At 53.3% G+C, this 276640-nt stretch overlaps 8 protein-coding genes, 1 long non-coding RNA gene, 1 other non-coding gene and 1 pseudogene across 62 annotated transcripts; 8 read left to right on the top strand and 3 right to left on the bottom strand.

Moving 5' to 3' along the window:
• The first annotated feature begins 1009 nt into the window (after window positions 1-1009).
• HES2 (hes family bHLH transcription factor 2) lies at window positions 1010-3516 on the top strand. Of its 3 annotated transcripts, none has more exons than XM_086344271.1 (4): window positions 1010-1181; window positions 1267-1362; window positions 1701-1737; window positions 1817-3516. In XM_086344271.1, the coding sequence occupies exons 1-4, from the start codon at window positions 1137-1139 to the stop codon at window positions 2071-2073; spliced, it is 435 nt and encodes a 144-aa protein (XP_086200397.1). In that variant the 5' UTR covers window positions 1010-1136; the 3' UTR covers window positions 2074-3516. The 3 variants fall into 3 exon arrangements, with proteins under 3 accessions (XP_086200397.1, XP_086200396.1, XP_086200398.1); XM_086344270.1 differs by having other exon boundaries at window positions 1638-1737; XM_086344272.1 differs by having other exon boundaries at window positions 1586-1737.
• A 12711-nt stretch (window positions 3517-16227) lies between these two features.
• LOC147356557 (N-alpha-acetyltransferase 35, NatC auxiliary subunit pseudogene) lies at window positions 16228-18751 on the top strand (annotated as a pseudogene). Its single transcript, XR_015143333.1, has one exon. The product of XR_015143333.1 is annotated as an N-alpha-acetyltransferase 35, NatC auxiliary subunit pseudogene (transcript).
• An 11278-nt stretch (window positions 18752-30029) lies between these two features.
• Window positions 30030-138181, top strand: ACOT7 (acyl-CoA thioesterase 7). 12 transcript variants are annotated; one of them, XR_015143327.1, is made up of 10 exons: window positions 30030-30389; window positions 81177-81294; window positions 88738-88894; window positions 93176-93267; window positions 97769-97883; window positions 104455-104541; window positions 115902-116018; window positions 124113-124154; window positions 125540-125724; window positions 137796-138181. XR_015143327.1 is itself a non-coding variant. In XM_086344212.1 (9 exons), exons 1-9 carry the CDS (start codon window positions 30163-30165, stop codon window positions 137892-137894), a joined length of 1197 nt encoding a protein of 398 aa, XP_086200338.1. In that variant the 5' UTR covers window positions 30030-30162; the 3' UTR covers window positions 137895-138181. The 12 variants fall into 12 exon arrangements, 9 of the variants coding, with proteins under 9 accessions (XP_086200338.1, XP_086200340.1, XP_086200342.1 ...); XR_015143328.1 differs by lacking the exon at window positions 30030-30389 and adding an exon at window positions 30625-30828; XR_015143329.1 differs by lacking the exon at window positions 30030-30389 and adding an exon at window positions 30625-31502.
• LOC147356556 (uncharacterized) lies at window positions 38553-47581 on the bottom strand. 3 transcript variants are annotated; one of them, XR_015143332.1, is made up of 4 exons: window positions 46171-46697; window positions 42435-42608; window positions 40459-40608; window positions 38553-38653 (listed from the first exon to the last, which is right to left on the bottom strand). It is a non-coding gene; the product is annotated as an uncharacterized LOC147356556 (long non-coding RNA). The 3 variants fall into 3 exon arrangements; XR_015143330.1 differs by lacking the exon at window positions 38553-38653 and adding an exon at window positions 47159-47581 and having other exon boundaries at window positions 39020-40608; window positions 46171-47072; XR_015143331.1 differs by lacking the exons at window positions 38553-38653; window positions 46171-46697 and having other exon boundaries at window positions 39020-40608; window positions 42488-44738.
• Window positions 138182-141153: 2972 nt separating the features above from the next.
• Window positions 141154-153004, top strand: GPR153 (G protein-coupled receptor 153). Its single transcript, XM_086344210.1, has 6 exons — window positions 141154-141412; window positions 145520-145986; window positions 146298-146727; window positions 148945-149137; window positions 149718-149905; window positions 150371-153004. The coding sequence occupies exons 2-6, from the start codon at window positions 145631-145633 to the stop codon at window positions 151034-151036; spliced, it is 1833 nt and encodes a 610-aa protein (XP_086200336.1). The 5' UTR covers window positions 141154-141412; window positions 145520-145630; the 3' UTR covers window positions 151037-153004.
• A 1902-nt stretch (window positions 153005-154906) lies between these two features.
• HES3 (hes family bHLH transcription factor 3) lies at window positions 154907-155982 on the bottom strand. The gene is made up of 3 exons (XM_086344211.1): window positions 155887-155982; window positions 155701-155782; window positions 154907-155280 (listed from the first exon to the last, which is right to left on the bottom strand). Exons 1-3 carry the CDS (start codon window positions 155965-155967, stop codon window positions 154907-154909), a joined length of 537 nt encoding a protein of 178 aa, XP_086200337.1. The 5' UTR covers window positions 155968-155982.
• A 7312-nt stretch (window positions 155983-163294) lies between these two features.
• On the top strand, window positions 163295-172884 carry ICMT (isoprenylcysteine carboxyl methyltransferase). Of its 2 annotated transcripts, XM_086344208.1 has the most exons (6): window positions 163295-163561; window positions 164393-164481; window positions 164807-164915; window positions 165348-165517; window positions 166276-166493; window positions 169570-172884. In XM_086344208.1, the coding sequence occupies exons 4-6, from the start codon at window positions 165352-165354 to the stop codon at window positions 169750-169752; spliced, it is 567 nt and encodes a 188-aa protein (XP_086200334.1). In that variant the 5' UTR covers window positions 163295-163561; window positions 164393-164481; window positions 164807-164915; window positions 165348-165351; the 3' UTR covers window positions 169753-172884. The 2 variants fall into 2 exon arrangements, with proteins under 2 accessions (XP_086200334.1, XP_086200332.1); XM_086344206.1 differs by lacking the exon at window positions 164807-164915.
• A 1121-nt stretch (window positions 172885-174005) lies between these two features.
• RNF207 (ring finger protein 207) lies at window positions 174006-188227 on the bottom strand. Of its 33 annotated transcripts, none has more exons than XM_086344183.1 (19): window positions 187809-188227; window positions 187574-187730; window positions 187274-187464; window positions 186274-186406; window positions 185024-185168; window positions 184854-184935; window positions 184705-184780; window positions 184499-184624; window positions 183997-184043; window positions 183663-183735; window positions 183528-183596; window positions 182926-182994; window positions 182673-182770; window positions 181764-181950; window positions 181406-181591; window positions 181059-181110; window positions 180514-180631; window positions 175158-175238; window positions 174006-174310 (listed from the first exon to the last, which is right to left on the bottom strand). In XM_086344183.1, exons 3-19 carry the CDS (start codon window positions 187462-187464, stop codon window positions 174142-174144), a joined length of 1902 nt encoding a protein of 633 aa, XP_086200309.1. In that variant the 5' UTR covers window positions 187574-187730; window positions 187809-188227; the 3' UTR covers window positions 174006-174141. The 33 variants fall into 33 exon arrangements, with proteins under 33 accessions (XP_086200309.1, XP_086200310.1, XP_086200326.1 ...); XM_086344184.1 differs by having other exon boundaries at window positions 187574-187713; XM_086344200.1 differs by having other exon boundaries at window positions 183528-183564; window positions 187574-187713.
• Window positions 188228-195526: 7299 nt separating this feature from the next.
• Window positions 195527-202722, top strand: RPL22 (ribosomal protein L22). The gene is made up of 4 exons (XM_086344209.1): window positions 195527-195560; window positions 197345-197449; window positions 199607-199731; window positions 202525-202722. The coding sequence occupies exons 1-4, from the start codon at window positions 195549-195551 to the stop codon at window positions 202667-202669; spliced, it is 387 nt and encodes a 128-aa protein (XP_086200335.1). The 5' UTR covers window positions 195527-195548; the 3' UTR covers window positions 202670-202722.
• A 4653-nt stretch (window positions 202723-207375) lies between these two features.
• On the top strand, window positions 207376-276371 carry CHD5 (chromodomain helicase DNA binding protein 5). 4 transcript variants are annotated; one of them, XM_086344152.1, is made up of 42 exons: window positions 207376-208146; window positions 218290-218417; window positions 226284-226463; window positions 229195-229313; window positions 230009-230247; window positions 231764-231888; window positions 233079-233202; window positions 234265-234431; window positions 234608-234829; window positions 235822-236028; window positions 236255-236466; window positions 241841-241972; window positions 242058-242166; window positions 243424-243615; window positions 243704-243904; window positions 247269-247406; window positions 247495-247616; window positions 248413-248586; window positions 248945-249086; window positions 250692-250823; window positions 253638-253755; window positions 255076-255200; window positions 256272-256503; window positions 256690-256800; window positions 257075-257247; window positions 257720-257894; window positions 258323-258415; window positions 258624-258712; window positions 259041-259174; window positions 259593-259737; window positions 260091-260250; window positions 262469-262548; window positions 262797-262929; window positions 269402-269491; window positions 270103-270240; window positions 270485-270593; window positions 272404-272536; window positions 272966-273161; window positions 274749-274912; window positions 275032-275146; window positions 275247-275300; window positions 276075-276371. In XM_086344152.1, exons 1-41 carry the CDS (start codon window positions 208068-208070, stop codon window positions 275252-275254), a joined length of 5865 nt encoding a protein of 1954 aa, XP_086200278.1. In that variant the 5' UTR covers window positions 207376-208067; the 3' UTR covers window positions 275255-275300; window positions 276075-276371. The 4 variants fall into 4 exon arrangements, with proteins under 4 accessions (XP_086200278.1, XP_086200279.1, XP_086200277.1 ...); XM_086344148.1 differs by lacking the exon at window positions 207376-208146 and adding an exon at window positions 213682-213816; XM_086344153.1 differs by lacking the exon at window positions 275032-275146.
• On the top strand, window positions 226912-226984 carry TRNAA-UGC (transfer RNA alanine (anticodon UGC)). The gene has a single exon. It is a non-coding gene; the product is annotated as a tRNA-Ala (tRNA).
• Window positions 276372-276640: the final 269 nt, after the last annotated feature.

Raw genomic sequence — 276640 nt, 5'->3', positions numbered from 1 at the left:
GCCGGTCGGATCCACCCTGTGGTTCCTCCTCTCGGCCGGCCGGGGTCCGTGGGTCCAGCCCGCCCTCCTCCCGTGGGTCGGCCTGGCGGTCCGCCGTGCTGGCCGTTGCGCGGCCAGCCGGTTGAGGGCGGGCAGGCTCGAGCAGATGGGCGGGGGACGCCCAGCCAGTTTGCGGCAGCAACGGCCACGCGGCGCGGAGGCGGGCCCGGGGGCCGCTGGGGCCCGGGCGGGCAGGGAGAGACTGCGCCCAGGACCGCCCCGCCCCGCCCCGCCCGTCACGTGAGCTCCGACTGTCCCGCGGGTGGGAGCCCGGAGGTGGAGCCAGTGAAATGAAAATGAGCTCCGAGTGCTCCTGGGTTGCCTCGTCTTCTTTGGGCCTCAGTTTCCCTGTGCAAAACCGAGGACGAGGGTGTGGGGGCAGGTGGTCCCTAAGTCGGTGAAGGCTGGAGGACTCTATGGAGCCGCAGGGGGCTTAGTCCTGCCTGGCCAATTTCCAGCCGTTGGAGCCGGGGCAAGTTGAGATCTCTTTCCGGGCCTCAGTCTCCCCTTCCAGCCCCGCAAGCCAACTGATGGGGCGAGGAGTCCCTCCCCGTAGTAGAAACCTGAGCTGAGTAGTAACTCCCTGACGCCGGGGACTTGGGGGTCCCGCCGCCCCTGGGTCCCCTGCCCAGGCCCAGGGCGGGGCTCAGAGGAGCCGCTGATCTCGAACGAGAGAAGAAAGGCGTCGCTGGACAAGGAAGGGCAAGGGCCTGGCCCCAACCTCTTCCCTCCAGCCCACACACACCCCCGCAGGTTCTCTGGGAGGAAGGCGCCCCAGGCCCGCGACCCCGCCGCAGATGGGACGCCAAGGCCTGGAGCGGGATCCCGGGGGCCCCGCCGTCCCCCCTCCCGCCCCCACCCCGAGCAGGAACAAAGGCGGAGGTGGGACCCACAGGCGGCCTGACTCCGCGGGGCGGGGCGGGGCGGGCCGGCTGCCTCCTTAAAGCCGGGCTGCAGGCGTGGCGCGCGCACCACTGGCTCCCGCTCTGGTCGTGCACCGGACCTCCCTGCGGGCCTCGGTCTTCTTTCGGTGTCCGCGCGCTCGCGCGCAGGTCTCCACCGGCCGGCCCCACAGCGGCGCCGCTTTCCCGCCGAGAATGGGGCTGCCTCGGAGGGCAGGGGACCCGGCGGAGCTGCGCAAGGTAGGAGCCAGGGGACTGGCGTCTGGGGGCAGAGCGGCGAGGGCTGGGGCCTGGATGTAACCTCGGCCTACACGCCCGCCTGCAGAGCCTGAAGCCGCTGCTGGAGAAGCGGCGCCGCGCACGCATCAACGAGAGCCTGAGCCAGCTCAAGGGGCTTATTCTGCCGCTGCTGGGCAGGGAGGTGAGTGCTGGGGCCTCGGGGCTCCGCCGGGCGCACTGGGGCTGGGGGTAGGGGTCCCTGGGCGCGGGGCGAGGAGGCCAGGCGGGCAGAGATCCTCTTGCCCCAGGAGCCGATAAGGGGCCAACGTGCGGCGCCCAAGGCTCGGGGAGGCCACCCACCGCGGGCCACGGCGCGCGGAGCACCCAGCTCCTGGTAGCGCGGTGCTCACGGCAGCCTGCGGGAGGTCTGTCTTGTTTGTACGTTTCTCTGTCCCTTTCCTTCGTGGCCCGGCGCAGAGCTCCCGCTATTCTAAGCTGGAGAAAGCGGACATCCTGGAAATGACCGTGCGCTTCCTGCAGGAGTTGCCTGCGTCCTCCGGCCCGACGGCGGCGCCCAGTGAGTGACCCCACCCCGCCCCTGCCCGGCCCCGCGGCCAGCGCTCCAGCCCTCGCCTGACGCCGCTCTCCGTCCGCAGCACCCTCCGACAGCTACCGCGAGGGCTACCGAGCCTGCCTGGCGCGCCTGGCTCGCGTGCTACCCACCTGCCGCGTTCTGGAGCCTGCGGTGAGCGCTCGCCTGCTGGAACACCTGCGCCGGAGGGCGGCCAGTGCCACCTCCGACGGCGGGCGCTCTGGGGACCCTTGCGGCCCGCCAGCGCCCTCCCCGCAGCCCGCCCCCTCGCCCTCACCACCCGAACCTCCCCGGAACTCGGGTCTCTGGAGGCCCTGGTAGCCCCCAGGGCCGTTCTACGGACCTTGCTGACTGCGTGGGACCAGGGGCGCTGGACAGACTCAGGAAGCTCTTGGAGGCAGCTCCCGTTCCCACCACAAGGGACCAGCCTGGTACTTACAACCGGGGCAGATCCGGATGTCTCTGATCTGTGCTGGCAGACTGAAGTCCACCGGGACCCAGGAAATAAGGAGAGAGGCCCAGGTTCAGTTCCAGTTTGGGACGTCTGGGCTGGAAAAAGCCTCCTGCCTCAGCAGGCGGAAGGGCTCGGGAGCTGGGCCGGTCACAGCTGCCCCCAAAGCCCACACATCTGCCCCAGTGCTGGCAGCAGCCCAGGCGCTGGGCCAGGAGCTCACCTGAGCCAGGTGCAGCCATCTGCTCTGACTGGTCATGCTCTCCCAGCCCCGCATGATTCTGCCTCCTTGCCAACATCCTGGGAACCTCTGGGCAAGCGGCAGCAGTGGCCTGAAGGGCTCTGCGGGCGGGGGAGCCTTGACCTCCACTCCTGGCTTCCTGCCTAAAGCTTCCAGTTAATTATAGGGACAGGATGCCCCCAGGGCTGTGTGCCTAGAGGTGGGGGCTTCCTTAGGTAAGCTCGGGAAGGATTTATTCCCTCAAGCACTAAGTTAGCACCTGTGTACCGCACACCAAGCCCGGTGGTCTTGGGGTGTGAAGAGGGATACTACAAGAGTGAGGATGCCCTGTGGCCTGGAGGAAGCTTGCTGCCTTGAAGGGCCGGGCCTGGGGCCCAGCACAGAGCCAGTGCTGATGCGGTTAGCCTGGGGCAGCAGAAACTCAGAGGATGACATGGCAGGTTGAGGAACAGGAGTCCACTTTTCTCATTTTCTCTTTTGAACTGCTCTCTGCTACTGTCAGGGCAGATAAGTGGAAGCAACTTGTTCTTAAGATTTTTCTGGCTTCCCCATGAAAGCCAGAGAGACTTTGAAGGTCCGGAGGGGAGGGGGTGCTGTGGATCCCAGCAGCGGGTGCCAGATGATCACCTGTTCCCCCCCAACTCAGTCATGTTCCCAGCATCTTCTGGGGCTTCACGGAGCATTTATGGGAGATGGGGAGTCCTCACTCCCCATCCCCAGTCCCCAGTCCAACCAGCCTGTGTGAGGGACTGGGGCACTGGGGCAAGAAGATAGAGCTGATTGCAGGGGGGGGGGGGGTGGTCATTAAACTGAGCTATATGTCACATAAATCCGTGATGACCTAGGCACTGACTCCAGTGGCAGGTTTTGGGGAAGCTGCGGGCATCATTGAAGAAGTCAATGTTAAGACAGGAGGGTGAGCTCCTGGCAAGGTGGGCTGTCCTACCACCTGTCTGGGCCAGCTGGCTGGACTGTATGCTCCTGGAGGACAGGGCTGGAGCTGAGTGTACCTCTTTGTCCCCAGGGAACTTGGCACGTGGCGAGTGCTCAATAAACATCGTGAGCTAATAAACAGGTGATGTGACTGGTCCATGCTCTATGGAACCCCGACAGCCTGGTTTTTGACTCCCGCCCTCCGGATCCCTAATATCCCTTTGAAAAGCTGCTGTACCACAGCCCATACTCCCCAGGACAAATGTGGGGGAGGGAGTGGAGAGGGGGGAGGGCAGTCCCTGGGAACACAAGCCTGCGTGCCTGAGCGCCCAGGAGCAAGTGGAGGAGGGCAGGTAATCCACAAGCCCACGTCCACTTTGTGAGTTCAAGTTTCCTCCTTGAGTCAAGGACTTCTATTCCTTGGGCACACCCTGGGCAGGCTCCTTGACCCTTTAAATAAGAACTTTCAGTAGGGGTTTAAACTTGGTAAGAACTGACCCACTAGAGGCCACTGCTTTCTTCTGAGCCCATCTGGGTCCCCAACTCTGTGACTCTCGTTGACCTGCCCCTAATCAAGCCATAAGACAGGCGGTCAGGGGGCGGGTGTGTTTAGGCCAGTGACTCACAGGGTCAGGCATTCTGGGGTTCTGAGGCTAGTCAAACCCTGGCAAGGAGATGAGGCATGCCCAGGCAGGTGAGGTTCTGTGCCCGAGGTGAGAAGCTGGTTTCCCAGCAGGGACATGCAGGAGCTGTCTAGAAGGTCTCAGCTGGTCCTCCAAGCTGGGCTTGTGAAATAGGGACACCAACAGCCCTCCTCCACAAGGCACCTGCTGGCGCCTCCCTCAGGCAACTCCCCAGGTATTCCCAGGGCCCTGTCTCGTGGTCAAAGGTGAGCCCTGGGCAGAGCAGGCTCCTAAGGTGTGGGAGGGAGGTGGCCTCATTCAGGACCATTGAATGAGCCTTACAAGGCTCACAGGGTGCCCAGCAGACAGCTCTTGCGACATTCTCTCTGCTCTGGTCCAGTGACTGAGTCTAGCTGCGTCTGGTTATCATGCTTGGTTGGAGAAAAGGCTCCCACGTCTCGAAAACCAGTGGGTGAAATGGTCCAATGACCTAATGACGGCGGGAGCATTGAGCTGTCGAGGAGACTCAGGCTGGGGCCAGGTCGCACCCAGCCCGCTGGCACCAGTCACTTTGGAGAAGGCAGGTGTGGTTTCCATGAGTGAGAGAAAAGAGCAGGTTACCGAGGAGGACTCTCTAATAAACACTTACAAATTGCTCTGCCCTGGCTGGGAAGCCCAGATTCCGAGGCTAAGTCTTCCACGGGTTTATCTGGAATAAGATCGGAATGAGCATAGCCTGTGGGGACTGTCTGGAAAAATCTGCGCCTTTGAAGTGTCCTCCCCAAAGTGCTTTGGGGCGACCACTCTGGAGACGGGGCAGCACAGAGGGGGCTGTCCCCGCCATGTGCAGCCACCTCATACATCAATAAGCAGTCATATTTACTTTTTTATTTTTAATATTTATTTATTTGGCTGTGCTTGGTCTTGTGGCATTCAGGATCTTCAGTCTTCATTGTGGCATTCGGGATCTTTAGTTGTGGCATGGGAGATCTAGTTCCCTGACCACGAATCAAACCTGGAACCCCTGCATTGGGAGCAAGGAGTCTAAGCCACTGGACCACCAGGGAAATACTTACTTTTTAAAAACATACCCCACCCAATGGTGTTATTTCCCTTGGTTTTCCTTCTTGTCTGGCCCCCTGCCAGTGTGGCCGTGTCTCTGGGGTGCATGTGCCTGTGTGTGTGTGTGTGTCCCTGAGCAGCCAGGTGGCCACCCTGCAGAGAGCTGCCTGGGCATGTGAGGAAGGGGAGAAGGCAGCCACCCACCGAGGGTTCCCGGTGAGCAACTGGTTTCACTTTGGGTTTTGAGAGGCCCTGGCAAAGCCCCAGGCTCTTAAAGCAGCTATAATAAAACTCTGAATGGTTTCAGGAGCGTGAGAAAGGCACTAGAGGGCACGCCCTAGATGCACACGTGGTGTCTTGTTACAGAAGGTCCACTGGAGGGCAGTAGGGAGCAAGGGCTGGTGGCTGGTCACAGGACAATGCTTTGTGAGCCCAGGGTACCCTGGTCTGGGGCTAAGGAAGAAGAGTTTCAGCTGATTATGTGTTCACTGCTGGTTCTGTTTGGAGGGCGGGCAGGAGAGCCCTATGTCTTGGTGCTCAGTACATTAAAAATGTCTGGGAAGGGACTCGCCTAATGGTCCAGTGGTTAAGACTCCATGCTCCCAGTGCAGGGGTCTGGGTTCAATCCCTGGTAGGGGAACTAGATCCCACATGACTCAATGAAGACCTGGAGTAGCCACCCCCCCCAAAAAAAAAAAATCCCCAAACAAAAACCAAACCAAAAGCCTCGGGGAACATAGGACAAAGTGCTTAAAGAAATAACCATTTTGGACTCCAGGAATCAGAGACAAATCCAGGTTTTATGGGGACTACATTTTGAGGCCCTCTGTAAGAAAACATGTAAAATTATGAGTATAGATTTAGGATGGAGATGAATATTCAGAATGAAAAATCAGTTGCATCAAGCTAGCGCTGCCTGCAGACTCCTGTCCTGTCCCTTTACGTTTCTCTTTAAGCAATTTACCAACCTGCTTCCATAGGATTGCTTCCTGGTGATACCCCTCTCCCCCACCCTCACCCCTCCCTTCTGCTCCTAAAACATTCTGCTACCTGTCCTTGCTTGTGGGCAGACCCAAGCTTAAGCCTCATCAGCCGCATGGTAATTCCATTTCTGCCCAGACTGTATCCTGGGTCTCCTGCAATGACAGTAAGAAGATAAATACCTCCTCTTTGCTTCCTCCATTTGTTTTAGGCTATAAATTACAAGGTATAAAGTGGAAGTGTTAGTCACTCAGTAGCGTCCAACTCTTTGCAACTCCATGGACTGCCAGGCTCCTCTGTCCATGGAATTCTCCAGGCAAGAATACTGGAGTGGGTAGCCATTCCCTTCTCCAGGGGAACTTCCCAACCCAGAGACTGAACCCGGGTTTCCTGCATTTCCAGTGGATTCTTTACAAGGTATAGATTCACACAAACATTTACATCATTCAATTCCCCCCACCTTTGCACCACCTGGGAAGCTGGTGAAATGCAGATTCCTGGGTCCCACCTCCAGGGGTTCTGATTTTCTGTGTTTGAGTCAATACATTCACACCTTTCACTTGAGACAGGGTTAATTTGACTGAGTGGGAATTCCCTGGCAGCCCAGTGGTTAGAATTCAGTACTTTCAGTACTGGGGCCCAGGGTTCCATCCCTGGTCAGGGAACTAAAATCGTAAACAGTGCAGGAACCATCTAGATATTTATAAGTAAAGTGTACATGCATAAAAATTGACAAATTATAGTTGTACAACCTGATTCATTATGATAAAATAGATATACTCATGGAAAGTGAAAAAGTGAAAGTGTTGGTCACTAAGTCATGTCCTACTCTTTGTGACCCCATGGACTGTAGCCCACCAGGCTCCTCTGTCCGTGGGATTTCACAGGCAAGAATACTGGAGTGGGTAGCCATTCCCTTCTCCAAGGGATCCTCCCAACCCAGGAACTGAACCCAGGTCTCAATCTGAGCCACCAGGGAAGCCCATACTCATGGAAACCACTCCGTAGATCAAGACACACAACATCAGCAGCCCTCCAAAAGTCTCCTTCCTGCTCGAGCAAAGAAGCCACACCCTAGTACTGGGGATGCTGGGGGCTGGTCTGGGGGGAATGGGAAGTTAGCCCATTCAGTGGGCACAGAGTTCCCCTTCTGCAAGATAAGAAGAATTCTGGAGATGGACAGTGGTGATGGTTACCCAATAGTGTGAATGGACTTAATACCACTGAACTGCACACATAAAAATGGTTGATATACTAGATCTTATGTGGATTTTACCACCATTCAATACATTGAAAAATACCGTATCTGAGATGTCCTCAGTGGTCCAGTGGTTAAGGCTCTGCCTTCCAATGCAGGGGGTGCAAGTTTGATCCCTAGTTGGGGAACGAAGGTCCCACATGCTGTGGGGTCTGGCCAAATTTTTTTTTTTTTCTTAAAGATACCACATTTGGAATTGGGACAGCTATTCAACTGAGTCCTTCAGGCTCCATCTGGTTTTCACAGTGACCAGTCTGGTCAATTAAATGAAGCTGTGACGCATCTCTCAGGTTTTTAAGTGTGGCAATAATTCTTGCCACTTTGGGAATCTAGGTTGTTTTGATTTACTATCTTGGCTGTGGGCTGTTTGGAAGTTTGCACTTTTTTTTCAAACTGTGTTAGTAATCCCATGACAACTTTAGCAGCTTATGAATATATGTACTGTTAATTTGATATATGCTATTAAAAATTATCCATCCATTCCAAAACGAGCACGCTTTAAAAAATGATACCTAATGATAGACGTATGTGATAGTGCTTTACTTCTAAACAAAGAATGACATAGAAAGGATTAAATTAATAGACATCTATTTTCCCACTATGCTTTCATTAATTTTCATCATATGTGTTTTCTCTACCTTTGATTCCAGCTAAAAGCATATTCTAAGGGATTTGATTTAGGTCATACCTGAATGGTCTAGTGGTTTTTCCTACTTTCTTCAGTTTAAGTCTGAATTGTGCAATATAGAGGTCATGATCTGAGTCACAGTCAGCTCCTGGTCTTGTTTTTGCTAACTGTATAGAGTTTCTCCATCTTCAGCTACAAATAACATAATCAATCCGATTTTGGTATTGACCATCTGGTGATGTCCATGTGTAGAGTCATCTCTTGTGTTATTGTAAGAGGGTGTGAGCTATGACGAGTGCTTTCTCTTGGTAAAACTGTTAGCCTTTGCTCTGCTTAATTCTGTACTCCAAAGCCAAACTTGTCTGTTACTCCAGGTATCTCTTCACTTCTTACTTTTGCATTTCAGTCCCCTTTGATGGAAAGGACATCTTTTTTGGGGTGTTAGTTCTAGAAGATCTTGTAGGTCTTCATAGAACCATTCAACTTCAGCTTCTTCGGCATTAGTGATTGTGGCATAGACTTGGCCTGCTGTGATATTGAATGCTTTGCCTTGGAAACAAGCAGAGATTATAATGTCAGTTTTGAGATTGCACCCAAGTACTGCATTTTGGACTCTTTTCTTGATGACGAGGGCTACCTCATTTCTTCTAAGGGATTCTTGTCCATAGTAGTAGATATAATGGTATGGTCATCTGAATTAAATTCACCCATTTCTGTCCATTTTAATTAACTGATTCCTAAAATGTTGATGTTCACTCTTGCCATCTCCTGTTTGACCACTTCCAATTTACCTTCATTCATGGACCTAACATTCCAGGTTCCTATGCAATATTGCTGTTTACATTATCAGACTTTACTTCCATCACCAGTCACATCTACAACTGGGCATTGTTTTGCTTTGGCTCAGCCTCTTCATTCTTTCTGGAGCCTTTTCTCCACTCTTCTCCAGTAGCATATTGGGCACCAACTGACCCGGGGAGTTCATCTTTCAGTGTCATATCTTTTTGCCTTTTCATACTTTTCATGGAGTTCTCAAGGCAAAAATACTGAGGTGGTTTGCCATTCCCTTCTCCAGTGGACCATGTTTTGTCAGAACTCTCCACCATGACCCATCCATCTTGGGCGGCCCTACATAACATGGCTCATGGTTTCATAGAGTTAGGCAAATCTGTGATCCAAGTGATCAGTCTGGTTAGTTTTCTGTGGTTTCCATTCTGTCTGCCCTCTGATGGATAAGGATAAGGGGCTTATGGAAGCTACCTGATGGGAGAGACTGGCTGTGGGGGAATCTGGGTTTTGCTCTGATGGGGGTTCGTGACATGGTACAGGAGGCAGTGATAAAAAACCATCCCCAAGAAGAGGAAATGCAAAAAGGCAAAATGGTTGTCTGAAGAGGCCTTACAAATAGCTGAGAAAAGAAGAGAAGCAAAAGGCAATGGAGAAAAGGAAAGATATATTCATCTGAATGCAGAATTCCAAAGAATAGCAAGGAGAGATAAGAAAGCCCTCTTCAGTGATCAATGCAAAGAAATAGAGGAAAACAATAGAATGGGAAAGACCAGAGATCTCTTCAAGAAAATTAGAGATACCAAGGGCACATTTCATGCAAAGATAGGCACAATAAAGGACAGAAATGGTATGGACCTAACAGAAGCAGAAGATAGTAAGAAGAGGTGGCAAGAATACACAGGAAAACTTTACAAAAAAGATCTTAATGACCCAGATAACCACAATGGGGTGATCAGTCACTTAGAGCCAGACATCCTGCAGTGTGAAGACAAGTGGGCCTTAGGAAGCATCACAATGAACAAAGCTATGGAGGTGATGAAATTCCAGCTGAGCTATTTCAAAATCTAAAAGATGATGCTGTTAAAGTGCTTCACTCAACATGCCAACAAATTTGGAAAACTCATCAGTGGCCACAGGACTGGAAAAGCTCAGTTTTTCATTCCAATACGAAAGAAAGGCAAAGCCAAAGAATATTCAAACTAGTGCATAATTGCACTCATCTCACAGGCTAGCAAAGTAATGCTCAAAATTCTCCAAGCCAGGCTTCAACAGTATGTGAACCGAGAACTTCCAGATGTTCAAGCTGGATTTAGAAAAGGCAGAGGAACCAGAGATCAAATTGCCAACAGCTGTTGGATCATCAGAAAAGCAAGAGAATTCCAGAAAATAATCTACTTCTGCTTCATTGACTACGCTAAAGCCTTTGACTGTGTGGATCACAACAAAATGTGGAAAATTCTTCAAGAGATGGGAATACCAGACCACCTGACCTGCCTCCTGAGAAATCTGTATGCAGGTCAAGAAGCAACAGTTAGAACTGGACATGGAATAATGGACTGGTTCCGAATTGAGAAAGGAGTATGTCAAGGCTGTATATTGTCACCTTGCTTATTTAACTTGTATGCCGAGTACATCATGCAAAATGCTGGACTGGAGGAAGCACAAGCTGGAATCAAAAAGCTGGGAGAAATATCAATAATCTCAGATATGCAGATGACATCACTCTTATGGCAGAAAGGAAAAGGAACTAAAGAGCCTCTTGATGAAAGTGAAAGAGGAGAGTGAAAAAGCTGGCTTAAAACTCAACATTCAAAAAACAAAGATCATGGCATCTGGTCCCATCACTTAATGGCAAATAGATGGGGAAACAATGGAAACAGTGAGAGACTTTATTTTCTTGGGCTCCAAAATCACTGCAGATAGTGACTGCGGCCACGAAATTAAAAGATGCTTGCTCCTTGGAAGAAAAACTATGACCAACCTAGACAGCATATTAAAAGGCAGAGACATTACTTTACCAACAAAGGTCTGTCTAGTCAAAGCTAAGGTTTTTCCAGTAATCATGTATAGGTGTGAGAGTTGGACCATAAAGAAAGTTGAGCACTGAAGAATTGATGCTTTTGAACTGTGTTGTTGGAGAAGACTCTTGAGAGTCCCTTGGACTGTAAGGAGATCCAACCAGTCAATCTTAAAGGGAATCAGTACTGAATACTGATTAGGAAGACTGATGCTGAAGCTGAAGCTGCAGTACTTTGCCACCTGATGCAAACAGCCGACTCACTGGAAAAGACTCTGATGCTGGGAAAGATTGAAGGCAGGAGGAGAAGGGGACGTGATGTGATGTGATGGTTGGATGGCATCACTGACTGGATGGACATGAGTTTGAGCAAGCTTTGAGAGTTGGTGATGGACAGGAAAGCCTGGCATGGTGCAGTCCATGGGGTTGCAAAGTGTTGGATACGACTAAGTGACTGAACAGAACTGAAAAGCATATCCTATTGAGTTTTTTTTTTTTTCTTTTTCTACTCAGTTCTTTATTTTCCCAACCTTGTTTTTTTATTATTAATTTTTGTCTGTGGTGGGTCTCTGTTGCTGTGTGGGCTTTACCTAATTGCAGCAAGAAGGGGCTACTCTTCATTTTGGTTCATTGGCTTCTCTTGTTGCAGAGCTTGGGCTCTAGAGTGTGGGCTCAGTATGTGTCACATAGACTTAGTTGCTCTGCAGCTTGTGGGATATTCCTGAGCCAGAAATCGAACCCTTGTCCCCTGCTTTGGTAGGTGGGTTCTTAACCACTGGACCACCAGGGAAATCCTCAAGCTCATTAATATGACTTTTCTTTGTCTAATTCAGATATGGAAAGCTGTAGGATCCTATAATATGGATGGAACAATGAGCATAAAACTAACATAGAAGGTTCACCAGTCTATATTCTTATGATTCACATGATGTAATACTGTTTCCCTATAGGTCAGGTTGTTGTCATTGTTGTTTTTCAGTCGCTCAGTCGTGTCTGACTCTTTGCAATTCCATGGACTGCAACACGCCAGGCTCCTCTGTCCTTCACTATCTCCCAGACTTTGCTCAGGTCCACATCCATTGAGTCGATGATGGTACCTAACCTAACCGTCTCATCCTGTCATCCCCTTCTCCTTTTGTCTTCAGTCTTTCCTAGCACCAGGGCCTTTTCCAATGAGTCAGCTCTTTGCATCAGGTGGCCAGAGTATTGGAGCTTCAGCTTCAGCATCAGTCCTTCCAGTGAATATTTAGGATTGATTTCCTTTAGGATTGACCGGTTTGAATTCCTTGCAGTCCAGGGGACTCTCAAGAGTCTTCTGTAGCACCACAGTTTGAAGGCATCAATTCTTCAGCACTCAGTGTAGGTCAGATGCAATTATCTAAACTCAGGAAATTGCTGACTTAGAGGTTTACATTTCGTCTACCCTACTGTGTAGGATAGGTCTCGGAATTCATGCGGAGGCTGTGCCAGATATCAAGTCTCTATATTTCAGTCTTACTTTTGGGGACCAGAGAAATGACCACAGTGTCCACACACTCAGTGGATCCATTGGGAGCCATACAGGACCAGGAGTTCATTTGTTATATGGCCTTCACCATGTCCCGACTCTCAGGGGGACATGTGACAACATTTGAGAGCTCCAAGGATCAGTGTGAACTCAGACTCTGTGTCCAGTGGTCCTGGAAATGTTTGCACACTCACCCCTGGGGTATAGTTATCTAAATAAGTGTCATACACTCCTATGAGGACAGTTGGGGGAATCATTACTCTATATGTAGGCCTGCTTTCAGTCACAAGGTCCTGGAAACCCAGGCTTCCTTCAACCAGTGGGTTCTGGGTTCAAGAATTGTCTCAGGGATGGAAGACCCACAAGGAATCATTAGTTCAAAAATTTTTTTTATTGTAGTTGTTGTACAATGTTGTGTCAGTTTCTGGTGTACAGAAGAGTGATTCAGTTGTACACACACACACACACACACACACATATATGTTCTTTTTCATATTCTTTTCCATTATGATTTATTATAGGATATTGAATATAGTTCCTTGTGCTCTACAGTAGGTCCTAGTCATCTATCCAGTCTATATATACTAGTGTGCATCTGCTAATCCCAAATTCCCAATCCATCCCTCTCCCACCCCCTCCTCCTTGGCAACCCCCAGTCTCTTCTCTATGTCTGCGAGTCTGTTTCTGTTTCATAGATAAGCTCTTTTCTGCCATATTTTAATTAAATCATTACTTTTCCCCTTAATATATATTTTATTGAAGTAGCATTGACTTATAATGTTTTAGGTGCACAGCAAGGTGATTCAGGTCAGGATCGAATAGTGGGTTGAATCGTAGCCCCTCTAAAAATCCACATCAACCTAGAAACTCAGAGTATGACCTTATCTGGAAGTAGGGTTTTTGCTGATGTAATTAAGTGAAGATGAAGTCACATTGGATTGTTGTTGTTGCTGTTCAGTTGCTAAGTCATGTCCAACTCTTTGCGACTCCATGGACTGCAGAGCACCAGGCCTCCCTGTCCCTCATCAACTCCCAGAGTTTGCCCAAGTTCATATCCATTGAATCAGTTATGCTATCCAACAATCCAATGTGTACCATACTGGATTAGGTGCAGTCTAAATTCAGTGACTGATGTCCTTATAAGAGGAGAGGAACATAGGGACTCAGAGAGAAGATGGCCATGTGAAGATGGAGGCAGGGATCGGAGGGATGTGGCCACAAGCCAAGGAACATCTAGGGTCACCAGAAGCTGGAAGAAAACCAAGAAAGGATTCGTCTCTAGAGCCTTCAGAGGGCACACTCCTGCTGACACCTTGATTTAGCGCTTCTGGCCTCAGAATTGTGAGAGAAAATGTTGAGAGAAAGTGCTTCTGTTGTTTTAAGCCATCTGGTTTATGGTACTTTGTTATGGCAGCCCCAGGAAACAATATACTTGATATGCCTTTCCAGTTGCATGTGTGTGTGGTCAGTTGCTCAGTTGTGTACTACTCTTTGTGACCCCACGGATTGTATCCCGCCAGGCTCTTCTGTCCATGGAATCCTCCAGGCAAGAATACTGGAGTGGTTTGCCATGCCCTTCTCCAGGAGATCTTCCCAATCCAGGGATCAAATCCAGGTCTCCTGCATTGCAGGCAAATTCTTTACCATCTGAGCCACGAGGGAAGCCTCTAAGAAATACACACTACTATATGGCAGAAAGTGAAGAGGAACTAAAAAGCCTCTTGATGAAAGTGAAAGTGGAGAGTGAAAAAGTTGGCTTAAAGCTCAACATTCAGAAAATGAAGATCATGGCATCTGGTCCCATCACTTCATGGGAAATAGATGGCGAAACAGTGGAAACAGTGTCAGACTTTATTTTTTGGGGCTCCAAAATCAGTGCAGATTGTGACTGCAGCCATGAAATTAAAAGACGCTTACTCCTTGGAAGGAAAGTTATGACTAACCTAGATAGCATATTCAAAAGCAGAGACATTACTTTGCCAACAAAGGTCCGTCTAGTCAAGGCTGTGGTTTTTCCAGTGGTTGTGTGTGGGTGTGAGAGTTGGACTGTGAAGAAAGCTGAGCGCCGAATTGATGCTTTTGAACTGTGGTGTTGGAGAAGACTCTTGAGAGTCCCTTGGACTGCAAGGAGATCCAACAAGTCCATTCTCAAGGAGATCAGCCCTGGGATTTCTTTGGAGGGAATGATGCTAAAGCTGAAACTCCAGTACTTTAGCCACATCATGCGAAGAGTTGACTCACTGGAAAAGACTCTGATGCTGGGAGGGATTGGGGGCAGGAGGAGAAGAGGACGACAGAGGATGAGATGGCTGGATGGCATCACCGACTCGAAGGATGTGAGTCTGAGTGAACTCCAGGAGTTGGTGATGGACAGGGAAGCCTGGCGTGCTGCGATTCATGGGGTTGCAAAGAGTTGGACATGACTGAGCGACTGATCTGAACTGAACTGGTATATAAAATAATCAACAAGGACCTATTATATAGAGAACTGTTTTAATATCTTGTAATAACCTATAATGGAAAATAATCTAAATATGTGTTTGTGTGTGTGTGTAAGCGCTTAGTCACTCATTCATGTCTGACTGTAGCCCGCTGGGCTTCTCTGTCTATGGGATTTTTCAGGCAAGAATACTGGAGTGGGTTGCCATTTCCTTCTTCAGGGGAATCTTCCCAACCCAGGGATCAAACCTGCATCTCTTGAGGCTCCTGCATTGGAGGCAGACCCTTTACCTGCAGAGCCATCAGGGAAGCCCCATGTATACGTGTATATGTATATATGACTGAATCACTTTGCTATACACCTGAAACTAACACAACACTGTTAATCAGCTATACTTCAATAAAACAAAAAGTAAATGAGAGAATTATCATATTATAAAGTGATACATTCATACAATGGAATATTAGCCATATATTTAATAGTACATACAATATGGATTCCATTTGAAAGTCCAAAACTCAGTCGTGTTTGAATCTTTTTGACCCCATGGGCCATACAGTCCATTGAATTCTCCAGGCCAGAATACTGGAGCGGGTAGCCTTTCGCTTCTCCGGCAGATCTTCCTGATCCAGGAATCGAACTGGGGTCTCTTGCATTGCAAGCGGCTCCTTTTCCAGATGAGCTACCAGGGAATCCCCAAGGATCTATCAGAGATTCCATTTACACAGAGTTAACAAACAGGTAACACTAGTCTATGATGCTGGAGGTCGAATGGTGGACCTTTAGTAAGGAGGCAAAGACTGGAAAGGCGTGAAGCTGTTCTGGCAGTGTTTTGTTTAATAACTTGGGAGTGTGGAAATTAATGGGAAACCTCATGAAGATGGAGTCAGGAGGCCAGAAGGGGGAACTCTTAGGCAGTACCACTCACCATCAACTGCAGGAAGAACTGCCATTTAAGGACCCCAACAGAAGAATTATCAAAAAGAGTCATCAATCACAGATCCCAACAGAAAAAGATGAACATTGGATCTCTGACAAGAAATAAACTAACTGAGAAACTGCCAATGAGACACTGAACTGTCACTTTTCTCCAGCATACTTTCACTCAGAACAAAACCTCCCATCTTCCTCCTTTTTCCTCTGTAACGTAACACTCCTCTCCTCTCCTCTGTTTATTGGTCTTTTGTTATAAAGCTATGGCTTTTGTTATTAAAAAATAACTATGGATTTTGTTATAGCTTGCCTGTCCTGAATCGCAAATCTCTGCTATTCCTGAATAGACCCATTTTTGCTGCTAAAAATAACTTTTGTTTTTAAGGTCAGCAGGAGCCAGTTATATGTGTTTGTTCACTTTATGGAAATTTGTCAAAAGTACACCTAAAACATGTGCACATTTATGTACACAAGTCATATGTTGATAAAAATTTAAAATACTAGACTAGGGAATTCCCTGGTGGTCCAGTGCTCAGGACTCACTCTTTCACTGCCAAGAGACTGGGTTCAATCCCAGTTTGGGGAACTAAGATCCCTCCCAGGCATGCGCGCACGAGGCCGGTTGGGCAGGGCGGAGAGGGGAGGGGGCGCCGGCGGCGGCCAAGGAGGTGTAGTTATTTCAGCGGTCTGGACGGTGCGTGGCGGCGCGGGTGGCCACGAGAGAAGTAGGCGTAATGGTTATGAAAGCTTCTGTAGAAGATGATGATTCAGGATGGGAGCTCGGTATACCAGAAAAGATGGAAAAAAGCAACACAAACTGGGTGGACATAACCCAAGATTTTGAAGAAGCTTGTTGAGAATTAAAGTTGGGAGAACTGCTTCATGATAAGCTATTTGGTCTTTTTGAAGCCATGTCTGCCATTGAAATGATGGATCCCAAGATGGATGCTGGCATGATTGGAAACCAAGTTAATCGGAAAGTTCTCAATTTTGAACAAGCTATCAAGGATGGCACCATAAAAATGAAAGACCTCACCTTGCCTGAATTGATAGGGATAATGGATACATGCTTTTGCTGTTTGATAACGTGGTTAGAAGGCCATTCCTTGGCACAGACAGTATTTACGTGCCTTTACATTCATAATCCAGATTTTATAGAAGATCCTGCCATGAAAGCTTTTGCTCTGGGTATCTTGAAAATCTGTGACATTGCAAGGGAAAAAGTAAATAAAGCTGCTGTTTTTGAAGAGGAAGATTTTCAGTCAATGAATTATGGATTTAAAATGGCTAACAGTGTGACAGATCTTCGAGTTACAGGCATGCTAAAAGATGTGGAGGATGACATGCAAAGAAGAGTAAAGAGTACTTGAAGTCGACAAGGAGAAGAAAGAGACCCAGAAGTTGAACTAGAACACCAACAATGTTTAGCAGTATTCAGCAGAGTGAAATTTACTCGAGTGTTACTGACAGTGCTTATAGCCTTTACTAAGAAAGAGACCAGTGCTGTTGCAGAAGCTCAAAAATTGATGGTTCAAGCAGCAGATCTTCTTTCTGCCATTCATAATTCATTGCATCATGGTATCCAGGCCCAGAATGATACTACAAAAGGAGATCATCCCATTATGATGGGTTTTGAGCCACTTGTTAACCAGAGACTACTGCCACCCACCTTCCCTTGATATGCAAAAATAATAAAAAGAGAAGAAATGGTCAACTATTTTGCAAGATTGATAGATAGAATAAAAACTGTCTGTGAGGTGGTCAATTTAACAAATTTACATTGTATCTTGGATTTTTTCTGTGAATTTAGTGAACAATCACCTTGTGTTCTTTCGAGATCTCTATTACAAACCACTTTCCTGGTGGATAAAAAAAAGGTCTTTGGAATCCATCTCATGCAAGACATGGTGAAAGATGCTCTTCGGTCTTTTGTCAGTCCTCCGGTGCTCTCCCCAAAGTGCTGCCTATATAATAATCACCAGGCTAAGGACTGTATTGACTCTTTTGTTACTCACTGTGTTCGGCCATTCTGTAGTCTTATTCAGATCCATGGACATAACAGGGCTCGGCAGAGAGAGAAACTCGGTCATATTCTTGAGGAATTTGCTACCTTGCAGGATGAGGCAGAGAAGGTTGATGCAGCCCTTCATACTATGCTGTTGAAACAGGAGCCCCACAGGCAGCATTTGGCCTGTTTAGGTACCTGGGTCCTTTACCATAACCTTCGCATTATGATACAGTATCTCCTAAGTGGCTTCGAACTGGAGCTCCACAGCATGCACGAGTATTATTACATATATTGGTATCTCTCTGAATTTCTTTATGCCTGGTTGATGTCGACATTAAGTCGTGCCGATGGCTCTCAGATGGCAGAGGAAAGGATAACGGAAGAGCAGCAGAAAGGCCGTAGTAGTAAAAAAAACAAAAAAAAAAGAAAGTTCACCCATTGAGCTGAGAGATCACAGTGAGCCAGGCATATCAGAACATGTGTGCTGGAATGTTTAAAACCATGGTAGCTTTTGACATGGATGGCAAAGTACGAAAACCCAAGTTTGAGCTTGATAGTGAACAAGTTCGATATGAGCACAGATTTGCTCCATTCAACAGTGTAATGACACCACCACCAGTGCACTATCTGCAGTTCAAGGAAATGTCTGACCTCAATAAATATAGCCCTCCTCCTCAGTCTCCAGAACTGTATGTGGCAGCTAGTAAGCACTTTCAGCAGGCAAAAATGATACTGGAAAATATCCCAAACCCAGACCATGAGGTCAATAGAATTTTAAAGGTTGCCAAACCCAACTTTGTGGTTATGAAGTTATTGGCAGGAGGACACAAAAAGGAATCCAAGGTTCCTCCTGAATTTGATTTCTCTGCTCACAAATATTTTCCTGTTGTGAAACTTGTTTGAGAGAAAGACTGAAAAGGTGACCAAAAGGGTGGAGTCTACTTTCAGATTCTGTTCTTAGAGGATCTATCCGTCAGTCTTACCACATAACGTGAAGTGAAATGGATTTCTTGGATAACAACCCATTATAAGGAATACTTTTAATTTGACAGCCTTATATGACGTGAATGAAAACTGCTGTTTTAAAGTGGTTTATTATGTTCCATGGATGAAACTAGTCTTATCGAATGCATTGATGAATGTTATATGGTTTTATTACAGATTTAATCATAAAAAAAAAAGATCCCTCCCATAAGGGATAAACCATAAACCACCACCAAAAACACAAGACTAACACGTGTCATTTTCTTATGTGTTTTTCTCCAGTTATCTTCAGCTGCAGTGTTGTAGGCACAGAATAGGTGCTAAGTTGGATTTAACCAGGGCTGCGGTTTTATCAAGCAAGAAGTACAAAGAAGCCAGAGAGGGACAAGGGGGCTGAGGGTGGATTCACAGGAAGGCTAGAATGACTGGTGTTACAACAGGAGCAGGTGAGAATGTAACCTAAAGTGGGGACTGGCTGTTCGCCACTCAAATGCCAATAAAGAGGCCAGATTGGTGCAAAGAAAAGTTTGCTTTATTTTGGATGCCTGCAAACTGTGTGTTGGGGGAGGGTTCTCCAGTCCAAAGGTTGCCTCCCCTCCCACTGACAATCAGTGTGTAAGAGCTTTTATAGGCTAGAGGGGGCTACATGCGGAAACAGCACAGTCAGCTCTGATAGTCATTTTTTAATAGTCATCTTGAAATTGGTCACCAGTGGTCAGTGTCATCTTGATTGTTTCAGGCACAGTTTACCTTCAGTTCCAAATGGGGTCAATTTGTCCCCATTTCTTTGAGACCAATTCTCGGAACTGTGGCAGCTTATGTCATGGCTACACTCTGGTCATCATGTAGTTAACATCTTCCACCTGGTGGAGGTTTCAGTCTCTATAAGACAGCTCATAGGATATGGCTCAGAATATTATCTAGGGCCCTTGAGAAGGAACTAAAGGTCCTTGATTATGTTTAATGACTAAACTATTTTATTTAGTCCTGTTGGACTATTTCAGAGAAGGCAATGGCACCCCACTCCAGTACTCTTGCCTGGAAAATCCCATGGACGGAGGAGCCTGGTAGGCTGCAGTCCATGGGGTTGCTGAGGGTCGGACACGACTGAGCGACTTCTCTTTCACCTTTCACTTTCATGCATTGGAGAAGGAAATGGCAACCCACTCCAGTATTCTTGCCTGGAGAATCCCAGAGACGGGGGAGCCTGGTGGGCTGCCATCTATGGGGTCTCACAGAGTCGGACACGACTGAAGCGACTTAGCAGCAGCAGCAGCAGCATTGGACTATTTTCCTTCCTTTCCGCATTTTGTCACTTCTCTGATTACACTTACCCTTTGGCTAAAGTTTGTCCAGAGACAAAAGTCGGACAGAGGACATGGTGGGGGCAAGGACCGTAGGGTCCCACCCCATGTCAAGAAGGGAAGAAAGAAGATGCGGGAGTTGAGGCCAGGGAGAAGGTCGTTGGGCTGGAGGAGTGAAGGTCTGGAGGTGCTAAGGATTACTGGAGTTGGGAGTGGAAGGCTTAGAAGGAAGATTGTGGTGGAGTCAGACAGAATGATATCTGAGACTGAGATTTCAGAGTTGTCCTCACTGGTAAAGCTAAGGTCAGGGTGAGATCTTGAGAATGCAGAGCTGAGGCAATGTGGAGGGAAGTCAGGCCGTGGGGGAGGGTTGTCGCCATGGATTAGCAATCACCTGCACTACATGGGGAGTGGGCTTAGAGAGAGTGATGGCATTCCTGGAGGAATGAGAGGCTATGACAGCTTTGTGATCAGAAGGCTGCAACAATCAAAGGTAAGGGAGTGCATATTCTGAAGACATTGAAGTTCAAAGAAAATGGTCTGGAAGCACTGATGAGGAAGGACACGACATTTGAGAAATTCTGAATTAGAAATGTCAAGAATCCTTCTATTCACACAAGGGAATACTATATAGCAGCAAACATGGGCAGACTGCTGCTTCAGGAAACACTGATGCTGCAGCCAGTGATCACCTGCCCAGAGGAGGGGTGTCTGTGCCTGGGGAAGAGCAGGAGGAGACTTCTGGAGGGCTGGTGATGCTGTCTATCTTGATCTGGGGAGTGGCTTCCATGAGTGTATGTATTTTATTACAATGAATCAAGCTGTGCAATTAGAATTTATGCATTTGTCTGCTTGTACGAATTGCTTATAAATATCCAGATGGTACTATGCAGTGTTAGGTATGACGGTAAAAAGCCTGGCACACAGCCAGGTACATACAAGATACTCAGTATTTGCTGGGTGCGTGAGAATAATGATAGTTAATTAGTTATAATGTCAACCACCATTGACTGAGCTCTTCCTGTGGACTAGGCACTTCCCTCAATGATTCATTGCTTTATTTTTTTAATATTTATTTATTTGCTTTTGGCAATGTCAGGTCTTAGTTTGTGTCACATGAGATCTTCCTTGTGGCATGTGTGCTTCTCTCTAGTGCAGGGGCCCCTGAGCACTTGGGCTCATTAGTCACAGCACGTGGGCTTGGTTACTCTGCAGCTTGTGGGATCTTATTTCCCCGACCAGGGATTGAACTTGTGTACCCTGCATTGCAAGACGGATCACCTCCAGTAGAGAAGTTCTGACCCCCTCAGTAATTTACATGTAACTCACTTAATCCTCATAAAAACTCTATTAGGCTATGTATATCTATAGCCATATCTATTTCATCTCTATGTATATACTATTATCCTCATTTTGTGGATGAGGAAACTCAAGCACAGAGGGGTCAAGAAACTTGCCTAAGGCCACACAGCAAGGAGAGTCCCTTGGACTGCAAGTAGATCAAACCAGTCAATCCTAAAGGAAATCAACCCTGAATATTCATTGGAAGGACTGATGCTGAAGCTGCAGCTCCAATACTTCACCTGATGCAAAGAGCCGACTCATTGGAAAAGTCCCTGATGCTGGGAAAGATGAAAGGCAAAAGAAGAGGGCAGCAGAGGATGAGATGGTTGGTCGGCATCATTGACTCAATGGATATGAATCTGAAGAAACTCCAGAAGACAGTGGAGGACAAGGGAGCCTGGTGTGCTGCAGTCCATGGGGTCATAGAGTCAGATGCAACTTAGGACTGAACAACAACAACAGAGCAAGGAGGTGTCAGGAGGAGGTGTCAGGTTCATGCCCTGGGGCCTCAGATCCCTTCATCTTACTCTCTTTGCCAAACAAGGCAGCCTCCCCACTATCAGTTATGAGCTCCCCTAAGGGCATCCCCTGACATCAAGTCCTTCTGTGTTGACTGTACTGCTAAGGAAAAGAGCAGCCCAGGTCCCTGAGTGACCTGGACACTTTGACATGGAGCTTCCCCCAGATCAGGCAGCAGCTTGGTTAGAAATTGGTCTTTCCCTGGGGATCCTGCAGAGAGCAGGGTCATTTCAGACACACGCCCCTGGTTTTGGCATCTGCTGGGTGGGGCTGGCTGACGGGCAGCAGCACCCCTCTTCACAATGCCACATTGACAGGAAACTCAATTTAAGCATCTCTTGAAAATAAGGGCCCTTTGGCTCTTCAAACAGCAATTGATTTTTTTTTTTTTTTGCTGTGTCAGGTCTTTTGGTGCTTCACACAGGATCTTCACTGAGCCATGTGGGATCTTTCCTTGTGGGGCATGGACTCTCTAGTTGTGGCACGTGGGCTCCGGAACAAGTGGGCTTAATTGCTCCACGGCATGTGGGATCTTAGTTTCCAGACCAGGGATTGAACCTGCATCCCATACTTACCACTGGACCACCCAGGAAGTCTGAATCAGCAATTACTTGATGAATGAAACAAATATTTTTCTCCAGGTCCCTTCAGAAACAAGGGACCCTAGTTTTTTTTTGGCTAACAAACACATGAAAAGATGCTCAACATCACTCATTATCAGAGAAATGCAAATCAAAACCACTATGAGGTACCATTTCACACCAGTCAGAATGGCTGCGATCCAAAAGTCTACAAATAATAAATGCTGGAGAGGGTGTGGAGAAAAGGGAACCCTCTTACACTGTTGGTGGGAATGCAAACTAGTACAGCCACTATGGAGAACAGTGTGGAGATTCCTTAAAAAACTGGAAATAGAACTGCCTTATGATCCAGCAATCCCACTGCTGGGCATACACACTGAGGAAACCAGAAGGGAAAGAGACACGTGTACCCCAATGTTCATCGCAGCACTGTTTATAATAGCCAGGACATGGAAGCAACCTGATGTCCATCAGCAGATGAATGGATAAGAAAGCTGTGGTGCATATACACAATGGAGTATTACTCAGCCATTAAAAAGAATACATTTGAATCAGTTCTAATGAGGCGGATGAAACTGGAGCCTATTATACAGAGTGAAGTAAGCCAGAAGGAAAAACATAAATACAGTATACTAACGCATATATATGGAATTTAGAAAGATGGTAACGATAACCCTGTATATGAGACAGCAAAAGAGACACTGATGTATAGAACAGTCTTATGGACTCTATGGGAGAGGGAGAGGGTGGGAAGATTTGGGAGAATGGCATTGAAACATGTGAAATGTCATGTATGAAACGAGATGCCAGTCCAGGTTCAGTGCACGATGCTGGATGCCTGGGGCTGGTGCGCTGGGACGGCCCAGGGGGATGGTATGGGGAGGGGGGAGGGAGGAGGGTTCAGGATGGGGAGCACGTGTATACCTGAAATTAAAAAAAAAAAAAAATAAAGAAACAAATATTTTTCTCCAGGTCCCTTCAGAAACAAGGGACCCTAGTTTTTTTTTTCTTTTTTGCTATCATATGTGTGAGACTAGCAGAGTGCTCTGACTTTGGGTGGCTTTTGTTGTAATCATGGGGTTCCCCATAAAAATTTGAATATGGGAAAGTTTATTCTGATTTTTAGCAAGCACTCTAGCTGTGGGCTAAAGCCTGACAGTGTAAGGATGAAGCATGTGGGAACTCCCTCATGCCAGGTGCCTCTACAGAGCTCCTAACTCAGAGACCAGGCGACCGGCTGGCCTGCCAGGCCAAAGGTGTCTGAAAGTCTCTCTCTAGCCTATTAACGGGCAGGCACCAGGGCACGGCTATAATGCTTGATTTAAAGCTTGACCTACTTAAGGTCCAAGAGATGATTTCTAAATGCTTCATTTGGAAAATGAATCTACATCTATCTTTAACTCATGGTGTTTTTTTTTTTTATTTAAACTTTTTTTTTTTCTCTGTATTTTTCTTTTCCATGTAATGACTTGTCTTCTTGGCTTGACTTCTCAGATTAGGGTCCTGCTTTCAAATGCTTTGTTTATTAGTTTTGGGATTCACTGGTAGCTCAGCTGGTAAAGAATCCGCCTGCCATGCAGGAGATCTCGGTTCGATTCCTGGGTAGGGAAGATGCACTGGAGAAGGGATAGCCTACCCTTTCCAGTATTCTTGGGCTTCCCTGGTGGCTCAGCTGGTAAAGAATGTGCCTGCAATTTGGGAGACCTGGGTCCAATCCCTTGGTTGGGAAGGTCCCCTGGAGAAGGGAATGGGCTACCCATTCCAGTATTCTGGCCTGGAGAATTCCATGGACTGTATAGTCCATAAAGGTCACAAAGAGTTGGACACGACTGAGCGACTTTCACTTTCTTATTAGTTTTAGGTTTCCTTGGAGGGTTCATTCTGGGGTCAGAGTCCCAGGGCTTCATGCTCGATTTTAAAGGTGTTAGGAATGTGGTGCACATGAGGTCGTGGGGTCTGCTCTCTAGACAGCCTCTGCAGTTCCCTTTAAGAGTCAGTCCTCCCTTTGTGAGCCAGGGCTGTAGGGGTGCTGGGATGGGGGTTGCACTTCTCTGTTTACATGTTTCCTCCTGGCAACAGGAGGGTTGTGTCCACTCACTTCAGTGGACAAGAAGCACAGTCATGAAGCGTCCAGCATTTCTTAAGAAACACAAGCCTTTTTTTTTTTTTTTTTACTGTGCCAGGTGGCATGTGGGATACTAACTCCCTGACCAGGAACTGAACCCCGGACCCTTGCAGTGGAAGTGCAGAGTCTTAACCACTGGACTACCGGAGAAGTCCCCAAGAAACCCAAATTTTTAGTAAAACAGCTCAATACTACCAACATTAAAAGAAACAGAGAAAGGACTTCCCTAGTGGTCCAGTGGTTAGGGCTCTGTGCTTCCACTGCAGGGGGCCTGAGTTTCATCCCTGGTCTGGGAACTAATATCCCACAGGATGCAAGGCACAGCCAAATAAATAAATATAAAAGGAACAGACAAGCTGTGTGAGTGGGGGTTGGGGGGGCAGGCCCTCCTCTCCCAGCAGCATCCTCTGCCCAGTGCCCAGGAGGACAAGCAGTGCCTGAAGAATCCTGCAGTGTCCTTCTCTAGTATGAAGCCCAGCTTGAATGAGGGGGACCCCAGTGAGAGGGCTCTGTCCCAAGGCCGGGATCTGAATCTGTCTGGTCAAACGGTCCTGGGCCCAGGAACTCAGGACAGCCTGGTTCCTGGGCTAGTTCACACCACTTGTGTGCTGCCCCTTCTCTGTGCCAAGTGCTCTTCCAAGTGCTTTTTTAAAAAAAAGTTAATCAATTTAATTTTTGGTTGCACTGGGTCTTTGTTACTGTGCTCGGGCTTTGTCTAGCTGTTGCAGTGTTTGGCCTCTTCTTGTTGCGGAGCACAGCCTCTAGGTGCATGGGCTTTGGTAGTTGTAGCCCACAGGCTTAGTTGCCCCACAGCATATGGAATCTTTCCGGACCAGGGATTGAACCTATGTCCCCTGCGTTGGCAGGTGGATTCTTAACCACTGGACCACCAGGGAAGTCCCTAGTCAATTTAAAAAATAATATTTAGGTTTCTTTGTTGTTATTCAGTCGCTAAGTCATGTCTAACTCTTTGCAACCCCATGGACTGCAGCATGCCAGGCTTCCCTGACCATCACCAACTCTCAGAGCTTGCTCAAACTCATGTCCATTCAGTTAGTGATGCTATCCAACCATCTCATTCTCTGTCGTTCCCTTCTCTGCCTGCCTTCAATCTTTCCCAGCATCAGGGTCTTTTCCAATGAGTCAGTTCTTTGCTTCATGTGGCCAAAGTATTGGAGTTTCAGTTTCAGCATCAGTTCTTCCAATGAATATTCAGGACTGATTTCCAGAATGAGAAGGAAATAAAGTTCATTAGAGTGGGAGATGCTGTTAGAACAGCGGGCCAGCTCAAGGGAGAACCGATGTTGAACAGGGGTCCTTAGTTCACTTTTATACCCAGGGTACAAGGAGTGGGATAGGAGTCTTGCAGGTCATTTGCTGATTGGATGAGGCATGTATACTGGGAGGCATGTATACTTCTCCCTATGGGGTAGGAGGGGAGACAGATTATACTGTAGTTGCAACATGGGGGAGGGAAGGACAATAAGGGTCTGGTTTTTCTGTTCCTGCATTCCAACACCCTCCTTGGTTTTATCTGCTCTTTTGTCCTTGGGTCACCATGCTAACCAGGGACTGAACCTGGACAACTGCAGTGAAAGCCCAGAATCCTGACCGTTAGTGCCTGTGTGTCGCTTCAGTTGTGTTTCTTTGTGACCCCATGGACTGTAGCCCACCAGGGTCCACTGTCCATGGGATTCTCCAGGCAAGAATACTGGAGTGGGTTGCCACGTCCTTCTCCAGGGGATCTTCCCAACCCAGGGATGGAATCCATGTCTCTTACGTCTTCTGCATCGTTGGTGGATTCTTTACCTAACCACTAGGCATCTGGGGAATTCTCCCTTATTTTCAACCTAAGTAATTATTTTCAGTTAATTTTCAAAGAGATTATACCAATTTATATTCCACCATTGGTGTATGAGAATTCCTGTTGCTTCATATTCATTAGTATATAGTGACATGAAAAAATAATAAAAACAGATGAGGCCTCTCTTTAGGCCTTACCCCCTAGTCCTTTCCCTCAAAGTTTACAAGTGTCAAGCTTATGTCTTTCCAAAAAATTTTGAATAAATTTTTACATGATGCTTTTTATTACAATTTGTAGATAATATTTCTGGTCCAAAGAAAGTGTGTGCAAATTAAGTAACTGCTGCTGTTAAATATGATGCTGTTAGCAAACCTCTCTTGATTCATTCTTATAATATTTATTGCTTATTATGTGCTCTTCTAGGAGCTTGGAATAGACCATGAACAAGACAGTAAAAAATTCCTGCCCTCAGGGCACATTCATTGTGGTTAGGCAAGAAAAACTAAATCTAGGAATAAAATAAATATTAAATGGTATTAAGTGCAAAGGAGAAAAATCAGCCAGAAAAGAGGATAGGGAACATGGAGGGCTTGTAATTTAGATTGGATGGTGGGGAAAGGCCTCGTTTAGAACGTGATATCAAAGACTTGAGGATGTGAGGTGGTGAGCCCATGCGTGCCTGAGGAAAGGGTGGCCCATGTGTATCTGGGGACTATGGGAGGGGTCAAATGGCTGGGTATGAGCAAGGGGGAGAGCAGGATCAGAGGCCACACGTACAGAGGAAGGAATGGGCAGATTCTGGAATCACAGGGAAACATCATCACATTCTAGCTATTTAAAAAATTTTTGGCTGAGCTGGGTCTTTGTAGCTTTGCACAGGTTTTCTCTAACTGTGGTGAAAAGTGAAAGAGAAGTCGCTCAGTTGTGTCCGACTCTTTGAGACAGCATGGACTGTAGCCTACCAGGCTCCTCTGTTCATGGGATTTTCCAGGCAAGAACACTGGAGGGGGTTGCTATTTCATTCTCCAGGAGACTTTCCCAACCCAGGGATTGAACCTAGGTTTCCCCCATTGCAGGCAGATACTCTACCATCTGAGCCACCAGCGAAGTCCAACTGTGGTGAGGCAGGGGCTACCCTTTGTTGCGGTAGGCCGCCTTCTCATTGTGGTGGCTTCTTTCTTTGCACAGGCACTAGGGGGTGTGGTTTTTCAGTAGTTTCAGCACTAGGGTTCAGAAGCTGTGGCGAATACCTTAGTTGTTCCACGGGATGTGGAATCTTCCCAAACCAGGGATGCTCAGGTGTCACCTGCACTGGCAGATGGATTCTTATCCACTGAGCCCAGTCTGGAAGTCCCAGACTTATTTTGAACATAGAGAGGGCAGGATTCACCCATGGGCTGGATGAAGGGTATGAGAGGAATTATTAGCTTGAGCAACTGGAAGGAAGGAACTGTAATTTACCAAGATGGGGAAGACTGCAAGAGGACCAAGTCTGGGGGAGTGGGAGATGTCTATTATATAATCACAGCGAGGTGTGGCCTCGGCCAGGGACACAGGAGTCTGGGATTTAGGGGAGCGGTCTAGGCTGGAGCCATCTGGTAGGTAGTTGTTCAATCGATAGGATTTAAAGCCATAAAACAGGATGAGCCCCCAAGAGTCCAAACATTGCTTGGGGGTTCTCCAAAGTCCTGAGAGGAAGGAATGGAGATGGACCACAGCAAGCTGTACAGAGAGGCCAGAAGAGTAGTAGGAGTACGTGGCAAGGAGTAAGCATTTCAAGAAGAGAAGGATCATGCCAGCTCCATACTGTTGAGAAGTCAAGTAAAATGACTTCTGACAAAGGATTATTGGATTTAGCAACTTGCAAGGAATTAGTGACCTTGATAAATTGAGCGGAAGAGACAAAAGCTAGAGTGGAGTGGGTTCCAAATAGAACAGAAGCGGGGGAGGAGGAGAGTGGCTGTGTTTATAAACAGCTCTTTTGGGAAGTTTTGCTGAAAGAGAGGGATGGAAATGGCCCCGCTAGCTTGAGAAGAAAGTAGGAAAAAAAAAACCAAAACAAAACCCTAAAATGGGGAGGTGACAGACTCTTCGAGATCAGTGTAAATCTCATGATGTTTTTGCTAAGGGATTGGGTCCCCCACTGCTCTCCTTTAAAGCAGAGCAACATCATAAACCATTGGCAATCACACACAAGTGGATTACCTCGGACTATGGTTTTTCTCCCTACAGAATCCAGGACACAAGAAGAAGCGGGTTGGCTGTTATCTTCCCTGGCTTCTTCTGGCCTGGGGGGCCCTATCACACCAAACTGCTGACAGATGCTGTCTTGGGCCAAAGGGTAGCCACATCCTTTTCCAAAGGTGCTGATTTTGCTCCACGTTTTTTTTTTTTGTTTGTTTTTTGCCTTACCCTGGGAGGGACGTGGCTATTTAATCCTGAACCACTTAGCCCAGTCCCCAGTCTAGGAATTTCTTCAGCAGGTGGTAGGAGTCAGGTTTTTTGTGTCCTGGCTTTGTCCCCAGATCAGATTTGAGCTATTTGAAGAAAGGAATGTCTCCAAGTCTCACAGTCCTGAGCCCACCTACACATGTAGGGCAGGGCTTCAGGAAATCCTCATTCCTTCGTACTGACTGTCCTGGAATGGCTGTTTAGAGAGTGGGAATGAGCAGGGAAGATGAGCAGAGAGTAAGAAAGGCCCTAACTTCTTCACCTGCTTTCCCTGAACTCATTTCATCTCCCCACAGGTCTGGAAGGTGACTACTATTACACCATTTTATAAATAAGGAATCTGCCTTGCCTACGACTGCAGACCCTGCTAGTGCTCCTGGGTTCCATCACAAGAAATTTATTTCAGGACCAATATTGGAAGAAGTTAAACAGGCTTGGTGATCCTGGATGTTTCCAGCGATTTAATTAGTATAAACGGGGGGAGGAAAAGGTAACCGCAATACACTTCAGTATTCTTGCATGGCAAGTCCCATAGACAGATAAGCCTGATGCGGGTGGGGAGGTGAGAGGGCTACAGTCCATGGGGTTGCAGGAGAGTCGGACACGACTTAGCCACTCAACAACCAACAATAAATAGGGGAGCTTGATTTCTGTGGGTTTTGATTTTTAAAAACCTGACTACAGAAGCAATTTGTGTTCCTGGTAAAAAGCTCGGAAAGAGTCAAGTCTCACAAGGAGTACAAAGTTCTCCAAAATTACGCAGGCAGAGTGATCACTTTTCCTCTATTTCGTGCGCGGATCTGGTCGTGAATTGCATTACAGGGCACTCGTTGTGCAACGTAACAGACCTTTAGGCCTCCTCTCTGCAGGACACGTATCGCTAACCAAAGGCTCGGCTCTCTGGGCAAGTCTTTCAGAAATGACCCAGAGGTGGTTTCCAGCGGGCGGTGTGGACGGATCCCACTTCCCGGCCTCTCTCCAGCAGCTGCGTGTCCCTGCAGCAGAGGCACTCGCTGAGGCCTGATGGTTCCGGGCTCCCAGGTTGGTGCACTCACGTGCCTCCCAGCTCGGCCATGAAGGTTCCTTTACGATAAACCGCCCCCAAATTCCTCTCAGGGCTGATCTGAGAAGGCGCGTGCCTGCCGCGGCCTCCTGCTGGCTTTTCAGCCCACGCAGAAGGCAAGGCCTCAGCGCACGGCCCCGCCGCGCGGTGGGCGCGCCCCTAGGCCCGCGAACTGTCGGGCACGCGCGGGGGAAAGCCCCATATGAACACGCTCCGCGCGGGCCGAGGCTCACTCTCGCCGCCGCCCAGTCCCGTGTAGGCGCCGCCCAACCGCCGCCGAACCTTCTGGAAGCGGCGCCCCTCCGCCGCCAGAACCGGACGCCGGGGGAGCGGACACCGGCCCGGGGGCAGGGCGAGGGCGGGTATGCGGGGCGGAGCTTCGAGGGAAGCTGCGTTCGATTCGCCTTCGGCGACCAGGCCCCGCCTCTCTGGCGCTATGGCTCCTCCTCTCCCCTCCCCCTCCATGGCGCCCCCCGGACTCATTCATTCCGCGCCCGGCCTGCTAGATACCTGCGCGCTCCCTCAGCCGCCCGCCGCCGCCACAATGTCGGGCCCCGCCGCCGAGACCCCGTCTGCCATCCAGATCTGCCGGTAAGAGGGGCGCACGGCGGGCGGGCGGGCGGGCGGGCGGCCAGGGGGCCTGGCGGACCCCCATCGGCCCCACGCTCTCCCCTACCCAGTCCCCGCCTCCGCCGAACCGGTCACCTCCGGATCCTGCCCCCCCGCCGCGGCCGGGATGCTCCTTAGATGCCACAGAGCCGGCAGCCTCCCCGCGCGCCGCCGCGCCGGCCTCCGGCGCATCTCTTGGGCGGCGCCGCGGTCACGCAGGCCGTTTGCGCGAGGAAACGGCGCGGCGCCCTTCCCAGGGCGGGGGTCGGAGCGCGGCCCCCCGCGCCCCGCCCAGCTCCGCCCCGCGGGGTGGCTGAGCATGCTGGGGCCTCACCCCAGGTCCCACTGAGATCCCTAATTCGAGGTCGTTATCCGGGCGGTGGTGCAAAGCCATCCGGATCCCCGGACATGTGCTGCGCAGGTAACCCACTCGGCTGGGCGGCGGCCAGAACCCTTTGAGCCCTGGAGTACGCGCCCGAGTGGGCGAGGGCTGCAGTTACGCAGTCCTTGCAGTACCCTGCCCAGGTTTTGCTGTGGGGGAGGCGGCTGTTAACCGGAAGAAGAGGAAATACCTTTCCCTTCTGACAGCAGAGCGAAGAACAGAGGATGGTCCATTGAGCCCAGAAGCATCTTACAGAATGGGGGTAAAGGGTTCTTGTCAGGGGCCCACCCCAGCCTTCCTCCTCCGGTGCTGGTGGGTAGAGGGCCGGAGGATGCGCAAGACCTCGAGCCGGCTCATTTCCGACCGGAGCAGGGTAACCTCAAGGTTACCTTCCATTCCCTCGAACCGAACGGAAGCGGGTATAGCCTGAGCTGAGGAAGGGCGAGGAGTCTGGAAGGCCCTGCAGGCGCTGAGCCTGCAGGCAGGGCCTGTGCTTCCTGCACCACTGACAGTGACAGCACCTTCCTATTTGGCTCGGCTCCTCAGATTCTGAGGTTTGGCGTCACACTGACTTTGGGTTCAAGCCAAGTTAGTTTCCTGAGGATATTGACGTCTCGGAAGAGACAAAGGCTAGGCGCGCTGAGCTGGATCCGTGGGGTCCCCTGAATCCAGTCCTACTTCTGACTCAGTCGGAGTCCTGTCCCGACCTCAAGGTCAGTTTTGACTTTTCTAGGGAGAGGAAATTTTTGAGAGAGCCTTGTGCCATTGATTTGTTATTGGCTGTGTGACTGTCCTGGCCCCACCTTCTCCAGGTTTAGGGGGATAGTAATCGAAGTAACTGATCCTAAGAGACAGACAGGCCTGGAATCAGGTTCTTGGGGTCAGTCTCTACCTCATGATGGCCAAGTGACCTTGGAGCTCATCATTTACAAAGGGTTTGTTCATTATTTGCGTCTGGTTTGGTGTGCCCGGCATTTCCGGGAGGGTGGATGACAGGGATCCTAGGAGACTCTTAAGGTCATTCAGCCACAGGAGGAGGGAGGGGGTGCAGCTCCTGACAGGTCTCCTGTCTCCAGACCCACCTGTTTTCCACCTGCTCCCTGCAAAAGTAGATACTGATTTCAGTCTACTCATGGAAGGCTGGGCTTTTATTTATTAATACTTCATCAGGATGGTGAATAGCCATCTATACATAGTACTTTTTTAAAAACCAGCTTCTAATATAGTTAATAAACAGCCTTAGGCACTTACACATGGGCCCACACTTCTTGCTCATAATGCCTGCTTACTTGGTTGCCTCTCTGATTTCACAGTGGCACGTTGTCTTGGATTTGGGACATGGGGGTGGGATCCCTGGTGGAGGTGAGCCTCAGGTGGCCAACACAACTGTCAAAGAGAGTGGAAGGGGGTTGTGATGAGGTCCCTGGTCACAAGGACTTGGCCCAGAGAAACCCCAGGACACTGTAGTGGAGGTAGCAGCAGGGTGGAGCCCTTTAAGGACATCTGAGCAGACACCTCTTGTTGAAAGAGGAGCCTTCTGGCCTAGAGCAGCCCAGCCATGAATTTAATTAAGTGTCCCTGGTTGCCTTCAAGGAGTGAAATCCCCCGAGGGAGGGTTCCCAGCTTAGGGAGTTCACAGTCTAGCAGGGAGAGGATCCCACAACCTCCACCATCCTAGACAAGAGTTGTCCCATGCTCTTGGTTCAGAAGGAGGTGTTGAAGGGAGAGGGGCTCTAAAGGCTGGGGAAGGCAGTGCCAGGTCTAGCTGTGAATATGGCCTCTGCCTCTTGGAAGCTGGCTAACTTTTTGACCCTCATTTTATCATGCGTGCTCCAGATGCTAAACAAAGTGTTATCCAGGGCCTGGCAGAATGGCTTCCACTTTGTAAGTACATGGAAGCTTTTTTTGTCTGAGAAGCGGGACCCAGACTCAGGAAGCTGAGGGCGTGGTTGGAATGCCAGTTTGGCCTCTTGCTGGTGTGGGCTTCAGACCTCAGTATTCTTGTCTTGTGCCTGTTGTTACTGTGAGATATAAAACCTTTAGCACAGTGCTGCTGCTGCTAAGTCGCTTCAGTCGTGTCTGACTCTTTGCGACCCCATAGACGGCAGCCCACTAGGCTCCTCTGTCCCTGGGATTCTCCAGGCAAGAATACTGGAGCGGGTTGCCATTTCCTTCTCCAATGCATGAAAGTGAAAGGTGAAAGTGAAATCGCTCAGTCATGCCCAACTCTTAGCACTAGGCAGTTGTAAACAAAAGGAGCAGTTTACCTCAGAGCCTGAACTTTGGATAGCAAGCCACTGCGGTGTGCTGTCTCCTTCTTTTCTTTCCTGGATGCAGCCGGGGATCAAACCTGTGCTTCCTGCATTGAAAGCGAGGTGTCTTAACAGCTGGACTGCCAGGGAAGTCCCATGTACCTTCGTTATGATTGAGCCCCACAAGAAAGCTCTGCAACAGCATTTAAAGTCTCAGAAGAGCCTTTTTCTTTGGTTTTATTCTTAGTGATGCTAATTCATATTTTGTTAACAAATTGCTTTTTCCCTTGTTTGACCCAGAGTTCTAGAATGTCAGATGGGAATGACCCCCAGAAACTCCCAGCCCAACTCTGTCATTTTACAGATAGGGGAAAATGAGGCTCTCAGAGGTTACAGACTTGGACCAGGGTGGCCTTGGACCCAGCTAGCCAAGGGAGTGAAGGCAACTGGTGGGTTGTTCCCTGTCAGGTGTTCCATTGTGGTTTTTTTGGTTTTTTTTTTGCCACACCTTATGGCTCGTGGGACTTCCCTGACCAGGAACTGAACCTGCATCCCCTGCAGGGGAAGCACAGTCTTAGCCACTGGACACAAGGGAAGTCCCCCACTGTCATGTTTTGTCTACTGCTCAAGCTCACATTCACATCTAGTTGTGAGGCTCAATTGTGGCATCAGCATGGGCCCCTAGTAGGAGCTCCTAGGTGTTGGTCCAAATGAAGTTAAAGGTCATGTCCCATAAAGAGTGTGATGGAGATGCTCTGTGTCTGCAGCGTGCCGGGCACTAGCCACAAGTGGCTACTGAGTGGCGATTGAGGTGCAGTTGGATGTGGAGGATTGTTGCGTAAGTCATGTCGGACTCTTGTGACTCCATGAACTGTAGCACACCAGGCTCCTCTGTCCATGGGATTTCCCAGGCAAGAATACTGGAGTGGGTTGCCATTTCCTTCTCCAGGGGAATCTTCCCCACCCAAGGATCGAACCCAACCCAAGGATTGAACCCTTGTCTCCTGCACGGGCAGGCAGGTTCTTTACCACTGAGCCACCAGGGGAGTCCCACATTTAAATTTGTTTAAGTGTAAACAGGCTGGCTTCCTGTGGCTGGTGGCTACCTTATGGGACAGTGTAGTAAGGAGAGGATTTTAAAAACCAGGATTCCTGGTACGTCTCTGATGGCAAGGTTTCCTAAGGGAAGCTTGGGGAAACTTTGTGGGGACTGTAGTTAGCTCTCCAGCAACAGAGCCAATGGAGAGAGACCTTGGCAGACACAGTCTCCCGGGCAGGTAACCTGGAATCCTTTGTTTGTAGGTAGATGTGTCAAGTCCACAAGGTTTTCTTTTGCTTGCCCTGCTTTTCCATGTAAATCTGCTCCTAAGTGTCTTGAGCTCAGGGACTGCTTTGTTTTCTCTTGTGCCAGGAATGCCCAGCAAAGCACCTGATGCCAATAAAGATGAATGAAATGGACCTGAATTTTAGTACAATTACACCTCATTTTATTGCGTTTCAATTTATTGCGTTTTGAAGGTTGTTGTTCATTGTTCAGTAGCTAAGTTATGTCCGACTCTTTGGGACCACATGGACTGCAGCATGCCAGGCTTCCCTGTCCTTCACTATCTCCTGGAGTTTGCTCAAATTCATGTCCGTTGAGTCAGTGATGCCATCCAACCATCTTGTCCTCTGTTGCCCCCCTTTCCTCCTGCCTTCATTCTTTCCCAGCATCAGGGTCTTTTCCAATGAGTCAGTTCTTCGCATCAGGTGGCCAAAGTATTGGAACTTTAGCTTCAGCATCCGTCCTTCCAGTGAATATTCAGGACTGATTTCCTTTAGGATTGACTGGTCTGATCTCCTTGCAGTCTAAGGGACTCTCAAGTCTTTTCCAACATCACAGTTTGAAAGCATCAATTCTTCTGTGCTAGACCTTCTTTATGCTCCAGCTTTCACATCCATACGTGACTATTGGAAAAGCCATATCTTTGACTATACAGACCTTTGTCTGTAAAGTGACTTGTCTGCTTTTTAATACGCTGTCTAGGTTTGTCATAGCTTTGCCAAGGAGCAACCACCTTTTATTTTTTATTTTTTTGGAGCAACTGCCTTTTAATTTCATGGCTGCAGTCACTGTCCACATTGATTTGGGAGCCCAAGAAAAGAAAATCTGTCCTGTTTCTACTTTTTCACCATCTATTTGCCCTGAAGTGACGGGACCAGATACCGCGATCTTTGTTTTTTGAAGGTTGAATTTTAAGCCAGCTTTTTCACTCTCCTCTTTCACCTTCATCAATAGGCTCTTTAGTTTCTCTTTGCTTTCTGCCATAAGAGTGGTGTCATCTACATATCTGAGGTTGTTGATATTTCTCCTGGCAATCTTGATTCCAGCTTGTGATTTCCAGCATGGCATTTCACATAATGTACTCTGCATATAAGTTAAATAAGCAGGGTGACAGTATACGGCTGGTGGTGGTGTTCAGTTGCCTAATTGTGTCCGACTCTTTGTGACCCCCATGGATTGCAGCGTGCCAGGTCTTTCTGTCCCTCACCACCTCCCAGAGTTTGTCCAAGTTCATGTCCATTGCATTGGTGATAGGTACAGTTGGTAGATATGCCAGTAAAGATGAATGGATGGACCTGAATTTAGTACAGGTACACCTCATTGTGTCTCACTTAATTCCAGAATGAAGGTAATGTATTTTTTTGTTGTTGTTGTTGCAAACTGAAGGTTTTGTGGCCACTTTGCATTGTCAGGTAATGGTTAGCAATTTTTTTTTTAAACATTTATTAATTTTTTTGGCCACGTTAGCATTTTTTTAAAACACTTATTCATTTATTTGGCTGCATTGTGTCTTGGTTGCAGCATGTGAGCTCTTTGTTGTGGCACCAGGGTGCCTTTTGTTTCAGAGCATGGGCTCAGTAGTTGTGGTCCACAGGCTTAGTTACTCCAAGGCATGTGAGATCTTAGTTCCCCAACCAGGGATCAAACCCATGTCCCCTGCATTGCAAAGCAAATTCTTAACCAGTGGACCACCAGGGAATTCCTGAGGGTTAGCATTTTTTTGGTGATAAATTCTTTTTAATTAAAAATTTTTTTAATTGAAGCATAGTTACTGTATAATATTATACAAGTTATAGGTATACAATATAGGTGGGCTTCCCTGGTGGCTCAGCAGTAAAGAATCCACCTGCAATACAGGAGCTGCAGGAGACACAGGTTGATCCCTGGGTTGGGAAGATCCCCTGGAGGAGGGCATGGCAACCCACTCTGGTATTCTTGCCTGGCGAATCCCAAGGACAGAGGAATTTGGCAAGCTACAGTTCATAGTATCGCAAAGAGTCAGACACGACTGACTTAGCATGCATGCATATACGATATAGATATGCAGTGTAGTCAGTGCTCAGTCATGTCCAACTCTCTGTGGCTCCATGGACTGTAGCCTGCCAGGCTTCTCTATCTATGGAATTGTCCAGGCAAGAATACTTGAATGTGTTGCCATGTCTTCCTCCAGGAGGTCTTCCTGACCCAGGGATGGAACCTGCGTCTCCTGCATTGGCAGGTGGATTCTTTACCACTAACACCAGCTGGGAAATCCATACTCCATTTATAGTTATAAATATTGGCTATATTCCCCATGCCGTAGGTATAAAATAAAATGTTTTTTAAGTTAAGGGGTGTACCCTATTTTTTTAGGCATAATCCTATTGCACATTTAATAGTGTAACTTTTGTATGCACTGGAAACCAAAACAGTCCTGTGATTTGCTTTATTGCGATATGCGTTTTACTAGAACTGAACTCACAATATTTTCGAAGTAGGCCTGTTTGGAATTTTTTTCTCTTCGGGGCTTTGTCTTTGGGCTCACAGCAGAGTTAATAAAAACACAGAATCTGAGTTAGAGAAACCACACTTGAAGGTAGTGTTCTGGAACATTCCATAAAACGATGCCCAGTGCTGGCTTCCTTCCTGTGGAGATGTGGGCGCTTGTGGCTGAAGATGCAGTCCTTGCAGCCCAGGGAGCCTGTGGTGGGTGAGGCTGTGCTCACCCACCATCCCACCTCCGCCTGTAACCTGGCCAGGCAGCCCAGGAGTTGCGTTCCCCCGTGGGTGGGCTTTCTCTGGGGAGGGGGTCCCAACCTGGGGTGGTGACTGTGTGTATGAACCTCCTGGTCCACTTCCTTTTACTCTCAGAGGTATCCTGAGGAGGAGGGTAAACTCTCTGGTCACGTACTCACAGGCTACCTATATCTGACCAACAGAGGAACCTTGTTATAAATCCTGATTTCCTGTATACAAATGATTTCAGTAGAAAATCAACAAAATCTGATTTTAGAGTGTTTATGAGATACTTGGGGGAAACTTGACTAGTCCCTCGATAAAGATGCTAAGGAATTTCTGGGTTTTTCATTGTCCACGCCATGAGGCCTGTGGGACCCTAGGTCCCAGACCAGGGATTGAACCCACAGGCCCTGCAGTGGAAATACGGAGTCTTAACCCCTGGACTACCAGGGAAGTCCCTGTGAACTTTTTCCATAATTACCCAAAGCTGGAAAGAACTCACATCTTCATTGTCTGATAAAGAGATAATGAAAAGTACTCGGCAACAGCAGCAAGAATCACTGATACACACACACACAAAACTCAAAGAGCTACACTGAGTATCTGACTCCATTAATGAGAAATTCTAGAAAAGGCAGAACTGTAGTGATAGAAAGCAGGCCTGTGTGCCAGGGGCCAGAGCTGGGGGGAAACCAAGTGCAGAGGGGCAGGAGGGCACTTTGTGCTGTGCTGGAAATGTTCCGTCACAGCTGTGGTCCCTTACACAGGTGTGTGGTGGGAAGGGGGACCCCTTAAGGCCAGGGCCAGAGAACAGGACTCTTGTCTAACACACAGAAATGAACTGTCTGAGGAGACACATGAGCTGACACAAAGCAAGAGATGTTATTGGCGAGGGGCGCCTGGGCGGAGAGAAGTAGGGTAAGGGAGCCCAGGAGGACTGCTCTGCCTGGTGGCTCGCAGTCTTGGGTTTTATGGTGATGGGGTTAGTTTCTGGGATGTCCTTGGTCAATCATACCCTCGTGGTGGCACACAGGTAGCTCAGGCAAGATGGATGCCAGAGAAAGGATTCTGGGAGTTGGTCAGACATATGGTGTCTCCTTTTGACCTTTGCTGAGCTCTTCTGGTTGGTGGTGACTTACTAGTTCCGTGTTCCTTACGAGGTTCTCCTGTCGTAAAATAACTCACACAAATGACGACTAGGGTTGCCTGGCCAGGGTGGGCGGTTTCAGAGTGTGCTTCCCCTCACAGGTGTATACACTTTTCAAAAGTGAACTGTAGGTGATTTTATGGTACACACATTGTACCTCAGTAAAGGTTATTACTATTTTTTAAAAAGCCATAACTACAATGCAATTACCTCACCTTAAGAAAAAAAAAGGGGAATTCTCTGGCAGTCCATTGGTGAGGTTCCGCATGCTATGAAGTGCAGTCAAAAAGAAAAGTGTTCACAACTGCAGATTTCAAAACGTTTTGAACGTAGCTGAGGAAACTTGAGCACTTACTTGATATTTAGTGCTATTGAGAGGATCTCCTTTCTGCTTGTTAAATGGGATGCTGCCAAATTCACAAGCTGTTGAGTAAAGCCAATTAGAAAAAGTTATATTAATGAAATTGTATTGTTTTAGGTGGGTAATTGTTTTGTGGTTCTGTTTTTATTTTTATTCTTTGGCCCTGCGGCATGGCTTGTGGGATCTTAGTTCCCTGACCAGGGATTGAACCTGGGGCCTTGGCAGTGAAAGTGCCAAATCCTAACCACTGAACTGCCAGAGAATTCCTGTAGTCTGGTTTTAAAACAGAGTCTTCATCTCTTGGAGGAAATGCTGAGATATTTACAAATGCCAACCTGTGCCCTCTGAGATTTCTTTCAGTCTTGTTACCAAGTCCAAGCTCGCTCTGCTCATCACACAACAGGCCAGTGAATTCGAGAGATGAGGTGTTGAGGCAAGGAAAATGACTGTATTCGGAAAGCCAGCTGACCGAGAAGATGGCAGGCTAGCGCCTCAAAATAACCATCTTCTTGGGGTCTGGATGCAGGTTCTTTTATACATCAGAGAGAAAGAAACAAGGAGGACTAAAGTCAAAAGGCAGAATGGAGACGGAGGTGCAGTGGGGAAGTAAAGTGAAAGGGTCTTCAGTCTTATAAAACATCTCCAAGGGAATGGCCAGCCTTAGAAGGGGTGTGTTAATCTCTTCTATTCACAGCTTGTTACTGTTCAGTCTTTCAGTTGTGTGGACTCTTTGTGACCCCATGGACTGTAGTACACCAGGCCTCCCTGTCCATCACCAACTCCCAAAGCTTGCTCAAACTCATGTCCATTGAGTTGATGATGCCATTCAACCGTCTCATCCTCTGTCGTCCCCTTCTCCTGCCTTCAATCTTTCCCAGCATCAGGGTCTTTTATAAAGCATTGGCTCTTCACATCAGGTGGCCAAAGTATTGGAGTTTCAGCTGCAGCATCAGTCCTTCTAATGAATATTCAGGATTGATTTCCTTTAGGATCGACTGGTTTGGTCTGGGACAAACTGTCTCTCCAGAAGCTGAACAAAGGCTCCTTAGTTTACAGTCAAGCAGAGGGGCAGGGTCTTCCAGGCCCGCCATTAAGTATGATTATAATAACAAAAGCAATGGAAAGCAAGTCAAAAAAACAGTTGCACTGTGGAGTCAAAATAGGCTTCTTCCCTGCATCAGTCACACCTGGAAGCCAGAGGGGAGCCAGAGCCCACCTTTTGAAGCTGTTTGCTGGGGACTTTGGAACCTACTGCCTTCTCTCTACTGGGGAAAGCCTCTTAATGTTGTCCACATTAAAGAATAAGAAAGTGAAAGTGAAGTCACTCAGTCGTGTCCGACTCTTTGCGACCCGTGGACTGTACTGTAGCCCACCAAACTCCTCCGTCCATGGGATTCTCCAGGCAAGAATACTGGAGTGGGTTGCCATTTCCTTCTCCAGGAGATCTTCCCGACCCAGGGATCTGTCACGCGAGTGTATGTTCCTTGGTTCTTTGTCTCGTCACAACAAAGATTTGGAGCAACGGACATTGAAGCGCTCGGCGCGCACAGCTCTCGGGTCTTGGAGAAACCGTGCTACAGCTCTTAGGCAAATCAGTGTTACAGCTCTATTTTATGTAGAAGATAGCAGGAGAGAGAGAGAGAGAGAGAGAAAGAAAAGAGCGCAGGCACCCGGGAGAGAGAGTCCATGAGAAAGCGATTTGGCTCCTCCTTTTATATGTTTTTTTCCTCCACCTGGGCCTGCCCTATGTAAATTGGGCTTAGCCAGGAGTGCTGTTTGTTCTGCCTGAAGTCTTCACTCTGGTCCTCGGACCTTCCTTGTCTTTTAGCCACCACCATTTTGGACTCCTTTTCCCTATTCTACTTACCTAACATTCCCCCCTCAAGAGATGGGAGGCCCAATTCTTTGGGAATAGGGGCGTTGAGGTAGTCCTTATAGCGGTGTCCAAGGGCGTGTGATGTTTTCCGTGGTCGGCTGTAGTTTTGTACCTTTGTTGAACTGGCACTGAATGTTGTAGCTGGTTGACCCAGGCAGAGACAAAACAGGTTAGACAACTGACAGTACATGGAATAATCATAAGCATCATCAATATAGCATAACAAGGACTAGTAGGGACATTGGTCAATTTTAAATTCACATCGCCACGATAGCTCAAGTCCCTCCTTGTTCAGGGATCAGAAGATATATCTCCTGTCTGTCTTGGAGTACAGTCTCTGTCTAGCTGTGTTGGCTCCTTAGAGTTATCCTGAGAAATCTTATCCCCAGAAACCAGATTTTAGGGGTGTTCATTAGAATGGCACTCACTGGTAGTTCTGAATAGGTATCTGAAATCTCCCAGGGGCTCACAGGTGTATTGAGTGTCCTCTTCTGTTTTTTTCCATGGTTTGACTCGTGAGTAGTGAATCCAGGAGTCATGTCCTGGTACCTTGACTATGGGGGTAGAAAGTATTACAGGGTAGGGGCCCTTCCACGTGGGCTGGAGTTGAGCCTTTGGGGACCCATCTTTCCAGATTTTAATTAGGACTTGAGTTCCTGGAGCATATAGTGGTGACTCTTTAGAATCTTTTGGGTCCTGGTTCATACCCCACAAGCGTATATCCTGTTGGAATTGCCCAATGGCTATGGTATAAGACTGGAGGGTCTGAACCTCTGGATCTAGGATCTCTGGATCATTGACATAAACAAAAGGTCTCCCATATAGCATCTCATAAGGACTAAGACCAACCTGTTCCTTAGGGGCAATGCGGGTGCGGAGGAGAGCTATTGGTAAAGCCTCCTTCCATCCCAGGGAGGTCTCCTGGGTTATCTTTTTTATCGCTGATTTTAAGAATTGATTGGCTCTTTCTACTTTTCCTGAAGATTGAGGCCTCCAGGCACAATGGAGATAATAAGTAATGCCCAATGCTTTCGAGACTCCTTGGGTGACCTTAGAAGTAAATGATGTCCCATTGTCACTTTGTAATGACCTGGGCAGGCCAAATCTTGGAATGATTTCATGGAGCAGGTTTTTTTTTACCACCTCCTCAGCCTTCTCAGTCCGGGTGGGAAAGCCTTCAATCCATCCTGTGAATGTATCTATCATAACTAATAGGTACTTATACCCTTGAGAAACTGGCATCTGGGTGAAGTCCATCTGCCAGTCCTCTCCTGGGTAGGCCCCACATCGTTGGATGGGCTGGGCCAGCTCGGGTCTTTGAGCTCCTTGGGGGTTGTTTAATTGGCAAGTGGGACAAGAGGAGACCACCTGTCTTACAGTTGTTTGGAAGCCTGTTCCTCTGAAGGACCTTTCTAGTACTCTTTGGAGGGCCTTTTCTCCTAAATGAGTAGTGGCATGTAAGGAGTAACCAACTTCCATTGGAGGTTTCCAGGCAGAAAAAGGAGTCCCTCCTTTTGGAACCACCCCATATGATGATCTTGAAAGCCCTCGCTCTTAGCTTTAAGAGTCTCACCTTCAGTATATGAAGGAGTTTCTGGCAAATTAGTCTGTGGAACTAAGGTGGCAATCCCTATTAGGTCATGGTTCTGTAATGCTGCTCTCCTAGCTGCCTGATCAGCTGCTTGGTTCCCTCGTGCCACTTCCGTGTTCCCTTTTTGGTGTCCTTTACAGTGGGAGACTGAAACCTCTGGGCAGATGGACTTCCTCCAAGAGTCGAAGAATCTGATCACCATATTTGATTGTGGACCCTCGGGTGGTCAAGTGGCCCCTTTCTTTCCAAACAGCCGCATGTGCATGTAGCACCAGAAAGGCATACTTGAAGTCAGTGTAAATGGCTATTCTTTTTCCTTTTCCCAGCTCTAAAGCTCGAGTCAGGGCTATGAGCTCAGCTAATTGGGCTGAAGTACCTGGTGGCAGAGGCTTAGCCTCTATGGTCTCAAAATTGGAGACTACTGCATACCCGGCTCTTCTTTTTCCATCCACGACAAAGCTGCTCCCATCAGTGTACCAGATTTCCTCAGGATTGGTCAGAGGATCTTCTGACAATCCCTCTCGGGGTTTTGTCCAGTGGTCCAAGGTTTCTAGACAAGAGTGAAATGGGAGACAGCCCTCGGGGGTAGGGAGGAGGGTGGCTGGGTTAAGAACCTCACAAGGGGATATAGTGAGGCCTGGATTTTCCATCAGCATTACTTGATATCTGAGGATTCTTTGATCAGACATCCATAAATGGTCTCTCCCATTTAGGAGTTGTTTTACTTGGTGGCTGGTAAAAATAGTTAGTTTGTCCCCAAAGGAGAGTTTTAAAGCATCTTCTATCATGATCGCAATAGCTGCAAGATTTCGAAGGCAGGGGGGCCAACCTTGGGAAGTTGGATTGAGCCTCTTGGATAAGTAAGCTACAGGCTGGGGCTCAGATCCCAGCCTTTGAGTTAACACTCCCAAGGCTATTCCCTCCCTTTCATGGACATAAAGTTGGAATGCTTTTTCTGGGTCTGGCAACCTCAAGGCAGGTGCCTGAGTTAAGGCCTGTTTTAGTGTAGCCTCTGCCTCCTTTTGAGGAGTTCCCCACATCAGTGGGATTGAATCATCTCGTCCCTTTAAGCTTTCATATAAGGGCTGGGCAATTAGACCATAGTTGGGTATCCAGATTCTACAATAACCAGTTAGCCCCAGGAAAGCTCGCAATTGTTTTCGAGTCGTGGGGGAGGGCAACTGGAGGATTCCTTGTACCCAATCAGAGGACAGCCTCCTGGACCCGTGTGTAATCTGAACTCCCAGGTAAGTGACCTTTGTCTCGACCATCTGTGCCTTAGCACCGGAGACTTTATATCCCCTTTCTGCCAAGAAGTTTAGAACCTGAACTGCATGTTGTTGGGCACTTTTCTTATCTGGAGAGCAGATTAGTAGGTCATCTACGTATTGTAATATTTTCCCATTAGGTCCTAGGTCCAGATCTAGGAGATCCCAGCTAAGGGCCTGTCCAAACAGGTGGGGGCTATCTCTGAAGCCCTGAGGTAATACTGTCCAAGTCATCTGTTGGTGTTTTTCTCCTGGGGCCTCCCACTCAAAGGCAAAAAGGTATTGGGATTCTTTAGCCAGTGATATGCAAAAAAATGCATCTTTGAGATCCAAGACTGTAAACCATTTGGCACTGGGTGGGATTTCTCCCAAGATTACATAGGGATTGGGTACTGTGGGATGGAGGGGGACTACAGCTTCATTTATGATCCGGAGATCTTGAACCATTCGCCAGGTTCCATCTTTTTTCTTTACTGAGAGGATTGGGGTGTTACATGGCGAACTGGTAGGGACCAATAGCCCACAAGCAAGGAATTTATTTATTAAAGGCTGTAGTCCCTCCCGAGCCTCTCTTTTGAGAGGATATTGTTTCTGGTTAGGAAACCGAGTGGGATCTCAGAGGACAATGATGACCGGTTCAGCTTGGTAGGCTTGTCCAGGAATCCCCTGATCCCACACCTGGGGGTTAATTTTGTCTTCCCATAGTTTTTGGTCCCTCTCTATTGGAGGTGTAATGGGTTCTTCAGTAGTAACCAGGAGCTGTAGAGCTCTAGGGGCTGAAGAACTTCCCATCACAAGGGTGGTCCCCAGTTTAGTGAGTATATCTCTTCCCAATAAGGGGGTAGGACACTCAGGGACCACCAGAAACTGGTGAGAAAATATTTGTCCATCCCAGCAACAAAGAAGTGCTCGGGTGAATCTTTTAGTAGTTGCTTTTCCTGTAGCACCCAAAATGGTACAGGTTTTGGAGGAGAAGGCTCTGGAGTAGGAGATCAAGACAGAGTAGGTAGCTCCTGTGTCAACCAAGAAATTCTCGGACCTACCTGCCACATCCAGTTGCACCCTTGGCTCCAGCCCCATGATGGTTATCTGTGACAGGCGGGCTGGCTGGAGCGGCCCGCTTCAGTGCTCTTGAACCATCATGAGGGTAGGCTTGGCGCTTGACCTTGAGGCTCTTGGGTCCTGAGGGCAGAGTGCTGCCCAATGTCCCAGTTGATGGCATTTGTGGCAAGCCATTCTAGGAGACTTGTCCAAAGCCATTCTTTGACCCAATGCCCCGCCTGTCTACAGATTAGGCATCTGCCTTGTCCCTCAAGGACTTGGGGTTTGCCATAGGGCTTCTCTGGAGGGCGGCCAGGATCTGGGCATGCCTTGTCTCTTTCTTTCTCTCCTTCTCCTGGGCCTTGGCCTCCTCCTGTTCCCTGTTATAAAAGGTATTGGTAGCTGTCTGGACCATCTCATCTAAAGAGGCAGCAGGGTCCTGCTACTGTAGCTGCTGTAACTTATTTCTGATATCTGATGCACACTGGGACAGGAATTTGTCCTTTAAAATCACCCGTCCCTCGTAAGAGTCTAAGTCCAGGTTGGTAAACTTTTGGAGTGCCTCTTTTAGCCTCTCCAGAAAGGCAATGGGGTTCTCATTGGGCTCCTGAGTTATTGCTAAGACTGGGCACAGTCCCACAAGTAATAGGCTTCTTTATGTTTCCATGGGTGGACTTCCTTAGGGGTAAGTCTTTCTAAAGCTTATCCTACCCAGAACTGTTACAACCTGAGAGCCAGGCGTCCCCAGGTCAGGGTGCAGATCCCGAGGCAGGCTGAGGCGTGACAGCCTCCTAGAGATCGAATCCCCCGGCAGGTCGAGGCGTGATGGCCTCCCGAGGATTGGGTCCCTGGGCAGGTCGAGGCGTGACGACCTCCTGGGACCCCCCAGACTGGAGTTTGGGTGTCCCCAAGATCTCCAGTGTGACCAGTATTGGGTAGGATTAGGGGGTTGGATATTATAGAGTATTTCCTTCCCAAGGCCACCTATTTTCTGGTTGTCTCTTCAGAAGATTGTAGAGGCAACCTTGTGGGTCTGGATGGGGCTTAGGAAAAGAGCATGAAACAGGACGGAACGGGGCAAAGCACAACCTTTGAAAGAATGACATAGCACAAGGGTATAATGTAAACCAATTAGAATCAGTTGGGTCCAAGATGACAAGTCAAATTCAAGTAAACCTTAATCCCCAATCTATAAGGCAACAGACACACCCAGAGGTGGCAGGACAGCTCCAAGGCACAAGGTCAGAAGAGGGAGGAGTGGGTGGTTCCCCTATGGCTGGGATGATCCCCTCACAAAACCTAGCCAGGCCTAATACCATGGCCTTGCCCTCGGTTCACACCGTGAAGGGTGGCTTCTCTCTGGGTCCTAACAAATCCACTTCTTATCGCTTTGTATCTCAATGAATTTTTACAGTGAGACATCAGAGCCTGAGTTTCTTTAGTTTTGGCCGGGCTTGAGTCCCGGGAGAGAGCTGAAGGACAGGAGGAAAAAGCAGTGGGAAAAATGTGCCAAGGAATCCCCTACATAGCCCACTGGAAGATTTGCTAAATATCTGACCAGTGCTCGCAGTTTCATTGGTCTGATCCTTGGCACAGAGAAGAGAAAGGACAGAAGAACCCCCACCGGCTTGGGTAACAGCTACTGGGGCTCAGCAGATAGCGCCTTTGGGACATGCTGAGGAATAGCCTCTCCAGAGTCCCTCAGTTGTGCCCCTGCCACCCGCCTGTTTGCGGGAGGTTCGAGGAAACAAGAAACGAGAGATTGTACAGGTCCCTCCAGCCATAGGAGCGAGGACCTCTTACCTTAACCGGAGGTCTCCTGGAATCTGAGACTGGGCCGCGTGAGCTTTCTGCTGAGTTCATTTTTCTCTGTCCTGGTTTCCAGCACGATGGGCTTTCCCCAGCACTGGGTTTCTTCACCTTCCGCTTCTAGCGTGGGAGCTTCGCTGAGTTGGGCTCCTGTTGTGCTTGGCCTCTTCCACGCAGAGGTTGTTTCAGCCAGCTTATATCCGAGTCACGGCAGCATAGATGTCACACAAGGAGCGCAGGCACGCGGGAAAGAGAGTCCGTGAGAAAGCGCTTTGGCTCCTCCTTTTATATGTTTTTTCCCTCCACCTGGGCCTGCCCTATGTAAATTGGGCTTAGCCAGGAGTGCTGTTTGTTCTGCCTGAAGTCTTCACTCGGTCCTCGGACCTTCCTTGTCTTTTAGCCACCGCCATTTTGGACTCCTTTTCCCTATTCTACCTACCTAACATACCTACCTAACAGATCGAACCCAGGTCTCTCACGTTGCAGGCAGACGCTTTAACCTCTGCGCCACCAGGGAAGCCCTTAAATATAAGAATACAGTTTCTCAGAAAACCTCCTATAGAGACACAGAACTTCAGATCCAAGTACTAACATCAAAGATTTCAAAAGGAGGGAAGGAAGCCAGGTTGAAAGAAGAAGGGGGAGGAGGCGGGAGAGGGGGGGCGAAAGGGGTGCCCTTACAGACGTCTCCTGCCACCTACAGATACCCAGGTGTTATGGGACTTTTCCCTGGGCCCCCAGAGAAGGGAGGACTGGAACTCCACCCTACCAGAAATCAGACCAGACCAGACCAGAACCAGAATTCGAGTGCTCTGCCAAGAGGAGGTGATCAGTCTCCAATCCTCAGCTCAGGCTGAGGGCCCTTCAACCAGATTCCTGCATCCAGGACCGGGGGACTAGAAAAACAGAAGGATAGGAAGGGTTAAGGAGAGGAAAGAGAGAGGGAAGGGGAGAGAGGTCAATAAAGTCTCTTGTTCCTTACTGGTCAAGGAGGGACTTTTCCTGGTGGTCCAGTGGTTAAGAATTCGTCTGCCAATGCAGGGTACACGGGTTCCATCCCTGGTCCAGGAAGATCCCACATGCCACAACTAAGACCCAGCATAGCCAAAGAAAAAGTAGTAAAAAGGAGTCACAGCTCCACCCTCTGTTTCTTGGGAGTCCGGGGCAGGGAACGTGTGTCTTCCTTGGCTCTAGAGCCTCACATGGCGACCATGAACTTCCGCCCTGCGGTGGTGGCGTCTTGCTCACCTGAGCGGTCTCTGGACCCAGCCTTCTCTGGACCCAGCCTTCGTGTCCACCTGCTGTGCGGAGGCCCTTCCAGCGGGCGGGGGCGCGGGAGGGGGCTGGGGCTGCTCCTGCTTGTCTGCCTGCCTGCCTGACTGATGGTCCTGGAGGCTGAACCTTCGTGGGCGTGGTTTACAGCCCCACCCATTTCCTCCAGTCCCACCACGCTGTGATCCTGTGGATACCTTTATTCTTCGTTTGCTTATCAGAGAGCCCAGCTCAGTGACTTCATGCTGGGTCACAGATGTATCTTGGGCTCTGCAGCCTGTGAGAGCCACGGCAGCTGCCAGCTGCGTGGAGGAGGGGCCATCCCGGGAGTAGGCGCTCTGGGAGTGCGAAAGTTGCAGCATTTCTGAGCATTGGGGAGGTACCCTGAAGGTAGAGAGGCGGGGGCTAAACCCGGTGCCGGCTCAGGGTAAACAGTCTGGGCCGCTTTCTGCAGGATGAGGCTGCTCACCCGGGCTCTCTGCCTCTGTGCGCTGGGCAGGCAGGCTTCCTTCAGGAGGCCAGTCACTGCCCAGGAGTGGTGCCTGAGGCCCGGGCAGAGGTGCTGGGCTTCCATCCAGGCTGTTGGAACCAGATCTGCTCTGTCGTCTAAATTTGGTGTCATTACAAGGTAGGATGACAGGGACATTGTGTGCCCTGACCCATGCTAGGCCTTTGGTGTCCAGCCCAGGCCATGTGACTCAGGATTTCTTGGTAAGTGTTTGGAGTGGACAGTGGGTGCTGGGTGTTGTGAACTGCGTGTTTTGTGGGATTGAGCATGCCCCTCTGTGTATGCATCCTCAGTGGAGACCTGGCATCTTTTTCCTCAGGGACCCCACTCAGCTTTGTTGGAGGAGGTGGGCTTTGAGAGCTTGGGATGAGCATGGAGCTCAGAGCACCCTGAGATCGGAGCAGGCTGCTGTACTGACAGGTCTCTGCCTGTGCTCAGGCTGCCAAAGGGGGCTGCCGGTGTCTGCTCTTCTCCCCTACTCTCCCCTCATTGAGCTGGGATTTTTTTTTTTTTGGACTTGTTGAGGGAGGCTGGGGTAGCTGTCCTCATGTGACTGGCTAATCCTCTGGCAATGTAGTGAACTTGGGAGAAACCTCCTCCAGTGGGCGGATTCTGGTCCTTTGTACCAGCTTTATTGAGTTGTAATTTGCATCCCATTGATGCGTCATCCATTGAAGTATGCAGTTCAGTGGCTTTTTGAACATCCAGAGTTGGGCAGTCATCACTGCCACCAATTTAGAACATTTTTGTGACCTCTTTGAGAAAAGCCATTTCTCTCCATTCCCCCTAATCCATTTTCCTTCTCTATAGATCTCCTTGTTCTCAACATTTCATGTCACTGAAGCCAAGTGATGTGGTCTTTGTGTCTGGTTTCTTTCACTCAGCACCATGTTTTCAATGTTCATCTGTGTTGTCACACATGTCAGTGCTTCCTTCATAATACTCCACTTATGCATACGTACCACCTTGTTTAAGACTTCCCTTGTGGCTCAGACGGTAAAGCATCTGCCTACAATGCGGGAGACCTGGGTTCGATTCCTGGGTTGGGAAGATCCTCTGGAGAAGAAAATGGCAACCCACTCCCGTACTCTTGCCCGGAAAATCCCATGGATGGAAAAGCCTGGTAGGCTACAGTCTGTGGAGTCACAAAGAGTTGGACACAACTAAGAGACTTTACCTTACCTTACCTTACCACCTTGTTTATCCGTTCATCAGCTGATGCATATCAGTGTCTCCAGCTTTTTGGCCTTTATGTGGACATATGTTTTTATTTCTCTTGGGTGGCATCATAAGAAATGTGTATTTGGTTTTTGTTCCTAGGTCTTGGCACAGAGCTCCTAAAACCCTTAACATTCCCTGTGTGGTAGTGAAAGGTTGTTGCTGAACCACTAAAAGATGCCGGGATTCTTGGCCTCTGGAGGAGAAGAATTCAGTCCAGGGCCAGAGGCTTGATCGCTCAGAGCTTTTGTATAATAAAGTTTTATTAAAGTATAAAGGAGATAGAGAAAGCTTCTGACATAGGCATCAGAAGGGGGCAGAAAGAGTACCCCCTTGCTAGTGTTAGCAATGGAGTTATATACTCTACAATTAGTCATTACAATGAATCAGAAGAATATCTGGAGGTTGTAAAGACCTTTGCAGACCTACTCCCATAATTTACATTTTAAGATAACAGGATTAGCTAGAAGGTTTTTTCCAGAGACTGTCCTCAAGCAGGATACATTATTGTTATATAATCCTAAGGAATGTAGAGGGGAAAAAGTTTGTCCTTTCTTTCTCCTTGAGAATTCCAGACCCCTCTCTCCTTGGGGACCCCTAGACTTCTTATCAACCTGCCTAGGAATTGACTCTCTCTGTAGGGTGGATGGGAATGTTTTTTATCCTCCTGGCAAGTTCCTAAAACCCTTGGGAAAATGTTGGAAAACCTTGGATAGAGCATCTTTTGTATGCTAAGGAGATGACTAGTGCTTGGTGGCCCAGAGATAGTAGTTTTAGGAAGGGGCTGATCTTTGGAATGACTTTGGCAGCATTGGAGGGGTGGGACTTTTAGCCCCACCCAAGACCTGGGGGTTGGAGGAGAGGGCTTTGGGTTAAGTTAGTCACTAGAGAGTAATCAGTTCAACTCAGTATGTAGTTATGTCAGACTATAACCCCATGGACTGCAGAATGCCAGGCTTCCCTGTCCTTCACCAACTTCCAGAGCTTACTCAAACTCGTGTCCATTGAGTTGGTGATGCCATTCAGCCATCTCATCCTCTGTTGTCCCCTTCTCCTCCTGCCAGCATCAGGGTATTTTCCAGTGAGTCAGTTCTTTTCATCAGGTGGCCAAGTATTGGCCATCAGTCCTTCCAATGCATATTCAGGACTGATTTCCTTTAGGATTGACTGGTTGGCTCTCCTTGCAGTCCAAAGGACTCTCAAGAATCTTCTCCAACACCACAGTTCAAAAGCATCAATTCTTTGGCACTCAGCTTTCTTTATGGTCCACCTCTCACACCCATACATGACTACTGGAAAAACCATAGCTTTGACTAGATGGACTTTTGTTGGCAAAGTAATGTCTCTGCTTTTTAATATGCTCTCTAAGTTTGTCATAGCTCTTTTTCCAAGGAGCAGGCATCTTTTAATTTCATGGCTGCAGTTGCCATCTGCAGTGATTTTGGAGCTAAAGAAAGTAAAGTCTATCACTGTTTGCATTGTTTCCATCTATTTGCCATGAAGTGATGGGACTGGATGTCATGATCTTCATTTTTTGAATGTTAAGCCAGCTTTTTCACTCTCCTTTTTCACCTTTGTCAAGAGGCTCTTTAGATCCTCTTTGGCTTTCTGTCATTAAGGTGGTGTCATCTGCATATCTGAGGTTACCAGTTGATATTTCTCCCAGCAATCTTGATTCCAGCTTGTGCTTCATCCAGTATGGCATTTTGCATGATGTACTCTGCATGCTTCCCTGGTGGCTCAGATGGTAAAGCGTCTGCCTACAATGCGGGAGACCCAGGTTTGATCCCTGGGTTGGGAAGATACTCTGGAGAAGGAAATGGCAACCCACTTCTGTACTCTTGCCTGGAAAATCCCATGGACGGAGGAGCATTGTAGGCTACAGTCCATGGGGTCACAAAGAGTCGGACACGACTGAGTGACTTTACTCTGCATATAAGTTAAATAAGCAGGGTGACAATATACAGTCTTGACGTATTCCTTTCCCAATTTTGAACCAGTCCATTGTTCCGTGTCCTGTTCTAACTGTTGCTTCTTGACCTGCATACAGATTTCTCAGGAGGCAGGTCAGGTGGTCTGGTATTCCCATCTCTTGAAGAATTTTCCACAGTTTGTTGTGATCCACACAGTCAAAGGCTTTAGCATAGTCAATGAAGCAGAAGTAGATGTTTTTCTGAAATTCTCTTGCTTTTTCTATGATCCAGCAGATGTTGGCAGTTTGATCTCTGGTTCCTCTGCCTTTTCTAAGTCCTGCTTGAACATCTGGAAGTTCTTGGTTCACGTACTGTTGAAGCCTACCTTGGAGAATTTTGAGCATTAATTTGCTCGCTTGTGAGATGAGTACAATTGTGGGGGAGTTTGAACATTCTTTGACATTGCCTTTCTTTGGGACTGGAATGAAGACTCACCTTTTCCAGTCCTGTGGCCACTGCTGAGTTTTCCAAATTTGCTGGCATATTGAGTGTAGCACTATCACAGCATCATCTTTTAGGATTTGAAGTAGCTCAGCTGGAATTCCATCACTTCCGCTAGCTTTGTTCATAGTGATGCTTCCGAAGACCCACCTGACTTTGCATTCCAGAATATCTGGCTCTAGGTGAGTGATCACACCATCGTGGCTATCTGGGTCATTAAGATCTTTTTGTGCAGTTCTGTGTATTCTTGCCACATCTTCTTAATATCTTCTGCTTCTGTTAGGTTGATACTATTTCTGTCCTTTACTGGAGCATAGTATAGTGTTAATAGCTGAGCCGTATCCTAGTCTTTGCGACCCCATGAACTGTAGCCTGCAAGGCTCCTCTGTCCATGGGATTGTCCAGGCAAGAACTGGAGTGAGTTGCCTTTCTCTTATCCAGGGGATGTTCCTGACCCAGGGATGGAACCCTGGTCTCTGGCGTTGCAGGAAGATTTGATCCTAAAGGAAATCAGCCCTGAATATTCATTGGAAGGACTGATGCTGAAGCTCCAGTACTTTGGCCACCGGATGTGAAGAGGCAAGTCATTGGAAAAGTTCCTGTTGCTGGGAAAGATTGAAGGCAAAAGGAGAAGGGGACAGCAGAGGATGAGATGGTTATATAGCATCACTATCTAATGGACATGAATGGACTCAGTGGACATCAATTTGAGCAACCTCCAGGAGATAGTAGAGGACAGAAGAGCCTCGTGTGCTGTAGTCCATGGGGTTGCAAAGTGACTTAGCAACTGAACAACAACAAACGTAACCCTGAGTCCTGAGTCTTGTGAGGTGCTCCAGCGAACTATCCAGCCTGAGGAGGGGTCACGTGCTCAGTAGTGTCCAACTCTTTGCGACTCCATGGACTGTAGCCCACCAGGCTTCTCTGTCCCTGGGATTTTCCAGACAAGAATACTAGAGTGGGTTGCCATTTCCTCCTCCAGGGGATCTTCCTGATCCAGGGATCGAACTCATGTCTCCTGTGTCTCCTGCATTGGCAGGCAGATTCTTTACCACTGAGCCTTTGGGGAAGCCCTAGGAGGGGTCAGGAATGAATCCAATTGTAGTGCGCCTGGCTAATGGCCAAGAGTTGGAGAAATGGCTGGTGTGAGGAACAACCCCATCCAATTGATGTCAGAAGTGGTGTGAGTGAAAACAGCTCAGTAGTTCCATTTTTGGGTCAAAGGATTACTCTGTTTAATCTTTGGAGGTGGTACCAGAGTGTTTTCCAAAGCAGCTGCCTCCTTCTCACTCTCATGGGCTCCACATCCTCGCCAATACTTGCTATATGTAGCCACCTTGGCAGTTGTAAGTGGTGGTTCACTGTGGTTTCAGCCTGTCGCCACCCTGGCAGTTGTACAGTGGTGGTTCACTGAGGTTTCAGTGGGGATCTCCCTGATGATTAGTGATACTCCCTTGGGCTCAGTGGTAAGGAACCTGTCTGCCAACTCAGGAGACTGGGGTTTGATCCCTGGATTGGAAGATCCCCAGGAGAAGGGAATGGCAACCCACTCCAATATTCTTGCCCGGGAGATCCTATGGACAGAGGTGCCTGGCGGGCTACAGTCCATGGAATGGCAAAGAGTCGGACATGACTGAGCACGCACACACATTTTTCCATGCACTTATCAGCCATTTGTACATTTAGAGAATTGTCTATTCAGGTCTGTTGCCTGTGTTTTCAGTTGGCTTGTGTTTTTATTATTGAGTTGTAGGTGTCTCTTCTGTATTTTTTTTTTTTTTGGCTGTGCTGCGTTGTCTGGTAGGATCTTAGTTCCTTTCCTGACCAGGAATTGAACCTGGGCCCTGGGCCGTGAAAGCACACAGTCCTAAACACTGGACTGCAGGGAAGTCCCTCCTTCTGTATCCAGATACAGATCCCTTCTCAAGTGTATGGGTTGCAGAGGTTTGCTTCCGTTCGGTGGGTTGTCTTTTCACTTTTGATTATTATCTCTTGAAGCATAGAAGCTTTACAGTTTTGCTGTTTCTCCTTGTTGCTGCTTGTGCTTCTGTTGTCCTCTCTAGGAGGGCACTGCCAAACCCGAGTCCCAGAGCTTCCCTGTGTTTTTCTCTGAAGCGTTTTACGGTTTTGGCTCTTACATTAGGGCTTGGACCTTTTTCCATTTCTTCCTCAGAGATGGTGTGAGGTAAGGATCCAGTTTAATTCTTCTGCCTGTGGAAATCCCTTTTCATAGACTGAGAGATAGGTGCCGAGTGGCCGGGTTACTGGTCAAGGTCACAGGCTGATGAGTGGTGTGCTGAAACCACAAACCTCCTGACTGCTCTTCGCCTGCGGCTTCTTCCAGCTTCTCCCAGCTTGCTCTGAACTCTGTTTCCCAGGTTCGTTGATCCCTGACCCAGAAATCCATGAGCCACAGTACAGGGCCTGCCCTGTGGGACGTGGTGTAGACATTACCGTGCATCAGTTCCTTGAGAAGAGGACAGTCTGTGTGTGATCTGTGTATGAGGTCTCTGAGGTCTGTGTCCCTCTGTTCCCACTCGCCTCCCTGAGCGCTACCCTGCCCCCACTGGCTTTTCTACCCCTTCCTCCAGGCCCCCCTCTCTCCCTTCTCTGGGTTGTTCTGTGACTTCAGCCTGTCCCGTGGCAGGGGCTGCTCTTTCTGTCCAGGCCTCCCAAGTGGCAGGTCTCTGCTGGGGACCTTCCCAGGGCCAGGCCACACAACCCAGACCTCTTGGTGCCCTATCTGACCCCTCAGGGCACAGAGGTTCAGGTTTGTGGCAGGCCAGGGGCCAGCTGGCATGACTGGCCGTCTAAGCCATGTTTCAAACGTTGAGAGTTGGAAGGTGAAAAGACAACCCTCAGAATGGGAGGAAATAATAGCAGATGAAACCACTGACAAAGGGTTAATCTCCCAAATATACAAGCAGTTCATACAGCTCAATACCAAAAAAACCAACAGCCCAATCAAAAATTGGGCTGAAGATCTAAACAAACATTTCTCCAAAGAAGACATGCAAATGGCTAATAAACATATGAAAAGATGCTTAGCATCACTCATTATTAGCGAAATACAGATCAAAATTACAGAGAGATATCACCTCACACCTGTCATTATGGCCATCATCAAAAAATCTACAAACAATGCTGGTGAGAATGTGGAGAAAAGGGAACCCTCTTGAACTGTTGGTGGGAATGTAAATTGATACAGTCACTGTGGAATACTGTATGGAGAGTGCTTAAAAAACTAGGCATAGAACTATTGTATGACCCAGCAATCTGACTACTGGGCATAAACTCTGAGAATACCATAATTGAAAAAGACACATGAACCCCAAAGTTCACTGCAGTACTATTTATAATAGCTGGGGCATGGAAGCAACCTAAATGTCCATTGACAGATGAATGGATAAAGAAGCTGTGGTACATATATACAGTGGAATATTACTCAGCCATAAAAAGGAATACATTTAAGTCAATTCTAATGAGGTGGATGGACCTAGAGCATTTTATACAGGGTGAAATAAGTCAGAAAGAGGAAAACATGTATCATGTCTTAACACACATATATGGAACCTAGAAAAATGGTACTGATGAACCTGTTTGCAGGGCAGCAGTGGAGATGCAGACACAGAGAACACACTTGTGGACCCAGCGTGGGAAGGAGAGGGTGGGACGAATTGAAAGAGTGACATTGAAACATGTACATTACCATATTTAAAATAGCTAGCCAGTGGGAGTTTGCTGTGTGATGCAGGGAGTTCAAACCTGGTGTTCTGTGACAACCTGAGAGGGGTACAGTGGGGTCGGAGGTGCGAGGGAGGTTTAAGAGGGAGGGGGCACATGTATAACCTGTGGCTGATTCATGTTGATGGATGGCAGAAACTAACACAATATTGTAAAGCAGTTTTCCTCCAATTAAAAAGAAAATAAAAAATAGAAAAAAAGATGGAAAAAACAAAACAAGCAAACCAAAAAAGAAACTTTGAGAGTTGGGAAGCTGCAGGTGGTGGAGTGTCAGAGAAGTCGGAAGATGGGAGGCAGCTGTCAGACTGGGAGTGGACGTGTCCAGGAGAGCAAACTTCCTTCAGAGACTAACTGTCCCTCCTCCTGGCTGTGCTGGGAGCAGAGCATGCCACCAGCTATGTGGTTGCAGCCCTATGCCCTGGAGGCAGCATCCACTTCCTGAGCTGACACTTTGTTCCCATCTGCTCCCTGCGTCCCACGTGCTTACTTGCTTAGCTCTCAGCCCCAGCAGACGTAGGAATCATCCTTGCTTTACCGATGGGGAAACTGAGGGCAAGAATGACCTTGAGTGACCTTGAATTTTCCATTCAAGGTCAGCACAATGGGCACCGGATGCCTCATCACCTGCCCTGACCTGCCTTGATCAGGCTAGATGCTGCTAAAGCGTGGAACTGGTTGATGGAGACAGCCCTAACCTGCCAGCTGCCCTAGAAATGGCTGTTGCTTACTTTTGATTTATAAGTGGGTGGAATTAATTTGTTTTTGTTCAGTTGCCAAGTCATGTCCGGCTCTTTGCAACCTCATGGACTGCAGCACAGCTGGCTTCCCTGTCCATCACCATCTGGAGGTTGCCCAAGTTCACGTCCACTGAGTTGGTGATGCCATCCAACCATCTCATCCTCTGTCGCACCCTTCTCCTCTGCCTTCAATCTTTCCTAGCATCAGGGTCTTTTCCAATGAGTCACTTCTTTGCATCAGGTATCCAGAGTATTGGACTTTAGCTTCAGCATCAGTCCTTCCAATGAGTATTCAGGACTGAGTTCCTTTAGGATTAAAAGGCTCAGGTGTGATTTATCTCCCATACTCAGCATAAGGCCGAGAGCTTCTCTGCACCTCAGGTGCCTAGAGAAAAGTGCACTTCCGGTGCCCCAAAGGCCAGGCTGTTGTGCTCGCTGACCAAGTGCTTGTAAGACTGCCCTGGGGTCTGGGGAGCCTAAGTTTCCCTCCTATAGAATTTTGTGGATACCCGAAGGGCTCCTGGTGTGTATGCCTGTCTGGCATCCAGGAATGGGGGCTGGGGAACACCTGAGGGTAAGGATCTGGTCCCCCCACCAGCTCTGCCCTGTCCTGGTACATTTGGGCCACTGGACCGTGGGGATGGGTTGTGGGGGGTGGGTATGGGATGGGAGATGGGCCATGCCTCTCCACCTATTCAAAGTCCAGGCTTCAGGTTTCAGCCTCTTCTGGAGCCAACTACATACTCCATTACCTTCTGGGGATGTATCAGGTGGAAACCTTAGCCTTGTAACTGATCAGGACGAGCTGGGGTGGGGAACATCCTTTGTAGTAAACACCACACTTTTTTGGCTTGTCTTTCTTTGCTGTTCTGATGCTGTGTTCATTCAGGTGTGGCTTTGTGATACTGTGATTTATAATCAGATCAGATCAGATCAATCGCTCAGTCGTGTCCGACTCTTTGCGACCCCATGAATCGCAGCACGCCAGGCCTCCCTGTCCATCACCAACTCCCGGAGTTCACTCAGACTCAACGTCCATCGAGTCAGTGATGCCATCCAGCCATCTCATCCTCTGTCGTCCCCTTCTCCTCCTGCCCCCAATCCCTCCCAGCATCAGAGTCTTTTCCAATGAGTCAACTCTTCCCATGAGGTGGCCAAAGTACTGGAGTTTCAGCTTTAGCATCATTCCTTCCAAAGAAATCCCAGGGCTGATCTTCAGAATGGACTGGTTGGATCTCCTTGCAGTCCAAGGGACTCTCAAGAGTCTTCTCCAACACCACAGTTCAAAAGCATCAATTCTTTGGCGCTCAGCCTTCTTCACAGTCCAACTCTCACATCCATACATGACCACAGAAAAAACCATAGCCTTGACTAGATGGACCTTTTTTGGCAAAGTAATGTCTCTGCTTTTGAATATGCTATCTAGGTTGGTCATAACTTTCCTTCCAAGGAGTAAGCGTCTGTTAATTTCATGGCTGCAGTCACCATCTGTAGTGATTTTGGAGCCCAGAAAAATAAAGTCTGACACTGTTTCCACTGTTTCCCCATCTATTTCCCATGAAGTGGTGGGACCGGATGCCATGATCTTCGTTTTCTGAATGTTGAGCTTTAAGCCAACTTTTTCACTCTCCACTTTGACTTTCATCAAGAGGCCTTTGAGTTCCTCTTCACTTTGTGCCATAAGGGTGGTGTCATCTGCATATCTGAGGTTATTGATATTTCTCCCGGCAATCTTGATTCCAGTTTGTGTTTCTTCCAGTCCAGCATTTCTCATGATGTACTCTGCATACAAGTTAAATAAACAGGGTGACAATATACAGCCTTGACGAACTCCTTTTCCTATTTGGAACCAGTCTGTTGTTCCATGTCCGGTTCTAACTGTTGCTTCCTGACCTGCATACAAATTTCTCAAGAGGCAGATCAGGTGGTCTGGTATTCCCATCTCTTTCAGAATTTTCCACAGTTTATTGTGATCCACACAGTCAAAGGCTTTGACATAGTCAATAAAGCAGAAATAGATGTTTTTCTGTAACTCTCTTGCTTTTTCCATGATCCAGCGGATGTTGGCAATTTGATCTCTGCTTCCTCTGCCTTTTCTAAAACAGCTTGAACATCAGGAAGTTCACGGTTTTGTCTACATCCCTGTTTCTGGCAGAGTCTAAAACCCTTGGCATTTCCTAAATGATGGGAGTGATAAAGGTGTCTTAATATTGGTAACAAACCCCTTTCAACCACACCGGAGCTTATGTTAATAAGGTGACTTTCAGAAAGTACCTAAGGGTGGAAGCCAGCCCTGTGATCGTAGGCTTGGAACTTCAATCCCAGCCCCCTGACCTCCAGGGAGGGGAGAGGGGCTGCTGGGTGAATTGGTGATTGAATCAGTGACCAATGATGGGATCAATCAGGCTTTTGTTGTGAAGTCCCCATAAAAGCCCAAAAGGATGGGGTTCAGGGAGCTGGGCTGGAGGACCTGTAGAGATTTCAGGTTTGTCCTGAATTTCATCACACCTGGAGAGCAGAGGGATGGTCTGCCTCCCACATGCTTCTGCCCTACCTGTCTCTTCATCTGGCTGATGACTCATATATCCTTTAATGTCCTTTGTAGTAAGATGGTGAGCTCATGAGTGAATGGGTCTCCTGAGTTCTGTGAGCCTCTGCAGCAAATTAATCAAACCCAAGGAGGAGTTTGGTGTAAACTCTGTCTGTAACTGGTCGGTCAGTAACACACATGACAGCCTGGACTTGGGATTGGTGTGGGAAGGTTGGGGGTGGGGTCTGATGCTGTCTCCAGGTTGTTGTTTTTCAGTCGCTCAGTTGTGTCCGACTGTTTGCAACCCCATGGACTACAGCACTCCAGGCTTCCCCATGCTTCACTGTCTCCTGGGGTTTGCTCAAACTCATGTCCATTGAGTCAGGGATGCCATCCAACCATCTTATCCTCTGTTGCTCCCTTTTCCTCCTACCCTCAATCTTTCCCAGCATCAGGGTCTTTTCAAATGAGTCAGTTCTTAACTGGTGGCCAGAATTTTGGAGCTTCAGCTTCAGCATCAGTCCTTCCAATGACTATCCAGGATTGATTTACTTTAGGATTGACTGATTTGATCTCCTTTCAGTCCAGGGAACTCTCAAGAGTCTTCTCTAACACCACAGTTCAAAAGCATCAATTCTTTGGTGGTCAGCTTTCTTTATTGTTCAACTTTCACATCCATACATGACTACTGGAAAAGCCACAACTTTGACTAGATGGACTTCTGTCAGCAAAGTGTTATCTCTGCTTTTTAATATGCTGGGTAGGTTTGTCATAGCTTTTCTTCCAATGACCAAGCATCTTTGAATTTCATGGCTGCAGTCCCTGTCCACAGTGATTTTGGAGCCCAGGAAAAGAAAATCTGCCACTGTTTCCATTGTTTCCCTGTCTATTTGCAATGAAGTGATGGGATTGGATGCCATGATCTTCATTTTTTGAATGTTGAGTTTTATCAGCTTTTTCACTCTCCTCTTTCATCCTCATCAAGAGGCTTCTTAGTTCCTCTTCGTTTTCTGCCACTAGAGTGGTGTCGTCTGCATATCTGAGGTTGTTATTTCTTCCTTCAATCTTTATTCCAGCTTGTGATTCATCTAGCCTGGCATTTCACATGTTGTACTCTGCATAGAAGTTAAATAAGCAAGTGACAATATACAGCCTTGATGTACTCCTTTCTCAGTTTCGAACCACTCCATTGTTCTATGTCCCATTCCAACTGTTGCTTCTTGACCTGCGTACTGGTTTCTGACCTGTGTCCAGGCAGAGAGTCAGAATCAAGTTGACTTGTAAGACACCCAGCTGGGGTCAGAGAACTGCTTGGTGGTGGGCATAACACCCCCACCCCAACCCTATCCCCATGTCATAATTGGTGACCAGAACTTCAGGCTTGTGTTTGGCACTCAGACTTTTTTTTGCCTTTTTTATTTTTTATTTTTTGTTTGGCTGGGAAAATAATTTTGTTTGGAGGAGGGTGGCAGGGGTCCAGCTTCAGAACTCCTGCACTTGCTTCTTGGTGCCTCTGGCCCTGGTGACCTTGAGCATGTGGGTGTTCACGGTCCAGCTCAGTAGCCATACTTACCACCATGACAGTGTTGCTGCTTGGGCATCACTCTGTGGACACTGACCCCTGAAGCAGGGGGACAGGAACTCTTAACAACTAAATGGCTTTTGGTGCCCTGTGGTGTCTAAGGAGACCAGATCCTATTTGATTGTCATTCTGTGCTTCCTATAATGACAGGCTGGTCCCATCTTGTCATAACAGCGGGGCTCTTAGCCAGCGAGGAGCTGTTCTAAGTGGCCTATGTCATCTGAGAAGTAGTAGGAACAGTCTTCCCTCTCGATTTGTGGGATCTTAGTTCCCTGACCAGGGATTGAACCTTTGCCCTTGGCAGTGAGAGTGAAAAAGTGAGTGTGTTAATCAGTCAGTTGTGTCCAACTCTTTGTGTTTAGCCCGCCATGGACTGTAGCCCGCCAGGCTCCTCTGTCCATGGAATTCTCCAGGCAAGAATACTGGAGTGGGTTGCCATTCCCTTCTCCAGGGGATCTTCCTGACCCAGGAGACCCTGGGTCTCTTGCACTGCAGGCAGAATTTTTACAATCTGAGCCACCAGAGTCCTAATTGCTGGACTGCCAAGGAATTCCTAGTGGGAATAGTCTTATCTCAGCCATAGCAGTGATAATTTTGTGGACTTGATTTTGCTTGTAATTGTTCCCATGTACCTACTAAGTTTTTTGTTGTTATTCAGTTGCTCAGTCATAATCGACTTTTTGCAACCTCATGGACTGCAGCACACTAGGCTTCCTTGTCCTTCACCATCTCCTGAAGTTTGCTCATATTCATGTTCATTGAGTCGATAATGCCATCCAACCATTTCATTCTCTGTCACTCCCTTTTCCTCCTACCTTCAATCTTTCAAAGGGTCAGGGTCTTGTCTAATAAGTCAGCTCTTTGCATCAGGTGGCCAAAATATTGGAGCTTCAGCTTCAGCATCAGTTCTTCCAATGAATATTTAGGGTTGATTTCCTTTAGGATTGACTGGTTTGATCTTGCTGTGCAAGGGACTCTCAAGAGTGTTCTCCAGCACCACAGTTTGAAAGTATCAGTTCTTTGGTGCTCAGCCTTCTTTTTACTTTTGTTTTTAGATAGTTAATGTGGAAGAGAGTGAATTTAATTGCTAATTTTGTAAGAGGTCTCTGCATTCTTCTGCCGTTCCCACACCACGTTGTGTCCCCTCAGGGTTTAGTGGGAGTTCCTGCCACTCTGCATCCTCGCCAGTGTCTGGTGTTGTCACATCGGGGTCTTGGCTGGTAGTGTGAGTGGTAGCTTGTCATTTGAGTTTGCGATTCCCTGGTGACCTGTGACACCGGCATCTTTCTCATGTGCTTATTTGCTATCTGTGTGTCTTCATTTATGAGGCGTCCCTTCAGATCTTCTGCTCATTTTCATGCTGGGTTGTTGGTTATTGGATACAAGTCCTTTATCAGACACGTGATTTATAAATATTTTCTGCCAGTTGGTGGATCGTCACTGTTCTGCTATCAGTGCCTCTGTTGGTTGTGTTCTCTGGCCAGCCCAGGAGCCAGAAGCCAGTGTACCTGGCTTCTCCTAGGTCCTGGAAGTCCTTGTAGGGTGTCACAGCTTCAGGGAACTCTCAGCTCTCCCTGGACCCTCCAGGTTACAGGTGAGGAATCAGAGCCCAGAGGGGCAGTGGCTGACTTAGGGGCACGTGGCTGGTGTGGCAGAGCCATGGCTTGAACCCTGACTGCGTCTCCTGGGCCAGCTTGCCCTTGGAATTTCCACACTGGCTTTCTGGGGGGGGGGGGGCCATCTGTTTACATGGTCTCCAGGTGATGTCCGGCAGGATGGGCTGTTCGATGCTCAGGATATTGGGCAGGGCTGGGGTTCTAAAGGCTAAGAGGGTTGCCCTTGTTTTGTCCTCAGCCCCTGCACGGTCTACTCCAGCTTCCGCACCCCCCAGACCTCCAGGACAGTGTGTTTGGAGGGCATCCTTCTCTATTCTCAAGGATGTCTGGGAGCCCCTTCCACAGTGAGACTGGGTGTCACCGTATGGACCACTGGCTGTATTCTGCCTGACTCTGGGGAAGCCCTCAGAGCCTGCTGAGCTGCTCTTGAAGGCTTCACTGTGGATCCCATGGGCTGAGAGGGCTGTGATTGCTGCCTGGTGGTGCGTAGCATGCTGGCCTGGTAGGGCTCTTAGTGAGGCTGTACCTGGAGCTCCAGGGCAGCCTGGCTGCCTCCTTCCTGCTTGTGGTACTGAAGCTGGTGGCTGAGACACTCTTGGAAATGAACTGAGTGTCAGTAAACTCTCGTAGATTCAGTGACTGAGAAGAACCCCCAGGTGTTTGCCACCACCACGTGATTCTTCACACAGCAGCTGTCGGGGTGGATGGGTGGGGTATTTATTTATTTCATTATTGACATATAATTTATGTAACTGTACACATTTAAAGTGAGTGGCTTGATCCATTTGGGCATATGTAAACACTTGAAAAATCATCACCATAATCAAGGTCATGAGCACAGCCATCATTTTAAGAGTTTCTTCTCATCTCCTGATAATCCCGCCCTCCTTCCTAGGCAGCCACTGACTCACTGTCCCTGTAGATTAGTTTGCATCTTCTAGAATGTTAAAGAGGAAAGTGAAAGAGGAGAGTGAAAAAGCTGGCTTAAAACTCAACATTCGAAAATGAAGATCATGGCCTCCGGTCCCATTACTTCATGGAAAATAGATGGGGAAACAATGGAAACAGTGACAGACTTTGTTTTTTGGGGCTCCAAAATCACTGCAGATGGTGACTGCAGCCATGAAATTAAGAGACACTTGCTCCTTGGAAGAAAAAGTATGACAAGCCTACACAGCATATTAAAAAGCAGAGATATTACTTTGCCAACAAAGGTCTGTCTAGTCAAAGATGTGGTTTTTCCAGTTGTCATGTATGGATGTGAGAGTTGGACCATAAAGAAAGCTGAGTGCTGAAGAATTGATGCTTTTGAACTGTGGTGTTGGAGAAGACTTTTGAGAGTCCCTTGGACTGCAAGGAGATCAAACCAGTCTATCCTAAAGGAAATCAGTCCTGAATAGTCATTGGAAGACTGATGCTGAAGCTGAAGTTCCACCTGATAGGAAGAACTGACTCATTTGAAAAGATGCTGATGCTGGGAAAGATTGAAGTTGGGAGGAGAAGGGGACGACAGAGGATGGGATGGTGCGATGGCATCACTGACTTGATGGGCATGAGTTTGAGCAAGCTCTGGAAGTTGGTGATGGACAGGGAAGCCTGGCGTGCTGCAGTCCATGCGGTCGCAAGAAGTTGGACATGACTGAGCAACTGAACTGAATCGAGAGTGTTGTAGAAGTGGGGCCATGCAGTCAGAGCTTTTTTCTGTCTGCCCTGTCCTCTTTCACTTGGTGTGATCATTTTGAGATTCCCCCACGTTGCTGTAAGGACCAGCATTCATTCCTTTTATTGCCAAGTAGCATTCTCTTGCACGGGTGGATGGACCTTGGTCTGTCCGTTGGTTCATCTGTGGATGGACATTTGAGTTGTGTCCAGCTGTGGGCTGTTACAGGAAATGCTGCCACGAGCAGTGGTGTGCAGGCCTCTGAGGGGACATACTCAGGGGACAACATTGGATGGGATGGTAGGTGTAGGTTTAACTGTTTAAGAAACTGCCAGACTGTCTCCCCAGGTGGTTGTGCATTTCGTGTTTGTTTGCTGTTCGTTTCCAGCAGCGCCTGGGAGTCCCGGTTTCTCCACAGCCTTACCAGCACTTGGTACAGTCGGGCTTTTCAGTTTTAGCCATGCTGAGGTGTGAGAGGATCCCACGGCGGTGTTAGTCTGCAGTTTCCTAACGTCTAACACTGTCAAGAGTCATTTCACATTTGTGTTTGTCACCTACGTATCTTGTTTAGCCAAGTGTCTGCTCAGTTCTTTTGCCCATTTAAAAATATTGCAGCTTTGGTTTTCTCACCGTTAGGAGTTCTTTATGTCCCCAGAGTATATCTCTGCCCCTCCCAGCTTTCTCTGCCCTTGGAGGTGGGCTTCCGTGGGAGGAAAGTGAGCGTTAGTCGCTCCGTCGTTTCTGACTCTGTGAGACCTCATGGACTGTAGCCCTCCAGGTTCCTCTGTTCACGGGGTTTTCCAGGTAAGAATACTGGAGTGGGTTGCCACTCCCTTCTCCAGGGGATCTTCCCCACTGAGGGATCGAACCTGGGTCTCTCACATCGCGGGCAGATTCTACTATCTGAGCCTCCAGGGAAGCCATGGGAGGAAACTGGCCTCCAGTTCTAGGAAAAGCTATTCAGCCCTCTGCTCACCTTCTCTCCTGGGTGCCTACCATCAGTTGGGCCAGTTGATTCTCTGAGCTCCAGGACCTTGTCTGTCACTTCCTGCCTTTCTCCTTGGTGACTCGGGTGTAGCCCCTACTCCCTGGGCAGGTGTGGGGCAGATGGAAGGAAGCATGCTGCCTTCTCCACCTTCTTCAGTTTCCAGATGGCCTTGAGAGCTGAAGGACATAGTGGTTATTTCCCCACAAACTGCACCCCAGACACAACCTCGTGGGTGTTTTCACTCCCTACCTCCCTTCCCCAGCCCCTGGCAACTAACTGCCAGTCTACCGTCTGTGTGTCTCTAGGATTTGCCTGTTCTGGGTGTTCTATATCAGTGGACTCATATACTAAATGGTCTTTTGCATGACTGGCTTCTTTCACTCAGCATAATGTTTTCAGAGTTCATCCACGTTTTAGTGTTGTTGAGGCAAATAACTAATAAACAGTGTATAACAGGAATAGGAAAGAGTTTGATGTGAGCCAAACTCAGGACTGTAGCCCAGAGGATTTGCTCTGACGATCTGCTCTGGAGAAACAGGATTTTCAGCACAGTTTTCTGTCTTGTCAGTACAGAGAACATCAGTTGACTTGATGTTCCCTCCGGTTTCAGAAAACCAGATCCCCACGTACCCAGGACATCAGTGTGGCCTTGGCATCTGGGAAGGGAATCTGACTGTTGAAGGAGTAATGAGCATTGGCGTCCCAGGGAGGAGGTGTTTAATCCTTATTTTTTCTTTATTTATCTGGCTTCTCCAGGTCTCAGCTGCAGCCAGCGGGATCTTCCATCTTCAGCTGCAGCATTGGAGCTATTTGTTGTCGCATGTGCCATCTAGTTCCCCGACCAGGGATCAAACCCAGACCCCTGGAATTGAGAGCTCAGAGTCTTAGCCACTGGACCACCAGGGAAGTCCCCAGGCTTTATTTTGAACATGAACACTCTTCTGGTTAGTGCACCCTTTCCTTTAGTAATTAAAGCAGACGCACAGTGTTTGTCTGCTAGACCACAAGCAGGCTATTTTAGTTAGCATCGAATCAAGGTAACTCATTTATAGCCAGAATGACTTCCCCAGACCTCAACACATGAACATTCCTTTTATCAGTGTGTATCAGTACTGCATTCCTTTTTATGGTCAAATAATGGTCCATGTATGGATCTGAGAGTTGGACTGTGAAGAAGGCTGAGCGCTGAAGAATTGATGCTTTTGAACTGTGGTGTTGGAGAAGACTCTTGAGAGTCCCTTGGACTGCAAGGAGATCCAACCAGTCCATTCTGAAGGAGATCAGCCCTGGGTGTTCTTTGGAAGGAATGATGCTAAAGCTGAAACTCCAGTACTTTGGCCACCTCATGCGAAGAGTTGACTCATTGGAAAAGACTCTGATGCTGGGAGGGATTGGGGGCAAGAGGAGAAGGGGACAATAGAGGATGAGATGGCTGGATGGCATCACCAACTCGATGGACATGAATTTGGGTGAACTCCGGGAGTTGGTGATGGACAGGGAGGCCTGGCGTGCTGCGATTCATGGGGTCGCTCAGTCGGACACGACTGAGTGACTGAACTGAACTGAATGGTCCATTGGGTTGACGGACCATATGTTATTTATCTGATGATGGATACCTGGGTTTCCACCTTTCAGTTATTATGAATAATGTTGCTATGAACCTTTCCAGACATCTAGTTTTGTCATTTTAAATGGTTCTTGGTTAGTTTAATAGAAAGGAAATAGCAACTTATGGTTGTTCAGCTTCAAAATTGTTTACTCATATAGCTAAAGTGGCATCAGATGGTTCTGTTTGTGGAAAGGTCTGCTCATGGCTGGAGTCCAGTGGCGGTGGAGGCCTAGTTCAGCCTCCCTGACAGGACTGAGCTGTGGGAGGGGTCTTAGACAGTTAATTTTGCATCATTTCTTACAGGTTTTCTCCCCTCCCTGAATTCTGTTTTTCTCTAATTAAAAATAAAAAAAATCTAAGTTCCACTGGGTTTAGCTTGTATCTCTCTCCAGGTTTTAAGCAGTTGATGCTGCATATCATTTAGTGGCTCATTCTCCAAACGTGAAACATGTCTTCCCTCCAGTGATGCTTCATTTCAGTCTTAACTTCTGTGGTTTGTCTAAAAGCACTTCTCTAGATAGCCTTGTCCCAGTTGTGGATTTCAGTCCATTTTCCCATGTCTTATGGTCCTGTGCTTGGCATCGCATGCCATGTGAATCCTCACCATGCCGTTGGTAGATGTATCATTCAGAAAGTTCTTCAGGTACAGGTTGATATCAGGATTCTCCATTTGCTCCATTGAGGACTGTTGCATCTTTAAGCCAGTCTTGTAATGAACTTAGAACCTGGTGGGGCAAATGGTGCCGCTTCTCTTGTTGGTGTGGGGTCATTATCATCACCTGGTTGGTGTATAGGGGAGGTGGGGAGGGCAGTTGTTGACCTTCACAGAGCCCTGCAGGCTGCCTCCCCACACCCGGCCTTCCTTCCCAGATCGGTACCCCTGGTGTTTTCTGGTTCTGACTATTGGTGGCCTGCCGCCCTTCCTCCCTTCCTCCCGAGTAGAAGCTGGGGCTTGAACCAGCTAACTTCCAACATCTCTTTCTACTCCAATTTCTTACGATTTTACAGGAGTTTCAAAAGTCAAGTTCAGTTCAATTCAGTCACTCAGTCGTGTCCGACTGAGCGACCCCATGAATCGCAGCACGCCAGGCCTCCCTGTCCATCACCAACTCCCGGAGTTCACCCAGACTCACGTCCATCGAGTCAGTGATGCCATCCTGCCATCTCATCCTCTGTCATCCCCTTCTCCTCCTGCCCCCAATCCCTCCCAGCATCAGAGTCTTTTCCAATGAGTCAACTCTTCGCATGAAGTGCCCAAAGTACTGGAGTTTCAGCTTTAGCATCATTCCTTCCAAAGAACACCCAGGACTGATCTCCTTCAGAATGGACTGGTTGGATCTCCTTGCAGTCCAAGGGACTCTCAAGAGTCTTCTCCAACACCACTGTTCAAAAGCATCAATTCTTCAGTGCTCAGCCTTCTTCACAGTCCAACTCTCACATCCATACATGACCACTGGAAAAACCATAGCCTTGACTAGATGGACCTTTGTTGGCAAAGTAATGTCTCTGCTTTTCAATATGCCATCTAGGTTGGTCATAACTTTCCTTCCAAGGAGTAAGTGTCTTTTAATTTCATGATTGCAGTCACCATCTGCAGTGATTTTGGAGCCCCTAAAAATAAAGTCAGCCACTGTAGCCCATTCTTGTTTTAAAGATACGCAATCCTTTAGAATCTTTGACATGATTAAACATCCTGTATTGGATGTTATCTGCTATTTCCGTTATTGCTTTAGTTTTTCCTGGGACTATATGTATTCAGTCTGTTGTTTCTCTTTTTTACCTATGTTTCCTCTTAGCTTTTTGAGATTTTAGTATGTTCCCAATTATAACTAACAGCCCAGATGTAGCAACATGTTACATTCAGGTGTTTTTAAATCACAGGTTAATATGTTTTTTAATCCCACAGTGAATTCTGAGCCTTATTGTGAAGGTAAGAGAAAAGGTAGAAGGGTATACCCACATCCACACCTGGGTGTTCTTTTTGCTTTGGCTCCATCCCTTCATTCTTTCTAGAGTTATTTCTCCACTGATCTCCAGTAGCATATTGGGTACCTACTGACCTGGGGAGTTCCTCTTTCAGTATCCTATCATTTTGCCTTTTCATACTGTTCATGGGGCTCTCAAGGCAAGAATACTGAAGTGGTTTGCCATTTCCTTCTCCAGTGGACCGCATTTTGTTAGATCTCTCCCCATGACCCGCCCATCTTGGGTTGCCCCACAAGCATGGCTTAGTTTCATTGAGTTAGACAAGGCTGTGGTCCTAGTGTGATTAGATTTAGTTTTCTATGAGTATGGTTTCAGTGTGTCTGCCCTCTGATGCCCTCTTGCAACACCTACCGTCTTACTTGGGTTTCTCTTACCTTGGGCGTGGAGTATCTCTTGACGGCTGCTCCAGCAAAGCGCAGCCTCTGCTCCTTACCTTGGACGAGGGGTATCTCCTCACCGCCGCCCTTCCTGACCTTCAACGTGGGATAGCTCCTCTAGGCCCTCCTGTGCCTGCGCAGCCACGGCTCCTTGGGCGTGGGGTTGGTCCTCCTGGCCACCGCCCCTGGCCTTGGGCATGGGCGCGTGGGGTAGCTCCTCCTGGAGCCGCCCCTGACCTCGGACGTGGGGTAGCTCCTCTCTGCCACGCTTAGTGCGCCGGTCGCAGCCGCCTGCGCTTAGTCAAGGAGGAAAAAAAAAAAGTCAAGGAGGGAGTCCCTTGGCCACCCAGTGGTTAGGACACAGCACTTTCACTACCGAGGGTCTAGGTTCAACCCCTAGTTGGGGAACTAAGATTCTTCAAACCTGATGACACAACCAAAAAACTTAAAACACAAAAATTTGAACAAAAGAAGCTCAGGGAACCTGCAGTATTTGGAGTGTTGGGATGGGCTTCTGGGCACCGCCCCTTATCTGGGGAGGGGGGTGCCCGCCACGTGGAGAGGGATGCCACGGTTGCTTAGGGAGGCAGCGATGCTCCTACGCAGGACTGGCTGAGTCCAAAGGGCACCGCTGTAGGCCAGGGAGCCCTCTCTAAGCCCCATCTGGTTGTGGCTTCAGGAGGGACCGTGGGGCTGCGGACGCCATGCTCTTGCTCCGGCGAGCTGTACCCCTCTCAGCCTTCCGGAGGCGCACTGACCAGGCCCGACTCAGGGAGAAGGCCAGGCTGTGAGTTGGGAGCCATGGGGAAACTGTGGGGCAGCTGGCGTGGGGGTGTCTGGGGGACCCTGGCCCGAGCACCAGGGCAGGTGGGACTGGCAGGTCTCGGCATGTGGCTCCAGAGGCCAGGGCTGGAGTGGACATCTGGGGCCTTGGGGCCTTCTTTCCAACCTGAGGTTGAGAGAGGGACTAGAACAGACCGAGCGTGTGGGGCTCCCAGAACCTCTGAGGTGGTTCGTGTCCTGAGCGGCCTGTGGCCCAGGGGAGGGAAAGTGGGGAGGGCCAGAGGAGGGGGTCCCAGCTGACCTGAGGGGACCAGGGCCCTGGGTAGGTGGAGTTGGGATGACGTCTGTCCACTCTGCATCCCCCAGGTCAGCTCAGCGTCTGCCACACATGCCCAGTGTGGGACCTGGCGGTGAGCAGGTTGGCCCGGCCTTGCCAGACAGGACCTGTTTCAGGGGTTGCGGGCAGATCTTGATGTGCCGTTGTAGCAGCCACAGGGCTAGGGGAGGTCTGCGGTCCTGGCCGGGACCTGTCAGGCTGTATGGGTGGGGAGGCTCATGGGAGAAGTTTTGTCCCAGACTCAGCCCTGACTCCGCTCCAGGCAGATGCTGTGGGTGTGGTGGGCAGGCCCCTCACCTGCCTGCCAGGTCCAGGCTCCGGGCATCCTGATGGCCCCGCTGAGGGTAGCCTTGCCACTTCCTCCCGGGCTGGGTGCCTGCCTCCCTGTGGAACCGGGGGCTGTGGTGCTGGTCAGGCTGGGATGTTCTTAATCAGTTTGGAATGTTCTTTCTCTTTTTTGCATAAAGATGGGGCCACTAGTGCCTTTAGTGAGAATCCATCCATATATTAGGAAGGCCCCCGGGAAGGAGCCAGGGGCACTTGGCCTCTGACAGGGGGTCTCTGTGGGCCCAAGTGGCAGGCTGCCTTTACCAAGCCCCATCAGGGCCGTGTCCTGACTTGACCTCTTAACAACAAAGTCTGTGCAAGTTAGCTGGACAGGTGCCTGGGAGCCCAGCCAGGATGACAGTTTTTAGGAAGGATGCCCTTGAGTGGGTGGGTTCATTCATTCATGCCGCCCATCATGGTGCCTGGGTGACCATGGCTCTGCAGGGATGGCTTTGGGTCTGGGTGACACTCAGGACATGTCCAGCCTCCTCTCCCCTGGCTGCTGCTTCGCCTCAGCACCAGGACCTCTCTGCCAGCTGGTCCTCTTCCCCCAGACCTAGTGGGGGGAGACAGTAGAAGCCAGTGCACCTGAGCGGGGGGAGGAAGGTCTGTGTGGTGGGGGCAGCAGGTCGGCCAGGAGAGGGCTGAACAGCCATCTGCCTCCCTGCCAGGGTTCAACAGCCCCTACCACTCAGGGTGGGCTTGAGGGACAGGTTTCAGATGCCGTCTCCTCTGCATCTGATGGGACCTCTCCCTCTGTCTCACTTACTCTGGCTCTTGACACCTCCCCCCACCCCACCACCACTTCTGTCTGAGTGTCAGGAAGCTTTGGGTCCAGGCCTGGGGCTTGGCCTTTGTCCCCAGCGCTGACTCAGGAGGGCACCTGTGCCTTTTAGATCTCAGGGCAACAGCAGCAGGAGGGCTAGAAGGTTTCCTTCTCCACTGTTGTTATATACAAGATGAGGTTTCTATGACAACTGGGTTTTGGTAGGGTTCTCAGACTGATGAAATGGCCCCTTCCTGGTTAGATTGGGCAGCCCAGGAAGCCAGGGTGCTTCCTGCCAGGCCAAGGGGTTGGGACCGTCCTTGCAGTGGGAGAGGGCGGGTGAGTCGGCTGCAGCTGCCCTCCTCTCCTCTCTCTGGACCTGGGATGTCCCAGCCCACATGGCTTCCCAGCTGAGCAGGTACTAACCACCGGTTGTGGGACCCCTGCCCCATGTGGGGACCCCTGTGGCAGATGGGGGCAGGTGGTAGGGGGACTTGGCCTCTGTGTGCGACAGACTGGCTGGCTTCAGGCAGCCCGGGGCACCCAGGCCTGGCCCAGGTCTTGCTGACCTTGGAGGTTAAGTGGTTAACTGAAGCCGGGACGGGGACTCTGGCCTCTGAGTATCCACATGGGCTCCTGGTGGGGTCATATCATGGGTGCCTGGGGGAGTTGGCAGTGAGGCTTGGCACTCACCCACCTGGTGCTCACCCACCTGGCTCCAGGGCCCAAGTTGGGACGCTTGCTCCTCTTTGCCTTCTTGCCCAGCTTCTTCTCTTTCTCCTGCCAGAAGATTTCTGCGGTTGGGCCAGGTGCTGCTCACCTTCCTGTCTGCTCAGCTCAGGGTGCTCTGGGTTTTTGGGATCAGTGGGGCTGGGTGGGCCACCTGCCCTGGTTCATTCTCGTGTCCTGCTTTGGGGCCTGGCAGGGTCCCAGGGCCTCTTTGGCGGCCCAGCTGTTTCTCCCCCCTTGCCTCCTCTGGGGTCTTTGGGGGTTGAAGGAGCTTTGCTGGAACCTTCTTAGGCAGCAAATTGGATAGGACAAGCAGTGCCAAACAGCCTTCCGTTGAGCAGAGTCCCCCCAACATAGGAAGATGGGGTGTTCATATGTGCCTGACTCTGGCCTTCAGGGCCCCATGGTAGAGGCTGCCAGGTGTGAACCAGCCCACGTGCCCCCAACCCATGTGGTTCTCCTGGCAGGTGCATGCCCTCAGATGAGCCTGGAGCTCCTTTCTTACCAGCAGTGGCAGTCCCCGCCCCGCCAGCCTCCTCCCTGGCCCGCCTTCGGACTCTCGTTCAGATCCTGCTTTATGGGTTCCCCCGCCGCTGGCACCTTCTCAACTGCCACCTGCAGCTCCAAGGCGGGGGTGGCACTCTGTCCAAAAGTCACTGTCCTGACCCGCCTCTGCTTCTCTGGGTTGAGCCTCATTCAGAAGGGACGGGTCTGGGGAGCTTCTGGCACAATCCGTGAGGTGTGCTTAGAGCTGGCTGCCCTGTGGGAACCCACCTGGACCCTGGCAGCAAGCCCAGTGGTTCTGCCCATGTTTGAGTGCTGGTGGAAACCCCACAGAGGAGTTCACGTGTCCTTAGCTGGACTTGGCACTGCCACCTTCTCCTTCAGACAGTTCTGCTTTCACCGTTGGGTAAAGGAAACAGCCCCCTTGCCTCGCCTCCCCCAGTTCCTGTGGAACTCACGTGGAAGTGTTCCATTTTAGCACTGACATTTTCCTGTCAGAGTTGGAGATGTTGGCCTCATGCTAGGGGGCTGTGGGTAGGGTGAGCAGGGAGCAGTCATCAGTGGAGCTGCCACCAAGGCTGCTGGGGGGCCTGGCCTGGGCTGGCTGGACTGGGGAGCAGGACCTGAGCTTGGCTGCAGGCCATGGGGTCTCAGCCCAGCCGCTCCCTGCTGCCTTCTGGGAGTGGTGCTCAGGCCACTCAGGCAGGGGCCTCAGGCCACATGCTGTCTGGGTTTTTTGGCGTCACTGTAACACATGACCACACCTGGGTGGCTTAAAACCCAGAAATGCATATGTTTCACATCTGGAGGCTGCAAGCCCCATACCGGGGTCGGCAGGGCCACGCTCCCTCTGAAGGCTCTAGGGGGAAGGGCCTTTCTTTGCTTGTCCAGCATCCCGGCTGCAGGCAGTGCCTGTGTGTCTTGTCAAAGCGTCACCTCAGTCTCTACCTCCGTGTCGTGTGGCCTTTTCCCCTGGTGTGTCCAGATTTCCATCTTCTAAGGATACCAGTCATGGGAACATGGCCCTGGTAATAACCTCATCTTAACTTGACCATATTTGCAAACACCTTGGTTCCAAATCAGATCACGGTCACAGGTTCCAGGGTCAGGGCTTCAGCTGATCTGAATTGTGTCAGGGGACACAGTTCAACCCCGTCCAGAGGCTCCAGGTTGGGTGGGGCCTGGCCCAGCCTCCGGGGACCCGGAGGAGCAGAGGGACAGGCCTGCCCTCAGAACACGCAGACGTGTGGGGAGCAGGGTGGCTCCTCCGGCCTCCCCATTGTCCCTTGCCTGCTGTCTGTTCCTGGAATGGCCTCTCCTACTCTGTTCCCCTGCCTTTCTCCCGCCCACAGGAACCAGCAGAGATGGTAGCCTTGCTCTGGTGAGTTCAGAGAAGGCTTTGCTGAGCACCTTTGTTTCAGCTGTGTTTTGAATAAATTTTAAAGACTGTGGATTTATTAATATTTGACATGGTTGACATGGTTTTGTGGGGCTTGCGGGATCTTTGTTCCCCGACCTAGGATCGAACCCACGCTCCCTGCATTGGGAGCAGAGTTTTAACAGCTGGACCACCAGGGAAGTCCTTTGACATGGTTTTAAATTCAGAAAGCACAGAGGCGTCACTGTGACCTTCCTCCAATCGCTGGTTCCCCTCTCAGGGGCAGTGGAAGCTTCTGGTTTCCCGGGCCTCCCACCAAGGGTGGTCTCCACTGGCCTGCAGATATGGTCACCCGTCTCCCATCATTCTGAGCCTTTTCTCATCTAACAGGGCTTCTCCGAGACCCTTCCTCCCTCTTGCTCGAGGCTGTGCACTCTGTGTTGTGTGGGTGTAACTTAATCTAACGAGCCCCTTATTGGTGGATTTAGGGCACGGCCAGCTTTTGCACATAAAACAGCTTTTCAGTGAGTAACCTTGAACACGCTTGGTTTGGTCATGTGTGGAAACATCTCTAGGTTGAATTCCTCTTGGTGGGACGTCTGGCTTAGAGCAGCCCATATATCTGGAGTTTGGGTGGATGATGATAAAGCTGGGTTGCCCTCCGGAATTTTGTGTCTACTTAGGCTCCCCATTCGTCCATGAGTCGCCTTTCTTCATGGAGCAGAGGTGGCATGTTGCCGGGACAGGCTGGTGCAGGTGTTGCTGGGACAGGCTGGTGCAGGTGAGGTGGAGGGAAGATCCAGGTGGGCCCAGCCAGCAGCACTGGCCTGGGCAGGTGCAGCCTAGAGCCCCGAGAGGCAGTGGGAGATAGGCGAGGAAAGTTCCAGATCCCTGAGGGCTTCAGAGGCCTCGCTAGGGAGTTGAATCTTTTCTTTTTTTTTCTGGTTGCCCCATCCCCCCATGGGGGATCTTAGTTCCCTGACCAGGGATCAAACCCATGCCCCCTGCAGTGGAAGTGTGGGGTCTCAACCGCTGGACTGCCAGGGAAGTCCCAGGAGTTGAATTTTTCTCCTGTAGCAGGGGCCCTGGAGGGTCTGGCAGGGCCGTGGACTCCTGCTTAAGAAGAGTGACTCTTGGGGCATCAGGGTAAATGGTGGGCTTCGGCAGGGAGGCAAGACGTAGGCAGAGAAGCCCCTCCATCCGCAGCCCCTGGGTGACTCCTCGCACACCAGCCCCGACTGAGGGTCTCCCAAGGCCACCCTGCCCCCAGGACAGGTCCAGGCTCTGTCCCAGTCCCAGGCCCGTGTGACAAGCTCTTGGCTCCATTCTCCAGCTCGCCCTTCACCCATATTCTCTCCCCCCAGGGGTCACTGGCCGGCTTTGGGGGACCACTGTCTTTTTCTGTACCTGCCGAGCTCTCCCGTCTCTGGGGTCTTCTTCTGAGATACCACCTCTCCTTGGAGCATCCGTCGTGCCCCACCCTCTGTCCCTGGCTCATCTGCTCCCTCTCCCGGAGTTGACCCAGGTGTCACTTCCTCTGAAGTTCTCCTGGTGCCCGGGTAGGGGGCGGCTGCACCATCTGAAAGTGACTCTGTAACCCCGGTGTGTGTGGCTTCCTTCCTGCTCTTGTCATCAGCTTAGTGTTTGCTTCAGAGGTTAGCAGGGAGGAGGCGGTGTCTGCTTTGGTTCCGTGGGCCCATCCCTGGCCAGCTCATCCTGTGGTTTGGAGCAGGAGTGGCTGGAATGGAGGGGGAGGGGTGGTGAGTAACAGGGTGGTGACATTCCAGATGCCACTGCTGGGAGGGCAGGGAGAGAGGAAGATGGTGGAGAGGATCTTGGGGTGCGTAGGCCTGGTCACAGGAGGCAGTGTCCCTGCCACTGGCCAGCTGAGAAGACGTTGGGGATGGGGGTCACAGGAAGGGCTCCCTGGGCCAACTGTCCACTTTTCCCTGGAGCTTCTGGGGTTCAAGGACTGAGAGAGTTGCAGGTTGGCATGGGCAGAGGGGCAGAGAGAGGTGGGAAAGAGAATGGGGCACACAGAGTCCCCCCAGGATGGGGTCAGGCCCACCACCTGCTCTGCCCTCACAGAGCTGGCCTGCGTGGAGGCCATTTCAACAGTCAGGTGCTGCCAGTCAAATTCCAAGAGATTTCACATTAAACTCTGGATTGCCGGCTTCTCTAGAAAACTCAGTTCTTTGGTATCCTCAACTCAAACCCCTGCACGGATGCAGCTGGCCAGCTGTGAGGGCCAATACCACCCAATACCACCCCTTCACCTCCCTGACCAGAGACCAGTGGGCAGTGCCATGTGGCATCGTGTGTGCTCCACTGGGCTGTCTTTGCTTCTTTTCTGATAGAAAAGAGGAAAGCGAAACACTTTCCATATCTGTCTCTTTGCTAAAAATGGGAAAGCCGGAGCTCCACCGAGAGGCTGCACGTTCCCCTGGCTGCCCTGGTCGCTCACACTCCTGCCTGCCTGGAGGTGACACACATGGCGGGAGTTCAGGGGGAAGTGAGTTGAGGAAGACCCTGCCCAGCAGCTCCAGAGCTCTTTGGAGGAAGGAGGGGACAAAGGGAGGGCGGCCAGGTGCAGGACCATAGCCCTGGCTTTGGGGTAGAGGCTGGGATGGAATCACGGTGATGCCCTGGGGGAGGCATCTGATTTGGGGCCCCAGGGAGGGGCTGCCGGACCTGGGCTCTGGCCCTTCTTGTTTGCAGAACTGCAGAGCAGAGGCAGGATCAGGTCCCTGGGGAAGGTTTGCGTCTGCACCATGTGGGTGTCAGCTGGCCTGGGGGCGCTAGGACAGTCCTTGGGCAGGACCTGGGGTGACCAGGACGAGGGGGTGGGGGTGGGCCTAGAGCTCAGTACCCAGGGTCCCCTCCGGAATTAGTGGGATGTTGGTGCTGTGGGGTCCGTCCGGACCCTCAGTGTCGCAGGGTGGCTCCAGGCTCTGTCCCGTGTCCTCGTGTCTCAGAGGTGTGTCCTCCCCGGCCTCTCCCTCCTCAGGCCCTCCCGGATGTGAGCACTTCCTCCTTGGCCTTGGGGCCCTCTGTTTGCTCTTCCTGGCTCTGAGCCAGCCCGGCATACACAGCCCCACTTTGCAAACAGGCAGAAATACGTCAGGCTCCCCAGAGGCGATCTCTGGTGCTCCTGGGGAAGGCTGTGTGGTGTAGAATCGTTTCAGTCCTCCCCTGTCTGGACCCCTGCCTGGCCCTTAGGCCTGTGAGTAGAGGTGGACCATCCCGTCTTTACTAAGTTGAAAACAAATTCAAAGGAAAGAGTTTGATATTGTAATGTTGTTTGATAGAGGTTGTTTTGTTATTTGAATTGGCTACCTCTTAAACTTAAAAAAAAGAGCTTAGTAGTATAAGCAGGAATTTTTAAAACTCAAAACATTAAAAATATTTTCTATAACATTTTTTAATAGAGGTTACTTTTTGAGCAGTTTTTGTTTTTGCTGGAGCCTAGTTCCCCACAGTGAAAGCAGTCCGAACCCCTGGACGCCAGGGAAGTCCTCAGAGCAGCTTTAGTTTCACAGCAAAACGGAGAAGAAAGTGCAAAGGCTCCCCACATGCCCTCTGCCCTACATGCACAGCCTCAGCCTTTATCAGCAGCCCCAACAGAGAGGTGCATCTGTCGCAGCCGATGAACCCACATTCTTTATGAACCCATAAAGAATCTGCCTGCAATGCAGGACACTGCAGTTTGATTCCCGGGTCGGGAAGATCCCAGGGAGAAGGGAATGGCTACACACTCCAGTATTCTTGGGCTTCCCCTGTGGCTCAGATGTTAAAGAATCTACCTGCAATGTGGGAGACCTGGGTTCAATCCCTGTGTTGGGAAGATCCCCTGGAGGTGGGCATTCTTGCCTGGAGAATCCTCATGGACAGAGAAGCCTGGTGGGCTACAGCCCATGGGGTCACAAAGAGCTGGACACGACTGAGTGACTAAGCACACACCCCTGCATTGGCACATGAATTTAACCACTGGACTACCAGGCAAGTCCAAACATGGACTTTTAAAAATTGTCTCATAGTTTTGCCTTTTCTAGTGGTAGCTTATGGTGAATGGTGTCAGATTCGTGATCTCTGAAGGAGAAAATTTCGCTTTGGGATCATAGACGCGGCTTCAGTCACTCAAGAGCTTCATGCAGCAAAAGTATTATTATTAAAGTAACAAGGGATAGAGAAATCTTCTGACACAGACACCAGAAGGAGGCAGAAGAGTGCGCCCCTACTAGTCTTAGCAAGACCTTATATACTTTATCAATTGGTTACTAGCAATAGATCCGAAGAATGCCTCAAGGTTGTTAAGGTCTTACAAGACCCACTCACACAACATACATCTTAACAAGGTTAGCCAGAAGGAATGGGTTCCTGTTAAGAAGAAACAAGTCCTCGAGCAAGATACATTGATGTTATATGATCATTAGTACACAGTTTAAGGAAAAACATACCCTTCAGTTCAGTTCAGTTGCTCAGTGGTGTCCGACTGTTTGCGACCCCATGGACTGCAGCATGCCAGGCCTCCCTGTCCATCACCATCTTCCAGAGTTTACTCACACTCATGTCCATTGAGTTAGTGATGCCATCCAACCATCTCATCCTCTGTCATTCCCTTCTCCTCCCACCTTCAATCTTTCCTAGCATCTGGGTCTTTTCAAATGAGTCAATTCTTTGCATCAGGTGGCCAAAGTATTGGAACTTCAGCTTCAGCATCAGTCCTTCCAATGAATATTCAGGACTGATCTCCTTTAGAATGGACTGGTTGGATCTCCTTGCAGTCCAAGGGACTCTCAAGAGTCTTCTTCAACACCACAGTTCAGAAGCATCAATTCTTCGGTGCTCAGCTTTCTTTATAGTTCAACTCTCACATCCATATATGACTTTTAGAAAAACCATAGCTTTGAGTAGATGGACCTTTGTTGGCAAAGTAATATCTCTGCTTTTAATAAGCTGTCTAGGTTTGTCATAACTTTTCTTCCAAGGACCAAGCATCTTTTAATTTCGCCATCTACAGTGATCATAGAACCCAAGAAAATAAAGTCTGTTATTGTTTCCATTTCCCCCCACCCATCTATTTGCCATGAAGTGATGGGACTGGATGCCATGATTTTAGTTTTTTGAGTGTTGAGTTTTAAGCCAGCTTTTTCACTCTTCTTTCACCTTCATCAGGAGGCTCTTTAATCACCTTCATCATGAGACACCCACATACCACATCTACTTCACCTGCTTCATCCATCCGTGAGTGGGCAAGTAGGTTGTTTCATGTCTTGGCTACTGTAAATAATGCCACAGTGAACGTGGGGGTGAAGATACCTTTTTTAAAATATGTTTTTGGCTGCCTTGGGCCCTTTGTTGCAGTGCTCAGGCTTCTTGTTCTGGTGCTTGGGCTCTCTAGTTATGGCGCATGGGCTTAGTTGCCCTTTGGCAAATGGGGTCTAAGTTCCCCGACCAGGGATTGAGCCCAGGTATGCACTGAAAGGCAAATTCTTAACCACTGGACTGCCAGGGAAGTCCCATAGATATCTCTTTGAGATGGTGATTTCATTTCCTTCTGATGAGTACCCAGAAGTGGGATTGCTAGTTAATATGGTAGTTGGAGTCTGAATTTTTTGAGGCATCTCCATGCTGTTTTCCACAGGGGCTGTACCAATTTACATTCCCATCAGCAGTGCCCAAGGGTTCTCTTTTCTCCACATCCTTGCCAACACATGTTTCCTGTCTTTTTGATAACAGTTGTTCTGACAGATGCGAGGTGGGATCTGATTGTGGTTTTGGTTTGCGTTCCCCTGATGGTTAACGGGACTTCCCAAGCGGCGCTAGTGCTAAAGAGCCTGGCTGCGAATGCAGGAGACGTAAGTGACACGGGTTTGATCTGTGGGTCGACAAGATCCCCTGGAGAAGGGTATGGCAGCCCTCTCCAGTTTTCTTGCCTGAAGAATCCCGTGGACAGAGGAGCCTAGTGGCCTCCAGTCCATGGGGTCGCACAGAGTTGGACACAACTGAGTGACTTGGCAACAGATGGTTAATGATGTTGAGTATCTTTTCACGGGCCTGTTGGCCATCAGTATGTCTTGTTTGGGAAAATGTCCATTCCAGTCCTCTGCCCATTTTTTAACTGGATTGTTTTGCTCTTGAATTTTATGAGTTCTTTGTGTACTTTGGATATTAATGCTTTATCGGATACATGATTTGCAGATACTTTCTCACATCCCACAGGTTATCTTTTCATTTGACTGATGACTTCCTTTGCTGTGCAGGAATCTTTTAATTTGATGTAGTCTACTTACGTATTTTTTCCTTCTTTACCCTTTGTTTTTGATGTCAAATCGAAAAAATCATTGCTACGGCCTAACGTCTTTTCCTAGGAGTTTTCTGGCTTTGGGTCTTATGTTCAAGTTTTTAATCTATTTTGAGTTGATTCAAAAATCTTTTAAAATGAGCATTTGAGAAGCCAAATGAGGCTCCTTTCCTGTGCTCTGGGGGTTCCCCTGGCCACTGCCTGGGCGACCGTGGCTGCTGCCCTTGAGCCAGTGATGCAGGTGAGAAGTAGGGGTCCTGAATGCCCCCTAGGCTGAAGGGGTGACTTTGGGGGTGGGCGACAGGTCCAGACAGCCTTTGGTCTCCCCAGAAAATGGCACTGGTGACTGAATGCTGAAGGCTCCAGCCCTCCTGCGGCTTCTGACTGGTGCTTAGAGAAGGAGGAAGCAGTGCTGATGAGTGTGTATGTTGCTGACTGTGTGCCAGGCTCCTTATCTGTGCCATCTCGTGGTTCAGTCTTTCCCATAGTCAAGTGTGGTAGCGCTGTTGTTCCTCTTTTACGGATGAGAATGTAAAGGTGGCTGGGTTTTGGCAGCTTGCTCAGGTCACCCAGCCAGTAAGACTGGGAGTCGGGAACCATCTCTGAGGTTGCCTGGCTTAGGCTCCAAGTCTGGAAGGAGCCAGATCGGGAGGGCAGTGGAGCTCCATGGCCCAGAGTGGGGGGTCCAGCCTCTAGGGCCACGCTGGCCAGCAGACTGGAGCAGGGTGTGTGTGCCCGGGTGATGCCAGGCACCCAGAAACTGCACACTAGCTCAGTGCCTGGTACCCACCTCAGGGCCTGAGGCTAGTGGAGACAGAGTTCATCAGCCAGACAGATAGGTGTCTGGGAGAGGGCCAAGCTCCATGGGGTTGCCCAAGGTAGGAGCACCAGGCTGGCTTTCTGGGACTCCAGGGATTTCATAGGGCTTCCCTGCTGCTGACCTCTGCAAAGACATGGCTTTTCCTCTGGGGGAAATGGGGTGATTTCAGTACCCCCTGACCTTGGGGAGTTCCCCGCTCTCAACTCCAGGGAACCCACCCCTCGGGCGCTCTCTTGGAGCCCTGGGGGCAGGCAGCAATCAGGTTTTGTCTTGCCGGGAAGGTCTGGATGCTGTGATTTGTTTGCAGTTCTCAATATCTGTGGCCACAGGAGGCCAGCTCCTCTGGGACTCCTGACAGAGACGGTAGTCCTGGGAATGTGTGCTTTCTCCAAGGGATCATAGCTGTGTCCTTGCTCATTCAGCTCTGCGGGTCACTGCGGGTCCTGGGAGCCAGGAGGGGCAGGCGCACTGAGCACCCCACGGCCGGGCTGCCTCGATGTCACAGTCACGGCCTTTGCGGAAGGTCCTTGCAAAGGACCTCCCTTCCTGCCAGGGCAGGGGCCTTCTCCCACTGGCAGGCTAGGTGCCTGGACCCCAGGGCAGGAAGGTCCCCCTCTGCCCTTCCTCCCAGTGGCAACACGACCCTGCAGCCCCTTGTCTGGCTGTCAGGTCAGATCAGCACCCCACGGTGAGTGGGGGTCCTTTTCCTTCTCTGGGAGCCATCAGGCCTTTGGAGGGCCGTCTCCCTGGGGTCACTGCTGTTCATGAGTGACATCCTGCCAGAGGCTTATCCTGCCTCTTCTCCCCCCAGGATCATGCGGCCGGATGACGCCAACGTGGCCGGCAATGTGCACGGAGGGACTGTCCTGAAGATGATCGAGGAAGCAGGAGCCATCATCAGCACCCGGCACTGCAACAGCCAGAACGGGGTAGGTGTCTGGGGACCCTCTGCCAGCCTGGCCAGGTCTCTGGGAGATCCAGGCAGTCCCCTCCGGCCGTGTTGTACTCTCTGGGGTCAGGGCAAGAGTCTGGGTGGGGCCTGGGCCTGGAGCCTGCCCCTCCCTCTTCCTTGAGCCTTGGGGGCATCTGGAAGCCCTGGCCCTGGACCAGGGACCCCTTGGATTGGCACTTGGTTTGGGGCTCATTGAAGGGAGGCTGGGTACCCCCAGAAACTAAGCTGAGAGACACCTTTTCAGCCCCTCTCCCTGCGTGTGGGGTGAGTCGTGGCTTCCTGAGTCCGAGAGGCCCCAGCCTCTCAGAGCCTGTGTGGGCGGCAGTTAATCCTGGGTGTCACATTGCCTGCACCCGGATCTGTCCCCTGCTCGACCCATCCTGGGTCCACTGGCAAGTCTGGGGGCTCTTCCCTTGGTGGCTCCTGGGCTGCAGGGCCCGCAGGCCTGCACCAGCTCCTGCCGTGGTGCCTGCTCTCCACCCGCTGCCCAGACAGAGGCAGACTTGCAGATTGAGGGCTTCAGGGCAGCTGCTGGGCATGCAGCCTGCCGGGTCCTGCCCGGCCCCCAGCTCTGTGGGGTCCCAACATTCTCTGAAGCCCGCCCTCGGGATCCTATGGGCCTCAGCCAGCCACCTGCTGTGCCCCTGTCCTCCAGTTCCACACTCATGTGGGCTGTGTGTATATGTGCATGGGTGTGCACCACTGTAAGGGTGCATGCGTGCAGAATGAACCAGGCTGGGGTAAGTGTTGGGGGTGGATGTGGGCCTGGGGGCCTCAGTATGGGGAGGAGTAGGGTGGGTTGCGTAAGACCGTGCTGTGAGGGAGGGGCTCTCCTGCCTGCTGAGAGTTTAGATTGATTCAGCGCCCTTGACGTTCTGGGGCTAACCCGTCACATTCAGAGAGTGCCCTCTGGTGGCTATGAGGAAGATAGGCCTGGGCCTGAAGGTCCGGGGCCGAGGTGGGGGCCAAGCCCCTGAGAGAGACTTTGAGGGTCCATGCCAAGCCTGGCAGGAAAGGCTGGATGTAGAAAAGGAAAAGCCCCAGGACTTGGAGTGAGGGAGTAGGGGCTCAGGAGGCTGTGTGTTGTTCAGTTGCTCAGTTGTGTCTGACTCTTTGCAACCCCATGGACCACACCACGCCAAGCTTCCCTGTCCTTCACCATCTCCCGAAGCTTGCTCAAACTCGTGTCCAGTGAGTTGATAATGCCATCCAACCATCTCATCCTCTGTCGCCCCTTCTCCTGCCGTCAATCTTTTCCATCATGAGGGTCTTTTCCAATGGCTTGGCTGTTTGCATCAACTGGCCATATTGGAGCTTCAGCTTCAACATCAGTCCTTCTAGTGAATATTCAGGATTGATTTCCTTTAGAATTGACTGGTTTGATCTCCTTGCTGTCCAAGGGATTCTCAAGAGTCTTCTCCAGCACCGCAGTTCGAAAGCATCAGTTCCTTGGTGTGCAGCTTTCTTTATGGTCCAACTCTCACGTATGACTACTGGAAAAATCATAGCTTTGACTAGATGGACCTTTGTCAGCAAAGTGATGTCTCTGCTTTTTATTAGTCATAGCTTTTCTTCCAAGGAGCAAGTGACTTTTAATTTCTTGGCTGCAGTCACTGTCTGCAGTGTTTTTGGAGCCCAAGAAAATAAAGTCTGTCATTATTTCCACTTTTCCCCCATCTGTTTGCCGTGAAGTGATAGGACCGGATGCCATGGTCTTCATCTTTCGAATGTTGAGTTTTAAGTCAGCTTTTTCACTCTCCTTTTTCACCTTTATCAAGAGGCTCTTTAGATCCTCTTTGGCTTTCTGTCATTAAGGTGGTGTCATCTGCATATCTGAGGTTATTGATATTTCTCCAGGCAATCTTGATTCCAGCTTGTGCTTCATCCAGTATGGCATTTTGCATGATGTACTCTGCATATAAGTTAAATACTCAGGGTGACAATATACAGCCTTGACGTACTCCTTTCCCAATTTGGAACCAGTCCATTGTTCCATCTCCTGTTCTAACTGTTGCTTCTTGACCTGCACACAGGGTTTCTCAGGAGGTGGTCTGGTACTCTCATCTCTTTAAGAATTTTCCAAGTTTGTTGTGATCTACACAGTCAGAGGCTTTAGCATAGTCAGTGAAGCAGAAGTAGATGTTTTTCTGGAACTCTCTTGCTTTTTCTGTGATCCAGTAGATGTTGGCAATTTGATTTCTGGTTCCTCTGCCTTTTCTAAATCCAGCTTATACACCTGGAAGTTCTCAGTTCACATACTGTTGAAGCCTAGCTTGAAGGATTTTGAGCATTATCTTGCTAGCATATAAAATTAATGCAATTGTGTGGTAGTTTGAATATTTTTAGGCATTGTCCTTCTTTGCGATTGGGATGAATACTGATCTCCAGTTCTGTGGCCACTGCTGAGTTTTCCAAATTTGCTGGCATATTGAGTGCAGCACTTTCACAGCATCATCTTTTAGGATTTGAAATAGCTCAGCTGGAATTTGATCATCTCCCTTGACTTTGTTTGTAGTAATGTTTCGTAAAGCCCATTTTGACTTCATACTCCAAGATATCTGGCTCTAGGTGAGTGACCTCACCATCATGGTTATCCGGGTCAATAAGACCTTTTTTGTACTGTTCTTTGTATTCTTGCCACCTTTTCTTAATCTCTTCTGCTTCTGTTAGGTCCTCACTGTTTCTGTCTTTTATTGTGCCCATCCTTGCATGAAATCTTCCCTTGGTATCTCTAGTTTTCTTGAGGAAACCTCTGGTCTTTCCTATTCTATTGTTTTCCTCTCTTTCTTTGCATTGTTCACAAAAGAAGGCTTCTTTTATTTCTCCTTGCTATTCTTTGGAACTCTGCATTCACATGGATATATCTTTCCCTTTTTCATTTGTCTTTTGCTTCTCTTCTTTTCTCAGCTATTTGTAAGGCCTCCTCAGACAACCATTCTGCCTTTTGGCATTTATTTTTCTTGGGGATGGTTTTGGTCACCACCTCCTGTCCAACCTCTTAGGAACCTCTGTCCATAGTTCTTCAGGCACTCTATCAGATCTAATCCCTTGAATCTATTTGTCACTTCCACTGTATAATTGTAAGGGGTTTGATTTAGATCAATCCTGAATGGTCTAGTGGATTTCCCTACTTTGTTCAATTAAGTAGAATTTTGCAATAACGAGGTCACGATCTGAGCCACAGTCAGCTCCCCCCCCTTTTTTTTTTTTGTTGACTGTATAGAGCGTCTCCATCTTCAGCTACAAAGAATATAATCAGTCTGATTTCGGTATTGACCATCTGTTGATGTCCAAGTGTAGAGTCGTCTCTTGTGTTGTTGGAAGAGGGTGTTTGCTCTGACCAGTGCGTTCTCTTGGCAAAACTCTGTTAGCCTTTGCCCTGCTTCATTTTGTACTCCAAGGCCAAACTTGCCTGTTACTCTGGGTATCTCTTGTCTTCCTACTTTTACATTCCAGTCCCCTCTAATGAAAAGGACATCTTTTTTTGGTGTTAGTTCTAGAAGATTTTGTAGGTCTTCATAGCAGCCTCTTGCCGGCAGAGCTTGGAGAGTTCCAGAAGGGGCCCTCAGGCTGTGCCCTCATCCTTGCCTGGCTCTCTCAGCTCTTGCCTTTTCCACTTTGTGCCAGCGAGTGGTGCTGTAGCCCCACAAATGTACTGAGGGCTGGAAGCCCAGCAATTCCCTCAGGTTGTTTCAGCCTCAGGGGTGATGTGACTGTGGGCGGGTAAGGAGGGGTGAGGTGGGCGTGGAAGGGACAGGCCCCCCCTTGAATCAGAGGGTGAACCCACATGCTGTGCTTGCCTGCACAGCCCCTGCTGTGTCGCCGCTCTGGGGCCTGACTCCAGGACCTTTATAGGAACAGACTCCTGCCTGTCTGAGGCTGTCCTGGGAAAGGATGGACATGGGGGTCCCTGGCATCCCTTCCGAGAGGCTTGTTCTGTGGGTTTGGGGCGGGCTGGGGAAATGGCCTGTTTGCCAGGTGTCAGATGAGTTCTCACACAGGTGGGAGAGCTGTACTTTGCTGCTGTGGGTGGTGACAGGTGGCCAGTGGGAAGGGTGCAGACACACCAGGGCTCGAACTTTCACCTGTGAGCCCGACGTCTCCAGGCCCGCAGGAGGGTGCTGTGAGGACCAGCTGCCAAAGTGAAGCCCAGAGCTGGCACGGGATGCACAGACCCTCGGGAGCTGCCCAGCCAGCCCAGGGGTACCTGTGCCAGCACGCCCAGTGTCCTCAAAAAGCCGGCTGGTTTCTTGATTCTGATAGAAAGTTGTAAAAGTGCTGGGTGCTGTGATTGGCAGTGAAGATCAAACATAGGACTATCTTTAGTGTCATTTGGTTGATGTGGATTGAAAAGGAAGCTTATTCCATGATATATGAAGGACTGTTACAACTCAACAGCAAAAAATAAACAACCCATTTTAAAAATGGGCAGAGGAACTGAATAGACATTTTTCCAGTGAAGACGTGCAGATGGCCAGCAGGCGTGTGAAGAGATGCTCACCATCAGTAATCGTCAGGGAAATGCAGATCAGAACCATGAGATGGCAGCTCACGCCTGCCTGAATGGCTGTCATCAAAAAGACAACAGATAGGAAGTCCTATGTGGAGATAAAGGGATCCTTGCACACTGCTGGTAGGAGTGTAAACTGGTGCAGCCCCTGTGGAAAAGAGCACAGAGGTTAAAACTGATGGGCTTCCCAAGTGGTGCTAGTGGTAAAGAACCCGTCTGCCAGTGCAGGAGACGTAAGAGATGTGGGTTTGATCCGTGGGTTGGGAAGATCCTCTGGAGAAGGGAATGGCAACTCCAACATGCTTGCCTGGAGAATCCCATGGACAGAAGAGCTTGGTGGGCTACAGTCTATGGGGTCTCAAAGAGTCAGACACGACTGAAGCAACTTAGCACGCACACACATATGATCCAGTTATTCCACTTCTGAGTGTTTATCCAAAGAAAATGAAAAAACTAATTGGAAGTGGTATTTGCACCCCCTTGTTCATGGCAGCATTATTTCCAATAGCTGAGACCTAAGACAACCTAAGTGTCCACTGATGGATGAATAGGTAAAGAAATTGTGGGGAATTCTGTGGAAGTCCAGTGGTTAAGACTCTGCAATTTCACTGCCGAGGGCCCGGGTTTGATCCCTAGTCGGGCAACTAAGATCCTGAAAGCTGCACAGCCCAACTGAAAAAGAAAGAAAGAAGTTGTGGTGTATATATATGTACCCTGTGGAATGTTATACATAAAGAAAGATGGGATCTTGCCATTTGCAACAACATGGATGGACCAGGAGGGTGTTAGCTAAGTGACATAAGTCAGATGGAGGAAGACAGACACCTTGTGATTCACCCAGAGGTGAAATATAAAAAAGAAAGAAAAAATACATGAACAAACCAAACACAAGCATGTAGATACAGAGGACAGAGAACTGGTTACTAGAGAGAGGAAGGGGTGAAGTAGAGGGGGGTCAGGAGCAAGGTGGGTGAAGGAGTCATTGCTCAGTGAAGGATGGAAGCTGTATCCTTGGTGGTGAGCTCACTGTAGGGTGTGCAGAAGTAGAAACAGAACGCTGTACACGTGAAACTCATGCAGTGTTATAAATCAGCGCCTGTGTGCACGCTGTCATGCCCAACTCTTCGTGGCCCTGTGGGCTGCAGCCTGCCAGGTGCCTCTGTCCATGAGCTTCTCCAGGCGAGAGGGCTGGAGTTGACTGCCACGTCCTCCAGGGCATCTTCCTGACCTAGGGATTAAACCCATGTCTCTTGCGTCTCCTGCATTGGCAAGTGGATTCTTTACCACTTTACCACCTGGGAAGCCCTATAAACCAATGCTACCTCAATAAAAACTGAACCTACAAAAACTTGATTTTCAGGAGTCCTCTGGCGTCCAGTGGTTAAAACTCTTTCCAACACATTTTCTTTTGTATATACATATATGTGTCTATATATATATTTGACTGCACAAGGTCTTGGTTGTGGCACTCAGGATCTTTAGCTGTGGTATGTGAACTCTTAGTTGCAACATGTGAAATCTAGTTGCCTGACCAGGGATCAAACTCAGGCCCTCTGTGTTGGGAGCTTGGAGTCTTAGCCATAAGACCACCAGGGAAGTCCTAAGACTCCTTGTTTTCATTGCCAAGAGCCTTGAGGAACTAAGATCCCAGAAATTGTACACTGCACGGTGAGGCCAAAAAAACAAAAAACACCTGATTCTCAGTGCTGGGGCCTGGCGAGCACTCGGCCCTATTGAGAAGCACTGTGGGAACACTTGGTGAGGTGTGTGTTTGCTTCTGCCCAGAAAATCATCACCAAAAATGATTTAAATAAAAGAAAGCTCCTCACAGGGTTATTCAGAATAAGAAGCAATTGAGGTTGACCCAAATCTAATAGGAGGATACTCTGTTTGGCCATTAAAAAAATATCCTTGCAGTGGAGTATTGCGAAATGGCAGCTGTAGAAAGTGTTAAGAAAATGAAGGAGGAGGTGAGTCCCTCATTTTCATGAAGCGTGAGCTCCCAAGGGTTCCCCTCATGGCCGGGGACGTAAGCCTTCTTGTTCCTTTTGAGTTTTGAGTCATGAAAATGGGTTGTGTATTTAAAGGATAAAGAACATTTTTTAAAAAGAGATGTGATTGCTAAGAGCTTGTCATAACATGGGCAGGTTATTTTTCTTCCTGTTGAGTGAAAAAAGCAGATCGTGAAAGTGGATATTTAGCATATACACAGCTAGGTGAGATTATATATGACAACCATAGGTGAGTATAAGTGACAATTATGCATGACTACGAGTGTCAACTATATGCCTCAAACTGCAAAACGAGGAGCCAGGCAGACAAGTGAACCAGTAAAGCCTGTATTCTTGGGACAAAAAGCCGGGAAAGAAAGATCCCAAAGTAGAAGGCGTGGTTGTCTCTCGATGGGAGGGGTGAATTTTCCCTGCTCTGTCTACTTTTCTGTACTTCCCAAGTTTTCCATAACGAGTATGTACGCCTTTTTTCACTTTCCGTTATGCGAGTACTATGTATCCTTTGTAGAAAAGTCAGGAAAGAGAAGTTGCTTGGCATCCCATCACCCAGGATCACCTGTATCAACAGCTTTGCCCTGTTGCCCGCAGGCAGTGCTTCACCTCCTGGTTTTGAATTTAGGAGGGTATGCTGACAGTAACTTGCTCTAGTTTATTCTTTATTTAAAAAACCTTTTGTTTCTTTGGTCATGCCACACAGCATGTGAGGTCTTAGTTCCCTGGCCAGGGGATTGAACCCACGCCTCCTGCAGTGGAAGTGTGAAGTCCTAACCCCTGGACTGCCAGGGAAGTCCCATGACTTGCTTTACTGTAACCGTGGGGAAAAATACCCAGGGTCGTTTTAGGCGACCACGTCCAGGGTGGGGCCTTGGGACGACTGACCCACCTCTGGTCTTTGCAGGAGCGCTGCGTGGCTGCACTGGCCCGGGTGGAGCGCACGGACTTCCTGTCGCCCATGTGCATCGGCGAGGTGGCGCACGTCAGCGCGGAGATCACCTACACCTCCAAGCACTCGGTCGAGGTCCAGGTGCACGTGATGTCCGAGAACATCCTCACAGGTGACGTCCGCGTGCAGCAACGGGGGCCGTGGGGCAGGCGCAGCAGCCATGGCTCCTGGCTCATCCTGACACTGCGATGACCTCCCTGCATTCCCACCTCCACCTGTGGGCAGCAACCTCTGCGTCCTCGCTCTGCAGATGGGAAATGGGGGCATGGGGGTAGTTAGGCAATGAGCCGGGTGTGCGGCCCCCCTCCCCTCTGCCTTCCTGGGGTAGGGGCTGGCAGCCAACTGGTCTGGGCAGAGGGGTGGCAGCGGGCTAGGAGGGCACCAGCCACCTTCCAGCCCTGCTAATGTGCACCCAGTGGCCACCCTCCTGTCCCCAGCCCCTCACTGCTCCTTGGAGGACGCTGGCCTGGCCCTTGCTCTGCTCCCCAGGGGCCCCTGCAAGCCAGGCTGGTGCTCACTGGGTGAACCTTTGACTCGGGTTTGATCTGAATATTCTCTTCCTCAGAGTGGTAACCATGGAAACCCTTTTTCCTACCCCCACTGGGCGCTGCAGGGGAGTGTGGCTCCCATTCAGTCACTGCTTTTTATAACCAAGATGCTCATGAGGCAGGCAGCCTCCTTGGTGCCCTCGCTGCCCTGCTCTTCATCCCAGCCCACCCGGTGTCCCACCCAGAGGAGAGGCCCTGCTGGCTCTAGGAGAGGGAGCTGCCTGGGTCCTTGCCCCTCCTCCAACACCCCACCCTCAGCCGTGGCTGCCTGCGGAGTGCTGTGCTCAGAGATCTTCATGGGGCTCCAGGCTTCTCCCCCACACAGGCCAGGTGCTCAGTTACCCATCTAGAACATTCCCATGACTGCAGCAGGCCCAGCATAGTGAATGGTGCAGCTGAGGCAGTACCTGGGGCGGGGGGGGTGGTCAGCTGGCTTGTGCCCCATGTCCTGATCTGTGGCCTGAGCTCTGTGTTCAGGGCAGCTCCAGCGTCAAGAGACCTTGGATGCTGGTCTCAGGCTGTGGCACAGAAAGGGGTCCTCTGGTCCTGACTTCCCACATGGGCTAGCAGCCCACCATCCCGGAGAAGGCCCCTCCCATCTCCCCACCACCTGCCTCCTCCATGCCCACCCCCACCACAGTGACCCAGTCCTGCTCTCCTGGCCCGAGATGGGAGTAGAGTCTCCCCGCTCAGGACCCAAGGGAGGAAATGGCTGGCTGCACTCTCTGCTTCTCTTGAAATTCACACTTAGTCGATAGTGTTTTCAGCAGTGCTGGTTTTTTCATTGCAATTTTCTGGTGTCTCAAAACAGGGTAGGGGCCTGCTTTACAGATTCCTGTCATCCAGGCCCCCTTTCTGCACATCAGAGGCTTTGGGCAGGGAGGAAGCCCGTGAACAGAATGGCATCACACTGAGTGGGGACGAGAGGCAGGGGACAGGGGGCCTCTTGGGCTTTCAGACTGGAGCTCACCTCTGCCAAGTGGCAGGGATCCTGGGATCTTGGCTCCTCCCACCAGAGGTGGTTCTCAAGGGGACACACTTGGTTGTCACAATCAGGGGGATGCTGCCGACTGCCTGGTGACCAGCCTGGGTGTCTGCAGAGGGAGGCTGAGGAGGCTGGCGCTGGACTGCTGATGTCTGAGGGGAGTGGGCATGTCCCCTGCCCCTGCAGCTTCCGTTGGCTCATGATGGACAGGGACTCAGTCACTGATGAAGGAAGGAAGGAAGGAAGGAGTGGAGGAGTCGCTCCTGTGCTGAGAGGAAGCCAGCAGGGGGCGCTGTCTAGAACGACAGCGCTTTCTTCTTTCTTTGCAGGACCCTCCCTCTGTGGGCAGGAGTGGGCAGTGCTCACCCAGTGCCCCGTGCTAGCGACACGAAACCCCCTGCTTCGTGATCAGGATGCTCTCCACGTGCCCCCCGGCCTCCCCCCGCCCCCCCCCCCCCGCCCCCAACACACACAGAATCCCCAGCTGCCCTGGCCCTGAAGGGTGGGCACACAGTCTAAGCTGCCCCGAGGATAGAAGTGGCTGTGCTCTGCACTCCCTCCCGGAACAGCGGGCAGGCTGCGGGCATGTGACGGGGACAGAGGCCCAGTGGAGGACGGGCTGGCCAGCACTGCCCAGCTTTTTGACACGGGGGAGGGCCGAGGCCGCGGGAGAAACCCGAGGCCGGATCATGGGGTGGATGTGAACGCTTGGAGCCCTGGGGCTGCGTCTTTTCTCCAGGGCTTGGTCGCCTTGCCCACGAGCCCCTGCTGCAGGTCCGGGCACCCTCCTCCCACCTTGATCTCACATCCAGGTCCCCCTCTGGGTCTTGGCACTATGTCAATATCTCTGTCATCCTCTGTCCGTCTTTCCATGTTTGGGTCTGTGTGAGTCTCTCTTATCCTGGGACCCTGTGTCTCAAGATCTTCCTACCTTGATGCATCTCTGCCTGCGTGTCCACTGGGATGTGAGGGCAGGCCGTGTGGCTGCCTGGTCCAGAACAGGGCTGCCCAGAGGGGCTTCGAACACGGCCAGGTGGGGAGACCAGGCTGCGCAGACAAACAGGCGATGAGGCTGAGCCAGGAGGCTGCTCGTGTGCCGTCTCTGTATTTCACAGCCCCTGGAGGCAGGGCCCCCGTTCTGCGCGTCCCCCTCACTCGGGGCCGTGCCGCCTTCAAGAGGCAGCCTGGCGAGCATGCGCCCAGGCAGACAACCAGCAAACCTTTGCTCATTCATCTCCAGCAACTGTCAAAATATTAAGCTCACTGGGATGTGATTGCTGCGAAACGCTCCAGAAAATGGCTGGGAGCCTCAGAATTTCAGAATAGATGTTTTCAGTGCTGCCGTTGTCTTTTGGTGGTTTTATTGAATGATAGAGAAAGCACAGTTCGAGTGTTTTGCCTCATTTGCTCCATGATGTTCATTTGGGTTTGGAGGAGGGCCACTCCGCGTTTCCGTGGAAACGGGCCATCAGGCTGGCTCTAGCTGAATCGGACAGGAAATCTTTACTCCCCAGAGCAGGTTGTCAGAATCACTCTCCATCACAGAGCAGTGAAGATATTTTTCCATGTTGTTTGCCTGTGATCCTGGTGGTGCTGTGGAAACGTCCTGGTGGGCCTCGCCCTCTTTCTTACTGACCTGCTGGGGCTCGGCCTGGACCTTTGGTCTAGTTTAAGGGAAAAAACGGAGGCCCCAGGATCGCCTTGAGGGGGCAGGTCAGAGGAACTGGTAGGAGGCATTTAGGGCCAGGCCCCCAGGCTGCTTCCTCTATTCTACTTACTCTCTGTCCTGAAGTTCTCCTGTTCTCTGCTACATGCAATCTTCCACATCAAAGAGGCAACTTTTAACAGGCATCCTCACAAACATTAATACTTTTCTGAAATTATGGGGTCTGGGAGGCATTGAGCTTCTGTATGAACCTAGGCAAGCCCCTTGACTTCTCTGGGCTTCAGTGTCCTCCTGCACAAGTGAGAGGTGTGGACCCAGGGATCTCTGGGCTCTTTCGGCCCGTGATGTTCAGCCCGGACAGCCCTCCCGCCCTGGGAGCCCCACTCTGCCCTGAGGCCAGGCTTGGTGCCCAGAGAGGGTTCTGTTTCTTGCTGTTCACCCCAGAGCTGAAGCCAGCAGCTCACAGTGCTCTCTCAGCCCCGACGTGGGAGCATCTGGAGTGAGGCTGAGTCCCCCCAACTGTGCCTGGTGTGGCGCCCCCCCACCCGGAAGGGGGACCTGGTGGGGGGTGGGCTGTACTCTGGCTGTGCCCTTGGCCCCGCCTCCACAACCCTCAGCCTCACATCCGTGAGCTGCTTCCTGCCCACCCAGAGCTTTTCTCAGTGGCCTTTGCACCAGTGGATGGGTCCTTCAGAGGATGTTCCTGTTCTGTGTGTCGTGATGTCCAGTTCCTCAGCGGGGCCTTCTTCCATGAGATCTGTCAGCTGGGATCTCTCCATGGAGATGGGGCCCAGCCTGGCTTTGTCCTGCTTTTCCCTGGGAGGAGGCTGAGGCCAATCTGCCCGCCCCACCCCAGCCTAGCCCTTCCCTCTCCCTCCCTCTGGAGGCTCCTTGGAGGCCTGCCTGGAGTTGGCGCCCTCCAGATGTGGGCCTTCTGAGTTAGAAAGTCCTAGAAAGCTGGCAGGCCCCCCAGCTTAGACCAGAAGATCTGAAGTCTTCCCAGCAGCCTCATTGTGGGGCCACATGCTGGGGCGGGGGTTCCCCAGCTGGGGCCCACGCTTCCCCCTAGTCTGTGCCCACACTTGCACCTCGAGGCTGAAGGAGGCCTGGGGGTGGGGGCCAGAGGTGGCATTGGCCTTGCCTGCCACCCTGCCGGCTCCCAGGACATTCCTCACATGTCTTTCTTCTTTGAAGGTACCAAAAAGCTGACCAATAAGGCCACCCTGTGGTACGTGCCCCTGTCGCTGAAGAATGTGGACAAGGTCCTGGAGGTGCCTCCGGTTGTGGTAAGGAGACCCTGCCCACTTTTCTCAGGCAGGGGGCAGGGAGGACCAAGTCTTAGGAGATTTAGAGGCATAGGGGGAGGGACAACCCTTCATGCAGAGAAGGCCAGAGCGGCTGGCCTGGGCCCTGCAGATACCAGACCTCCTTGGAGGGCCCTGGTCAGAGGCAAGATGGGCAACAGGACTGTGCAGGTGGCCAGTCTAGGGGAGACCACAGTCCTGGGGAGACAGGCTGAGACATCTCTGTTTCAGCCCCACTCTCTCTCCCGCCATGTCCACTTCCTTCCTTGGTTTCTCTCGTTTGGGTTTTTCTCTGGACAGATACGTCTGTGCATGAAGAGACTTCGTCTTCTTCATGCCCCACTGCAGGCAGGCTCGGCAGGCAGGCGTTCCGAGGGGGAGATTAGGCTGATAGAGGGGTTTAACTCCTCCCCTCACAGCGTCCCACCTCTCCTCCTGTGGTTCCCCTACCTCTGGATGTTCCAAGGACATCTGTGACCTGCTCTCCCTGGAGGCCAGGTGCTCTGCTCTCACCCCTGCAAGGAGCAGTTCTCAGAGAGGCCTGGGCTTGGCTTAGCCGTGTCTGCCCCTACAGGGAGCATTTTTCTGTGGCCGAGATGTCCAGAGAAGAAACTTCTAAGAAACAGTAAAGTGGGGACCCAGGCAGTTAGGGACTGTATCGCACTCACGGAGGAGCACTCCCTAGTCTCCTCCTTGCCCCCCTACCACAGGCCCTTCCCACTCTCTGTCGTGTACCCCGACTGCCCGTAGGCCTAGGGCAGTGGGGGCTTGCTCCCTGTCATCTTGCCGGGGGGGATGGGCTCCCAGCCCATAGCTCATGTCTGACCAGCACGCTGCCTGCCCAGTCAAGGCCCTGGGGAGTTGGGGGAGGGCCACTCAGCTTCTGCGCTCCAGCTGACCTTAAGTCTAGACTTTTAAACAGCATTCCTGGTGTCAGGCGTTCTCTCCACATGGACCGGGAAGGGTGATCAGACCTTGGTCTGCATCTGGTTGGTAGTCCTGGGTTTGGTACCGTGAGGGCAGGGTGGTGGTGGTGTCTGCAGCTCCGGGCTGCCTGTCCCTCCACATGTGAGGAGAGGGCAGGTTCTCCGGGCCAGATTCCCACATGTCCCATCTGTTTGAGTTTCCCGGGAGCCCCTGTGACACAGCCTAGGGGCTTGAACTGCAGTTCGTTCTCCCAGTTCTGAGGCCAGAAGTGCAGAATCACAGTGCCAGCTGGGCTGCGCTCCTGCCGGAGGCTCTGAGCCAGGGGTGATCCTTCCCATGTCGTCTAGTTCAGGCATTCCAGACGTTCTTTGACCTGTGATCACATCCCTCCAGGCTCTGCCTATGCGGTCACCTGGCTGCCTTTCCGTTTGTGTGTGTGTGTGTGCACACGAGTGCACGTGTCTTAACTAATTATTCCTGCACAGACCCTAGTTCCCAGATAGGTCACATGCTGAGTCCCAGGTGGACAGGAATTCTGACAGGCTGCTGTTGAAGCCAGAACACTGGCCTTCAGTCCAGCCCACTCTCCCTCTCTCCGTCTCTTCCTCCCTCCCTGTCTGCACCACCTACACCCCGCTCCGACCCCTGCCCACCACGTTCTTCCTGGAGCTGCTCTCTTTGCTGCTGACCATTTTGTCATTTTCAAGCAGCACTGACTGAGGGGTTTTAAGACCCAAGAAGCAGGTGTGAGTCTGAGGCTCAGTGACTGTCTCTTTAGAAAGTACAAGTGTGCTTATCCTCGGTTTCATCTTTCCCACTAAGTGCTTGATGTTAAATTAGCCACATCTCATGTAAACACTCAAACACTATTATTTAACTTTTAATTTTCAGATGCTACACAGTTTTAGAAGTCTCCAGCAGGCCTTATCTCTGGCTTCAGTAGCCACGTGATACGTCTTCAGGGGTTGCTGCTGAAGGAAGATTCCTGGGCCAGGCACATCAGCTTTTGCTTCCTTCTGGCTCCTGGAGGCAGGGAGTGGGGTGGGCCTGGGTGCTGAGAGCTGGTGGGTTTTTAGCCAGCAGGGGAGGGGCAAGCAACATCGGGCTCTGCTGGCTCCTGTCCCCCTCCCCACGGGGACAGGGCGGCTCTGCATGTCACCCCTCTCGTCCCCCGCTTTCCCTCCCACATCCTGGCGTGGGCCCCCTGTTTCTCTCCCATTCCCTTTGTTTAGCCGGGTTTGATGAGACATAAATATCAACCCTGCCCATGTTGCAGGGGATGTGGGAAGTGTTCCACTGGGTACAGAGAGAGCTCCAGATGGGAGAAGCTATGTGGCTTACAGCTGCAGCCATTGCTAATATTTATTTACGTTTTCTTCCCCCCAACATGTGCTAGGCCCATGTACAAGCCTTCGCTTGACTCACATATAGGTCTGCTGTTTTCCGGGGCACAGCCCATCTGAGTCCTGGAGAGCCTGGCTCTGACTCCCAGGAGCATGGACACTCAGGTGCTGGGAGCTTGGCCGTCAGGCTTCCTAGGTCCTGCTAGCCTCCTCTAGCCGACCCCACACTGATAGTGGTTATTTAGTGAGTACATACGTCACTCTGCCTCTGTGTGTGTATCTTACGTGTCTCACACATGCAGGTATGTTACGTTGATCATACATACATCCCACACATACATATACATAGATGTCTCACAGAGCATACATCGCACACATGCACACACACTGCTGTCACACGTACACGTGTGTGTGTGGATCGACCACATGAGTGCCTCTTCCTGGGGAAGCCCAGCTGTCCCCTGTGGTGTCACTCAGCGAGGACTTCGTCACTATGCTCCACCTCGTCCCCCAGGGACCAGGGACCTTGGTGACCCTGTGATGAATCAAGAGACCTCTGGTGGCTTGGGGACAGCTGTGGCCCCCGAGAGGCTGGGGGAGCACTGGAGAGTGGACTCTGGTTTTTACTGGTGTGTCAATGTGAGCTTGAGTCAAAAGGCTTACTCAGACTGTTGCCTGGGATGTTTGGGCAGTCTTCTGCTTCGAGTCAGCTGAGTCTGATGAGCCCTTGGGGATGAATGGGTGTCAGCCCATCGAGAGCATGCTCTCATGACGTGTCCCCAGATTTTAAGTCAGCAGGAGGCGTTGGTTTGTGAAGAGGCTACGTTTTCTTGGTCCTAGTGGCTGGTGTCAGAGCCGGGGCCCCTGTCAGCCCCACGTGAGTGCAGAGGTCTCATGATCCTGCTGGACATGAGGATTTATTAGCCTGGGGAGGTTGGCTCTTTTTTAAAAAATCTCTTTAAAGGCATTTCTTGAGGACACGTAAGTCGTCCCTCAGCTTTCCTAGAAAGGCACAGCACAGTCTCTGCTCTTGGAGGCCTTGCTCTGTGTGGTGGGACGTGAGGGATCATCTGTTTATGGAGGGAGAGGCTAGGGGCTCCATGGCGCTCTCCACACCCACCATGCTTTGTTTCTTTGGGACATACCACCCGACTCCATTCAAAGCCTCCTTCAGAGACGGACTCTCAAGCCCAAGATGATGGTAATGAAGCCATTGAATGTGTTCAGACTTGGGTGGTTTTGCAGCTGAGCCACTTGCAAGAAAAGCAAGATATTTAAAACCAGCTTTTGAAAGAAGGTCTGAAATTGCAGGGTCAGAGAGGAGCACGCAGGGCCCGGAGCCCAGCTGCTTCTCCACCGGCTGAGCAGGAGATGCAAGTGAAATGGATGTAAGGGCAGAGGTCAGAGCCCGTCAGGAGAGTGGCCAGGCAGGGGTCAGCAGGGAGGCCCTGAGGACCCCAGACCTCCCCAGTGGATCCCGGGACAGAGGGTGTTGCCTGCACTGGGCCCTAGCGCAATGGGCACCAGAGGACGCAACATTCTCCATTATGCCATGTTTATTTTCACGTTTATATTTACCTTCTTGGATCAGAATACCCATGATCCATCAGGGGAGCTTTGGTGGGTGTTCCTTATACACCAGCAGCCTGCTCGAATGGCTGGGAGTCAACGGAGTGAGGCTGCCCAGTGTCTAGGGCACACGGGGACCTGCCCGCTCCTCTCCTGGTCTTGGGGGCAGCCTTTCTGGGGCTCCCCAACTCTCTAGTTCTGTGTTTAGGAAGGACTGGGGCAGCTATATATAACATGGAAAGTGGCTGAGATTATCAGTGTGATGTTTTAATGGTGAAAAACTGGGAGCAGACTAAGTGTCCAGATATTATGGATCCATCACATAAATTATGGCAGGATGATACATGAGAGGAGGGAAAGCTATGACTTTTGAGCTTCATGTACAGCACGGCAGAACCTTTTATACACATGGGCAGAAAAGCAGTTCCAGGGAGGACGTCACTCAAACATCTGACCCAGACTCTCTTGCTCAGGGAGGTCTCCGTGGTATTTCCCCCTCCTCTGTGTCTTCATTATTTATATTGAGTGTGTATTGTCCGAGAAAGAAGAGATAGTTCCAGTTGCAGGAAGGCGGGGCACACGGGAGGCGACTTAGGGACCAGGCCTGACCTTCTCCCGTTCTCCCACCCTGCCCTGCCCCGCAGTACTCCCGGCAGGAGCAGGAGGAGGAGGGCCGCAAGCGCTACGAGGCCCAGAAGCTGGAGCGCATGGAGACCAAGTGGCGCAACGGGGACATTATCCAGCCCGTCCTGAACCCAGGTAGGAGCTGGGCTGCAGTCTGGGGGCCAGGGCGGCGAGGCCTGCTCATGAGCATTGTCTTGCTGGGGCCAGTGCGTCCCCAGGTGTTGTCTTGTGGGGCACCGTCCCTTTGACCCTGCATCTTGCAAGCCCTGTCCAAGTGGCATAGCTGACCATGGGGCTAGGGGACAACCCTGAAGGCCTTGGTGTATTTGCTGCCATGGAGTGCTGACTGGGAGGCCCCCCAAGGGGAGGGGCCCCGCTGCCTGAGCAGAGGGATGCACACCTAGCCACGAAGAGTTTGTCCCTCTAGTTTACCTGGAGTGCGTTTTTGATGGGATTTCCAGCTCATAAAAAAGTCAGAACTTCCTTGGTGACACAGTGAATAGGAATCCACCTGCCAGTGCAGGGGATACAAGTTCAATTCCTGATCTGAGAAGATCCCACATACCCCGGAGCAACTAAAAGCCTGTGAGCCATAACTTGAGCCTGTGCTCTAAAGCCCAGGAGTCACAACTACTGAAACCCCCTGAGCACCCTAGAGTCTATGCACTGCAATTACTGAGCCCGTGCACCTACAGCCTGTGCTCTGCAAGAGAAGCCACTGTAATGAGAAGCGTGCACACCACAACTGGAGAAAAGCAGACACAGAAAGCAAGGAAGACCCAACACAGCCAAGGAAGAAACCACAGGATGGCAGCAGCATTTCCCACATTGTTCTTCCCGGGCCCACTGCCCAGACGTGGGTTCAGTAGACGGACTCTGAGCACCCAGACTGCTTGGGGCGCAGAGAACTCTGCCAGGCTCGGCTCCTCCCGGCTGCTTCCTCCAGTCTTCCTCTTCGTGCCTGGAGGGCTGCGGCCGTAACAAAACCTCCGTCCACAGTCCCGATAGGTAAGGGAGGCTGTCCCCCGAGTCCCTGATGGAACAGATTCAGGGCTGGGCCTCGGGGCCTTGGCCTGGTGTCGCACGTCACCCTCCTCTGCGCACACCTGACCGCATCTTCCTGCTGGAGCATGGGCTGTGTGTCCTGTCTCCGTGTTGGCCAGGCTCCCGGGGTGAGCGTCTGTGTCCCATGCTGGATCCCAGAGCAGCACCTCACGGGCCCTGCGTGCGGCTGGTGTGGCTCCTGATCTGGCCCTTGCCTGCTGTCTGAGGACCGGCCCCAGGTCACCCCTTCCTCACTCGATGCTGCTGCTCCTGAGCCCTGGGCTCTACCCCTCTCCCACTAATGAGTGCAGTGAGCTCCAGGGCCTGGGCTGGAGAGATTGAGGCTCTCGTGATGACTCCAGTGTGTCCAGGCTCTGGGCACGTGCCACAGGCGGTCAGCGACCTCAGTCCCAGGCTCTGCTTTCAGGAGGGTGGGTGAGCAGACAGGTCATGAGAGGCACAGAGGGACATGGGGGAGATGCGATGTCTAAAGAAAGACACAGACTTGGTGTTGGGGGAGTTCCTGGGAGAGAGGCTGGAGCAGGTTGAATGGCAACTCCCTCCACCCAGAATACAGATCACACCAAGTCCCTGGGCCCTGTGACTGCACCCTGATTCGCGGAGGGGGGCCTCTGCAGATGGAATCAAGTTAAGGATCTTGAGGTGCCCCAAATCCATTGACCAGTGTCCTTCTCAGAGACAGAAAGGGAGCAGCAGCGTCAGCCCGAAAGCAGCAAAGAGAGGGGCTGGGAAGAGGAGCTGGCTGGCCTCTGAGGGCTGAATCCACCCCTCCTGGGGCGATTGCTGGCCAGTGCTGGGACAGAAGTTGGGGCTGAAGGCAGTCTCGGGCTTTGAGGGCCATGGGGTTAATCCTGGCTTACTCCTTTGACTGACTGTCTGGGAAACTAAAATTACTCAGGGTTTTCAATCAGTTTAAACTCCTTCGCTCATGAGATTATTTTCTGTTTGCCATTCTCTGATTGTAAATCTGATACATAGTATTTTTTAGGATCTCATACTCTCCAGTGATATTACTGTAAGATGGCATTCTGAATCTCAAGCTTTTGTGATAGATTTTTATAAGCTCTTTAGTTTTTCCTTTTCTGGCCCTAATAAAAATGCATCTTTCTCAGCAATAGGGACTGACTTTTAACCACTTCTTAAAGAAGTCACATATCTCTGCAGGGTTTTTGAGCACTGCCGTGTGCGCTTGGCACTGGGGTCTCCTAACACTTGTGCCCCTCCCTGTGGGAGGACCCCCGCCCTGCCTTGGGGAGGCAGGCTTGACCCTGGACTTGCCACCCCACCACACGCAAGTCCCTCTGGATCTGCAGCTCTCCGTTACTTTTGCAGTCAGAATCAGATTTCATCTCTGTGGCTGTTGCCTAGCAACCCCTGCGAGGGCCAAGTTCATCTTTCAGGTGTCTTTTCAGAGAGTCTGGGAGTTTTTTAGAAGGCCAGTTTTTCTTACTGTGTTTTCTCCATCTGACAAGACAAAATACAGTTACCTTGAACTCTTCAGTTCATGACCGTTAGTTGTCCAGCCTTAACTGTGTAGGGACTGTCTAGTCCTGTAACCCACCGTCCATTCTGGGGGCTCTCGGGTTTATGACGGAATTAGCTCTGCCTCTTCCCTGGCCTTTGGGTTTGAAGCAGTATCACCTTGAAGTCTGATCCCACACTCCCCAGTGTGCCCATTGCTAGGGCAGCCAGGGTCTTTTTTTATTTGTTTGTTTTTTGGTTGTGCTGGGTCTTTGTTGCTGTGCATGGGCTTTCTCTAGCTGAGGTGAGCAGGGGCTACTCTTCCTTGTGGTGCTTGGGCTCCTCACTGCATGGCTTCTCTTGTGAAGCACGGACTCTAGGGTGCCTAGGCTCAGTAGTTGCCACGCGCAGGCTCAGTAGTTGTGGCTCTTGGGCTTAGTTGTTCCGTGGCATGTAGAATCTTCCTGGACCAGGGATCGAACCCATGTCCCCTGCATTAGCAGGTGGATTCTTATCCACCGAACCACCAGGGAAGTTCAACAGCTGGGGTCTTGATGAATCAGACCATCCCCTCATTCTTGGGCTGGGCCTGGACCCTGCCTCCCTGAGGTCAGCCAGTACCTGACCACTCCTGCTGGCCAGTCCATTCTGAGCCACCCACAAGAGGGCTTGGTGCTTGCCCACTGGGGGCTGGCCCTGGATGGGAGAGCCTTCTTCCTGGGGTCTGGCCAGGCCCTGTCACCCCACCTCCCAGCACCACTTGTCCTGGGGAGGAGGAGGGAGCAGAATAAGGAACCTCTGGGCTTGGACCCCAGCTCTGCTCTGTGGGGACTTAGCCTGTCTGTGCCTCAGGTTCCTACTGTGGGCATGAAGGAGGGGGGCGGGGGGGTCTGTGCTGATCTCTGGCTGCCCTGGGGACCTCAATCAGTTTCCAGACATCATTCTGAAATTGCAGGTTCAAAGATGAGGCGCATTAGTCAAGGCCATGGTAGCTGCTTACACTCACTAGTGTGTAATGCTAGAGGTTTATTCCCTGTAAAGTCCTAATCCGGGGAATCTCCTCCAGGAGGTGGGGACCTTGGCCTCATAGCTCCACCTCTGTGTCAGGTAGCTCCTGGCGCCTTGGGAGGGGAAGGAGCAGGGAGGCTGTCTGTCAGGGGCTCGATGGGTTGGCCCTGGGTCGGGACACTTCTGCTCACTCTCCTGTGGGGGCTGGAAAGTGTGGTCCAGGCGGGAAGCAGGCGAGGAGACAGGCCTGCCTGGTTCTCCCTCCTGGTCCCGTGTGTGCACGCCACCCTCAAGGACAGCGACCACCATTGTGTCCAGCCCCACGTCTGTTTGTTAGGGCAGCACTGGTCACAATCACAGGTGACCCCTGTATGTCTGTGCCTCGCCCTCGAGCTTTGAAGACCCATCTCAGGTTTCTCTCTGGTTCCCCTAAGAGACAGGGTGTAAAGAACAGGGGAAGGGCCACTGAGGATGACCAGGGACAGGAGGTGACTGTGGACCCCCCTGGCACAGTCCCAGCCTCCAGAGCCCCCTGAATCCCCAGAGTTACAGCTCATGGCCCAGGGAAGGAGCGCTTGAGGGTGTGTGTGCATTTTTCTTTCCCATCAGAAGTTTGGTGTTTTCACTTGTTAAAAGCACATCAATGCGGGTTCCAAGAACACTGAATTAGTAGACACGGCTTAATTGATATTTTAAACATTACTATAGAAAACTGGGGGACATCTCTTTGACTCGGTGGTTATAGTTATTTCAAATGGCTTGTCATTTGAATAAGTAGATAGTTGACATGACAAAGATTTTTGTGTGCTATTTCCATTGTTAGAAATTAAAAAAAAAATCTTTTGTCATTGTCCACCCGCAGACCTCTTAACTGGTCAGAGCAGTTCCTGAGAGCGGGCCAAATTTGAGGCTTTCATTTCCATTCATGCTGTAAAATAGCTGCTTTGATGTTTTTTTATGAGCAGGACACAAAGCGGAGAAAGCACCACAGGGTACTGCGTGGCTCTCGGTGCCTTTTTGTTCTTTGCAGAGAGAGGCCCAAGGGAGACAGTCCTTGAAGATCGGGTGTGTTGTGGGCTGCTAGTGCTGCCCTGGAGTGGTTCTCTGATGGCTGTGTTGGCAGAGGGACTTAGCTGGTATCCTCTGTGGTCCTCAGGCTGTGCCCCTCCACCCAGTCACCCCAGGCCACAGTAGGCGTGGCCATGGGTGCACCTGACCAGCAGGGGCCATGATCTCCTCCTGAGCAGAAAGAGGGTTTTGGGTGCTCTTCTCCACTTGGAATGAAGTTAGGAACGGGGCAGGGCAGCGTCTTGGGCACTTTCTCAGGGCCTCCCTTCTCATCCAGTGTAGTGTGTCCAGCGATGTTTCCTTGAGACTCAGTGTGGTTCCCCAATGATCTGGACTGTTCTGGACGAGCCCGGGCCTGGGAGGCAGCTGGGAGAGGAAGCATCTCCTCCTGGGGGTCGTCTGCGCTGACCACAGTTCCCAGGGATGCTGGGGGCCCTTGAGCACTTTCCCTGAGCCATGGAGCTACGCATGCCATCTGTTGTCTGGTTTTAGATGGCGTCCTTGTGCCCCTGCTCCTGAGGGGTCCACATCCAGGTGGGTGGGCTGGAGGGTAGAGTCCTCAGAGCTGGCCTCTCGGCAGGGCATTCCCCACCAGCTCTGACACTGCGACAGGCTGTGGCTTCAGACACGTCCCTGGTGGAGGGTCCACCCGAGGCTGGTGCCAGGACCTCCCATGGCAGCTGGCTGCTGCCTCTGCTGGTCACACAGGGAGCCCGGAGAGCAGGCCAGTCGCCAGAACCCCCAGAGACAGAAGCTGACCGCGGATAACAATGAGAGCCCCGCGCCCTCCCCACCTCCCGAGCTGGAGCCGCTTCAAGGCCTCCGCCGCAGCCGAGGGCCCTCCCAGCCAAGAGCATGTCAACATGGTCGAGTCCCTCCCGTAGGGCTCTCTTGGAGCAGATGGCACTTCACATATGAGCTCGAAACTTGAGTCTAAATCTCTCTAAGCTGGGAGGCTTGAGAACAAATAGCAAATATCTTGAGTTTGGAAGTCAGTCCTCAAAACCCCGGCTCACAGGAACGCAGATCTTCCTGTTTCAACACCCCCACAGACAACCACACCTCCTGGGATCCCACGTGGAGGAGCACCACGCAGAGTCTCAGAGGCAACTGTCGATGCTGGGTGACCCGACCTGGGTCCTGAGCACCGTTACTTCCTGCAAAGGCTTTTCTGTCTACATCCAAACATGGGAAGGACCTTTCTTCACCTGCAGGGTGTCTCAGCCATTCAGGGGCCCAGCAGGCTGGCTTCCTCGGCAGCTCCGTCTTGCTGGGGCAGGAAGGGGCCACCCTCTCTGAGCACCAGCTGTCCGGGCAGGGAAGGCGGAAGCCGTCCCGGCAGGGGGTCTTCCCGGAAGCCCCTTTGTTGAATTACTCACACCTGTCAGAAGAGTCAGTGTTTTGAGGGATGGTGTCACTTTCTGGAGATGGGGCTTTATTGCATCTTCTTTTTTTTTAAGTGCAGCCTCTTATTAGAGATTTTCAGCAGCAGCCATGGCACATGGGTGAGGGGTGATGGCTTGGTGCTCTGGGAACATGCACGGGGAATGCAGGAGGAAAAGCCAGCACCCCTTCCGGTGCTGCGTCTCTTGGGCCGGGTCGGCACCGAGGGCCAGCTGGAGTCCAGAGTGGGGTCTGGGGTCCCACACCTGCGGTGTTTCTGTCTGGTTCAGAGTCTCTACCTATTGTTGTGTTTAATGAAGTTGCAGCTTTCGAGAAGCTGTGTAATAAATGGCTAAAATGTTTACAGAATGGGGCATGAAAGTCGGATTGGTGACTGTGTCCTAACAGATGGCCACACCCATCCTGGGGGCTTATAGCCCAGAGGTGGTCAGTGGCTGCCCATGGAGCAGGGCAGGGCTTCACTGGGGACACTGGTGTCCCCAAGGAAATGACATCACGACCCACTATCCAAGAGGCTAATTAATTCTCAAGCCTTACCCCCACGGACTGGAGCGTTTTGAGACCAGTGTTCCTTAGAGAAACCCCACCCAGGGTGGTGGCAATGACCATGTGAACATCAGGACAGTGTCGCACTGCGGGCCCCTTCAGCTGTGGAAACCGATCAGTCTTGTGACCTAATCTCTCTCCTTCATGATTCCAGAGCCGAACACGGTCAGCTACAGCCAGTCCAGCTTGATCCACCTGGTGGGGCCTTCCGACTGCACCCTGCACGGCTTCGTGCACGGAGGTGAGGACAAATGACCCTCGCTGTCCCTTCCCACTCACTGGTCCCTTGTTAGTCCCCCAGGAGGCCATGCTGCCATCTGACCCAGTTTAGGCTCTTGTGTTTAATGAAGTATGAATTTCAACTTTTAAGAAGTTGCATAATAAATTACCGAAATACTGTCAACGTGTGTTTTTCACACTGGTAAATCGAAGTCAAATGGGTAACTGTCCTAACGGAGGGTCACATGCAACCCTGGGAGCTTATGGCCATGAGACGTCTAATGGCTGCCTGTGGGTCAGAGCAGGGCCTTTGGGGGAACAGTGAGGCCAGCAGAGAGAGACAGTGTGACCCACCAAGAGAGAAGGGTCTTGCCTCTGGTGTTTGCATGTGTTTCTTCCGTTAATCAAACTCCACCTCGGACAGCACAGGCCTTGGACTCCCAGCTTGGGGCCCACGGGTGGCACAAGAGAGGACTCAGTTCCAGCCCCGCTGCTCTAACGGTGTGTGACTATTTTCTCTGATATGAGGAAAATGTAAATGGTACGTCATAGTCCAGAGTCTAACGGAGATAATTCTCTCAGATGACATTAAAGTAAACTTAAAAAAAAAAAAGGTCGATGTAAAGAAAAAACGTAAGGGGAAAAGTTGGGAAGCAGAGTGGCAGTTAGCAGAAGTTGTGTGGGCGGTGGGAGTCTGGGCACTACTCCTTTTGGCATACAAGTAATCCCTCATCCCCCAGGCGTGATGGGCACTTGCACATGCTATTCATTTGCATTCTTCATTTCCAATCGCCTTGAATGCCAAGCTTTCCTTTCTTCTCTGTGAAAACTCCTATTCATCCTTCAAAACCCCATTCCAGTAGTGCCACTCCATGCAGGACTGCATTGATACTTCTACCAGGGGATGCCTCCGGAGCAGGGCTTAGTCTTAACTCTTTGTGTAGGCTCTGGGGTTTCACATAGAGTCAGAGAGATGCTTTGCAGAAGCTTGCTCTGGAAAGAAGAGACATAGGTCAGGCTCGGGTTGGAAAGCTTGGGGTGATAGGCCCTGGGCCTGTCAGAATCAGGGAAGGGGCCCTGATTTGAGATGTGTTTTTCAAGTTTGTTTCTTTTTTTTTAAACTAATCCTCTTTTTGTGTATTTCTTTTCCCAATTTCATGATAATTTTCCTCTTTGAACTAAGCGCTGGCCACAATGCCCTTAGATCTGATGAACTTGGTCCTACCTAAGGGAAGCTGTACTTCACAGCAAAGGGTACATTCTAGGCCGTGAATGTTGTGACAGTCAGGGTGTCTTTCTACTTAGAGAGCTGCCGTGGCCTCTGCAGCTTTGTTCTTCACTAGCCCCTGTATCCAACAGCCAGGCTTCTGGAACTGCTGAGAGCTGTCTCTGAGACGCGTTGTGTATAGTGTGCTCAGTCGCGTCCAGCTCTTTTGCAACCCCATGGACTGTAGCCTGCCAGGCTCCTCTGTCTATGGGATTCTCCAGGCAAGAATACTGGAGTGGGCACCCATTCTCTTCTCCTGGGGATCTTCCCAACCCAAGGATCGAACCCACATCTCTTCAATCTTCTGCACTGTAGGCAGATTCTTTACCACTGAACCATCAGGGAAGCCTTATAGAGCTCTGTTCTACCTGAAGTTTGCGAAACTCTGTGCTAGAATTTTTGCTTATTTTGTCCAGATTTTGGAAATTTACTGAATATGGTATTTCTACCATCACTGTCTCCTTGGCAGTAAGTTTATAATCTTCAGTCTGATCTTTCCTCACATGATTGAGGTATTCAGGAAATGCAGGCAGCAAGGGAATTTTTGGAATCTTCTAGAAATGTATGGCATTTTGTTCTCATTTATGGAGCCTGTGTGGCTGCATTTAAAACAGTCATTTTTTAAAATACATGTTAAAGAAGTGTTTACAATGGCTTTATAATATTTAGTGCCTATTTTAGTAGGGATTTTGTGCTCACGATTTACAAATCATGCCTCATAATTTTACCAAACCTAGTCTTCTCTTCTGATGCCTCGTAACTCACTGGGAGTGAAGGAACAAAATAAACATCATGCAGAAAACACTGAGCACAGTGATCTTACTGTCTTTTCCTATAGAGAGAATGCCGTCACCAAGGACGGCGTCTAAGTCATTTGAATGAAAGTCTTTCATAAACTATATGTAATTCGGTGGATGCCAATCACAGGAGAAAACAGTGAAGTGAGATGGCTGCTAATTTTGCTTTTATTCAAGAATTCCATGCTGCGCATGTGTCTTAGAGAAACTCCTCTCCTGCCCTATTTTCTTTGGTTTGCACACATTGAGTAGTCTTCATCTTGAGGACTGGCTCCTACCCTGCCACTTAGAAAACACACACAGCACAGACCTGGGCAGCGCCGAGCTGGCATGAGATGTAGTGGGGAGGACTCCCATCAGCATGAGATGTAGTGGGGAGGGCTGGAGATCACCGATGGGACCCAGGACTTCCGTCGGCCCTGGCTGTAGGGACGGGGACTCTGATAACCAGTTGAGGGAATGAAAAGATGTGGGGAGTGAACTGGAGGGTGCAGAGGATACTTGTTTGCTGTGAGGGAAAGCAGCCTGACTGCTTCTCCTGGTGCTGACTTTCAGGGCCTCTGTGCAGCAGCGGCGGCCAGGCTTTGGGCTTCTGCCTTCTGAGTCCTCCCCTTGGAAGTTCTGGGATCTTGGTCCAGGAGAGGCTGTTCCCCCTCCTCCCTCCCATCCCCCATGGTTGGCTGAAAGGGGTGACCTGGCAGCTGTCCGTGGGGTGTTTAGGTTCTTGTAACACTCAAGACCTTTTATAAACTCACCCCAAACCCCCATCCTTGATAAAAACACTTGGGGTAGGAATTGATTTTACTTCCCCAACATGATAAAAGCCTTAATGGGAGATCTTATTCAGAGGGGAGCCTGGAGGATCTTCCCCTGAGGTCAGGAGTCGGTCAGGAGTCAGTCCGGTTAACATTGTTTCAGAGATTTTAGGCACCACGGTAAAACAGGAAAGAAAGCAAAGTCACAAGAACTGGCAGAAAAGAAGCAATGCTCTCTGGTTTTGCAGATGGCACAGTAACATACCTGGAGAGCCCAGGAGATTCAGTGATAAAAATAACTCAAATAATTAAAAATGCAGGAAGGTAGCAGCGTACAAAATGAATAATAATAATAATTATAGAAAAGCTTGCCTGAAATAGAAAAACTGCTTTTCCTTGTTTTGGTCTGCAGATCTGTTTGTTTTCTGCGGCGTGCTTTATGTCGATGGATTTTTAACTCCATCACGACACATGACTTTTTCACATTTGATGAAAAGTGGGGGTGGTTTTGTGCCTTTGTCTCCTATTCATCTTAAAGGTCTCACTCCTTCTCCCGTGTTGGTTCCTGAATGTCCTTTGCCATGATTTCTCTCCTGGGGACTTGCCTTGCCTGGCCCTTTGTTGACTGTTTTCCACATGGTCTCCCAGCCCAAGAGGAGCGTTGCCACCACAACTGGCCTGACGTGAAAGGAAGCCAAGACCGCTGGGCTTTTCTAAGGCCTGTCTGGCCGTGGGGGCAGATCAGAGAGGGAAGACCCCGGAGGGGGGGCCCTCAGCCTGGGCCCTCCTGCCCTGTGGTTCTCGGCTCCATGCGCTCACCTCTGACTCCCTTCTCCTTGACATGCCTATTGTTCTCCTACCTTGATGTCCAGCCTGCCTTCCCACCTGGCCCCATTCACCTGCCCAGGGCCACACCCATGTCTTCCTGGAGCGTCCTGAGCTCCTCCCCAGCAGGCGGACACACCCTTGCCGCTTCACCCACCACGACCTCCATGCCTCCTCTCTTTTTAATGCAGTTTATATTGGATATAGCCAATTAACAATGCTGTGACAGTCTCAGGTGAACAGCAGAGCAGCCCAGCCATACACATACCTGTGTCCGTCCTCCCCCAAACCTTCTCGTCCTGGCGGGACAGCTCCCTGCTTCCTGCCTCCCATGCTGACTGTGGTTTTCTCAGGCACTCGCCTCCTGGCACCCCGTCTTCCTACCCTGCCTGGCCTCTCTCCCACAGTGCTTTTGGAGAAGGAACTGAGTGAACATCCTGAGTGAATGGAAGACATCTTTTGGAAAGACGATTTGAGTTGACAGTGCCAGGTGGCTGTGTCCTAAGCGATCAGCAGCTTTTCTCTGTTAGAATCATGGACGGTAACTCCAGCATGTGGCTCCCACATCCTCAGAACTGCTGGGTTGGGCCCACTCGGAGGACAGGCTCCGCCCTGTGCTTCATTGCCCCTGTTGTGGCCGGCTCCTGCAGGGAACCTGCCCCCATCTGCCTGACTCAGCAGGTGCTGGCACTTCCTGCTCTGCGCCTTGGACCGTCTGCTCTCCATCCCTCTGGCCCAGTCCCTCTCTTGTCCTCCCTGGAGCCTCCTGCCAAAGCTGGTGGGCTGGTCTGGCCCTCACGGTTCATCTGGCTTCCCCTGCCCAAGGCCCAGGGTCGCCCTCCCCTGCTTCCTCCGCCACCGCCATGCTTGCAGTCCCTGTGCTGTCCCGCCTTCCTGCCTGTCTTCCTTTCCTGCTGGCTTCGGGGACCCAGGCCCCATCCCAGCCTAGGCCGGTGGCTCCAGCTGTACAGCCCCTAGCCCACCCCTGACTCCAGCTGCCACTTGAAGCCTGGGACGGTTGGCACAGAGTGTCAGACACGAGTCCTGGGTTCCTCCCGGCCTTACCCCTGTGGTGGCGGCCAGACCGTCCTTCTGGTTGTGAAGCCAGGATTCCTATGGCCTCTGTGACTCAGCTTGTCTCAAAAGCTCTCTGTCTCACCTGTCAGCCAGTCCTTTGGGCTCCAGCTTCAAACATCAGAGTCTGAGTTCTTGCTGCTTCCACTGTCACCTCCAGGTCTGCATGTTCCCTTGGAAATGGCCTCATAGCTGGTTCGAGTTCCCTGACCGGTCTACTCAGAGCCGAAGGCAGATTGAGCTGGGCCTGCTCAGGCCCCATTGACAGCTGTCTGGAGGCCTGTCTTTGTGTTCAGGTCTCTGGAATAAGAGAATAGGCCTTTCCTGTCCACCCTGTGTAAGAGCCCATACTGCAACCTGCCTGCTTGCCAAGCTCACTTTCCTGCCGTGTAGACCCGCCACGCCAGCCCTAGGGAGGTGGGGTGCACAGCAGAGGGGGGCCCAGGTGAAGGAAGCCTGGGGGACGAGGCGTGGGGTCCGTGGGGGAGGCACCTGCACAAACAGCATCTACTGAGTGTTTCTGGGTGGTTGTGAAAAGGCGTCCTGTGCGCCGGGGGGAGGACTGGGTTTCACTGAAGAGTACAGGACGCTCCTCTCAGTTCCGTGACCTCGTTTCATTGGAGCTCCTCCCTCGTGGTGGACAGGGCATCAGATCCATGGCCGGGGAGGAAGCAAGGAGGCGAGAAGGCATGTTTTCTCTTTTTGAGGAACTTCTGGTCTCCTAGGGTCAAGAGATAAGGGGGCAAAGGCCGCTTTGGGCCCCTGATACTCCATTATGCGGCTGACAATTGCCTTGGTGACAGCCTCCTGCCTTCCAGTTCTCACTTTCTAAGAATCTCTGTTTCTGAAAACACCATCCTCTGCTGCTAAGGCTCCCAGTTCATCGGATGACAGGGTGGGAGCTGGGGTCTGGTCACAACCCTGACACTCCAGCTGCTGTGAACCAGCTTCTCCTGGGCTGGCTAGGAGGCTCCTGCTCGCTGGTCAGAGGATGCAGCGATGCCCACCCATGACAGCTTTCCTCCTGCCCACACCTGCCTGCAGGTTGCTCCCACACCTTGGACACAGGATGGCTCCAGTCCCCCCTCTTACCAAGATGCAGAGCATCTAGCTTGAGAAACCTGGACAGCTGTATGGCCTGAGCATGTCCTCCTTTGCAAATGGACTTTTGGTTTTGGTCACCTGTTACCAGCTTTTGCTTTCTCTTTGGCCATGACCGTTGGGGGCATACCCCTGTCAATGTCCTTCCTGTTCCACATCAGGAATGTGAATTCTCCACTGTTGGTCCTCATCCTGAGAGCACAGCCCAGATACCCGAAAGGAAACTGACACCCATGGGAATGATTCTGGGTCTTGTGTGAACTTCAGCGAGGTGGCCACGTCCCTCCGGGAGGGGTCAGCGGAGAGGGGGGCTTGTGTATAACCGCTGCCCCCGTTCCCTGCTCTCCGTGGCATTTGGAACAGGAATCTGCCTGCCCTGCTTCTCCTGTTGATTAGAACAGGGAAGGCATTGATTCTCAAGTAGCAGTGAGCGCTTGACTGACCTTCTCCAGCTCCCTGATATAGAATGTGAGCAGTGAGACCTGGCCTCGTGGCCAGGCAGCCCTTCTCCCTGGCCCCAGGTCTGCAATGCTCAGGGTAAGTGGGAGCCAGATGCCCCCTTTGACATTTTGTCCTTAGAAACGAGTCATCTTCACTACACTGTGCATTAACCCCCCAGTACAATCTTTATTAGCTACCTTCGTTAATACTCCTTTGTCCTTGGTGTCAGAGACCTGCAGGTACATTTGAAATTGGGAGTGGGGAGGGTGGGGCGGGGAGTGTGGGGAGGACTTCCCTGGTTGTCCAGTGGTTAGCACTCTGTGTTTCCACTGTCGGGGGTACCGCTTCAATCCCTGGTCGAGGAACTAAGATCCCGCAAACATTGCAGTGTGGCCGAAAAAATAAATTGATTAATTTAAAAAATAAATAAAAAATAAAGAAACCTGGCAGGGAGAAGCCAGACAGTCTCAGGAGGCTGTCGCTCAGCTGGCTCTTAAAATAACTCCCCTTATAATTTCCAAAGGGTGGGCTAGTTAAAATAAGATGAACTTACTATCGTTTTCTTAATATAGGAGGCCGGCACCCACACTCTGTCAGCCAGGATTAAATATAGAAATGGGGGCATTGCAAATCGCCACCCACAGTGCAAGCAGAGGCAGTGGCACCAAGCTGAGAGCTGCTAATGGCTGCTTTGGGTTTGCAGCAGGCGCGACCCAGTCAGCCCGGCGGGTCCAGGAAAAGAAAATTAAGCCTCTATTTTTAAGCTAGCCAACGTGTTGTCAATACTTTTTTTAAAAAAAGAAAAAGGAAAAGGAAAAAACAACCTGTAAGCAGTTAAATGTTAGATTCAGAAATATCTGTGGTACCTGATGTTTATCTGTATGTTAGTGGCCAAGCAGGTCTTCTTTTTTTCCCCTCCCATAATTCCCGAAATGAATGCAGAACTGAAGGCCAGCCGCTCCTACGGTTTTGTTGTCATCTTTTAAGTGACGCATCTCTGGCAATTAGGACAACTCACAACAGGCTGTAACTTGCCAAGTCCTCCTCCCATCGTCAGCGGCACCTGTTGTACCTAACTGGGAAGCGGTTGGTGAAGTTTTTCAGTAGGAACTTAGAAAGAGGCAGTTTTGAGAAAACTCAGATGCTTGATATTTTTAATTGAAGTATTAAAAAAAGTAGAGGGGCGATGGTGGCTTCCCCTGACAGGACAGCGGTGGGAGGAAGGACAGCTACAAACCAGGTGACTGGGTTTCTGATTAATTAATTTGGCTGTGCTGCATCTTAGCTGCAAGATGTGCTTCCCTGCCCAGGGATCAAACCCGGGTCCCCTGCCTTGGGAGCTTGGAGTCTTATCCCTGGACCACCAGGGAAGTCCCTGTTTTTGTTTTTAAACAAAATTTACTTTTCTCAGTGGACGCATTGATTGTAATATATCTTGTCTGCAGTCATCAATAAGGGCGTTTTGTGGTGACAGTCCTTCTTTGCAAACGTCATAAAGGAGTGAAATTATGTGGGTTTTCTTGTCCTTTTCTGCAAGGACTGTTTTCTCTTAGCAGGGAGAACAAGAATATCTTAGACCAGACCCACGCAGCGACTCAGGGCTTACCCAGAAGAGGGAAGACGGCTCGTACTCAGTGTTTATTATTATACAGGCAGACCTCCTTTTACTGAGTTTCACTTGATTGCACTTCAAAGTTTTTTTAAACAAACTGAAGGCTCGTGGCAACTCTGCGTGGAGCAAGCCTATTGGTGCTGTTTTTGCAGCAGCATCTGCTCCCTTCACGTCTCTGTGTCGCATTTTGGTAATTCTCCCGGTATTGCAGACTCGGTCATTATCATGTTTGTAACGGGGATCCATGATCGGTGATCTCCGACATTGCTGTCACAAAGAGATGATGACTCGTTGAAGGCCCTGACTGATCTTTTAGCAGTAGATTCTTCTCAGTTAACATGTGTACGTTGCTTTTTTAGACATAATACTATTGCTCACTCAATATTGACTGCAGTGCAGTAGAAACATAGCTTTTATATGCACTGGGGAACCAAAACATTTGTTTGACCCAGCTGTTTCTAAATTCCCTGTATTGCAGGGGTCTGGAACCGAGCTCGCAGAATCCCCGAGGTACCTGTAATCTCAGTTTTATGAGATCAGTCCCTTTCTCTCTGAGTAGCCCCCAGAGTCCGCTTTGCACACAGGACCCCAGAGGGCCCAGTTATGCTTCACGCTTCTCCATCGCATTTATGAGAACAGACTCGGGGCTGTGGGAGCCATGGGCACAGGTTTCTGCTCCCAGCTCTGACCTTGCACTTCCCACACACACACTGCGGGGGCTGGGAGTCCTGCCTGTGTAAGGCCAAACACTGAGCTCTGCGCACATCTGAGGTCTTCCCCAAAAGTTTTTCTGTGTCCTGAATGCTAAAATCTACCTGCTGTCACTTCTCAATGACCCCACCATGGTTCCGGGAGGCAGAGGTAACGGAGGTGGATGGGGATGGTCCAGGTGGGGGCCGTGTGGAGCAGACCTCCCGTCCCTCGGGGCTGGGGTTCCTCCTCTTCCTGGTTACCAGCTGCCTGTGTATCACTGTCCCAGAACCCGGGATAAACCCCAAATTGGGGCATCATCTGACAATGGACGTGCATGGTGAGGTCATGCCTGCTCCTGATGTGGGCACCAGGAGGCCGTGGGCTCAGTCCAGGGTTGGTGCTATAAACACCATTGTTTCTTGTCAGGGCTGTGGGCAGTCCCAGTTCTCTCCCAGGTCTCCTAGCTCAGGTTTGTGTGCCAGCTGCTGGGGTGGGCAGGGGGCTTGTGAGACAGTACGCTAGTTTTGAGTGTGGAGTTTATTATCAGACACGCCCCTGAGCAGCTCGCCTGCCTCTGTGGATAAGATGCATACACTCTCCCCAGCCTCACCTGGGCTGACTATGGTTGTTACACAGGTATGGGCCCGAGGACTCGCTGTCAGAGCTGGCTCCGTGGGTCAATCAGAGTTCCTTTGGTCCTTGATCACTCAGTTGGCAGTCCTTTCTGAGTGCTGCGTGCCAGGTTCGGAATTGGTCAGGACATGGGGACCACAAGGCGTGTCCCCACCCTGTGCAGCTTCCAGGTCACGTGATGCCGTGGTCTGGGCTGGTGGGGGTTCTGGCATCAGGAGCTCAGCCAGCTGCTCCTGTTCCCCCTCTCCCACTCAGCTCGTGTGCCCTGGGCTTGGGGCCCGTCCTGGCCACACACACTAGGTCCTGTAGTATTTTTAGTAACAGTGAAATCTCTTGTGGAACCTCTACCCACATTTTGGATAAATGGGGTCAAACGCTGGTTGAAGGAGCTGATTGTTACTTGTGCCATATAGCCTGCTCTTAACAGCTTCTGCTTTTTAGTATGAACAAGTAAGGGATTAATTTTAGGTACTTTGTATGTTCTAAGCATTAATTCCAACATAAATTCTTTTTGTCCAACCTCCAAGTCTCCCCTCCCTTGGTGATACCACCAGGTAACCTGGGAACTCTGGGTGCAGGACCCCCTACCTTGCACACACTAATGTCACCCCCACCTCTCATCATGACCTTGAACTCTCTTTTCCGCAGTCTTGTCTTAGTCACAGGGAAAAAGCATATTGTTGTTGTTCATTCTCTAAGTTGTGTCTGACTCTGCGACCCCATGGACTGCAGCACTTCAGGCTTCCCTGTTCTTCACCGTCTCCCGGAGCCTGCTCAAACTCATGTCCATTGAGTCGGTGATGCCATCCAACCATCTCATTCTCTGTCGCCCCCTTCTCCTCCTGCCTTCAATCTTTCCCGGCATCAGGGTCTTTTCCAATAAGTCAGCTCTTCACATCAGGTGGACAAAGTATTGGAGCTTCAGCTTCAGCATCAGCCCTTCCAATGAATATTCAGGGTTGATCTCCTTTAGGATTGCCTGGTGTGATCTCCCTTGTTTTCTTACATAACAGCTTTATTGAGATGTAATTCATGTATCATACAGCTTACCTGTTACAGGCCATTGGTTTTTCTGTAGTGTATTCACAGCGTCACACAGCCATCACCACAGGCAATTGTAGAATACTTGTATCACTCCAAGGAGAGACCTCCTACCCACATGAGGAGCCAGTCCGCACTTCTCCTGAATTCCCTGTGCCCAGACAACCTTTAATCTGCTTTCTGTCCCTATGGACTTTCATATTCTGGATATTTCATATCAATGGAATCCTCTAATACGTGGTCTTTTGTATTTGACTTCTTCTACTCAGCATGATGTTAAGTTTCATCCATGTTGTAGCCTGTCATCAGCACTTGGTTTCTTTTTATCACTAAGTAATATTCCATCGTGGGGCTTCCCACGTGGCACAGTGGTAAAGAATCCGCCTGCCAGTGCAGAAGACTTGAGTTCCATCTCTGGTCTGGGAAGATCCACCAGAGAAGGAAATGGCAACCTGCTCCAGTATTCTTGCTTGTGAAATCCCATGGATATGAACCTGTTGTTCATGGTGTCGCAAAAGAGCTGGACCCGACTTAGCAACTAAACAACCACAATATTCTGCTGTGCAGATACACCACGTTTTCTTTGTCCTTTTAGCTGTTGACACACACCTGTGTTTCTCTGCCCTGGTGTACTATGAGTAAGGAAGGCCGTCATGAGATATGCGTACGAGCTTTTGTGTGGATGGATGTTTTTCTTTCTCTTGGGTGCACACCTAAGAGTGCAATTACTGGGTCATGTGCCAGCTCTGTGTCCAGCCTTTTGAGAACCTCCCAGCTGTTTCCAAAACAGCTGCATGATTTCCATCCCCACCAGCCGTGTAGAGGGTTATGATTCTCCACCTTCCCTCCAGCTCTGTCTTCTGGCTTTCTTATGGCGGCCACTCCAGAGGAGGGCATGATGAAGCTTTCCTGGCAGGATAGGACACCTGTAGAGATTGGAGCAGGGTCATCACTTTGTCAGTGGCCTAGACCCTCAGCCGAGGTCGTCTCCCAAAGCTCCCAGGAAGCCCGGTTTTCAGCCTGAGCCTGTCGGCTTCAGCCCTACTGGTGGAAACAGGGGCGTCATTTCCCGTGACTTGTCTCCAGGATGGGCAGTGGGCTCCTCTCCCTCACATCTAACTTGCTGCCCGCCGTCCTCTGCAGGGGTCACCATGAAGCTCATGGACGAGGTGGCTGGGATCGTGGCCGCACGTCACTGCAAGACCAACATAGTCACGGCCTCCGTGGACGCCATTAACTTCCACGACAAGATCCGAAAAGGTAACACAACTCCACCAACAGAGAGGGGCTGCCTTGGCTACTTGGGTCTGTGTACAGTTTGCTTTTGGTTCACCCTTGCTCCCCCAGGCGCTGGTCTCTGCCCATTTGCCAGAGAAACAGAAGCCAGAGGCCTTTATCCCGCTGTGATGTTGTTCCGTCTCTAAGTGGTGTCTGACTCTTTACGACCCCATGGACTACAGCACGCCAGGCTTCCCTGTCCTTCACTGTCTCCTGGAGTTTGCTCAAATTCATGTCCATTGAGTTGGTGATGCTATCTAACCATCTCATTAAGGGGCGTCCTTGGTGGCTCAGACAGTAAAGAATCTGCCTGCAATGCAGGAGATGGAAGTTCGATCCCTGGTTTGGGAAGGTTCCCCTGGAGAAGGACATGGCAACCCATGCCAGTATTCTTGGCTGAAGAACTTCACAAACAGAGGATCCTGGCGGGCTCTAATCCATGGGATTGCAGAGTCAAACAAGACTTAGCGACTAACAGTTGTCACTCTTTCCTGCTAAAGAGTGGCATAAACTTACCCTCTTGAGGGGCCCGGGACACACAGCCTTGTGAAGGCCCCACATGCACAGTTGCTGCTGCCGCACAGTGGTGGCGTAACCTCTTGGGGAGGGGAGATGGATCTCCTGTGTCGTCAGCAGTGGGCAGGTCAGAGCAGTAAGCCCCCAGCCCTCAGCCCATCTGCACCACCCAGCACAGAGCTGGTGGCTTTCCCAGCAGAGATCAGTCCCAGCCCCACCCGGAAATGGTTCCGTGCTCGTCTGAAGACATACAATAACTGTCCCCTCAGTCCGTTGTGTCTTCTGAGATGAGGCTGTGCGCCCCTGGAGAACAGCCCTTCCTTCACTCTGGGGTCAGGGGTCCAGGCGGTGAGAGGGACAGAGAGAAGGTGGGGCTGACAGAGAGAAGGCGGGGGCTGACTCCTTGCTCCCGGCCTCGGGCAGCAGTGCCAGCGGTCCAGGCCTCCGAGGCCGCCTCCAGCTGGGGTCCAGCCCAGCCGCACGCGCACGCCTGCAGACATGCTTGGCAAATAAGTGCTGCCTGCTAGGGACAGAGCAGCCTGAAGCGGAGCTGTAGGCGCCTCCCCTCCCGGCCTGGTCGAGAGCACATCATCTGACCCACGCTGGCCTGGGGTGGGTGCTTTAAGGGAGGGAAGGGGTGGTCTGTGGCTCCCCGCTTTCAGAACCCCTTCCCAACTAGTAGGTGTTTGCCTCAGATGCAGACCACAGTCCTTTTCGAATTTGCCCAAAATGAGTGGGTCTTGTCCGTCTTGGCAGGTCCTCCCAGGGCCTTGGTGCTGTATATGGGGTGCTATGGACGTTCAGGAAAGGAAGGATCCTCTCCAGCCATGAGTCCTGGCCCCTCCTTTTCTGAAACTGACTGCTCCCTGGGTAAATCACTGTGATCACAGCATCCTTGTTAAACACGATGTCAGAACCCACAGTGGACACCATGCTTGTTCAGTGCATCCCCAGTGCCCTCTGAGAACCGCCAGCTGAGAAGCAAAGCGGTGTCCTCCAGAGGCGGCCAGTTCCTCCAGGTCAGCCCATCAGCTGACTTGCTTCAGGTCAGTGGTGCTTCACTGCTGAGGGGAAGGCCCCAGAGGGTGAAGTCTGCCTCTGTTAGAAACAGGGAGTCCACCCCTCCTCACCCCTGACTCTTCACACTTCATCCCTCTTGTGACCAGAATCACCTTTCAACAGGGAGGTCGGGGAGGTCAAGGAGATGCTCATTGGGCAAGGAGATGCTCAGTTGGTTCGTTTTGAGGGAACACTGTGAACCCTGGCCAGAGGAGAGCACTTTTGCTGGGGACGCATTGAAACCTGGGAGATGTCAGGGCAATGTGGGCGCAGAAAAGTTAGTCTTATCCCAAAACACAGAGAAAAGGGGACTTCCCTGGTGGTCCAGTGGTTGAGACTGCACTTCCACTGCAGGGGCACGGGTTTACTCCCTCCTTGGGGAACTGAGATCCCACATTCCTCAGGGCATGGCCAAAAACCCCCCCAAAACACAGTGAAAGGGGTCTTCATTTTCACAAGCTGTGCTTTTCTGGTGGAACATTCCACTGTGGATGAGGTGAGAGTGAGGGCTGGGCTGTGGGCTGCCCCCCACGACGTTGAGCCCTCTGCACCCCACACCCCCACAAATCCCTCACAGCATCAGAGCCTTGGCCTTGAGCCTGTGCAGCCCGCGGCCCTGGAGCTGGGCCTTCTGGCCTGGGGAGCCCCAGGGAGCAGAGAGAATGTTTTCTTTTCACGGATCACATTTTGCTTTGTGTATAAAGGAATGTGGGCCAAGCTGAAGTCACAGTTATGGAGTCTGGCCCGTTTCAGTGCAGTGTCCCCGGGGCCATTAGACAGTGTCACACCTTGTTTGTTGTTTTTCCCGAGGAGTGTCCCCGTGTGAAGCTGTCGACTTCTTCACTCCCCCCTCGCCGTGGCTCGAGGAGGAGGAGCCTGGCCGCTTCAGACAGTTGTCACGTGTCATGTTCGACATGGAGGAGCAGAGGCCCCAGGGGAACTGCCGCTCCCCTGCCACTCGTCCTCTCTCACTGTCTGCTCCTTTCTGGGGATGTGTAGGGCGAGGCCGGCTGTGCCTGGATGACCCTGCGGGCTCAGGGTTCCTGGCGCCGGGCATCAGAAGAGTGTCAGACACTTGGTGAAGGGGTGGTGTTGACATTCCCCATGGTTCCGCTTCGATTTTCTGATGCAAATCTGCTGAGATGGCTGTGAGCCCGTGGGGCTCTCAGGGCGCAGACCATGAGCTGCTGCCGGCCCTTGGTCTTGGCCGAGAGGGCGGGAGCCGATGCCACCGCGGCGGGGAGAGCTGCATGGCTGTGTCCAGTTCTGCTGGCAGGAATGCAGGGCAGCAAGAGGGCATGTGAGTGTTCCTGGGAGGCACAGCAGTGACCACAGCCTGGGGACTCCAGGTGTCAGTGGTGTGTCCCCTCCCCGTTATGGAGGCCAGGTGTGCCTTTGGGGGCCATTATTCTGATGACCATAGGTGGGGTCTTAGCAGAGGGGGTGTGACTTTCTCTGACTCCCCTGTTTCAGCATATTTCATTAGAACAACAGCTGGAATGGAGAGGAGGCCAGGCCTTTGGGTTGACCAGCTTCTCAGATCTCAGGCAGGAACTGCTCTGCTCTGTCTTTGTCCAGCCTCCGGGGAGGCTGCTTCCTCAGAGGACGGACATTGGTGTGCTGTCAGCAAAACCCAGCCCGGCCTGTGGCTCAGTGGTCAGTTGGGGGGCGGACGGGTGTCTGTCAGGAAGCCATATGTGCAGCTTTGTGGCATGAAAACATCGCCCAGAAGGTCAGAGGGCGACTTTGAATTTCAGCCCTAGTGGGTGTGTACTGAGAGGGGGCTCGGTGGCACCCACACTTCTGACACAGTGGGGACAGTGCTGTCTCATAGGATTGTGGCAGGTTTGCTGTTACCAACCAGATTCCTGGAGCACACCATCACTGCCGCCTGGACCATGGAGGGCCCACCCTTATACCCTCTTCAACACCCCCACCAGCCCACATTCACGGTCTTTAACACCGGTGACCTGTCCTCCTGGTGACCCCACCAGGTTCAGCCCAGCCCCTCCACCGGCGGGCCCTGAAAGTCCTCCAGGGTTTGTCCCCCTTGCCACTGGGGTTGGCGGGTTTGGGGGTCTTAGTGGTTGTGCAGAGAATCAAACTCGAGCCAGGCCATTGAGGTGGAGGAGGAACACTTTGTCCACGAGTTGGGACTTGGGGGGAGTCCAGTGTCATACCTGAGACCCCTCAGAAAGTGGTACCGAGGTGAGGTCAGTGCTGGGGTAGGGCACAGGGGACCCCAACCACCCGCCTGATAACAGGGCTGCTGGCGTTAGTCAGGGCAAGCTGGTGAAGCCCAAAGACCTGAGCTTCCTTTCACTTGCTCCATTTCTGACTGTCTTTTTTTTTGTTGAGATGCTAAAATGCTAAGAAAAGTGAAAAGGGGAAAATAGTTGCCTTTGCTCTAGTGGTTTTGGAGGCCTTGGGTAGGAAAACCTACAGGTGACCTACCCTTCTCTTGTGGAGAAGTGATCCCTCCAGACTATCAGGGTGGGACGCGAAGTCTCTAGAAGATGCTTGTTGTAAGCACGCTTGCTGCCCCAGCTTCTTGGAGCTTAGATGCTGAGCTCTTCTCAGAGTTTGCAGTGCTTGGCAGTGTAGCCTTAGGAAGAGCGATGTTTTAGTGTTTCGCTTTCTTTTCCAAATCCCTGTCTGAAACCTGCCCTGGCAGAAACACCGTGTGCAGGGGGAGCTGGCAGCCCTCTCGGAGGGCCACTCGAGGCAGCCCCACCGTGATTTAGAAAAGGATCGGCCGTGGCCTACGGCTTGGCTCACTGCAGGCGCCCCTTCTGTTTAACTCTGGTGCCCGTTGCTCACTTTCGAGTGCCAGGCATGGTGCTGAATGCTTTACACAATTACCCCTCACTTAGGGGGATACGATTGTCCTCCCCGATGAGACTGGAGCCCTGTTATCCCCAGTTTTCTGATCTGGAAACTGCTGGTCAAGGGATTAAGGAAACTGACTGTGGCCGAAGGGCGGGTCCATGGTGGAACCTGGCGGGGACAGTGAGTTCCAAGGTCGGAGCTTTCGAACCCATGCCTGGTGCCCTCCCACCACCCTCCGGGCCTGAACAGCATCCACTGCCAGGGCCCAGGGGCATCAGCCTTGGTGACGATGCTGATCAGGTGCAGCACCAGCCACCGTAGATGCTCACGCTGGACTGCCAGAGTGATGGTTCCCCCCTCACGTGTATGTGAGACTCCAGACTGAAACAGGACTGAGGGTTCTGCAGCCATTGGCGTCTGGCCCCAAGGAAGGCCCGGCTCTGTCTGTGTCCCCTCATAGTCTTGGCCCAGGGACCCCTTTTCCTGCTGAATTCGGACAGTTAGAGGCAGACAGTTCAGTCTCTGCTCCCAGCAGCTCTGTGATCTGCTTACGTCAGGTTTACCCACACGAGCCCCCCAGCACCGTCCCCACAACGGTCAGTAGCCACATGCGCCGTGATTCAATGTCGGTAATGAAAGTGTCAGTAATGAAAGTGCTACTCCCTGGCCAGCAGGCCCGCGATCCTCCCAGAGGCTCCAGGAGAGAATCTGCTTCTTCCTTTTCCGGCTTCTAGAGGCTCCTGTACTCGCTGGCTTGTGGCCTGTTGTCCACCCTTATAGCCACAGCCCAGGATCTCCCTGACCCTGCATCTGTGGTCACGGCTTCCTTGTCCTCTCACGAGGACTGCTGTGATGACCTTGGGCCCACCTGGGTGATGCAGGCTGAGCACCCACCTCAAGATCTGTAAACTCATCCCACCTGTGAGGTCCCTTTGTGTTAAATTCCAGCTGACACAGAGAGGCCAGTAAGGCTCTAGCCCACTTCTGAGCTCTGCCTTTTCCCCAGCCCTGGTCTCACCCTGTGAGCCCTGGGGACAGGACACTGGCAGAAACCCCAGGAGAGCAAGGGGCTTCTCAATCCTTGTGGGATAGGAAGTGCTCCCCCTCTGTGGCCAGCCTCCCAGCAGTGGGCATGGGCCCCTCTGAGGTTCGGAGATTAGGGATGATGGGTGGAGGCAGTGAGCTTCCTGGCTCATCACAGAGTGTTTGCACTAGAACTAGGGTCCCTGAGAGCACAGCTGAGTCCCCACCTCTCAGGCAGGCTCCTATGCCAGGTACGCCCCTGTGGGTCCAGCCTTGAATGGAGTCACTCCTCAGCCTCAGATCCAGTCCCATGTCCTGGAACCCAGGTGGAAGGGCAGGGGTTCATCCGTGTCTTCACCGCTGAAGAGCTGGAGGTACCTGCCCGGTGCACTCGCCCATTTGATTCATTGCGACAGTGTCAGAAGCAGCTTCTTGCCTGATGCAAATGTGCCTGCTGCAGAAAGAGAGGAAGGAAGCGATTTGTTTTAAATGTCACTTATTATTACCTTGTTGGAAGGACTCTTCTCATGCCCTCGAGACACCGCAGGGCATTCCGCGGGCACTCTCTCCTCTGGGGTTTCAGACACCTCCCCCACCCTTAGGGCTGTGCAAGAAGGACACTCAGACCCCAAGACATGACAGTCCTGGGCTTCCGTCCACTCGCTCACTGTGCAGGAGTGACCTCTCAGAGAGACGGCTGTTTGCAGACGAGGAAATCAAGGCACAGCAGGCTCCAGGCTTGCCCCCGCCCAAGTTCAAACTTAGGGCTGTGGGACTCCCAGCACCTGTGGGCCCCAGGGCTCTTCCCCAGGGCACCGTAGCCTGGGGAATTGGCAGGCGCCCCGGGTGGCTCCGGGCCTGGAAAGCCTGCCCCTCATGGGGACGGTCTGGCTGTGTCAGGGCTAATCTATCCCTGCTTCTGTGACTCAGAGGAGAACTGGGTGGTCTCTCCTGGCCTCGCTTTCTGGGATCCCACCCCATCCAAGGTGGCACGTGGTACCCAGTGCCCGCAGGAGATACTGTTTTTCCACCTGAGCGTGTTTCACCAATCTTAAACATGCTGCCGTCCAGGTGGGTTTGGGTGTGTGATCTAGTGGGACAGTCCCCGCCCTTTGGACCACTCTGCCAGGGCCACATGCGTCTCACTGCCCACCGTGGGGCACCCTTGAGCACGTGGCAGGTCACACCTGCCCTTGCAGTTTCTGAGACAAAGTGAACAGGAGCCCAGCTGGACTCAGACTGGGGTCGTGCCCTACCCAAACAGGTCCCCACTGTCCGATGCTGAGGTTGAGACTGGCTCAGCGCCCCCGGAGGTGGTGGCCCTGCCCCTGGCCCCAGGGAGGAGGGAGGGAGCTTGGCCTTGCCGGGCTGCTCGGGCAGAGGCGGCCACCGTGGTAGCTGAGGTGAAGCGTCTGCAGGAGGGGCCCCATCCGGTTGGAGTCTGCCGTGGCCACTGTCCACACAGGGCCACATGTTGGTTCAGGGGTGAGGGGCGCCCACTCTCATGGAGCCCCCAGGCTGTGAAGGAGCTGAGCAGACCTGCAGGTGCCTGGACCTGGAAGCCTGCAAGGAGGAGAGCTCTGTTCCAGAAAGAGGTGCCCGTGTAGAGGGTGGATGAGGTGGGGCAGCGTGGGGGGTGGTCTGTGGAGTGGGTGTGTCTGTTTCTACAAAGCTGGGCCCATCGCTGTGACCCCCACCTCTGTGGACTGACCGCTCCATGCTTTCAGGTTCTGGGGGGAACCAGACATGGCAGCGGCTGGTGGGAGCCTTCCTGGCTCCTGGGAGCTGACAAGCCATGGATGTAGCCAGAGCTACCCTGGGGTGTGACTGACCCCATCCCCAGTGATGACCGCAGACCTCAGGGTTGTGTGGGGTGTACTTTCCCAGCCAAGGGTCAGGGAATGGTGGCCCTTGGCTGCACTGGAGACTCTTGTCCATTTCAAATCCAGTTGCTGCCCCTCAATTACCGAGTCTGGCTTCCTGTTTTTAAGCACCTCCATGTGGGGCAGCCAGGGGTGAGTGAAGCCTGGGGCTCGTGAGGCAGGAGTGTTGCCGTCTCCGAGAGGTGGAGGCTGGTGCTGGGGCTGTACTGAAGCTTTCCCGACTTCTAGGAGGCAGTCATTGTGTCTCCTACCATGAGTGGCTCTCAGGACCATGTCCCCTCGGGTCTCACGTACATCATCAGCCTGCTTCGTTTCCTGAAGTCAGTTTTGATGAGAAATTTCTTCACATTTCTACCCAAAATGATCAGCCGTGTGGTTGGTGGGGGGCTTACACAGGAGATAAGGCATGGGTGTGTTTTCACTTGTTCTTTGAACAAATGGTTGTTAAAAGGCCCTGCATTCATTGCCCCTGCATCCCTGCCCCTTGGCTGGGAGCTCTGGTGAGTTTCCTCTTGAGGAAGGGGCTTGATCCTGCTTCTCAGCAGGTAGCCCCCCAAGCCCTCTGTCTGGTCGTGGGTGAGAGGGTGCTGGCCGGCACTGTGGTAGGCTGATGGGGATGGGTAGGGATGCCGGGAGATCCTCAGGGATGCCCACCTCCCCTTCCTACTCCCCTAGAGATGGCCCATGGGGGCCACGTGGGGGCTGTTCCCAGGGTGGGCCTAGGCACTTTGCCCGTTGCTGACTCGTTGGCCTTCCTTTCCCCTAGAAGTGGCCATGTGTGACACGGAGCGCTCCCTGTGAATATGGGGTGAGTGTGGCACAGAGCATCTGTACTTTATAACACGAATAACTGCTCCCGCTTCTGATTGCCCACATGCTGACCCCTAACCATCACCCGCTGCCCCGACTCATCTGTCCTCCTGGTCTCTAAACATGTCTTGTGGGGCTGTCTCTGTGGAGCTGGGACGTTGGGGTTCTCGGGTATTAGGTCACTGCAGCCAGCTCTGGTCTAACCTAGACAGGAATTTCCTTGAGCCTGGCCCAGAAGCAGGCTGATTTGGGGTGGTGGTCCTGGGCACGTGTCAGAGGAAAACCCTAAGCATCAGTGCTGCCTTGGGGTACAAAGCACTGTCAGTGGTGGTAATGAGTGCACTACATGCCTGCCACCACCAGGCAGGAGCCTCAGCACCTGGCTTGTTTCATGCCAGCCCGTAGTTACCCCGAGGGGCAGCTAGAGTCTGTTTATAGGAGAAAAACTGGGCTCCATGAGATTAAGTCAAAGGAAGGGAAGACCAAGGTCAGAGGTTGCAGGGAGCCTGTGACCGGGAGAGACGCTCTAGGGTAGGTGTTCAGGACCCAAGGGTGTGGGGAGTGCAGAGAGGTTGGGTGGTGGCAGGGTGAGAGCAGGGGACCCCCCCCCCCCGTGCAGGACAGTATCACAGGAACGTGTGACCGTCTGCGATGGAAACTGCTGGAGTTGGGAGGTGGGGGCATATGGGGACTCTGACCACAGACAGGGCCACAGGGGTGTCTTTGGAGGGCAGATCTTTGGCTCAGGGGAGAGTGCTGGTCCCATGGGCAAGACTGGCGGGGAGGAGAGCCAGACAAGACAGACGCAGCCCCACCTGGACAGAAGGTAGGAAGGAGACATGGGCTGAAGTGCAGACGGTGGCTCCAGGGGACTTAGGACCATGGTCAGCATGAAGGCTTGGCCTGACCATACATGCAACCCTGCCGTCAGACCAGCATCCGGAATGTTAGAGCCAGCCAGGAGGGACTGGGGAGCGTGGAGGAAGGTTCTTTAGTGGCCCTTAGAGCAGCTGGTGGGTGGTGGGAGGGCAGCCATGCAGCTCCAGGGGCACAAGTAAGGCCAGAGCATGGTCAGCACAGATTAAGCCTTAACCTGCCGAGGGACCTGAGAGCGGGTGAGGGGGCCAGCACCCTTCCCCAGACGCTGCCACTCCAGGGCTAGAGACCCTCACCTGGGTGGCCACCGGGATCCCTTCAGCTCTGAATGTTTCCATAAGTGAAGGAGGCCCACTTGCTGACCAGAAAGCGAACACTCAGGGGCTCCCGTGTGGTGTCGCTGTGACATCCTACAGTGAGGACTGTGGTCTGCTGTCTCACTGGCGTCTGCAGCGTCCTCCCTACCCGGCCTGGTCTGGCCGCCCTGACCCACTGTCTGCTCCGCAGGCTGTGTCATCACCATCTCTGGACGCATGACCTTCACCAGCAATAAGTCCATGGAGATTGAGGTCTTGGTGGACGCCGACCCCGTGGTGAACAACTTTGTGAAGCGCTACCGGGCCGCCAGTGCCTTCTTCACCTACGTGTCCCTGAGCCCAGAGGGCAAGTCTCTGCCTGTGCCCCAGCTCGTGGTGAGTGACCCCTCTGGCCCGTGTGTCCTTGGGAGTGACTGACCCCCATGCTGGGCCAGCCTGCTGGGCACTCACCGGGCTTCCAGAAGAAACTGAGTCACAAGAGTCTATTATGGGCCACTGGGCCCCCCTCCACTCCTGAGGGGCCAGCCACCTTGGCTGAGGTGCAGGTCACACGTGAAAGCCCATCCCTGGGGGCGCGGGGGAGAGGCTGGGCAGACAGTGTGAGAGGTGATGCCCCTTACAAGCTCCTTGCTGAGGGATAAGCATGCTGCCCTTGGGGTCCTGACGCTGTGTACGATTGCTGGAGCGGGGTCGGGAGAGAGGACCCTCCCAGGGTGAGCTCTCAAGGAGACCCTGGCCTGAGTCCTGCATGATGAGGCCAAACCAGACCCCGCACCTTGAGGCTGGGCCTCATGGCCTTTCCCAGCCTGGGCGCAGGCAGGCAGCTACCACCACAAGCAGACCCTGGGTCTCCAGTCCAGGCACAGATCCTGGAGGGCCTCAACCCCCAGCAGGGTTCCCTTGGAACTGGCCTGGGTTCTACAATCCAAGAGGCTGCTGTTGGGGCTGCTGGGGGTGAAGGTTATGAGCATTTTCTTAATTTGGGAAAGAGAAGGTTGGATTCGCTGAGCATGTAAGGATTTCCCTCCCTCTTGCCATCCCCCTCAGCACCCCCCCACCAACCCCCATCTCAGCTCTTAGCACCTGCAGGTCCCCAGCGCTCAAGGCCACAATCACAGGAGTCTTCCCTCCCTCACGCCTAGCCCTGCCTGGTCCTGGGGCACCACCCTGCTCCTGTCTGGGATCACTGACAGCACCTCCTCCTGGTCCCTCCCTCCTTTACACACTCACCCACGCATACACACACACGCACACATACACTCTGTTCTCCAGCACAGGGGTGATTTGTTCTCAGCTGTGCAGATCTTGTCACTTGCCTGCTGAAACTTCAGGATTCTGGTTCATTTAGAATAAAACCCATGGTCCTAAGGCTCATGCCTTGAGGGTCTGTGCACCCCGGCCTTGCCACCCACTCCACCCCAGCCTGCTCCTGCCTCACCTGGAGCCCTGCTGCCCCCACACAGGTTCTAGGCCACCTGCAGGGGTCGGTCCTCACCCCCCAGGGTGAGCCCAGTGTCTCCTCCTTGGAGGAGCCTCACTGACCCCCGTCCAGCATCCCCATCGTGGTCTGGCCTTGTCCCACCCTGCCCTACTCCAAAGCACCAGCCCCCGATTTGGTGATGCTGGTCACTTGCCGATTGTCCTGCCCCCACTTGTCTGAGCCTCACGAAGACTAGAACACGTGTGCTCCCTAGAGGTCACTGGGGCTGCAAGTTTCAGTACTTGGGGGTGCTCTCTGGAAAGTGCGTGAATCCTGCTGTGTGCAAGGCCTGAAGCGAGAGACAGGCAGTGTGGGTGCTCAGAGGAGCAGGGTGTGTGCTGGGCTGGTGGCTTCCACCTGAGGGCTGTGAAGTGGTGCCCAGGGGGTGAGCAGGAGCCCCCAGAAAAGCCAGTGGGTAAGGGCCATCTTGGGAGGTCCCAGGAGCTCAAATGCTAGCAACTTTGCATGAGCTAGCCATGGGAGAGCCCAGGAGTTAGGGAGCAGAGGCGGCCAGGATTGGGGGTGGGGGGGCAAGTGGTGAGGAAACCTGGCACTCGGTAATTGTGTATGGAAGGAATGAATGAACAAATGAAGGAATGAATGACGTGTCCAGATTTCTCTTGAGGCTAATGAGAGCTTTATAATCTCACACATTCCTTAGTGATGCTATCTGGTAAGTGCCCTGCCTGGAGCTCTGAGTCCTCTGCCTGCTTCTCTCGGCCAGGCTCAGCCCGGCCCTGGGGGCCAGGCTCCCCTGCACGTTACCCTCTTACACTGGTGAGGACCCCCTCAGCCCAGCAAGGCTGAGTCACTTGTAGACGTTCACACAGCTGGCCTGTGGGAGCCTGGGTGTGGAGAAGGCCTCTCTGTTCAGGCTGCTCCTGGTTGGTCTTGTCAGGCCCTGGGTCTGCCACTAGGGGGCCAGGAGGACGCCAGAATCCCCAGCTGAGGTTGGGCTGGGCTGTGCTGAGCACAGAAGCTTGGGCAGGGGTGGGGGTGTGTTGGGGTCTCCAATGCCTGGCACTTTTGTGGAAGTGGCTGGCAAGTGACTCGGGCCCCCTGCCAGTCTGAGCCCTGCTTCCAGAAGCGCCTCCCAGGGCTGCCACCGCCCCCGCCGCGTCTGTGCCCCACGCAGATCCCCAGCTCCTGGAGAAGAGCGTGTACCAAGGCCTCTGCCACAGTAAACATATGGCACTGAAGCTCACTTCCTCTTGGGGCTGCACGAGGCCCTGCCTGCTTCTTCTCGGGCTGAGGAGGGCCGCCTGGCTTGCGTGGGGACTGCACAGGTCCTGCATGCTTCTTCTCTGGCTGAGGAGGGCCGCCTGGCCTGTGTGGGGGGGCGCTTCTTGGTGGCAGCTGAGTCCCCCCTCTCCGAGATGCTAACGTGCCTCCCCCACCCTGCTCTTCCTCTCTGGGGCCTCACAGGCCTGCGGGGGAGCCATCCGGCCTCATGAAGGGCCCTGACGTGGCCAGAGGAGCCTTTGCTGCCCACTAGGCCCTCTCCTGTCCCTCCCCGTCCCCCACGGCCCCTCCTGGGGCTCTGGTGAAGCAGGTTGGGGGATGGGGGAGGCTGCAGAGAGGAGGGCTGGTGAACCTGGCCTTGAAAGATGGGGGCTTCACCGTACTGAAGGAAGGAAGGGGTGGCCAGGGAGGGTGCCATCCTCGGGTGGGCTCTGGACTGACACCTCCCCTCATACAGCCTTGGCCCTGCTGCCCAGGGACCAGGCCTGTTGGGGGCGAGGGTAGGGGTCCATCAGCCTCGGCCTCTCCCTCCCAGGTCCTTAGCCACAGTACCCCCCACCTCACATTGGTCATGGTGGGTTCCCTGGGAAAGCCTCGCCTGCCCACCACCACCCCCCAGCATTCTTGATGGGCTTTCCTGAGCCCAAGGACGGGGTGCTCACCTCACCTGCATGCCACCCTGATGGCGTAGCAGGATGGCTGCCACCCTGCCTGGCCCCTTGGTTGATGATCTGTGTCCCCTTGATCTCTGCCCACAGGCCTGACCTCCAGCCTTGATCCTCTTGGCCCCAAGTGCAGGCTCACCCTTGTTCTCTCCAGACCCTTGTCCTGTCTCTGTCCATGTTGCCACAGGGCCCCTTGGGGACACCTGTCAGCCTGGCCGCCCCCAGCATCTCCGTCCTATTTACTGAATTTGCACCACACACAAGCGGGGCCTTGACCTCCATCCTCCCGCCTCCCTCGCCTCCAGGCTCCAGCAGGGCGGACCCATCCAAGGACACTCTCTGTCTTTAATCTCACTGGCCTCTCCCTGGCTTTGGCAGGACTCAACTTTGAGGGACTCTGCAGTGTCCAGACAGCCACCCCATGGCCTCGTCACCTGGGCTCTGAGAGAGCCTGCCTGCACCCTGCCCTCAGTTGGGCGTGGGCCCAGGCCCCAGGCTGCCTCCTCTGTCTCCTCCACAGGCATCTCAATATAACATTGAGGTCTCAGCAGGCATCTCAAATATAACATTCCCAGCCACCTCCCCCCCAAACCCCGCTCTTCCTGGTGTGTTCAGCCTGGCTCCTCTCTGCCCCCTCAGCTTCAAGCCGCATACCCGCCCTGTTCCTGCTACCACCTCCCTGACTGCACTGTGTCCGAGCAAATGTTAGAACAGAATCACGTTTGCTGCCTCTCCCACCTTGATGGTTCAGCAGCTCCTTGGTGCCCTGGGCACAGACAGGTCCAGCCAAGTCGGCCGCCATTGTTCCTCAAATCCCCAACCCAGTCCTGCCTCCGGGCCATTGCACTGGCTGTTCCTCTGCCAGGACGCTTCCCTCCAGTCATCACGGTGTCAGCTCCTGCCATAGTTTCCCAGATAATTTCCTTCTTCAATGGTCTTCCCTCCTCTTTCTGGATAAAGCCTTATTACTCCTCCCCCATCACCCAGTGACTCCTGTGCCTGGAAAAGAACCTGGAGTTGGTGGAAGGGGGAGCTCAAAAGGAGCCAGGAACTGAGAGGGCTGGGGATGGGGCTGGTCACGGGAGAGGAGGATCAGCGACCACCTGTGGCCCCCCCAGCTGCTGGAGGGCAGGTCTGGCCCAGGACCTCCCTTCCAGCCCTTTCCTCTGCTGTTGGCTGAAGGAGTGGGGCCTGCAGGGCCCCCCAGATGGCCTTGAGACCAAGGATATCTGAGGATATCCGCCATCTTCGTTTTGAAAAGGTCCTTCCACTGTAGATGCAGGTGGACAGGGTGTCTTGGCAAGGTCTGCGGTCCGGCTATTGGTGGTTGTGTGGTGCGCCCAACCAGGGGCTGCTTTAGGCTCAATTGAAGGCACTGCGGTGGCCCTTCTGCCCTGCCTGTACCCCAGAACTCAGCCTGCTGGGAAGACCAGTGCCAGCAGCAATCTGGGAATCCATGGAGAGCTGCTTGTGGTCATGGAGCCCTTTGTGGAGGAGCCCCTGGCCTTCCGGGGCTGGGCCCGTCTCTGTACCTGGGGGGCTGCCTGCGCCCTTTCCAGAAACCCAGGAACCTGGGATGGGGGGGGCAGGCGAGAGGAAGTCAGCTGCTTGATGAAAGGGATGGGTTCCCTGGGATGGGGGGGGGCAGGCGAGAGGAAGTCAGCTGCTTGATGAAAGGGATGGGACGGAGACTGAACTCCCAGGTTTTCAGGGCCAGTGCTGGTGATGGCCGCTTCTTGCCGCCGGCTGCATGTAGACCCAGGCTATCCTTGCTAAATAAAGATGGTCTTTGATTCTTCGCTGAGGTGTCCTGGGGCCACTGATGTGGATAAAAATAGCCTCTGGTGGGGGAGGGTGGGCAGAGTCCCCAGCCTCCAGCCTGGCCTCTGCGGCACTCACTGGGGAACCACCAACACCGCGTCGTCTGTCTCTGAGTCCACGTGTGGCACGTGGGGGCTCAGCCCTCCCCACCCCCATTGTCAGTACTTCTCCTCCAGTCTATTTTTAGCTCCCATCCCCAAGGCCTGGCTGACACGGAAGGCAGCGTGGCTGTGGGAGTTTTTCTTGATGAATATTTTATGCTGGGAGGGCCCGCTGCACCACGCCAGCAGATGCTGGCACTTCCAGGCTGATTGTTAAAGGCGAGTGTGGCCTGTGGAGCCAGCCAGCTCCCTCTGAAGGCCTCCCTGCAGCCGTGCCCTCTAACTTCGAGGGTCAAGGTGAAGGGCAGAGTTAGAGGGGTGGCTCCCTGAGACCCACTTCCACCCTGGTGGAAGGACTTTAGTACCCCCAAACGTGAGAACTAGTGGACTCTGTGTTAAAGCGGGGGCAAGGCTGGTTTCCATTCTCTGGTTCAGTTGTGGGTGCTGCAGACCCCGAGGTCCCGGGAGACCCACTTGGGGGGAGGTCTCACCTCGCCAAGGGAGCCACCTGGACCCTGTGCCAGGGCAGTCACATGATGCCAATTTGGACACATGCATTCACAACTGCTTCATGGGTCATTTAGAAAAGGATCATTTGTTTTCCCCAGTGAGTTGAGCAGCATGGCCACGTCACATTGGGGTCACGGAGCAGGGTCTTTTCAAAGCCGGTTTGCTTGGCTCCCAGAAAACCCAGACCTCAGAGCAACCTGCGGTGCGGGGGTTTTGGCCACTGCTTGTAGACCATCATCTCCTGGTCCACTAGGAACTGCTGACAGGTGGAGGGCAGGGCCTGGACCCAGGAGCCTCCGTCGCAGCACTGAAATGACAAATCGGGATGAAAACAGGAGGCAGGGAGGAAATCGAGGAGGCCACCGGCCTTCCCTCTCTCTTGGAGGGGCTGGCTCATAGCTGGCGGGGCTCCACCAAGAAGCGGTGAAATGTGAGCTCTGCACTTTCTCAGCTGTAGGTGCTTCCTCTTTCCATCATGGCCAAACCTCAGGGCCCCATCCAGGGCCAGTCACCATACAGGTTTCCTGAGGACCAGCTCCCAGGGCCTGGGTGCCCGTGAGGCCGTTCCCTGTCCCCGGGACAGGGCCGGTGCTGGGGTGTGCTCTGGGCCCACAGCGGGAGCTGAGCACTGACTTCACACAGTGCCGACCCACCTCCTCACTAGGTGTTGGGGTGGGTTATCCACACCCACCCAGACCATGGTGACAGCGATGAGACGTGACTTTGACGTGAAGTCGATATGGAGCAGACCTTGAACACCTTGGCCAAGGCGGCCCCTTCCTGGGTGCTCAGAAATACAAGGACGAAAAGACCCTGGAACCCCCAGGGGTAGGAAGGGTGCAGAAGGGCCTCCCCACTCACTGGTAGGTGCATACAGAATCAGAGAATAGCATGCCAGCCCTGCCTGCAGGAGCAGAGATGCTTCATCAGGGGCGTTGTCCATCCCCAGGTGTACTGGACACCCCGCTCGTGCCTCCTGTCACCAGCGCAGGACCCTATCAAGCCCCTCGGTGGTCTGAGCCTTCTGGAGCTGCTCGAGGTGGAGGATGCCTGAATGTGTCCTCTGAGCAGAATCCTCAGTTCTGAATCGTCATTGTTCAGTCTCTCAGTCGTGTCCGACTCTCTGCGACCCCATGGACTGCAGCACGCCAGGCTTCCCTGTCCTTCACCATCTCCGAGTTTGCTCAAACTCGCGTCCATTGAGTTGGTTCTGATCTTTAACACAGTCATGTTGGTTTGGGATTCAGGCTTTCTTGCTTTGATCTTCATTGGTTTGCTTGTTCATTCACTCAGCAGAGGCTTCCGGGACCCCACTGTGTTCCGGGCATCGTGTGGCCTCACACAGATGGCGGGAAAGATGCTGACACAGTGTGCATGCAGGGCAAGGGCTGGCAGTGAGCGTGACTCCTGGCCCGGCCCAGCCCGTGGGAAGGGCTCGGCGTGTCGGCACACCCCACCCAGGGGCCAGCACTGCGTGCGGGTCCCGAGCCCCCTCTCCTGTTGGGGGGTGGCACCCTCCCGCCTCCTGCCTGGCAGTACCTGTGTTCCCTGCCTCTTCTGGACACCTGTTGACCCTTCCGCAGGTGAACTTCGTGGTTGCACAGGAGGGCAGTTATTTGAGGAGTGGAGCCAGTGCTTTAGGGTGAGGGGAACCCCCGGTGAGGGTGTTCATGACTCTCCACATTGGCTCTGTCATTGGAGGCTGTGATGCCGTGTGCTGGGGGCTGCGGTGCTGAGCCCGGTGCAGTAGCTGCACAGTCCAGTCTGTGGCCCCTGGGAACTAGACACTGGACCGCAGACTGTGGCTTCCCGGTGCGCAGCCCATCCCCGCCCCAGGTCAGGGTCTGTGGGCCCAGCTGGGGGACACAGCCACCTGTGGGCAGCTCGCCAGGGCCCCTGGCCACACCACCCCGAGTGGCCCCGGTCATCAGACAGTATCCTAATTGCCTGCATGATTGTCCCAAGGTCTCTCTCCTCCTGTTATGAAGGCCGGAGAGGCTGTGCCGCGTGGCTCCCTAATTAAGAAGGTCTGCGTCCCTCAGGCTCACAGGAAGTTGTTCTATCACCACTGGAAACCCTCTTCGCACCAGACATTCATTAATTACAAAAAGGACAAGTTCTTGATTTTACTGAGGGCGGAACTTAGTCACTCACCCTCTCTGCCAAGTTCCAAATGTGTGTTCTTGAAGCACAGAGAATGCAAAATGGAAAACATTTGGTTTGCATTGTTAGGCTCTGAAAGCCAGAGGCTTCCCCACCAGTGGAAAGGAGCCCGGGAGACAGTGCTGGTGGGAGGAGGGAAAGATGAACATCGGAGGCCCAGAGCCAGCAGGCGGGAACCAGCGGGGCGCCCCCAGCACGGGGGGCCCAGGCCTGGGACCCCACCCCCACCCCTGTGTCCCTGGGCCTGAGTATCACCTTCCAAAGATCCAGCTGCCTTAAGTTGAGCCCCAGGGCCAACTGCCCTCGTCCCAGGGCATCAGCTATGTGTTGGCAAACAGGAATACACTTTGTCTCCAAGGCTGTTCATGATGACAGGAGTTCATCAGTGTGATGCTGGCGAGCACATACGCAGTGTAATCGCTGTGAGTGGAGAGCGGCCTGCACTGGCCCCGTAGGAGACCCTTCATCACGTCACCTCCTGGAGACCCCTGGTTCGCAGCTGGCCCTGGGAGCATCCTGGAGCTGCCTGGCCACATGGCAGGTCCCAGTGACCCCATGGTCCTTGGCACCCCTCCGAGGAGGGCAGAGGCCCAGGTGCAGTTACCAGACCTGGTCAATTCCGGTGTCTGTCCAGCGCCGAGAGAAGCGTCCAGAGCCTTTTGTGTACACTGTCTCTTCCACCAGGCAGGTAAACGGGTCACTGCATCCTGAGCTGCCAGTGGGCTCCTTTGCTGTCACCTGTCCTTTTTCAAATGCACAGGAAGCCCTCCCCCTCAGGCTGGGGGACGGGCAGCCTGCAGGAGTTGGTAGCTCCTGCCAACAGCTTTAGGCACTCGAGAGGAAGTGTGATTCCTATGGAGGAGCTTTGTCCTTCTCCCCGTCACCTCCAACCCCCCATTAAAAACAGCAACAGCCAACAACTTATGTATTTATTTACTTTGCCGGATGGAGGGAGACGGCTGTGAAGAGGCAGCGGCAGCTGGGCTGTGGGTGGGGCCGCGTGCAGGGAGCCATCTGTCTAGTTCTGCCAGCTCCTCGCCCAGCAGGGAAGTGGTAGCCCCTCTTAGTCACTTGGCTGGGAGAGCTGTTTATCTGAGCTCGCAGCCCTGGGGAGGCTGAGCGTCCAGCAGCCAGCCGGGTAGGACCCTGCCTCCACCTAGAGCAGAGTTGCTCACCCCTGGCTCTGTTCTTCCCCCACATGCCTCTCCCCAGCCCTGAGGTGTCTTTATAACACCTCCCAGGGCAGGTGGGCAGGAAAGGGCCATCAGCATGTGGGTGGCAGCACCGAATCCACAGAGCCCAGAGCTCCCCACAAAGGCTGCCGTCCCTGGAGACGAGGTGAGGGGTGAGCCCTCGCCAGCTCCTTGTTCCCAGGCTGAACAAGGTTTGGCCGCGCTCTGAAGCCGGCCCGCTGCCTGCACATCCATCATCAGGCGGCAGGAGGTCTGTCTGAGGGCAGATCCTGGCTGATGAATTAGCTGCAGAATATTGAATGTCAGGGACTCGCTCGGCACAACAACCTTGGGGCTGGGTGCCGGGCGCTGGCTCCTCCCCACTCCCTGCCCGGCGGACACTGGAATTGACCAGGTCTTATACCTGCCTCTGGGCTTTTGCCCTCCTGGGGTCGTGTACTGAGAGAAACGTCCAGAACCTTCAGTGCACATGTCTAGAGACTTCTGGGGGTGGGGTAGCGGCAGTCGTTTGGGGGTACCTGATGGAGGGCCGGGCTCGTCACAGCCACACATCAGGGCCACGTGAGCCCCCCTCACCCTTGAGGGTGCGTTGGGACCTGGTGGGAAGGGAAGGCGCAGCGTCTGTCTCCTCTTTGCCTCCTCTGGGAGGCGCTGAGGCCAGGGCTGGAAGGGGAATGTGCCCCTGCCCCTGGCCTGTCCTCTCCTGGGTGCAGAAGGCTATAGAGGCTGGGCCCCTGCAGACTCAGGTGGGCTCCAGATTCATTCTGGATGTTCACCAGGATGATGCTGGAGGGCCACCGTGTGCCCTGCTGCCCACCAACAGCCCCACCCTTGAGAGCCTGTCAGCACAAGCTGGCCTGGGGGATGGCAGCAGCTCAAACTGTGGCTCTGCCTTGTACAGGCTGTTGCTTGGTCAGATCACTCAGCCTCTGCCCCACGTCGCCATAGGAGGGGGACGTGATGACCCTGGACGCCTCCAGGGTGGTTACACAGACTCTCACCAGCTGGGGGGTGCCCGCATGCCTTCCCAGGAGCCCTCACCACACCTGGACCTTGAGACCATCTTCCTCTGCTCCACTTGGTCTTGGTCCAGGCCACTGTCTCTTTCCTAGTGCAGCACCGTCTGCCTCTTTCCTGTGTGTGGTCGGCCATTCGGTCAGCTCCCCAAGGCAGGGTCCCGTGGATGGTGCTCGGCGTGCTCGTGGGAGCATGTGCGTCCAGGCCGGATTTAGTTCCATGAGCATCACCTCTGCCCTGCTGTCTTCCTCACGTGCCCAGATTTGGGTGGGGGCCCGCCACGCTGAACCTTCCCTTTGACTTTCTGTAAACTCGGACGACACTCACACCTCTGCGGTGGTTTTGAGATATGATTATGTGCTGTGTGGTTGCCCGTGTAAATGTACAATCCAGTGGGTTTTTATGTATCATGGATGGGAGCCACAGGTCTCAACCATGCCAGGCAAGTCCCATACAGAGGCAGGAGAGGAAAAAGTCCCCACTGTCTTAGCCTGGTGGCCTTGACCTTGCATTCTTGGCCACTTTGGCTGTGCCTGCAATGACGGAGACCTGAGTTTGATCCCTGGGTCAGGAAGATCCTTAGGAGGAGGGCATGGCAACCCTCTCCAGTATTCTTGCCCGGAGAATCCCTCGGACAGAGGAGCCTGGCAGTCTACAGTCCATAGAGTCACAAAGAGTCAGACATGACTTCCATTTTCATTTAGAACAGGGATGGACATAGAGAGGGATCAGGGTCCTTCCCACAGTGCTCCATGGGCCAGCTGCCTTGCATCGCCTAACATGTGTTAGAAACGGGTCCCAGCCCCCAGACCCACTGCAGACACATAGAATCTGTGCTTACAAGATCCTCAGTGATTCGTACATGCGCATTTGAGAAGTCCCTGATCTCGCACCTTTTACCTGGATGTATGTAGGAGCCTTGGGCTGGGCTCAGCAGGAAGTGGCCTTGTCTTCTTGGGGTGCCTTCAGCAGGGGCTGGAGTACTTGGGGCCCCAAGGATGTCTCGTGCCCCCCCCAACTTAGAACTTCCTGATAAAATGGAGATAGAACATTCCATTTTCCTGGGCTGTTTTAGGTCAAATTGCATAGCCTCAAGTTTCATTTTTTAAAAAGCCAGCCAGAGATGAAACCAGAGCCAGCTTTCAATAAAGTATCTTGGAAAAGTCAGCGTTTTCCACGTGTGCCCCAAGAGTCTTCATACAGGGACTAGAACCACTCTAAGAAGCACAACCTAGTGCATCAGATGCCCGGATGTTCTGTTGGCTCCAAGCTGTGGGCTTCTGATAGTTCACACCTGGTGACACTTAGAGAACCATTTCTGAGAAGGCTGAAAGGGAGGGAGTGTTGGGTATAACCTGACATTCCGTCCTCTGGCTGAGTGTTCTCTCTTTTGTCAATATACCATTTGCCTGTAAAACCCTTGGGCCTAAAAATAGCTGCTGGGGCTTGGTGTCATTGTAGATGAAGGGCACTTGCCCCATTTCTTTGGCTTTCAGACACCCTCAGAGTGTCTCAAGGCAGTGTTGTCCAGAGGAATTAGCAGAGCTCTTTAAGCCTGAATCCCTGACCCCTGGGCAGTGAGAAAGAACTCTGCAGTGGGACAGATGGGGTCTTGGAAGTGACCAGCTGGTGCTGTTGCCGTGACCTCTGTCTGGGGCCACAGCACTTAGTGGCTAGGTCAGGCCACCCTCAGGAATGAAAGGGGGTCCATTCACTGTCATACTGGTCAGCAGGCATGGGCCAGGGTAGTCCTGGGCAAAACATGGCCTTTGGCCAAGTCTCTGGTCACTTGAGGACCTGGCTTCTTAGGTTGTACAGAGAAGAGGTGAGGTGGACACCAGGTGCCACTTCCTAGGCCTCTGTGCTGGCCAGGGGTGACTGCCGACAAGCGGTCACTCACTCCTGGTAAAGTGGCCAGTGAATAAAGTGGCCTTCTCAAGGTCACGCAGCCAGCACGGTGTATGTCCCCACTTACCTTTGGGGCAGAGACCAAGAGTAGCTGGCATTCCCTGGGAGTGCAAACACAGGGTCCCCCTTTGGCCCCTCTCCCAAGTTCATTATCAACTGCATTTCCAGCTGAAATTCATTCTCAAGAAGGCCCTGGGCTCAGATTCCGCCTGCTGTGGAGAGTAATGGGGTCTCCGCCCTACGGGCTGCAGGAAGATGGGGCCTGGCCCGGCTTCTCTCTGCCCTCCGGGGGCGGTGCCCACATTCACTGGTTCTCTAACCTGCCTGCTCCTCTGTGTGTCCACAGCCTGAGACTGAGGACGAGAAGAAGCGCTTCGAGGAAGGCAAAGGGCGGTACCTGCAGATGAAGGCGAAGCGGCAGGGCCAGGCGGAGACTCAGGCCTAGACGCCTCTCAGGCCTGGAACAGGCCCAGCGCCGCATCATTAGAAGTTACCCCCCGGCCAGAAACCCAGTTCGTGTTGACAACTGGGGTTGTGTGAAGTGTTCGTTTCGCAGTGTTAACCTCTCCCGAAAACCTCTACACCAAAGCTTTATTTATATCACCCCAGTGTAAACGCTACACAGTATTGTCCCAATGCCCGCGCAGTCCCTGGAAACCCTGGGGTGACCTGGGCACACACTGTACCGTATGTAGAGTTCAGCTTCACTAATAAAGCTACTGTTTGGCTGGACCTTGGTCTGGGTGGTCATTTGTCTTGGGGGGTTGCACTTTCCCTGGGTGTGGGATCTGGAGGCCACCCAGAGGCCTAGTGGGGGCCTAGTGGCCTGGGGGCCACCCTCCTGGCCCCCACTCCTCTGGGTGCCTGGACCTAGACCTGCCCTAGCGCCCACTTGTGTTTGCCTGATGACTTGCTGGTCAGAGAGATCACCCCTCCCTCCTGTCCCACCCCCCACCCCAGCCCAGGGGCCTTGGTTCCAGGCTCTGAGGCCTCATCCAGTTCCTTCCCTTTGATGGGAGCTGGGGCACTTGTGAGGACTCAAAGTTTTGGCAGAAAGAGCCAAACTCAGGGATTTCCCTGGTGGTTCAGTGGCTAAGACTCTCCCAAATGCAGAGGGCTGGGGTTCAATCCCTGGTCACATGCCGCAATGAAGATTGAAGATCCCTCGTGTTGCAACTAAGACGCAGTACAGACAAATACTTTAAAAAAGAGCCAAACTCAGCCAGACCAACCACAGCTGCCCTGCCCTGAGCCCGGCCTCTCCGCACCAGAGGCAGCTCGGACACCTCAGAGCGAGAGGCAGGGGTTCTACCAGAGGGGGCCCTCCTCAGCTAGTGCCAGGGCCTCTGTGCCTGAGGAGGAACTCCCAGCCACTCAGGCAAGTGGGGTTACTGGGAAGGCTTGTGGCGTGGGGGTCTGAGGGGCAGTGTGTCAGCCCGTGTGCATGCATGCACTTGCATCGGTATCCCTGTCTGCAAATACGTGTGGGCATGTGTGAGGGAGGAAGCTCTGTGTGTGCATACACCCGCGCATCTGGTCCAGCAGCCTCAGGGCAGGTAAGCAGCTGAGGCCACTGTAGGGGCCAGGTCCCTACCCACCCACCCACAGCTGAGAAAGTCCCCTCCAACAGCACTCCTGGTCATTGCTGCCTGTGAGGATGTTCCTGACCCAGGCTCATCCCCAAAGCCTGGAGATGAGACTGGCTGTCAACGGCACAGCCTCACACAGGGCTCCCTTGGGCCCAGGAGAGAGAACGCGACTCCAGATGTGCAGAAACGTCCGCCAAGACCTTCAGAATCTGTCTCGGCCCCAGTCCCGGCTGACGGGTTTGTTTCCTGCCTGTGAGCATCGGGAGGGAACACCCACAAGAGGCCACAGCAACCCCGCCCCTGGAGGCTGCCTCGCCTCCCCAGCTCCACACACCCGCTCCCATGCCAGCTTCCTGGGTGCCGGAGGCAGGAAGGGAGGAGGAAGCAGCCTGCCTGGCAGGGTGAGAAAGACCATCCTGTGCAGGCCAGCCAAACCTTGCCCTGAGAAACCATAGTCGGCCATGCCAGGCCCAGTACCCCAGTCCTGGGGTTCCCCAAGGCAGCCCTGGGAAGCTCATCTCCCATGTGCCCCCAGAGCCAGCTGGGGCAGGGGTACCAGTCCAAGTAGCCGTGGTGAGCTGTGGAGGTGCACTTGGGGCCACAGGCGTGGGGCATGCTGCCCTCTGCCAGCTGGGCAGCAGCTGGGCTCAAGGCTCTGAACGGCTGGATGGCCTTAGAAATGCCACATTTGACTACCGGCTACCCTGTGTCAGCCTCCCATTGCTGCTGGTCTGTTTACAACCAGGACCACATGGGCAGGGAGCTGGCCTGCCCACAGAGAGCTCACAGGGGCCCTGATCACCCAGAAGCCACACACAGGGAGCACATGGCCCAGGACTCGCACTCACCAACCCCATTTCGTTGTGGAACCATGCTATTCAGACAGCTTTAATGCGTCTCACAAGACTGACCCTAAGGCTCCCTCTGGGTCCCCTAAAAGCTGCTCCTAACTCTCCAGCTGTCTCCAGGTGTGGAGCCGGTATAGGTGGGCACAGGATCCAGGCTATGGTGTGGCGCAGCCAGCACTCGCATTTGGTTGACCCTGGTCCTGGGCAGATGCCTACCTTCCTCTGGGCACAGGGCTTCCTGCTTATGGATGCCTCCCAGATGTGTGGTAGGACAATGCCTTGAGGCCCAGGAGTGACTCTGGAGGGCTTTGTCCAGGATGCATGTGGTCACTGGCTTCCTAGAAGAGGCAGGCAGCATCCTCTGGCTGGACGGGAGGCCAGGATGCCAAGATGCCAGCGGCTGCTCTCTCTTGTGATTTGGGTCTCCAGAGACCCCCATCGAGGGGACTACTGGGTTTTCCCACCTAGCCTAGCGGTGACAGCCTCTGCCTCAGCTAGCTAAGTGTAGGGCGAGCTCCCGATGGTGGGAGGAAAGAGGGCCAGGGACTCCGACTCGCCCGTCCTGCCTCCTCCCAGCTGAGTGGCCTGGTCTCAGCTTCACAGAGAACATTTCTAAGCCCACGGGAGGAGAGGTAACCACCAGCAGCCCAGTGGTCCCTTCACACGACCCCTTATTCCCATGGTGGAGCCCTCTCCCGGCCACACCCCCCAACCCTGAACCGGGCCGAAGCTATGTATGAATCCTTAGCTGACCCAACCTCACTTCTCCCTGCCCGGACTCCCCGCATGAACGACTTCCTAATTTCTGGAGGCAGCTAGTCCTCAGGTCCCCCCCAGTACTCTCCATGCCCCGCCCCTATAGTTCACCTTAGACACGGCTTTCTTTGAGAAGGCGTCCCTGAGCCCCCTACTCCCAGCCCTAGGTTCCCACTGTCCATTCCTGCCCCAGGCCCCCAGGCGGTTTGCAGGCCGTGTCCTGCGTCCAGAGTGTGGACAGACCCAAGACGACAGCAAGAGGCCAAGCTTGCCCATGCTTCACGGGAGTTGCCGCCCTCCCTAGGGGGCTTCGGCCGGGAGGCGCGCATGCGGAGGGCGCGCCCCCGCCGGTGCGAGACTGAGGACTCACAGACGCGCGGACAGACAGACAAGACTCAGGGGGCAGCGCCTCCGAGAGGCGGGGGCGGGGCGGTCCGAGGGGCGGTGCGGAGGCGCCCGCGGAGGCATGCGCCCTGCTCCGCCCCCCGCCCCCGGCCGCCGGGGCGCAGCCAGCCGAGCGGCGGGATCCGAGCGCGGCCGCGGTGGCGGCGGCGCGAGGGGAGGGAGGGAGGGAGGGGCGGCGGGGTCGAGTTGAGCGGAACGCGCCGGCCACGGGCGGCCGCCGCCAGGATGCCCCGGACCGCGGGCTGCTCCGCCGCCGGCCGCCCTCGCGGCCCCCGTTGGCCCGCGCTCGGCCAGGGGGCGCGGGAGCCGCAGCTGGAGCCAGAGGCGGGAGCAGCGAACTGGAGCCTCGGGCGCCCGAATGCAGGGTAAGCGCCGCCTCCCTGGCCCGGAGGCGGCCGGGCAGGCGACCCCGGGCGGGGAGACTTCGGGCGGGTAGGGGCTGTCCGCGGTCTGTCGTTCACAGGGCCTGTCCGATGGCTGCGGGCTCCGCTTAGGTCTGCGCACCCCGCCCCCCGCCCCAACTTGGGGACCTTCAGGGTAACTTCCCGGGGTCGGCCGCTTCCTCTGGGCCTGGAAGCGCCGCCCGGGGGGACTTGCTTGCAGGGGGTGGGGATGGCCGATCTGAGGGTCCCGGGCCCACCCCTGTCCAGCGAAGCTCGGGGGGCGCCCGGGACCGCAGTCCCGTCGGCGTTCGGCTCCCGGCCGCCGCTCGAACGCGCCCTCGGGGCTAGGCAGGGCCGGGGGCCCCGCTGGGGCCGGACCGAGCGCCAGGTCGGGCGGGGGATCGGAGGATAGAGGAGCGCGGACCGCGGCGGTGGGGGTGCGGGCGTGGCGGGCCGGGGGCGTGTTGGAGATGTGAAGGCTCCGCGCCGAGAGCTCCGCCCTGGGCGGCGGCCGAGCAGGGCCCTGCGGGACCGATGGGCAGCAGCGCGGGCGGAGAGCAGCCTGGGGGCGGCAGCCGAGCCCGGGAATCCTTTCAAGTTCTGGGTTCTCTTTGTTGCGCAATAGAGCCCTGGGGCCATGCGGCCTCATTGGCCCGCGGCCGTGACGTCACGTCGGGGCCCCGCCCGCAGACCCTGCGGAGGGAGTCCGGTGGGTCCCAGGCCCGCCACACCTGCAGCTTGCCCAGCGTTGTCCTAAGGGGAGGGGGCGGCAGGGAGCGGCTCAGGGATGCAAGGGAGGGAGAAGTCCGGTCCTGGAATGCTGCGGAGACTGAGTGTGATGCGCAGTGTTGGGGTCTGGCCTTTAGTGTCCCCTGCTCCCTGTGAATGGGCAGAAGGTGATAACAATCTGGAGGAAGAGGGTCTCCTGGTTTCTGCAGAGCCAGCCCCCTCTCACTCTGCATTTGGAGACCGTGATGTTCACTCCCCATCCCATCCCGGAGATATTCCTTCCCCATCCTAGGACCACCAACCAGCTCAGGAGTCCACAGAGTCTATGCTTCCTCCCCAGTGTTGCCCTGGACTCTGAGCCTCACTGTTCCCGTCTGTATTGTTGGGATAGTAGGACGGACCCATCTTGCCTGGGTCGGAGGCTCAGAAAGATGACCTCAGCTCAAGGAACAAGAAAAAGCCAAGTATCCGAGCATTTTAATGTTTAAGAAGTCAGGATTTTGATGTCAGACAGAGTTTGGATCCTGGCTCAGGCACATAAGAACGTGGGCAAATGGTTTTACCCCTGCTTAACCATCTTTTTAAAAATATATACATTTATTTATTTGTTTGTTTGGCTGTACTGGGTCTTAGTTACAGATCTAGTTCCCTGACCTGCAGGGATTGGGGATCCCTGCATTTGAAACTCAGAGTCTTAGCCACTGGACCACCAGGGCTGATGGAAGTCCTTCAGACAAGATCACTGGGTGTGTGAATTGAGAGGAGGGCGCTGTTTGAAGGATGAATGTCCCCTGTAGGGCACATTCTCCTGCCCACACCTGGGACCCTTCCCTGAAGTGAGACACTGTTAGGCTAGACTCAGAAGAACTGGCACCATGAAGGGTTGTGCTAGTGGCAGCCCATGGCATCTTCTCCACCATTCTGCACCAGTAATCAGCAGGTGGGCAGCATGAGCTGGGCTGGGCCCAGGGTCCCAGGAGTCAGACAGCCTGCTTGGGCATCTGAGGAAAGGCCTCCCAGTTTGACAGCCACAGAAGCCAATGCAAGTAGAAAGAGACACCAGCCCACCAGGTACATGGTGAACCCGGTTTTCTGTTTGATAACATAAGCCTCTGACCCACAGCAGCATGCGTACTCTGCCCATTCTGGACCCAGAGTAGGCTGCCAGACCCCATGAAGGTACCCATTAGGGTAGCCCTGGGGCCTCATTACCCCCAAAGCTGGACGGTCCCAGGTTTCAGTTGGGGTTACCTTGCGTGTGCCTGCAGGTCTGAGGCTCAAGTACACCTCTGAGCTCAATGTCTTGGACCTTAAGAGATGCCATAGCTCAGAGAGCAGGGAGGCCTTTAGTATATACATCTACACAGCAAGCATTTATTGAGCACTTTCTGTGTGCCTGGCTCCATTCTAAGCGCTTTCTGTGGCATAACTTCCTGGCTACCCACATACTTCTCCAGACAGATACCCTCATGTCCACTTACAGGTGAGAAAACTGACACCCAGCTAAGTCATGTAACTGGCTGGGGAGCTGGAGTTGGAGTCTTTAACAGCTCTTTACCCCACACCGGTGGCCTCTGTATGCTGAGGTCAAGGAGGCTTGCTGGACACCTGAACAACTGCTGGAGGGTCCAGTGGGGCCACCTCTCCTCCCATGCTGGGTCTAGGGTGAGGAAGGGACAGCAGGTGTGTAAGTAGAAGCCTAATGTTTGGGAAGGAAGTTGTCTGGCTCCAGAAGTCTCCCAGCCCCCCTCAAGGCCATTAGTGGGCACTAGTGTGGTCCGGAATAGACTCTCATCTGGGTCAGGGGCCCAGGCAGGCCCGTAGCAAGGGCACAGAAATGAATGAGACTCACAGGACTCAGAGGTCCTTTGGTGTCCACCGGGGTCAAGGCCACACTCTGTACAGCACAAGCAGGGGTGCCCAGCAGTGGGCCGGGAAGTGCTGTTTCCCCTGTCCTGAGCACCAGGGGCCTGCAATGGCCTGTCCACACCAAGCTGGGAACAGTCCCTGGGAGATCACATGGCTGTGTCTGGTTCAGTGGTACCCATAAGTTTTGAAAGTGTTAGTCATGTCCAACTCTCTGCGACCCTATGGACTGTAGCCCGCCAGGTTCCTCTATCCATGGGATTCTCCAGTCAAGAGTCCTGGAGTGGGTAGCCATCCTCTTCTCCAGGGGATCTTCCCTGTTGGGGACAAGAGAATTGCAGCCACTGAGATTAAACAGGCTAGAGAGTGAGAAGGCCCAAGTGTAGGCAGCGTATACAGGAGGCCTGCACTTAGTTAGCCCTGTGCCTCTCCCCACCCTGCCTGCTCCGGGCTGTGGCCAGAGTGGCCGACTATGGGGGGCCTCATATCGGAGGACCAGCCACTGTTCTGTGCAGGGAGATGCCAGGCCGGAAGGGGGGACCACCCTCTCGCTCTCTGGCAGGATGGGGGAGCTCCCCAACACGTGCCTCCTGCCTGGGTCCTGTGTCCCTGGTTCCTATCCACAGGCTGTCCTTGGGGCCAGGTTCTGGTCCCTGGCCAGCTATAGTCCCATGTTACTCAAGGTGTCCGGAGCACCCACTGTGTTTGTGACCTGGCCTGCCCTGGGCTTTAGAGATGAGGCGTCTACCCACCCAGCTGCCCCCTGGAGGAAGCATCGTCATCCTCATTTCCGAGGACATGAGTGAGGTTTTGTGAGGCCACACAGCTAGTGTGCTGGAGCTTGGTGGGACTCCCAGCCTAGGCTTCTGCCAGGGCCTTCCAGGTATGCCCGGCCATGGAAGGCCTGCTGGGGGCTGACCCAGGAAAAGCAGGCCATGCTTTCCCAGAGTGGGCAGGAAACTGGTCCCTAGATCACCCTTTCCTCACAGAGAGATTCAGGGGCCTCATCCTCCAGGCCTGTCCTCATTGGCCAAATGAAGTAGGATGGATGAAGCTGAGGGCCCCCATCGTGCGCTGGGGCAGCGTCATGTGGGCTGCGTGTGGATCTGGGAAGTGTGAAGGTGAGAGGGCTGGTCCTGGGACAACACCAGGTACGCCTGTGGCACAGGGCCCACCTGGGCCTGGCCTGGCAGCTTCCCTGAGGATGCACGCAGCCTGGAAGCAAGCCTAGATGCCACACCTTGACCAGGAATAGATGGAAGTGAGGGGATGTGCATTGATTGAGCACCACTGTATACACCCCCCCCCAGGAGCCAGGAGTCTTCAGAGAGGAGAGAGGAAGGCAAAGCAGCCCTGCCCAAGCCAGGACCAGACAAATAACGGAGCATCAGGGGACCCCTCTGTCTCCCACTCCCAGAAGCCCCAAGAGCTCTGCTGATGGAGCCAGGGGAGAGTCACTGAGTTCCCTGTGTTGTTCCTGCCCGCCCCCCGCAGATGCTCGTGGTCCCTGGTGTCCCTGGGCTGCCACATGTGAGGACTGCTGCGCTAAGCTGAGGCCCAGCTTGAGGAGGATGTCCCAGCCGCCGGCCAGCTCCCGTCTGCACCATGAGTGATGAGAGGCGGCTGCCTGGCAGTGCAGTGGGCTGGCTGGCGTGCGGAGGCCTCTCGCTGCTGGCCAATGCCTGGGGCATCCTCAGCGTGGGGGCCAAGCAGAAGAAGTGGAAGCCCCTAGAGTTCCTGCTGTGCACACTGGCGGCTACCCACATGCTCAACGTGGCCGTGCCCATCGCCACCTACGCCGTGGTGCAGCTGCGGCGCCAGCGCCCCGACTACGAGTGGAACGAGGGCCTCTGCAAGGTCTTCGTGTCCACCTTCTACACCCTCACCCTGGCCACCTGCTTCTCCGTCACCTCCCTCTCCTACCACCGCATGTGGATGGTCCGCTGGCCTGTCAACTACCGGTGAGTTCTTGGGCGGGTACCTGTGTGCCCACGAACATCCTAGGCGGGGACGTGTGCCTGAGCGCACAGCGGCCTCAGTGTGGGCACACGGCCCCCGTGCGGGGTGCTGCACCAGTGTCACACTGAGGGCTGCAGGGGTGCGTGCATGTAGGTGTGTGTGGGTGTGCAGGTACCCAGTGCAGAAGTGCTTGAGGAAAGGGACGTGTGACAATGTACTTGGGGACCAGGGCAGTCGAGGACCCTCAGGGCTTGGGGAGAGACCCTGTGAGTGATACCAGGTCCCTCTCTGTCTTGTCCCTGCCCTGTGCCAGGCTGAGCAACGCCAAGAAGCAGGCGGTCCACACAGTCATGGGCATCTGGATGGTGTCCTTCATCCTGTCGGCCCTGCCTGCCGTCGGCTGGCACGACACGAGTGAGCGCTTCTACACCCACGGCTGCCGCTTCATCGTGGCTGAGATCGGCCTGGGCTTCGGCGTCTGTTTCCTGCTGCTGGTGGGCGGCAGTGTGGCCATGGGTGCGGTCTGCACGGCCATTGCCCTCTTCCAGACACTGGCGGTGCAGGTGGGGCGCCGGGCGGACCGCCGCGCCTTCACTGTGCCCACTATCGTGGTGGAGGACGCGCAGGGCAAGCGCCGCTCCTCCATCGATGGCTCCGAGCCTGCCAGGACCTCGCTGCAGATCACTGGCCTGGTGGCCACCATCGTGGTCATCTACGACTGCCTCATGGGCTTCCCCGTGCTGGTGGGTGAGCTTGGCAGGTGGTAGGAGCCTGGTGGGGGGACATGGGCTCTGGGACAGACAAGGGCTGGGTATGCTCCAGGCATTAGCGGTTGAATCTTACTCACACTGATCCTTTCAGGAGGCATCATCATCACCCCTACTTTATAAGTTAGGAAACCAAAGTTCAGAGAGGTCAAGTGACCAATATATAGTCAGGGCAGCCATGGTAGGAACTGAGCCCATGTCAGGTGGCTGCAGAGACCAGGGTCTTTCCATCACACTGTAGGAGACTTTCCACCCCTGATCTGGGTGAGATCCACTTGATACAGAGGCTATGGAAGGTGGGGTCACAGGCTTCCTCTTGGACCCAGGTCCCATGGTGGACAGAGGGGGGATGTGGTGTAGCAGAATTGGGTGTGGTCCTGAATTGGGGGGCAGGGCAGGCCTGGAATGTGTGCTGGAGAGTTGGACTTGATCCCAGCAGCCGAACAAGCTTTCTGGTGGCACTAGTGTTAAAGAACCCACCACCTGCCAGTGTGGGAGACCTAAGAGATATGGGTTTGATCTCTGGATCGGAAAGATCCCCTGGAGAAGGGCATTTCAACCTGCTCCAGTATTCTTGCCTGGAGAACCCCATGGACACAGGAGCCTGGCGGGTTACGGTCCATGGGGTCACAAAGAGTTGGACACAACTGAAGCAACTTACGGAGAAGGCAATGGCACCCCACTCCAGTACTTTTGCCTGGAAAATCCTATGGACGGAGAAGCGTGATAGGCTGCAGTCCATGGAGTCGCTAAGAGTCTGATACGACTGAGTGACTCGACTTTCACTTTTCACTTTCATGCATTGAAGAAGGAAATGGCAACCCACTCCAGTGTTCTTGTCTGGAGAATCCCAGGGACAGGGGAGCCTTGTGGGCTGCCGTCTATGGGGTCGCACAGAGTCAGACACGACTGAAGTGACTTAGCAGCAGTAGCAGAAGCAACTTAGCATGCACGCACCAGCAGCTGAGGAAGGTCAAGGTGAAGGCTGGTCTGAAGACCCTGCCAGGTAGGGTCCAAGGCCCATGGAGGCTGCCTGGGCTCCTGTCTATGAGGCTGTGCCCCAGGCCTAGCCCAAGAATGATGTCTGGACTCAGTAGCTGAGCCCTCCCACCCATAAGGTTCCAGCCCAGCCCCTGGAGGGTCTAGAGCTGGACAGGGACTGGTGGAGGGGCAAGGACCCAAGAGAGGCTTCATCCTAAAGACATCACTGCAGGACCCCAGCCTCAGCAGGTGACAGGTGGGGGGGCAGCTTCATAGGCAGGGTGTAACCCCACCCTTAACGGGTCTTGTACCCCTTAGGTGGAGACCTCCTGTGTGCAGTGGGGCCCTTTGCTGGGAGAGGGAAGGCACATGTGTGAAATTGCAGAGCCAGATGGGAATAGCAGTGGGGGGAGGGCCCCCCAGCTTCTCTCCAGCAGGGAATAGATGGGAGTACTGTTTACAGAACCCACATGATGCTGCAGGCCTGGTTCAGTGTCTGGAAACTTTGCCTCAAGATGTTCTTAGCCCACTTCACCGATGAAGAAACTGGGCACCAGAGAGGTTTAGCATCATTCTGAAGGTCACACAGCTTGCGTGGAAGAACCAATGTATGTCTACCTCATGCCCACTTCAGCTCTGAAAGGGGAACAGTTCAGTGTCTCTAAGTGGAGGAGTGAACTCCCCTGGGAGCAGAGGAATGAGGGGCCCCTGAGCCATGACCCAAAAGCCACCGAGTTAGACCCTCTGATCCTCAGAAACTGCTTTGATTCCCCACTTGGGTCTGAGGTCGACCCCCAGAGTAGAGGCAGGGCCAAGGAGATCACGAGCCAGGGAGCAGGAAGGATGGTAGAAAGGCCCTGAACTGGGAGATTGGAGACCTGGCTCTCAAAAATGGGATGGTAATCCTGGCTCCCTGTCCTCGGGTAGTCACGGATGAAATGAGGGAGGCTGTACCCAGCGCTTCCCGGTGCACACGCAGTCTGGTGACTGTCCATCTTGGCAGTGAGCAGCTGTCAGTGGGCGGGCATGGACTTCTCCCTTCACATTCCAGCCCTTTCCTGCCCAAGAGCCCAGAGTTCTGTCACCTCCTCTGCCTCCTTCTCTGGCAGGTGGGCAGTCAGACCTGCCCTGCATATGGGAGAACTGAGGCTGGGAGGGGAAGCGGGGTGATGGGGGTCCTGCCAGGTGCCAGGCCGACCCGTGTGCCCACAGGTGGTGAGCTTCAGCAGCCTACAGGCAGACGCCTCAGCGCCCTGGATGGCACTGTGTGTGCTGTGGTGCTCAGTGACCCAGGCCCTGCTGCTGCCCGTCTTCCTCTGGGCTTGTGACCGCTACCGCGCTGATTTCAAGGCTGTCTGGGAGAAGTGTATGGCCCTCATGGCCAACGATGAGGAGTCGGATGATGGTGAGGATGGCCCCGTGGAGAATGGCGCCTGGGGGAGATCACTGGAGTCAGTGGGAGGACAGGTTTCAGATCCACCGATTTACCCCACAGGTGCTTGAACCCCTACGGGACCCAGTGTCCCATGGAGCATTCTCCTGTCTGGCTTGCCCCTCTACCAGGGTTTCAGTTAAGCAGATGTTCCGGTTAACAGAGTGGCTGTGGACTCCAGCCTGAATGTTTCCTGGAGTCTCTGACTTTAGGGGTCTTGGCGAACTGCCCCCAGGGGCTCCTGAGCACCAGTCCTGTCTCTCCCCAGCAGTAACAATGTGACCCTTGGCTGAGCCCTGCTACCTGCCAGCCGGTGTCAACTCCTTGTGTCTATTTAGTTCCTGGCCCCATAGAAGAAACTGGCTCAGGGTCTGTGACTTCCCCAGCCCCTCAACTAAAAGGGGGCAGAGTCAGGATTTGAATGGAGCACCCTGCCCATCTCCTTTTTTGCTAACTGGCCCACCAGCCCTGCGTGTGTCTCTGGGGGTCCCTGGGGTTCACTCCTGAAGCCCCCCAAGTTTCCATGGCCCTAAACTTCTGCCCTGCCCTGCAGATACCAGCCTGGAAGGTGGCGTCCCCCCAGACCTAGTGCTGGAGCGCTCCCTGGATTACAACTATGGGGGCGACTTTGTGGCCCTGGACAGGATGGCCAAGTATGAGCTCTCTGCCCTGGAGGAGGGGGGCCCGCCCCAGTTCTACCCTCTGCGGCCCTTGCAGGAGGACAAGATGCAGTACCTGCAGGTAGAGACGGGCAGGGCTGGAGACGCGCAATATGCATGTGGGGGATACCCTGACCTCTCCAAGGCCTTTCCTCTCTGAGTAGGAGCCCATCTTGTGCCTGCCCTGTCTCCCAGGGTTGCCTTTCACCTCCCAAGATGGGCTGGCCCCAGGTCACAGAGCCCATGGGGGGCACCCCAGCCCCTTTGCCCCAGTTCCCTTGTGCCCTAGGAGGGTGCTCAACCTGGCACCTGTGTCATTTCCTTGGGGCTTAGCACCCTACTCAAGGGGACTGCTCCCGAGTTGACCCAAGCTACAGATGACAACACTGAGATTTGGAAAGATCGTCAGTTGCCCCAAATCGCACAGCTTCAAACCAGGGGCCCCTGGCCTGGTGACGCCTGACTCCAGGCCACCCTGCCCGGTGAGGGGAGGCTAGGTCCCCATTTTCCAGGAGGGTAGCGGGAGTTAACCCTACGATCCTCACAGGTCCCGCCTACGCGACGCTTCTCTCACGACGACGCAGACGTGTGGGCCGCCGTCCCGTTGCCCACGTTCCTGCCACACTGGGGCTCCGGCGAGGACCTGGCCGCCCTAGTGATGCCAAGCCGGCCTGACCGGCGTCGCGGCAGCCTGCTGGCCTTCGCAGAGGACGCGCCCCCCTTCCGCCCGCGACGTCGCTCGGCCGAGAGCCTGCTGTCTCTGAGGCCCCTGGCCCTGGATGACAGCCCGCGCCGCGCCGCCGGCTCGCCCCCCAGCAGCCCGCGCCGCCGCCCCGGGCCCGGCGTCCGCTGCGCCTCGGCCTCGCTGCTGCCCGACGCCTTCGCGCTGACCGCCTTCGAGCGGGAGCCGCAGGCCCTACGACGCCAGCCCGGCCCACCAGGGTCCTTCCCCGCCTGCGCCCCTGCCCCCGACCGCACCCAGCCAGGTGGGGACGTGGCGCCCCCTGGCGGCGGCGCGCAGAGGAGCCCCGGGCCGCTCCCGGATGCACACACGCATTCCGGGACCCTGCGGACTGGCCTGAGCGCGTCGTGGGGCGAGCCCGACGGTCTGCGCGCGGCGGGCGCAGGTAGCACCAGCAGCTTCTTGAGCTCGCCCTCGGAGTCGTCGGGCTACGTCACACTGCACTCGGACTCGCTGGGTTCCTCGTCCTAGGACCCGCTGGCGCCTTGCCAAGTCACCAGGCTGGCCGGGCCGCCTACGGGGCCAAAGCACCAAAGATGCCACCCTAGTCCTGGCTGGGCTTGGGCAAGCTTCCCGGACATGTGCCAGCCTTGACGGGGCGACCATTGCCTGGAGGGATGACGCCTGCCCTGGACAACCACCCTGGGTACGGACCAGCCTCTGGGCAGGGCACCTCCGGGGCAGAGTAAGGCTGGGGCCTGGGAAAAGGCGGGCTCCACACGGAAGCGACTGGGCTAGGGTGACGGTGGTGGTGGGTTGCCCAGAGAGGGACACCACCAGACAGAACAAAGCTCAGCCGCACAGGAGCCACCGGACTCCATCCGGCTTTCCACTCTGCACTGTAATTGTCACACCTCAGGGGGTGGGGTACAGAGGGTCTCTAAGCACAGGGGTCTTTGGAGCCCAAACCAGTTCTCTGAGCAGGTCTCCCTGCTGACCTGTTCTGCCTCGCTTTCCCCATCTGTGATGAGCAGGTGACCATGTTAACTCTCAGGACTGTTTGGACAGGTCTCCTGGTCTGTGTGCCCTGGCCACGGAGTGGACAGGGAGGGAAAGTAGCATAGGATCCTCCCAGGGTCCTCTGTGGGGGTCAGTCTTCAGTGGCCTAGTGTGGCCCCCAAGCCTGAGGCCTCCCACGCTTAGTGTCCCTGGCCCCCTTGGGCATTCTCCCCAGCCAAGCTCAAGTGCAACACTTGCACCATCACCAGTGGTACCACACTCACTTTGACCCCTATTAGCATCCCTTCCCTCATCACTCTGCCTTCATTGTCTGTGCCCACCACATCAGCCACCTGTGGGACCCCCGCCGTGAAGGTTGTGGGGTACGTGGTGGAGAGAACTGAAGCAAAGCAGGAGTGGGCTTCCTTATCTCGGTGCCCATCCCCAACCCGTGCATGTCTGGCCAGAAAGGGATCTTGGCTTAGAGTCCTCCCAGGTTCTGGGTGTAAGGTCTGGACCATGGTGAGTCTTCCTCCACCCTGAGTCAGGACTCTCTTGCTGTCCATGCTAGGCACACCTCTTGCAGACCTGGGCTTGTCCATGGACCCTCAGGGAGTGTCTGCTGGGTTTTGCATGGAGGAAGACCCTAGGCTCAGGCTAAGAAGAGGCCCAGGAGTACCCATAGACCTTGGGTTGTAGGGGCTGGGGTGTATGCAAAGGCAGTCCCATCCTATCCCCTGCCTCCATGCAGTGGCCCCTACCTGTGAAGGTCTGGAGTGGGTTCCAGGGGCCTGTGAGGGCCTCTTCCCTCCTGCTCTGCAATCTGGAATTGCAGCACTGCCTCTGCCCCTCTGGGGGCTGATCCGGCTTCCTCACCCTTCAGACAGTGTCCCAGCTCCAGAGAGACCTGGGGAGGACTACATAGCTCTGTCTCAGCTTCAGAGGCCCTTCAGTCTCTGGCTGTGGGGTAACTTGCGGGGAGGAGCTGGTTTACTCACCCGCAAGGTGAGCAAATCAGAATGTTCCAGTCAAGCCTCAGCCATGGGAGGCCTGCCTCGACAACGCTGTTGTGCCTTTAAGGATCGACATGTCATGTGGGGGCAGAGGTCACCAGTTAGCTGCTGTCCCCCCCGACCCCCCATCAGGCTGGCCGATTTGTCCACCTTGAGTTTTCACTCTGTGTATTTCATATCCAACGGCAATACTTGCAGGGAGGCATGGTCCCCTCAAGTCCCTCCAGGCCTAGATTTTACAAAATTAAAGAGGAGGGAGAATCCCAAGTGGAGGCCCCCAGGGCCTGGGGCTCCCCTCTCTCACTTTGTTTAGTTTCCAGGCCTGTTTGCTGCCTTGATGAGCAGCTTGACCCTGGGTTCACCGGGGAGGGAGTTCTGTCTTCATACCACAGCCCAGCCCAGAGCCAGGGATCTGTTTGTAGTTTTTTCACAACTGAGCATTTCTCTTCTGTACAGACTCCAATAAAAACTTCCTATATAATTTGCACCGGGCAATCCCAGGCCAGTTTCATGGAAACACCTCCCTAGAATCTAAGAGCACTGCTGGCCAGCTGCCCCTAAACGTCTCTCCCTCTGGGTCCTGAATTCCTCCTCCAGTGCGCCCGCCCTTTGGGTCGAACTTGACTTTTTCCTCTCTGCAAATCCTGCAGGTGAGTCGGGCCAGGAGCAGCAGCCTGGTGGGCTCCAAAGCCCTGTGAGTGCAGGTGGCTGCGCCTGCCTAGGGATGGCTTCAGGGACCCCTAACCCCAGTGAGGCTGGTTCTGAGGGCGAGAAAGTGTTGGTTGCTCAGTCATGTCCGACTCTTTGCTACCCCATGGTCTGTCCAGGCAAGAATATTAGAGTGGGTTGCCATTCCATTAGCTAGGGGATCTTTCCGAGCCAGGGATCGAACTTAGGTTTCCTGCATTGCAAGCGGATTCTTTACCATCTGAGCTACCAGGGAAGCCAGGGGCACTGCGATTGGAGGCGTGCCTGGGGAGGCGGACTCATTGTGCGGGTTGACCTGCCCACCAACCGGGGCTGGGATTTGTAGGACGCGCCCCTGGGTCCGCGGTGTAAGGGCGCCACCTAGTGGCCCTCAGGCTTAGTGTCCAAAAGCGGAGACCCAAGAGGCCGCCCCAGGACCACCACTGCGGGACCCCAGTTCCGGCTCCAGAGAGCCGGCTGGTCAGGTAGGGGAGTCGGGCCGCCTCTCTCCGCGGTCTGACCAGAACGGGTTTAGCACAGGGCAAGACAGGGGCAATCCCAAAAGAAATGTTTTATACAAGGTTGATGTTTGTACTTCAAACAGATTACCCAAGTAGGCATCATGGGAGAAATTAGAACCTTCATGGCCTCTTTATACCCATTCCACAGGTTCGCACTGTCTTTATTCTGAATTTCAAGATGGTGGGAGGAGGTGCCGCGATCTCCTGGTCTCAGCGCAGGATCCCTGTTCTCTACGCCTCCGGCCTGCTCTTCGAGGGCCGGGACTCCCGGGCTAGAGTCCGGATATAGCAATGACTTCATTTTCGGAGGCGTTAACCGTCGCACAGCGCTCCGAGGGTTGTCAAGGATGGTGGGCTCCCTGGAGGCAGCGGTCTGAGGCCTAGAGTCTGGAAGGCCGAGGTCTTTTCCGAGTGGAGATTAGTGAACTGTCCCCTGGGAGGAGCCGGAGGCCGCCCTAGCATATCTCCAGTTGGCAGGACGGTGCGCGGGGTCCCTACCAGGAGCCTCGCGGAGCAGGGCGTCGGGTGGCGGTGGCGGTAGGCGGAGCACCTCACCGGGCGGGACCTCTGATGAGGGGGCTTTTGAGAGAACTGACTTCCGAGCGCGAGCCAGCGGGTGGGCCGCGCCGCGTGCGGAGGGGGTGGGAATCCGTGGAAGCCGGTCTAGGGTGGGGGTGGGCTGGGGGCCCCTCTCTAGCGGGGCGGGGCCTGGCGCGCTTTGTGCCTGTGGGAACCCGGCGTCCCCAGCCCGCTGAATGGGCCGGGGCGGGGCAGCAATTCTCCTCGCTGCGAGGGGTCCGCTCTGGGCCTCTGCGGACGGCGACCTTCCCACCGCCGCGCGGCTGCGGGGCGGGGGAGAGGGCGGGCTGCCCGCCGAGGGCCCTGGGAAAGGGGCGCAGCCCGGGACACCTCCTCCCAGCCCCACTAGAGGGTGGGAGGAGCAGAAAGCGGGTCCAGCCTGAGTAGCTAGGACTGGGGCAAGGATGGGGTTATGCCTAGACGCTCAGAACCCGGTCCAATCATAGCTTCGTGTATTTCCCCGAGTTAGCAGAGACGCGGCCCCCTCCCGGTCACCCCGTCCTGGGACCAGAACCGACGACTGGGGTCCCGACCGTTCAAAACAGTCTCTGCGTCCTCAGGCCAGAGGAGGGTCCCCTTGAGTCCGAGGCCGCATCTGAGCCTCACCAGGGTCGCCACAAGCGCAGCCCCGGCTCCGGGCTCTCCGCGAAGCGGCGAGAAGTCGACTGCGGGGCCGGGATGCTGGTGGAGGCGCCGGGGAGACCGCCAGAGAGGAGGCGCCGGGGTGGCGGGGACCGCGATCCGCCGGCGGCCGGAGCAGGGGCCCAAATTGGGGGCGCGCAGGGGCCGCGCCGCGCGGGCGCCTCGGGGCCAGGACTGGCGCTGTCCATGGTACTGCCACCCCCGCGCTCGTGCACCAGCAGGCCGTGCAGACCGGCGCCGCCCTCCTCTCCACGCCGCAGAAGCTGGCTAACGCCGGGCAGACAGCCGCGGAAGCCCGACGGGTACTCAACTCCGCTGGGGACCGGCCAGAGCCCTAGGGGGAGGGCAGCGGACGAGAGAAATGTTGAAAGGAGGGGAGAACAAGGGAGGTGGAGAAGGAAAAGAGAGATGTAGAGAGGAGAGAGAAAGGGAGGGGAGAAGTGTGGAGGGAGGGAAGAGGAGGGAGAGGAGGAAAGGAAGAGGAGGGAGAAGAGAGAGGGACGATTAGGGAGGGAGGGCGGGGAGGCCGAAACTCATCCCCTGCCATGGGTCCAGACGTTCACTCACTCGGATTACAAGTCTGCAGCCAGCCAGGCTTTTGCTGCCTCCCTACTTACAGCAATACCTCCTCACTCAGCCGCCCTGAGCGGTTTTCTGTTCATCTTTCCTTTATCTGGCCTTGTAGAATCCATGGCTCTGACCCCTCCAGCCCTCCTCCAGCCCCTTGCCCCACCCTCCCAGGTCCTCCCTCTACCTTGCACCGAGTTCTGAAGGCTTTTCATGTACTTGACACTCAGCTCCAGTATGTCCGCCTTCTCCAACTTGCGTTTCCGAATCTGCGGGTCCATGGAAAAGGCTCTTAGGACGGCAGCCTGGGTTCAAGCAAATGAGGCCGGGGATTATATCACCCCCTCTACCTCCACCGTGTCCCCGGTCTCACCTGGTGCGAGTAGTGTTTCTCTAGCAACGATTTGAGCTGCTCCAGTGACACATTAATGCGTGCCCTTCGTTTCTTCTCCATCAGCGGCTTGGAGACCTGTGGGTGAGCAGTAGTTACATGACCTGCAGAGCCTCGGCCCTCTGGGCACCTTCTGTCCTACCCCTCACCCCTGCAACCCTCAGAACCCCAGACCTTGCGGAAGTTGCCAGTGGGGCCGCCAGAGCTGCCCTGGGTCTCGAGCTGAGTGCCCATGTTGTCCTAGCGGAGCCGCTGGAGGCAGCACCACCTTTATATGGAACCCTCGTTTACATGTCAATGAGGCGCTCCTGGACGAGTGGAACCCCGAGGGGGAGGGGTGAGAGGGGGACAAACAAGCAAGTTCCCCACCTCTCTCTGCCTGTTTTCTCCCCTTAGCCCAGGCCTCACCTCCAGTCTTTCCTTTATCCCTCTCATCCTCACCTCTTCCTGAGTCTGAGATTCCTTCCCATGCCCATGCTCTCCAAACCCTGTACCGTCCCAGTCTCCCTAGGTTCTGGGCCTCACCAACAAGCCCACTGGGGGAGGTCCAAGAGCCCAGCTGGCTGCAGGCCCTGTTAATGATGGTGACTGAGCACCGGGCCTCCTCTGGCCTGATGAAGATACAGAGGCTGGGAGTGCCCACCAGTGAGGCCTTTCCTCCGGCTTCACGCTCTGGCCACTGGCGACACCGTATTAGTCTCCCTAATGTTGGGACAATACAGCGATTTTCTGCCTGTGGCCACTGAAAGCCGGGCCCGCAGGGGCCACGCAGCAACATGTGTCTCATTAAAGCGTGCAGCCCACCCTCGGGGCCACAGCCAGCCTCCTCTTCGCTGGGACCTCGGGACTGGGAGAGGTACTGTGCTGGGGTGCAGACTGGGCTCAGGGGCCCTCTGGCCCTATTAGGACCTAAACCACTCTCTTCAAGCTGGGGAGGGGCAAGCTGCAGGCAGCCTCAGGACAGGGCAGTCAGAATAGCTTCTCCTTCCTCCAGTCCTGAGTCTTCAGGCTGGACGATTCAGTCTCTGTTCCCTTACAGGGAAGGCCTGGGAATTTATTCCCCCAACCCCTGCCCCTTAGCCTTCTCAGGGTCCCAACAAGTGGGAGGTGGGGGTGAGGAAGACCACTGAGCCTCCAGAGAGCGCATCACTGGAGGCCCAAGATGCCAACGCCTTCTTCATTATTCAGGCTGAAGACTCAAGCTCAGAGGAGGAGGCCCCATGCCAGCAGCGGCTAGGTGCTCCAGCAAGACTCCTGGGCAATCCCTGCTTGGGCTTCAGCAACTGGACTACACTAGCGAGGGACGGGAATTGTCCATTCGGGGGAGTCCCTGGGTTCAAACCTACACATCTCCCTTGACTGAGTTCTCTTGGCCTCAGTTCATGAACATGCAGCCCCCTACTGCTGCTTGTGAGGGCGATGGGGAAGTCACAAGGACCCAAAAGTTCAGTACAGGAGCCCTGCTGCTGATGACTTTACAACCTGGCCTTTGCAATGAGGGGGAGGGGAAATTGCTGGGTCCTTGGTGGGCCCCCAACTCCCTAGAGCCGGAGCATCCTCTCTGACATCCACCCCCGCTCGGGGTATTGACCGGCCCTGCCCGGCAGCGGCGTTCCTAGGCGCCAAGCAGCGTGGAGAATCGCGCCCCTCCCTCCTTTCAGTCAGAAGCTTGGTGACCGTGGCTCTGAAGTGTTCTTCCTCCCCGGCCGCAGGGCCCTTAGTTCAGATCGGGACCGGGCCGGGCCCCGGGCGGTACGCGGGGCCGCGGCTGAACTGCGGGCGCTGGCACGCGCCGGGCAGCTTTGAAGCGCCGGGGCCGGCGGGGCCCGAGTGGCTTCCGCGCGCTCGCTCGGGCTTGGGGGCTCGCGGGGGGGCGGGTGGCGGCGCGGTACAAAGGTGCCTCGGGGCGGGAGGCGCGGCTGGGCACAAAGAGGGCAGCCGAGTGTTAAGGGCATTGTGCTGGTCCCACAAAGCCGCGCCCGCGCCCGCCTCCTCGGGACCAAACTCCTGGCGCCCCGCTGCGCGCGGGCTTCCAGCTGCGGCACATCTGCACACAGGAGGACGCGCGCCTCGCTCCGGCGGTCTCCCTCATCCCCGCTCCCTGCACCAAGGTGGGCGCGCGCCTCGCTCCGGCGGTCCCCTCACCCCCGCCCCGCTCTCGAGGAGTGCGGGCAGCCGGGCAATTTGTCCTCTAATTACTAGCCCTCCCCATAGACCGCCGTCCGCGCCTTTCAGCGCCGGCGGTATTAGCAAACCAATGGCCCTCGGCGCAGCAATCGCGGCCAGCAGCGGGGGAACCGGGCCCGCCCTCTCTCCAGAGTTAGGGCCGCAATAAAGGGGCCCACAAGATGCCCCCGCCTGCACCCAGGCATCCGCAGTTCCTAGAGCCAAACACTCCTCTAGAGCCCGTGCCTTAAGATCTTGGCCGCGCTGGGTGGGGCCGCTCACTTGGGTGGCTTAGTGTTTCTTAAGCAGTGGAAAATTGACCGCAAAATGCGCTAATTCGCAATGTTCTGCTCTGGCTGCGGGAGGCAAAGCCGGCCCAGGCAGCCCAGGGCGGCCCTGGAGGAATTCGAGTGGTTAAGCTCCGCCCCCGCCGGCTTAACGGGCCTCCACCTAGGCTGCCCCTACCCTCACCTTCATTCCCCACCCCTACCCCAGCACTGCCCGCTGCGTCCCCTCCCCCTCAGGAGGTCCTCAGGCCGGCATCTCCCCACCTAGACTGACTCGCCTCCCTCATTTTCTGGGCTTGCCCGGGTCCTCGCGCGGCTTTCTTGCCACCATCCTTGCCATCAACCTTGACTAAGCTGGTTGAGGATCGCACAGGACTCAAGACTGAAAGGAGATCTCCGTGCAAATTCTATCTCACCTTCCCCACTCCCCCATCTTCAGAGTGTTTTCAGCCACCCTTACCCTAGCCACCCTTTACCCTTAATTCAGGCTCTGTCTTCTGACAGCAGGTTCCCCCACTAAGTTAAAGGCAGATTTTTGCATTTGGCAAGGTCACTGGGAAAGACAGGAGTCTCCATCGAGATGCTGCTTGGAGACCCAGGCTAGGGACCCGCAGGTGTGTTTGCAAGTTTTGCGTCTGGGCATCCTAGACACCCTCGGGCAGGCCAGGCTCCGAGGGCGCGCAGAGGCGGGGGAGGCGTTTTTTTCCAGGTAGAGGGAGAGGCAGCGGGTTCACTTCTTCACTTAGTTCCCTGAGAGCAAGCAGAACCAAGCACCCTCGGGCTGCCGGTAAGGGCATAGACCAACTTAGAAACCGGACTTATGCAAGCCGGGATGTAGGCCACTGACTCCCTTTCCATCTTTAGCCTCTGGGGTTCCCAGAGGGCTTGGAAAAGAGCACAAGTCCAGGCAGAGCCCTGCGGAGATTGTGGAGTGGGGCAGAGGACAGAGGCCTCAGTTGCTCATTCAGGAAAAATTCCTTCTATAGCCCAGGGAAGTGTTGGGGGCCTTCCAGGGCTACTCAATGCCAGTTGCTTCCTCAGGCTGGGGAATTTAAGGCCACAAGTGACTTGTGCTTTTGTCCTCCCTTCTTCGATTTGGTTTTACGACTTTGGCAAAAGAAAGAACATCACAGAATGATGCAGCCTCTCGAGGGCCCTGGGTGGGAACCTCTTCCTTCCTGCAGTCCCTAGGCATGTAAAGCTACCCTAACCGGCGGTGCTGTGGAGGCTGCCCCTGGTGCGGTGACTGGAGGGAGAAAAGTGCGTACCCCTCCCCCTCCCACAATGTATTTCAAAATGGAATGAAGTGATGGCTCCATGTAATTAACTATTGAGACACAGCAAAAGCGCCAAAATGACTCAGCCAATTGTCTCCAGATGGGGTTGGAGAGGCTGCGATTGTTTAACTCTCTTTAGCAGGGTTAGGACTCCGAATAGCCAGGCAGTGGAGGGCCCTCCGGGGCACAAAGGCTGGGACTCCGGTGAGTGCATCAACACTGAACCCGGCTGGCCCAAAGCGGAGAGAGCGAATTCCCGGAGACCCTCATTGTCCCAGGCCTTTGTGCTTCTCCCCAGCTGGCTCTAATCTTTAAATATTTACCCGGCCCCTTTGTGCCCATATGACTTATGCACTTTGGACTGATGTGCTCATAAATTACAAGTCATTTACCAGACTGTGGGGAGGGGGCTTTCATGCCTGGAGCAGGGAGAGGCCAGAGGAACGGAAAGGAAAAAAAGCTTTTGGAGGGTTAGAGTGAGCTGCAGCCACACTGGATAGGCCTCTCCTGGCCTCTGTGTGAAAAGTGGATGGGGCAGAGGCCTGTGAGTGACAAGGAGTCCCAGGAGACCTCTCTGACAATGTCTGACCGCCTGACTGGAGACCCACCAGCAGGAAGGAGGGAGAGGCAGAGTTCCCAAGCTGTTTCCGACTCGGTGTCACGCTTGGACAGGAGTCAGCTTTTCATCCTGGGAAGGTGGTGTGGATGGAGGTGCTTGGTTAGCACCCATCCTTGCCCCTGTCTCCTACTTGCTCTGCAGCAACCCCCCCCCCCCCGCCGACCTTGCTACAATTCCTCTTACTTAATAAAGCAACCCTGTTTGAAAAAAGGGAGCCTAATTTCATCTCAGCCTGCAATTTAACTTGGAAAAGTCGATATGGTTCTTTAAAGGGCTCGCTCTTTAAAACTCTTGTTGGGCCCAGGATGGAAAGCCACCTCAGCTGGTGGGTGGGTGGCTGGCTGGGGGTCGGGTGGGGAAGGGAGGCCCCAGAGAAGGACCTTCCTGAATGAGAAAGGGGTCCCTTTGTACATGCCTTACAGCTCCTAGAACAAAACACATTCAAATGGTTATTTAGAGGTGGGAGGAAAAAAACAAAAACAAGCAAGGCATCTTCAGGCTGAGCAGTTTTTCTTTATTTTCTTTTGTACGTGTGCTGATCCTTTATCCTGGCGGATGACAAACTGGAGGGACACTTGGAGAGCTGGGTGGTGAATGGACTTGTCTGATTAGCTCCCTTTCCTCTCTGGTGGCAAAACCTGTTTGATCAGATCTCTGTTTGAGTTTCTGTCTGTATCTGTGTGAGTTACTCTTCCTCTGTGTGCCTGTGTGTATCTCCATGTGACTCTGTTTCTCTGGGTCTATGTCAGTGCATGCACACATTTGATTACTTGCCTTTACCTTCCATCACTCCCCTGTGAACCCTGGGTCCTGACAGATTCAGAACTCTAGTAGTGTCTGTCGTGTATGACTCTTTGGGACGCTATGGACTGTAGCCCACCAGGCTCCTCTGTCTCTGGAATTCTCAAGACAAGAATAGTGGAGTGGGTTGCCATTTCCTTCTCCAGGCTCTAGTGACTTCTAAAAATTCCCCTGCACCCCTAGTCTGGCCCCACCTGGGAGGGGATGATCTCCCCGTTCTTTCTCCCTTCTCCACGATGAGAATGATGGAGATGTATGGTCCAAGGGAAACTGATGGACAGAGAAGAGACAGTTGCTCAAGCCCTCCAGTCTGGATTACATGTTATTTTGTGCACCTCCCCCAGAACAGGAACTGTCCCTGGGGCAAATCAGATCCACTAGTCTGCGTGGAAAGCTGAGGCCACTGGCTAGAAAGGGAGCTTCCTGGGAGCAGCCCTCTACCCTAGGACCAAACTCACTCCCAGGAGTGAAGATGCAATAAGCACCCTCTAGTGGCCGTGAGGTGTCCTGGCGATGCTAGAGAGGTCTTGAGTCGGGGAGCTGGTAGAAACTGGGGGCAGTGGCAAGAATCCCTGCTCTCAACCCCCAGAAAAGGCCCAGGCTTCCTTCCCACATGACACTGCAACTGGGTGACATTAGATTTTTAAAACATTAAATCTTCTTTCAGTCCCCATCTACTGAGTTTAGCAAATGTCTTCTGAGCACCTTTTAGATACTGGGCTTACAGATTATCAACAGGAGATTGGAGTCAGGATCCCCATTTCACAGAAAGTTGAGGCTCATCGAGGTGCCTTGCCCAAGGTTACAAAGCTGCTGAGCCAGACTCTCCATCCTCCCCTGAACCCAGCTGTCCAGACATGAGGCCTCCTGCCAGGTTCCACAAAGACAGAGAAGGGTAGGGTGGCCAGAGCCTCAGATGCAGGCTGGGCTGACCACTAGGTGGGCCGGGCATATTGCTCGCTGCCCCACTGCTCTAGGTTCCAGCTTCCCCTGGGGCCTGTCCCCTATCCTGCTTCAGGCTGGCTTCCTCCTGCCTCTGTGTTTGCAGACTCTGTCCCCTCCCTCCCTCTCTTCTCCTGTAGCTGCCCTTGCTCTCATTTCCAGCCGCAGGCTGCCAGTACCAACTCTCCCAGGCAGACTCCTACCCCTCCCATGGGTCTCTCCTCGGGGTCCCTCTCATTCCTGCTCTATCCTCACTTGGTTCCGGCCTCACTCTCATCCCATAGTAATTTATTCTAGTCATTTGCTTACTTGCCCTTCTCCTCCATCATCCATCCATCACCCGAAGTGGAGGCATTTACCCTTCCAAAAAGGAACAATTTTTCTTTAGTTTCTTTTTTTGCTGTGACTTGGCATGCGGGATCTTAGTTCCCTGACCAGGGATGGCACATTGGCCCCCTGCATTGGAAGTGTGGACCGCCAGCCAGGAAAATCCAAAAAAAAAGAGCAATTTCTAATTATAAAATAATATATATTGATTTGGGCCATATGGGAAATACAGAAACCATATAAAAAAGATAGCTAAAGTCTCCCAGAGTTCCCCTACCACTAGAAGATTACTGCTGTGAAATAATTTTGGCTTCTATTCCAATCATTTTCCCAGGTTCATCCGTATACTTCTGTTTTTCCCAAGTGAAGTGAGGATCACACTGAAAAGTTTTTCATTCTGTCCTATAAAATAACGTCCTGAGGATTTCAACCGTTGGCCAACATTCTCCCCCGACACGAAGTGAAGTGGGCGGTCATCCTCTCGTGAATGCCGCAAGGGCCCCCAGCGGGGCGCTTGGAGACCCTGCCGAGGGCAAGGCGGTCCCTGCGCGCGGACCTTGCGGGGCCGGCCGGGCAGGGTTGGGTGGAGGCGGATCGCCGGCTCGCGCTTTGCATGCCCAAGTGTCGGTTTCGCAGGGGACCACACAGCCGGGGAGAGGAGAAAGCTATAGATTTCATGTGATTTTTCCGGATAAGGGACATCCTGAAGTTTGGGGCTGACTCCTGGCAGACACCGGTGGTGACTTCTCGGCTCAGGACCCAGGCTCCCCGCGGCGCCCCCCTCCGGCGCCCCCCTCCGCCCCGCCTGGGTCAGGTAGTTCCGGTTGGGGGCACAGTGGGGCGGGGCCGCGGGGCGGGGCGCTCCCGCCAAATTCAGGCCCCAGCCACGCGGCGCGGCGGTATCGCGAGAGCTTGCCCGCAGCGTGCAAGTCCGGGCGGCTCCCCTTTGCGGCCGGCGTCGGCGGCGCAGTGCGCAGGCGCGGCGGGCAGGTTTCCCAGGGCTACAGCCGGCGCAGCCGCCGGCTTGACCGCCTCCCTGCGCCATGGCAGGCTGCGCGGCGCGGGCTCCGCCGGGCTCCGAGGCGCGCCTCAGCCTCGCCACCTTCCTGCTGGGCGCCTCGGTGCTCGCGCTGCCGCTGCTCACGCGCGCCGGCCTGCAGGGCCGCACCGGGCTGGCGCTCTACGTGGCCGGGCTCAACGCGTTGCTGCTGCTGCTCTACCGGCCGCCGCGGTACCAGGTGCGGGCCGGGCCGAGGGCCGGGGCGGGGCTGGGGGCCGGGCGGGCTGGGCGTCGCGAATGGGCACTGTATCCCGCCGGGGACTAGGTCCAGGTCGGCCGACAGCGCGGCCCGCGAGAGGGGCTGCCTCCTCCGGCCGTGTTCTTAAGCAGTTGCGAGTTCAGGCGGCGGGAGGGCGCCCTCCCCGTCAGTCCTGGGGGGCGTGGGGTGCGGGCCCCCTCCGCCCGGCGGAGTGGGTGGAAAATTGCAGTTGGCGCGGTTCAGCAGCTGCGGCAGATGAGCGCGTGGGGTGGGAGTGAGCGGGCCCACGAGTTCTTTTATGTAATTTGAGGTGTGGAGAACTACCTACCTACTGTCAAGTCTGAGGTCAGAGGCCCCCGCAGTAACGTGGAAGGGGCTGGGCGCGGAGTCCTGGCTGTCCCGACTGGATTCGCTGCGTGGACTTGGGAGAATCCGGCCAATACGCTAGGTTTACGCTGTTTTCCCACAGCCCTGAATAATAACAATCCTAATAGTAATGGTAGCTAAAAACTTCTATAGCACTTCCTCTTAAGTACTTTACATGGGTCATTCTCACAGGAGTCCTCAAAGGTAGGTACTGTGGTCATCCCCATGTGTAGATGGAGAAGCCCAGGTGCAGAGAGGTTAAGTAACTTGGCCTAAGGCCACAGAGAGAGGTGAGTTTGGGATTAAGTCCAGGCAGCCCTGCTTCACCCCTTTAACCTCTGAGCAAGTCGACTCAATGGACTTGGTGGTGGCCTACTTAGGCCAGGAAGTAGGACATATGCTCTGAACAGCCAGGTGACTGAGCCTCTTTTGGGTCCGTTTCAGATAGCCATCCGAGCCTGTTTCCTTGGCTTTGTGTTTGGCTGTGGAGTGCTGCTAAGTTTTAGCCAGTCTTCCTGGAATCACTTTGGCTGGTAAGAAGTGCTTTGGGAACCATAGTTGTGAGTCAAGGGTGGGTGGATCAGAGGGTCAGTAGTGATGGTCCCGCATCCCTGGCTGGCTGAAGGCTAGTGAGGGTTCTGAGGGATTGAGGCCTCTAGCTTCCTAGATTCCTGCATCCTGGACCTCGCAGGTAGAAGCAGGTCTCTCGTGGCATCCTCCCCGTAGGTGTCCTCATCCACCGCACCTTCAGTAATGTGACCAGCCCTTCCCAGAAAGAGGGTCTTGGTCCTCAGTGACAGGAAGGGGCAAGGCTCTGGCTCGTCTTCACAGGCCTTTTCCGTCTCTAATTTCTATTAGGTCACATCTAATGCTTCCCCCACGGCCTGTGTAGGATTTTCCCTACACTATGATTTCAGTCCCTTGAGCCTTCTAGTCCCTGACCTGGATATGAACCAGTGGCTTCCAGGTAAAAAGCTTTATCTCCTATTGTCGATACTCTGAGCCATCTAATCTTCCTTTGCTGGAATTATTTCGGTTTTTTGGATTTTTGTATTCGACATACATCACTACTTTATTTTGATACTTCCCCCCTTCCATGTTTTACTGTGTGTAATGTCATTTTTTTTTTAAGGCAGAAGGCCCATAATGCCTTCCTAACCTATGTTTTTCTTTTTTTTCCCCTCCTCCTGTGATATTCAAAGACGTAGTCCCTTTACAACCCCACTTTCTGCAAACCTCGGGAGTAAGGTGGGTGCCTGTGCCTGATATCCACTCTCAGGTGACAAGAGAATATCATCAGATAATTCAGGGACAGTTCAGAACAAATCAGCACTTGGACCTATGGCTAACTTAATTCTCTTGCCTCAACTTACCTTATGTTCTTTTTGTTTTAAAATAGGTATATGTGCTCCCTGTCATTGTTCCACTATTCTGAATATTTAGTCACAGCAGTCAATAACCCCAAGAGCCTGTCCTTGGATTCCTTTCTCCTGAATCACAGCCTGGAGTACACAGTCGCGGCCCTTTCTTCTTGGATAGAGTTCACACTTGAGAATATCTTCTGGCCAGGTCAGTGTGTCCTGCCCTTCCTCTCCAGGGGAGATGGGCGGCTTCCATGGGGGCCTGAGGACAGTGGCCTGGCTTCACCTCCCAGGTCTAATCTCTCTGAGTGATTTTCCCCAGATCTGTATCCTCACTAAGCTCTTTATAAAGGGCGAGCTTCGCCTGTGAATTCCATCTCTGGATTTTGAATGGGGGACATGTTGACCTTTCACTTTAAGCCCTGTGAGACATAGTTTGCACCATCTAACATGAAGTTTCAGCCTCTGATAGCTGTAACCCAGTTTTATAATCAGGGGGTCTGGATCTGTTCATTTTCTGTGACTTGAGAAATTTCATATGAAAATGTTTACTAGCAAAAACCACTGCATCTGGTAGCTACTCTGACGTTGAACTTTGTGCAACAACTTAAATAACATACATCTAGTTCCTCAGATTCAGTAGAGGGCCAAGGTGGGAAATGCTGAGCCTTCTTTGTTTCACTTAGCTGCTCTTGTCCCCAGAGGAAGGATGGGAGCCCATCAGCTCTTTTCTCAATGCTCTAACTGGACTGTTGGTGCTTCAGAGTAACTGGATGAACAGCACAGCTTTGGGGGCTGTGTTTTGCTTATCATTAAGCTTCAGTGTAATCACCGATGCTGACCCCCCATCCCCAGCATGTTTTCTAGTGCCCCAGTCTTTGGAAATAGGTTAATTTTAAGCCTCAGAGGGAGAGCTCAGTGGTCCAGGGTCTTCACTCCCCCTTTGTCACCATCTCTGTCCTGCAGAACTGAAGCAGATCACCTGGATCAGCGCCATGGGGCTGCTGATGGTAGTATTTGGAGAGTGTCTGAGGAAAGCAGCAATGTTTACAGCTGGTTCCAATTTCAACCACGTGGTGCAGAATGAAAAGTCAGAAACCCATACTCTGGTGACCAGCGGAGTATACGCTTGGTTCCGGCATCCGTCTTACGTCGGGTGGTTTTACTGGAGTATTGGAACCCAGGTATGGTGTCAGAATCAATGCCATTCCCCTTTAAAGTTTTTAAAAATAATATCTTAAATCGACAGATAATTCAAATACCGTAAAACACCATTTCAGGGTGTATGATTCAGTGGATTTTAGTGTATTTACAAATAATTCAAATACTGTGAAATTCACCATTTCAGAGTATACGATTCAGTGGATTTCAGTGTATTTACAAAGTTGTTGGTTCTCCCCCACCTTTTCTTTTTAAAATATTGTGTTTATTTATTTATTTATTGGTGGTGCCGTGTGGCCTGTGGGACCAGGGGTTCCTTGACCAGGGTTGAACCTGGGCCCTAGACAATAAAAGCAGAGTCCTAACCACTGGACCACCAGAGAATTACCTGTTCGTCCTTTTTTTATTTTTAATTTTTATGAATTTATTTGTTTTTGGTTGCTCTGGATATCCTTTGCTGCTCGTGGGCTTTCTCTAGCTGCAGGGAGCAGGGGCTACCCTTCCTTGTGGTGCTTGGGCTTCTCACTGGGGTGGCTGCTCTTGTGGAGCTCTGTCTGCTCTAGAGCACAGTAGTTGCGGCGCACGGGCTTAGTTGCTTGAGGCATGTGGAGTCTTCCCAGACCAGGGATAGAACCCTATCTGCGTCGGCAGGCAGATTGTTAACCACTGGGCCACCAGGGAAGTCCTGGTCCTTTTTATATAGGTACACATGTTCCCTGCTGTGTTTCAAGTGATAATTGAATAAAAGTCAAAAGAACTGATTTAGTCTTTAACATTTTTTGCTGTATACTTAAACCTGGGTGTTCCAAACTTGTAAACTCTCGGCAGTTCTGGGTGCTGTTGCCCCATCTTTCGTACCCCTTTTCTACCTCTTTAACTTAGATTTGGAGCTTCACCCAGTGGGGTGAGGACAGAGATGCAGATGTGGGGAGAGCCCTCTGCCACTCAAGGGGCAGCTTAGCTGATTTTCATTAGAAGCTGCTATTAATGAGCCCTGATGGCGCTAGTGGTAAAGAACCTGCCTTGCCAATGCAGGAGACATAAGAGATGCAGGTTTGATCCCTAGGTGTGGAAGATCCCCTGGAGGAGGGCACGGCAACCCCCTCCAATATTCTTGCCTGGAGAATCCCCATGGACAGAGGATCCTGGCGGGCTACAGTCCATGGGGTCAAAAAGAGTCAGACACAACTGAAGTGACTTAGCACACAGCACAGCACACACACAGCACATTAGTGAGCCCAGAGTCGTGTGTCATGTTTAACGTGAGTAATGGAGGTTTGCTGGGTCTTAGGCTGCAGACTGAGCCTTATTTCTGGACAGTTGTCTGTTGAATCTGTTCTCTTAGACCTAGAAGGACTTGGCCAGAGTATGTGGGTAGAGCTTAGAAGATTCATCACCTCTTTGGGAACATCCAGTCTGGGCCCCAGGCATCCCATTGCAGGCTGGTACCTGGGGACCCTCTGGTGACCCCCAGTGGTATAGAAGGGGCAGGTTCTTCTGTGGCATTCGTTTAAAAACGTGCATTTCTGCAACTTCTTGTGTTAAGAATCACATTCTCTGGATACAGACTGATTGCAGAGGAATCATGTAATTTGCCATAAATGCTGACTAGTAAACCTAAGTGCTCTAGGACTCAAGGTTTTGTTTTCCTTTTTAAATTTATTTGGCTGTGTTGAATCTTCCCTGGTGGCTCAGTCAGTAAAGAATCTGCCTGCAGCACAGGAAACCCAGATTCGATCCCTGGGTCGGGAAGATCCCCTGGAGGAGGAAGTGGCAACCCACTGCAGTATTCTTGCCTGGTAATTCCCATGGACAGAGGAACCTGGCGGGCCGCAGTGCATGGGGTCGCAGAGTCGGGCAGGACTGAGCAACTGAGCACGCGCACGCCGGGTCTCAGGTGTGGCATGCTGGCTCTTTGCTGTGTCCTGGGGAATCTCCGTTGCCGTGCACACCGACCGCTAGTTGTGGGCTCAGCAGTTGCCTTGTGGCATGTGAGGTCTTAGCTTCCTGTTGGGATCGAACCCACATCCCCTGAGTGGGAAAGCGGATTCTTAACTAGTGGACCACCAGGGAAGTCCCTCAAGAGGTTTTCACACCTCTTTAACTGTAGATCTTTTTACACTGTGACCCAGCACACAGGTGTATGTGAATATAGAATAAATCTTTTCTGAAACAGTCCTTACCCTGCCTGTGTACAAAACATGCTGTGTTCTAGCTTGTTAGTGTTTGTGATGCTGTTTCTGATGCAGGGGATTGATTTCGGCTCCATGGTGGGCCGTGGCCTAAGAGTGGGAAGACCCACTGTAGGGTGTGCTGAGAGGCCTCACGCGCCTGCTGGGTGGGTGGGTCCCAACTCTGACGTTCACTCCTTGGCCTCCCTTAAGTAGGGTGGCAGCACCACCTCAGAGGCTTGCTCCGGGGCTTGAGTGGCTTACTGGTCGGTGGTAAAGGGCTTGGCTCATGCTGGGAACACAGGAGACACTCAGTAAACAGTGGTGAGAATAAGAAGTGAGGTCTGGTCACCCACGGGGGGAAACACATCCCGGGCAGGGTTGGGGAGGGGAGGTCAGAAGGCTTCCTGAGCTGAGCTAAGGAGGCACGATTGATGGCTCGGTGCTTTCTGAGCAGGGGGAGTGTTTCGAGGGAGGACAGTGTACAGTGTGCATGGGGAGGCTGAGCTGGGGGCAGAGGACCAGGGAGCTGTGGGGTGGGAGGGAGCAGGTCCCCAGGTGTTGGGTCGGGGCAGGAAGTGGACAAGCTGGGAGCCATGCAGGAAGGCAGTGGTGCTTACAACGGGAATTCACACATGGGGTCGCCCTTGTAATTTTTAGGTACCTGTCAGGTAAGAGGAACAAGAGAAAAGCAGACCAGCCAAAGCTACAGCAATGAGTGTTCAGTTCTGTTATGAAAGTGATTTCGGTTCATGGTGCTCTGGCCCTGGGCTCAGGGTCTCCAAGACCCCAGTCACATATCTCAAGAGTCTCTTGGGGCCCTTGACAGGAAGTCCTCTGTGGGTGTTGGAGAGCGGCTGATGCCCTTCAGGTTCACGGTGTGGAATCACACTGGCCCTGGCCCACTAACGCTGTGCTCCCTCCTCAGGTGATGCTGTGTAACCCCATCTGTGGGGTGAGCTATGCTCTGACAGTGTGGCGGTTCTTCCGCGACCGGACAGAGGAGGAAGAAATCTCGCTGATCCACTTTTTCGGAGAGGAGTACCTGGAGTATAAGAAGCGGGTGCCCACGGGCCTGCCTTTCATAAAAGGGGTCAAGGTGGAGCTATGACAGGCCCAGGGTGGCCCAGGCCAGGCCGGGGGCCTCCCGCTCCTCGCAGCCTGGGGACAGAACTGCCTCCTGTCGACCACTCTGCAGAATGGATTTTCTTAATCATTTTCTATGTCACCAATTATTCTTCTGGAATATCACTCAAAATCAAATGGTCAGAAGGCCTTAGGACCAAAGGAACCCCCCCCCAACCCCCCTACTCCCCACCGCCCTGGAGCAGCCTGCTCTTGGGCTGAATCAAGGTAGGATGTAGATTAAAGGTGGACAAGAAGCAAATAACAGCAATACCCAGCAGCGCCCCCAGACGTGCCTGGGGAGTGCCTAGGCCACACTTCAGCCCTCCACGAGGCTGGGGGTGTTGAGTTATAACCAAGACCCCTGGGGAGAGAGGTGAGCTCCCCCCTCACGTGAGTGAGGCGCCTGCCGCAGGAAGGGGCGCACGGGCTTATTAGTGTTAGAGACATATTCAGAATCCTCACTTTAACCGAAAAACACAGACAACACAGCTTGAACCTCCTTATTTCCGTCCCTACATGCGTGAGCTTCTCTACAGTTTAAGATGCTTCCTTCGGTTCCTCACATATCTCATCCTATTTACTTACCTATTTTTTAAAAATAGCAGTATAAACTCAAAGTGGACTTAACACAGTGTATGAGCCTCACCCTTTATTCGGCAGAAAGGCAGCATGGATGCCCCCAGTCCTGGCTGAGGCTTCAGGTTACCAAGGCTCTCTGCGCCAGGGAGACAGTGGGCCCCTGTGGCTTTCCTAGGGTCCTGGCGCCTGCTCTCCTTCCAAAAGGGCCTGGCGTTACCAGTGACAGGCATGTCAAAGATGGGTCATTCGTCCTTTATCCAAGAAATGCTTCCTGGACACCTGCTCTGTGCAAGGCATTGTCAAACATTGAGAAATACTGCTGTCTGTTTATTTGGGGTTTATTCTTATTTTACCATAGCTTATATTTTTGTGTTTTGACTTAAATGTATTAACCATTGATTCCTATGGTCTGTTCTCAAACTTCCATCATCCCTAATGCCATTTCAGACTGTCTTCCGAAGGGGTTTGAGCATAAGCAACTATAAATTTCCAGCAAGTTGACTCATGAAAAAAATAGAGCTGAGATTTAGTCACTACTTTTGTTTTTCAAGTTTGGGGAGAGTGGTTGGCTTTACGAGTCAGACATACGAGCTCTGACGCACTTGTTGAATTCTGGATTAGAGAGAGGAACTTGGTCTCAGTGTGACTTCTGTCCATGAAGCCCTGCGGTGGCGCCCTTGGAGCGTGGATCGAAGGCAGCGTCAGCGCCTGGCTGGAGCGCTGCTACACCACGCCACCTGGCTTTCAAGGAGTCACTAAACCTTTCCGTGCCTAGACCTCCCCATCTGTAGAATGGGTCCATACCACCTACCTCACAGGGGTGTTGTGAAGACTTGGAAGAACGATGTCAAATGTTTTTAACACTTTGGTAAGAGAGATGACAAAACCAGTACCGCGTGAGTTACACAAAACTGGACATTGGATTTATTATACCAGATACCGGAAACGTGTGTTCAAAAAAGCATCTTACCAACTCAAAATGCCATTTATTTCTAGATTTCCTGGCCGAATTAGTGTTTTCATGATTATATATACCAAAGAGGTGTACGGGTTCGTCGGCAAGAGGTGTGACACTTGCTGGAGGGAGGACCCGACTGAGTCCAGTCTCGGCCTCCTGAGGTCTTGCCCGCCGACAGCCCAGGTGGCAGCCTCAAGGCGGTAGGTTCCTCTGGCGGGAATGCTGCCTGGTGGGACGTCAGATGCACTTAGTGTGTGTGGGGATTGAATCAGTCCTAAACTTGTTCCCCAGGCCACGCTCTGCAAAGTCAACCCACTTAGTAGGACTGCAGGATGGAGGCGGGTGTGGCTGCAGCTTTGGCAGTGGCCCCCACTCTCCGAGGCAAAGTTCTTGCTGCGCTAGCCAGATAGGAGCCAGCTTTCCTCAACACTGGGGGCCGTGAGGCTGTCTTCAGCACACGGAGAGCCGCTAATAACGCCTGGCCTTATGGACTGTAAGACTGAAGGCGCTGGCCTCTGACTGTGTGTCCCTCCTCCACCTGCCTGCCAGGCCCGGGGCTCAGGAGGCCGGCCCTGGTGTCCCAGGGAGATGCTGTCACACCACCCACCCAGGCTTGACAGGACGTTCTGCCCTGCTTTGTCCCCCAGGGCGGAAATTAGCAATTACTTAGGGATCAGAGATGAACCGCTTTGGGACAGGCTTTGGCAAGCGATCGACGTTCATCTAGCACTGAGATCTTCAGGTTATTTTTAACTCCATAAATTTAGCAGTGCCAGCATGCAGGGAGGAGAATCAGGTTAATGAGGTACAGGCTTTTGGGTATTCCTGAAAGCTTTTCTTTGGGTAAGGGCCACATCGCCAGTTCCCTCCAATTAAGAAACCGTCAGGAGACTTCTTTTTCCATCGCAGGTTTCAAAGTGGAGACTCTGAAATGGAAGAGAGGCGCCGCATAGAACAAAGTTGTTTTGAAGCAGTGTGAAACAAAACACTTTATGAGAGTTTGCAGGCTGGGGCCAAGAATGCTGGTTTATGGAAAAGAAGTTGTGGGGCGAACCTGACAAGGCAGCATACCCCACCTTTTTCATGGTCATGGGCCGTTTTGTACACCTAAAAAGTAAACTCTATTAATCCCTTTAGCTATCTAACTCTGGTTGGTTATCATGATGGGGAAATGTCCCTGAACCCAGGGGTTGCGTTAATAGTAGGGTCTCCTTTTGGCAGCAGCCCCTCCGTGATGGGCATGGTGACTCGCTGGCCCTTCTCTGCACTTTCTTAACTGCCTTAGATAGTTGTACTCTCTCTCCGCTCCGCGTTTTGCTTCTGTAGCGACTTAGCAAGGCCGGGCCACCCCCAGCCTGTGTGGCTCGGGGGCGGTGTTGGTGGGGAGACTTGCTGTCAGTCTGCCCTCCTGGGCTCGCTCCTGTGGGTCTGTCCCATAGCTAAACTAGGAGAGTAACCTTATAGAGTAATTGCTCTTCTTTTTACATGCAGAAATGTTTATTTAAATATTGGATTTTCTTTCACAGATACTGATGATTTCCAATTCTTAAATAAAACTGTACTTAATTTCACTATGAACAACAGTGTGACTGTGTGGGATTCAGAAACTCAAGGTCTTGTTACTTCCAGTTAAGAAACGTCCAGAACCTACAGCATAAAGTCAGACGTGTCTGCCTCCTTGGTTCTGTCCTGAGTTCCTCCCTCTGAGCGGTGTGTTCCTCCTGTCCACACCCCCCCACCACTGTAGAGGTCCGCCCCTCCCTCCCCCACGGTGGAGGTCTGTGGTGCTTTGGGATGGGACCTGGGTGCACGCAGCAGGTATGCAGACCTTGGGTGCTGATGTGACCAGTGTGTTGACCTGCAGGCCCACCTGGCGCATGAAAGCCACCTGAGTCACTAAATCAAGCTGGTATTTAAGATGTGACTCTCGGCATCATTCTGCCTCCAGAACTTTGAATGTTAGGTCATGCAGGTCGTTGTTCAGTTGCTCAGTCGTGTCGGACTCTGTGACCCTGTGGACTGGAGCACGCCAGGCTTATCTGTCCTTCACTATCTCCTGAAGCTTATTCAAACTCATGTTTTTTGAGTCCGTGATGCCATCCAACCATCTCATCCTCTGTCGCCCCCTTCTCCTGCCTCAATCTTTCCCAGCATCAGGGTCTTGCAGGTTAATTTTCATGTTTAAGTGTTCTGTTTAAGTTCCACTTGACAAAAAGCTACTGGGTAAGAATGAAAAACCACGGGAGCAAAGCTGCGGGTGAATTGTGCTTCAGCATCATCAGAGGCGCACGGGAGGGTGACAGCAGGTGGGGACGGCCGGAGGGACATGGGGACAGAGGCGCTCTTTCTTCGCTTTATGAGCTCAGCCTAGGCCCCACAGTGAGAAAAGCTGGAGCGAAGGTTTTTCCCCTTGGCTGAGTCAGCACTAGGATCACAATGGGGTAGAACTTTCCAGCTAACAGCAGGGCTGTGGTTCAGAAGGAACAGGCTTCCTCTGAGGCAGAGTAGGTGCTGCCCAGTGGGTTAGTCCAAGAGGCTCGTTCATGAAATTCAGAGGGTGCACCCTGGCAGGAGTTCACAGCCCAGTACACAGGGAGGTGCAGGGTGAACTGGGCTGCCTCCTGGAGCCACTGTGATAAGGGTCAGGACGCTGAACCATGAGAAGTCTAGCCTAAACCAGAGAACCTGAAATAGGGATCTGCTGGAGTGTCTGGGTTTTATTGATGATAAATGATTACAAATTAAAAAAAAAAAAAAAAAGGAACTGTCTTTTCTTCACTCTCCTGGCCTTGATTGGCTTGTTGCAAAGTGCTTGACCCTGGAACTGGTCCCAGGCTAAGCTGGGTGCTCCCTCCAGGTGGGGACATCACCCCCGTTTTTTGATTTGGGTCTGTGTGCATCTTTGTTTTTCAGTGGAGGCTCCTCTGCAAGGCCCCCCAGAGCTCGGCTGTTTCTCAGCTCTAAGTTCTTCTCCTTCTTCTCTGCAACACTTACTGGATCGCTCCTAAAGAAACACTTGGCATGACTCCCCTCTCCGCTCCTGTCCCCATCTCCTTTGTGTCCCAGCGCTAAAATCCACCCAGGCAGAGGCTTTTAGAACAGCAAGCCTTCCCAAAGGGCACCAGGGAGTGACCACAGCAGAACCAGAACCACGTCGTCTCCTAAAGGACTCATCTCGCTTCTAAGACTTCTAGCTGCAAAAACGTCCACAGTTCAGACCGTTTCAGAGGCTTGTGACCCTGCTCTTTGAGTCCACCCTCCCTTGAAGCAACCACTCCAGGCACTCCAAGCCTGGAGTGGTTGGGGCTGCTTTCTGTTCTGTCACCAACCCCATGGTGGCTTTGGACACAGCTAACCTCTCCCCACCCACAGGCCCTCTTAGCTCCGATTTTCTACAACTCCAGTGAAACACGAGAAGGTCTGTTTGTGACAGTGACGCTCTGTTACTGTACATTCTTTTCTCCCTCTGGCAAGTATGTTGGCAAACTCTGTGGCTCCAATGAAGGAAGAAATAACCCTCAATCACTTTTCCTTGAGTCACACGGCGTAAGAGCCAGGGTGCTCAGAGGTGTGTGGGGAAGGAAGGTGGCAGCCATGGCCATCTGTGGTTACAAAACTCTGGTCATGTCCATCCAAGTCATATCTGTCATCTACGAGATCACTGGTTTGAAGGCACCACCCAGATTAAGAACCTCTCCGACCCCAGAATTTACACACGGAGGCCCAGCCAAAGGTGTAGAGCTGGTCAGTGGCAAGCAGGGACCAAAAGAAAACAAAGTCTGTCCTTATCATCTGTGTTTGTCTCTGAGATTAAATCATTTGCCTGCTCATGTTGAGAAGACCCGCTTTACCTGGCCGGAGCCTCGGCATTCACACCATCATCATGCGTGTTTTGTGGATGGTCTGATGGTTCATCCACAGGGACCTGAAACCTGCGAGACAGAAAGCAGTTCCCGGGGTCTGGATGCAGCAGAGCCAGCCCAGTGCGGAGCTGGCCCGGTGCGTGTGCTCAGGTTCATGGCACAAACCCTAACCTGAGCACACCCTCAGGACCCTCCTCAGGCTTTGGGCCTCAGATATTTACTGGGGGCCAAGGCCATAACAGTGGACGAAAAAGGCTGGGCCCTGCGTTCCTGGGAGCCCTGTTCTGGTCAGGGAGACATGCCAAGGTGGGGCACCGCAGGTCCGAATGGGGGGAGTGACTGTGAGCAAGACCTGCTTTCAATAGGAGGGTTCGGGAAGGCCTCCCTGCCGATGCTCAAGCTGAGGCCTGGGTGACATGGTCCCTGGAACAAGCTGAAGCAACAACATTCCAGGCAGAGGTGGGGAAGTGGGAGCCAGTCCAGCTTCTTTGCAGAACCAAAAGGCCATCGTGACAGGTGTGGGGAGGGGCTGACAAGGACAGAGGTGGGCAGGGAGGGTCCCAAAAGGACTCTCAGGCCCCAGGCCACACTGACCGTGACCTGCTGGAGGGGCTGGGGTGGGGAGGCAGTTGACAGTGGCTTGGATTGGGGGCCCCAATGGAGACAGAGCAGGTGGACCATGACAGCTGAGTCAACAGGATGTGGGGAGGGGTTAGCAATGGAGGTGAGTGAAGGAGGGGAATCCTGTCTTCTGAGCTTTTAACTCAAGCGCCTGCGTGACTGTGATGCCTGCACTGAGATGAGACGGGAGTAGCTTGTTCAGGAGAAGGAAACCGAGCTTTGGGCCCTTGTGGAGTTTGGGGTGCCCTGAGACATCGAAGCGCAGAACCCCAGGAAGGGGTACTTGAAGATAAGTCTGGAACTTGGGTGGGTCTGTGCTGGGGCAGTGGGTTGGGGGTCATCTGAAACACCATGGGGTTTGGAGTTTAAAAAAAAAATTGGGGAGCCACACCATGTAGCATGTGGGATCTTAGTTCCCTGAGCAGGGATAGAACCCATGCCCCTTGCAGTGGAAGCACAGAGTCCTAACCAGTGGACAGTGAGGGAAGTTCTACATGGGGGTTTAAAGCTGGGGGGAGGGGTGCGGCGAGCTGGGTGAAGGTCCTTAAGAGAGGGTGCAGGATGAGACGAGTGCCTGAGACTGAGCTCTGGGGAAAACTGACATTTGGGAATTGAGCCGAGGAGGCAGAGCCGAGCCGAAGGTACTAAGAAGGACTAGCTGGAAGGGTCGGAGGGAAGCTGGGAAGGTGGAGTGTCTCAGAAGCAGGAGAAGAGCCAGATGAAGGTGACAGTCCAGGCTCATGATCGTTGCTCCAAGGTCAAAGAATGTAGCTGGAAGGTCGCTGATGATGGAATAAGAGCATATCCAGGAGGTGGGGTTGAAGGGGGTTCCCAGCACTGGGAGGGGAGGAGGCAGAGGGAAACTCTAGATACCTGCAAAGTGGTCCATGAAGAGGGGGAGGGGCAGCCTCCCTGCTCACCCCAAACCCCCAGGAGCTGGGCTTCAGCCTGAGCTCCTTTCTATTCAGTGACACCAACCACAGATGCCGCTTCCCTACAGAGGTGTGACTGCCAGGGTATTGCCCCTTGCAGGTGGGCAGGAGCATACTACTGGCAGCCAACTGCTCACCAAAGCAGGGCACATGGAAGGGAAAGGATGCCCACAGAAAAAGCATGGCTTAGAATGGGCACACGGTGTGAACAATTGGGGTCTGTGACACCACGATGTCACCTCCACTCAGAGGCCCCCAGGATTACGCCCATCCTGACTGTAACACCAGAGGTTAGTTCTGCTTGGTTTTGAGGTTCTATAAATGGAATCACACAGTATCTGGAGTAAACTGCACTGAATGTTAGCCTAGGAGGACACTGTCATTAGTCCTGGGTGGACAGGGATTTGATCAAGACTGTGCAAAAGGAGGACTTTCCTGGCAGTCCAGTGGCTAAGACTCCTCACTCCCAATGCAGGAAGTCTGAGTTGGATTCCTGGTCCAGGAACTAGATCCCACATGCTGCAATTAAGAGTTAGCATGCTGCAATGAAGGTCCCACATGCCACAACTAAGACCCAGGGCAGCTAAATAAGTTAATATTTTTAAAAAACTGCAAAAAGTATGATGAGTGCAACCACTCAGTGTGACTTGTTAAAGTAGTCACTTAAAAGGTGGCTTGGGGCTTCCCTGGTGGTTCAGTGATTAAGAATCCGCCTTGCAACGCAGGGGACACTAGTTCGATCCCTGATCTGGGAAGATCCCACATGCCACAGGGCAACTAAGCCCATGGGCCACAACTAAGGAAGAACCATGATGAACCATGCTCTTAGAGCCTGTGCTCCACAACAAGAGAAGCCAACCCAATGAGAAGCCCAAAGTACAGCAACTAGAAAGTAGCCCCTGCTCACCACAACTAGAGAAAGCCCTTGCACAGCAATGAAAAGCCGGCACAGCCAAAAAAGGAATATGTAAATAAATATTTTAAAAAATAATAAAATTAAAAAAAATAAAAAGTGGCTTGGCAGTTCTGGATTAATACAGCAGTTGTGCACACACACTCTTGATTGTCCTCCTTCCCCAAACTCACTAAAACTAGTAAAGGGACCAAAACAATGAGGGGGGAAGTCCTCTCCAGGCTGACAGCAGGAAAGAATAACAGCAAAATTTGGAAGCTGGAGAGCAGTAGACAAGTGTCCACTAATTCAGCAGACCTGAGAAGCTGAGGTCCCACCAGTTCCCACCACAGAATCCCCGGGGGCCCCAGGAACAGGCAGCCCTGTTGCCTCTGCAACTCAGGGGGTGGGACTGAAATAGGACAGTGAAGGTTAAGATCCCTACCTCTGAACAGCTGCATCCCCCCAACCCTGAATTCTGAAAGGTTAGTCTCCAGGAGGGTAAGACACACAGGTGAGAACTACTGAAAACCAGAAAATTAGGTGTGCAGACAGATGATCCACATGGTGACCTTCCAGGAAGGAAACTGGGCAAAGATCTAAAACTGACATTGGGGCATTAAAAAAAATTAATCATGGGGCTTCCTTGGTGGCTCAGTGGTAAAGAATCCTCCTGCCAATTCAGGAGACACGGGTTTGATTCCTGGTCTGGGAAGATTCCACATGCTGCAGAGCAGTTAAGCCTGTGCTCCACAACTACTGAGCTTGTGTTCTAGAGGCCAGGAGCTGAAACTACTGAGCCCATGCTCCACAACAATGGACGCTTCCTTAGTGAGAAGCCTGCTCACAGCAACTAGAGGGCAGCCCTTGCTCTCTGCCACCAGAGAAAAGCCTGAGCAGCCATGAAGACCCAGAAGGCTAAAAGTAGAAAGAAAAAAAAAAAGGCAAAAGAAAAAACCCCACCTATCCAGATGCCTCACATGCCCCACGTGCTCAGAGCTCGAGCCTGCTCTCCCCCACCTCACTCCTAACATGAAGAGGCAATCAAAGATTCCCTGACATCTGAGAAAAGCCTTTAACATGGAATGTAGAAACCGAAACAAAAAGTAACTTGGAGGGAACAGCCTTCGAGGGGCGGGAGGGGGGGGGCGGTGGCGGTGGGGAAGGAAACTTAAAAAAAAAAAGCACAAAAATCTATCAGCTCCCAAAGGGGTTAGATATCGTGTCCATGAAACAACAGAATGCTATGTAACTAGAGCAGTCAGGGTACCAAAAACACCTCTTTGGAAATGAAAGCCAATTTATAACATTTAAAAGAGCTCTTGGGGACTACCCTGGGGGCCCAGTGGCCTCTGTGCTCTCAGTGCGGGGAGCATGGGTTCAATCCCTGGTCTGGGAACTAGGTCCCACATGCCACAACGAAGAGTTCAAGCGCCACCACTAAAGATCACACATGCAGTGATGAAGATCTAAGATCCCATGTGCTGCAACTAAGACCCGGTGCAGCCAAATAAATAAATATATATATATATTTTTAATAAAAGAGCTCTTGGAAATTTTATTCAAAAATGAACTAAATAGGCAAGATTGGAAGATAAATGAAGAAATCTCCCAGAAAGTATGGCAGATTAATGAAGAGATGGATAAAAAGGACTGAAAAGAGAAGGTAAATCAGAGGACCAGCCACAGAAGGCCAGTATTCAATAAGAATTTCAGAAAGTGGAGAAAAAAAGTGGAGAAAATCAATTAACCAGTTCAAAAAGGAATATACCCAGACAAGAACACATATTTCCAGATTGAAAGGATCCACTGGTACCCAATGGATAGAACATTTGCTATTGTTTAGTTGCTAAGTCACATCCTATTCTTTACAACCCCGTGGACTATAGCTAGACCTGCAAGAATGTGAAATTTTATAACACTGGCAGCAGAGAAGATTCCACAAGCTTCTAAAGAGAATATGTAGGTCACATTACAAGGGTTAAGAATCGAAATGCTTTCAAACTTCTCAAAGACAACCTTGGAAGCTAGAAGACAATAGAGCAATGCCTTTAAAGGAGATAATTTCCAATCTAGAATTTCCATCTAGAATTCAATACCCAGCAAAACTATCAGTCAGTCAAGCACAAAGGCAGAATAAAGATACTACAGGAACTTCCCTGAAGGTCCAGTGGTTAAGACTCCAGGGTTCCAATGCAGGGGACAAGGGTTCAGTCCCTGGTTGGGAATAAGATCCCACATGTTTCGCAGTATGATCAAGATAGAAAGAAAGAAAAATACAGCAGACTTGTGCTGTTCAAAACATGTCTGTCCCATCCTCTCAAGATGCTGTTTGGAGGATAGGCTCCACCAAATCATGAACAAGGACACGTGGCATATTGGAATCAGGAGATCTCACTTTGGAGCAAGGCAAATGGAGTCCCCTGGAGGGTGGTAGAAGGAGAATCTAGGCTGACCACTGTGTACCAGTGCTACAGGGCAACCACCCTGGGGCTTGTGACTTGAGAGGCAGGCACATTGTGGACTTGCCACCAAGAAACCCTCTGCCCCTGTAACACTTCCGGTGCCCAAGGATGGTGCTTAGAGTCTGGTCCAGGTCCCCATCTAGACTTGGCTTAACCATGGGCTGGGGAAGTTCTCTCTCCTCTGTGTCCTGCTGCCTAGATTAGCTGAAGACCCTCATTTCACCCCCAAAGTGTAAAGAGGTGGGTGATTGTGTGTCTAGAAGCAGAAACTCAGAGCAGCCCACTCATTCTGTGTTTTAGCAGAGGTCCAGCACCTGACCTGCCCAGATCATGACCTGGCCCACTTCCCTGATAGGGGCTCTTCCAAAGGTGTGGCACTTTCTCTATCCACATCCTGAAGTATCTTGGTTCCCCCAGAATACCTCCAGTCTCACCTGGGCTCCAGTCGCTCCTTCACCTTGGCAATGGAGCGGATGTAGGGCGTGATTTGCTTGGTGATGGTGGTCAGGTAGGCATTCTCCTGCTTCAGCTGGAGAAGGTCATGGAGCTGGGCTGTGGGGGCCCAGGCCAGAGCATTAGGTCTTGTTGGCTTCAGATCCTCACTCTCCAGCCTCAATCCATGTAAATATCCCAACTATTTGAGTGATTACCTCTAATTAAAGCATGAGGTAAGATTCCTAAAGTCATCCTACTTACTGAATTCTGACCTCAGATATATTTTGGGGGGGTCAGTTAGAAGCTGTGAGTCAAGAACTAAGTGGGGGACTTCCTGGTGGTCCAGTGGCTAAGACTCCACACTCCCAATGCAGAGGATCTGGGTTTGATCCCTGGTCAGGGAACTAGATCCTCCATACCACAACTAAGACCTGGCACAGCCAAATAAATAAGAGCTTGGGAGTTCAATCTGGTTATTGGGTAACTGGCTTCCTGCCCCTGAAAGCATGTGGAGGGGGAGCACTCAGCAGCAGCTGCCCAGGACCTTCATATATCTCCTGTTCGTTAGCCACCCGCTGGTAGGAGTCCTCCCAAATCTGAAAGAGAAAGTAAGTTGGATATTGCACATGGCCGAGTTGGAAGTTCCATTGGTGGCATTTCTGTCCTCTAGCTGCTCAGAACCACAGGGTGCTCCCAGGCAGTTCCCATGGTTCCAGGGTGCTCCCAGGAAGTTCCTGGGTTCCAGGCAGCAGAGACCAGGTTCCAGAGCCTGTGAGGGCCTCCTGGGGCCCCAGGCCAAGGTCCCCCCCACCCACTTCCTGTCTTGGGGTAGCCCACCGACATGCTGACAGGTGGGGCTACAGGGCAGAGAGGTGCCTTGGGAGCGGCTACCTCCTGAAAGACTGCTCTCAGGCCCTCCACGGAAGCATACTCCGAGGCAATCTGGGCGTCCACCTGCAGGGCCTTGTGTAAGATGTCGCCCATGATCTCGGCTTTGATGAGCGAATGGTGCTTGGTGAGGTCCCGGTGCAGCTCCTGTACCTGGTCCTTCAGGTTCTGCATCTCTGCTTGCAGGCGCTGGGGGAGCAGAGAGACCGGTGTGTGCCTGTGTGCCCTGCAGGCTGGGTGCACTGTGGGGGCCTCGGTGGAGGGGTGCCTGGCAGCCCTGGTGGCCGGATGAGGTTTGGCCACTGCACTTTGGCTTGAAGGGGTGGGGCCTTTCCTCGCTGGCCCATCCCAGCCCGCTCACCCGGTAGGAGTCCTCGTAGTGGCGGCAGTGCTCCGTGAAGGGTGAGTCGTCGCCCTCCGCCAGCAGCACCTTGGTACTGATGGACCGGTGCAGTGTGGGCTTTTGGACCGGTGACCCCAACATCTTCCCCACTGGGGAAGGGCAGCCGGGCCCCCTCAGCACCTTGGGGCCCAAGCCCCCTGTGAGCCTGGGGAGAGAACTTGTGTGGATGTGGCCGTGGGGGTCCAGAGGGTCCTCCTTTCCCCCAGCCTCTTACCCCAGGCAGCACACCAGAACCACGCAGGGGCCCCCAATAAACCTGATGCCAGGTTTTGTCCACCCAAGACCAGTGACATCAGCAGGGTATTTTTAAAAATCCTGAGGGTGATGCCAGTGTGCAGAAGAGTCTATCGGGATGTCCAAAAGGCTGGTCCCCAGCACACTGTAAGTTCATGCACACACGCAGGACCTTGAAAATTTGGCCTGATACCCAGTCTCCTGTGCCTGGGGCCCTGGGACCCTTGGCAGACAACCCCAGCTTAGGCATTTCTCCTAACTCCTAGGGATCTCCAGCTCTTTAGACTGCCCCCCATTCCCAGAAGTCAGACCCCCTGCAGCTTCTGGTGACCCAGACTCCACTCTAAGATACCCTTCCTTTCAGGGCTTAGACACCCCAATCCAGGTGCACAACTACGGTTGGGGGCAGCCCTTGAGTCCTCCTGTTTACCCCTGACCCGGTTCTAAGCCCAGTCTACCGTGGGCTTCCGACCAGGATGGCTGCTTTCAGGCTGGGCAGGCTCCCGCTTGGAGGTCAGTAGGTGCTCAGACGCGGCCCGGGAGCTTGGTGAGCTGGGAAAGCCTGCCCCCACCCCCGCAATGGAAATCTTGTTCCCGCCTCCCCGTTCTCGGGCCGGCGCCCTCGCGGCTCACGTGCTAGTGCCACCCCCGGCACCCGCCGCCCGGCGTGGCCCCAGCAGCAGTAGCGGCTCCAGGCAGCGCGCGAACTCAGCGCGGTGGTCGCTGGTGATCTGGGTGGCAGGATAAGGTCGTGAGGTAGGTCCCTACCCTGCGGGCCCGCGCCCCCGCCCCCGCCAGCGGCGCACCCCATGCCCCCGTCTCCCCAGCCCACTCTGCGTCCTCGGCCCGTGCCTCCGCCCCCGGCCCACCGCACGCCCCCACACACCTTGCTGCTCTGTGCCGGCCGCAGGCGATGTGGCCGCGTGACGATGCCCTGCAATCTCTCCATCAGCTCCTGCGGCCGGGGAGGGGGAAAGGGGAGGGCTCTCAGGTGGGTGGGTGCGGGAGGGGGTGACACTGAGGGGAGGGGCCCGGAGGGTGAGTCTGCCTTTAGGACGGTTACTTGCCTTCCGATCCTCCCTGGGATTGACCGGATGTCCACCCCAACTTCCCCCACCCCAAATCGACAGGAAAGGTTAGGATGTCTGGACTTCAGTAGACTCTGCGTTTTAGGGGAGGAGGTTTATGCTCCCTCCAGGCTCTGCTTGTCCTCTTATTTATTCATTGGCTGCACTGGTGGCTTTGGGGGATCTTAGTTCTTCCGCCAGGGACCGAACCTTGCAGAATCCTAACCACTGTAGACCACCAGGGAATTCCCTGCTGTCCTTTTAAAAGGGCTCCACTGGCCCCCAAGTAGTTTGTAGATGATGATGTGGAGGAGGTGGCCAGCCTCCAGGTAACAAGCTGCCCAGCCCTGAGGTGGGGGTCTCACATGTGCACAGTGGGTTCCTGCTGGGGAGAGGGGACCCAGGAGCTGGGGGCACTCACATAGCCCAGGTCCAGGAACTCGGCCTTGTTGGCCAAGCTGAGGAAGGAAGAGCAGATGACCAGGTGAACCTGCAAGAGGGACACTGCTCAGTGCCTGGGTGGGGTGCCCAGCCCCACGCCCCCAGCTGCCCTTACCTGCAGGGTGGGCAGCAGAGTGGCCAAATGGGAGAGCTGCTCCTTGAAGGCCTTGTCCTTCTCTTCATACTGGCTGGGGGAGGGGCAGGCAGCCTCATCTCCAAGAGGAGGGCTGCCCACCCCCACCTGGGTGGGGCCTCAGAACTGGGTGGTTCCATCTCCCCTCCTGCTTTATGCATCCTTCCCTGTCTCCCCTTCCCTGAGCCACCTTGCCTTCCCCCTGGCAGGGTGGACACCTGGATGTCTTGCTCTTAGGGTGGGATGGGGCTGGCCTAGGCTCCAGCTGGTGTCTGGAGGTCAAGGGGCAGAGGGTGGAGACCCTGCCACCACTCACCTCTGCACGGCCTGCAGCAGCAGCGCTTTCCTCTCTGACAGTTTGTCCTGGGAGGGACAGTCCACTAAGTGACTGGGCAGACTCAGCACTGCCCCCTCCCAGCACTCTCCCAGGCTCCTGGGCCCCAGCCACACAGCTGCTTAGGCTGGCTCTCCTCCATCCCACAAGCTCTGCTACCCCGCCTGGGAGCACCGGCAGCCTCATCTTCAATGTCACCTCCTATGGGAAGTCTTCCCTGACCACATCACATCACCGGCCCCAGCCTAGGGCAGGCCCTTCAGTTCAGTTCAGTTCAGTCGCTCAGTCGTGTCCGACTCTTTGAGACCCCATGAATCGCAGCACACCAGGCCTCCCTGTCCATCACCAACTAACTAACTCCTGAAAGTAGTTCAGTGCTTGCTACACTGGAATCTCTAGAAGGGCTGGGGCAGGCCTGGGCCCCAGTCAGGAAACGCTGATAAGGATTCTGGGCTGTGGCTGTTTAGTTCCCCCTACCCCTCACCTGCATGCTGCTGAAGAGGGCCTGGATGGCAGCCTCCTCCTCTGCCGCGCTGCGTCGCACTTCCTCCACCATCGCCTGCAGCAGCTCGATGGCCTCTCGTGTGGCGGTCTGCAGGGCCTTCACCTCCTGGGGACAGGGCGGCCTCAGCCTCCTGGGGGCGCGCGTTCCCAGCCCCGGCCTCGGCGCGCCCGGCAGCCCGCGCTCACCAGCACCGCCTGCTGCAGCCTCTCGCAGCCCTGGACGTAAGCTGACTCGAGGTCCACGCAGTGGACGCGGCTCTCCCTGCAGGGACCCCGCGCGTGAGCCCCGCTCTGGGACGCTCGCCAGCCCTTCACCTCCTGCGCCCTCTACCCACCCCTGCATGTCCCGGAAGCAGCGGATGCACAGCAGCGACTTCTTGTCGGTGGAGAACAGGACATAGGGCTCGGCGTGCAGCGCTGCGGCGGGGGCGGCGGTGAGGGCGCCGGCCAGCGCCCGTCCCCATCCCCGCCCGGCGCCGGCCCCGTCCCCGCACGCCGCACTCACTGCACTTCTGGAGCACGTCGCGGCTGCGCTGACCTAAGGCCACGATGTCGTGGCGCGCGAACATGCGTGCCCGGTGCGTCTCGTCGCGGCAGCGCGCGCAGAGCGGCTGCCCGCACGTGTTGCAGAAGTACGTGGTCTCCGCGTCCTGCGGACAGAGCTCGGGCTCAGTCCGCCGGTGAACTGGAAGCCTGTCTTTGCGCATCTGCGAGTCTCCGGCAGGGGCAGGGCCGCCGGCAGCCCTTTCGTGTAAACCCGACACGCAGCGCTCTGTATCCCCAGTTTACAGATGAGAATATCGAGGCTCAGAGAATAGGTAAGGGGGAGGTACCCAGTCTGGGCTTGAGGAGGGGGTCCCCCAGGGTTGTGGGGAGGGCAGATACTGTATTTGCAAAATATTTAACCTACAACAGAAACGTATGTGTGCCGGTGGGCAAGACCTGTCAAGCCCCTCTTGGCACCCTCAATAGGAGCCACATGGCTGTGTTCACCTCAGCTATTTGGAGTTGAGACTTGACTGGGAGGGGAAAAGGGGTGAAGGTTTGCAGGTGCCCTTCCCTGTGGCTGAGAGTCCAAGGCATCGATCCCAGGAATGGCTATGAAAACACAGACCCCCAACTTCTTTGGCATTTAAGGCCATTTCCTCCCCAAGCTCTCCCTACATCCTGCCTCTCACCTACTGCTCCTTATCTTCATACTTCCGGGTAGCACATATTCTAGAACTTGCCAGCACACCCTGACCTTTTGCTCCTGTAGGAACATCCTCCTGGGAATCCTCAGACCAGCTTCCACAGTCTGGAGAGAGTCCCCTGTGCACTTCTCAGTCCAGCCTGAAGCCTGGCCTCTACTCCCAGGTCCTTCAGGATGACCTCTCCCCCAAAACACAGTGGGCTCACATCCCCTGTCCTCTCTGGCTGCAGATAGCGGCTCGCAGCTACCCAGGTAGCAGTGGACCCTGGAGGGACTCCAGGTCTGTGCATGGATTGCTCTTCTTGTTCCATTTCACAACTCTGCCCTGAGTTGGGGGCCAGTAAACTCCCCGCAAATCCAATGGCTTTAACCCCCACACCTAACAGACTGCTGGTTCAAGTGAGTTGTTTTGGAGTTCGGTCTCCATACCAGTAAAGTGGGGCCTCTGTTTTGGATAGGAGGTGCCTTAGAGAGGGGCTGGAGAGCCCACTGTTGGGTGATCCTCTGAGGACATGGTGCAGTCTGGCACCCTCCGCTCCCCACTGCACCCCGGGTGCCCCTGCCTGCTTGCCGCACTCCAGGTCGCAGTTGGCGCAGCGCACCACCTCGGTGCCATCCCCTGAGCTGTCCACCAGGAACTGCAACAGCCGATCCACTGGAGGGAGCCCGCTGGGGCCCTTCACCACCGTCTGGTGCCTGTGGAGAAGCTTCAGCCAAGCTCCAGATGCCCCTTCCCCGAGGCTCCCTACCCACTTCCTACTGCGTACATTCCAGGCGGAACTAAAAATAGGGTGGGAGGTGGGGTGCCTGCAGGCCTGACATCTATAAATATTTCAGCCAGTGCGCACTCTGACCGGTCCCTTCCCAGCCCTGGAGGGATCCTGGGAGGGGGTTGGCGACTCAGGGTGTCAAAGGCAGAAGCCTGGCCTCAAGCCCCTCTCGCTGCATTAGGCAAATTCAGGGCCACCCCAGGTATCCTGAGCTTCCCTGGTAGCCCAGCTGTTAAAGAATCCACTTGCAATGCAGGGGACAAAGGAGGCTTGGGTTCAATCCCTGGGTCAGGAAAATCTCCTAGAAATAGCAACCCACTCTAGTATTCTTGCCTGGAGAATCCTGTGGACAGAGGAGGAGCCTGGCGGGCTACAGTCCATGGGGTCACAAAGGCTCAGACATGACTGAGCAACTGAGCACACGTGCACAGGTAGGCTGAGCCAACACAACTTGCTACTTTGGCCTGAGACTTAAGGACCCCTAAGTGAGTCATTGGGAGTGTCCAGACGTTGAGCTGAGATCCCCTACTCCAGCAGCATCCAATTCCACAGCACAGGCACTCTAGCCTGCCCTTGCCCCCTGATTTATCTTGAGACGCCTTGGGTCATAATCCCAGGTCTCAGTTACCCTGATTTGTAAAATGGGCAGGAGCCTTCACGATCTCTGGCAGAGAGGCACCAGCTGGGTACAGTCTCTCCCAGCCTTCTCCCCGGAGAGTCTTGCCCTCCCAGCACGAAGATCCCTTCCCAGAGGGAGCCAGCCTCCCCTCCTCTGGGGCTTCCAGGCACTCACTGGCACAGAGGGCAGGCGAGGCGGCCATCAGCAGCGCGGCCACGCAGGCAGCCGGCACAGAACTCGTGAAAGCAGTCCAGCAGGCAGGGGCGCTCATACTGCGCGTGGCACAGCGGGCACACGAGGGGGTGGCCGCTTGTCCCGTCCAGGGCGCCCGGGCCCTCCAGAGACGTGAAGATAGCTCCCGACATCTTCAGGGACAGCGCAGGAGGGCGGTGGGGCGCCCTTGGTTGGGGAGGGCTCTCACCGTGCCCGCGCCGGCATTCGCAGCCCCCCTTCCCCTGCGCCGGTCCCTCTTACCTGTCCGGCCCGGACTCTTCGCGGCGTCCAGAGATCGCGGAGGGCGGAGCAGCTAGGGCTCGGGGCTGGGGGCTAGCGCGCCGGGGCGGGGAGGATGGGCAGGAGGCGCGCATAGAGGCCAGATCCTGTGCGTCCTCCCACTTCTCCAAGGCGGCCCCTGGAAGGTCAGTCAGTGCATCCTACCCAACGCCCAGCCTCCCTCTTTACCCCCCACCCAACCTCCCCTTACTCCCACCTCAGGAATTCTGCTGCCGGTGTCCTCTGGGTGACCCGCAGGCGGCACCCCTTCCACCCCACCCCCGGTGCTCCGGTCCACCTTTCCCAGGCCGGCGACTGCTGCCTTGCCGCGAGGGTCTGCACCGAATGAACTCCGAGCTCCTCCGCCGCTCTGACCCAGGGCCCTGGTCACAGCCACGGCCACGGCCACTGTACTCCACGCCCGGAGGAGGAGTGTGGGGAACGCGCGGCTGGAAACGACTCCGTGGGGCTAGGGTTCGAAACTTGGACTGGATCCCGCCCGGGATGACAGAGCCCCGAGCCCAGAGTCGCCGGAGCGCCGCACAGAGCGGGGCCCGAGGGCCCTGGCTGCGGGCTCCTCAGGGATGTATGGCCCCTCGGCCAGGCTGGCTCTGTCAGGTCGGACTTGGCCGGGACAGGAGTTGGTTTGCGCGGTCCTATTTCCTCAACGGGCAGTTGAGGGAGCCCGAGAGCAGCATCCGCCCCTCCCACTCTTGGCTTGGGATGCACGTGAGAGGGCTTGGCATGCCAGGGCTGCGTTTGGCAGGTTGGGGGCCCCCGGCCAAGTTTCCGACCTCTCAGAGCCTCGGAGGTGGGTTAGAACAAGGGGACCTCTCGGTGATCAGGGCAGGCTTCAATGAAGTGAAATGCACGTCTCAAGCCTCCAAATAATTAAGACCCCAGCCCCATCAGCAGTGGAGTGCCCCACGAAGAGGTAGGTTTGGGAGGGAAAGAGCGAGAGAGGATGCGCTGAGCCTTTCCACTTGGGCCCCTCTGCCTTTCTTGGCCTGCTGTATACTTGTTTCACCCAGGGTGATTTTCTCCAAATTGCCTTTCTCTGCACATGCCGTCCTGAGCTCCTGGAGAGCAGCCCCCGTCTCTGCTCCCGCCACCGCCCCCGCCCCTGTCCCAGAAATCAGAGTCAAGCCACAGCCTGACCCATGGAAGGTGCTCAATTAAATCATACTAATCAGTTAGAATGGATGTGAGAGTTGGACTGTGAAGAAAGCTGAGCGCCGAAGAATTGATGCTTTTGAACTGTGGTGTTGGAGAAGACTCTTGAGAGTCCCTTGGACTGCAAGGAGATCCAATCAGTCCATTCTAAAGGAGATCAATCCTGGGTGTTCTTTGGAAGGAATGATGCTAAAGGTGAAACTCCAGTACTTTGGCCACCTCATGTGAAGAGTTGACTCATTGGAAAAGACTCTGATGCTGAGAGGGATTGGGGGCAGAAGGAAAAGGGGATGACAGAGGATGAGATGGCTGGATGGCATCACCGACTCGATGGATGTGAGTTTGAGTGAACTCCGGGAGTTGGTGATGGACAGGGAGGCCTGGCTTGCTGCGATTCATGGGGTCGCAAAGAGTCAGAAACGACTGAGTGACCGAACTGAACTGAACTGAATCAGTTAGAAAAAACTAGGAGATAATATTCTAGCTGGGTTTTGAAAGATGACTAGAAGTTTGGAAGGGAGAAGAAAGGAAGTGAATTCTAGGCAGGAAATACCTATTCTTTTCAGGGTTGATAGCTTATGGTGGTAGGTGTCGAGTTTGTGGTCTCTGAAGGAGGTTTCACTCCAGAACCAAAGATGCAGTCTCAGTCACTCAGAGCTTTGTGCAGCAGAGATTTTATTGAAATAAAAGGACAGAGACAGCTTCTGACGTAGACATCAGAAGGGGGTAGGAAGAGGACCCACTTTGCTAGATTGAGCAGGGCATTATACACTTTTCAGCTGGCTGCTGAAAACAGATAAAAAGAATACCTCAAGACTGAAAGTTTTACCAGACCCTTTCCCAAGTCATACATCCTGAGATAACTTTGACACAAGATTAGCCAGGGAGAATGGGTTCCTGGCAACATGCCTCTGGGAGAGATACAGTGTTGCTGAGAAAACAGGTTCCTTGGCAAGATTTGTTACAATTATAATCATTAACATAGAGCCTAAGTAAAGCACACCATGAGTAAGATGTATTACTGCTCTGTAATGATTAGCTCCAGATCTAAAGAAAAGCCAGCTCTCAGGCAAGATACATTGTTACACAAGGCTTAAGGAAAGCATGAGCAAGACACATTGTTGCTTGTACAGCCTATGTGACTAAGGCAAAAGAACTGGAACATGAATGTTCACCTCCTCCTTAAAGGAGCCTTGGACTCCCTATCAACCTGCCTAAGTAACGCTAGAACAGTCCTCTCCAGCCCTTGAGCTCCAAGTCCTAGTAACCGTGGCCAGTGTTTACAGGTCAAGGTACTATTCAAAGCTCTTTTACTTGTATTATCTCAACTAATCCTGACCATCTTTCAAAAAAGTGAAAGTGTCAGTCGCTTAGTTGTGTCCTGACTCTGCAACCCCATGGCTATAGCCAGTCAGACTCCTCTCTGTCCATGGAATTCTCCAGGAAAGAATACTGGAGTGGGTAGCCATTCCCTTCTCCAGGGGATTCTTAACCCAGGGATTGAACCTGGGTCTCCTGCATTGCAGGCAGATTCTTTACCATCTGAGTCACCAATCCTGACCACCTTACAGCCTTACTATTTGAGTAGTATCAATATTTACTGAGCATCCACCATGGGCCCTATACATAGAAATGGACAAACCAGGTTCACCAAGTACACAAATCAACAAATACAATGACAGACTATGTTAAATACTCTGAAGGAAGAATCGGGATGATGTGATGGAGGGCAGCTGGGAGGAGGTGGAGCTGAAGACACACTAGATAACCATGGATGGGCAGAGCTCCTAGAGGATGAGAAGAAATGAGACACAAGAAAAGCCAGGAAGAGTTCAAAGCTGAGCCAACAGCAAGTACAAGGTCCCAGAAGTTGGAATAAATGTGAAGGAAGGAATGGAAGACCAATGTGGGTGGAGAGGAAGGGATGCAGGATTGGGGTGAGGCTGAGGATGGAGAGTGGGGGCAAGGGCATGGAGAGTTGAGGGTTGCATCTTTGGGGTGAAGGTGGTCATCTTGACCTTCTAGACTAGAGAGGAGTCCACACTGGATGCTGTACATACAGACTTGGGGAGTCATATTTAAGGTTATGTGTCTGGACTTCCCTGGTGGAACAGTGATTAAGACTGGGCACTTCCACTGCAGGGGGTGCAGGTTTGATCCCTGGTCAGGGAACTAAGATCCTCCATGCCCTGTGGCAAGGCCAAAAAAAAAAAAAAAAAAAAGATATGTGTTTGGAGCGTGGCAAAGGTCAAGTGTAGATAGACGAGAGGGGCTTTGTTTCTGGTAGACCGTCAAGTCCAGGGAGGAGGAGAGGGAGAAGCAAGGAGCCGGAGGAGTGGCCAGAGGTGGAAGGAGAACCAGGAGAGACTGAGGTCCTGGGGACCAGGGAAGAAGGGTCACCAAGGACGAGTGACCTCTGGTATCAGATGCTAATAGAAGCAGGAAGACCAGGATCTAACCCCAGTTCTTAACAGGAGGACATCACCAGTGACCTTGATGAGAGCTGTCCTGGTGGCTGGTGGGGGTGTGTGTGTGTCTGAAAAGGCCACCCTCCCCCGCCCCGAGTGGGTTCAAAAGGAAATGGGAGGAGAGAAATTGACAGCGCACAGAGGAAACTTCCAAGGAAATTGGCTGTAACAAAAATATCAAAATTTTTGGGCTATCAGAAATTTCTCACAGTTGTGAGGCCGGAAGCCTGAGAGCAGGTGTAGACAGATGGGGCTCCTGGTGCAGCCACTCTTCCTGCTTGTTGTCGGCTCTCTTCTCCCTGTGGCTCGCAGGGCAAGACAGATCTCAGGTGTCTTCTTTGCCAGTCCCATCATGAAGCCCCACCCTCGTGATCGCTTATAAATCTAATTACTTCCCAGAGGACTTGCCTCCAAATACCATCGCTTTGGGGACTAGGGTCTCACTTATGAATGTGGAAGGACACAAACATTCAGTACATAGCAGACAGGAGCCGAAAGGGGTGGTATGTGACAGGAAATGTTGCGAGTTGAAAGAGTGCTTTTTCTGTTTTGAGATGGGAGGTTTTGTTTTTTTTATTATTATATTTTTATAAGATTAGCAGTCAACTTTTAAAAAATATTTATTTTTGGCTGCGTTGGGTCTTGGGCTTCCCTGATAGCTCAGTTGGTAAAGAATCCTCCTGCAATGCGGGAGACCTGGGTTCGATCCCTGGGTTGGGAAGATCCCCTGGAGAAGGGAAAGGCTACCCTCTCCAGTATTGTGGCCTGGAGAATTCCATGGACTGTATAGTCCATGGGGTTGCAAAGAGTTGGATACAGCTCTTGGGGTCTTAGTTGCAGCAGGAGGAACTTTTGTTCCTTCAACTGAGAGAAGCGCCAGCTTCTCTTGGGTTGTGGTACACAGATGCAGTGGTTGCAGCACGTGGCTTTGTGAGCTCTTGGCTTCCCAACCAGGGATCAAACCTGCGCCCCCCTGCATTGGAAGGTGGATTCTTTACCACTGGACCACCAGGGAAGTCCTAAGATGGGAGATTTTAAAGAATGGTTAAGTGCTGATGGGAAAAAATCCAAAGAAAGTATACATTGATGATTTCATGGGGTGAGGGTAAGGGCTATTGGAGTGGTGTCCTCAAGTAGATGGAAGTATGCCACGTGATTGCCCTAGTGCCGGGGTTGATCTCAGATGGGGGTCTTATGACCCTTCTTCCATAGTAACAGGAGGGAAGGCAGAGTAGGGTAAAGATGTTGCTGGATGGGTAGGTGTGTAGGTGGGTGTATCTGAAAATTGTTTTTGGATTGCTTCTGTGTTTTCAAAAGGAGAGCAACGGAGGTCATCAGTTGAGAAGGATGTTTTGGGATGAGGAGCTGGCATTCTGGCCAGAGGTGTGAAAAAAAATTACTTAGAGGACTGGCAGGCAGCCCTAAGGCTTGCTAAGAGAGGGGTCAGGTCACTCAGGAAAAAGCACGCTAAGGATTGTTAATCAGGTACAAAGGTTTGTAAACTAGGTAACTTGAGGGATGAAATAAGAACTCTAGCAACTGCAGGAAGTAGCTGCCACTCCTAGGATGATCCTATTAGAAGGTAGACACTTGAAGGAGGGGGCTCAGGAAGCTGATATCTGAGAAGGGGGCACTGCTCAGCTGGTGTTGGGGAGAAGATAATGAGGCTGGTTCTACAAATGTTGGAATAACTGCAACTGGATTCAACTGAGGTTTCTGGAATGTTCCAACTGCTGCTACCCGGATGAAGAAGCAGGAGGAGGTGACACCAACAGCACAGGAACAAGCAGGAAGTCAACCAAGACAAGTCTCTTCTTTTTCCTCCAGCCTGCAGTTTCCCTCCTAGGCCTCCATTGAAAGAACCTGACCAGAGCCAGCTGGCAAAGCAGAAATGTGGTTTGCAGTCAGCAATAGCAGCGTGGGGGCTTTCTTGGTGTCTCAGTGGTAAAGAAACCACCTGCCAATGCAGGGTTTGATCCCTAATCAGGAAAGATTCCATATGTTGAGGAGTAACTAAGCCTGTGTGCCACGACTCCTGAGCTTGTGCTCTAGAATCCAAGAGCCAAAACTACTGAGTCCATGTGTTGCAACTACTGAAGCCCGTGTGCCCTAGAGCCTCTGCTCCACTGCAAGAGAAGCCACCACAATGAGAAGCCTGCACACCCCAATTAAAGAGTAGCTCCCACTCCCCGAAACTAGAGAAAAAAGCCTGCAAAGCAAGGAAGACCCAGCACAGCCAAATACGAATAAATACATATTATTAAAAAAAAGAATAGCAAGGTGGGTTTGGAGCTTGGTCAACTGGCAGAGTGGGCCTGAAGGTACACCTAATCAGCATGGACAGTATCCAAACACCACTGTAAGCTAGGCTTGGGCTTTAGATAGGTGACTACATGGCAGGTGGATACAGGGACAGGAGGGTGTGTGCAAGTGAGTGATTATAATGCAGGACCCTGGACTGGAACTTGTAATGTTGCAGGAAGGGGGACTCCTTCCAGGGCCAGAGAGTGGGCTTGTCTATCACTGAGAAATGAATTGTCTGAGGAGACACATGTGCTGACAATGCAAGAGACTTTATTGGGAAGGGGTGCCTGGGCAGAGAGCAGCAGAGTAAGGGAACCCAGGAGGACTGCTCCACCACATGGCTTGCAGTTTTGGGTTTTATGGTGATGGGACTAGTTTCTGGGTTGTTACTGATTGAAACACTCAGATCTCAATCACTCTGATTGAGGGTCCTTCCTGGTGGCACATGCATCACTCAGCCAAGATGGATTCCAGCAAGGAGGATTCTGGGAGGTTGGTAGGACACGTGGTGTCTCTTTTTGACTTACCCGAAATTCTTCTGGTTGGTGGTGGCTTGTTAGTTTTGTTTTTACCAGGACGTCCTCTCATAAAATAAATCATGCAAATAATTACTTTGGTGCCTGGCTAAAGTGGGCGGTTCCAGTCAGTGTTTCCCCTAACAGCAAGGACATGAAGGACTGAAAGTAGTCCCTCACGTGGAACGGTAGGTCTGGGGATGAAGACCCCTTGCCACTCAACTTTGGTCCGTGGACTAGCAGCAGCAACAGCAGTATCTCCTGGGAGCTCTCATGAAACGCAGGATCTCAGGCCAATGAGACCCACTGCATTGGAATCTGGAATGAGATTCCCAGGTGATTCCTGTCTGTAATGCCAGTATGGGGAGCGCTGCTGCTGCTGCTGCTGCTGCTAAGTCGCTTCAGTCGTGTCCGACTCTGTGTGACCCCATAGACGGCAGCCCACCAGGCTCCCCCGTCCCTGGGATTCTCCAGGCAAGAACACTGGAATGGGTTGCCACTTCCTTCTCCAATGCATGAAAGTGAAAAGTGAAAGTGAAGTCGCTCAATCGTGTCCGACTCTGAGCGACCCCATGGACTGCAGCCTACCAGGCTCCTCCATCCATGGGATTTTCCAGGCAAGAGTACTGGAGTGGGGTGCCATTGCCTTCTCCGCGAGGAGCGCTGGCAGACGAATTTTTGAAGCTGGGAAACTAGAAGGGATGAGGGACTTCCCAGATGGCGCTAGTGATAAAGAACCTGCCTGCCAATGCAAGAGACCTAAGAGACTCAGGTTCAATCCCTGGGTCGGCCCACTCCAATATTCTTGCCTGGAGAATCCCACGGACAGAGGAGCCTGTCGGGCTACAGTCCATAGGGTCTCAAAGAGTCGGACACGACTGAAGCGGCTTAGTACGCACCAGAAGAGATGAGCTGGAAAGCTAGGATGATCCGAGGATGGGCAGATTGAGTCTGAGGTGGTGGAGAGCGTACCTGACTGCAGCCAAAAGGGCTAACACCAGGAAGCAGCCCCTTGCGCACCCGCTTCCTGATTGGGACTTTGGGTAGGAAGAAGCCAAGTGCTCTCGGACATTAGGACCCCAAATTAGGCCTCACCTCCCCAAGTTAGTGGGTTCGATTCCCATCCCACTACCTGGTTATTGACGGTTTATTGAATCTCCTTATTTATTTTTTTAAAGACTGTCAAAAGTAGAGCGAACCCCTTTATTTCTCTTCGGGCTCGTCTAGTCAGGCTCCCCCTCCGATCCTTCGCAGTAGGACAGGCTACTCGGCTTCCTCCCTCCCACTACAATCCTGGGTGGGAGGGGCGTGAGACGATGGGTTTTTGCATTCAGGTAAAAACAATCGCTCCCCGAGAGTACAGAACGGGGCAAGACAGTGGCGACCGAGGAGCGTGGCAGAGAGATTAGTACGGCCTGAGCCCTGCGTGCTCTGCGCGCTGCGGCCTCTTTGCGTCTGCGTAGTTCGCTCACCTCCCTTTCTGCCTCCGCTACCGCCATGGCGCCTGTGGTTAGTATGGCTCCGCGTGAGGCCTCGGCTCTGGGGGAGGCACGTGGGCCTCACCGGCCCGGCCCCTACCTGGCTCTTGGCGGACGGCGCTCAGCATCGTCCTACCCGGGCCTGGCTAGCAGGCCTGCAGGAGTGAGCCAGTGTGGCCGCCGATCCCCGCACGTTGTGGGCGGAGGAGGCCGCGGCCCGAGGCTCGAGGGGGAGATCTGGGGCTTTCGGAAGCTGCCGCTCGGGCTTGGGCTCTTGCCTGTGGTCAGCAGGGAGCTGGGGGACTGAGATTGCAGCCTGGGCTGGTCAGCGAACCTTGGAGCCGGCGTAAGGCAGTCGAGGCCTGGGCCCGGTTACCTGGGCGGAGGGAGGGGAAGGAGGGGACCTGCCACTCTCGGGGACCGTGCGCAACCGGAAAGCCTATTCCGGGACTCGGGATCAGTGTCAGGGTCCACGAACGGAGGGCTCGCTGGCCAGTTCTCACGAGGAGGCCTGGGCTAGAGGACCCTTTCGCGTCTCCGGAGAAAGTTAGATCTTCAGGGCGCAGCTCTGCAGACCCTTTCTGGTGTCCGGCGGGGGGCCATTTGGATTCTGTATCGGCCAGGCTGAGCCTGGGCCGTGTGGCGCCCTCATGTCACTGGCTGCAGATGGTCTCCTCCCAGGTTACTTGGAGAAAGTTTCCCTACCCTTCTTTGTTGGGACACCTTTATTAACAGTTTGGGCTCATCTCCAGCTTTCTGCCTGGGTGGGCCTTTAATGCTTTTAGGCGTTTGTATGTTTTTGATTTAAAACCATGGTGTGGGGGGTATGGAGCCCATATCCTGCCGGCAGGTCTTCTTGCTGATTGTGTGTTTCCGGGGCTTAAAGCAGCCCCTTTGATTGTTACTAGGAAGACATGTTAGGAAGGAAAAGAATGAGTGACTTTTGTCGAAGCCTAAGTGTTTGAAAAATTCATCCAGTTAATACAAGTTTTAGGTGAAGTTCTTTGAGACAGGAAAGGATGTGAAATGTGTTCTTGCAACTACAGGTAAGTATGTTGTCCAAGTGCTTTTTTTTTTTTTTAATTGGAGTTGGAATTTGTAGAGGGAGAATATTTATACAAGGATCTTTGTGAGAATGAAGGAGCTGGAACCTTGTAGCTAAACTGGTGGTTTGAAAGTGCTCATTCAGAGATTAAATCAGTCAAAAGACCAGAAATTCTCAACAGTCTTGTTGTAATTAGCTAGACCCTTGTTCAAGGCATTTGGGGTTGGATGGGCTGCTAGGATGTGTGGTTCTGGTCACTGTCCTGAGAAAGTAGATGAGACAGGACGAAGGGAAAAAACAGATCAACTGGATTGCCCCTGAGTCGGAAAAGTTAGGATATGTAGTCAATTCAGATTAAAACTGTTTTAGGTATGCAAGGCATTTTCATGCCTGTGCCTTAATCCTGGAAGAAGACAAGTGAGTGTTTCTTTATTTTGGAAATTTTAGAATGAATAAAAGGAAACGTTTCTTTTATTGTAGTTCTTAAGCTAACAGACCTTCCATTATTCCCCTAGAAACCAGGGATGCTGGAAAATGTAAATGGGAAAAGAGTGCTGTAATGAGTTTCCTCTTCTAGAGGGCATGACCCCAGAGCAGCATCTTGAGTGTTATCTATCCTCCATCCTTGGCACCTAGCAGGGGAACAGAATCCCATGGTTTTTGCATTTGTGTGTACTTTTACAGTTCTGGTCTTTCCACTTTGTTAATTTTTTTTTTGTTTTTGACTGGTTATGGCTTTATCTCTCTTATCATTTGTATCCTTTTCTTAGAAAAAGCTTGTGGCGAAGGGGGGCAAAAAAAAGAAGCAAGTCCTAAAATTCACTCTGGACTGTACCCACCCTGTAGAAGATGGAATCATGGATGCTGCCAATTTTGTAAGTTACCCCGCTGATGCCACCCTGGACAGTAGCGAACCCTTTCGGATATTGCTGAGAAGACATACTGGAGCCTGTTTGTTTGTAGGCTCAGGCTGCTCTGCAGTTCTTGCTGTTGGGTTCGACTCTGGATCTCTGTCTGGTTCTGGTTCTAAGCCTTGCTTTCTCAGGGGTGTGACAGTGGTGAAGAGTAAAGGAGATGCAGTGGAGCAAGTCACTGCCAGAGGGCCACATTTTCTTCTTCGGTTTCCAAAAAGATTTTACTTAAAATTTATCAGGTGAACTTCCTTGGATCCAGCATCTCCTCTGCACTTAGGTGTGTTTAGGTGTAAGCTTGGCCCTGACACTGACGTTTTGGGCCCAGGGGCTTCCTGTGCCCTGGGCCTGATGCTTGGTTCGGGGGCCTTGGACAGAGGACAGCATCTCCTTGAGCTTTCTGTTGTATTAAGCATCAGAGCTTCAGTGTTCATGTGAAAATATCCTGCTTGCTGATTTGTAATTGTAGCTTGGATTTTTTCAGGCCTTGCTCTGTACTGATTTTTTTGCCCTCATGTTGGCCCCATCCCCCAATACTCCTCTATTTCACCTAAATCTAGAAAAATGAACCCAGCTGCCACATTTTGGAATCTGCAACTTGGTTTTGGCATTTTACACTTTTCCTCTCCATAGCCAAGCAGAGCTTGGGGGAGTTCAGACATACTGTTGTGCAGAGCCCTAAGTTGACATTTTCTCTAAAGTCTCCAGAGTCAACTATTGCCAAGATTAATATCATTACAACAAGAATAATTTTCAAATTAAAAAATTAGCAGCTTGGCCTGTGGCCACGACTTACAAAGTATGGTGTCTGGGTAGCCTGTAGTTGACTGCCCTCTTGTAGATGCCTGCCGTGGCCCTGGCCTGGCCTGCAGGAGGTCCCTCCGTGGCTCCGTGTTCCTTCTGTCTTCTTGCTTTTCTCTGGGGCCTCTTGTCCCTCCTAACTTGTAGCTTCTTCCACATTGTGTCTGATGGCCCTGTTCTGCCATTATTCCCTCCACTGTCTCTCAATATGTGTATATGACTGTCTTCCTTTTAGGTTCCTCCTTTGGATAGAAAACAGGAGTTGTTTATTAGTCTAAGACACGAAAGTCAAGATTTCTGACCTCATCACACCTCCTGTTGACAGTTAACATGTTGTATATTGGTGGGTTTTTTTTTTTGGCTGTGTTGTGCAGTATTTGGGATCTTAGTTCCCTGACCAGGGATTGAATCCATGTTCCCTACAGTGGAAGCTCAGAGTCCTAGTACCAGCAGGAAAGTCCCCAGATTGGAGTTTTTAAATAGAGGACTGTAGGGATGGGAGCTGAAGGGCCTTCCTGTCATTGCAATATCAAGAAAACCATAAAAGTCTTCCTTTTTGGTCCAAGAGGTGAATGACCAGCCCAGCTTCCTCTGGGATTTTCCCAGAGTCCCATCTCTGAGCTTCTGGGCCAGTGTCCCTCCTGCTGTTCAGTGCTGGTGCACGTGGCCCCTCAGCAGATAGATGTGTAATTGCTCTGGTTGCTGTATGTTTTTGTTCTGCTTGGTTGAAGATTTATTTTCTCCGATCACACTGAGGACACTGCTTTACATGTCTTAGGTTCAGAGGCTGCTTGCCATTTTGGTTGCCTATATCTACAGTTGTAAGTTTGGGCCTAGGTTTCCTGTCTACTCTTTACCCTTGACCCAAGAGTCAGAGACTGGACATATAACCAGCTATATGCTTAGAGATAGGAGTATAAAAAATATTTTGGGACTTTTGGGATGGTCCAGTGGTTAGGGCTCTATGCTTCCAATGCAGGGGTTGTGGGTTCAATCCCTGGTCAGAGAACTAAGATCCCACATGCCATGTGGCGTGGCCAAAAAATTAAAAATAAGTGGTGTGTGAAAGTGGTTCAGTCATGTCCAACTTTTTGCGACCCCATAAATATACAGTCCATGGAGTTCTCTAGGCCAGAATACTGGAGTGGGTAGCCTTTCCCTTCTCCAGAGGATCTTCCCAACCCCAGAATTGAACCCAGGTCTCCCACATTGCAGGTGGATTCTTTATCAGAAGAAGACAAATAAAATTTAAAAGTGTTTTGCTGGTGATGTGGGTGAACTAGTCTCCTCACTATCTGGTCCATTTGATGATTTCTACAGGAGCAGTTTCTTCAGGAGAGGATCAAGGTGAATGGAAAAGCTGGCAACCTGGGTGGCGGTGTTGTAACAATTGAAAGAAGCAAGAGCAAGATTACTGTAACTTCCGAGGTGCCCTTTTCCAAAAGGTATGGGAAGGGGAGGCATTACTTGTCCGTGTCCTCAGCTAAGGTTCCCACCCACCCTGGCCAGGAAGGTTGCTCCCTGCAAAGTCATTTGCTTTGTGGTTGCCTCTGTTAACTTCTGGAGCAGTGTCCAGCGTGAGGGGCGGTGAATGAACGAATGTTACTATGGTAGTTAAAAGTATTCAGCTCTTGGTAGCTTTCTGCAGTTTTGTTTTCCACAGCCTAAAGCAGTGGTCCCCAGCCTTTTTGGCACCAGGGACCAGTTTTCTGGAAGACAGTTTTTCCATGGCTGGGGGAATGGTTCTGGCAGTAATACAAGCCATGGGGAACTTCGCTGTCTGGCCCGCTGCTCACATCCTGCTCTGTGGCCCATTTCCTATCAGGCTTTGGACCAGACAAGTCTCACGGCCTGGGGTTTGGGGACCTTTGGGCTAAAGGATTTCTAGCAGTAAAGATGCTCAGACTTGCTTAGATTGTATTCTTAAAAGTGAGCCTGCCTTTGCCTCTAGATCACTTTGAAGAGCTTTCATTTTTATTCTGTTTTTTTTTTTTTTCCCTTTTGTTTAGTTGCTAAGTCGTATCCCACTCTTTTCGACCCTGTGGACTGCAGCAACACTAGGCTTTTTTTTCCTGTAAATGCTACCAGAATTAGATGAGGGATCAGAAGTCTCAGTTTAGACTGAAGCCACCTCATTTAATTCCTGTAGGCCCATTTATTTATTTTTTTGGTCCATACCACGTGGTTGGCAGGATCTTAGTTCCCAGACCAGGGGTTGAACCCTTACCCTTGGCAGTGAGAGTGCTGTGTTCTAACCAGTGAACCACCAGGGAATTCCCCTTTGCTTATGTTTTTAACTAAATTAGTCAGTAAATGGCTGGGTCCCTTCACTATTCATCTGAAACTATCACAACATTGTTACTTGACTATCCTGATACAAAATGTTTTTGGTGTTAAAAAAAAATTTAAATTAAAAAAAGAGAGATGACTTTAAAGCTAAGTGAATTACTCCTTTTTTTTCTGGCTGTGTGACTTGTGGAATCTTAGTCCCCTGATCAGGAATTGAACCGAGGCCCCCAGCAGTGGAAGCATGGAGTTCTGACCACTGGCCTGCCAGAGAAGTCCCTGAATTACTCCCCTTCTGCCTGGCTGAGTTATTTCACGTGTGCAGAAGGCAGTTAGATGGCGTGAGAGACGGGATAACCGAAGGGCCTCCAAGGTGTACTTAACACCTCCCCCACCAGCCTCTGCTGAGCTCGCAGGGAAGAGCCTGTGGTCTGTTTCCAAATCTCCTGACCTAGTGTGAGAATGTCTCCTAACACATGTCACTTCAGTTTTCACAGACTTTCTCTTGTTTGCCAAGTAGGGAAGGAAAAGAACCTGATCTGTTAGAACTATGTTTTCTTGAAACATTCAAGGAGCTCCTAATCTAGAGCGTTCTTTTGGACACACCAAGTGGGATCCAGTTCTTGACCCAGGATCTAGTTCTTGACCAGGGATCAAATGCGTGCCCCCTGCAGTGGAAGCTTGGAGTCTTAACCACTGGACCACCAGGGACCAGTGGAACATTCCTTGCTTATCTCTGAACTTGTGTGTTTTAACCTAGCTTCCCCCCATACTCTATTATGAAAACACTAAGCCACCTAAACTTTTGAATTAACCCACTTTACCTGGATATAATATAGTAGAAATAGTAAATGGAAATAAAAGAGAATACTTTGTAGGTGAAACGACCAAATTGTTTTATTTTTATGTAGGGAAAAGTGGGTAGAATTGAACTGAGATCTTCACATCTTTGTGAAGATTGCTTGGTTGACGTGAGTAACACAGTGGAACAGTGTTTGTTTCCGGGAGGGGTCGGGTTTCTCGGTTTGTTAACACTTGGTCCCATCTAAAATGCCAGAGTTTGCCAGTGCATCTCATTTAGCCCTTGTACCAGTCTGAAGAGATGGTGAGTATCTTGAGACCTGTTTTATAGAGGGTGACACTGAGGTCTAGAAAGACTAACTTGCCCAGTGATGGGTTTGCTGAACCTTCTATTCCCTCTTTACGGTTCTGGGAAGATGCCAGAATAGATAAACCCCAGGGCCTCATAAGCAGATGGATGAGAGAGCAGGATTGTGGGCTTTGTGTTGAGCATAAGAGCCATTGTTGCCTTTAGGTTGAACGGTTTCCTGACAATGGTGTTTGGGGTTGAGGCTTAGCTCACGCAGGCTCAGGTGGCCACTGGGCAAGTGGACTAAGGCCAGGTGCTTAAGTGGACAGCTCGAGTCAGGGCAGTTAAGCAGTGGGTGGATGGGGAGGGGGGTTGGGAGATGGGCATCTCAAAATGGGAGTGAGAATGTGACAAGGCCCTGAGCTGCGGTCCCAGGAAGCAGCAACCTCAAAAGGAGGTTTTAGTCAATGAGGTGAAGTACTTGGAGCTTGTTAGGAACCCAGCAGTCTCTCAATAAAAGATATTAAGATTGTGTGCTTAGCTTCCAAGTGATCACCTTGATCTCTTTCCCCAGTGGTCACTACAAACCATTTTATAGGTGATGGCTCTTGTTTCATGGACAGTGGTCACATCTTAATCTGTTCTCATTTTTATGGCCAGGTTAGTTAGAAGAAATGTGGATGATGTTTATTCTCATTAGAACAGTGACTGGGTATATTTCCCAACTGCCATTTTTTGAACCATGGGAAAATACCTTGAATTGTAGTGACTTTGAATGCACAAGTTTCATAAAAGTTAGAGTATTTCAGAATATCAGAAAGTCTTGTGTCTAGTGGAGTTCTCAAGTGTTTTTTCTCTGCAGGTATTTGAAATATCTTACCAAAAAATATTTGAAGAAGAATAATCTACGAGATTGGTTACGCGTAGTCGCTAACAGCAAAGAAAGTTACGAATTGCGTTACTTCCAGATTAATCAAGATGAAGAAGAGGAGGAAGATGAGGATTAAAACTCAATCTGGAATATTTGTATAAGTTCTTAAATAAAATTTATCAACTGAAATGGTGGTTTTCCTTGTATCTCTGCAGTGTGGACTGAACAAAATTGGAAATCTTAGTAAAAAGGCTTCACCTGGGCTGCCTCTCACTTGTTTTTAAACTTTTTTTCTGCTTAAAGATTTCAATTCTTGTGGTAGAAATAGCAAAACAGAGCTAAGGCTCCTTCGAGGGAACTGACTCTTGTGTGACACTGAGCAGATGGAGGAGGGCATGGGGATTGGGGGTGAGTCAGTTACTATTTTACAGAAAAAGGGTGAGTCAGTTCCATTTGGTACCTCTCAAAGACTGAGGAATACAAACGTGGCAACACCCAATTCACTGCAGGCAGAACCAGGGACTTGATTTTGAGGTTCTCTTGTTTTGGAAAAGTGGCAGTGTCGAAGAAATGCAGGATTCTGGGGCAGTTTTGTGATTCTGTCTTCATTTTGTGATCATAAATTACTCTTGATACACATGGTTACTATGTATGCTAACCCTTTTTCTTCCCATGGAAATAAAATGTGGTCCTTCAGTGTTGTCTTGTATTCTGTCCCCCTCAGGAAAGGGTCTGAGGAGTGGCTCTTTTAAAAGTCCCAGGTGTTGGATTAAGGAAAGGTCTACACTATAGGAATTTGTAAAATAATTGTTTCTGCAAGTCTTTGCAGCGAACTGTCATTCTGACCCCAGCAGGGGGAGCTGGAGATGAGGTGTAGTGGAGATTCCAGAAGTGGGTGAGGATCTGTGGGATAGATACATGGGTTGGGATTGGAATTCTTCGATGCCCAGAGCTCTGGAGTCTTGGGTTTGGGTGTGAAGGGGAGGGCCTGGGAGACTACTCAGGCTGAAGAGAAGTGTCCAGATGCCCAGGGAAAGTCACTTCATGCCGTTTAGGCCACAGCTGGACTTAAAGTCATTCTACAGACTAAATTGAAGGCAGTGTTCCCACCATACCATTCCCACAATGGGTTCTGTTGCCCTGTGTGTAGAGGCTAGAGATCCAAGGTCATTAACAAGATTGTAAAGATGTGACTTGCTGATAGGATCAAGAGGGAGAAGAGGACCTGATACCTTAAAGTGCCCTCCTTAAGTCTAAACCATTCTGCAGGAAAAGTGCATTGTCTTAAGGTGACATAACAAATTCATGGTTTTCCAGAGCTTGCCTATGGTTCATTTCCACACCTGCAATTCTTAACGTTCTTGCTAGTTGCATAGCTAGAAATGTTAACATTTGGTGCTTTTTGAGTTGACTTTAACATTGAGGGTTTGTGATTTCATTTGTGGTAAAGTACCATTTTCTTTCTATGCAAATTTCTTGGAGCAGAATTATTTGCATGATTCTGTTCTAGAGAAGGCAGGGTTTCTTTCAAATTTAACTGAAGCTCTTTGGTACTGTCCCTTACTATGATTATTAACTTTGTTAGCAAGGTTGTGACTTGGGTTTGCAAATTGTACTTGTTTGTTGCATTGATGTTCCATTATAGAAACCTTAGTTTGATTGTAAAAAATTATCCCTGGGCTGAAATTAGTATATAAGTTTTTTCTTTTAAACTATTCCCAGGATTTAAAATTTGTAATAAAATGGAAACTTCTTGGGTTTTCTGTGCCTTTTTTAACTCTTGTATTTTGACTTCTGATCACATACTAAAGTGGCTAACACATGGCTACTATTATTGTGCAAGGATATTTTTTTAAGGACTGCATGTTAATCTGTTTAGCAACAGAAAAATTGGTTGTCCTGCTGTACCAGCAATGACCTTGAACTTCATTAAGTTTGATAAGAACATGTATATTTTATTCCCTCTTTCTTCACCTTAGTTACGTTGCTGTGCCTCAGGTTCTGGAGAGTACTATAACCAAACTCTCCATGTAGAATTTCTTCAGACCCAGAGCCAGAGAAATAACTTGGCAAACACATGACTTTTTCTGATGGGTGTGATGTGAACTTGAATTACTTGGCACCCATTATACCAGCTGGGCCTGGGCTGCATTTTAGACCAATTTTCTTTTGATCTGTCTTGCCTCGTGACTCACCTGCCTGATCAAGGCACAGGAAAAGATTAGGTCATGGAGAGTTTGAAGCTGAGATTTAAGTTCGTGCAGGTAGTGAAGTAGGAAGTTGGTACAGTCTTGTTCTCAGCTGACTCCAACTCCACTTCACCCTTGGCTTGATCAATACCAGCTGTTAACAAAAGTTTTAACTTTGTTTTCCTTTCAAAGGCCCCTGTGGACCCCCAGCCCCAACACACACCCTGTGACTCCTTCAGTGGTGAAGTTGTGCTTTTCTGAGTCACGTCATCCTTGCAGCATTTCAGGAGGAGCCTTGTGTTAAAATAGATGAGTTCCAGCTAATCAGTGGAGAAAGCAATGGCACCCCACTCCAGTACTCTTGCCTGGAAAATCCCATGGACAGAGGAGCCTGGTAGGCTGCAGTCCATGGGATTGCTAAGAGTCAGACACGACTGAGCGACTTCACTTTCACTTTTCACTTTCATGCATTGGAGGAGGAAATGGCAACCCACTCCAGTGTTCTTGCCTGGAGAATCCCAGGGACAGGGGAGCCTGGTGGGCTGCCATCTATGGGGTCGCACAGAGTCGGACACTACTGAAGCGACTTAGCAACAGCAGCAGCAGCAGCAGCTAATCAGTGGTGCCTAGCACTGTGGTGTTCAGAAACGTGTCACAGACATGGAGAAAGTGGGACAGTTTGATCATATCAAATACTTAATTTTAAGACAATTGGTCAAAATAAATGGGGCATTTAGACCTCAGCATTCTCAGGGCTCATTTGGTATCTTGGAAGGTGAGCAGCACTCCCGTAAGTTGATAATGGTTCTCCAGCCACTGATAGGCTCAGGGGAGCCTGGAAACTGGCTTTGGCAGTCTGCTTTTGTCTCCCTTTTGCTGCCTGGCCCGTCTTCTGACTTGCCCCCACACTTCTCAAGGCTGTATGTAGGGTCGTTCTGACCCTTTCCTGTGAGGGGGCACACCCCTAGGAGGTGGGTCCCTGACAAGACAACCACAGATTTGGCAGTACCATGGCCTTTGCTTGGTAACCTTGGACAGAGCCAATATATTCTGTTTTTTTTGGTTGTGCTGGATCTTCTTCGCCGTGCGGGTTTTTCTCAAGTAACAGAAAGGGCTGCTCTAGTTACGGTGGAGGAGGATGACTGATGAACATCTCGACTCTGATTTGCCAAATTAAGCAGCTGGAACTCTTCTTGGTTGAAAGATATCTGACTTTCTCAACCTCATCTTGGGAACTGGAGCCACAGTTAATGGTTCCTGTGTGGTGAAGGGCTTTCTGGTGATGGGAAATACTGTAGGTCCCAGCTTCTCTACAGTGGGACAGGGGACCTGTGGAGGTGCCCTGACCTAATTCCTCCATCTGGGAAGGGCTGGGAGCAGGGCTGGTGCCGAAAGAGTGGGCAGTTTTTAGTGTTTTCTCTTGGATGGTTAATTTTCAGGAAGACAGGAGGTCTGGGAAGAGGAAGGCAGCCTTGCTGGGGAAAATGCAGGCCTGCTGAGGCATCTGTGATTGAGGCTCCCTCAGCTAGGTGCCCAGGAGGTGAAATACAGCTTCAGGAGACCAGGAAGGGCCCTTGCTTTCTTAGCCCGCCTCCTCCCTGCCTGTCCCTTGACCCTGGCAGGGTGTCTGCCCAGGGTGGATTCAACATCTCTCCTAATGTGGTTTAAAAGCAATTCAGGAGATGGTATTCCCAGCTCCCTGCACTTTGTCAGGAGGCTGGACAGACCTGTCCTTGCCCAGGAATGAATGAGGAGGAGCTTTGGTTTGAGGCTTACTGGAAATTCATTAGATGGGAAGGGAGAGGAGAAATGTGGGACACATCTTTCCAGCCTTCCCTGTGCCATCTATCATCTTCAGGCCACCTCCTCAGGAGGTCTTGCACTGGGAGCCCTCGCCAAGCACCCACAACTCTCCTGGCTCCTCAAAGGCCCCAGGAAGGGAGAGCCTGCCTGGTGATGCCAGTGTGGCATGGGTACTGGTGTCTGTCCACCTGGAGGAAGCAGGTGTTCAGCCAAGACCAGAGAGGTGGATGCCAGAGAGGAGACCGTCTCATAGCTGCTTTGGGCTTCCCGAGTCAGGTGGTTCCTGTGGGTCCCTGGCGCCACTGGGTCTCCAGTGGGTTCCTCCAGAGATGTCTGGCCCCAGGCAGTGGGGTGAGGGTTCCGGGTTCTTCCAGGATTAGAAAGCCGGCCAGCCTGTCCTTCGCTGAAACTTTTGCGTTCTTAGAGTAGCTTTAAGACTCGCTGCAGCCAAGACTGGCAGCGCTTATTTAAAATTCCAGTCTTGCTCCCCAGGGCTTTGGCCTCCATCTTCACCTTTAACAACCGAGGACTGGCGGCGCGGTTCCTTCCCACTCCGCGACAGGTGTCGCTTCTGAGCGGGAGTTTTGGGCACAGGGAACGCGGTTCCATCTCACCCCCGGGGGGCTGGATTTATTTAAAGCGGACCGGCCAGGGGGGGCGTTTTGGGAGGGGATACGTGGGTGGTGGGAGCCGGGTGCGATGGAGTGAGGGAGGAGCCAGCCTGCAGATTTTTCTGGAGGAATCAGACCCGCTGTCTCCAGAGCGGCCCTTCCCCAAGTGCGGAACGCTTTTTTCTTCGAATGTTCTTTGGAAAGGGGGTTATAGAAGCGTGTTTGGCTCGGTGCTAGGCGACCAGGGGCTGGGCGCGTGTGAGCAGTGAGGAAGCTCGCTGCCCGCTGCTCCGGGGACCCTGCCCCTGCGCCCTTGGGGACCCATCCTGGGCGGGGGCGGCGGTGGCAGCGGGCCCCGCCGAGGGTACTCCCGGGCAGGCCCTTCCCTCCACTGGGCCCGGCCGCCCGAGTCCCAGCTGCCCGCTTGGCCGTCGGGTCCCCCGGCGCGCGGGCGCCTCGACGGCTCCCCCTGCCGGAGTGCCGGGTCCTCCACCCCGCACCCGGAGGCACCGGACTAGTCCCCCCAACTTGTTCTCTGCTGTTAACTAGTCGCGCTGCCGGAACGATGGGATGGGGTTGCCACAGCAACCAGACTGGACGTCACAATCCGGGCATGTGTGCCGCCCCCCCGCCGTGCCGCCGTGCCGCCGGCTCTGCCGCCGCCACCTCGGCCGGCTGCGGGACTCGGGCTTCGGGGCGCGGTGGGCGGAGCAGCCCGGGCTTTGCGGGGATCTGGGCGAAGGCGGCCGAGAAGAAGGGGGTCGAGACGGGGGGGTGGAGGTTTGGGGGGGTGGGGGGGCAGGCGGCCGCCATCTTCTCGCCGAGGCCGCCTCGGCCGCCGCGCGCGCCCGTCCGGCAGCGCACGGGTTAAGGCTGGCACCGCGCCCGGCGGGAGGGGGGGCGCCCACCTCCCCTCCCCCCCGTGCCGGGCATGCGGGGCCCGCTGGGCACCGAGGAGGAGCTGCCGCGGCTGTTCGCGGACGATATGGAGAACGAGGACGAGATGTCAGGTGAGCAAGGCGCCGGCTGCGCTCGGGGCCGGGGCGGCGGGGGGCGCGGGGACCGGCTGGGCCCGGGGGCTGGACCTCGCAGGCGGCGCTGGCGGCGCGCGGGAGGCGGCGCCGGGCTGCGGGCTGCGCTCCCGCCCTGCTGGCGCCGCGCGGCCAAGGGCGCGGGGCTGGGCGAGCGCCGGGGTGCGGCGCGCGGGCCGCCAAGGGCGGGTACTATCGGGGCCACCCTGGCCACGGCGCGGGCGGAGGACCCCTGGGGGCCTGCGCCGGGCGCGCGAAGCGGGGAAGGGGCGCGGAGCCGCGGGGGTCAGCCCGCGTGCCCTTGAAGGGGGCGGGAATCGCTCTGCTGCTGGAGCCGCGCACCCCGCGCTTTCGCCCCGCACCGCGCACCCTTGCCCTCGCGGGCACCGGCGGGTGCTGGCGGGACCAGATACCGGGACCTGGCCTATCTCGGTTCCTGGGTGGGCTGGGTGGGGCCCGGAGACGGCGGAGGACGGGACGGACTAGGGGACCGGGCGAGCGCCCGGGCAGGGGCGACTTCCCTCCGGGCCCACGAAGGCTCCAGGCTGAGGCGCGCGGGCTCGGACTCCGCTCCCGGTTCCCGGCCGCCGGGTGCCGCGACCGCCTCTCCCGAGCACTTTGCCCGGGCCGCCGGCGTCGTCCTGGCGCGCCCTAGCGCCGGCCGGCGTCTCCAGCCCGCGTTCGCCCGCCTAGTGGCGTTCCCAGCCCACCCTGCTTTGGCTCCGGGCCTGACTCCCAGGGCCACCGCCCCAGCCTTTGCTATCCCTCTCCAGAATTCAGCAGAAAACAGGGTTTGTGCGTCAGGGGCAACCTTGCAGGATCATTCCTTACTTAACTGCTCACCGTGTGTTTGGGACGTTCCCCTCACGGCACAGCTGGGCAGGGCCTCACACTGTGGACCGGCCGTCTTCGTTCCCTTCCAGAGGACTCTCACATCTCAGCGTCCCCACACCAAGTCACGGCCCCTTCTGGCCTCCCAGGGGACTTGTGGGAACTGCGGGAGCCCTTCCTCGCCCTTGAGTGTGCTGTTTGGCCCCTGGAGCCCTTTCTCCAGGGGCGAGAGTATTCCGCACATTGGCACCCCAACTCCTGCGTGCAGGAGGTGAGAAGGGGAGGATCCAGGTGGCAGTTGTCTCTTTCTAGAGGGGATTCCCACCAGGTGGCCACGCCCACTGGGGGGGGCGCTCCTCACCCTTCCCCACTTGTTTGCTTCCTTTGACATGGTGACTGGGGCCTCACCCTGATCAGATAGTTTGGCCAAGTTTGCAAAGGGCCTGCTGGGGTGAGGGGATTGGGGGTGAGGTGGCCCCACATGGGCGGAGTTGCTTGGACAAGGTTGACTCTTACATCCTGGGGGCCAGGGAATTAGGCCCATTTCCTGGAAGGGAACATAGAGGCCCAGCACAGGCACTGAAACCCAGGGCTGTTTTCTACCCAGGAAGCTAGCTTAGGGAAAGCTGGTTACTGGCTTCCTCCGGGCATGGCACTCGGGGCGTGGCCCTTTGTGGCACTGATTGATGGGGGCAGTGGACAGCTGAGAGTACCTGAATAGCTTTATTTCCAGGATTCACCAACCCCCTGATGGGGTCCTCTGTCCCCCTGTCCCATACACTTTGAATCTCTCTGGTTGTGTCAGGGCTCCAAGAGTGGGAAGAGGAGGAGGCCAGGGAAGTGCCCTCAGGCTGATGGGCACCCAGCTCACTCCTTTAGGGCCAGAGGGCTTGGACCTTGGCCAGAGTCACCTGCCCGCCACCTTGTCTCCCTCCTGCTTGCATCCATTGCTCCAGGCAGGTGTGGGGGGTGGGGTTGGCCCCAGGGTCTCTAGGAAGCCCCTCAAAGCCCAGCCAAACAGAGACTACCCTACCTTCCACAAGACCAGGTGCTTGACACCAGGGAGACACCTTCAGAGGGTGTCCTGAGCCTTTCTGAGCTCCTAGCCCTTCTCTGTGTCCCTGGTCCCAGCCACTGTCCCCTCTACCTGGGGACTGCAAAGCCTCCTAACCAGTCCTCACTGACCATACTCCACTCAGCAGCCAGGGTCACCTCTGTAAACACAAAGCAGACCCCAGCCCACTGGCATGAACCGATTGCAAAACCCCTGTTCTACTCCACCCCCATTGCCACTTCCCACCTTCTTGCTCATGTATTAGCCTTCTAGATTCTTTTGGAACTCCCCAGGCTCCATCCTGCCCTGAACATTGACTGTGACCTCTGCCAGACCCAATATTCCCTGGCTCACGACTGCATCCTTCCTGCTACTCAGGTCTCTAGCTCCTGGCTGAGTGTAGGCCCACTTCTCTCAATTCCCAGGCCCATTTTAATGCGTCATTTTCTTGACAGTATTTCCCTGGAATATTATCATCAGCTGACTTGTGTCAGTAGGCTTCCCCCCTTGAGGTTGACCCTGTGACCACCCACTGTGCCTGGCACTGTGGGTGCTGGAGAGAGGGGCACAGTCTTGGGGTCTGAGGGCTGGGGGGGTCCCTGGGTCACCCTGACCTCTGGATATGATGACAGCCTCAGCCTAGGCCTCGTGTCTCTCCTAAAGTGCTGGCCGCCCGGGCCCCTGTCCTTCACTTCGGCCTCTCTGCAACTCTCAACCTGAGCTGGTGACCATGGCCCACAGGGATGGGCCCTGCATGTGGCAGTTTGCTGGTGTGGAAGCCGGTGTACTGGGAGCTGTCACTCCAAGTTTTCAATCTGCTGTGGTGGGCTCAGTACTTGTCACATCTACTTTCCTCACTCCGCCTGTCTCCACCCTCTTCAGCAGTGTTCTTGCCACCCAGATTTGCCCAGGCCAGCTCTCTGGCCTTGAGGCCAGTGGGTGAGGAGGAGGGGGCTTGGAGGAGGAGGGCAGGGTCCCTGCTTCTTGGGCGCAGGGACCCTGGCTGCCAGAGTCTCTTGGGGATTCAGAGGGCTAGTCCACAAGAGGGCTCGAGAGAGTCAGTGGCTCCGCCTCTGCTGCTTGTTCATGGCCTGACCTTGGGCAGGACACCTGGTCCCTCTGCCTCAGTGTCCCCACTTGTGGAATGGTACTGTGACACCAGCTACCTCATAGAGGGGTTATTATGAGGACTGGTGAGATGGTGCATGTGGAACATGTAGGTCACAGTGCCCAGCACATGATAGGTGCCTATCATAAAGTGTGGCTTATAATTAGCACCATCCAAGGGGGGCAGTTTTCCTGCCTTCCCCAAGGAAATGCTTCTGAGACATGCACCCTCATCTGGTAAGCTGGGGGCAGGGAGCCTGGGCTTGAGGGGCTGGAGGGAGGTAGGGAGGAAGGGAGAAGAGGGCTTGGCACTCCAGGCCTTTTCCTCAGAAGTCCCTGCCTGGTAGGCCCAGCCCTTCCATCCCACATAGTCGGGGGGCGGGGGTGGGTTTCCTAGAGCTGGTGAGCCCAGCTTCTCTCCTGGCCGGGTAGTAGGACCACTCTGGCACTTGACTGGCCTGTGCACCCACAGGACTGGACCCCATCTAGGCTTCTGTGGGCACAGGGACCAAGAGGGAGAGAGCACCATGTTTCCCAAAGGTCTATATTTTCTTAACCTGTTCCCCCACCACTGGGGAAATGGTCAGAGCCTGATCATATTTAATACGTTTTGCTAAGAGGAGGAGGGCACAGTGATCAGCACGCTTTGCCCAGTGGGTTGGCCTGTGAGAGACTCCCCTCATTCCCAATTGATCTATTATTTCATCCATTCATTCAATCATCCACCCCTTTGTTCACCCAACCACCCATGTATGTACCCTGTGAACATCTGCCCATCCAGCCACAAAACTGACCAACTAGCCATATACACCCACCGCCCACTGGCTAGCCATCATACCCACTCATCATCCATCCATCCATCCATCCAACCCAGTCTCCATCCATCCATTTATCCATCCATCCATCCATCCTGGCGTGCTGCAGTCCATGGGGTCACAAAGAGTTGGACATGACTGAGTGACTGAACTGAACTGAATCCATCCATCCATCCATCCATCCATCCATCCATCCATCTATCCACCCATCCGTTTATTTATCTGTCTAGTCCATCCACCCATCCATTGGTCCATTCATCTATTCATCTATCTGTCCATCCACCCATCATCTGTCCGTCCATCCACTCACCCACCCAACACAGATTTCTTGCATGCCTTCTCTGAGCCAAGTACTGAACATACTATATAGTGTCTGACCTTCTGGGGGTTTAGCAGGTAGAACTTTGGAGACTTTCTGCCTTTGGCTCTGTCCTTATTTCTCTCTCCCTGTTTGTCTTCTCACTTTGTCCTCCTGTTTGTCCCTTTGTCTGTTTTCCAAGTCTGTCTTCCCTGAGTCTTTGCTCCTCTCTCTCTGGCTGTCCCTCTCTGTCTCTCTTGTGTCCCTGGCCCTCCAGGGCTCTCCCCCATCCCCTCCCTCCTGCCTCTCTTTCCTCCTCCTCCCCTGCAGTGCTCTGGGCCCACACCCTCCTCCCTCCTCACTCTTTCCGGGCCCCAGTCCCTTAGGGTAAAAGCCTGCCCTGTTCCCTCCTCCTGCTGCCTGCCTGTGGTGCTCAGGACTGACTCTTTGATGAGACGCCAATGAGGTGATGTCTGGGTTTTGTTAAATGTCATAAATAAATTATTAATCCTCTCCTGGGCAGAAGTACTTCCCCTCCTCCTGCCCCTGCCATTATCTGTGGACGCCCATGGTGTGGGGGCATTCCAAGGACTGATGGGAACCTTAGTCTTGGTGGCCCCTCCTTGGTCGGCCCTAGAGTGGCCCTGAGAAGCCCTGGCCCAGCAATGCCTGAACCCCCAAGTCCTTCAGTTCCACCATCCTAACCTCCCTGAGGCCCTGGGCCCCACCTGCCATTGCCAAGCACTTCAGTTGCATCTCACAGTTTCTAGTTCCTCATCCCGTGAGAAGGGCAGTGCTTGGCCCATTTGTTTTTTAATTTTTATTTATTTATTTTCGTCCACGTCACTCAGCTTGGAGGATCTTAGTTGCCCAACCAGGGATCACACCCGTGCCTTTGGCAGTGGAAGTGTGGAATCCTAACCACTAGACCACCAGGGAATTTCCAGGACTCGGCCCATTTTAAGGATGAAGATGTGAGCTCCGGGGAGAAGGGACTGGGGGCCGTCCCCCCAGTCAGGGGCGGCGGTTTGAAGCCTGTGCTCCCCTGTCCCTCCTCCTGGTCACCGGGTGGTCTTGTTTCCTGCCTGGGGGAACGGAAGGAGCCCCTCTCCCCAGGCTCTGGAGGGGAGGGGGGACATTGAGCTGGGTCCCCATCACTGACATTTGCTCACTCTTCTGGACCTCTGTGATGGAGCTCTTGATCTGGCTCCGCCTCCCCAGATCCATCAGCTGCCTGGAATCAGATGACCTAACTCTTCCTTTCGCAATCATGTTTTTCTTCTGCTCTGATCACCTTGTGTTTGCTAAGTTGCCTGGGGGGCTGCCCTCTTTCCCAGGCCCCTCTGGGCTCTGCGGCTGTCCTTCCCCAGAGGACAGGGGCAGGGGATGGGCAGAGCATGGGGACTTGGGGTGGACTAGCCCAGACCACCCCTCCGAGGGAGCCCAGATGACCTTCCAGACCAGGGACCATCCTGAGTCACCTCAGCATCCCCAGAGCCCATCCACGCTTGGCACAGGGGCAATGCTGTTTAAATGCTTGTTAAGTAAGTGCAGGGAAGGGCTGAGTTCTGGGGGCTCCTACACCTGGAGGGAGGGGCAGGCATGGGGACCACCAACCAGAGTTCTATCCTGGCTCTGCCGCCTGCCGGCTGTGAGACTGAGAAGTGGGCAAGTGATGAGATCCTTGGAGCCTGTTTCCTCATCTGCAAATGAGGGTAATATTACTGTCTCCCTGGGTTGCTGTGTGGAGTAGATGAAGTCCTATAAACAAACATATGCTATCTGCTTCGAGCCTGGTGCAGGCGGTAGGTAGATCCACTGTTTATTATTGTAAGGTGTTTCTCTGGGAAGGGCCTATCCCCCTTGCCTGGGCTGCAGCCTGTCGAGCAGCCTGGGGCTCCCTCAGGGCTAAGCCCTTGTGTGCAGGGAGTTGGTGAGGGGCTGGGGATAAGCTCGGGGAAAAGCCACAGAAGGTACCTGTGTTCATGGTCCCCTGCCTGTCCCCCGTCTTGTCTCTGAAGCAGCCTCCCCTGTGCCCTCCCCAGGCCTGGGAGACAGACCAGGGCAAATGGGTCCTAATTATAGTCCGTCTGGGATCGATGGAGCCTGGGGCCCTGGAAGGGAAGGTTGGTGCGGGAGGACACTGCCAGGCAGCCTGGAAGGGCTGTGTGGGGCAGCCAGGCAGAGCTGGGAGCCGGGCGGAGCTGGGAGCCAGCAGGATGAGGAGTCCTGAGGCTGCTTCTCCTCGGTGCCCTCACCCCAGGGCGTGCGTGCTCCCACGTTACCACTGGCTGGATGCCCTGGAGAGGGGGTGCAGGGCTGGGCTCTGGGAGGGGCACCAGGAAGGGTTGCTCGGATATGACTCCTGAGGTCTGGTTCTGGAAGAAGCTCAGAAGATGGAGGAGGGGGCAGGGCTGGGCGGGGATTATGGGGGTTTGTGGAAGCACTGTCACTGCAGGTCAGCCCTGGGGGTCCTCAGGGCTACCAGAAGCCGTGTGGGAGAAGACGATGCGGGTGGGCAGGGTGGGGTCCTCTTCATCGTGTGCCAGTCTGGAACTTTCCGGAGGAGGGATTTAACCAGGCAGATGGCCCTGGGCTGTGAGGTCTCCTGGGAATGGAGGGAGGGATCTGTCCAGGGGCAGAGGGCCCGAGGCCTTATCCTCTGAGGCCAGGGCTGCGCTTAAGGCTCGAGGTGCCCCTACCCTGTTCCCAGGCAGGATGGGGCACTGCCCATGGGCGATCCCAGCTTTCTTCTTGAACCTCTCGCAGCCACCTGCACATCCCCTTGTCTGTGCCTGCTGGCTGGTCAGTCTGTGACTGTGTGCTGGGCTGGCCTCCCCAGTCTGGGGGACTGCCCTGCTGAGGGGATGGAGGATGTGGGGAGCAGGCCGGAGGCAGGAGGGAGAGGCCCCCTCCCGATTGCATCAGCTGAGCCTGTTACATAACTGTGCTGGGCATTGCCAGGGTGCGGGGGCGGCTCTGCCCAGGCGGTCTCTTTGCAGCTCCGGGGGAGGTGGAGGTGGGTGGGGGAGTGGGCAAGCATGGATGGGCATCAGATCCCCAGCCTGGCTCCCAGCCAGCCATGTCGTTGTTCCCCGGAGCCCTCCACTCCCGAATGGCTCTGGGGGTGCCCATGCACCTTTCCAACTGGCACGAGAATCCTTGCCCCTCCCACATCAGGGTCCAGGGGACAAGATGGGGTTGGATCCTGCCTCCTCTGCCCAGCTCCCCTCAAAGCCTGCCCACGTGAATCCCAGCTTTGGGCCCACCCTCACTGCTTGGCCCTTGTGCCAGCCACAGCAGCTGTGCCCTCCACAGGGTCCTTGGCACTGCCCCCCCTCTGCTGGTCAGGACCCCTAAGCTGGCCTCCTGGGGATGGCCAGCACTCAGCCCAGTCTCAGGTCACTCCTTCCTCCGTGGCAGCTCCCTCACCTTCCTGGAGTTGGCTCTCTCCATGTCTGTGTTCACCTGGCAGGATGGGGAGGGGCTGGGACTCGGGTGTGCCCTGCCGCCTGCTCCAGTGGACCGACCTCTGCTGTGCAAGATGCGGGGTGGGGGCGCTCAGGCTATAGGCCCCTGGCTACCTTGGAGGAGAACCTGGTGCAGAGGGGTGCCCAGTCAGTGGTGCAGCCCCTACCTTCCCCTGGGAGGGAGTGGAACGACTGGGAGATGGCCCTCCAGGGCACAGGGGTGGGAGGGGTATTCACTGGGCCGCCAGAGTCACCAGCACCCTCTAGCTGTATCCAGAGTGTGACCGGGGGTACCTTCCCCCTTCCCACTGGTGACTGTTGGGGACAGGGGTCTCAGGCCTCTGCCTGTGTGCTAAGTCGCTTCAGTTGTGCCCGACTCTTTGTGATTCTCTGGACTGTAGCCGCCAGGCTCCTCTGTCCATGGGATTCTCCAGGCAAGAATACTGGAGCGGGTTGCCATGCCCTCCTCCAGGGGATCTTCCTGAACCCAGAGATCAAACCCACATCTTTTATGTCTCCTGCATTGTCTTCTTTACCACCAGTGCCACCTGGGAAGCCCCCAGGCCCTGGAGTAGACCCCTGTGGAGGATGGGGGGGATGTTGGGGGTGTCCAGGGTACAGATATGTGTCCAAACATCTGTGGGTCTGACACATTCAGCAGCCAGGATGTTTTGCTCTAAAAGGTGTCCTGGCAGGGCCCTGTTATTTAAATTTGATTCATCGAGGACACTGTCCATTTCCCAGAGGAAAGTCCCCTGGGTGGCACTGGCATGTCTCACCTTCCTCAGGGTCTCCCAGTGTCAGTCTCACAGTGGGGTCCCTCTCAGAGGCCAGCCTGAGGCTAAGTGAGACTCCCTGTCCTGTCCCCCACCCCCTGGTGCTTCTCTCTGTGCCCCCGCCCCATGCACATGGGCCATGAGGGTGGGGGTGGGGGACAAGCTGCTGGTGTGGGGACTGGCTTTCTTGAAGCCCCTTTGGTGGACCCTTTGGAGGTTCTACTGGCTCATTCTGGAATCTTCCTTCATCCCAGAAGAGCAGATGTAGCTCTCTCTAGGTGTTTTTTTTTTTTTTTTAAATAGCATTTTATATACTTAAAAAATTCTTTATTTGGTTGCACTGTATCATAATTGCAGTACGTGGGATCTTGGATCTTTGCTGCAGCATGGAGTAATTTCTGGGCTTCCCAGGTGGCGCTAGTGATAAAGAACTTGCCTGCCAATGCGGGGGACATGAGAGATGAGGGTTTGATCCCTGGATCAGGAAGATCCCCTGGAAAAGGGCATGGCAACCCACTCCAGTATTCTTTCCTAGAGAACCCATGGACAGAGGAGCCTGTCTACAGGCTCCAGTGAATACCTCTCCCACCCCTGTGCCCTACAGTCCATGGGGTCACAAAGATTCGGACATGACCGCAGTGACTTAGCACGTGGGATCTTTAGTTGAGGAATGTGAACTCCTAGTTGTGGCATGTGGGATCCATTTCTCTGACTAGGGGTTGAACCTGGGCCTCCTGCACTGGGAGCTCAAAGTCTTATCCACTGTACCAGCAGGGATGGCTCTGGGTGCTTGTTCTTCCTGTGTCACCTTGCTGCCGTTTGCCCCCAAGAGGACCCTCCCATTCCCTACCCCCATGGAACTCAGGGATCATACCCTTTATCCCCCTGACATCCTGGGTAAGGAGTTAGACCCCGGCCACAGGCTCCCTTTGGGGGGTGGTGAGAAGCACAGAGATGCCCACATGACGTACTTGTCTGCTCACCTGGCCTTTCGGCTGGAGGAAAGTGCGAGGAATTCAGGAAAGGCAGGCGGTTTCTAGAAAACGCACCTCTCTCTGGACTGTCACACTGTCCGCAGCACCCAGTGGAGTGTGTTTGGCACCCTGCTGTGCGTGTCCGGGTCCACGTGATGGGGATGGGCCTGCGTGGGTGCAGTTGGGGACTAGGCCAGGTGGGGGGGCAGCGTGGCCTTCAAGTCCCTATTAAGGGGGGTCCTGGCATCCACCCTGCTGGTCTCTCCTCCAAACTCCCAGGCACTTGCCCCATGGCCCACCTGGCATCACCTAGGGTGGTGTCATCTGCACTCATGAGCTGTCTCCTGGCCCGACTGTGGGCCTCTGGAGGGCAGGGGTAGGCCCTGACTCTCCCTGGGCCAGCTGGAGATGGCTTTCTGACTCTGTGGAGCTGCTTTCTTCCCAAGGAGCCGGGTCAACAAAACCCAGCTTGTTAGTCAACAAAGTTAGTCGTTTTTGTTTCAGTTTCTGGAGCACTGTTGTAGCAAGGAAGATGGTTATTGTCCGATTTTACAGATGACAGGAGGAAAGGCCCAGAGAAGTGGAGTGGTGTGACACAGCCCGAGGGGCTGCGGCAGGGGAACTGGATGGAGGGAGAAGGGGTGGGCTTTAAATGGGGGCGGGGGGAGGTGTGGGTGGCCCTGGCCTGGGACAGTTGGATGGCAGCGGCCCTGCCTCTCACTCCGTTCCTGGGTTGGGGAGTGAATCTCCCAAAAAGAAGCAGCAGAATCACTCCCTCCCCCTTCTTATTCCTCCAGAAGAAGAAGATGGTGGCCTTGAAGGCTTCGATGACTTTTTCCCGGAGGAGCCCGTGAGCCTCCCCAAGAAGAAAAAGTCCAAGAAGCTCAAGGAGAACAGGTCCAAAGGGAAGAGGAAGAAGAAAGAGGTGAGCAGGGCCGGGGCTGTTGGGGGGCTTGGCTGCTCCTCCTGGGCCTGCGAAGAAAGACCCAGAACCTTCCAGAGAGGAAGGGTGTGTCCTGAGAACCGAGCTTGTGTGAGAACACCAAAACTGGCATCTGCTGTGAGCAGTGCCCACCGATACCTGCCCGAGATGGATCTCATGTCGTTCCCTGACCAGGGATTGAACCCCGGCCCTCGGCAGTGAAAGCGCAGAGTCCTAACCACTGGCCCACCAGGGAGCCCAAGTGTGCTGTCTTCTTAATCAGGGTGTTCTGGGGTGTTTATTCTTTCCCCCTTGGAGGCTGTCCCGGGCCATGACAACACAGGGTCCCCGGCGCTTGCACCTCTTCACTGAAGGGCCCTTATTGCCACTTGCATCTGTGTCCACTGCCTCCGTGTCCACTTCCTCGGTGCCCTGGGCAGCACCTTCTGCCACTGCTGGCAGGCATCTGTCCCTCGGGTTTGCTGCATCCAGCTTGTTGTGACTTGGGGTCCTGATGAACGTGATCGAAGTGGGAGAAGAATAAGGAGACCTGAGTATGGGATGGGTCTCCTCCAAGTAATCTGAGTGCACGTTTCCAGAACACTCCACACAGAATCACTTTATCCTTGACATCAACCTTGGGAATCAGGGTCAGATGATCATCACCTCCTGTCAGAGGGGCGACCTGGGGTCGACTTGTAGCTTAAAGCCCCTCGCACTCAGAAGGGATGATCCTAGGGCAACGTGGGGACTCCTGTCTCCCACCACGTGGGAGCTGCCACCGCTCCTTGGAGCCACCCCATCCTCTAGGTAGCCTTACGGGGAGGGGGTGGTGTGCACCCTGCTTTACAGAGGAGGCTCAAGAGATGAACTTGCCCAGGGTCATGGCGACATGGCTGAGATCTGGCCCCAGGGATGTCCAGCAGCCTATCCCCCCAGCCTGGTCCTCCCCTGGCTACTGTGGGGTTTTTGATGGGGAAGTGCTGTCGGTTCTCTGGCTTTCTTGCCTCCCCTGTCCAGAGGAGACCCTCCTGGTCCAGCCTCGCAGGGGAGGCTGTTGGGGAGGTGTTAATGGGCTTGGTGACCTTGGGGGCAGAGTAGCAATGTGCTTGTGTGTGTGGAGCCTGCTGGAACTCTCTGATGTGCCTCAAAGGCCACTGTGGGCCTCTGGCTTGTCCCTTGCAAGGCTTTGTGCAAGGGACAAAGTGTTATGACTTTGCTCTGGAGGGTCCTTGAAGATGCTGCAGGGAGTGGGGAGGAGGAGACCCCTGAAGACAAAGGGCCTGTGATGGTGGGCAGGCCATGCTGGGTGGGATTCTTCCTCAGATCTCCCCAGGCCACTGCCTGCACCTGTCTGAGCCTCACTTCTGTGTCTGCAGTAAAGGGGGTGGTCATCACTTTACCCCCAGCCCCTTGTTGGGGGGCAAATCAGATGTGGGCTGAGGGGGAGCCTTCATGTGACCAGTGCCACAGGGAAGGCCAGTAGCTTTGGGGACATCCAGAGTGTTACCCTACAAGTGTCTGGAGGGTGGGGCCTGCCTTGGACTGTGCCCCTGGGTTCTCGTGGTGGTCAGCCGGGGCTGGCCTGTCAGGAGCTTGGGGACTGGGGCAGGGAGGAGTCAGCCCCGCCTCCTCCAGCTGGAACCTTACAGGTGCGTCCTGTCTGTGCTGTCCCCGGAGCTTGGGGTCAGCATTCCTCCCCGGGACCGCCCACTGTGCTGCTGTCCTCGCTTCTGGGAAGCCCCCATAGGACAGCTGCCCTGCCCAGGCTCCTAGCCTAGGCTGTCCCTGAGCCTCTCCCTGCCCTCTGTGGCCTTGCCAGGCTGTTCGTCTCCTCGGGCGCATATAAACTGCCCTTTCTGCCCCCGGAGGGGCCTGAGTCTCCGCCGGGCCCAGCGCCACCCCTGTCCTACACTCTGCTCTTCATCACTGTTGCACCTCAGCTTTGTCCTCACCTCCTGCTCCTGGCATCCTGGGCTCCCGGATCGACAGGTCTGTCCCCTCCCAGGACACCCCACCCCTAATCCCAGGGCTGCTTGTGGGAAGGTTTGTGAGCTGAAGTGTCCTGTCCCCATTATCCAGGAGGGGAAGTGGAGGCAGGAGAGAGGACCCCTGCCTGGAGGCTCTTCATCAAGGAGATGCAATGGACTGGCCCCCTGCACTGGGGGGACCTGCTGCAGCTCCTCTCCCCACCCTGGCCTGCAGGTCTGTCCTTGTTGGGAGTAGAGAATAGATGGTGTGGGGCTGGTGGGGCCCTGGGATGCAGGGGTCGACTTCCTGGTCGAAGCTGTGAAATCTGGACTTGCTGCGGCCACTGGGCTCACCCCCCCAGACCCGGGGCTCCCTGGACGCGGGTGGAAGGGGATTCTGGGTCCTGGGGCTGAGCACAGGCACCTCCTTCCCCAGGTCCTCAGCAATTTCTCTCTTTCCGCTTCTTTCCTGGGACCGCTTCTTTCCTCTCTTTCTTTCCTTCCTCCTTCCCCAGGGAGGGAGGCTGGGCCAGCGTGGGCTGTTCCATCTGGCCCTTGGTCTCAGGCCTCAGGCTGGGTCTCTGCCTGGTTCCCAAATAGTGATGAAGGCCTATGAGGGGAGCCCCAGGGGTCTGTGGCCTCCCTTCCTGGCTCCAGGTGGGGATGAGCTTTCTCTGGCCTTCCTGGATACGGGGTACAGCAGGCCCCTCCCCGAGGCCCTGGTCAGGAAGGAGGCAGGATGTGGGCAGAGTCTTGGCCTCGATGAAGCGGGGGCTGGGTGAGGGGCTTGCGGCCAGGGGAGAGGGGCTGGTGGCTTCTTAGGACAGGGGGGCTGGTGCCTGCCATCCTCGTGCTGGGATCACCCTGATCACCCAGGCCTCTCGTCTCCTTTCTCCGGCCCTTACCTGGACACAGGGTTTTGTTTTTGTTTCTGAGCCCAGCTCTCACTCCTATGGCCGGAACTTGGCCTTTGTGAGGGACCCATCTCTTGCTACCTCTTCCCTGGCCTCCCTTGCCCTCCTCTTCCCTCCTCTGCGTTTCTTCCCCGCCCACCTCATCCTCGTCCTGCCCTCTCCCCCATCCTCTCCTCTCTCCCTCCTGTCACTTCCTCACCCACTCTCCTTCTCTGCACTGAGATGCAATTCCAGATCTCAGAGGGGATGGAGGCCAGGGGAGACTGGAGGGCTGCAGGGGCCTGGGCAGTGCCAGGCAGGCCCCCAATGTAGCCCTCAGACCACGGCTGCCCCCCTGACCCCCACCACTGCAACACTGAGAGCCTGGCTTGGCAGCTGTCAGATTTCCGAGGTCTAAACACGCTGCCGCTGGAGAGAGGGATCTCGGCCGCCATGTGCCCACTGCCCGCTCCTCTGCTCGCTCCTCCACCCGCCCGCAGATCTGAGTTCTCATGATGTGGGTGGGGGGGATGTCACCCCTTTGCTCCTTTTCATCTCCATCCAGGTGGCCCCAACCCAAGACCATGGGTAGAGGGAGCAGAGGGCCCCCTCGGGTGGTGGAACCCATGCAGCAGCAGGCTTTTGGGGGGGTTGGGTGGGGGGACAGGCAGCGAGTCATGAATCCTGATTTACATAAAATAACCGGGCTTCGGCCGGAACCTGAGCATATGTAGATGAAGCTCCTTGTCAGACCCAGCGCAGGAGGGAGAGATGATTTCAACCTGTACTGCAGCGGTTACCATAGCAACCAATTATTCAGTGCTAAATTATAACTGTTTATAACACTTGTGAATGGGAAGGCTCATATTTCATTCTTTCTTTTTCCCTCTCAATCTTGAAGGACCCCAATTTGAGAATGACCAACTCTCTGAGTCCCTCCTTTTGAGTTGAAATGCCTCCTTTTTAAGAGATGTGGTGTGTGCCAAGTTCAGGCATAGAAGGAAGGGAGAGGGAGATGGAAGGCCTGGATGGAACGACATCTGCAGAGCTGTGGGGGGGAAGAGTGGACACTGGCCGCCAGCTAGGGATCCCCAGGGCCTGTGCTGGTGGCTTACTGTGCCTTGGTGGGCCCGAGGCTCAGGGCAGAGACCCCTCCTGCCTACCCCCAAGTCCTCACACGCCCAGCTCGGGAGTAGCATCTAAGGCAGCTTTGCACATGGATTCTGTTGGGACTCCAAGTTCACTTGGGTTCTTCGACCATCAGGGGCGTCCCCTGTAGTCATGCCCGGGGCAGCTGCAGCCCAGAGGACAGCACCAAGGTCACAGCCTGATGAGTCCTGATGTTCAGAGCCCAGGTGTGGCTTGGGGCTGAGGTTGCTTTAGGGATTTTTTTAGGGCATTTTGTCCTGTGCCTGTACCTCCCTTGTGAATGTGGCTTGGCCTGCACCACCCCTGAAAGTTTCAAGATGCTGTATGGCTGGTCTACTCCTAGTTTTTGGTCCTTCCTGCCCTTCTGGCCACTGGCTGCTCTGCATCCCTCTGGGTTCTGCTGATGGGTGCCCCCTCTTCCAATTGTTTTCAGAACCATGTGCTGCCCTTCCTTTTGCCCTTTTGTCTGCCAGGGAAGATTTTGGAAAAAGAAAACACAGGAGAAAAGAGGCTCTGGTCTCGATGGATGCAGAGAAGTGCTGTGGGTACAGAATTATTGTACCAGTGGGAAACTCATCCCCAAAGACCTGTCCTGCATCTCACCAGCCACCAACCCCCCTGCCCCCGGCTGTGTGAGCAAGAGGGCTTGGATGAGATTGGGGTGCAGATAGGGGTGGACCAGGCAAGGTGAGCCTCATTTTGCTCAGGGGAGAAGGAAGGGCACAGAGGAGATTAGGGAATGGGTGGGGAATTGGGGAACCACCTCTTCTTTCCGGCTGGCTTTCCTCGATGCAGGTAGACGGGGTGAGGAGGGGTCTTCCCAATCTGTGAAATGGGAGGCCGCCATCGTTGTCACCCTAGTGGGTGATTGGGGCCACTGATGTGCCTGGTGTAGCTCCAGCTCATCCCTCTAGGAGGAACTTAGCCCCCCTGCTCCCCCACTTAGACCCAGAGTGGCTGCTGGACCAACCCTCATGGCAGTGCCCAGCTTGGGGTCCTCTGCCAGGCCTGCTTCTCCTGCACTGTGCACACACAGACAGAGTGTCTGCCGGAGGGGCCTTCCCTGCCTCTTCCTCTCTCTGGCTCCCTCTGGGCCCTGCCTTCAGAACTGTGCCGGTCACCCCACTGCTCCTTCACCTGGGGTATGGTAGCCTGGGATCCTGCTCCCAGCAGATGCTCAGGGAAAAACCCCACAGGTGCAGCCACAACAGCCCCTTCTTGTTGCCTGTGTGTGTGTGCGTGCACGCACGCGTACTCAGTTGTGTCTGACTCTCTGTGACCCTGTGGACTGTAGCGCACCAGGCTCCTCTGTCCATGGGGATTCTCCAAGCAAGAATACTGGAGTGGGTTGCCATTTCCTCTTTCAGTTGAAGAGTTGAAGGAAGGGTTGCCTCTTCCTGACCCAGGGATTGAATGCATGTCTCCTGTGTCTCCTGCGTTGGCAGGTGAGTTCTTTACTGCTGAGCCACCAGGGAGGCCCCAGCTACACTGTAACTGTCGTCCAGCTGCAGGCACTGTCAATGCACCTGACTTTAATCCAGTCTGGATTTGCTTAAATGAGGGAGATGAAGCTGGTTGGGTCCTCCAGCTTGTGGTCCTGGTCGCATTTTATACTTCCAAGCAGAATTGGGGGCATCGTGGGTACTTGAGTCTCCCCTATTTCAAAATGTTTAAAGCCCTCTTTCACAGGACCTCCTTTGTTCCTTTTACTGCCATTTATGGCATCCCCATTTCACAGATGAGGAGACTGAGGTCAGGGTGTTGCAGTGATTTGCCCAGTTCCCTGGTTAGCAAGGTTTTCATAGCTCAGAGACAGCCTCTGTCCTGCAGCCTCCCAAGGGAGCCCCAGAACCTGTCGTGGGTCCTCCTGTCTCATCCCTGGTCTGGTCTGTGGGCAGGTGAGAGCCAGCCCCAAGCCCCTCCCTTGGCGGGTCCCACAGCCTCTGTCCGCGGTGCTGAAGCTGCTGGTGGCTGCCTCCTCCCATCCTTACCTTTGCTGGGTTGTAAGCACTGTCTCTCAGGTCTTCCAAAGGGTGCTCTTTCCAAGCTGGCCGAACTCTACAGCCTCAGAGGAAATGGACATCGCTGTCTGACCTCTGCCTCCCCAGAGGACAGAGGCAGAGCTGGGAGCTGTGGCTATGAGCCCTGGGAACAGGATTGCGTGTGAGGCTGTCCTGTCCTGGGAAGGCTCTGGCAGTCGCCAGGACCGGTGCACTGCCCCTGGGGCCCAGGGTGCCCAACTGAGTCAGTATTCTGGGAAACACTTGGGTTCCGGAAAGGCCCAGGCCCTGCTGCCTGCCAGCCACCAGCCAGCACACTGACTCAGCAGCTTAATGAGCATAAAAGGTTTGGAAGCAGGGAGCCGGCCTAGGCAGAGAGTGAGCTGAGCAAGCAGAAGAGTCAGGAAGTGCAGGGATCCCATCGGTGGGTCCTTTCCCAGATGTACCTCAGGGAGAACCTCCCTCCTGGAAAGAGACTCTCAGACTGTAAACGTGGCTGGACAGGGCAGCAGCTGGCCTGGACAGACAGACCCACTGTCCTTACTGCCCTCCGTCTGCTCGGCTCCTCTTCCATCTGCTCCTTCCCTCCCCCACCTTCCCTCCTCTCCCTCCTCCCCTCCTTCCTCCTCCCTCTCCATTTCCTCTTTTGCTTCCCTCCCTCATTCCTCTTCTCACATCCTTCATCTCCCTAGTTCTCTCTTCATCTCTTCCGTGCCTCTCTTTGCTCACCTTGAAGAGAGAGTAAACCACCAGCATGACGATGCCAAACATCATCTTCCTTGGAGCATCTGTGCCCGGCTTCTCCTGCAGACCCTGGCTGGGAGGGGCCTCCTCAGCCCACTTGCATCTTCAAAACCCCAAATACACAGCTTTCTCAGAGGGACAGTGACTTTCTAATAGGGGATGCTCTGTCTGTAAACACCCTTATCTCCATATAAATGGGCCATTTTCTGCCTGTACAGACAGGAAACTAAATCAAGGAAGCCAAGCTTAAGAGCTGCCTAAATTACCTTGTCTCATATTGAGATGAAGCAGCCAGGATGGGGGCCATGGGGAAGGTGGGCTTGTGCCTTAGCAGCTTCTGGAGAGCCCACGTGCAGATAAGACTGGGATGACTTCCCTGGTGGCTCAGTGGGTAAAGAGTCCACCTGAAGTGCAGGAGACACAGAAGATGTATGTAGGTTTGATCCCTGGGTTGGGAAGATCCCCTGGAGAAGGGCATGGCAAACCAGTCCACTATTCTTGCCTGGAGAATCCCATGGACAGAGGAGCCTGGTGGGCTATGATCCACAGGGTCGCAAAGAGTTGGATACAACTAAAGTGACTGAGCACTGAGCACGTGCGCTGTATGTTAACCACAGGTTTCACTTGACACAAACAACTCCATAGGATGCAAAGATAAGCAGAGTCGTGCGGAGGTGGGGTCCGGGGCAGAAGCCAGGGGCCCTTCTCCAGCCTAGCCTGCATTTTGTTTTTTGGCTCTGGGCATCACATCCTTTGTGTGTTCAAGTGTCATCCCTGACACTTGTGTTACAATCTGAATCCACAGAAATCTGAGGCAGAGCCTGGACCTCACTCTGTGGCCGTCCAAACAGCTGCCCTGTGCTTGTGCATTGTGAGGGTAAAGCCTGGCTTCACACGATGCCTTAACTCACCTGCATGGCACGGTTTGTCATGTCGGGGATGAGACCCTTGCCCCATGCTGGTTCCAGGTGATTGGAGCTTTGGTGATCTGGTGGCTGAGACTGATCCAGAAAGCATGGGCTGACGGACTCTTCCAGGAGGCCACTTTTAGGGCAGTGCTGCTGCCTAGCCCTGGGGCCCTTGTTGTCCTCACCATCCCCCTTTCTCTTCCAGGGGAGCAATGACGAGCTGTCGGAAAATGAAGAGGATCTGGAAGAGAAGTCGGAGAGTGAAGGCAGTGACTACTCCCCGAATAAAAAGAAGAAGAAAAAACTCAAGGACAAGAAGGAGAAAAAAGCTAAGCGGAAAAAGAAAGATGATGAGGAGGATGACAATGAAGATGGGTGTCTCAAGGTAACACTGAGGCCTGGCTGGGGGTGGGAGGTACTCAAGAGGGGGCTGAGCCCCTGCTGCCAGCTCTCTGCTTTCTGACCCCAGAGCCCCTGCGTGAAGAGCCTCCTTTCCCACCAGTGGGTGTAGAGGCAGATGTGTCTGGGGGTGTGAGTGTATCCATGTGCACACGTGGAAAAGTTGGACACGAGTTTGTGAGAAATACTGTATCCACAAGTCTTCCAGACACATCAGAAATAACAATGGGATGACCGTTAGGAGTTGGGGGAGGAAGTCAGGCAGCCTTTTGCTGATGTCCATTGTCTTGCCTGGCCTAGCGCAGAGCTGTTTCCGAGGGGAGTGATGGTCTGAACTCAAGTTTGGTGTCAGGAGCCTCTCGCTCGGACGCTTGGAACAATTTGGGAAAATAGAACAAACGGAGCTTTTGCCAAGAAGCAGCAGCTGTGGGACTTCCCTGGTGGTCCAGTGGTTAAGACTCTGCACTTGCAATGCAGCGGGTGTGGGTTCAATCCCTAGTTGGGGAACTAAGATCCCATATATTGCATGTGTGCGTGCTCAGTCATGTCTGGCTCTTTGCGACCCTATGGACCGTAGGACACCGGGCTCTTCTGTCTATACGATTCTCCACGAAAGAATACTGGACTGGGTTGCCATGGCCTTCTCCAGGGGACCTTCCTGACTCAGGGACTGAACATGGTACAACCAAAAATTTAAAAAGAGAGAGAAAGAAAGAAAAAAAGCAGCAGCAGCTGGACAGCTCTGCTTACTGTAGAAGGGGGATTTACTTAGCACGTATTCTGAAATTCTGCCTGCGTGGGTGTCTAGGAGAGTGTCCCGGGGAGCGTGAGCCAGGGCAGCTGTAGCGATGGGCCTACAGCTCTCCTCAGGGGCAGAAGCCTCTTCCTCATGAACATGAATGTGGGGAGCGCTGTGACTGAGCCAAGGCTCTGGAAATCTCAAGGCCACTCCGTGGAGTGGGGAAGGGCTGAGGGTAAGGCGGGCAGGGGTAGATGACAGCACCATACCTGGGAGTCTCCTGCTTCCGTCCATCTTTCTCCAAGGTTCCGTTTGGGCTGGCTGCAGATCTGAAGATTAGCGCTCTGTAAATATTAGTACAGTGGCTGATGGGTGAGGCAGAGGTGGTGACTATCAGCCACTGAAGTTGGGAAGTGCCTGAGGTGCCCTGACACCCAGGGGCGAGCTCATTAGCTGGCTGGCGTGTTGTGAATCATCTGTGACTGATAACAGCTGAGAGACTGACAGCTTTGGAAGATGAACTTATGGGAGTGATTCAGGGTGATCCTGGAGCGATGCCATTGCTTGCTCACTTGTTGCTCTGCTTCCTGGTGGGACCAGAGGCCTGATATGCCTCCAGGAATGACTGTGTGTCAGGGGCAGGTTGGCCCAGGGAGGAGGTCCCTCATGGGAGGACCTCTGAACCATTACAGAGATCGGGAGGCCAGGAAGCGGGTCCCTCGGGGCTGAGGGAGATTGTGTGTCCTGGATGGCCTTCTTTTGCTGGAGCAGACAGCTCAACCCTGAGGGGCTTAGGGAGTCAAAGGGGTTTGTTAGATCAGCAGCCCCAAGAGCTGCGAGGTAAGTGGACTCCAGTTCGGGGGACCCAATGGTGTGATCCAGGGCCCTGTTTCATTGCATTTGTGGGCTCAGCTCTGGGTTCAGGCCCAGGCATCTTCAGGGCTGAGAATGAGTGTAACAGCAGCTCAGGGTTTCCTGGACTCCCACTGCCCCGTCCAGCAGGAGGGGAAGCTGGCCTGTCTCCTAGTTTTCCTTATAGGAGACCTAGGGCTGCTCCTGCCTGGACTGGTTAAGTCACATGCCCACCTGGACCAAAGATGCAGCCTGGGAGTGGTGTGTGCTGATTGGTGGAATGGATCAGTGGGCGGGGCTGGGCTGCCTGGAACAAGTGGGGAATCCGAGTGAGGGCACTGTTCCAAGGACCTCTGCTAACTCCTTCCTTCCCATGAGGTAGGTGCTTTATCCCCATTTTACAGATGGGGAAGCTGAGGCACAGAGAGGTGAAGTTAGCTTGTTCACCTCTCACTGACACTATGTGGCAGAACCAAGATTGGTACTTGAGTCTGTCTGGCAGGTTGTAATCTCATAGTCAGCACTACCTGCTGTCACCCTTCCTAGCCAGCCTGGGTCTGCTTGGTGGCCTGATGCCCGGGCTGGCCATCTCTGTGCCCTTGGGAACTCACACACCTCCCTGTGCCTCTGCTCCCAATGTGAAGTAGTTGCTGAGGGCTCTCCTCTGGGCTCTGCCCCCAGCTGGACCACTGTCCCATGCTTCGCTCTGGCCAGGGCACACCTTCCTGGCCCCAGAACCCAGCAGCAGCCTGTCCTTTCACGAGGTCCAAGTGTGACTGTATCACCCCAAGGTGACAGCCTAGGGCAGAGAGAGTGAGTCCTGTACTTATTCCTGCCCTGGGCACGCACATGGCTTCCCCTCAAACCCCCACATTAAACCCAGATACGTGGTCCTGCACCCCCTCGTAAGCTGGCATCTGAGCCATTCCTACTGCTCAAGGGACTGGCAGCCTGGAGTGCTCTAGGATATTTTCAGTTTGGTGTGTGAACTGCTCTCGTTAAGTTGCAAGTTGCAGACATGATCACCCTGGCTTTTCCCAGGCCTCCTGGGTGGGGCCCCAGGGATGGGGGTGCAGGTTAGAAGGACTCCCACCTTTGATTCCATCTCCGGCCCCTGTGTCTGTAGGAGCCCAAGTCCTCGGGACAGCTCATGGCCGAGTGGGGCCTGGACGACGTGGACTACCTGTTCTCCGAGGCCGACTACCACACGCTGACCAACTATAAGGCCTTCAGCCAGTTCCTCAGGTGGGCCTCAGAGGAGCCTTGGCTGGGCACCCACGGAGACAGCCTCCCTGGGGGAACCAAGTGGGGAGCCAGAGGGACAGGGCCCTGGGCTCCTGGGGTTGGGGGAGTGTTGGGCTGACATTGACCCTGGGCAGAGCTGGCAGGAGGGACAGGACCTTCCACTTCCACAGATGGTCCTGCCCTCCCTTGCTGGTCCTGCCCCCAGGAACGATGGCCCCAATCAATCCCGAGGTCTTAAACCCCGTGGCCACTCTCAGCTCTAGAAGAAATGGAACTGGACCCCCAGGGTCCTGCTGGAGGCCCCTGCCTCTGGGCCTTCGGTCTTACCAGGCCTTGAGTCTGTCTGGCAGGTTCTAATCTCATAGTCAGCACTACCTGCCGTTCCCCCTCCTAGCCAGCCCAGGTCCGCTTGGTGGCCTGATGCCCGGGCTGGCCATCTCTGTGCCCTTGGGAGCTCTAATTGGAAACCCAATGAGAAGGTGACTAGCCCTGAAAATAGGAAATCAGGGGTGTTGCGGGTGGACGGCTGTCTCTGGCTTGGTCCTCTTCCTTGGCCCTCCATTCAGCCCACTTTCCCAGTTTGCTACATATTCCAAATGTGGGAGAAGATGGGTGGGCCCTGCGGGAGTCACATGGGGGTCTCGTCCCCTCCACGGGGCTGCCCTCACCCTCTGCCTCCCCCCACCCCCGTGCAGACCGCTCATCGCCAAGAAGAACCCGAAGATCCCCATGTCAAAGATGATGACTGTCCTGGGTGCCAAATGGCGGGAGTTCAGTGCCAACAACCCCTTCAAGGGCAGCTCGGCGGCAGCAGCTGCAGCGGCAGTGGCCGCGGCCGTGGAGACGGTCACCATCGCGCCTCCCCTGGCTATCAGCCCCCAGCAGGCACCCCAGCCTGTGCCCATCCGCAAGGCCAAGACCAAAGAGGGCAAGGGTATGGCTGCGGGTGGGTGGCACCCAGTCCTGCTGTCTGAGGCCCCCCAGACCCTATAGCTTGGGGCGGCTGGGACAGCTGGGCTGGTCTTTACCCAGGACCCAGTGCCTTGGTTGACCTTGGATCCACGCGCCCTTTCTCACCTATGTTACCACATCTGTCCTGCCTCCCTTCTGGGGCTGGTGGACAAGTGGAGGGGACAGTGGGCTCAGAGTTTTGGGAGTTTTCCCAGGTATGGAGGAAGGGACCGCGGTGGCCCAGGCTGCTGGGAGTTGGGGGGCTCTTGTGTTTGAGGCTGCACCATTCCCAGGAGAAGGGGTCCTAAAATGACCTGTTGATCCCTCTTCTGAGTGTCTGGCCCGGGTGGGCATGGGCGTGGTCAGGGCCAGCCTCCCAGGGAGACCCAGAAGGAGGTCCAGATCGGTGTTGTCTGGCTGGGGACAGCAGAGGCTCTCTGCGACTTGAAGTTCTCAGGGAGGGGCTTCTCTGCCCTAAGTGAAGGGCTTCTGGCCCCCTTGGGGATAGGGCCATTGATCTCCCCCAGACTCTGAATGGTGGGCTCACCTGCAGCTCACCTTCTTGGTGCCATGACCAGGGTTTTGATGGAGGGTGGAGGAGACTGTGGGGACCTCTTGTTTCTGCCCCAAGCAGCTCTGGTCTCTGGGACGACGCATTCCTTTGCCAGGTCCCGCAGGGACCCTGGTGGGCAAGTGATGCAGTCTTCAGCACCTGCTCCTGCTCAATTCCCTCGCCAGCTGCCCAGCCAGCCTTCTTTCTCATTTCCTCTTGGGCTCCAGCTGCTGAGTTATCGATTCCCTGAGCTGCCTATTCAGAGCCTGAAAAATTGAAATAGATTTTCCATGGCGCCACTGAGGTTACAGCTGGGCTGCCAGCCCCATCTCTCTGTGTGGATGTGGATAGAGGAGGGCCCCGGACGAGGCCACCTGCCTCTAGGCCCCCACCTTCCCTGCTCAGCCTGGTGGGAAAGACTGCTGGGGGCAGGTCATTACTCCCCAGGTGGATAACTGTCCTGTGGCCAGCTCCATAAAAACACAGCCTCACCTCTACTGGCCATAGAGGTGGGGAAGGTCTTGAGTGGTGCCAGTGTGGGGGTATAGTGGGCAACCTGGAGGCTGGCTGCTGGGGGAAGGTCTCTGCTCTAGCCCACCCCTCCGGGGCCCAGGTATGGACTGCAGGTAGGTGGGTGTGCCCTTGGTTGCCCTGGTGGCCCTGGGGGTCTGTGGCTTTACTGGGGACAGCTCCTTTCTGGGGAGAGGGACGAGACAGGGCTGTTTCCAAGATGGCAGTGCAGTGGCTAGGACCGGGACCAGACCAGAGTTATGCTCTGGCCTCCCCTGCTACTTGCTGTGCAGCTTTAAGCAAAGATGTCACCTTTCTGAGCTTCAGTTTTCTTGTTGGAAAAGAGGTGACAGCAGAAACGATCCTTTCCTTAGCAGGTTGCTGTGAGGCTGAGTGAAAGCATGGTGGTAAGTGAGCGAGCCGTGTTGCTTTTCAGGGCCTGGCGTGAGGAAGAAGATCAAAGGCTCCAAGGATGTGAAGAAAAAGGGTAAAGGGAGAAAGGTGACTGGGCTCAAGTTCCGCTTCGGAGGGGTCGGCAGCAAGAGGAAGAAGGGGTCCTCGGTGAGTGCGAGCGTGAGCGTGAGCGTGTGTGGAGTGCACACCGTGCAAAGACTGGATGACTGAAAAGCAGGCTGTCAGTTCATTCTCCTGTACCAGGCAGGGGGCAGGTCCCATTCCCCTTCCCCACTCTCTCTTCCTACGCTACATGCCTGTCTGCTGGGCCTGTGCCCCCACCTGACTGGTGAGGGGGTCAGCCTGGATCCTTGCAAGGGTCCCTGGAGTGTGGCTTCTGGGTGGTCCATGCCTCCAGCTCTTTCTCCTGCCCACCCTGCTGAGCTGGAGGCTCAGTCCCAGCTCCCTTGGCCCCAGCTGCCTCTCTATCTGGGCAGTAGGCGGGAGAGTCCTGGTGGGGCCTGGATGCCCAGGTCTGCTAGGAGAGTGGGCCCAGGAAGGAGGCCTGCATGTGGGGGCAGGCAGGGCTCCAGCCCTTCAAGGGCAGCTCTGGCACTCGGTTCAGAATGACCCTAAGTCCGTGTCTGAGCCTTTGAGCCCTCTTTCTCTGGGGATGGGGGGCATTCATCCCTCCCTCCTGCTCCCATAGGTTACCTGCTTCCCTCAAACTCTCAGCCCTTCAGATGGGCAGGGATGGAAGCCATCTCTTTGTCCTTTGGAAGAAGCAAGTGACAGGTCTCAAGTGTAGCTGCTGTGGAGGGGAGCATGGAGCAGCAGGTGTCCCCATTCAGCTTAGCTTTCGAGCCGAGACTAAGGTGCTCGGCCCTCTGCTCCACTTTGGTGCACCCTGCTCTGGAGCTGCTCACAGTCTGGAAGGGTTTAGGGGCATGTACTGGGAGAGAGCCAATGACATGCAAATGGAATAAGCCGGACCTGGCACACAGGCTGTGTAACAGGTCTCATTAGGGAGAGATCTGGGAAGGCTCCTTGGGGGAGGTGTCCCTAGGGCTTCCCCTTGAGGGATGTGTAGGAGTTTGGCAGGGTGGAGGGCAGGGCCTGGGAGAGTTATGAGGGCTGGAGAGCAGGGCTTGGGGAGGGTGGCAGGCCATCAGCCTGGACCAGTGGGCTAGGGGATGTTCTAGCTGGGTGGCAAGATGAGATGAACTGCAGACAGCACCCTGTATCTGGAGCTTCCATGGTACCCTGCCACAACCTACCCTCTGCCCAGGCCTGAGAAGCCTCGAAACGAGCCCCTTGGGCCAGCTCTGGGCTCATAGGGCCCTCCCCTGCCCCTGCAGAGCGAGGAGGATGAGCGAGAGGAGTCGGACTTCGACAGCGCCAGCATCCATAGCTCCTCCATGCGTTCCGAGTGCTCTGCTGCCCTGGGGAAGAAGAGCAAGAGGAGGCGCAAGAAGAAGAGAAGTAAGACTTCCTGTTTGTAGGGTTCCTGTGGGCATCACATGGATGTGGGGTGCAGAGCCCCCTTTGGGGAGCAGGGAAGGGCATCCTCAGGCCTCAGCCAGGCCAGGCAGGTCCCCTGTGTTTCCTCAACCACCCTCACCTATGCGTTTAGGAGAGGGGGTCCTGTCTCAGTGGGTCCACATCTATTAGGGACCCATAATGTGAGTCGCCCCAGGGCATTTGCATGGCAGAGGGGCACAGGAGAAGGAACTGTCTCTTAACCACATCCACCGTCCACCCACTCAGTCATCCACCCTCTACTCATCTATCCCCCCATGCCCAGCTTTCCCACCCCGCCTCCCTCTTTCCATATCTCGGTCCTTCCTCTCTCCCCTTTATCCATCCGGCCGTTCATCTTTCTGTCCATCCACATACCTTTCTGCTTCCATTCCTCCTTCCTTCCTCCCATCCTTCTTTCCTTTTGCTTGTCTTCAATCCATGTCTTCACTCCATTTTTTCTTTTCTTTCTGGCTGCACATAGTCATAGTGAAAGTCACTTATTTGTGTCCAACTCTGCGACCCCATGGACTATACAGTCCATGGAATTCTCCAGGCCAGAATATTGGAGTGGGTAGCCTTTTCCTTCTCCACGGGATCTTCCCAACCCAGGGATTGAACCCAGGTCTCCTGCACTGCGGGTGGATTCTTTACCAGCTGAGCCACCAGGGAAGCCCAAGAATACTGGAGTGGTACCTTATCGCTTCTCCAGCTGATCTTCCTGACCCAGGAATCCAACCGGGGTCTCCTGCATTGCAGGCTATCAGGGAAGTCCTGCACAATGGCTTGTTCTTAGTTTCCTGATTAGGGACTGAAGGAGAGCCCTAGTCAGTGAAAGTGCAGAGTCCTAACCACTGGATCCCCAGGAATTTTCCCTCTTTGCTCTTCAGTCATTCTGTTCACCCTGTCTGTCCATCGCCATCCATTCATCCATCTATTGAGTGCCGGGACAGCCTGCGGTGGAGATGGGTTGTGCATGGGGAGTGGGGACACGGCCCTCCGTGACTGCCTCTGCCCCCTCCCCAGTCGATGATGGCGATGGCTATGAGACGGACCACCAGGACTACTGTGAGGTGTGCCAGCAGGGTGGGGAGATCATTCTGTGTGACACCTGCCCGAGGGCCTACCACCTCGTCTGTCTGGATCCCGAGCTGGAGAAAGCTCCTGAGGGCAAGTGGAGCTGTCCCCACTGTGTAAGCCCTTGGCAGACGCCGGGGGTGGGGGTTTTGTCAGTCCTGGTCTTCCAGACCCCTGCATGGTCTTCTCCGGGCAGAACATGGGGCGGTTGCGAGTGTGAGGGAGGGTTGCACCATGGTGGAGGGGGCGTCCTGGCCCAGGGTGCCTCCACCTGGACTCCCCCCTCTTCCAGGAGAAGGAAGGGATCCAGTGGGAGCCGAAGGACGACGACGACGACGAGGACGAGGGCGGCTGCGAGGAGGAGGAGGACGACCACATGGAGTTCTGCCGCGTGTGCAAGGACGGCGGCGAGCTGCTCTGCTGCGACGCCTGCCCCTCTTCCTACCACCTGCACTGCCTCAACCCGCCGCTGCCCGAGATCCCAAACGGTGAATGGCTCTGCCCGCGCTGTACTGTGAGTGTTACGCCGGCCCGCGCCGAACGCCCCGCCCCCGACAAGTCTAGGTCCCTCCTGCGGCAAGGCCCCGCTCACAAAGGTCCCACCCATCAAGGCCCCGCCTCCATCAATCCAGGCCACGCCCACCATGGCCTTCGCCCAGGCCGCTCCAGCCCCCTTCAGCCCCCACCCATCTAGGCCCCGCCCCAGCAGGCCCTGGCCACCAAGGCTCCTCCGCTGGCCACCCACCAGCTCTGAGCTCCCAGCCTGCCAAGGCCTCGACCCGCCCCCGCCCGCCCAGGTCCCGCCCACAAGGCGTCTCCCCATTCTGGCCCCGCCCCATTGTCCATCTGCTCAGTCCCAAGCCCTCTCCAGTCGCCTCAAGTCCCGCCCGTCGCCTCACCTAGGCCTGCGCCGCTTCTCAATTCCCATTAAACTCGCTGGAAACAGCTATGAAAAGAGAGGTGGTCATAAACCTGCCACTGCCCATAAACAGCCACTGTTTACTAGGCATCTCTCTAATGCTTACTGAGTTTTCAAGTACCAGGCCTTTGTTATTTTCATTTTTAGATGAGAAAACTGAGGCTCAGGGAGATAAAGTGATTTGCCCAAGGTCACACAAGGTCTCTTGGGCTGGAGCCTCGGTTTCAGCAGGGAGAGAGCACCCCTCCAGTCACTATAGGTGTTTGAAGGTGTCCATGCTCTGAGATGTCCCCAGCCCACCCCCAGTGCTGGATACTCCACCCTGTGGGCTGGGCCAGCCCTTGGTCACCCCATGTGCATCTGGGCTTCCGTTGTGCGTGTGTGTGTATGTGTGTGCATGTGTGTGTGTGCAGACACACATTGCCTCATCTGCCCGCACGGCATGGGCAGGCTCCTGAGGACAGGGTGGTGTCTTGGAGTCACTGTGGTGCTGTCTGACTTGGGGAGCAGAGCAGCCTGTTGGAGGGAGCCTCGGGGTGGGGACCTGAAGCTAAGCCCTGAACCTGGGGACCTTCCTCTGTTCACAGTGTCCCCCACTGAAGGGCAAAGTCCAGCGGATCCTGCACTGGCGGTGGACAGAGCCCCCAGCCCCCTTCATGGTGGGGCTGCCGGGGCCTGACGTGGACCCTGGTGTACCCCCGCCCAAGCCCCTGGAGGGCATCCCAGAGAGAGAGTTCTTCGTCAAGTGGGCTGGGCTCTCCTACTGGCACTGCTCCTGGGTGAAGGAGCTCCAGGTGAGGTACCTGGGCAGGTGCGGCTGTGCTTAGGACATGAGGTGCTCTGGCCAGCTCCCTGAGTGAGAGACATTGTTGGGCGCTGGGGAGGGGGAGGAAGAAGGTGAGGATTGTCCTGCCTGGAACTCAGGCTGGGGGCTGGGGGGATGGGGGAGGAGCTGGGTTGGGGGGACACCAGGGGTCATGGCCATCTGCCTTCCTTAACCTCTGTCCCCTCCGCAAGCAGCTGGAGCTCTACCACACAGTGATGTATCGCAACTACCAAAGAAAGAACGACATGGATGAGCCACCGCCCTTTGACTATGGCTCTGGCGACGAGGACGGCAAGAGCGAGAAGAGGAAGAACAAGGACCCTCTCTATGCCAAGATGGAGGAGCGCTTCTACCGCTACGGCATCAAGCCCGAGTGGATGATGATCCACCGCATCCTGAACCACAGGTGTGTGCCTGGCGCATGAGCTGCACTGGACACGCGGCCCCTTCAGTCTGTTAAATGGGCACAGGACCACATACGGGTGTGGTGGGGGCAGGAGGGGAGGCTGAGGACACCCACTGCTGGTGATTTGACCATCCAGCTGGAGGGGTTTTCACACACATGGGTACATGTATGCACCCGTGTTTACACTTGCATATGCACATGTTACACTCATGTAGAACAGTTCCTAAGTCATATGTATAAAAGGGCAACTTGACGAATGGCCTGTGAAACTTGCAGACGGGACACTTGGGGGGCTGGGACCCTTGTGCTCCTAGGCCTCTGCTTGATACCTGTGGGAGGGTCCGGGGGACCACAACGGGCCTGAGCTGTGGGTGTGGGTACACGTTTGCTCCTCTTTATAACACAGCTATCACCACTGAGTGCCATCTACCCAAGAGGTAGGCCTTTTACCTCTACCTTTGTGTTTGTGGACACCATCAAGGTTAAGTCACTTGCCCAAAGTCACACAGCCAACAGGCAGGGGTGCTTGGATTGGAACCCAGTTCTTCCCTGATGGCAGGACTTGTTTTCTTGGCCACTATTCCAAGTTCCAGTGCCCTTGATAGTCCTTCACCGAGCAATCAAAAATTCCCTATGTACCAGTGGTCAGAGGCTGCAGAGACCAGACAAAAAGACCAAGGCAGAAGGCCTCCAAGAGTTTGGCTTTGGTTTTGTGGGTGGTGGGAGCTCTTGCTGATTCTTGAGCTCAGGTGGCTGACAGGTGGGCACAGGGTAGGATCCATGGAGGCTCTGTCTCAGAGTGACTTGGGGTCCAACAGACCGCATGTGTCCTGAAGGCAGGAGCTGGGTAGAGCAGAGCTTCAGAACCTGAGTCTTCCACTCAGATCCCAACGCTGGCTCCCATTTTCTGGGCTCTGAGCCTCTGTGTTAATTTTTTATTTATTGATTTGAGTGTGCTGGGACTTTAGCTGTGGCATGTGCAATCTTACTTGCACATGTGTGTGACCTAGTTCCCCAGATCAGATCAGATCAGTTGCTCAGTCGTGTCCAACTCTTTGCGACCCCATGAATCGCAGCAAGCCAGGCCTCCCTGTCCATCACCAACTCCCGGAGTTCACTCAGACTCATGTCCATCGAGTCGGTGATGCCATCCAGCCATCTCATCCTCTGTCATCCCTTCTCCTCCTGCCCCCAATCCCTCCCAGCATCAGAGTCTTTTCCGATGAGTCAACTCTTCGCATGAGGTGGCCAAAGTACTGGAGTTTCAGCTTTAGTATCATTCCTTTCAAAGAAATCCCAGGGCTGATCTCCTTCAGAATGGACTGGTTGGATCTCCTTGCAGTCCACGGGACTCTCAAGAGTCTTCTCCAACACCACAGTTCAAAAGCATCAATTCTTTGGCACTCAGCCTTCTTCACAGTCCAACTCTCACATCCATACATGACCACAGGAAAAACCATAGCCTTGACTAGACAGACCTTTGTTGGCAAAGTAATGTCTCTGCTTTTGAATATGCTATCTAGGTTGGTCATAACTTTCCTTCCAAGGAGTAAGCGTCTTTTAATTTCATGGCTGCAGTCACCATCTGCAGTGATTTTGGAGCCCAGAAAAATAAAGTCTGACACTGTTTCCACTGTTTGCCCATCTATTTCCCATGAAGTGATGGGACCGGATGCCATGATCTTCGTTTTCTGAATGTTGAGCTTTAAGCCAACTTTTTCACTCTCCACTTTCACTTTCATCAAGAGGCTTTTTAGTTCCTCTCCACTTTCTGCCATAAGGGTGGTGTCATCTGCATATCTGAGGTTATTGATATTTCTCCTGGCAGTCTTGATTCCAGCTTGTGTTTCTGCCAGTCCAGCGTTTCTCATGATGTACTCTGCATATAAGTTAAATAAATAGGGTGACAATATACAGCCCTGATGTACTCCTTTTCCTGTTTGGAACCAGTCTGTTGTTCCATGTCTGGTTCTAACTGTTGCTTCCTGACCTGCATACAAATTTCTCAAGAGGCAGATCAAGTGGTCTGGTATTTCCATCTCTTTCAGAATTTTCCACAGTTTATTGTGATCCACACAGTCAAAGGCTTTGGCATAGTCAAGAAAGCAGAAATAGATGTTTTTCTGGAACTCTCTTGCTTTTTCCATGATCCAGCGGATGTTGGCAATTTGATCTCTGGTTCCTCTGCCTTTTCTAAAACCAGCTTGAACATCAGGAAGTTCACGGTTCACATATTGCTGAAGCCTGGCTTGGAGAATTTTGAGCATTACTTTACTAGCATGTGAGATGAGTGCAATTGTGCGGTAGTTTGAGCATTCTTTGGCATTGCCTTTCTTTGGGATTGGAATGAAAACTGACCTTTTCCAGTCCTGTGGCCACTGCCGAGTTTTCCACATTTGCTGGCATATTGAGTGCAGCACTTTCACAGCATCATCTTTCAGGATTTGAAGGAGCTCAACTGGAATTCCATCACCTCCACTAGCTTTGTTCGTAATGATGCTTTCTAAGGCCCACTTGACTTCACATTCCAGGATGTCTGGCTCTAGGTGAGTGATCACACCATCGTGATTATCTGGGTCGTGAAGATCTTTTTTGTACAGTTCTGTGTATTCTTGCCATCTCTTCTTAATATCTTCTGCTTCTATTAGGTCCATACCATTTCTGTCCTTTATCGAGCCCATCTTTGCATGAAATGTTCCTGTGATATCTCTGATTTTCTTGAAGAGATCTCTAGTCTTTCCCATTCTGTTGTTTTCCTCTATTTCTTTGCATTGATCGCTGAAGAAGGCTTTCTTATCTCTTCTTGCTATTCTTTGGAACTCTGCATTCAGATGTTTATATCTTTCCTTTTCTCCTTTGCTTTTTACTTCTCTTCTTTTCACAGTTATTTGTAAGGCCTCCCCAGACAGCCATTTTGCTTTTTTGCATTTCTTTTCCATGGGGATGGTCTTGATCCCTGTCTCCTATACAATGTCACGAACCTCATTCCATAGTTCATTAGGCACTCTATTAGATGTAGGCCCTTAAATGTATTTCTCACTTCCACTGTATAATCATAAGGGATTTGATTTAGGTCATACCTGAATGGTCTAGTGGTTTTCCCTACTTTCTTCAATTTAAGTCTGAATTTGGCAATAAGGAATTCATGGTCTGAGCCACAGTCAGCTCCTGGTCTTGTTTTTGCTGACTGTATAGAGCTTCTCCATCTTTGGCTGCAAAGAATATAATCAGTCTGATTTCGGTGTTGACCATCTGGTGATGTCCATGTGTAGAGTCTTCTCTTGTGTTGTTGGAAGAGGGTGTTTGTTATGACCAGTGCATTTTCTTGGCAAAACTCTATTAGTCTTTGCCCTGCTTCATTCCATATTCCAAGGCTAAATTTGCCTGTTACTCCAGGTGTTTCTTGACTTCCTACTTTTGCATTCCAGTCCCCTATAATGAAAAGGACATCTTTTTTGGGTGTTAGTTCTAAAAGGTCTTGTAGGTCTTCATAGAGCTGTTCAACTTCAGCTTCTTCAGCGTTACTGGTTGGGGCATAGACTTGGATTACTGTGATATTGAATGGTTTGCCTTGGAAATGAACAGAGATCATTCTGTCGTTTAGGGATCAAACCTGGCCCCGCTGGTTGGAAAACTAGAAGTCTTGGGAGTGTGGAGTCTTAGCACCTGGACAACCAGGGAAGTCCCATGTGCCTCTGTGTTTCTAATGGGAAATGGGACCCTACCCTGTGCCCGCCTGTCAGCCACCGCTGGTTCTCAGGCACCTGAGCTCAACAATCAGCAACCAACCCCACAGGCTGCTGTGGGGGCTCAAGGAGGATGCCAGTGCCTGATAACAGGGCCATCAGGAAGCAGCGGTGGGGAGTGTGGGAGAATTTGAAAAAACCACCCTCTTGATTATGAAATGCTTCCTCCTCCCATCCCCTGCCCTCACTGACAGTGACTTGAGGCCCCTCCACCGCTGAACTGATCCACAATTTTTTACCTTTATTAAATTGCATGTTCAAAACGTAAATGCCGATTTTTCTCCCTGCCTCCAAAGTGGGGCAGGTGAATTTCCTCCAAATATATTACCTGAACGGGGTCTGAATAACAACCGCTCATTTATTAAAGAAAAAAAAAGCCATTGGTTTCCATGGTGACTGGGGATTGGTACCTCTCTGTGTGTGGTCCCCAGGCCTAGCCACTGCCATCTGGGGGAGCCCTGGCGCCCTCACCCTGCAGTGCCGCCGGCTTGGTTGCTCAGTGCACTTGTGTTGGGTGGGAGATCCTTAGGAGCTGTATTCAAGCTGCAGTGTGTAACAGGCTTCTCTGGCGCACCCTCTCTGTGCTGCTGGCTGGGCTGCCAGGTCCCCGGGGGTCTTTGGGAGAGGACAACCCACTGGAGGAATCATATCCTTCTCTACTTAGTGGGGATGGGCCCTGGACTGGGATGGGCACCCCTCCAGTCTTTGGGAGTTCTTTTTTCCTTTTCAAACTTTTTATTTTGTACTGGGGGTAGAGCCAGTTAACACTGTTGTGACAGTTTCAGGTGAACATCTTAGAGACTCGATCTTACATAGACATGTATCCATTCTCCCCCAAACTCCCCTTTCATCTAGGCTGGCACATAACATTGAGCAGAGTTCCCTGTGCTGTACAGTAGGTCCTTGTTGGCTATCTATTTTAAATATAGCGATTTGTACATGTCCATCCTGAACTCCCTATAACTTGGAAGTTTTTAAAAAAACTTACTATTTTGGGCATGCTGGGTCTTTGTTGCCGTGCTTGGGCTTTCTCTAGTTGTGGTGGGCGGGGGCTGCCGTCTGGTTTGGGTGTGCTGGCTTCTCGTGGTGCTGGATTCTTTTGTTTCGGGGCATAAGCTCTAGGGTGCATGGGCTCAGCAGTTGCAGCACACAGGCTTAGTTGCCCAATGGCATATGGAATCTTCTTGGATCAGGGAAGGAACCCATGTCCCCTGCACTGGTAGGTGGATTCTCAACCATTAGACCACCAGGGAAGTTTCTCCTTGGGACTTCTTAAGCAAAAAAACAAAGGTCTATGGTCAGGGGAGAACCATCTGACTCAGCAGTCAAGAATTCTAGAGGAGTCCTCATGACGGAGTGGGACTCCCAGCCACAGAGGATGGGGAGGACACTGGATTTGCTCCTCTGCTAGCCTGGGGGACCCAGATATCCCTCTGCTTTGCCACTCACCCCGTGCCCTCCTACCTCCTTCCCACTAGCTGTGTGGCCCTTGGGAGTCCCTGCCTGGTGCTGTCCTCCTGGCTGGGGCTCCCAGGAGACCCGTGAGGGTGAGAGGCTTTGCATCCTGCGAGGTGCCCTCCTTGGTGCCCGGATGACCCGCCCTCTTCCATCTGTTTACCGTGTTGCAGCTTCGATAAAAAGGGGGACGTACATTACCTAATCAAGTGGAAAGACCTGCCCTACGACCAGTGCACCTGGGAGATTGACGAAATTGACATCCCCTACTACGACAGCCTGAAGCAGGCCTACTGGGGCCACAGGTGCGCTACGCTGGGGCCCCTGGGTGGAGCCTCCCGCCTTCCCAATGGCCTGAGCTCTGCTCTCTCATCCCGTCCTTTTCCTCAGGGAGCTGATGCTGGGAGAGGATGCCAGGCTGCCCAAGAGGCTGGTCAAGAAGGGCAAGAAGCTGAAGGATGACAAACAGGAGAAGCCCCCGGACACACCCATTGTGGATGTGAGTGGGAAGGGGTCACAGGGTGGGGTTGCCACCCAGGCTGGGCCTTGGAGGAGGGCAAGGTCTCTGGAGAACTCTGCCATGGGTCTGTGCACCTGGAGCCGTGCCCATGTGGGAGGGGGTGCTGCGGCTCAGCCCACTCCTGCCAGGTACCTGGTGGGACAGGGATGAGGGGACCCAGCTTTCCCCGCAGGGGAGACTCACACCCTGGGGTCCTGGTCCCCAGCATCCTGTAGAGTGGCAGCTCCCAGGGGACAGAGAGATTTGAAGGATGGGTCGGGTCTTGGTGCACAAACTGGGGAGCAGATAGTCTCTTCTCAGAGCAGTCTATGAACTTGTGTTCTTTTAGATGAGTGAATTCCAAATATTCCTTTATTACTTATTTATTTGGCTGTACTGCGTGGTATGTGGGATCTTAAATTCTCCAACTAGCAATCGAACCCGCGCTTCCTGCAGTGGAATCGTGGAGTCTTAACCACTGGATCACCAGAGAAGTCTCTGTAATTCCAAGTCTTTAAATCAAAAAGTGCCCCTCACTTCAGGAGTACAGCAGCTGATTTGCTAATTACACACCATTCTTATCAGTTCAGGGGGAGGAGACCCAGGACTTACCTGGGAACTTTGAGCCTATGGGGAGTGGAAGGTTGGCTTTTATTCCTTTAGCAAACCTCTCTGGGATGTTTGCTAGTACCTGGCCCTGGGAGGCAAAGCCCTACCCACCTGTTCCATGAAGTGCTCATCTTCCAGGGGCTCATGGAAGGTCCAAACACAAATGGGGATTTGGCTTGGGTCTGAGATGCAGGGTAAGGTGAGTGGGTCTGATACATCAGGGGGACTTCATGGGGATGACAGCCTTGAGCTGTAGACTAAGAGGCACAAAGAGGGTGATGTTCGGGATCAGGCACCCTGGGCAAGCATCAAATGGATGTTGGCTCAGTGCCTGCTGTGTCCGAATAGGACCAGTATGGTGACCACAAGCTGGGCTCAAAATCAGAGAATGCAACCATTGGGAAACTGCCCTGATAAATGTATGGGGCCACCCTGGGAGAGCATGTGGGAACATCTAAGCCAAGCCTGGAGTCAGGGAAGACTTCCTGGAGGCAGAGGCATTCCATCTGAGGCCTGAAGGATGAATAAGTTAGCAGGGACAAGAGGAGTGGGAAGAGTATTCCAGGCATAAAGAATCATCCAGGCAAGGTTGGTGGACCTTGGTGGCCCAGGATCCAGGGTACGTCTGAACCTCTGCTTTTTCTGCAGCCCACGGTCAAGTTTGACAAACAACCATGGTACATTGACTCCACGGGCGGCACGCTGCACCCGTACCAGCTGGAGGGCCTTAACTGGCTGCGCTTCTCCTGGGCCCAGGGCACCGACACCATCCTGGCCGACGAGATGGGTCTGGGCAAGACTGTGCAGACCATCGTCTTCCTCTACTCCCTGTACAAGGAGGTTCGAGGGTTGGGCGGGGCGGCCGGGGAAGCGGTGGCTGGTGTGGGCTGTGGCTGGGTAGCCTCAGCGCCTCCGTCTCCCTCCCCAGGGGCACTCCAAAGGGCCCTACCTGGTCAGTGCGCCCCTATCCACCATCATCAACTGGGAACGTGAGTTCGAGATGTGGGCCCCTGACTTCTACGTGGTCACCTACACGGGGGACAAGGAGAGCCGCTCTGTGATCCGGGAGAACGAGTTTTCCTTTGAGGACAATGCCATTCGGAGTGGGAAGAAGGTGTTCCGGATGAAGGTGAGCACCCCTCCCCCTGGGAAGGACTCTGCACAGGAGCCCAGTCTGCCCTGGGGCGGGGGTGCACAAGGGTTCTGCAGTTTATCTGGGGTCTCTTCTTTTGGGCTCTAGTGGAGGCAGCGGCTGGCGAAGAGTTGCTTTTAAGGCAGGATTACCTGCTGTATTTGTGTCCTGGGGCTGCAGTAGCACAGAGTGGAGCGGGGCAGAGAATAACACTCACCCTCTCACTGTTCTGGAGGCCAGGAGTCTGAGACCCAGCAGGCAGGGTCCTGCTCCCTCAGAAGCTCTGTGGGTGGACCCTTCCGCATCTCCTCCAGCATCTGGTGGCTCTTCCTTGGCCGTCCTTGCTTTGCAGCTCCATCTCTTTGGTTTCTGCCTCTGTTGTCATGTGGCTGTCTCCCTGAGTGTGTCTGTGTCTCCTCTGCTTTTTTAAATTTAATTTTAGTTTATTATTATTTTTGGTGGCGCTGGATCTTTGTTGCTGCACCGGCTTTTCTCTAGTTGTGGCAAGCAGGGGCTACTCTCTAGTTGCGGTGTGTGGACTTCTCGTTGCGGTGGCTTCTCGTTGCAGAGCTCTAGGGTGCTCGGACTCAGTCGTTGTGGTGCACAGGGTCAGTTGCTCTGTGGGATCTTCCCAGATCAGGGATCAAACCCGTGTCTCCTGCATTGGTAGGAGGATTCTTTACCACTGAGCCACCAGGGAAGTTCTCTCTCTTTTTTAAAATTTGTTTTTGGTCATGCTGCATTGCATGTAGGATCTTAGTTCCCCAACCAGGGATGGAACCTATGCCCCATGCCGTGGAAGCTCAGGATCTTAACCACTGGACCACCAGGAAAGTCCCAAGATTCCGCATTTCTGACGAAGTCCCAGATGGTGTGCACACTTCTGGTCCTCAGGCTGCACTCTGAGAAGCGAGGACACGGAGCGCTCAGTGCTTCTTGCAGCTGGCACATGGGGGCCCTTGGGCAGCCATGGCACTCACTCTAGCTGCAGTGCTGGGACCATCCCCAACCTCCCCAAGGGTTCTCACCTTGGCTTTCTCCATCCTCTAGGAACAACTGTGACCCTGGGAGATGCCCAGTAACTTTTATTTGGCTGCGCTGTGAAGCTTGCAGGATCTTAGTTCCCTGACCCGGGCCATAGCAGTGAAAGCACTGAGTCCTAACCACTGGAAAGTGAAAGGGAAAGTATTAGTTGCTCAGTCGTGTCCAATTTTTTGTGACCACGTGGACTATAGCCTGCCAGGCTCCTCTCTCCATGGGATCCTCCAGGCAAGAATGGAGTGGGTAGCCATTCCCTTTTCCAAGGAATCTTTCTGACCCAGGGGTCAAACCTGGGTCTCCTGCATCGCGGGCAGATTCTTTACTGTTTGAGCCACTAGGGAAGCCCTTAACCACTGGACTGCCAGGGAATTCTCAATACCCATTTGTTTAATGAGGGTGATAAGCTCAAATGGTTCCAGAAACAACTTCTCTCTGAGCTCACATCGGGCTCGTGCGATGGGCTGGGCGCTTTGCTGATTTAGTTGTTTAACTTATTGTCTTTTAAAAAAATTGTGGTAAAATACACATAACTTAAAATTTATCATCTTCACCATTTTTACAAGTACAGTTCAGGGACACCAAATACATTCACACTTCTCTGCAGCCATCACTCCATCATCTCCTGAGCACTACTTCATCTTGTAAAACTGAAACCCTGTCCCTGTTAGATACTGACTACCTCCAGCTCCTGGCAGCCTCGTCCTTTTGGTCTCTGGCTTTGATTATTCTCAGTACCTCGTGTAAGTGGAATCATACCGTATTTGTCCTTTGTGTCTGGCTCATTTCACTCAGCACCTTGTGGCATGTGTCAGGTTTTCAAGATTGGATAACATTCCGCTGCATGTGTATGAATGGACCACTCAGCCCATGGACACTTGGGTGTTTCCACCTTTTGGTGCTTGTGAATAATGCTATGAACATGGGTGTGCAAACATATTCATTCAAGTGCCTGCTTTCACTTCTTCTGGGTCTATACCCAGAAGTGGAATTGCAGGATGGTACAGTAATTCTATGTGTAATTTTGTTTGTTTCTATTTTTTAAAATTTTATTGGAGTATGGTTGATTTACAATGTTATGTTAGTTTCAGGCATACAATTATGTGAATCAACTATACATATACCTATATCCCCTCTTTTTTTAGATTAGTTTTTCATATAGGTCATTACAAAGCATTGAGTAGAGTTCCCTGTGCTACACAGTATGTTCTTATGGTCTATCTAATACATAGTGTGTATATATGTCAATTCCAATCTTTCAATTTAGCCCTCCCCCATTTCCCCCCTGGAAACAGGTTTGTTTTTTACATCTGTGACTCTGTTTCTCTTTTGTAAAAAAAAGTTTATGCAGTTTTCAAAAATTCCACATATAAGCAGTCGTTATCTTTGCCTTACTTCTCTCAATATGACAATCTCTAGGTCCATCCATGTTGCTGAAAATGGCATTATTTTGTTCTTTTCTTATGGCTAAGTAATAATATTCCATTGTATATATGTATGACATCATTTTTATCCATGCCTCTGCTGATGGAAACGTAGGTTTATTCCATGTCTTGGCTATTGTAAATAGTGCTACAGTGAACACTGGGGTACATGTATCTGTTCAAATTATGATTTTCTCCTAATCCATGGCCAGGAGTGGGATTGCTGAATTATATGGTAGCTCTGATTTAGTTTTTAAAGGAACCTCCATACTGTTCTCCATGGGCTTCCCAAGGTGGCGCTAGTGGTAAAGGACCCGCCTGACAATGCAGGAAAAGGAAGATAGAATGTCTAACTTTTTGAGGCACATACTTAGCTCTTTTAATTCTTGTGGCATTCTTCCCAAATACAGTATTGCTCCCTTTTTACAGGTGAGGAGACTGAGGCTTGGGGAGGTTAATTAACTCGACCAAGGTCTAGCTCAAAATAGCAGTTGTTGATGTTTAGTTGCTAAGTCATGTCCAACTCTTTTTCGAACCCATAGACTGTAGCCCACCAGGCTCCTCTGTGCATGGGATTTCCCAGGCAAGAATACTGGAGTGGGTTGCCATTTCCTTCTCCAGGGGATCTTCCCAACCTAGGGATCAAACCCCTGTCTCTTGCTTGGCAGGGATGAGTGCAAACTGCCTACAGGCTCCCCTCTGCTCCTCTGATCTCTGGGGACAGTGCTCTGGGCCTCAGCTGACCCCCTTGACTTGGTGGCCCGTGACTTCCTCTCAGTCTCTAGGCTCCCTGAGCTCTCTGGGGGTCCTGTCCACACTCCTTTTGGCTCTTTTGTCTCTGGAGACCTTGATCCACTGCCCTCCCAGCTCTCCTCCCAAACACTCCCGTTTCCCTCCAGAAAGAAGTGCAGATCAAATTCCACGTCCTTCTCACCTCCTATGAGCTCATCACCATCGACCAGGCCATCCTGGGCTCCATCGAGTGGGCCTGCCTCGTGGTGGATGAGGCCCACCGGCTCAAGAACAACCAGTCCAAGGTAGGAGGTGCTGAGCACTGGCCCCTGGAGCTGTCTGGGTGGGCTGGCCACCCTGTGCCCCCTGACGGGCCCCCTGTTCCCCTCTAAGTTCTTTAGGGTCTTGAACAGCTACAAGATCGATTATAAGCTGCTGCTGACAGGGACCCCCCTTCAGAACAACCTGGAAGAACTGTTCCACCTCCTCAACTTCCTGACTCCAGAGAGGTTCAAGTGAGTCAGGGGGGCTGGCCGGGGAGGTGGAGTGAGGGCAGCCAGGGAAGGGGCGTCAGTGCCTGTCTGGCTCTGGGGCTGCTCACTGGGCCTCAGTTTGCCCATCAGTAAAATGGGAGTGTTAGCAGTGCACTGGCACACGCTGAGCGCTTGGGGAACACCCACTGCTGCTCAGCCTGCGATTTTTCTTCGGCTCTAACCCAGAAGACCTCGAGGGTCCTCCTTGGTGCCTGTCCCTCCACCATACCCCAGATTATCCCTGTCCCTCCACAAAGACCTGAGTGATCACATCAGCGACAGTGCTGGGAGGCTAAAGGCTGGGGGTGATGGTGGAAATGGGGGTGAAGATGGAGCCCCAGCCTCCTTGCTTACCTACCGCCATGTTCCTGCTTGGAAAGGGGATTCAGGGTGAAAAATGCTGATTTTGGAATCAGGAGATATAGCTTCAAGGGAAGGCTGGACTGTATAACCATGGGCACCCATCAGCCTCAGTTTCCTTCTCTGTAATGTGGGTAAGAGTCCTAGAGACTGCACGTCCAGGACGGCTTTGAGGACAGAAAGATAGCGTACGTGGCTGAGACAGCTGCAATGTGTGGAGGTGACCTAGGCTTAGATGGAGACTAGAAGGACACTGAGAGCAAGGCCTGTGCTTTCTGGCCCACCAGCCAGCTGGCCTGCCTTCTGACCCTCTGGCAGGTGGCAGGGGGCTGGTTGGCCTTCTCCCTACCCCAGTCCTGGCTCCCTCTACAGAGGGCTTTGGCCTCCTCCAGGCTGTCATTGCATTTTTTTCTTGCAGCAACCTGGAGGGCTTCCTGGAGGAGTTTGCTGACATCTCCAAGGAAGACCAGATCAAGAAGCTGCACGACCTGTTGGGGCCGCACATGCTGAGGCGGCTCAAGGCTGATGTGTTCAAGAACATGCCGGCAAAGACTGAGCTGATTGTCCGCGTGGAGTTGAGCCAAATGCAGAAGTGAGCGGCCTGCCCTGGGTCCCCTGGGCCTGTCTTCTGCCAGAAGGGCCTGAGTGGGCCTTCCTGGCCCATTGCCTGGGATGGGTGAAACAGCCTTTGGCCTCGCCCTTGCCTCCACTCAACTTTTGCATAAGCTTCCTTCTTGGGGTCTCCTCTCAGATTTCACTGATCAGTCCTGTCCCCCAGTAACTTGCTGGGTGATGCCAGGCCTGTGGCTTCACCTCTTGGGGCTCCCCTTGGTCTCTCTGCAACTGTGCTTGGCTGCCAGGCCCCAGCCTCCCTGCAGACCAGAGTGTCGTCTCAGAGGCTGGCATGGCCAGGTGCGTGCAGACTGCCTTTCCTCCTTGCTCTGTGACAGGAAGTACTACAAGTTCATCCTCACGCGGAACTTCGAGGCACTGAACTCCAAGGGGGGTGGGAACCAGGTGTCACTGCTTAACATCATGATGGACCTGAAGAAGTGCTGCAACCACCCCTACCTCTTCCCTGTGGCTGCTGTGGTAGGTCCCCATGGCCACTGTGGTAGGTCCCCTGTGGCCACTGTGGGAGGTCCCCCGTGGCCACTGTGGGAGGTCCCCCATGGCCACTATGGGAGGTCCCCTGTGGCTGCCGCTGTGGGAGGTCCCCCGTGGCCACTGTGATAGGTCCCCCGTGGCCGCAGTGGGAGGTCCCCCATGGCCACTGTGGGAGGTCCCCCGTGGCCCCTGTGGGAGGTCCCCGTGGCTGCTGTGGGAGGTCCCCGTGGCTGCTGTGGGAGGTCCCCTGTTGGCTGCCGCTGTGGTAGGTCCCTTGTGGCTGTTGTGGTAGGTCCCTGTGGCCACCTTGGGAGGTCCCCTATGGCTGCTGTGGTGGGTCCCCTGTGGCTGCCACTCTGGCCACCATGATAGGGGCCCTTGACCACCACTGTGAGTGCCTGAGGCTGCCATGTTTGGGGCCTGAGATCATGGTACATGCATGTGGCTGCTGTTGGGGGTTTTCTGTGGCCCTCGTGGCAAGTGATCATGGCTGCCATGGTGCCCCTGGCTGCTGGGATAGGTGCTCAAGCCTTCAGCCTCCAATCCTCCCCGAGTATGAAGACTGGGAGGTGATACAGGTCCCCATTGTGCCAGAAGTTTCTGTAAACCTACCTCCGTCCAGTGCTCGGGCAGGCCCTCTCCTTTCCTGGGCCCCTATGTGTGACCATAAAGTGATAGGCAACACTGTATGTAAGAGTTCCTTACAGCCTGAGGGACCCCAGGCCAGGTATCCGAGGGATGACTTGGCTGCACTCAGTCACTGAGGGAGTCAGGGAGGCAGGCCTGGGTGGTGATTGTGATGTGCAGTCCTAGATGAGAGACCAGAGCCCCGGTTAGACACCTGGCCCCAGCCTTGTGGTCTCAGGACCATCAGTGGTCCTCTTGGAGCCCTGGGTTTATCCTCTATAAAATGAGGACAATGATAGCATCTCTCAAAAGAGTGAGAACCAGATGAGAAAGCCCATGTTCGGTGCCTACATGAAGAGCCTGGGACAATGGTACTTATTACCCTCACAGCTGTTCTGGTTCTAGTTTAAACCCTACACAGTTTATACCTCCCCACACCCCCACCTCACCCCCAAACAGGAAGAGCAATGCTGAGTTAAGCGTGGCGGCTATGCTGTGGGTGATGCAGACTCGGGCAACCCCAGGCTGCTCTCACCACTCTGGCCCAGCAGAGCCTTTGAGCTGAGGGTCTTCCCAGCTGGGAGGCTGGGTTGGCCTTCCCTGGATGTGCCCTGCAGGACTGCAGAGGCCAGGCTAGAACCTTGTTGAGAAGGTCAGCTTGCCTCCAGACTGTCATCCATCCATCCACCTATGTCTGGGGTCTTGGTGGAGTGCCAGCAGCGGGAGACAGAGGCCAGGGCTGGCGAGTCTGAGCCCTGCCTGGGGACACAGTGCAGGGAGCATCTGTGTGGCCTGCTCGTATGTTCCTGCAGAGGCTGGCCTGACCTGGGCTTGGACTTGGTGCTCAGTTCATTGTTGGACCCTCATCCCCCCCGGCCCCTGCCACCTCCCAGACTTCTTTGGTGGAGAGCCAGAGAGAAAAGGGGAGCCCCCACAAGACCCCACCTTGTGCTGTGTCTGCAGGAGGCCCCCGTCCTGCCCAATGGCTCCTATGATGGCAGCTCTCTGGTCAAGTCTTCAGGGAAGCTCATGCTGCTACAGAAGATGCTCAAGAAACTGCGGGATGAAGGGCACCGTGTGCTCATCTTCTCCCAGGTAAGCCGCCTGCAGGTGTCTGACTGGCTTCTCCACCTCTCGCAGCCCATGCTAGTTGAGGGTGCAAGCTGCCTGCAGACCTCAGGGCCTGATGCTATCTCCATGTGGGTTGTGTGTCAAAAGTCACTCCTCCAGGCCTTGGCATGATGCAACCAAGGAGAGCTGGCTGGGTTCCAAGTTCAAGACACTTAGGGCACATTGGCCGTGGGGACCAGTGTCCTCCCCACTACTTGACCCTCCGGCCTGCTCCTGCTGGAGCTTCTGTTCAGGCTGGGACAACAGCCCTCACCCTTCACCCCTGCAGCCCCACTTCCCATGAACCAACCCAAGGTGGGGCCCCTTGGGTTGGTTCACAAGGAGCCCTGTGTTGGGTTAGTTCGGGGAAGTCCTCTCTGAAGCTTGATCCTGAAGTTGCACTTAGAGCATTGCTTTGGAGGTGGTCAGAGGGCAGGGCTGTCTAGCCTCAGAGATTTGATCATCAGTGCACTTGTTCCTTTGTCCTTTTGCACTTGTCGTATGTCAGGCTCTGTGCTAGCCACAGGGGTCCAGCTCTTGTTCTTAAGACACAGTCTAGAGTGTGAGATGGAGGTAGACACATGTCTGTGACAGGAGTCAGTGATGCTCCTCAAGCCTGGTGTGAAAAATGCTGCCTGATGGTTGGACTGAGCCAGGTCCATTGCTCAAACCAGAGACTAAGATGTGGCTCCTCTGTGTACTCTGGGTAAAAGTCTGCTGGTGACACCAGCCCTTGATCCCACTAGGGGCCTGCAGCAGGCCGAGGGATCTGGGGAAAGCAGATCAAGCCTGTGACTGTAGGCTGGCCTGGACAATGGATCCAGAATCCCCTGTGTTCTGTTCAGTCACTCAGTCGTGTCCGATTCTTTGTGACCCCATGGACTGTAGCCTGCCAGGCTCCTCTGTACATGGGATTCTCCAGGTAAGAATACTGGAGTGGGTTTCCATGCCCTCCTCCAGAGGATCTTCCCAACCCAGGTATCGAACCCAAGTCTCCTGCATTGCAGGTGGATTCTTTACTGTCTGAGCCACCAGGAAAGCCCATGAATACTGGAGTGGGAAGCCTGTCCCTTCTCTAGGGTATCTTCCTGACCTAGGACTTGAACCAGGGTCTCCTGCATTGCAGGTGGATTCTTTATCAGCTGAGCTACCAGGGAAGCCTCCAGAATCCTCTAGTCCCCTGCTAACATAAGACATGATTCTGAACTGACGTCTTGAGGGACCAAGTAGGGAGAACTGCACAATTTCTAGAAGTTTGCACAAAGAGAAAGTGACAGAGACAGGGCCCTGACATCCAGAACGAGCCTGCAGGGGGAATTCCCTGGCGGTCTAGTGGTTATAACTCCTCACCTTCACTGCCAAGGTCCTGGGTTCAATCCCTGGTTGGGGTACTAAGATACCACAAACAGTGTGACATGAGCAAAACTCCCACCAAAACAAAAGAAACTCCAATAAAATAAATAAGCACAAGCAGCAAGAAATGAAACAAGAATAACCTAACTAGCAAAAGTGTTAGTTGCTCAGTTTTGTCCAACTTTTTGCAACCCCATGGACTATAGCCTACTAGGCTCCTCTATCCATGGAATTCTCCAGGCAAGAATACTGGAGTGGGAAACCATTCCCTTCTCCAGGGGATCTTTCTTACCCAGGGATGGAACCTGCTTCTCCTGCATTGGCAGGCAGGTTCTTTACCACTGAGCGACCAGGAAAGCCCCTAACCAGGGAAAGGATCTGCTTAAAATGAAAACAAAACATTTTAACAGATTAGATAAACTCTCAACACTGTTGAAGAGAACACTGATGAATGAGAACCTGGCATTGAGGAATTTTCCCAGAATGCAGCACATAAAGACAAAGATAAAAATGAGACATTGCATGGAAAACACCTTGAGAGGCTCTAGTAACTAACTATTCAATATGTATCCATAATAGGAATTGCAGAAAAAGAACTAGAGAAAATGGTAAAGAAGTTAGATTTAACTAGAGTCTGTAGACCTAGAGAAAGACATGTGGTCTCAGGTCTGAAGCACACTCTGGAGTACCAAGAAATATAAATGAAAACATAAATATGAAAGGAAGCCCTAGGCACATTGTAGGGAAAATGCTGCACTTTTCAGATCTTGTACCTACACAGGAATGACAATTAGACTGTCCTTAGATTTTATCAGCAATAGAAGTGGCAAAAAAAAAAAAAAAAGGCAATATCTTCATTATACTATGGGAAAATTGCAACTGATAATTTTATGTCTAGCTAAACTATCTTTCAGGATTGATTATGGAGGATTATGGGAGCTCAGAAGGACCTGCCTTTCTCTTCTCATAGGGAGGAGTGAAATCAGGGAAGATATCACAGAGGAGGTGCTGTTTGAGTCCCCTAGACAGTAAGGGGGTGGGAAGAAAGTCCAGGTAATCTGGGAGGTTGTGGGATACAGAGGAAGCATTGGGATATGAAGGCCCAATGGACTGGCACCAATCTGGCAAGCCTAGAATGCCAAGAGGAGGATTTGGGACTTTACTCTGAGGGGTGACAGCAGGGTGGCACATGATCTGAGCTGTGTCTTAGGCAGAAGGCTGTGGGGCTGGTGTGGGGGATGTGGTGGCTCTGGGGGTTGAGGTTGGAAACTGCATTTTTCTTCAGAGAATGGTCCCAAGTCAGGCCTGCCTGGGTCCCACCTGTCTCCCCACTCAGTAGGTTGCTCTGTCTCTCCCCATCTGTCATGAGGTCCCTGCCCATGACAGGGATCCCTATGGGGGTCCCTCCTCTGTGGCAGCCCCTCAGGAATACCATGTCCCCTGCAGATGACCAAGATGCTGGACCTCCTGGAGGACTTCCTGGAGTATGAGGGCTACAAGTATGAGCGGATTGACGGTGGCATCACGGGGGGCCTTCGGCAAGAAGCAATTGACAGATTCAATGGTACCCAACCTTACCCAGGGCTTCTTGATGGGGACCCCTGTCTGTCTCTCCTCCCAGGCCAGGATCTTAGCCAGACCACCCAATTTATGGTCAGGTTAGCTACTCCTCAAACAGCTGAAGAAAGCAGTCTTGTCCTTAGGTCCTAGTAGCTGGTAAAAAGAATTCATCCCATGGAACTTTCCAGGGGCCTGCTTGGGTGTTTAGAACTCAGAAATTAGGAGGAGGGCAAAAGGGGAGGAAAATTCCTCTGTTACTAAATGAAGCTGGTGCGGAGGGACTGGCCAGCACCCCTGGGATTCTGATACTGACACTAGCTAAGACTGCAGTTACGAGCAGGGCTGGACAGGGCCTGTCCCCGCAACAGAGGCTGCTGCAAGGAGGGACAGAGCTGAGCAGCACTGCCCTAGGGGAAGGACAGAGGAAAGGGCAGGGCCACCCCAGCTCAAACTGTCTCCCTGGTGATGCTGGGAGGCTGGGAGCTGGCTCCAGAGTGGAGGGAACGTCTGACATGGTCCAGCACCTCTTTAGTGGGAGGTTTTCAGAAAGAGATGGAGTGGTCTTGTGCTGCTTCCTGCTTTCCACCCTCAGAGCAGGTCTTGGGCCCTGTGGCCCCCAAACCCAAAGCAGCAACTCCTATTGCCCACTCATGTCAGAGGTAAGGTGAGTATGGTTTCAGGATGTAGACGTGGTCCCAGGGCACATGGCAGTGGGAAGCATCAGGTGGATCCGGGACCTGTGTGCAGCTCAAGCAGGTGCCATGGTCAGTCCCAGGTCATTTAATGAAGGGCCCGGATGGGCCTGAGACCCAGCTGTCTTGGGGCAGTGGGGACTGACCAGAGGGCTGGCCCACGCCCTGGAGCTGTGACCCTGAGTGTTCAGTGGTCACTCTGACAGCATCGCATGTGGTAGCTGGGAGGGCATGAAGGATGAGCTCTGCTGACCTCCCAGGGGCCTCACCTTCAGGGGCTCTGCTGGTCTTTGCTGGCTGTTTGTAGTTTCTCCTTTGCCCCTCTGGGCTTTGAAAATCAGTTCATTCTCATTTTATCTTCCTCCTGTTGGGTCAGGGCTCGGAGCATAGCTGTGGGCTATTTGGGGCTCAGGTGGGCTGCCCTGTCTCTGCTCCATGCCCAGGGGCCCCAGGCCTCTTCTGGCTGCCCCAAGCATAGCTGAGGCCGTTGTGGCCTGAGATGGGGTCACAGTTCCTGCCCTCTCCCCGTGATCTCCCCTGTGCCCTCCTGTCTGCCACGCCCTTGTCTCCCATCCCACCTCTCTGGGTATGCCCCTCACTCACCCTACTGGGCACCCGCCTCTCTTCCTCAGCCCCTGGGGCCCAGCAGTTCTGCTTCCTCCTTTCGACCCGGGCAGGTGGCCTGGGGATCAACCTGGCCACCGCAGACACGGTCATCATCTACGACTCGGACTGGAACCCGCACAATGACATCCAGGTGTGTGGCCCCAACACCAGACCCCTCTCAGAGGGTCCCTTGCTGCCCCCGGCTCTGTGGGTGTTCCCTCTCCCCCACTCCCAGACTGTCTCAGGGCTTTACCTCCGCCTGGACCCACCTCGTAGAGTCCCAGCCCCAAGGGCCACCTGGAAGGTGAGCCCCCCACCATTGTACAAAAGAGGAAACAGCCCAGGGAGGGGAGGGGACATGTCCAAGAACATGCAGCACTCCGTGTGAACATGACCCCTGTTCTGTCCCATTACTCTTAGGATGAAGGCCATGGAGGGAGTCAGGATGAGGGGTACCGGGACCCAGAGGGGGCCAGTTTGGGAACAACAGGAAAATAGAGGGGACAAGGCCTTTGGAGGTGGGGGGAGGAAGAGGCACTGGTGGAGGGGGCACTGGAGCTGGTGAGGAAGGGTGGGAGGGTTAAGGGGTGTAGGAGCAGAGACACACTCTGCTGTCTCCTGCCCACCCTTCTTGGGACAGGACCAGGCACATACACACATTATACTCTTAGGGCACACATACAAACTCATGTCTCACGCACACGCATGTGCACCTGTGTGCAGTTGCATACACAGACCTTATTACACTGGGCCATTCATGTGGATGCCTGATGCACAGAGCCTCAAACCTGTCCTCATGTCACACCTGTCCTTGCAGGGTAGCTATGCCTCTCCAACAGGTGGGCTCACAGCCCCGCTAGTGGTCACTCCCAGGGAGATGCAGCCCCCACCTTGGCATGAGTGCCATCAGCACCCTGTGTGGCTTCACTACATCAAGTGCACTGGCCACACTGCCCCTCACACCTACCCCTGCACACCTGTGATCACACTGAGTTACCCCTGCACAGGCACCCACGCCTGTACTAGACCACACACAGTAAGGTTGGGAGTGCAGGTGCCCTGGTGCACATACATCTCCATGGGCCGTCACACAGCCCATTCCATGCAGAGGGTGCTCGTGAGCTCATTCGCATGCCTCCCCCTGCCCCCACCCCCTGGTGCCTGGCCCTGGGCCCCCAGTCCTCTGTTGAACCACGGGTGCTAAGCTACAGGTTGTCCCCAGGCCTTCAGCCGCGCCCACCGCATTGGGCAGAACAAGAAGGTGATGATCTACCGCTTTGTGACGCGGGCCTCAGTGGAGGAGCGCATCACGCAGGTGGCCAAGCGCAAGATGATGCTCACCCACCTGGTGGTGCGACCTGGCCTGGGCTCCAAGTCTGGCTCCATGACCAAGCAGGAGCTGGATGACATCCTCAAATTTGGCACGGAGGAGCTCTTCAAGGATGACGTGGAGGGTGGGTGTCCTGGGTGCTGGGCATGGTGGGGGGTAGCCCTGCTTGAGACACTCCCCTCCCAGGGCACCCCCAGTTCCCAGTCCCTCCTCCTCCTGCTCCCCACTCCTGGCCAAGATGGGCAGGGCCAGGGTGGCATCTCTGGTGCTACCCCCCAGCCCTGCAGCTCCCCATCCCCGTGTCCTACAGGCATGATGTCTCAGGGCCAGAGACCAGCCACGCCCATCCCTGATGTCCAGTCCTCCAAAGGGGGAGCCTTGGCCGCCAGCGCCAAGAAAAAGCATGGCAGCACTCCGCCAGGTAGGGCCCTCCCAGCCCAGCCCCTGTACCCTGGACGGCTGTTCCCGGAAGGAAGTGGGCCCCCAAACCCATTTTGTCAGGTTCCCTTGCGTGCTCCCCTTGGGTGCCTGCGGACCTGAGATGGAGGGGCCGAGGGGCTGTGACAATACAGGTTCCTCTCTATGGTCACTTACTCTTCAGCTGCAGCCCCTGGCGGGGACCGGGAAGCACCATTGTCTGGAACCTGCTCTGGTGGGGGGGGGGTCCCCTGAATCTGCATCCTGGCTGCCCTCAGGTGACAACAAGGACGTGGAGGATAGCAGTGTGATCCACTATGACGATGCGGCCATCTCCAAGCTGCTGGACCGGAACCAGGATGCCACGGACGACACGGAGCTCCAGAACATGAATGAATATCTGAGCTCCTTCAAGGTGGCGCAGTACGTGGTGCGCGAGGAGGATGGCGTGGTAAGCCCCGCCCCTCCGCGGCCCCGCCCTCACCCCGTTAGGAGTTCTCCATTTAAGAAACTCTGGCTCCTGGGTCTCTCCTGAGTGGCTCCTCTCCTTACCTCTCAACTTCCACCGCCCTACGCGCAGACCGTGGGTGCTAATTATTCTAAGTGCAACTTTTCCTTTTGAAACTGGGAGCCTCCTAAGGGCAGGGGTGGCGCTTATTCAATTCTGTATCTCAGTGCCTGGCACAAGGCCAGGGCATACTTGTAGCATGAATGAATGGTTGCGTGAATTACTGAGACAGGAGCCTGAAGAGGAAGGCCAGCTGGGGCTGGGGTGATCGGGGAGGGCTACCTGGAGTAGGCAGGCTTTCCAGTTCTCCTTGAGCCCCTAGAGGGTGAGCCGAGGTAGAGGCAGTGAGGCCTCCGCGGGGACGGAGATGCCCGCCGGCCCCGCCCTCACCGCGTCCCCGGCCCCGCGCCCTCAGGAGGAAGTGGAACGGGAGATCATCAAGCAGGAGGAGAACGTGGACCCCGACTACTGGGAGAAGCTGCTGCGGCACCACTACGAGCAGCAGCAGGAGGACCTGGCGCGCAACCTGGGCAAGGGCAAGCGCATCCGCAAGCAGGTCAACTACAACGACGCCTCCCAGGAGGACCAGGGTGCGTGTCTGGTGGGCAGGATCCTGCTGGCGGGGAGGACATCCCTGTGGCAGGAATTCCCGGGGCGGGAGAGAGTGGGAGCCGTGTGGAGTGGCTGAGCCGGGAGACGGTTGGAAGGCTTCTTGGAGAAGTGGGGCAGGTAGCTGGTGTGGGGTGTTGGGTTTTGCGGGGAACGAGATGGGTAGTGACTCAGTGACTTCACTGCTAGTGGTTTTAGTCAAGCCTCAGTTTCTCTATCTGTTAAATAGGGCCGTTGATGGTTTAAGGCCTGAGAATGTAGCGTGAGGTTGTAAGGTTGTTAAGGGAGCTGATAGGAAGTGCACTGTGGCTGTTTTCATCATCACTGTTATTGGGCTGGGTGTGAGGGGCCCCAGCGGGCTTCTGCTTAAACAGCCCACTCTGTGCCCCTCTTCCTGACCCCCCGACAGAGTGGCAGGACGAGCTCTCAGACAACCAATCTGAATATTCCATTGGCTCTGAGGATGAGGACGAGGACTTTGAGGAAAGGCCGGAAGGGCAGAGTGAGTCAGGGCTGGTGACTCTGGGCTGGGGCCAGGCTGTGTGTCGGGGAGCTGATGATCAGGTTGGGGGTCCCGGGGGCATTGGAACCAGCATCTGTCCTTTGGAATAGGCCCCAAAGGGTCATGCTATCTGGGGCATGTTGGGGGGTGGGGTGGGTCAGGACATCTCAGGCCCCGCTGAGGGCTTGTGGTGGGGCTGCTCCCCCAGGTGGACGGCGACAATCCAGGAGGCAGCTGAAGAGCGACAGGGACAAGCCTCTGCCCCCTCTTCTTGCCCGAGTCGGCGGCAACATTGAGGTGGGGCCCGCCTGCACCCCCACTTTCCCACTTCTCTTTCCTGGAATTTATCTCATCTTTCAGAGCAAAGAGCTTACCCCTGCTGCCACCCTGGGGTGTGGAGGAGGGACGGGAGGGTTAGGGTTACACTGGGTCACATGCCAAGTGGAGGTGGGGGGCAGGGACAGACCCTTGGTCTGGGCTGTGCCCCTTTGGGTCCTGCCCCAGGTGGAGGCCCCCCCCCGTCTCCCCCTGCTTCCCCCCTGCTCCCCCGTCTCCTCCCCTCCCTGTGTCTTTCCCCTCAACTCTGAATTCCCTGCTCCCCCACCCTGCTGCCCGCCTTGCCCAGGTGCTAGGCTTCAATGCCCGCCAGCGGAAGGCCTTTTTGAACGCCATCATGCGCTGGGGCATGCCCCCCCAGGATGCCTTCAACTCCCACTGGCTGGTGCGGGACCTTCGTGGGAAGAGCGAGAAGGAGTTTAGGTAAAGGGGCCGAGGTGGTGGCCCAGGGTGTGGCCGCCCACCCGGAATGGGCAGGCTCCTCTGGACGGGCCAGCACAGTGGGCGGTGTTACTGCCAGGCTGGGGGCGGCCAGAGAACTCACTGCTGTCTGATGTCTGGTAGCTGAAGTCCAGGCCTGGGTAGGGTTCCTGTGTAGAGAACGTGACCGGTCACCTCTGCCAGGGCAGCTGGTGTTAACAGAAGCACAGAGGATCTGGGTTCTCCAGGGGAAGGGCTGTCCCAGGAAGGTCCCCTGCCCAGGGCCCCCTCTGTTCTTCCCTCGGGCTTGACCCAGCAGGCCTGGTTGGGAGGCAGGTGATGGATGACGATTCCGGCCAGGAGGTCCCCCGGGGTCCTGCCGGCCCCCCACTCCCTGAGCCCCAGTCCCCCCCCACCCCAGAGCCTATGTGTCCCTCTTCATGCGGCACCTGTGTGAGCCGGGGGCTGACGGCGCGGAGACCTTTGCGGACGGCGTGCCCCGTGAGGGCCTCTCCAGGCAGCACGTGCTCACGCGCATCGGGGTCATGTCACTAGTTAGGAAGAAGGTGGGTGAGTAGCCTTTACTGGGCTTTTCCTGGTGGTCGCCCATGGCCTGGGTGTGCCCCAGGGGGGGTCAGCGGGCAGAGAGCAAGCGCTTGGTTGTCCAGGGTCTGAGTCAGCTTAGAGGGATGGACCCATCTAAGGGTGGGGAAATGGGCGGTGGTTGGGAGGGGACTGGAGGCCAGGATGACACGTGGGGATGGGTGGGGGAAGGGCTTGGCATGGGGGTCTGCGGTCAGCCTTGGGTGGAGTCGGCAGCCACCCCAAGCCAGGGACACCCCCAGTCCTGCCGGCCACCCCGAGGCCCTCACATATGAGCTGTGACCACCTCCCTTCTGCCTCGCTCCCACCTGCCCAGGTTCAGGAGTTTGAGCACGTCAACGGGAAGTACAGCACCCCGGATCTGATCCCCGAGGGGCCCGAGGGCAAGAAGCCGGGCGAAGTCATCTCCTCGGATCCCAACACACCAGTGCCCGCCAGCCCTGCCCACCTCCTGCCTGGCCCTCTGGGCCTGCCAGGTCTGGACTCCAATGAGGAGGGGCGGGCACCCAGGTCATGGCAGGTGGCAAGGCACCAGGAGACCCCACGTCCTCCTTACATCCCACCTCCACAAAGCTTCTAGCTGAACAAGTATCACTACCCTAAGAGATTTTCTTTTTAATGACAGCTTTGAAATGTAGTTCACACACCACAATATTCAGTCTTTGCGTGCGTGCTAAGTCACTTCAGTCGTGTCTGATTGTTTGCGGCCCTATGAACTGTAACCTGCCAGGCTCCTCTGTCCATGGGATTCTTTAGGCAAGAATACTGGAGGTTGCCATTTCCTTCTCCAGGGGATCTTCCCAACCCAGGGATTGAACCTGCGTCTCTTATGTCTCCTGCATGGGCAGGCGGGTTCTTTATCACTAGCGCCACCTGGGAAGCCAAAAGCCTTTAAAAGTGTATTGCCAGTTGTTTCTAGCATATCCATAGGATTGTGCAGCCATTGCCTCTGATTCCAGGGTGTTTTCATTAACCCCCAAAGAAACACATGCTCGTTGGTAGTGACACTCGATTCCTTCTCCTCATGTCTGTCCCTGGCAACCACTGATCTTTCTGTCTCTGTGGGTTTGCCTATTGCGGACATTTCATGTAAATGAAGTGCACCGTGTGGCCTTTTGTGCCTAGCTTTCACTAGCATGTGATGTATTCCAGATTCATCCAGGTTTTAGGGTGTCAGCACTTCATTCCTTTTTGTAGCTGAATAATATTTGATTCCGTTGTTTGGATCCACCACATTTTGTATATCCATTCATCAGGTGATGGATTTTGGGTTGTTTCTACCTTTGGCTATTGTGAATAATGTGGTGAGTAACATTGCTTTGAACTTTTGTGTTCAATTGGAAATAGGTGTTTTCATTTCTCTTGGGTGTATAGGTAGGAATAGAATTGCTGGGTCACCTGGTATAACATTCTGAGGAACTGCCAAACTTTTTCACAGTGACTACACCATTTTACGTTCTACCAGCCGCATATGAGGTTCCAGTTTCTCCACCTCCTGGCCAGCACTTATCTAACTTTTTGCTTATAGCCATCTTAGTGAGTGTGAAGGGGGAGTCTCATTGTGGTGTTTTACTTACTTATTTTTGGCTGTGCTGGGTCGTCGTTGCTGCCTGGGCTCTTCTCTAGCTGCAACGTGCAGGCTTCTCACTCTAGTGGCTTCTCTTGTTGTGGAGCACGGCTTCTCGGGCTTCAGTGGTTGCGTCATGTGGACTCAGTAGTTGCGGTTCTCGGGCTCTAGAGCACAGGCTCAGTAGTTGTGGCACACAGGCTTAGCTGCTCTGAGGTATGTGGCATCTTCCCAGACCGGGGATCGACCCGTGTCTCCTGCATTGGCAGACAGATTCTTTACCACTGAGCCACCAGGGAAGCCTGATGGTTTTGATTTCCATCTCTGGTGGCTGAAGACATAGAGAATCTTTTCATGTGCTTCTGAGCTTTTTGTGCATCTTCTTTGGAGAAACATCATTTCACATCCTTTGCCCTTCCTTAATGGGTTATTTGTCTCTGAGTGTCTTTTTGGTGATCTGTGTGTTTATCTGGGTAAAACATCTTCTTCCCTGTTGTACCCCTCAGGCCTGGGGCATCCTGCCTGTCCCAGGTGACAGGTGCGGTCCCGAGAGGCTCAGCGCCTTTGAGGACATCCTGCTCCTGGGCACAGGTGCCCTCTGGAGGTGGACATGCCTAGTTTTCTCCCTGGCCATCTCCTGGAGGAGATGGAGAAGGCCCAGCCCTCCCCTGAGCAGCTTAGCCCATGAGCTCTGTTTTCTCATCTGTGATGTGAAGTTGGGTAGTGACCACCTCCCAGGGCTCCTCAGAGCATGTGGGCCACTGGCCCTTGGCAGTGACTCAGCATGGAAGAGGCAGGTGGCCAGCCAGCCAGCCTGAAAGCCAGGACCACAGCTGGGCCATGCTGGCTCCCAGTGGGGCCTCCACCCACCTCACCTACTGTTTCCAGATGAGAGGCCCCCACAGCCTGTAATTCTGTCCTATTGGCCCCTGGCTTTGACCTCACTGGGCCCAGGGTCCTCTAAGACTCTCCACATTGCTGGCCTGGCCCGGGCTCTTTGGCTTCCCTGGTTCACCTGTCCTTCTGCAGGTGCCTGGCCCAGGATCCTCTCTGACTCCCCATTTCCTGCCCTTCTCCCTTCTCCCACCCCAGCCCACCTGTCTCACCCTTCTCCCTTGTTCTTTCAGACAAAATGGAAGCCCCACTAGGCTACATGGATGAGAAGGAGGTGGGGGTGCAGAAGCCAAAGAAGCCCCCAGAAATCCAGGTAGAGAAGATGCCAGTGTCTGGGCCCCTGTGGGTGTGGGGTGGGGGCTGGGTCCAGGGACCTTCTCAGGTTTTGCCCTTGGCAGCTGTAAGCCAGGCCTCCCTCCTGGCTCCAAGTTTGAGCCCCCAGGACTGGAGCATAGTTGAGAGCAAGCACTGGGAACCAGAGAGTGGATTCTAAGCCCAGGGCCCCTTCCCTGGCTCCTATTGAGGTCCAGGCCCTGTAGCTCCCGAGTCTCTCCTTCCTAGGCCCTGCCAACTGCCCTGGACAGAGTGGAGGGAGAGGACAAGCAGGAGAGCTCAGATGGCAAGGAGAGGGCCCGAGAGGAGCGACTGGAGGAGATGGAGAAGGCCCAGCCCTCCCCGGAGCAGCTGCTGAAAGGTGCGGGCTTCCACCCTGATGGAGTGTCAGGCCTGTCTCTCCCTGGCTGGGTGGGGGACCATGCATTCCTGTGTCCTAGTGCCGTAGGGCCCAGGATGAGGCGAGAGCCAGAGGCTCAGCTCTCTGAGCTCAGTTCTTTGCATGTGGGCTTTTCCTACTGTACACGTTGGAGGTTATTGGGCTACATCTTATTAGTGACTAAAAAAAAAAAAACACTATTTATTTGGCTACACCAGGTCTTAGTTGCAGCTTGTGGGATCTTTAGTTGAGGCATGCGAGCTCTAAGTTTTGGTATGTAGGATCTGTTCCCTGACCAGCGATTGAACCTAGGGCCCCTGCATTGGGAGCGTGGAATCTTAGCCACTGGATCTCCAGGGAAATCCCTGTTAGTGAGTTCTGAATCAATCACATTGTGGTCTGAACACATGAGTCTGTATGATATTGAAACCTTTTCTTGCTTCATGTGGTCAGATTTTGTAAATGCTCATGTGTGCTTGAAAAGAATATCTGTTCTTTTATTGCTGGATGTAAGGTTCTAAATATGTGCACTAGATCAGGGGTCCCCAAACTCCAGGATCTAATGCCTTATGATCTGAGATGGAGCCTATATGATAATAATAGAAATAAAGTGAACAGTAAATGTTATGCTCTTGAATCATCCCCCGGGTCCATGGAAAAACTTGCTTCCATGAAACTGGTCCCTGGTGCCAAAAAGACTGGGGACCGCTGCATTAGATCGTTGCATTGTTCAGATTTTTTATATCCTTACTCATTTTTGGTTTGATCAGTCAAGTCTGAGAGGCTTATGTTAAAATCTCTGTGATTGTGGGTCAGTCTCTGTTCTCCCAAGGCCAGATTTGGCTTTAGTTTGGAATTGGGTTGTTAGGTGCATATTGGTTCAGGTTTTTTCTGATTTTCTGGTGAAGTGTTTATTTATTATGTAATAACCTTCTTATTCCTCCTGATTCTTTTTGCTTTAAGGTTTATTTAGGCTTAAATGGATTGAGCTTACTTTTGGGCTTTTCTGGTGGCTTAGATAGTAAAGAGTCTGTCTGCCATGCGGGAGACCCAGGTTTGATCCCTGGGTCGGGAAAGATGCCCTGGAGAAGGGAATGGCTACCCACTCCAGTATTCTTGCCTGGAGAATCCCATGGACAGAGGAGCCTGGCGGGCTACTGTCTACAGGGTTGCAAAGAGTCGGACATGACTGAGCAACTAACGCTTTCGTTTTCTTTCACTGAGCATAGTGCTTTCAAGGTTCATCTGTGTTGTAGCATGTATTGGAACTTCATTACTTTTTGTTGAGTATATTCTACCCTGTGGATACACATTTGTTTTTCCATTCATCAGTTGATGGGTTTTGGGGTTATTTCTGCTTTTTGGCTATTATGAATAATGCTGCTGTGAACATCCATGTATAGGTATTTGTGTGGATAGGCTTCAGTTCTCCTGGGTATATACCTAGGAGTGAAATTGATGGATCGCTTGGTAACTCTCATATTTGGGGGACCTACCAGATTGCTTGCTGCAGTGGCTACACCACTTTACATTCCCACCCACAGTGCATAGGGTTCATTTCTCCATATCTTTGTCAACTGCTGCTGCTGCTGCTAAGTCGCTTCAGTCGTGTCCGACTCTGTGCGACCCCATAGACGGCAGCCCACCAGGCTTGCCCATCCCTGGGATTCTCCAGGCAAGAACACTGGAGTGGGTTGCCATTTCCTTCTCCAATGCATGAAAGTGAAAAGTGAAAGTGAAGTCGCTCAGTCGTGTCCGACTCTTAGAGACCCTATGGACTATAGCCCACCAGGCTCCTCCGTCCATGGGATTTTCCAGGCAAGAGTACTGGAGTGGGGTGCCATTGCCTTCTCCGATCTTTGTTGACACTTGTTATTATCTCTCTTTTGGATTTTAGCCATCCTGGTGGGTGAAACGTCATAGCTCAAGTGGTTTTGATTTGCATTTCCCTTGTGTGTAAAGATGTTGAGTATCTTTTCAAATGTCATTGGCCATTTTTATATCTTTGTTAGAGAAATGTCTTTTCAGATCCTTTGTCCATTTTTCAATTGGGTTATTTATCTTTTTGTTATTGAGTTATAAGGGTTCTTTATAATACATGTTCCATATCAGATACATGATTTGCAGGTATTTTCTTACATTTCTTAAGTTTTATTTGTATAATTGAGTTTTAGGTTTACCTTTTGTAAATAATATATGGTGGGACTTATTTTAAATCTAATCACAGAATCTCTATGTTTTAGTCAGCAATTTACTCTCTTTACATTTATTGTAATAGCTAGGTATCTGGATGAATTTCTGTTCTTATTTTGTGCTTTATATCACCCTGGCCTTTTCTTTTTTTTTTTCTCCTAGCATCTTTTGGATTGATCAGAATTTCTTTCTATTTCCCCCTTTCATCTCAACTCCTTTGGAAAGTTTGCAGTCAATTCTATTTTGTATTCTTAAATTTTTAACATGTTGCCTCCTGAATATTATAAGGACTATAGGCAACTTTATCTCCCACGTGCTGTTACTTATTTCTAAACTATAATCCTTATTTAGATTTTCCCACCCTCTTAACAATTTTGTGTTTTCTAGTATGTTCACTGTTGCTTTGTTCAATGTCCTTCTTCCCAAAATATACCCTTCAATGGTGCTTTCAACACATTTCTGTGGATGGCAAATTCTCTCATTGTATGTTATTTTTCCTTTATATCTTATCGTATTTTTCTTGAATAATAATTAGCAAAATTCAAGGTGGGTTAGGAGTTTTCCCTCAGCATTTTGAAGACGTGATTTCTTTTGTACTCTGACTTCCACTGTGCTGAGAAGGCTGCTCTCAGGGTAATTGCTGCTCCTTTGTAAGAAACTTGCCTTTCCTATCTTTCTTAACATGGTAAGACCATTTTTAAGACTTTCTCTTAGTCTTTGGTCTTGTATGGTTTTACTACAATGAAATTTTTATTTATCCTGCTTGTGACTGACTGTGATTCTTAAAGTTGAGTATTGTGTCTTCTATTGATTATGGGCAAATTCTCAGTCATTCCCTCCTTGAATGTTATCTTTCCTCCCATTAAGTTTATTTTCTTCTGGAATTCCTTTTACTCATTTATTCATTCATTATCCAACAAATATGTTTTGAACACCCACTGTGTGTTGGGAGCTGTCCCAGGCACTGGGGACACAGACAGTGAACCAAAGCCAAAGCCTTCGCATAGAATTTGTATTGTACTGGGGGACCTAGCTGATCAGCAATAGACACAAGTAGATCTTGTTTAACAAAAGGCTCCAAATTCAACAAAGAAATGAAAGCAGGTACAAGATTTGTTTCTCTGCAAGGTTTTTTGAATCACCCTCAGATCTAGCTTCAGTTTTTACTTTCTTCATACAGCTGTTTTTAACCTATTTGTACTATTTTCTATGGTTGCACAGTGAATTATTACACATTTAGCAGGATGAAATGACACCCATGTGTTAGCTCATGGTTGCATGGGTCAGAAGTCTGTGGTGGTATGACTGGATTCTCTGCCAAGGGACTTGCAAGATTGAAGTCAAGGCATTGACTGCACTGAATTCTCATCTGGAGGCCTGGGGGAAAATCTACTTCCGTGGTCATTCTTGTTGGCTAACTTCAGCTCCTTGGGGTTGGAGGACCGAATCCCTCTTCCCTTGCTGGCTCTCAGCGGGGGCCCGTTCTTGGCATCTAGAAACTGCCTACGTTTCTTGCCGTGGGGCTCATTCCGTCTTCAAGCCAACAGTGGTACACCAGTCCCCACCATGCTTCATATCTCTGATGTCCTTTTCTGTGACCATTCAGAGAAAACCCTGCTTTTAAGGGGCTGGTGTGATGAGGTCATGCCCACCTGGATCAGATCGGATCAGATCAGATCAGTCGCTCAGTTGTGTCCGACTCTTTGTGACCCCATGAATCGCATCAAGCCAGGCCTCCCGGTCCATCACCAACTCCCAGAGTTCACTCAGACTCACGTCTGTCGAGTCAGTGATGCCATCCAGCCATCTCATCCTCTGTCATCCCCTTCTCCTCCTGCCCTCAGTCCCTCCCAGCATCAGAGTCTTTTCCAATGAGTCAACTCTTCGCATGAGGTGGCCAAAGTACTGGAGTTTCAGCTTTAGCATCATTCCTTCCAAAGAAATCCCAGGGCTGATCTCCTTGAGAATGGACTGGTTGGATCTCCTTGCAGTCCAAGGGACTCTCAAGAGTCTTCTCCAACACCACAGTTCAAAAGCATCAATTCTTTGGCGCTCAGCCTTCTTCACAGTCCAACTCTCACATCCATACATGACCACAGGAAAAACCATAGCCTTGACTAGACGGACCTTTGTTGGCAAAGTAATGTCTCTGCTTTTGAATATGCTATCTAGGTTGGTCATAACTGTCCTTCCAAGGAGTAAGCGCCTTTTAATTTCATGGCTGCAGTCACCATCTGTAGCGATTTTGGAGCCCAGAAAAATAAAGTCTGACACTGTTTCCCCATCTATTTCCCATGAAGTGATGGGACTGGATGCCATGATCTTCGTTTTCTGAATGTTGAGCTTTAAGCCAACTTTTTCACTCTCCACTTTCACCTTCATCAAGAGGCTTTTTAGTTCCTCTTCACTTTCTGCCATAAGGGTGGTGTCATCTGCGTATCTGAGGTTATTGATATTTCTCCCAGAAATCTTGATTCCAGCTTGTGTTATAATCTCTGTCTTTTAAGGTCACCTGTGCCTTGTCACATGACTTGCTCAGGAGAGTAGAATCCATCAGATTCACAGTTCCAAGGATTATATACAAGGCTTGTACTCCAGGGGCAGGAAGTGTGGGGGGACACCTTAAAAATATGCAGTAAAACGTCTAACATATTAGCAATTGTGTATTTCATTTCTAGAGTTTTTAATCTAGCTTTTTCTGCTTCCTTTTTTTTGGACTTGTCTTTTCCTATGTATTCTCTTCCTTCTGTGTCTGGCTGATGGATATTGTTTTCTTTTTTAACAATTCTTACTTATTTAATTTATTTCTTTTTTGGTTGCACTGGGTCTTCACTGCTGCACACGGGCTTTCTCTAGTTGTAGCAAGCGGGGGGTTCTCTTCATTGTGGTGGGTGGGTTTCCCATTGCAGTGGCTTCCCTTGCTGCAGAGTACAGGCTCTAGGGCTCGAAGGCTCTAGTGGTTGTGGCTTGTGGGCTCTAGAACGGGCTCAGTAGTTGTGGCCCGTGGGCTTTAGTTGTTCTACAGCGTGTGGATTCTTCCCAGACCAGGGATCGAACCTGTGTCTCCTGCATTGCCAGGTGGATTCTTATCCACTGTACCACAGGGAAGTCTGGGTATTGTTTTCTGAGTTTCATTGGGGTGCATCTTCATCAGGAATTGTTTTATCCTTGAGAACCCATGTCACTTGGGTAGCAGGAATGTCCCCCTTTCTGTTTCCAGAACTCCGGGGCCTCGTGGTCTGACTGGTGGCCTGGCTAGTCTAGGGCCAGTGTTATGGCACAATGCAGATTCTACAGCCTGCACACCTGTGTGTTGGGTTTGGCTCCTCACTGGAGATTTTCTGACCCTGGACTCCACATGGGAGCCAGGCCTCCACAACTTGGCCATGAGCTGGTGGATGACACTTTTCTTCCTTTGCAAAGGCCTAGTGGTTGAAGAGTGTTAGTTTTTGTATTTAATTCCAGTTCTCTGCATCTTTGGGGCCTCGCCCTTCCTGTTCAGTGTAGAGACACAGCTGGAGTCCCCCAGGCCTCTTTCTGGTGTCCACTCACCCCCAATGCAGGACCCCAGTGCATGCTTCTTGAGCTTTTAGTTTCCCTTCGTTTATAGAAAGTGAAAGTGTTAGTTGCTCAGTTGTGTCTGACTCTCTGCAACCTTATAGACTGTAGCCTGCCAGGCTCCTCTGTCCATGGAATTCTCTAGGCAAGAATACTGGAGTGGGTTGCCCTTTCCTCCTCCAGGGGATCTTTCCAACCCAGGGATTGAACCTGGGTCTCCTGCATCGCAGGTGGATTCTTTACCTTCTGAGCCACCCAGGAAGTTCTGTCTTCATTTATGGCACATGATAATTTCCTTTAGTTTTATGAGCACACCTATGTTTTTTTGTTTTTTTGTTTTTTTTTAATGTGATAGGTTTTGCCTGACATTTCTGGGTGTCTGTAAGAGGTGTTTTGTGTTGATGAAGGCCTGACATGTTGCCAGAACTTTGAGTCCTCTGGTTGTCACTACAGTAGAGAGGGTCTGGGGACTGTGCCTTGAGAGAAGTTTGGGAGAGACCGCTGCTGAGATGGGTGGGTGGAATGAGGCCCCGTCCCCACCTGCCTCCCCAGTGGATCCTCCCAGATGCTACCTGTTGGACTCCTGAGTAAGATGCTAGAGTGGATTCCGTGAGTGGCTATAATACTATTGGGAAGCCACCAGCCCAGAGTCCCTGCTGCCCTCTGGACCCCTCCCCCTCTCTGAACACCTTTTATCTTGCAGAAGAAGTGCTTCCTGAGAAGGAGAAGGTTCTGGACAAGCTGGAACTGAGCTTGATTCACAGCAGAGGCGACAGCAGTGACTTCAGGCCAGGTCTGGGGCTCTGGACTTTGCTCTGTCCCATGTCCTCCTTGGTCTCTTGAAGGAGCCATGAGGAGCCTTCTGAGCCTCCCCTTGGCCCCAGGCCCTGATTAGAGCTGCTGCATGGGAGCCTGGACTTGCCAGCCCTTGGAGGACAGACCTTCTACCTCCTATCTCCTAACCCCTCCTGTGGCCCTGGCCACCACTACGAGGAAGGAGAGCTGGTCACAGAGTTTGGCCTGGAGCTTTGGGGTTCAGCTGGCAGCCTGTGTCCTTCTAAGTGTTGGAATGTTCTGGAACAGTTGCCCCCAGATCAGAGCCCCGAGGCAGCATTGCCACCCTTCAACATAAGCTACATTTTCACAGTCCCCCCCCGCCCCGCCCCATTTTCCCAGGTGGTCCTGACTTGGTGGTAGAGGGGCATCCAGGCCCAGAGCAGCCCTCCCTGCTCAGGACAGAGAGAGGGTCCTGCTGATTAAAACCCTTGGGGGCAGTGAGTCCCTTGTGGGTGGGGAGGTATGTTTCCCGCTTGCCTCGGGGTCCCCAGTGCTTGGTGGAGCAAGCCCTCCCCCCGGGCACTGTCTTTGGGGTAGACGAGTGAGCATGGGTCTGTCCTCCCCCAGATGACACCAAAGCTGAGGAGAAGGAGCCTGTTGAGACCCAGCAAAATGGTGACAAAGAGGAAGATGAAGAGGGGAAGAAAGAGGACAAGATCGGGAAATTCAAGTTTATGTTCAACATTGCAGACGGGGGATTCACAGGTATCGAGGGTGAGGCCATGGTGAGAGAGCTGCAGGCTTCCTGACCGTGGGTCCCAGGAATCTGGGCGGATGGTTGTTTGATACTAATGTGTGAATGGTTGACAAAATCCACGGTATAACCTTTCCCAGTGGCACTGGAACACTAAAGTGCTCGGGGTAGGGGTGGTGAGGGAGAGGCTTACCTGGGCCCACCCCTATGTGGGACGGGGGCACCTCATCCTGCTTCCCTCGGCTGGCTTCCCAGAGCTGCACACACTGTGGCAGAACGAGGAGCGTGCGGCTGTGTCCTCGGGGAAAATCTACGACATCTGGCACCGGCGCCACGACTACTGGCTACTGGCGGGCATCGTCACGTATCCTTGGCCACGCCAGCGGGGCAGGGCTCCGGTCTGTCCCTCTGTGGGCCTCAGGGAAGGGTGTGGGGCTAGTGGGGGGCGGAGTCTGGGCTGGTGCTCCTGACCAGGTACCAAGGACCCTTTCCTGGTGGTGGTGATGACGACACTGACTGTGATCATAAAGGTAGCTTGTCCCTTTATACTCAGTACTCACTCCATCTTCACAGCAGCCTTCCCAAAGGGTTGCTACTATGATCCCCATTATATGGAGGAGGCAATGGGTGCTCAGAGAGGCCAAGTGACTTGCTCAGGGACACACAGCCCTTCCATTTGACTCTACAATGAATGCTCCTAATTCCAGACCTCACCTCATCTCAGTGATGACACCTGAAGGGTGCTTCACCATTTAGGAGGGCTTTTATTCATTTGTTCATTCTTCAATTCCATCTTTACTGATGATCTACCATGTGGCAAGCATGGAGTATGCAGCCATGAATGAAACAGCCCCAAATCTCTGTCTAGCCGGAGCTCATATCCAACTAGGGGTAGATGGTGAAAAATATAAATTAGCAAAATGTGGGGCTCAGTGAACATGAAAAGGTGGGGGTGAGGCAAACGGAGCTTTGGGGATGTGGGTTGTGTTTAATGTGGGAAGGTCAGAGAAGGTGATATTTGAGTGCAGACCTTCCAGAGACAAGGAGAGGGACACACTACCTGGGGAGAGCCCCCCAGCAAAGCCGGCCTTGATGACAGTCTCGAGTGAGACTAGTCATTATAATGAGAGGTGGAAAGTTGTAGGTCAGGAGTCAGCAGATCTTTCCTGGGAGGGACCCGGGAGTGGACATTTCGAGCTTCACAGAGGACGCCTCCACTCTGTCAAGGTAGCAAAAGTAACCACAGTACGTAAACCAACAAGCATGGCCATGTTCCAATAAAACTTTATTTACAAAACCAGGCTGTGGGCTGGATTTGGCCTGCAGGCCACAGTTTGCTGAGGTTACATTGCTTGGAGCTGGAACTTTCCTGGTGGTTCAGTGGCTTAAGATTCTGTGCTCCCAGTTCAGGGGATGGGGGTTCAATCCCTGGTCAGGGAACCAGATCCCACATGCTGCAACCAAGACCAAGTGCAGCTAAATAAATAACACACACAGAGTTAAAAAACAACAAAAAAAAGATGCTTGGAGCCAGCTTGCCTGGGTTCAGATCCCGACTCGGCCCCTCTCTAACTGTGGGCCCTTGGCAAGAAAACATCGTGGTGTTTCTTTGTTCCCTCTGGCTGCAGGGGAGGCCCCTTCCTTGCCTGTCCCTAGCTCCTTGGTGCTCCTTGGCTCACAGCTGCATCATTCATCTCTGCCTCTGTTGTCACAGGGCCTTCTTCCCTGGGTATCTCTTTGTCTGTGTCCAAATTTCCTCCTCTTATGAGGACCTCAGTCACTGGATTGGTGCCCACTCCACCCCAGGATGACCCTTTCTTAATTTAATTAATTGATTTTTTTAAATTAATTGATTTGATTAATCTGCAAGTGCCCTATTTCCAGCTAGGGTCACAGCACAGGTGCTGGGGGTTAGAACTCGGCTGCCTCCACCATCTGGATTTGGGGGATGAAGAAGTTTATCCGGTGAAGCCTCAGGCACTGCCTGGGCCCCTGGGGGCCCCTGTCGGTGTCCGCTGATTGTCAGGTCACTGTCACCCACACAGTCCTCTTGCAGCCAAGGTTAATGCCTGTCTGGAAAGCGTAGAGCCAAGACGCCAGACCCTAGGCTGGTTCCCCCTCACTCCCTCCCTCCACCCCATGGCCAGGTTTGCCCTTAACGGCCCCCCACCTAGGCATGGCTATGCCCGCTGGCAGGACATCCAGAACGACCCGAGATACATGATCCTCAACGAGCCCTTCAAGTCTGAGATCCACAAGGGCAACTACTTGGAGATGAAGAACAAGTTCCTGGCCCGCAGGTTCAAGGTCAGTCCTTGGCAGGGGCCAGAGGTTGAGGGTTAGGGGGCTGCAAGAGGGTGGGTTATGGGAGGGCCTGGGGCAAAGAAATGAGCAAGCATTTCTTATACCCCGCCCGTATATCCGGGTGTGGGCCAGACTGTCCATGAAAGGGAATCGTTGAGTCAACCAACAGGTGCTGGCTCCTTGCTCTAAAGCCAGACCCCGCTGGGCAAGCGTCCCTGCTCTGGGTAATGGGTGCAGAGGATCCAGCTTGGGGAGGGCTCTGAGGGGTGGCCAAGAGAGTGGACAACAACTTGGTGGGGAGGGGCTGTCTTCCTTCCTTCCTTTCTTTCAGAGCCCTGGCCGGTGGGAGTGGGTGCTGGGGGGGAGGCAACCAGGCCAGCAGCACTCAGTCCCTCCCCTCACCCTGACCCCCTCTCACCCCACTCCCACCAGCTGCTGGAGCAGGCGCTGGTCATTGAGGAACAGCTCCGGAGGGCCGCATACCTCAACATGACCCAGGACCCCAACCATCCTGCCATGGCCCTCAACGCCCGCCTGGCCGAGGTGGAGTGCCTTGCCGAGAGCCACCAGCACCTGTCCAAGGAGTCCCTCGCCGGGAACAAGCCTGCCAATGCTGTGCTGCACAAGGGTGAGTGAGCCCGTCCCCTGGAGATGGGCCCGCACCTTGCGGCGCCCAGTGGCTCCTTGGCAGTAGGTGGGGCCGTGGGGCAGGGGGTAAGACATCAGCCCCCAGGGCACCGCCTCCAAGCCAGATGGGATAGACTGTCACCCAGCCTCTGCTCTTACGTGTGGCAAAAGTGAGGCCCTTGCTTTTCTGGCCTTTTTCTGAAGGTCAGTGCCATGTAGGCCCTGGGTGGGGGGGTAGGTGATATAGCATAATATTAAGTTGTACAGGCTTGTTTATTGGGCCCAGACAGTATGCTTTATTTCTATTTTTTAACTTCTTTTAGTGAAAGAGATAAGGACCCTTTAAAAGTTTTTAGTTTTTATTGACTTATAATTGATTTATACTGTTGTGTTACTTTCTGCTGTACAGCAAAGTGAATCAGTTATACATATAGATCCGACTCATTGGAGAAAACCCTGGTGCTGGGAAAGATTGAGGGCAGGAGGTGACGGGGATGGCAGAGGATGAGATGATTAGATGGCATCACCAACTCAATGAACATGAGTCTGAGCAAACTCGGAGATAGTGAAGGACAGGGGATCCTGAGCATGCTGTAGTCCACGAGGTCACAAAGAGTCAGATACAATTGAATGACTGAACAACTCTATTTAGATTCTTTTCCTATATAGGTCGTTACAGACTATTGAGCAGAGTTCACTGTGCGGTATAGTAGGTCCTTATTGGTTATCTATTTTATTTTATTTTTTGAATATTTATTTGGCCGTGTCAGGTCTCAGTTGCGGCATGTGGGATCTTTGTTATGGACTCTAGTTGTGGTGTGTGGGCTCAGAGTTGTGGTGGGAAAGCTTAGTTGCTCTTTGGCATGTGGGATCTTAGCTACCCGATCAAGGATTGAACCCACATCCCTTGCCTTGCAAGGTGGATTCTTAACCACTGGACCACCAGGGAAATCCTTATTTTTTATATAGTACCGATATATGTCAATCCCAGTCTCCCAATTTATGTCAGTATCTTTAAACACATTGTTCCTTTACTCTGTAATATTTTTAAGTGGTGAGGTTTCTTATCTCATTTTAAAGTTGGGGACATTGATGCTTAGGGAGGTGAAGTAATTGCCCAAGGTCTCCTGGGATTCAGACCTTTGACCCTCGTCGTCCTAATCCCGAGAAAGTGCCCAGGCTGGTTAGGGGAGGGTGAGCCAAGCTCACCCCGAGGGCCCTGGACTCTGTGGCCCTGGCTGTTTGGGAGAAGTTTCTCGAGGCCGCTCTGCTCCTGGGCTTGGCCAGGGCTGCAGACCTCCCTGGTCGCCAGGAGGCTGGCCGAGGGCCCGGAGGGAAGCCTAGTGTTGGGTCAGAGCTCCGGGCTCTCATCTTTGCAGCCCTCGGGGCCCCGGGAGAAGCTGTTTGGAAAACGGGACTCTGGTCCAGCGGGCAGGTCTCTGATGTGTTTGCTGGGAGGGCTGAGTGGGGGGCGCCCCCTGGCGTCCGCTGCGCGGCGTGCAAGTCACACGGTAACACAGCCTTGTTAATAAGCACCGGCCTGGGCATCCGCGTCCCAGCTCCTCCCCCTCCCTGTCTCCCTCCCCAGTCCTGAACCAGCTGGAGGAGCTGCTGAGCGACATGAAGGCGGACGTGACGCGCCTCCCCTCCATGCTGTCCCGCATTCCCCCGGTGGCCGCCCGCCTCCAGATGTCGGAGCGCAGCATCCTGAGCCGCCTGACCAACCGAGCCGGCGACCCCACCATCCAGCAGGTCAGGCTCGGCGCGCGCCCTGGGCCCCAGCCCCCCACGCACGCACGTCCTGGGCGCCCTGGGGCGGAACTCGGGCCGGTGTGGGACTTGGACCTTTAAACCTGAGTCCTTGCCTCCAGGGCGCTTTCGGCTCCTCCCAGATGTACAACAACAACTTTGGGCCCAACTTCCGGGGCCCTGGACCGGGAGGGATTGTCAACTACAACCAGATGCCCCTGGGGCCCTATGTGACCGGTAGGTGCCCGTCTGCTCCCTGGCGGCATGTGCAGGGGCGCCCGCGGGCCCCGCCCGCGTCCGCCGCCCCAGCGAGCCGAGCTTCCCTCTCTCTGCACAGATATCTAGCCGGCCCCGAGACCTCGCTCTGGTGCAGCGCTCCTTTCCAGCGGAGGTGAGGCCTCTCCAGGGACTCCGCCGTCCCTCTCCCCTCCATGGCTGCACCAGTCAGTCCCCACTCCCTGTGCTTATCCACAGCCCTGAGTCTGGGGTCCTCTGCTGCCTCTTGGGGCTTAGGGGGTCTTGCCCTTCCCTGCTGGGGACCATCTTGGGGCCGGTGTGTCTTCCCAGGCTTCCAGACACTCCCCTGGGAGGCTGGGAGGTGGGACATGGGCAGGTACATGTGGGGATCTCCGTTGCGTACACGGGTGTGTCTGTGTGCACATATGCAGGATGCGTGCGTGTCCGTGGTAGTGAGTTGGGGACCATTGCCCCCAGCCTGGAACCCTTTTCTGCCTGCACTTTCCTGCTGGGTGGTGGGCGCCCTGGGACATCACCCCCCCTCCCCTGGCCACCCCACCTTGTGCCCAGGACCAGGAGGGTGGCTCAGGGTGTGTGTGGGTCAGTGTCACTGTCTGGGAGATGGTTTTATTTGTGAGAAGCCACCAGTCCACTCTGGCCTCTTCCACCTGGCCGGCAGCCCCTGCTAAGCTGTCTGTCCTGGTAGAACCACTGCTTCAGGGTAGAGGCCCTGGGGTGGGGGTGGTTTCCAAATGGGCCCTCCCTGGGGTCCCCGCTTCCTATACTCCAGGTGTGGGAGGTCTGGGCTAGGAGCCCCTCTGGTTGCAGTTGGCTGTGACAGGTGGCAGTGGTGGCTCCAGGGTGTTGGGTGAACCCCCAGTGGGGATGTGAGCACCCAGCTCTGTGACCCATGACCCACCTCTTGCAGCCACGCCTGCCGGGCCCCCTGCCTGATCCCCACAGGAGAGAAAAGCTGCCGCCTTTCTAGAGCCAGGCCACCTGAGGACAGAAGGGGAAACTGAGTCATGCCATCACTGGGGACAAGACCCAGCCAGAAGTGCCACCTGCTCTTAATCCCAGTGTCTCCCACACCACCTTGGCTGGCTCTGCCAGGACGACTTCCTAGAAGAGATTTCGTTTCTTTGTACATCTTTTTGCACTTTCCTATTGAAGACTTGAACAAATTTGTCTTGATAAAAGTTGAGTGACGTGTGGAGGAGTCTGACATGCAGCACTTAGGCCTCTCTCTGTGGAAGGGCTCCGGACCTGAGGGAAGCTCCCGGGAGCCCAGCCGCCGCCCTGGACTTGGACTGGTTGAGGAGGACGTGGCGCCCGCCCTGGACGGGCTCTGTGTGCCCCTCTCCCCCGTCCCGTCTGCACCGTGTGACTGCCTGTACTCTGACCCTGGCCCAGTGGGGCCCCCCAGTGCCAGGTGGGTCAGAACTGGGGAGCCGCCCGGCCTGCAGGTAGAGACCTGGCTGGCGTCCAGGCCAG

Source organism: Bos grunniens, chromosome 16, assembly GCF_055505025.1.
Source record: "Bos grunniens cultivar Pamir isolate PY7600 chromosome 16, Bosgru_T2T1.0, whole genome shotgun sequence".
NCBI lineage: Eukaryota > Metazoa > Chordata > Mammalia > Artiodactyla > Bovidae > Bos > Bos grunniens.
Note: the sequence above shows the minus strand (reverse complement) of the source record. Positions and strands in the feature narration are given on the sequence as shown.

Excerpts from the sequence above, each read along its gene's own strand:
- HES2 (XM_086344270.1), top strand. The coding sequence starts at position 1,137 with ATGGGGCTGCCTCGGAGGGCAGGGGACCCGGCGGAGCTGCGCAAG. Across the intron at positions 1,363-1,637 it reads TGCCGCTGCTGGGCAGGGAG|AGCTCCCGCTATTCTAAGCT; the intron begins GTGAGTGCTGGG and ends GGCCCGGCGCAG. Across the intron at positions 1,738-1,816 it reads CGGCCCGACGGCGGCGCCCA|CACCCTCCGACAGCTACCGC; the intron begins GTGAGTGACCCC and ends CTCCGTCCGCAG.
- ACOT7 (XM_086344212.1), top strand. The coding sequence starts at position 30,163 with ATGCGGGGCGGAGCTTCGAGGGAAGCTGCGTTCGATTCGCCTTCGGCG. Across the intron at positions 30,390-81,176 it reads TCTGCCATCCAGATCTGCCG|GATCATGCGGCCGGATGACG; the intron begins GTAAGAGGGGCG and ends TTCTCCCCCCAG. Across the intron at positions 125,725-137,795 it reads TGCCTGTGCCCCAGCTCGTG|CCTGAGACTGAGGACGAGAA; the intron begins GTGAGTGACCCC and ends GTGTGTCCACAG.
- GPR153 (XM_086344210.1), top strand. The coding sequence starts at position 145,631 with ATGAGTGATGAGAGGCGGCTGCCTGGCAGTGCAGTGGGCTGGCTGGCG. Across the intron at positions 146,728-148,944 it reads TCATGGGCTTCCCCGTGCTG|GTGGTGAGCTTCAGCAGCCT; the intron begins GTGGGTGAGCTT and ends GTGTGCCCACAG. Across the intron at positions 149,138-149,717 it reads CGATGAGGAGTCGGATGATG|ATACCAGCCTGGAAGGTGGC; the intron begins GTGAGGATGGCC and ends CCTGCCCTGCAG.
- HES3 (XM_086344211.1), bottom strand. The coding sequence starts at position 155,967 with ATGGAGAAGAAACGAAGGGCACGCATTAATGTGTCACTGGAGCAGCTC. Across the intron at positions 155,783-155,886 it reads AGAAACACTACTCGCACCAG|ATTCGGAAACGCAAGTTGGA; the intron begins GTGAGACCGGGG and ends ATGGACCCGCAG. Across the intron at positions 155,281-155,700 it reads CCTTCAGAACTCGGTGCAAG|GGCTCTGGCCGGTCCCCAGC; the intron begins GTAGAGGGAGGA and ends CCCTCCCCCTAG.
- ICMT (XM_086344206.1), top strand. The coding sequence starts at position 163,367 with ATGGCAGGCTGCGCGGCGCGGGCTCCGCCGGGCTCCGAGGCGCGCCTC. Across the intron at positions 164,482-165,347 it reads TCCTGGAATCACTTTGGCTG|GTATATGTGCTCCCTGTCAT; the intron begins GTAAGAAGTGCT and ends GTTTTAAAATAG. Across the intron at positions 165,518-166,275 it reads TGAGAATATCTTCTGGCCAG|AACTGAAGCAGATCACCTGG; the intron begins GTCAGTGTGTCC and ends TCTGTCCTGCAG.
- RNF207 (XM_086344185.1), bottom strand. The coding sequence starts at position 187,686 with ATGCGCGCCTCCTGCCCATCCTCCCCGCCCCGGCGCGCTAGCCCCCAG. Across the intron at positions 183,736-183,996 it reads CTGCTGCAGGCCGTGCAGAG|CCAGTATGAAGAGAAGGACA; the intron begins GTGAGTGGTGGC and ends CCCCTCCCCCAG. Across the intron at positions 175,239-180,513 it reads AAGGAGCGACTGGAGCCCAG|GTTTCAGGTCCCTGTGGATG; the intron begins GTGAGACTGGAG and ends TCTGTCTCGCAG.
- RPL22 (XM_086344209.1), top strand. Across the intron at positions 197,450-199,606 it reads TCATGGATGCTGCCAATTTT|GAGCAGTTTCTTCAGGAGAG; the intron begins GTAAGTTACCCC and ends TGATTTCTACAG. Across the intron at positions 199,732-202,524 it reads GAGGTGCCCTTTTCCAAAAG|GTATTTGAAATATCTTACCA; the intron begins GTATGGGAAGGG and ends TTTTCTCTGCAG.
- CHD5 (XM_086344148.1), top strand. The coding sequence starts at position 213,720 with ATGACCTTCCAGACCAGGGACCATCCTGAGTCACCTCAGCATCCCCAG. Across the intron at positions 226,464-229,194 it reads ATGAAGATGGGTGTCTCAAG|GAGCCCAAGTCCTCGGGACA; the intron begins GTAACACTGAGG and ends CTGTGTCTGTAG. Across the intron at positions 248,587-248,944 it reads GAGTTGAGCCAAATGCAGAA|GAAGTACTACAAGTTCATCC; the intron begins GTGAGCGGCCTG and ends GCTCTGTGACAG.